This window comes from Antechinus flavipes, chromosome 6 (assembly GCF_016432865.1).
Source record: "Antechinus flavipes isolate AdamAnt ecotype Samford, QLD, Australia chromosome 6, AdamAnt_v2, whole genome shotgun sequence".
Taxonomy (NCBI): Eukaryota; Metazoa; Chordata; class Mammalia; order Dasyuromorphia; family Dasyuridae; genus Antechinus; species Antechinus flavipes.
Window position 1 is genome coordinate 228,298,863 of NC_067403.1, and position 278,071 is coordinate 228,576,933.

Sequence of the window (278,071 nt, forward strand, 5' to 3'; positions counted from 1 at the left end):
GTATTAAGCAAAGGCTGCTAAGTTAATGATATTTGTAGTCCAGAAACTGGATTTTATTTTCAGCCTTCAGCTTAGTAATTTGATAAGTAGATATTCAGTTACTTTAATTTTTGAAACCATTCTTAAAACACTCATTGTTAGAAAACTGGATTTTTGCTGACCTTGTAATCTACTAAAATGATAGGCTATTGAAGGACTCTTGAGAACATTCCACATTCAGAAGTTTTGTAAAGGGGCTGGGGTTGAAAGGGGTGGGGGGTGTCTTCAATGTTTATTTTAAAATAAAATAAGTTCCTGTCTTTTCTCATTTTTGGTTGTGGTACATCTTATTGGAAGGGTCATCTGTTTACTTACATAAGCAACAGGCTTCTTGGCCAGTTTTCTCCCCTAATTAAATCATAGCTGGCAAGGATGTACCACAACCATATATTATGTAAGTGCCGATAAATATTAGTGGATTTTACTAGGCAATAAGTAACATCCTGTGGAAAACAACTCGCTTCCTATGTAGAAGCTACCTTCTCAGTGTTGTTCATGAATAAGATTCAGGTCATATAACGTGATGAAATAGTGGGCTGTAGATCCAAGGATCCAGAATCCAAATTGATCACTTAGAAGAGAGTGAGAAGGTACTCTTGGTGCTTGTCAGATACATGTGCACTCATGTACACATGCAGCATTTTTGTTTAGGGGTGTGTACCTTTTGCACTAATTTTTTTCTGTTATGTACCAGTTCGAATTATTGAGTTGAGATGTTTAATTTTCCTCTCATTCATCAAGAGCTGTACGACAATTCTATTTTTATGAAGCATGAGTATTGTGTAGATGCTTCATTGTGGCATGGTAATGATCCTTATTTTTGAAAAGCTTTATAAAGATGTCTGCCAAATTCCAACAACTAGAAAGCCTATACTTGAGTGGATGATGACTATTTTGGCTAAGAAAATGCTTTATAAGGCCCATTTTGATTTTAAGGTATTGTGTACTCAACAACTTTTAGGAATCCTGAAGTATAATTTGCATATTCATAATTGAAAAGTTAATGGAAATTGGTTTCAATTTTTACAAATTTGGACTTTTTTCTTTTTTACACGCTTAGACAAAGTCAGTATGCACCTGCTAACTGCTGCCAGCTTTAGCTGTGATCCATTCACCAACCAAATGGAAAAGACAACTTAATTTGTAGGGAGAATGTCCATCCCAAGTCATTGGTTTTCTGGTGAATCGGTGTATTATGCAGATGGTGCAGTATCGATTCCTCTGTTTTGTGGAGCATTTGGTTTATTTAGCTTGGTTGCTAGAGGTAGGATAGGCTGTTTTCCTGAGATCCCGATTTTTTTCTTCAAAGAATATAGAGAGCTTCCCAAGTATTGTAACTTGTGGTTAAATGTCCTCAACACGGTTTAGTAGTCATCAGCTTCTTTAGTTTGTTTAGGTCCCCAATGTGCATACTAAAATGTTGCTTAGAGACCTACTCTTAACCAGGCAACAACGGTATTTTGAAGTTGAATCTCTCTGGAGTTCATTAACAGAAATCGTTCCTTGAAAATCTGCTAAGGAAATGCAGACACCAACGAGGGGTGGGAGGGACGGCGCCTGGATGCACTTCGTTTCTAAACCAGACTGGGAAACAACAGGTTTGATGCTGTTCGGGGGACTTTTCAAGTAGGGAAGGAACATAAGGGAAGAGGAAGGAGCAATAAATAGACCCGTGCTCTAAAGATAAATGAAAACCTCATAGCTCCTCCACCCGCCGCCTGGAGATGCAAGTCGGCCCAAGGCTTGTGTAGGCGTTTTAGCGGCGGAGCTCCGGTCCTGAACGCACTCCGGACTGTAGAGAAGAGGCCGAGGCCCGGCGTTGGCGGAATCTGGACTTGGCACAGATATGGCCGTCCAGGCGGGGCTGAGGCGGAGAGGGCGGGGGATTTCGAGGCGAGGGTCCCTCCTGCCTGGTATGCCCGGGAAAGTCCCAGCAGAGCGCTGGGCATTTCGGTTATGCACCGAACCAGCTGCAAGTGCCCATGCTCCACCTCGTCCCAACTAGGGCACATTAGACCCACGCTCCAAGTCCCCGTAGCTCAGGAAAGGCGCCTCTGCCCGCAAGGGTCATCCCTGTCGGAGGACCAGCTTTCCCCCGGATCATGTAAGGGAGAGGGGAGAGACGGAGCTCTGCGGGGGCACGCTGACCGAGGAGACCCTGGCTCTCCCCTGGGCCACCTCTTGGGGAATATCCCGGGAAAGAAGCCACTAGGGCCGTGGGCTAGGACGAAGCGCGTGCGGGGAGGCTTCGGGGGCAGAGCCCGGGAGAGAGAGCTTGGCGGCCGGCCGAGGGCACCACGAGTGCAAAGGCCAGGGAGTGGAGCTGGCACGTCCCTACAGGAGAAAGTCATTCCTCTTTGAAACGAGGTCAAACATACTGGGAAGGAAGGCGGGAAATACGAGCTGAGAGCGCAAGGGAAAGAAGAAAAGAACGCTTCCCGGCTCCGGCTCCGGCTCCGGCTCTGCGCAGCCGCAATGCGCGGGAATTGGCTTTGGGGGCCCTTCTCATTGGCGAAAGAGTAAATGACGTCACTAGAGGGCGCCGCGATCCTGCTAGGTCCCTACAGGCCCGTGAGTTTCGCCTCCGGCCTCCTGCGCACGCCAGATCACTAGGCGCCTCCTCCACCTCCCGTAAATCCCCGGAAGCGAGGGCATAAAGGAGGCGGAGCCTGCGCGCCGCCGTTGGAGGCTACCTCGTTCCCATAGCTGTCCTCATTTCTCGGGTCCTCCCTTCTTGCGGCGCTTCTGCCACGTGCGGCTGCTCCACGTGCTTCCGGCTTGTCCGCCCCCCAGCGGCGCTCGCAGAGCCAGGCAGAGCTCGCCGGAGAGGTAACGGGGTTGGGGGCTGCTGGACGCCCCCCGGGTGGGTGGGGCCGGAGCTTCTGGGTCGAGGCGGGGCTTGTGCCTAGCGTTCGAGGTATGGGACTAGGTGCAGACTAACCCCGCGAGCTGGCCGGGGCCTCCCCGAAAGGACCATGACCCACCCCCTCTCGTGCTTCAGTTTCCTCGCCTGTAAAGCAGGGGAGCCGGCAGTCCTTTTCCAGCTCTGCGAATATGTGAGGAACCTGGAGGAGAGCCGCGGCGGGGCTCTGAGCCGCTACTGCCGAGCACGTGGGCATCCCGGGCGGGCTGGGGGCCCAGATTTCGCTCGGCGAGGTCAGCGCCCCCTGCAGCTGCTTCTTGGTACTGACAGGGCCGCTCACATCCTCCAGGGCAGGGGATCTTCCCTGCAGGCTGAGGAGGGAGAACCTTTCTGGGGCCTGTGGGACCAAAGGGGGCGTGGCCGAGTGCAGAACCCTCCCCTCCCCGGTGTGCGTGCTGACATCCTCCCTCTCTGTGCGGTTGGCCCCCTCCCCTCGTGGGTGCTGACACTCCTCTGTGTGCGTGCAGATGCCCCTCTGTGTGCAGCACCCCCCACCCCCCCCTCTGTGCGTGCACACACCTCCCCCTCCGTATGTGGGCCGACCCCGCTCTGCGGGCCTGCAGACCCTTCACCCCCTACCTATGAGTGACCTTTCTGGTCAAACTCAAGGATCCAATCTGAACCTTCTTAAAGTTTGCGAGGCCCTTTTGTGGCAGCTCCTCCCGCCCCACTCAGTTTCCTCACCTGGCAAGCACTCTGAGGCTGTGGCGGGAGCACCTGCCTTTGCCGAGCCGTTGTCACCTGTCGCTTCTCTGAGCCTCGGGCCGGCAGGCCTTGGCTTTGGGGGCTGGGAGAGCTTTAGCAGACCTTTTAGCAGATAAATGACCCCTGTACCCCTTGCCTCCGGGTTCAAATGCTGAATGCTGGGGTGCTTAGAGAACCTAACCACCAGTGTAGGGACCCAGGCGTGTCCCCTGTGTTAGAGCCCCCTGCCCCGGTGCTCCTGGTTGGTTCGAGGCTGATTCCGTGCTCCCTGCTGTGCTCCTGCCCCTCAGGGACGCTCCTTCACCATGCAGAGGAAGAAGGTGGATAACCGCATCCGCGTCCTCATTGAGAACGGGATGGCCCAGCGCCAGAGGTCCCTCTTTGTTCTCGTGGGAGACCGAGGAAAGGATCAGGTGAGGCCTGCGTGAGAGCTGTCGAGGGGCCCTGGCAGCCGGACCCTATGAAATCTGCCTCCTGCTCTGATGGGAGATTTCTGGAAGGCGAGTGCGCTTTCTGCCTCGCAGAAGTGAGGTCTCTGAGTCTGATTTGGGGGGCTGAGTTTGCAGCCTCTTTTCTGCAGCTCAATAGCCAGGTGGCTTTAGAGAAGTGAGTCTCTAGGGCTCGCTTCCCCTTGGTTCTGGGCTTGCCGGGACCCCAGAGATCATTTATTCCGATGTCCTTGTACAGACGGGGAAGCTGAGGCTGGAAGGGGAAGACACTCAATTCCTGTGCCTCGGCTTCGCATTGGATCCAGCCGAATGCCAGGCTCTCTAAGCGTAGTGGGAGGTAGAACTGCAGAACACGGGCCCGGGGCTGGTTTGCTTGTGGCCTAAGGGGTGCGGGGTCGGAGGCAGCACCAGGCCGTGGAGGCCCCCCCGAGTGAGCCTGGGGCCGACGCATCCCTCAACCGTGTGTCAGGGCCTGCTGTGGGCCAGGCCGGCACAGGGGAACGTAAGGAGGGGGGCAGGTGGAGTCAGACGGGGAGGGCCGACCGTTGGCCGGGGGCCCCAGCCTCCTCCCGCATCTCCCAGACAAACAAAACAACGGGCCTTCGTCTGTTCTGGAGGAAGAGCCTGAGCCCCGGTGGGAGCCCCGGGTAGCGCAGGACCTGGTGCGAAGCAGGGGCTTCCCGAGTGCAGGACCCCCACCCCCACGTCGTAGGCGGGGCACCCGCCTCTGCCGGTCTGACGCTCTGCCCTCTCCCCCTCTTGGCAGGTGGTCATTCTCCACCACATGCTGTCGAAAGCTGCCGTGAGGGCCAGGCCGTCCGTGTTGTGGTGTTACAAGAAGGAACTGGGGTTCAGCAGGTGAGCGGGAGCCCCGGGCCCCGGCGATCGTTTCCAGGCCTGGCGCCCTCTGGGTTTCCGCCTTCCTGGCGTCTGACTGCGGGTTAGAGCAGCAGTGGCTGGGGCCGCTCCTGGGGCTTTAAGGTTCCCCAAAGGCCTCACAGGAGCCTCGTTCCAGCCTCCCCGGGACCGTGGGGAGGGAGGAGCCGCGCCTGGCCGCGTCCGAACCCATGCCCGGCCCCTTGGGGGCCGCCTTCCATCCGCAGCCACCGCAAGAAGAGGATGCGGCAGCTGCAGAAGAAGATCAAGAGCGGGACGCTGAGCGTGCGGCAGGACGACCCCTTCGAGCTCTTCGTGGCGGCCACCAACATCCGCTACTGCTACTACAACGAGACCCACAAGATCCTGGGCAACACCTTCGGCATGTGCGTCCTGCAGGTAACGGCCGCCCGTGGGCCTGGGGGAGGGGGGAGGGGGGCCTGGGGGTGAGCCTGGGGGGCCTGCAGGGGCGGGCGTGCACACAGAGGCCCACACGTGCGCAGGGGCCTGCACACACAGAGGCCCACACCTGCACAGGGGCCTGCACACACGCACACACAGAGGCCCACACGTGCACAGGGGCCTGCACACACGCGCAGAGGCCCACACATGCACAGGGGCCTGCACACACGCACACACAGAGGCCCACACCTGCACAGGGGCCTGCACACGCACACACAGAGGCCCACACATGCGCAGGGGCCTGCACACACACACACAGAGGCCCACACTGCGCAGGGGCCTGCACACACGCGCACACAGAGGCCCACACCTGCACAGGGGCCTGCACACGCACACACAGAGGCCCACACATGCGCAGGGGCCTGCACACACACACAGAGGCCCACACCTGCACAGGGGCCTGCACACGCACACACAGAGGCCCACACATGCACAGGGGCCTGCACACACAGAGGCCCACACCTGCACAGGGGCCTGCACACGCACACACAGAGGCCCACACGTGCGCAGGGGCCTGCACACGCGCACACACAGAGGCCCACACCTGCACAGGGCCCCTCCTCCTTGTCAGAGCTGCCTGGGCCTGGTACTGGGGTGTCTGGGAGCCAGGACGCTTCTCGGGTCTTGTGAGCCAGGAAGCTCTGAATTCAAATCCAGCCTCAGACACTCACCAGCTGGGTGACCCTGGGCAAGCCCCTTAACCCCGTCTGCCTTGGTTTCCCCATCTGTCAAATGATCTGGAGAAGGAAATGGCGGGCTGCTCTGGGGCCCGTCTGGGTGTAGGTGACCCACATGCGCTGCGGGGCCCCCGAGGTTTGCAGAGTGTGGAGATCTCTGTGATGTGGGGCAGAGGCTGTCATCGTCCCCCAGGCCGCATGTGGGAGCCAGCGCTCGGTCGCCGAGTCCTGCAGCTTACTTGCCTGCCTCCCCCCACCCAGGGGGCAGCCTGGTGCATGTCACCCCTGACCTTTGCGTCTCAGACCGCAGCCTAGCATGGACGCGATGCTGTGGGACGGGCACCGTGGGCAGCTCCCCTCCCCGTCAGAGCCCACGGATCGGTGGGGAGTGCCCGTGCAGCGCTGCCTCCCTCGCCGGGTGCTGGGGTGACCCCGGGCTCTTAGAGCCTGAGCCGTGCTGGGGGGGCTTTGTGGGCCCAGGGGCTTCCCTCCGGCTGACCCCGGGCAGCCTCCTGCCCAGCTTCTGGACGAGCGGTGACCGTGTCTGACCCTCCTCCTAGGACTTTGAGGCCTTGACCCCAAACCTACTGGCACGAACGGTGGAGACAGTGGAAGGGGGTGGGGTCATCGTGATCCTCCTGCGGACCATGAACTCCCTCAAACAGCTGTACACGCTGACCATGGTGAGCGGGTGGGGGTGCGTGACTCAGGAGGAGGGTGGCTGGGTCCGGGCTTGGGGCCTGACCGTGGGCAGAGAGGGGGGGCCCCTGGGCTCCGGCCCTGCTCCACCTCTCCATCCCCTTCGCCTGGCGACCCCCCAGACCTTTCCCTGGGGCTGCCTATGGAGGACCCTCCTCCTCCCCCGCTGACGGATGCCCCCTTGTCCTTCCAGGACGTGCATTCCCGCTACCGGACGGAGGCGCATCAGGACGTGGTGGGGCGGTTTAACGAGAGGTGCGGCCTGGGCCCCGTGGCCGGGCAGACTCATGGGGACGATGGGGGCTGGGACCCGCCAGAGGCTTCGCCTTCGTGCCGCGGCGATCCGAGAGAAGGGGGACGGCGTCACGGCCGGTGGGGCAGCGAGGGTCCGGCCCAGTTGGAGGCCCGGCTCCCTTAGGAAATGGCCCGTCGGGACTCCGGCCCGGGCTCTGGGGAGACAAACGCGTCCTTCCCCCCACCGTGGGCCGCCGCTCCTGTTAAATACGAGTTGATGCGGGAGGAGTTTAGGGCAGGAACCGGAGGGGGCCGTGGAGCCGCTGCAGGGAGGCCGGGGCAGTGTCCCTGTGGCCTTGGGGCTGACCTCTGGTTCCTTCCGGCACTCGGGCTCTGGGCGACTCGCTCCCCACCGAGCAGGGCCGGGGTCAGAGCCTCCTCGGGAGCCGACGCAGTCGTGCGGGGGGGAGTGGGCGGCTCGCGCCGGTGACCAGCCTTGGCCAGCTCCCAGCGGGAGAGGCCCCGGGGAGCCTCGAGGGAGCTTGCAAGCTGGGGCGTGGCAGGGGCCCCGCCGGGGGTGGGCAAGGCCTTAGGCCTTAACGGGGTCTCGTGGAAATGACCCCGTGTGTAGGCACCCCACCTCTGGCGGCGGGGGCTACTGGGGGCGGGGCTGCAAGTCAGGGAGCCCCGCCTTCGACTCCCTCACAGCCTCATAGCCCTGACCCTGGGCACCGTGGGGTGGGGATAAGCTAATGGCGATTAAAGAGCTTTTTACGCCCCAGAGCCTTCTGGAAACACTAGCCATCTCCTCACTTTGTGGATGAGGACGCTGGAGCACGAGGAGGCGAGTTTAAGGCCCAGCTCCCGGGTCTCCCCGGAGCCCCGGCCTGTTCTGGCCTCCTTGGTCCTTGGGAGGCCGGGGGCCGTGGGGAGCCGCTTGGGGGTGATGAGGCGGTCCCTTCTCTCCCGGCCAGGTTCATCCTGTCCTTGGCCTCCTGCAAGAACTGCATCGTCATCGACGACCAGCTCAACATCCTGCCCATCTCCAGCCACGTGGCCAACATTCAGGCGCTGCCTCCGAAGACGCAGGTCAGCGGGGGTCCCGGGGGTCCGCGTGGCCGTGTGGCCGGGCTGGCCGGAGTGCTCACCGGCCTCTCTGTCCTCTCCCCGGCAGGACGACGAGCTGTCGCCCTCAGACCTGGAGCTGAAAGAGCTGAAGGAGAGCTTGCAGGACACTCAGCCCGTGGGCGTGTTGGCGGACTGCTGCAAGACGCTGGACCAGGTGCCCGCCGCCCTGCAGGGAGGGAGCCGGCTGCTTTCCCCATGGGGGTCCCCGGCCTGGGCCCGGGAGACCCAGGGCCCGAGTCCTCTCTGCACGGCTCCGGCACACTCTTACGTTGGCGCCCTCACGGGCTTCCGCGGCCCCTCCTCACGGGGACGTTTCCCTGGCATTTGAAGGTTTCCGGGCACCTGAAGAGAGGCTCACACAACCATGGCCCCTTCGGGCTCAGCTGACTCTGTCAGGTCACACGGGGGTGCGAGTCGCCCCCAAGTCTGGGAGATACAAAGGAAGGGGCCCAGGCCGACAGTGGGCCCGGTCGTGGTGGAGCCACGTGGCCGTGTCCTGGGACACTGTGCCTCGGGGACCTGGGGCAGGAGGAGCCAAGTTCCGATCCAGCCTCAGCTACTTGCTGGCTCTGGGTCCTGAGAAAATCCTTCACTTCCCTCAGCCTTGGTGTCTCCCTCTGTAAAATGGGGGCAGTGACAGTGCCCGCCGCTCACTGTGGTCATGAGGATTAAGTGAGAGAACAGCGTGGGGTCGGCCACGTGGCAAATGCTCCTTGGCCAGCAGAGCCTTTGTAGCAGCAGCAGCCTGCCCCGGAGGAGCGGTGGTCTCCAGCCTGGAGAGGGCATTGGGGCCCCCCTGGCCGGTGGGCTGGGCCCTTCTCCCCGGCCTCCTGCAAGCCTGCTTGGGGAGTGGGGGGAAGGGACCTCCCCACGGGCCTCCTCGGGGTGGGGGGGGCATTGGAGCCTCTGGTGCCCCTCCAACGGAGGACTTCTTGTTCCTAGGCCAAGGCTGTCCTGAAGTTCATCGAGGCCATCTCAGAGAAGACCCTCAGAAGCACGGTGGCGCTCACGGCGGCCCGAGGCCGCGGGAAGTCGGCCGCCCTGGGGCTGGCCATCGCGGGGGCAGTGGCCTTTGGGTAAGTGGGGGTCCCCCTCTGCGTCCTGAGGGGAATCGCAGGAGGTGCCGGCGCCGTCCCCAGCCCTGTCCTCCCCTCCCCTAATGCCTGCCCTGCCCCCTCTCAGGCCTGCTTGAGTTTACCGGAGGAGCATCCGGCTCTCTCTTGTCCGCAGGTACTCCAACATCTTCGTCACGTCCCCCAGCCCGGATAACCTGCACACCTTGTTTGAGTTCATCTTTAAAGGCTTCGATGCCCTTCAGTACCAGGTAAGCGAGCAGGGAAGATGTGGGTGCGAGTGCTGGCCCCCTGGCCTTGGTGGTGGGAGGAAAGGTCCGGGGCCGGCTTCTGCCCGGTCCTTGTCCTCGGGGTGACTGACACGTACCTTAGGCTCTGAGACATGCTCGCGTGCTGTGCCATTTGGCCCTCACTAACAACCCTGGCACACCGGCGCTAGGGCGGCCCCATCTCATCCCTCCCAATTAACAATTGTTAGATTGTGTTCCAGGTCAGTTGTTTTTCCTGTGAGATATTTCACATTTTCTATTTTTCATTTTTTTGTTCTGTTTTGGCTTTATCTTGATTTCTCACAAAATCATTAGCTTCCTTTGCTCAATTCTAATTTTTGAGGAATTATTTTCCTCAGTGAGCATTTGCGCCTCCTTTCCCGTGGCCAGTTTTGCTTTTTAAGGCATTCTTCTCATTAGCTTTACGTGCATATGTAATTTTTTGGCACCACTCTCAATTCTTCCCCTGATTTTGCCTCTCTTACTTGACTTTTAAAATTCTTTTTGAGTCTGGGCCTGTGTAATGGGCTGAGGCTTGAGTTGATGCACTGAGGTCCCAAGCACATGAGGCTAAATAGTAATTGGACCATACTCTATTAATATGTAAGCTTGGAGAAAGAATGGCCCCCGCCCACTCTTTGTGCAAGTCCTGATGTGTTGTATAGGAAATGACGATTTTGGTGGGTGGAGGCAGGGGAGTGGAAAAGGAAGGGAAAGGAGAGACTTTTTTGGGACTGCCATTGCCACGGTTGGCTCGGCTCGCGTCGCTCTCCGCTCTCTCTTAGCTGGCTTCCTGTCGCAACTGCCTATATTTGCTATCGCAATCTTTATTCACCTCTTCTCTTCAATAAATATTGAAGATTTTTCCCTTAACCTGAATTCCTGACTCCGGCTGACTTTAAATATGCGGTCATTACAGGCCTGAGCCCAAGTCTTATTCTTCTTGGGGGCTTTGGACGTAGGAGCTTTGACTTTGTTATCTTCTGGTGTGTTTTGATCTTCCTTTCACCATAATAGCTTTCTGTGGTCTGAATCTTTTTCTGTCGCCTGCTCGTTTTTCTAGCCTATTACTCAGCTTTTAACTCTTTGCTAAAGTCGGAGCTGCTGGGAGTGCCCGCCCCGCTGTATCGGTAGCAGACCTGCAAGCTCTGGGGCGCTGCCTGGGCCCTGCTGTGGGGTAGCTGCACTGGGGCTGCGGGCTGGGCTCCCCCCATTCTCTCCCCGCCCCCGGTTCCCACAGACCCTTTTAGCCCTCTCTGGTCTGAGAGGAATGGAAGCCGCAGCACTGCCGCTGAGTCAGGCCTGCACCTGGGCCTGTGGGACGCCCACCCTGATGGCCCAGACCTTCCTAGTTGCCTTTGGCCGGAAAATGTTCCAGCCAGCCTTGTGGGGTGTTTCAGTGCCCTAAAATTTGCTTAAGAGTCATTATTTAAAGGAATTTGGAGCGGTTTGGGGAAGGGGTTGGGCGAGTTTCTGCCTTTGCTCTGACTGGTGATTCCTCATCTTACAAATGGGGAAACTCAGGTAGAACGCCTGCAGCTCAGGAGTCCTGGAGGGGAGACTTGAAGCCAGCCTGTAGCCTTTGGGAACACGTTGGAGGGTGGGGCTGGTCCTGGGGCCCCGGCCTCCCCTCCCCCCCAGTCCTGTTGCCTTCATTCTCCCTCCGGCTTTGTGTTTCAGGAGCATTTAGACTATGAGATCATCCAGTCGCTGAATCCCGAGTTTAACAAGGCGGTGATCCGGGTGAACGTGTTCCGTGAGCACCGGCAGACCATCCAGGTGACGCGCTCCGGCCCTTGCTCCCCTCCCCTCCTGGCCTCTCCCCTTAGCGTCCGGGCTTCCCCGAGTCAGTGTTGTATTTAGACAAACCTCTTCCAGATTTCTGGCCGCCTCCACGGGAAAATGTTCACTTTTACCAAGTGTGCCTTAGTCAGCTTGAAAAACCTCGGTCTTGTCCCCGTTTTCAGTCGGCTCAGCGAGATTCTGCTTAAAGCCCATAGGCCGCTGTTTCTCTGTTGAAGTGACGTCACAGTTTGAGAAGCCGTGTCTCGAGGACTTTCCCGGAAAGCCTTTGAAAAACGTGCATTTCTAACAAGCAGCCCCTTCTTTTCCATTTTAAACAACCTCTCCCAAGAGCCCTGCAAGTCCCGGGGAGCTCCCGGCTCTGACTGTTTGCCCTCGGGGAGGTTAGGGGAGGGGCCCCCCGCGGGGGGGGGGGGGGGGTAGTCCTGCAGATCAGAGGAGGCGCCCCCGGGGCTGCCCTTCAGGTGTGAGAACATCCTTCTCGCTTCCCTGGAGTTTAGATGGTGAGGAGAGGTTTCTCTCTGAGGCCCCCTTTCTTGCCCTCCCGGCTCTTTCCTGTCTTGTCCACGGCTGTGGAAAAGGAGAAAACGCAGACCCGCGCTGTCCGGAATGTGGGGTTGGGGCGCGCTCCTTCCTTGGCGAGGTCTCGTCAGGGACGCGGAGCGGTGCGTCCCCGGCCATTCGGCCCGAGTGCGTCAGGGCGCTCTTCCTTCTCCACAGCCGGGGCCCCTCGAGACGGATTCGTTCCCCTTTTTCTGACTCTAAGAAGGAGTCACAGGGGTGACCTCCGGGCAAGCGGGGGCTCTGCCCTTCACGCATCCTTCTCTTCCCGTTTCCTCAAGGCTGGGGGCCTCCCCTGAGTGCCCACACTTGTCCCAGGAGGAGTCGGTTACTTAAGTCAGAAAGTGCTTTCTGTCAGAACTTTTCTAGAGCTAGGAAGGACCCCACGGACTCTGAGGGTGTCATGGCTGTGTAAGCGTGGAAACATTGATGCCTAGAGAGCCTCGGGAGCTCCCTCCCAGTCCCCCTCACATGGATTTTCCTCCAATTAACAAGATTTAATTGCTCCCCTTCCCCCCCATTGTAAAAAACCAGCTCTTTCCCACGTTACTGTGGTCGAGCTAACCAGAAGCTGCGACTCTGCGGCCCGAGTCCTTCCCCTCTGTTGGGCGAGGGTACCCTTCGTCCCGGGCATCCCGCTCGGTCACTGGCCGGGCCCCCGAGTACTTGGCACGCACTGAGTCCTGGGAGGTAGTGGAGAAACTACCGGAACTGGCCCCGAGTAAATGACAAATCCAGGGATCGTCCATCAGTCAGCCGGGTCACGTGGTTTCGGGGAAGGGGGCCGGGGGCTGCCTGGGCGCTGCTCGGGACGGGCGCTCCAGGCTCCCCGGTCACGTCTCCTCTGCCACGTCCCCCTCACAGTACATACACCCGGGAGACGCGGTGAAGCTGGGGCAGGCTGAGCTCGTGGTGATTGATGAGGCTGCCGCCATCCCGCTGCCCTTGGTGAAAAGCCTGCTGGGCCCCTACCTCGTCTTCATGGCTTCCACCATCAACGGGTGGGTAGAAGGGGGACCCCCCGATGCCCCTGGGTCCGAGTGCGGGTGCCCGGGGCCGGAGGGTGTGTGGCTGGGCGCGCCCCCGCTGGCCCCTCGACACCGGGTCTTCCAGGGGAATGGGGAAGCCAAAGGTTCTTCTCGGTGCTGAGGGGCCGGGGCCGTCGTGACCCGAGCTGTCTCTGGTCCGTAGGTACGAGGGAACGGGCCGCTCGCTGTCTCTCAAGCTGATCCAGCAGCTGCGGCAGCAGAGCGCGCAGAGCCAGCTGAGCACCACGGCCGAGAACAAGGTCACCACCACGGCCCGGCTGGCCTCAGGTACCGCCAGAGAGGGCCCTCTCCGGGCTTGGGGAAGCCGGCCGTCCGAGGGGCTCTGTGCGCGTGGCCTCCAGGACGGCTTGGAACGCCTTGCTTTTTCTCCCCGGGGGCAGCTCGAACCCTGCATGAAGTTTCCCTCCAGGAGTCAATCCGGTACGCGCCTGGAGACGCGGTCGAGAAGTGGCTCAACGGGCTGCTGTGTCTCGACTGCCTCAACATCACCAGGATCGTGTCGGGCTGCCCTCTCCCCGAGGCCTGCGAACTGTATCCTTCCGGGGGGGCGGGGCCCAGGATCTCCTCTGGGGGCAGGGACTCCCCCCGAGCCGTCCTCGAGCTTCCCCGTTATTCACCCACCAGGGTTTGGGGCGTCTCGGGACTTTCCTCAACCCTGGCGCAGCTACTACGTGAACCGAGACACTCTCTTCTGTTACCACAAGGCCTCCGAGGCCTTCCTGCAGAGACTGATGGCGCTCTACGTGGCTTCCCACTACAAGGTGGTGCCGTGCTGGGGCAGCTTCTGGGCTGGCCGGGGCGGCCGCGGGGGCCTTTCTGACCTTTCCCTCCCCCCCACAGAACTCCCCCAACGACCTTCAGATGCTCTCGGACGCCCCGGCTCACCATCTCTTCTGTCTCCTGCCGCCGGTCCCCCCGACCCAGAACTCCTTGCCGGAAGTGCTCGCTGTCGTCCAGGTTTGTGGACTTCTTGCATGTGGGGGGATCGGGCACCTTGGGGGGCCGGGGAAACTCCCGAGGGTTGGGTCGATGGGGAAGGCCGACCTGGGGCTCCGAGCATGGCTGGGGGATCTCTGTCTGGGGGAGGAGCCCTTTGGTTTTGAGCTTCGCGTTTTCCCAGAAGTGACTGTGGGCACGGGTGCCAGGGGACGTAGTCGAGCCAGAGCAGTTCGGGTCCCAGCAGGGGGCCCGTCGGCGTCCCTGCCTCTGTGACAGCCTCCCCCCCGTAGGTCTGCCTCGAGGGCGAGATCTCTCGGCAATCCATCCTCAACAGCCTGTCTCGCGGGAAGAAGGCGTATGGAGATCTCATTCCCTGGACCGTCTCCGAGCAGGTGACCCGGCTTTGCTATCTCTGGGTGCAGTTAAACAGCAGAGAAGAGGTTTTGATGGTCTTTAAAAAGAACCCACAAAGTTTGGTTGGGATTTTCTAATGTCATTGTCACCAATGGCTCGTTCTCCCCCCTCAGGAGAACCCCCTCTCGTAACAGATAAGCCCAGTTAAAAGAAATAGATCTTGGCCACCTTTAGCCCCCTGCCCTCGTCGTCCCCACCTCTGCCAGAGAGAGGCCTCAGGCCTCTGAAGTGGTTGCTCGTGGGCGTTTTTCGGGAAATCTGAAATACTGGGATGCGTTGGGTGGCCGTGGCCATTGTGTGCATTTCCCCCTGGTTCGGCCTCTTTCTGAGCCGCAGACTTGTCCCCCCACAGTTCCAAGACCCTGACTTTGGCAGCCTCTCTGGCGGAAGGATCGTGCGCATTGCCGTGCACCCAGATTACCAAGGGGTAAGGTCTCCCTCGGGCAGGGGGATTTTTCTTTGGTTGTAGCTCTGCAGCTGTGAATTGGGTCTGGTTGTAGTAATGTAGGGGACAGCCTGGCTCTTCCCTCCCCGGGGCCAGAGGGGCCCGGGGGCCCTTCCCTCTGATGTCCCCCTCCCACGAGCTCTCACCTGGTGAAAACGAGCACTTTGGGCCGGGATCACCTCCAGTGCCCTCCCAGGGCCCCCGGGAGGTTCCCACACCTGTCGCAGTGACCTCGAGCCCGGGCGTCTCCGAACGGAGACAAGTGGTGTGGCCTGCCTGGGGAGGGAGGCCCCTGGGCCTGTGGGAGGACGAGGGGCCGCGTCTCACGTGTCTGTGCTTCTCTGCCCTGAAGATGGGCTACGGCAGCCGGGCCCTGCAGCTGCTCCAGATGTACTACGAGGGCCAGTTCCCCTGCTTGGAGGAGAAAATCATCCAGAAATCACAAGAAATCCACACCGTGAGCAGCGAGGTGAGTGGCCCGGCCGTGGCTGCCCCAGGAGCCGGGAGTTCCCACTCGGTGATGTCACCCCCCCCTCCCTTTGGAGTGGGGGATTTGGGGGGCTCCCTGAGCGGGGCATCTGTGCTCACTGAAGCCTTGGGCTTGGCCATCTCTGCCCACCCTTGAGGTTGTTTTTCTTAATTTTGCTGACGCTCTTTGTTTTCCCACCAAACTTAGTTCCCCAAATGTCCCACCCCCACTTCCCTCCCCCCAATTTCTTGTAGCTAAGGAATTTTTGGAGATTTCTTTAAATTCAGAAATCTACCGCAAACATTGACCGTGCTCCCAGTACATGCAGCAGTCCTCCCTCTAAGTTCTGCTGGGCTGAGCAAGGCCAGGGCTCCGACGTCCTGCGTACGGCCGCAGTTATCCCAGATACTGATGTAGAAGTCCGAACATGGCTCGGCACGTAGACTACACACCCTCACGGGTGGACTTGGGTCGTTTGGCTGGGTCCTCTCTACGTTCTTTCGACCCAGTCTCCCCAAGCTTCTCCGAGGCCTCCACGTTCTGTGGCTCTTCCGGGGCACTCGCGTCCCGTCTCCTTGGGGTGCCACGTCCCGCGGCCGGTCCCGCCCTGTGGCACCTCCTTGGTTCCCAGTCTCCCTCCCCCTGCCCCCCGACAGGCCCTGGAGAGGCCCTTAGGGCTGGGGGCGCCTTCGGGGCGGCTGCCTTGTTCGCCCTCAGTACAGAAAGGCGGGCACTAACCGCAGGGTCTCTGCGTGAGGGACTCTGGTCCTGCCGAGGCCGGGTGGCTCGGGGTTTTAGATAGCGTGGCTCGCAGTCCGAGTCTGCAAGGAGGAGCGAGCGACTCACCTTCCCTCTGACTTCCGCCCTAGGCCGTCAGCTTGTTGGAAGAAGCCGTTTCGCCCCGGAAGGACCTGCCCCCCCTGCTCCTCAAGCTGAGTGAGAGGCCTGCGGAAAGCCTGGACTACCTGGGCGTCTCCTACGGCTTGACCCCAAAGTTGCTGAAGTAGGTCGCCCGCCACCTGTGGCTCCGGGGGCCCTCTCAGGGCCCTCCCGGCCGGCGCCCTCGGCCATTCCTGTTCCCCACCCCAGGCTCCCAGACCAGACCCAGCCTTTCTCCTGTCCCCGCAGGTTCTGGAAGCGGGCCGGATTTGTTCCTGTCTATCTGAGGCAGACGCCGGTGAGTGTGCAGGCCATCGAGTGTCCCGACACCCTGCGGACACCTCTCGGTCTCTCCCTCCTCGAGGGCAGGGACGGTGTGGCCAGAGGGAGCCTCTGCAGCGGGCAGACCGCTGGCCCCAGGGCTCGGCCCCCTGCCCCAGGAGGGAATCCAGGCGTCCTTACCCCTGGATCCTTCTGCTTGGGCCTCCCGTGCGCCTGATTCCCAAGAGGCTGTTGGGCTTGGCCACTGCCCAAAGCCCTCGGGCAGGCTCGAGGGGCAGCGTGGGACAGAGGCAGCGTGGGCCATCTCCCTCTGCTTGGGCACCTAGTAAGCACTTCATGGTGCTTTCCTGTTCAGAAGAACTCTTGTTCTGTGGGACTCACTGCATCATGGGAGGGGAAGCGGGGAGGGAGCGGCTAAGGACAGGGCCCCAGAAATCCGTGGGGCTAGCTCGTGGGCTTTCTGTTCCTCAGAATGACCTGACAGGCGAGCACTCGTGTATCATGCTGAAGACTCTAAGTGCAGAGGAAGATCCTGAGCAGGACCCCTGGCTCCCGGCCTTCTGGAAAGGTACAAACCAGGGGGGCGTGTTGGGGAGCCGTGCTGTTGGGGGGGGACGACATGAGCCTCCAGTGCACCAACTCGCCCTCCCCTGTGCCCCAGATTTCCGGAGGCGCTTCCTGTCCTTGCTGGCGTATCAGTTCAGCTCTTTCTCACCCGCCCTGGCTCTGAACATCCTTCAGAACAAAAACATTGGGGACAAATCCCAGGCAGGTGAGTGAGTGCTCAGGTTTGAGGGGGGTTGGGCTAGAACTAAGGAACCCCAAGGAGAGAGAGCCAAGTCTGGTGGATGAGGGGTTAGAGACCCACGGTCTGTCCCTTTCCCATCCCCCTCGCGAACTGGGTGTTCTTTGCCACAGCTAGGTGGGATATTTGTTGCTTTACAGTTTGCCGAACTCTTTGCCCATAATCTCTCTTCTTCACGAGCCTCATGGCACCCTTAGAAGTCAGTGCTGTTCCCCTTTTACAGAAGAGGAACTGAGTCTGAGGGAATGGCCTGGCCAGGGCCCCACTGAGTGCCGAGGCAAGATCTGACTCCTGTCCTCTGTCCGGGGACATCTTTAACGAGTCCGTTTTTCCTTTGTCACATGGGATGACAAAACTGGTCCCTTTGATCTCGTTGGGTTATTGCAAAAAATCAGATGGGCTCGTGTGCACGGGTGCGGCCTGAAAAGATTTGTTGGTGTGGGAAGGATTCTCTGGGCTCCCCTCTGCTGCGGACTGCTGCGGTCCGTCCATGGGAGCCTGGGAAAGTAACCTCCTTTAGGGAGTAAGGGCACGGGGAGAAGGGGTGACGGGGACGGGCCTGCCCTCCGCTGGGGGAGAGAGCGAAGCCCACCGTGTGTCCCCAGAGCTGAGCCGCGGAGAGCTGGAGGCCACCTTCCTCTCCTACGACCTGAAGAGGCTGGAGATGTACTCGCGCAACATGGTGGATTATCACCTGATCATGGACCTGATCCCGGCCATCGCCCGGCTGCACTTCCTGGGCCAGCTGGGCCAGCTCTCCCTGTCGGCCGCCCAGTCGGTACGTCCGTCGTCCCCGGCACCTCTCGGGCCCGGGAGGTTCAGCCTGGGCGGCTCTTCCTGAGCTCCCTGAGGCGATGGGGCTGAAAGGCTACTAAGCCATCGGTCACCAGGGCTTGTTGGGCACCCACCGTGTGCCAGGCTCTGCTCTCGGGGAGCTCGCCTCCAGTGCCCACGTGCCCACAACCACGTACGAGTGGGAGGTGCTGTCTGAGCCCCCACAAGCCAAGGACGTGGGGAAAGGCGGTCAGCGCAGGAGCGGGGTCTCCCCTCACTCAGCACCTCCCAGGCAGGCTGCACAGCCTCTTGTTGCAGGAAGCGCGGGCTTGGGATGGGCTGATGGTCTCTTCTTGGGCCTTCGCGGCCAGGGCAGCCTTTAGCTTTTTGCCCTGATCGGAAGTGTTGGTTGTACAGCATCGCCTGTGTCCGTTGGCACCAACCAGGGGCACTGGGGCAGCTGGAAAGAAGGCTGAGGGCTGGGGTCGTGTCGGGGCTGAGCGGGCTGGGGCCGGCTCCGACGCCTTGTCCTTCCCAGGCTCTCCTGCTGGGGGTCGGCCTCCAGCACAAGACCATGGACCAGCTGGAGAAGGAGATCGAGCTGCCCTGCAGCCAGCTGATGGGCCTCTTCAACAGGGTCATCCGCAAGGTGGTGCAGGTGAGAGGCCTTCCCCGAAGGGTCGGGCTGCCCCCCCCCCCCGGGCCCCCCTGAGGGAGCCCCACGTCCCGGCCCCCCCGAGGGAGCCCCACGTTCCGGCCCCTGGGGTGACCCTGCCACCATCCTGTGTTTCCTTCCTCAGTTTTTCAGTGTGATCCAGGAGAAGGCCATCGAGGAGCAGATGGTGGCAGCGAAGGACGTGGTCATGGAGCCCACCATTAAATCTCTGAGTGAAGACCTGGTACGGCGGCCCCTTCCCTCGCACCCCCAGAAAGTCTTTCCTCTATTTGGGAGGCAGTCGGGGGAGGTGGGGGAGGGACGAGGCGGTCCCAGGTGTTTGTGTGTGCACGGCCTTGGGCCACGGGCTGGGATGGCAGACCCAGGAGCTCGCCGAGTCTCCCTCCCCTGCTCTCGATCCTCTGGACCCCCGACACTTCAGACGCAGCCACACGGGCAGCAGGAGCTGCCCTAGCCAGGCCCTCGGCCTTGCAGGAGTTCGAGATCCCAGGCTTGGGTCCCTGAGGGCTTATGGGTTTTGCTGCCAGTGGTTAAATCTGACCCGTTCCTGCCTGGTTCTTTCTCTTTGTGCCTTGGGTGGGAAACTGAGCTCTCCGGGATTCGTGGGAAGAGAAGGGGGGCTTATTGCTATTGGCAGTTTCTTTACTTCCCGCCCCTGAGCACAGATTTAGACTTGGCCCTACCGTGTGTGCGTGTGCGTGTCGTGTGCCTGTGTGTGTGCGTGTGTGTGTGTGTGTGTGTGTAAAAGATGCCCGCCCATTAGGAAAGGTGGGACGGCCGCTTGTATGGCAGAAGGAAAGGAAACCTCTCTCTCTCTCTTTCTCTCTCTCTCTCTCTCACACACACACACACACACACACACACACACACTCTTTGTCACTGTTAAGTGTGAGGTCTGACTTGCTCCTGCTGTCTTACAAACTCAGGATGAAGCCGCAAAAGAATTCCAGGAAAAACATCGCAAAGAAGTGGGGAAGCTGAAGAACATGGATCTCTCCCAGTAAGAAGCTGCTGCCTTGCAGTTCTGTGGGTCCCTCTTGGCTACCAGTTAGCGGGCCGGTGCCACCTGGGATTCTGCAGGGACCTGAGCTTCCTCCTGTTCTCTGGGACGGCCACTACTATTTTAGGGCCTGACGCCCGGTGTAAGAGCAGCTCTTAGATCAGAACTGCCCCCCCCCAGGCTCAGCCCCTACTTTCTGGGGGTGCTTCACTCACCTGTTTCATCCCTGTCAGCGATGATTAAGCACCTCTCCTGGGCCAAGCACCGTGCCGGGGTCTGGGAGTTCGTGTGTCACTGAGGTGGGAGAGTCTATTCAGCTCCCAAAGCAGAGGGTGTAGATGGGCTCAAGCTGATGAGGGTCCCCAGAAAGGTCACGGCCCCAGCGTCGGGAACCCTGGTGGGAAGGGACCACGGGTCGCCTCAGGCAGAGCGGGTCAGCATCTGGGCAGCCTCTGCCCTCCCACCCCCGGGGTGTTCATTAGCTTCCTGGGTAGCTGGAGGGCTCTGGGTAGCGAGGCCGGCAGCGGGCCGGGGGGTTCTGCAGGGATTTCAGCCTCACCCTCGAGCCAGAACACGATCTCCCCCGTCCTTTGGGCACGTCGCCAGGACAAGAGCAGGATCCACAATCTTTCCCCTCAGGCGCGGCCCCTCCCGCAGCCTCTCTCACCCGGTCCTGTCCCCTCTTTAGATACATAATCCGAGGGGATGACGAAGAATGGAACGAGGTTCTGAACAAAGCCGGACAGAACGCGTCCGTCGTCAGCTTGAAGAGGTGAGACCTGGAGCCTGTGGGCCTGCTCGCGAGAGTGCCGGATTAAGAAGCAAATCCGGCCCCTCCCTGCCCCGTTTTCTGGATGAGAAAACCAAGTCAAGCCGGGGAAGCGGCAGCAACACTTGTGCCCCCTTCTCAAGGAGTGGGATCTGTCATGGATCCTTGGGCTGGATGGGGGGAGGGGGGGAGGAAGGAGCAGGACCCCCGGCCCAAGAAGTCTGTTCAGAGCAGTTCTGGTAGATTGCTCAGGTCCAGCCGCCATCATGGGGGGGGGGGGGCGGGGAGCGCTGTTGGACTTCGGGGCCTCCCTCAGTTTCCTCCTGGAGGAATTTTAGGCGGAGGAGCCAACATGGTAGTGGGCTCACTCGTGTGTGCTCTTAGGGGTGGGGGCGGCCTCCACCCTTATCTCTTCCTCCTCTGCCTGTTTTCTCAGTGATAAGAAGAGAAAATCTGAAGCGGAAAAGGATCAGAAACAGAACAAGAAATTGAAGAAGGGCCGAGATAGGAAGAGCAAGAACGACAGCAAGCAGAAGAGAAAGAAATAGTGGCGGCTGCCGACCCGGGCATCGGGAGACCTGGAGAGTTCCGGGGGCGGGCGCTGCCCACCGCCTCACAAGGACCTGTCCGGGGCCATGCGGGCAGAGATGTCCCTCCGAGCTGGGGCGCTCACGGCCCGGCGCTTGGCCTTTCACCCTGGACTCCTCCTCCCACCTGCGCCCCTTTCGGGCTTCCCGACCCAGTTTTCCAGATTTGTTCCTCTGCACCCCGGAGAGGCCGAGGGGCTGAAGTGCCATACGAACACAGGACACCTCACGGGCGTCTTGGGAAAGCTGCCCCATGATGGGCAGGAGCAGTAAGGGGTCAGGGAAGAGGAGGCCGGGCGAGGGGCTGAAACCGGACGCTTGGGTTCTGGGACTGTCTCCGCCCTTTGGCAGCCCTGATTCCCACAATGTTTTGTGAGGAAGAACCTGGAGCTCTTCAGAGTGACCCCACTTCTGACCAGTCACTGTCTGGCGATGGACGCAGGAAGCTGCCACCTTAGGCGGCCCAGGAGTGAGGGGGACACAAGCTTTATTTTCACACTTTCTGTCTCAGAAGGACTATTTGCTGGTTGGGTATTAAATCCCTTTGTGCCCATCAACTTTTCTGTGCCAATTATTGTCTGAGCTTTGAGTTGAAGAACAGAAAGAATGTGGCAGTAGTGAATAAAGGCCAGGAAGCAAGGCCTGGATTTGAATCCCACATCCGCTGCCTGCTGGCTGTGATACTGAGGGCAGATCATTTCAGTTCCCCGGAAGAACTGAACTGAACAAGTTACTGATGAGCCTTGGAGAGAATTTCACCACTGGGAGTTCTATGCTGATGAACTCACAGTCCAGACCAAAAAATGCTGCGAAAAAAACACGAAAATTCTGGTTAATCCTTGGTTCCTAGATGTCTGAAGGGCTTAGAAATGGCCAGATGTACATGCCAGCAGTGCATCATGGGCATAGGGTGAGGGAGTTGATTTCAATATCAGAAGCAGACAGGAGAATTAGGAGGCAAAATCTTGTTGAATGTGATAGGGTCCAAAAGCACAGAGCAGGGAGGCCATCCTGGAAGGGAGCCTGGATCCTGCATCGAAATGAGTGCTGGAGCTGGTGCCCAGGAGGTCCCTCCTGGCTCTAAACTGGCAGCCAGCCGGCCCCTTCTGGCACGAACGTTGCCCTCTGTCTCCCGTTCCTGCCATGCTGGTTTGGGGGTTCCCTTTTTTGTTGGTGACTTAAGTGCCTGTGGACTCGGCTTGGGTAGAGCTATCTTTCGCTGGCAGCTGCCATTTTTGGAGGCTTCATTGTGTCTGCACGGAATGGTTTTTGCCCTAAAGGTCTCAGGGAGGGAGGTTATTTTCAGATCATTGGATCTTCACAGGGAAGGTATGATTTCTAAATGCCGCTTATTGGACGAGTCTCATTGCCCAGCTTCTCATCGGCCAAGTAGACGTGCCGGCCTTCAGCCCCGAGTTTCAGATCCCAGCTCTGCTGTGAGCTATCCACACATCCTGGTCGTGGATGCGAACTAACTCTGTAAAATGACCACCATTGGCCCTTTCCTCCTCCCCAATCTATCCTCCCGTGCGCTTGAGCCATTTTTACAACAGATTCTTAATTTTGGGTTCGTGAGCTTGTTTTTAAAATATTTTGAGAACTCAAGATATAATTGATGGTCTTTGTAATCCTATGCATTTTAATTTATCCATTTAAAAACGGGATTCTGAAAAGGGGTCCGTCACCAGACTGCGGGCCCAAGGGGTTCACCTCACAAAAAGAGGTTAAAGACTCTTTAGAAATTGTATCCATAGAGATGCCAGTTCCACAATATCCTCATTTATTTTTCTTTGTATTCTGATGGGCAGAATGAATGTGCTCATGTCAGATACTGTGCCTTATTTCCATAGCCTGCTTTCAGCCTCCAGGATTATAGTAAACACAAGCCCCTTTTCCGTGGCTTCTGTTGTACAACTCGAGAAAGGTCTCATGCTTTTTGCAAAAGGGTGTTGGTATGGGGCTGGCTTGGGGCGGGAAGGGGAGGCTCCTGCTTCTGGCTGAAAGACATTTTAAAATGCAATTCCCTGGTTGGATCCCCAAAGGGAAGAGATGAGTCTTGACCATCAGGGGAATTGCCGGGCCACCTGCTTCGTCTCGGCCTCAAAGAATAGCTCTCAGCGGAGGAGAAAATGGCTTATAGGGAGATGGGAAGGCCTTTTGTTCCCTGGGCCCGCCGGGATGTCAGCGAGATAGACACCTCTCTCTCCCGGCCTTCTGTTCAGGGAGAGGGCCGGGCTGTGAAGCTGGTGCAGGGGGGAAGAGGGCTGGAGTCGGGTCTGACCGCCCTCCCCACCTCAAGTCTGGCTGCTCGGGCGGAAGGGCCGGGGCCCCCGCGCTGTTCTGGGAGCTCAGCCTGAGCTGGACGGGAAGGGAGGGGCAGACAGTCTGAATCTCCATCTCCAAGGCTGCCCCCAAACGGGGCCGCGAGTCCTAGGCGAGTCAGAGTGTGTTCGGAACAGAGGGCGAACTTCCTCAGGCCAGATGTTACAGAACCGGCCTTTGGGCGGAAGGAGCTCTGCCCTCGTTTCCAAAATTAGCCCATTAATGCCTTGTTCCTCTCCCCTCCCCCAATAAAAACACTTCAACAGTGATTGCCTCTGACCCTAACACACTGTCTCTGTCTCTGCCTCCGTCTCGTTTCTTGTCCGTCTGTCTCGTCTCTGTTTCTCTGTCTCTCATTCAGACGAATGTCGCTCCGAATCCCGCACAAGCGGCCCGTCGGCAGCCACGGGCGAGCGGGCGCCCAAACGCGGGCTGGCAGAACACGCCAGGCCTTTGTGGCGAGCACGCTGTGCTGCCGCAGCGAATGCAAAGGACAGGCCCTGCCCTCGAGGAGTCCTGCAGGGGGCGCCCCGGGGGCCGTAGTGCGTCCGGGGTTCTGGGAGAGGACCGCAGTGACGTCATTGGCTGTCCCGGCCGCCGGCACCTCCGAGCGCTGCCACAGGCCGGACAGAGGCGGTCCCCCCGAACCTTGGGGCGTCCCTAGTTGTACGTGTTTGCTTCAGTTTCCTTTGGGCTGCTTCCGTCCCGCTTTGCCCCCAGAGCCCGGCCCCTTCTCTGATGGGGGCCCGCCGTGCTGGCGGGTCCTGGGCCGGGGGCTCCCGTGTCACGCCATCAGGTCTAAAGCAGAGAGGCCCGGAGAGCGCCCCCTTGTGGCTGCCTCTGCCACCTTGTGATTGCTCCCCGCGGGCAAGTTCTCCATAAAGCTGGCGAGCGAGCCCTGCGGCGGCTGGACCGCCTTCTTGCTTCCTCTGTCGGACCTTCATCTTCTGTCCTGGTCAGTGCCTTGCCCCCTCACCCCGGCAGCGCCCAAGGATTGAGTTGCCCACACGGGTGGTTCTCGGGTCTGCCCATCCAGGCCGGGGTCTCTCCAACCACCCCCTCCCTCCTTCAAGTCTAGCCGCGCCTTCCTCCCGCCATGCTTGCCGAGGTCCAGGGCCGCCCGCCTCCTGACGGCTGCCTCCATCCTGGCCATTTTTGCTGTCTCCCCGAGCCTCGTCTGCCTCGTGGTTTCCTGGACTAAAAGGATCAGCTCGAATCCCCCTCCCCCACGCCCCTCCCCCGTCTGCAGGAAGCTTTTCCCAGCCCTCCTGAATCTGGGCGCCTTCTGGGCAGCTGGTCGCCCGGTCGGGATCAGGACTCAGGAAGAACCGAGTTCAAATTTGGCCTCAGACACTCACCAGCCGGGGGACCCCCGGAAAGTCGCTTTCAGTTTCTTCATTTGTAAAATGGAGATAATAAAAGAATTTATCTGCTGGGGTTATTATGAGGAATGAGAATAATATTTGTAAAGCGCTTAGCACTGCCTGGCACCTAGTAGGTGCTGTATAAATTTACATATATATACGCTCGATCCCTCCCGTTCTTTGCATCCCCATCGCTTGTCACAGTGCCTGGCACCTAGTAGGTGCTGTATAAATGCTTGTTCCCTCCAATTCTTTGCATCCCCTTACCCGCAGCTCATTACACCATGGCTACTTATGAATAAATGTTTCGTTACTGGACTTAACTAGAAGCTGGGAGGGCTAGAAGAATCCTGCGGCAGACGGAGGTCTTGGATCTGCCTCCGGGAAGAAGCGGGGGAAGGTGGGAGTTGGATGTGAGGATGGAGAAAACCCAGGGGACATTCTGGGCATAGGGCACAGCCAGGAAATGGAGAGAGAAGGAAGGGAGGGAGATGTCAGCCATAAAAACAGGCTGCAAGAGCAAGGGGAGGAGAGCCTGGGCCAGGAGAGCAGGGGCAGGCGGGAGGGGGCCATGGAGGACGCTTAGGCCGGGAGTTTGGGTGCCTGGGAGGATGCCGTTGCCCTTGACGAGATCGGAAGCTGGGGAGGGGGGAAGGTTTGGAGATGATGATGACATTAGTGTAGGGGGCACCCACAGAGCTGTCATCTGCAGGCCCCACGGAGCCGTCATGGCGGGCTCCGGGCCAGCTCCGGGCCGTGGACGAGACTCGGCTCAGCTGTAGGGACCTGCAGGGGCTGAAACATGGATTTGGGGGGACGGGCGTTAAGCGAGCCCTTACCCGATGGACGCCTAGGCCCGAGGCGCTGCATCGGGCTCCAGATCTGGGGGGCCTCCTGTCCCCCGGACCCGGCCATCTGGGCCCCAGACAGTGAGTGACAGCTGTAAGGCCGCCGCGTCTCAGCGGATCTCCCTGGCGGAATGAGGGCAGATGGGCCGGGCCAGGAGCTGTCACCGGGTTGGCTGGTGGGCCTGGAACAAAAGCTCAACCTCCCTCAGCCGGGGGGAGGATGGGGGGAGGGGCAGAGGCCGGGCCTCCATCGCTCATCTGGCCCTGGGGGTCCCAGCTGATGCCTCAGTGACCCGAGAGGGGGCGCAGAGTCAGCTGGGCAGACGGGAGGGGGCGGGGAGAGGAGGAGGGGAGGTGACAGCTAGCGGGGCTGGAGAAATGCAGGCTCGTTACGGCTGTCTGCTCACATGCCGAGGGGGTGGGGGTGGGGATGGGGTGGGAGGGTGTTCCTCCTCCGCTAACTGGCTTCTTACAGGTGGAGGATGGGAAGATTGATCACCCCACCCCCTACCCCTGCCCCCGTCTGTGTTAGGGGAACTTGTTTCAAATTGGAAGAAATTCTGGGTGGAGGGAGAGGCTGGGAAAGCAGAAAAGTCAGTGAAGTCGAGCCGGCCGGCGCTATTTTCTTGTTATTCTCCCCCCTCCGCCCGCTGGGGAGGAGGGGGCCGGATGGGGGCTAAGAGTCGGGGCCGCAGAGGGGAGGAGGGGACAGCTGACATTCGCGTGGCGCCGAACTCAGCAAAGCATTTTACTCATTATCTCATTTTGTCCTGGGGATAGCCCGAGCTGGGGCTAAGCCCATTCCCCAGGTGAGAAACGCTGATCAACCCAGGCGTTTACTATCCAGGTAGTCTACACCTGAGTCCAGATTCAAACTCGGGTCTTTATGGACGCGCGGTAAGAGCTCGGTCCGCGCCACCTTTGTGGCCCGAGGTAGGGGCCCGGTCCGCGCCACCTTTGTGGCCCGAGGTAGGGCCCCGGTCCGCGCCACCTTTGTGGCCCGAGTAGGGGCCCGGTCCGCGCCATCTTTGTGGCCCGAGGTAGGGCCCGGTCCGCGCCACCTTTGTGGCCCGAGGTAGGGCCCCGGTCTGCGCCACCTTTGTGGCCCGAGTAGGGGCCCGGTCCGCGCCACCTTTGTGGCCCGAGGTAGGGGCCCGGTCCGCGCCATCTTTGTGGCCCGAGTAGGGCCCGGTCCCCGCCACCTTTGTGGCCCGAGTAGGGCCCGGTCCCCGCCACCTTTGTGGCCCGAGTAGGGCCCGGTCCCCGCCACCTTTGTGGCCCGAGTAGGGCCCGGTCCCCGCCACCTTTGTGGCCCAAGTAGGGCCCCGGGGTGCGCCACCTTTGTGGCCCGAGTAGGGGCCCGGTCCGCGCCACCTTTGTGGCCCGAGTAGGGGCCCGGTCCCCGCCACCTTTGTGGCCCAAGTAGGGCCCCGGGGTGCGCCACCTTTGTGGCCCGAGTAGGGGCCCGGTCCCCGCCATCTTTGAGGATTCTGAGGTCGGCAGAGCGGAGTCCCCCAGATCCCTTCTCCACCTGTGTCTGACATACCCAGCCCCGGGGACCCCTGGGCCCAGGCGATGGCAAAGGGGATCCGGAGTGACTCTGGACATCCTCTAATTTCCAAGCCTCTGATTTGTATTACTGAGTCAATAGGACGTCTTCCCCTGCCCTTCTCAGGTGCTCATGGGGGAAAGGCTGCATTATGGTGCAGGTGGAGAGGGACCCGAATATTCCCAATAGATTTCATCCCAAGCTTCAACATCAGCAGCCGGAGCCAAACTGTGGGAAAGTGGGGGATCCAGAATGGGGGGGGGGGAGGGAAAGGCTGACCGCAGGGCTTTAAATTGCAGCTCTTCTCCCTTACCCTCCCTGGGACTTTGAACTAGACACCTAGAACCTTAATATCCTTCCAATTCTGAAAACCATCATTATTATTTTATTATTATTATTATTATCTGGGTCTTAGAATGGGAGAGAACCACAAAACCATACAAGCATCCTGCCCATGTATCAGGACCAGCATTTCCCCAGTCACACAAGTGATGGCGGACAGACAAGGATTTGAACCCCAAACACAGCGTTCTTTTTCCTAACAGCCGACACTCCTTAATCCCCTGTAAAGTCTTTTTTTTTTTTTTTTTTAATAAACATTACTTTATGAATCATGTTGGGAGAGAAAAATCAGAGCAAAAGGGAAAAATCCTGGGAGAGGAAAAAAACAAACAAAAAAAAGACGTGAACATGGAACGAGCTGACTTACATTCAGTCTCCTTAGCTCTTTTTCTGGATGCAGAGGGCGATTTCTGTCCAAAGTCCATTGGGATTGCCTTGGATCACTGACCCATTGGGAAGAAGCAAGGTTTTCCTGGTTGATGGTCGCACATTCTTTTTTTTTTTTTTTTAATTTTTATTTAATAATAATTATATTGACAGACCCCATGCCAGGGTAATTTTTTTTACAACATTATCCCTTGCACTCATTTCTGTTCCAATTTTCCCCCTCCCTCCCTCCACCCCCTCCCCTAGATGGCAAGCAGTCCTATATATGTTGGATATGTTGCAGTATATCCTAGATACAATATATGTTTGCAGAACTGAACAGTTCTCTTGTTGCTTAGGGAGAACTGGATTCAGAAGGTATAAATAACCCGGGAAGAAAAACAAAAATGCAGATAGTTCACATTCGTTTCCCAGTGTTCCTTCTTTGGGTGTAGCTGCTTCTGTCCATCATTTATCAGTTGAAACTCAGGTCTCTTTGTCAAAGAAATCCACTTCCCTCAAAATATGTCCTCATACAATATCGTTGTCGAAGTGTATAATGATCTCCTGGTTCTGCTCATTTCACTTAGCATCAGTTCATGTAAGTCTCGCCAGTCCTCTCTGTATTCATCCTGCTGGTCATTTCTTACAGAACAATAATAATCCATAACATTCATATACCACAATTTACCCAGCCATTCTCCAATTGATGGGCATCCATTCAGTTTCCAGTTTCTAGCCACTACAAACAGGGCTGCTACAAACATTTTGGCACATACAGGTCTCTTTCCTTTCTTTAGTATCTCTTTGGGATATAAGCCCAGTAGTAGCACTGCTGGATCAAAGGGGATGCACAATTTGATAATTTTTGGGGCATAATTCCAGATTGCTCTCCAGAATGGTTGGATTCGTTCACAACTCCACCAACAATGCATCAGTGTCCCAGGTTTCCCGCATCCCCTCCAACATTCATCATTATTTTTTCCTGTCATCTTAGCCAATCTGACAGGTGTGTAGTGGTATCTCAGAGTTGTCTTAATTTGCATTTCTCTGATCAATAATGATTTGGAACACTTTCATATGAGTGATAATAGTTTCAATTTCATCCTCTGAAAATTGTCTGTTCATATCCTTTGACCATTTATCAATTGGAGAATGGCTTGATTTCTTATAAATTTGAGTCAGTTCTCTATATATTTTGGAAATGAGGCCTTTATCAGAACCTTTAACTGTGAAGATGTTTTCCCAGTTTGTTGCTTCCCTTCTTTTTTTTTTTTTAATTTAAATTTTATTTTATTTAATAATAACTTTGTATTGACAGAATCCATGCCAGGGTAATTTTTTACAACATTATCCCTTGCACTCGCTTATGTTTTGTTTTTCCCCTCCCTCCCTCCACCCCCCCCCCCAAGATGGCAAGCAGTCCTATATATGTTAAATATGTTGCAGTATATCCTGGATACAATACATATTTGCAGAACCGAATGTTGCTTCCCTTCTAATCTTGTTTGCATTAGTTTTATTTGTACAAAGGCTTTTTAATTTGATGTAATCAAAATTTTCTATTTTGTGATCAGTAATGGTCTCTAGTTCATCTTAAGTCACAAATCTCTTTCTCCTCCACAAGTCTGAGAGATAAACTATTCTATGTTCCTCTCATTTATTTATAGTCTCGTTCTTTATGCCTAGGTCATAGACCCATTTTGATCTTATCTTGGTATATGGTGTTAAGTGTGGGTCCATGCCTAATTTCTGCCATACTAATTTCCAATTATCCCAGCAGTTTTTATCAAATAATGAATTCTTTTCCCAGAAGTTAGGGGCTTTGGGTTTGTCAAACACTAGATTGCTATAATTGACTATTCTGTCTTGTGAGCCTAGCCTTTTCCACTGATCCACTAATCTATTTCTTAGCCAATGATGGTTGCACATTCTTGCTGTTATTGCAGGCACCTGGAAGGTCACAGCCTTCCCTGGGCCTAAGGGCTCCCTCCACGGGGGTCCAGCTGACATTGAAGAGAGAGAATAAAGTGAAGCAGAAAGAGGCTAGATTTCGAAGAGCTTTAAAGCCCGGAGAATTTTGTTTGATGCTGGCAGTGACAGGGAGCTATTGAGGTTTATTGGAAAGCAGGAATGAATGACATTGTCCTGTGCTTTGAACACAGGACCCGGGACATTTTGACACCTGAGTGAAGGCTGAAGTGGAGTTGGTTCCTTCTCACCCCCAACAAACACTCCTCATTCCCATATATAGGAATGAAGATTTAATTCAACAAATAAATTCAATTAACATTGGTTAATAAGCCTCCCTTATATGCGAGGAGATGGGAGTGGGGGGTGTCTGAAATAAATTCAGATAAGTAGATGACGGGGGCTATGATCGGCTCAGATGAGCTTCTAGAGGGAACTCAGAGGGGGGAACTGACTTTCTTGCGGGGGGTCTCAGTGTGCCTTCCGTGGCCTGCAGGTTCATGCAGGTATCAGTGACTTCCTTCTCCAAGACTGAAGTCTCCTGCCTTTGCCTCTGTCCCTGGTATCTAGGACAGGCTAGTTATTAACCACTGGCTTACAGCTTTTGCTGGTAATTGTGAGTTGAGTGTTCCAGCCCCACAGCTTGTATGGGCCAAAGGCTGGTTTGAACCAGGACCGCACACCCAGCAGGGTTTAATTCCATCCGGGCTCAGGCCGGGATCTCTGAGTCTGCCCAGCATCTCTCTGGCCCCCAGAGGGCGACTTGACCTCACGTTGGAGGGTTTCCTTCCCTTCCCTTTCTCTCCCCCCCCAACCCAGTTCTGGCCCCAAGACCTGGTCCAGCTTGGGCAGGAAGAGGCCGGTGGCAGGGGTGAAGGGGAGGAAGGCAGTCACCCCCCGAGGCAAGTCCAGGCCCTCCCAGGAGCCTCATGGCCAACTCCTGGGCCCATAGCCCACCATGTCTCCGCTGGGCCACTGACCGACTTTGGCCCCGAGTGACCAGTCTGGTGGGAGGGGGCCCGGATTTACAGCCTGGACCAGGGTGCAAATATTCCCTCTGCTCTTTGCTACCTGGGGAGATCTCGTGTGTAAAACACAAACAGGTAGCGGGGAGAGAACGGACTCTACAGGCTAGTGATAACAGCCAACATTTGTTCTGTGCTTTAAGGTTCACAAACCGAGCCGGTAGCTAAGCGCCATTACTATCCCCATTCATAAGAAGGTACAGTAGCTGATTAGAGGAGTTTTAACATCCTAGTTTGGAAGTGTTGGGAGCGGGATTTGAATCCGCAGCTCCAGCCCATCATTCCCTCACTCTGTCCCAGAGACAAAATCCCCTGCGGGTCTGAACCCGTGGGCGCCGGCTCCCAGATATCCCACGCCAAGATGGCGGGAGGGATCGGGGAGGTGGAGTGTCACTGACATAAACATTAGTAAAGGCTGGTCCAAGAATAAATAAAGCATCCCAGGCATGGGGTGTACCACTGTCCCCCTGCCTTCCCCATCTCCTGCTGGGAAAGAAGGTTGGATCCAAAATCTCACTCTGTGACCTCAGCAACCCCCACCTCAGTTTCCCTATCTGTCAAATGGGCTAGATAACTTCTGAAGTTCCTTCCAGGTCTAGATGTCACAATACTAAAACTTGGGGTTTGGAGCCTTTACAGAAAATAATATTAAAGTTAGAGGAACCTTAGAGATCACAGTAATAGCTAACTTCCGTGTGTGTGTGTGTGTGTGTGTGTGTGTGTGTGTGTGTATACAAATTTAATTAATATATAAAGTTCTAGGTTTAAAAAATAAAAATTATAATTTACATTTTAAAAGAACACACACACACACACACACACACATATAATAATATACATTTAACAAGCACTAAGTAGGAACTGTCAGGTTCCGAGCTAGGAGCTAAGAAAAACCCTCAGCAGTCCCTGCTCTCCCAAGAGTCCCTGTGAGCAGCTCACATTCTCTTTTGGGGCGGACAAACACCTCCTTAAGGTCTACAGAGCACTTTTCTCAGAGCAACCAGTAAGCAGTAAGAATATTCCGATGCTCATTTTACAGATAAGGAAAACTGAGGTCCCCGGATGAAATGTTTCTCCCGAGCTCAAACCGAGATCTCGTTTCCGGTTGTCTTCTTGCCACTACGTGTCCCTTGCTTCCTTTTTGACCTTACCTGGAAGTCTGCTCAGGGATAGACGTGCCCCGATCCCAGGAAATCATAGCCGACATTTATATGAGATCGTTGCAAGAGGCTTTTTTCTTCCTTCTTTTTCAGAGGGAGGAGAGCAGAGAGTAAGCTGGACGATAGGCTAGCCCGTTCTCTTTTCTGTTCAAAGGTAACCATCCTACCTGTGGAGGGCGGGTCTAAATCAGGGGCTCAGATTCTGCTCCTGCTCCATCCTAACTGACTCGGGTTCTGTGGGGGGTGGGTGGGGTTTCTGTAAGAGTTTAAGTTAGCAAAGCAGGCGCTGATCTCCTGGAGCTCCCAACACCGTTGAACTGTAGGTCCAAGGAGGAAACAAAAAGCAAACCCATAACTCCTCCCTCCCTGCTTCCCCGACCTGTTCCGAGATTGATAAAATCCTCCCCTCGGCCTTAGAAAGGGCTTTGCCCGCCCAGGCCCAAACCTAATAGAAACGTATTTATATTTATTTTTATAATTGCTTGTGATCAGGGCACGGCTGCCCCTGAGACGACTCCAGGGTTGCTGTTTTACCGATAGGGAAACAGCGCTTTGACTTAGGGGGGTTTAGTACAGACAGGTGATCATTCAGTCCCCTCGCTTTATTGGGGAACGTGGGCAAGGTCATTCCAAACTCGAGTCCTTTCCAGTGGCTCCCGGCGGCCTCTGCCCAGGGGCCGTCCTGCGTCCTCCCGGCCCGGACACCAAGGCCTACTTTGTCCCCGTCCCAGCTAAAGGCTTCAGGGAGGGCCCGCCCGGCCCTCTGGCCCCATGGTCCCCGGCTCCTCCCGCAGACCAGCACACAGACTGCTTGTTAACAAGTGTTTATTGTTAATAAAACCCCGATACATTTACAATAAATGACAACAGGAATTAATGTACAGTTAACATATACAATATTACAGCAATAAAATAGAGCCTATACCTTTGTACATCTTGCCGAAGCAGCAATTTGAAAATATTTTCCAGTATTCCAAGCCATTCTGGGCTTTTCCCCAGGCTGCCCAGGGGCAGGGCCACTCCCTCCCCAAAAGCCCACGCGTGGCTGTGGGTGAATAAATAAATTGTTAGAGCCCCAAGGAAGCCCGGGCGGCCCCCCCCCTCGCTCCGGCCCATCCGCGCCCAGTTCAGCCGGCCTGGCTCTCTCAGAGCGTGCCGAGTCTGGGGGCCCGGGGAGCGCGGCCGTGGGATGAAATATTGCAGCCTCCCCTCCTTTCTCATTCGCTCTTACTCCTTCCTGCCAACTATTGGATGTGAACCACCCCAGAACGTGGGGTCCTCGCCCTTCCTTTCCCCTTTCCTGAGACAAAAGACAAGCTCCTTCCGGCCCGAGCCGGGGCCATGGCCTTGGTCTGGGACCCGCCAGGTGACGCTCTGCTCCAGCCCCGGCCCGTACCCGGACTCTCCCCCCGCCCCTGGCCTCTGAAGGAGCTGTGAGCTCCCTCTTGCTGCCCTCTCACCTCCCACCTTCCTCCACTTACGATCCTTTCCCTTCCAACTAAAAACCGGCCGTCCCCACCCCGTCCCGAGGGCCCGTCTCTGTCCCCGACCTCTCCCCCCACCGTCCCCAGCCAGAGGGCAACCGCAGACTCGCGCCGGAGCACGGGCAGCCCCCTCGGGGGCAGGGGCGGGGGAAGGCGGGGGACGGGGGAGCCCTGCCATTGCACTCAGGAAAGCCGGCTCCCCATCCCCCTGCCCACCCTCGTCCTGCCGCGGGTGAATCCACAGAACTGAGGGGGAGAGGCGGCCCAAAGGAAGATGGCCGCTACCTGCAAAGGGGGCACAGGGCAGAGCGGCAGGAGGGACCTTTGGGGCGGAAGAGCATCAGCCCTTTCAGCTTGAGCGAGTGCCCACCTGGGGGGCACACTGAGCCCGGCGCAGGCGGAGATGGGCAGGGACAGAGAGATGTACACGAGCGGCGAGACGGGGAGCCGGCCAAGCTCTGCCAGAGAGAGACACGACTCCTCTGGGGCCACGGATGCCCACGGAGCCCACGAGGCCGGCGCCATCCTGGCCAGCCCTTGCCACAGCCCTTTCCTTCCCCATGGAGAGTTCTCGGTGCCGAGGGACGGGTCTCCCCCACGACAGGATGGCCGGCGGCTGCCCTCGGTGCCCCCAGCTGCGCAGAAGCCAAGCCGTTTCCCCTCCCGCTGTGGGAGGGCTGGCCGGCAGCGGGCGGCCCCGGGCCGGGGCCCGCTCACACCCGGGAGGTGATGTACACCGAGTGCACGCGCTCGGCCAGCGTGTTCTGGAGGTCCTGTAAGGGGTCCAGTCCCTGCACTTTGCTGCTGCGGCCGTAGATGAGCTGCCGGAACGAGTCCTGCTCCAGCAGGGCCTTCATGTGCTTCAGGAAGAAGCCCTCGCAGAACAGAGCCAGCTCGGGCGCGTTGTGGATCTGGGGGGGAGAACGGCCACGGGTGAGACCGGGGGGCCCGGGGAGAGCGCGGTGCAGCCCTGGGCGCGGCCCCGGACAGCGGTGGCCCTAGGCTGGCACAAGTCCTGCGCTGGCACTGGCCCTAGGCTGGCACCGGCCCTCTCGGGGGTTCCCGGCTTCTACAACCTGCGCTTTTCTAGCAGAAATAGCTCCTCGGGGGCGGGGCGGCTCACTCAGTCAGGGGTGCCGCCTCCAAGTTGGGTTTTTGGCCTCCATCACCCCCCCGAACAAAGCACTACATTTCCGGGTGTTGTTTTAAGGCTTCTGATTCTGCCTCAGCCGGACTGCGCGCTCAGGGCCGGACCGAGCCAGGCCACTATCCTACAGAGCCAGAGAACCAAAGTTCATCCCGAAGGTTTGCAAAGCACTGGGTTCCCCGGCTCTCTGAGGGGAGGAGGATTATTGCCCCATTTCCCAGATGTGGACGGCTCTCCCAGAATCCCACAGCACACTCTCTGGGGAGGGGCTACAACGCAAGTCTTTTTGACTCCCCTGTAACACTCCCCCTCCCATCCTCCCCTGTCAGCCCCGGGAGGAGGAGGAGGGCGGATCCACGAGTCACTGCGTCCAGGTCCCAACTGAGTCTGCCCCATGGGAAAAGCGCCGGGGGGTGGAGGGGCTGCCTTGGGATCCCCGGCCCCGCCATGGAAGGAGGGCCCGGGGGGAGAAGGCGGAGCGGGGTGTTTGGGCACGCCAGGGGCCGCCACTTGTGACTGAGGCTCCCGGGGACAACGAGGAGGGGGGGCCCCGCTCTGCAGCCCCCTCTCCCCCTCCCCATCTTACAGCTGGGCACAGCTGCTGCTGCCGCCAGATCTTCACGAACGGGGTGATGGCGGAAAGGCCGGAGCCTCTCCCGTACCTTGGCGTACTTGTAGATGTTCACGGAGCTCTCCATGCTGATGGTCTGCGAGCACATGATCTCACAGTGTCTCTGCAGGGCGTCGAGCTGGAACAAGCTGGCGGCCGACAGCAGCTGTGGGGGCAGAGGGGGGCAGAGGTCAGGCCCGTTCCCTGGAGCAGCCCGATTCGCCCCAGAAATGGCGGCCGGCCTTCCTCATTGGCCCCGTCTCCCCAAGAGTCCGTGGGGTCCTGGAGCTACGGCGAGGGTCGGGGCTTCCTGTCCTGGACCCTGCTCGGGGGTCAGGAGGGTCTCAGGCTTGAGATCGGATCCCTGGGGAGGGGAGCTGCTGACGCTGTTGTATGAGCGGCTCGACGGGACCGTGGTGGAGTTCCCCAGAATCCCCTTCTCTTTGGCTGATGCTTCTAAGGCGAGAAGGGGGTTCCTTTCCTGTCTAGCCCTCCCCCTCCACTCCCAAGAGCTGAGCTGGGGGGATCTCCCGAGGGCCTGAGGCACTCCTGCTCCTCCCATCCCACAAGGTGCTTTTCTGGGATTTTTTTTTAAAACAGGCTGTGGGAATTCCCAAAGAACTGCAGGAAACCCGGCTCTAATGGTGAGCTCATTCCCTGGAAGGGACCAGGAGGCGGGAACAAGCTGCCTCTCCCCCCACCACTGGGGGGACAACGGGAGGACGCTCACCTCGAGGATGTCAGCGGTGGGGATTTCCATGGACTCGGTTCCTCCGTAGTAGAGATACTGCATCATCAGCTGAAACAGAGGGAGGTGCACCGTGAAGGCCGGTCCCACCTGAGCTTTGGGGGTGACCGGGAAGGAGCTAGATTTGGTGTTCACATAGGGATTATCCTGGGGTCACAGGCAAGAACTTCAATATCAAGCTTTCTTTTTATAAATGAGGACACCGAGACTTGGAGAATTGTGATTTTTAGGTCACCTAGGTGGAGGAGATGGGACAGACTCTGGGATTCCAAATTCAGCACTCTGTCTCTTCTTAAAAAAACAAAAAACAAACAAAAAGAGACCCACATGGACTGAACCGCCCTTCTGAACTTCTTCCTGCCTTTTTTAGGGGGTATTAATGCTCTTTTCTACCAGCAGACTCTCCAGATGTCCGGATTCAAATTGCAGACTTGGCTGCTTGCTACCTGGTTGAGCAAATCACTTAATCTCTCCAGGGTTCGGTTCCCTCATCTATAAAATAGGGAGGTTGGTGAAGGCCATCCTCCCAGACCCCTGAAGCATGAAGCCTTGTGATCCTCGCACCATAGCCCGACACATGAGCTGCAGGAAGCACAAAGAGCGGCTTTTGCTCTCCGGCTGCCCTTGACCGGATCCCTCCCTCCAGCTCCTCCGCTTTGTCGGGGCTTCCTCCCCAGGTCTCGCAGATTAAGAATAGTCAGGAGAAAAGCAGGCGAAAACCCAGAGGCTTTCGAGGCAGATGGAAAATGGGCAGGACGTGCAGTTGGGGGCCCTTCCTACTGATGTGTGACTTTGGGCACCTTTCCTTTTGGCCCTCGCCTATAGGATGAGGGGGTCGGGCAAGAAAGCTTTCCCTTCTCCCTTGAGCTCTGATTTATAAAGGTTTGTCCAAATAGCCTGATCAGGGTAGAGAGAGAGGCCTTTGATGCAAGTTCAGGAAATGGGAGCCTCTCTCCTATTGCCCCCCAAGTCTCAGGTTGCGGTTCCAGAGGCCCAGCCGGCTGATGAGCCGGGGGCCCCCAGTCACACCCCATTCCTCCCAGCCTCCAGAGACAAGCTTGTGCTGGTTTTAGCTCCCTGGGAGCAGAAGCCAAGGAGGAGGGGCTCCAGACCAAATTTGGCCTCGCGGCCTGAGATAAACCTGGCAGGGAGGGAGAACCCTTTCCAAGTGGCAGAGGTTCAAAGGATGGGGAGGAGAAGTTCAGGAGGGGGTCCGGCCCCCGTGGGTGGCTCTCTGGGGTTCCTTGACAGAGCGGCAGCGGGGAAGGGGAGGCCACGGGGGGTTTGTTCTGCCAAAGATTCAATTTGCTCCATTGCGGAGGCTGGGGCCCAGCTTACACAGAACTGCTCAGTTAGAGAGAAGGGGGGAAAAAATCCCTCACGCTCCACTAAGGAAACAGACCCAGCAACCGGCTGGCAACTAGCAGGAGCGGGTAAACAGAAAGCTTTGGCCAAGCTTCTCTCCATTAAGGTGGTGCCTCTGGGGCTCTTAGAGGCACCAGAGGGTCTAGGAGGGAAAGAAACGCAGTCCCTGGGGGAAGGGAGGCCGGGGGGCCGCCACGGGGCTTGTCTAGGTCTCCCCTAGTGGGCCGGCTCCCTCAAAATCGAGGGCGAAAAGGCTGCTCCCTCCTCAAATCCAAACACAGGATCCTATTTCTACCAACCTCCAGCTTCCTGTCCAGATGAGCCTTTCTCCCACCCCCTCCCTTCCCCAAACAGGAGGAGAGGGATGGACGAAGAAGGTTAGAATAACACAACAAAGAGAGGATGGAAGCACAAAGAAAGAGGGGGGAGGGAGGGGAAGACCAGATGAGCTGGGCTTTGATGGGCAGGGGCCCTTCTGGCAAGGGCTGGGACAGGTTCACGTGGTCTGTTGTTGGAGCTGGGACTCCACAGGCTGGGGACCTCCCAGGAGAGCCTGGGCCACAGGTTAGCCTCAGGGCAGCCCTTTGGCAAAGGGGGCCCAATGGGGTGGCGGTGGGGGAGGAGCAAAGCCTTGAGAGCCTCAGCCCTCCGGGGCCGAGGGAGAGCTAGTCTGGCACCCTCTCTCGCTGTCACTTTCCTTCCTGATTTATAAGTCAGGACAGAAACCTGGATGGGGCCACTTTGACATGTTCCTCTGTCCCCTCCTTCTAAAGAAAAAAAACTTCCCTGAATTCACTTAAGAATGGGAAAGTTGACAGAAAGCCAGTCTGAATCTTCCAGAGAGACACTAGGCTGGCTTTCGGTCATTCCAAATGAATAAATGCCAGGTCTCCGGCTCTGACGCTTGGGATCTGTGCTGGGAAGAGCTGGCTAGAGAGGGAGAAAGGGCCCTGGGAGAGGTGCCCACACTGCAATCGGGGGTACCATCTGGAAGGGGAGTATTCTGATTTGGGCCCATATTCGCCCCCTGCTTGCTTGTGGAATAGGATCTTGAACGAGGCCGTTTCCTCCTCTGTGGCACTGGCCCTGTCCCACCCTGGAGTCACCGTAGCCCTACCACTCCTCCCGGCCCCATCACTTCCAGGAACCCCAATAAAAATGTCATCAGGTTACACCGGGAACATCCTGTTTAGCAGAGAGCCTGCCTTAGTGTGGCAAGCACAGGCTAGAAACTTGGGTTCCAATCGTGAGTCTAATCTCAACTAGTCATGTGACCTTGACCAAGACTCTGCTAGTGTTCTATTCTGTTTTCCTCCTCTGTAAAATGGGAGCATCAATCATGAGGATACTGGAAGGAAAAGCACTTTGTACACAAAGTATTATAGAGATGTGTGATCTTGGGCATTGATTCACAGAATCTTTCTGTGCTTCAGGATCTTTGTCTCTGAATGAGGGGAAGGGACTGTCCTTGATTTAAAACTGTGATTCCAAGTCACCTCTCTGTAAATGAAGGGGTTGGACTAGCTGACTCTGAGGTCTCTCTCAGCTCCAGATCCACACACTATGAACTAAATTAACTTAAGGCCACAAGGGTCATTAAGAAGCAAAGGTGGTCTACACTTGCACTGGTACTAGGTGGCCTAGGAAAAAACTGCCTTCCTGGCTCCTGGGTCAGCAGTATCATTTCCCTCCAAAGCCAGCCCGGGTCTTGAGCTCACCTTGAAAATGTTATACTTCATGTCGCTGATTTCGATGGTCTTACTGCTGTCGCCATCTTGCTCGGACTTATTGGTCATCAGGGTCTTGAACCTGAGGCAGGCGAGACAAAATCCGGTTTCTGAGAGGCTCCCCTATCGTGTCCCGCTCGTTACACATCAAGGTCCCCTGATGACTTCTCCGCTTACTTTCCTGCTCACTCTGGCAAGATCTCTTTTAATCATTTCAGAAAAACCTTCCAAATTAATCCCCATGATGGCGGTGTTGATGTTCTGCCCTACACTGAGCCAGTGGTTCCAGGAGGCTAGAGCCATCCCTTTGTGGGAGTACCCTGGCCTCCCTCGGGCAGAAAGTCAGCGCCTCCATTCCCAAAGATTGCCGTTTTCTAATAAGAAAAGCGCCAACATGCAAGATCACCTTCCCTCTGGGGCTCTCACTAAGAGGTCTACGTATTGAAAGGATTTCTGTTCCTTTCTAGATCTACTAAATCATTAAACATTAAACATTTTCCTGCAGAATTTGGGGTGAGTGGGGAACCTAGGCTAGAAACTTTTTTTTTTTAATTCAATTTTCAGTTCCAAAGGGCCGGAGCGATTTCAATCTTACCAGCCCTCTGCCCAGGTTCTGGGGCTTTTTCTATTGGGTATTAACACAGTATGAACACGGAGTAATATTTCTCATTCTTTCGCTTTTCTAACTCATCTAATTCGTTAGGGGAATCACACGAGGCAGGAGTCACTCACCTGTTGGAAGCAGTCACCAGCAGGACTTTGTGTGCGTAAAACAGCTTCCCTTCCACCAGAAAGGTCACGTCTGACATCTCCTTGTTGTTCAGAAAATGAGGATCTGAGGGAGAAAAGGCAAAGGAAGAAGAGAGGCTCAGGATCGGCAGCCCCAGAAGGAGTGGGAGGCAGTGTGGTGCTGTGGGCAGAGCCCCGATCTGGGATCAGACCCGGTGCCAATCTTGGCTCTGCTCCTCCCTGTCTGGGTGCCTCTGCGAAAATCCCTTCCTTAGTTCAGTCCCCAGAGGGCAAGGCTATTTGACCTCTATGGTCCTCCAAACTATCCTCAGTAATGGGACCGTGACCATGGCCATCCCATGAAGCCACTTCTGAAGACACATGTTCATTAATGAAGACTCGGCCCTTTGGTAGCACCATCAAACTGTACCTCAGTTTCCTTAACTGTAAAATAGTGGGGGCTGGATGTGGCCCCTACAGTTCCTTCCAGCTCGACATCTGTGAGTCACAAAATCCTACTGTGTGCTGGGAATACGAAGGCAAGAAGGGAATCATCCCTTCCCTCCATGACTGTATACTCTGTTGTAAAGTAGCATATGCTGGGGAAGGGCTATGGGGGGAAACCAAACAACCCGAGCAGGAAGAACCAGCCACTGGGCAGAATTTAAAAGGAGTCGCTCCAGCCCTCAGCTTCTTCCCGCTGGAACACCCGGCTCTTGCCGTTGTCCCAATGCCCTTAGGACGAGCCCAAAGTAATAAGCTAGGAAAGGTCTGTAACGAGATTGGAACTTGGGCTCATGTCCACTGCCTTTCGGCAATATAAGTATCATTCAAACAAGTGTGAGTTACTTGCTTGAATCTGAGGAGAAGCAGCCAGGGTATACTGGACACGAGGCAAGCTACTTAAACCTCTCCGGGCCAGTTTCCCCATCTGTAAAATGATATTAGAGTACATGGTTCCTAAGGTCCCGTTTAGCCTCTTGCACCTCAGTTTCTCCCTCTGTAAAATATTACACTAAATGGGCTCTGAGGTCTCTTTAGCCTCTTAAATCTCAATTTCTCCATCTGTAAAATAAGATTAAACTAGGTATCCCCGTAGGTCCCTTTTATTCTCTTGCACCTCAGTTTCCCCATCTGTATAATGATGGGACTGGACTAGGTGGCCCCTAAATCTTGCTGCTCGAATCCTTGTGACCATCCCGTGAGGCAGGTCACCCTCCCCTCCATCCTATAGCCTTCCCAGGACACTTGCCGCCCTATACTTCTTGAGGGCTGACTCTGGGAACCTGGGAGAGATTAGAGGTGGAAATTTGTGGATCATGGGGTGACTTCTCAGAGCCCCTTGGACAGCAAGGAGATGAACCCAGTCAGTGCTTAAAGAAGTGAGCTTGGGCTGTTTCCTGGAAGGCCAAACACTGAAGCCACATCATGAGAGGCCGGGACTCGCTGGAAAAGCCGCGATCTGGGAAAGACTGAAGGCCAAAGGGGAAAGGGATGGCGGAGGGCCAGACGGACAGACAGAGCCACCTAGAGAGCCGAGGTGAGCTTGGACAGGCTTCAGAGCCAGTCTGAGAAAAGGAAAAGGAGGAAACGGAGAGAGGAGGGAGGGGTCGGGGGGAGGAGGGCGGTGTGCAAGGCCGGGGGGCTGGGTTACCTAGGCGGGCCGGCAGGGTCTTCCTGATCTCCGGGATGCTGGGGATGGGGCTGCTGCCGTAGCAGTGGGTGAAGACGCTGGCCAGCTGCTGGATGATGGAGTCGTTCTGTATTGGGTGGAGGCACAGACAGGCCCGGGTTAGGCTCCCCACCGCGGGGCGGCTGCAGGGGGCGGGGGTGGCCCTTGGTCTCCGGGAAGCCGGCCCCTCCACGAGCTGCGCTTTTGGCCCCGGCTCAGAGCAAACACTCCCACGCCTCCGAGGGTGTTGGGGGATGGGTCGGGGAACCTGGGTGGTCTCTGGGGGGAGGGGAGCGGGGCCACTCACTTTGCTGGTCTTGAGGATGTCAAACATGAGCTGGAGGCCTTCGGTCACCAGCTCCTCGTTGTAGTCTTCCTCTTTGATGGTGCTAAACTCCCTCAACAGACTCTGGACCACAGAGTATCGAGACTGAGAGAAGGACGTCCTCAGACACTCGATCCAGACGTGGAGCTTCCAGGGGACACCTGTGGGGAATTAGCAGCCGCCTCAGTTTCCTCCTCTGTGAAACGAGGGCAATCGTGGCCCTTGTCACAAGCTGCAGAGTGCTGGGCAGCCCCTGAGGGCTTATGGGGGCTCGCTCCCTGCCGATCACTGCCCTGGGCCCCGCACTCCTCCCCAGGCTCCGAGTGGGAGACGAGCTGCCCGTCTGCCTCAGGTTTCTACACTTCCACAGAAAGGAAATCGCAGGCCTGGGCCATACTATCCTGCTCCCAAGCCCTCCCAAGCCCTTGATTGTTTGAGAAGACCTCAGAAGTCATGCAGATCACCCCCCCTCACCTCATAGATGGGGAATCTGAGCCAGAGAGATCCTAGGATCATAGCTCTGGAACTGGGAGGGACACGAGAGGTCTCGTAGCTCATTCCCCTCATTTTACAGTTGGGGAAACGGAGGCCCCAAGCCACAGGTGGCTTAGCTGGTGGCAGTCGGGCAGGCCCCGGGCCCTTCCCAGCCCGTGCTCCCCCGTGCAGCTTGCACCAACAGTGGCTTCCCCTGCCCGAGCTGCGTGAGCTCTGTCCCATCACAGCTCGGCCCTAGCCCGTAATGAAAGCTTTAATTCACTCTTATGGCCCTCCGCTGACAAGGCAGGAGGTCGAGCTCGGGTTCCAAGTGGGAAGAATGGCTACGGTGGGAGCCTGGGAAGCCAGCCCTGCGCCTCGACGGCCGGTCACGGGGGCCCCGTCGCGTCCCCACAGATCCATCGGCCGGGCGAGCTCATGCTCTCCAGGCTGGGGGCCGCCCCCCCGCCCCCCCCCACCAGCCCGCTCGGCCCGTCCCCGAATGCTCTCCTCCCGGGCAGACTGCTGGGATGTTTGGGAGCTGCAGATAGAGCATAATTACTGTTTACGGGCTCCTGGGAGCGTGGCGGAGCCAGCTCGGGGTAATTGAAGGCTGCTCGGCAAAGTTCACGACTGAAAACTAATGATATTCTCGGCGATTAGAGGGAGATTACATCTCGTTTCCCCAGCCACGGCGAGGCCGGGATGGGGGCCTTAGGGGTGCCAGTCAGCCCCACCATGCTCCTGTGGGGTCAGTTTTATGACCATTTAATAGACAAACTGAGGTCAATCCGGTCAAACTGCTGACAACAGAAGGAGGCAGGGTTCTCTCTGCTCACTTTGCCTTCTTATCGACATCATTCTGTTTGTGGCTGGCCAGCAGAGGAGCTGGGGCCCTTCATCAGTAAACCAACAAACGTTCATTAGGCCCCTGCTCTGTAACTGGGGGCTGGACCTAGAGACCAGGTGAGATGTGCCCTGATAGGAAGAGAGCAAGACTTGTGCAGGGAGCGCTGGACCTGGGCTACCTGTGCCTTCCCGCCGCATACAGCAGGGGAGCACGAGGCCTTCCCGGCTCTGCGCCTGCCGTGTCACTTCCTGCTGTCCACCACTCTTCTGCTCACACAGGGGTCACCTTTCCAGCCCACCACAGGCTCTGTGCACAAGCACTGTCTCTGAGCCGACCGAGTCGCCTCCCCGGCGCACGGGATGAGGAAACGCAGAAATGCAACTTCCTTCTGCCTTTTCTGAGGAAGGAGCGGGGAAGGAGCGGCCTTTGGGAGCTTACCGAGGGTCCTCAGCTCCATGGTGATGTCCACGTAGCCGTGCTCTGCACTGTAGTACATGGCCTCCTGCAGAGCCTTCATCCTGGTCCTGCAGAGCCGGATCTGGCCCTCGCTGCTACTGCCCTGGCTGGAAGTGTCGCTCTCCTCCACGCCCTCGGCCAAAATCTCCTCCAGGGAGAGGACGTCGGCCTTTGACTGCTGTGGCTGGGTCAGGAGCTTTCTCAGGACATTTCTGTTGGACAGGAATGGAGAAAGCAAGGAGAGAAATAAGAAAACCCAGAATGCACTTGCTTATTCACCCATTTGTCTAACTAGCCATCTATTCATCTTTTTACCCATCTGTCCATCCAGCCAACCATCTGTCCATCCATCTATTCATTTATCTACCCACTCAATCATCTATTCATCATATTCACCCATCCATCTCTCCATCCATCCACTTATAGTCTATCCACTCATCCATCTATCTAAACACTCGCCTATCCATCAATCCATTCGTCCATCCAAACGAGCATTAAACACCGAGGAAATGACAGTGGCGGCCCCCGTGCTCACAAAGCTTATACTCTCTCGGGGAAATGTAACTCATATACCAGCGAGTAAAGACGTGCAAACTATATTGGTAAATACAAGCTGTGTGCAAATCCTGAGGGAGCGCATGGTTTGGTGTGTGGAAAGCTGGCTTTGGAACCAGGAAGGTTTGAGTTCAGGTTTTACTTCTCTAACACCTTGTGGCTGTGTGAGCCTGGACATAATCTCCCAGCAAGTTTCTAAGACTGTAAGTTACTGGCCTGCAGTGGTTCAGAGTTTCCTCATGAAATTGAAAAGATCCACTTTCAACGCCCTATATAAAATAAATCATAAATAGAGAGTGTGTGTGTGTGTGTGTGTGTGTGTGTGTATGTGTGTACACACACCAATAACTTTCTAGGGCCGAGATAAATGTCATCTCCTCCAGATAATCCTCAATCACAAAGGATCGCTTACTCTCCGCTTCTCCAAATATCACATTCCATCATGGATTTTCAGTCTTTGTGGTCATGTCTTACCTTAGCTCCATTGTAAAGCTCCCCAAGGGAGCTTTAAGCTCTAGTTTATCCTCCTCACTGACTGTATGCAGTACAAAAGGTAGTGTGGTGTAGTAGATAGTACAGTGGACTTGGAATCAGGAGAACCTGAGTTCAAATCCCATCATTGCGTGATACTCAGTATCCCTGTGCCTCAGTTTCCTCAAATGTCAGCCCATTCTGTATATGTTGCCTTAGTTATCACTGTTTATCAGATATTAATAAAACTTTAATAAATGCTTCTTCATTCACTGTTACATAAAACAGGGGAGCGAGAGTTGGACTCATTGATCTCCATGATTCTTTCTGGCTTGAAACCCACGATCCTTTTAGTATTTAAATAATTCTTTGTTGAATGAATGGTTAAAAGAGTCAGCATTTGAACTATTAATCTGTGGATGTTTATTAGGGACGATCAAAGTCTGCACACAAGCCTTACTGGACTCTGCCCAGCCTTGGGCCCGGTCTAAAGTCCAGAGGGCCTTGAAACTCCACATGGGCTTGGGAAGGGCCAGCTTCTAGACTTTCCCCTACACCGTTCCCACCCAAAAAAAGCAACGATTACGGTTTTCTTTTTATCGTCTCTGAAACTCTTATTCTGCTTTAGAGATACTTCTGATTATTCCTTATCTTCTAGTCACTCACAGAGACTGAGAGCTGGGAGGGACCTCAGAGATCAAACGGTGGAACCCCCCATTGTACAGATGAAGAAACTGAACCCGGCAAGAGAGAAATAAATAGTTCCAGAGAAAGTCCAGGCAGAGCAGGGCCATTCCTCCAAGTGGCCACCAGTGGGAGCTATTCCTACACATATGGGACCAGGAAGGACCGAATGTGTGTGTTCTTGGACAGGTAATGAGGATAACCTGTTCCTTCCTTCCTTCCTTCCATCCCCTTCCCCAACTGATCCTGTGCTCTCGAGAGGGATCATCCCGCCCCTTCCCCTCTCTGCTGCCAGATTCCGGCCCCGGATCCCCATCCCTATCACTTCTGATTCTCAGCACAATCTGGGGGGCGGTCATTTCTGGTTTTGACCTTTGTTTCCTTTTCTGTAACCTGATGGGGTTGCCTCAGATTACCTCCACACTTCCTCCAACCATCTCTCATGATTCTCCTCATCCCTTCCGGTTCTAAATTCAGAACTTTTTGGTATATTTGTTTTTCATACACATTGTCCCATGAATTATGTTGGGAAAGAAAAATCAGAGCAAAAGGAAAAAACCATGGGAGACTTAGAAAGAAAAGAAATGAACATAGCATGTGCTAATTTACATTCAGTCTCCTTAGTTCTTTCTCTGGTTGCAGATGGTGGATTGATTTTTTCTTTTAGTTTATTTTTTAATCGCACATTGTTTTATGAATTATGTTAGGACAGAAAAATAAAGAGCAAATGGGAAAAAGAGAATTATTTAAAGACTAAAAGGATCATAGGTTTCAAGTTAGAAAGAATCATGGAGACCAATGAGTCTAACTCTCCCTCCCCTGTTTTATGTAACAGTAAATGAAGAAGCATTTATTAATGGGAAAAAGAATACATTTTAAACTTTTAATGGAGCTTTTCTGTAGAGAGGAGCCCTGTTCTTGGGCCGGGCAAGGAGTCAGGTTGGCAGGATGGATGGCAAAAGGAACCGCCATGTGTGACACGTGACAGCCTGCTGTTTTTAGCTCTACCTGGTCCCGACTCGGAGTAGATTATTACACTGGCTGACTGGGTTTAGGATAGCAGTGTGGCTCCACTCTGATCACCCAGACCGAGTATCTCTGAAAGCAGCAGACCCCCTTCTAACAACTGATCCGGCTTCTCTCTCTCTCCAGCCTCCCCCGGTCTGCAGCAGAGGCTCCTTCTCTGGCCCGTGGCCTGAGACCCTGGTGGGGAGGGGGCCCCGGACGTACCTGTGCCCGTGGGCTGCGGAATGGCTGAAGCAATTCATGTCCTCGTGGAGGGAGGAGGCCATCCCGTTGGCTTCTAGCGTGCTCAGGAGAGGGTCAGCTCCCCGGCTCAGCAACAAACTGACCAGCTCGTAGTTCCCTGCAACAGAAGGTTATAGGTCTATGTCTCAAGGGCTTTGGAGATCAAAAGATCTCAAACCAGTGGCAGGAGAGGGAAGGGACGGATCAGGGAATGGCTGACCCACGATGGCACGGGATGCTGGGGAGAATGAGCGCACCAAAACAGGAATGATTCAGGGAAACCGAGGCTGACTCGTGTGGATTGAGCAGGGCAAAGAGGGAGCAATCTATACCGTGACCACCTTCACATGAAAGAAAGGCACAGGGTGGTGCAGCAGACAGGAGGAGCCGAGTTCAAATCTTGTCTCGAACTCTGTGTGTGTCCCTAACTGCCTCAAGAAGATAAGAATGGAAGAGAAAGAAGGCAAAATCGAGCCTTCCCTCCTCTTGGCAGAAAAGTGGCGTCCTTCAAGGCTGAAACGAAGCACTTTTGTCAGACACAGCCGAGACGCGCATTTGTATTTTTATCTGTTATTTCTTTGTGATGAGGGAGGGTTCTGTTTAGGGAAGTGATAGAGGAATCATCCTAATGAAATAAAACTGCTTCAAAGGGACATCTGGTCAAATCTGAAGGTCATAGGGACTGGTATCCAACTACTCCCTTTACCAAAAAAAGAAAGAAAATAGACAATTTTGCACGGCTCCCAGTGACACTTCCCAAGGCGTGAAGTGAAGAAGCGCCCTGGGAAGACGAATGGAGAGGAAGAGAGCCAGGGATCTTTTTCTCTCTCCTTGGGAGAAAGGATTCCCTCACGGTGTCTCTGTTTAGTCTTGTCTGGGTGCCAAGCTTTGAACAAACCCACTGATGGATGGGGAGAGAGGGACGCCAGGGAGCAGACTCCAAACCCGCTGGAAGGCTTTCAAGTCCGGGCCAGGGGGGGCCGCCGGGGGCCTCGGTGGGGCTGGCAGGGCTTCTGGGGGGTCGGGATCCCCAGAACGGGCAGAGGGGGCAGTACCTGCTGCCGAGGCCAGCTGCAAGGGGGTTTCTGCGTAGCTTTCCTCCTCGCTGTTTACCGCGGAGCCCTCCACGTGGGCACCGGCGTCGAGCAGCAGCTGCCGGACAAAGGAGAGGAGAACTGAGCCTGGTGGGGAGAGACTGCGGGCCCAGAAAAAAGCACCCAGAGCTCCCTTGGCCATCACGTCCCTCCCCCTGTGGCTGCGCCTTCCTGACACAACCGTGGGGCCCCGGACTTAATTTGGAGGCTGGAAGGAGGCCTGGGGCTTCTGGGACTGCTCGAGGGGCCTTCGGCAGCCTCTCTGCCAGCACAGACAAAGAGCGAACACACGGTGCTGTGCAGTTGGTCAAGCACCATTTTTGCCCGGCCTGCTGCAAACCCAGAGAAGAAGCTAAAAACCCTTGCGGTCCCAGAGCCGACGGCCTAGTGAGGCTGTGCCCGGATACGAGCCAGGGGACCTCAGATACGTCGCTCAGATCCAAGCCGGTTCTGCCGGGGGGTGAGGGAGGGGCGGGGTGCAGAGGAAGGGCAGGGACGGCTTCATGTGTGCTACTAATGCCCAGCGTGGTGACTCGGCATACAGTAGGCGCTCAATGCTTGTAGAATGGAAGCATTTCTAGAGTCTGTCACAATTCCAAACCATACGATTCCCTCAGCGCACTGGACGGGCTGTGTGGAAGGGCTGGTAGTGCGCCCGTTCCCAAGGGACTTATTCTAGAGGCGTGGGACCGAAAAAGATGCCGTGGGTGGGCAGCCCTTCTCGCAGGTCGGCTCTTTGCCGGGGCCGTGGCGGGAGGAGCCTGATGGCGCGGAGCGCGCGGGGCTGAGGAGGCTCACCTGAACGACCGAGATGTGTCCGTGGAGCACGGCGAACGTCAGGGAGGTCCAGTGTCGGCTGTCGGGGTGGACCGACGGGTACCGGGGAGAACTGCTCGGGACCTGCGGGGTGGGGAGAACAGGCGGCTCTGTGAACACCGGGAAGGGGGGATGGCGGCGGGCAGGAGCAGAGGGCAGCTGCGCCGGGCTTGCTGGCCGGGATGTGGGGCCGGATCTCGGCTGGGACTCCGCTTGGGCCGGCGTCGGCACCCCGACATTTCTGTCCCCCCCGGCCTTCTCTCGGAGCCGTGGGCTCACCTGTCCCTGCTGGGAGGCCACTTACCGGGATGTCCAAGTTCGCTCCCGCGTCTATCAGCATCTGGACCATCGCCTCGTCCCCGGCAGCACAGGCGTACATCAGCGGGGTCATCCCCTGAATAGACAGAGTCAGCCGTGGGCAGGGGTGCGGGGGGTTGTGCGACCCGGGCGGCCCCCCAGGAAGAGTCGCTGTATGGACAAGGAGCGGGGGGGGGGGGGAAGTGGGGGAGATCCTGCTCCAGCCACTTACAGGCTGTCTGACACTAGCTCCCCCATCCAGGCCTCAGTTTGTTTTCCCATCTGTATAATGTGGAGATCGGACCACCGGCCTCTGAGGTTCCTATGGAATGGAGTGCACTTGGAGCACAGAATGATGATTTAAAATAATCATGTTTTAAAGTTTTCAAGGCAGTTTCTCCACAACAACGTTCCTCTGAAAGCACGTAACTCCCCGAGGGCCACCTCCTATCCGCGTTCCTCAGCGCGCCTCCACTTTTTCAGCCTTTAAATGACTGATTTGGGGCAGGGGGAGCCACTGAGGGTCCTCCTTACAACAGCCCGAGTCTGTAGGTCTGAACTAAAATAAATGGCGGATGAAAAGCCCACGGATGAGCGATCTGTGGTGGGGGAGAGAGCTCATTAACCGCCGCCGCCCCAGAAATAGAGCACGCTTCCAGCTTCCCCCCAAAGAGCCCAGCAGGGGAGGAGTTAACGCCCAGTGACTTCCCCAGAAAGCGTTTTCCTGGAGCCTTAAAATGTTATTTATTAAGTGATGTGTGTGCGGACAAGAGCTCAGCCTCGTAAACCCCTCGCTCTGGATGCCGGAGACAGATGAATAGTCTGAAATTAATCATGGCGGAGATGGGCTGTTTACCCACAGATCACTCTAGGATTACCAAAGGCCGCCAGGTAAACAGAACAGGCACAGAGAGAGCGTCCACACCTGGGGAAATCTGCCGGTCCCCCCAATCCCTTTCCTTCTCAGAACCACAGCTGCGCTGCCAGCCGAAACTGCCGTCCGCCACGTTTTGTATTGCACGGCACACAGTAGGTGCCTGATAAATGTTAACTAACTCCCGAAGCTGCAATTCGACCGCCAGCTCCTACAGGGCAGGTATTGCTTTTCTGCTTCTTTTTGTGACCTCAGCGCTTAGTACAGAACCTGACACATAGTAGATGCTCGATAAATGTTTACTGACTGATTTTCAGAGGTGCAGCTTGATGGCTGGCTCCTTGAGGACTGAAATCAAGTTCTATTTAGAGCACACTAAATAAATAGCACAGTGGGCAGGACGTGCGGCCTGAAGTTCGGGAATCTGGACACTTCTGAGCCCAACTAGGGACGGGTCAGAGAGTCCATCAGTAGGACAGTCACCGTGTCCGACTCCGGAGATGATCCCAGAGATGGCAGTCAGAACCTCATGGACTCTGGGTCTCCCTCAGCAGACCCAGGGCTGGGGAGGGAGGTTCTGATGACTCCATCTCGACCTTCTGACCCGATCTCTGTTTCTCCAACGGGCCTAGCACAGCGGCCCCAACCCTTTCTGGTCCCTGAACCCTTGACTGGACTTAATTAAACCTTCCCAGCCCACCCCCAACCTCCATAATAAATAAATTCTAGAGTTTCCCAAGCACATACATTTAAGAGATAAAACTGCTGGAATAACTCATTTTGCATAAAGAAAAACATGTTCTCTAAACAAGCTTCTTAAATCCCACTGGAGGTATGCATTCCATCGGCTGGGAATCCTCGACTTTAGTCCTGGAGGACTATGGGAGACCCAGCTGGAGAGATGATCTGGCAGGGCTAATTAAGAGCAGAAACGGGATTCGAACCCAGGCCTTTCTGGCTCACTGCCTCCTTTCTCTCAGGAGGCCATTGCTCCCACTCCCATTCTCTGGCTAAATACAGTCTACCTATATGGCAATTTAGAAATACACATGTGGCAAAACTTTTTTTCTCATTTTATACTTAGTTTTAAAAAAATTAACAAGAAATACATTATTTTTTCAGCCCCTCCTCCATACCTGTATTAGCTACAATCCCTTTTTATCCATCAAGGTTCAGCTCAAATCCTTTTTCTTCCCAGATCACCCTCTTTTGAACTCTCATGAAGTGATTGCTTAGACTCCTTCCCTCTTTCCTTCCCTCCCTCCCTTTCCTTTCTTCTTTCCTCCCTTCCTTTCCTTTCTCCAGTAAACATTCTGGAACACTCTGCCGGATTTCCCTCATCTCTACCTGGTCATCCATGGTGTTCACCCCGTCGGGCCCCAAGGCCTCGATGGCTTGGTTGATGAGATCCGTCCTGCCACAGTTGAGCATCCGGAAACCTAGATCTTGGTTGAACTTCTCGGTGGCTGCTTTGGCGTCGAGTCTCCGAAAGGAACTGAAGCAACATTCAGGCCTGTCCAGGAGAAAAACAGAGCTGCACTAATGGGGACTCTTTGTGGGACTGGAATGTCCAGAGCATATTCTCTCCCCTGGGACTCAGCAGACGAGTCGAGGGCCGGAAACGCTAGGCTGGGTGTGAGGATGTGAGACTCCTGCCCGTTGCCAAGAGAAGCACCATCTTCTCTCCTCAAATCCTGAACAAGTCTAGAAACCGTTGTGGTTTTTCCATTTTCCACAGTAACTCTCCCTCTCTCCTGTCCCTAAGAATTCCTAGTTTCTTACAGCTCAGATCAGCCCTACTCGTCCCCCCACGTTGGGTACTTGCTGCTTTCTATCGACAGAAGGTGAGCTTCTTGAGGGCAGGAACTACTTCCTTTTTTTCCCCTTTGCATCCACGCACAAGGGGGACCAGTTACAGAGATGGAGAATTGTCTGCCTTAGGACTTAGAGCAGATAGCGTGGTTCTATTCAAGGAAAGGAGAAGGCTATGGGGGCTCGCCACAGAGGAAAGAGTTGGAATTCCTCTGCCATGTCCACGATGTTGGATCTCCCACTGAGCTGTCCCATTCCGACTCACCTGTTCCACGTGCCAACCATGGAACCTTGGGAGTCGGGGATGGCCATGGAACTAGTCTTGAGTGAGATTTATGAGTGACTCTAATAATACTCCTGGGTATTTATGGGGGACTTTCTCAGAGAAGTTCAAAACAATTTATAGCCTTTACCACCTACCCTCCCAACATTTTTGTGAGATGGAAAGTGGATGGTTTGGGACAGCAAAGGGGGAAAAAAACCCAAACAAAAATAATTGGCTTCTCTTGTCCCACAAAAAGCTTCCTGTCGGGTTGGGCCACCATCCCTGCCCTTACAGGATATAGGATTTTGGCTCTCCCATCCCACCCCGACAGAGCACATCTCACGTACTTTAACTGCCGGGGCTCGCAGTCCAGGCCGGGGAGGAGTAATCGGGCCGTCTGCCGGATGTCATCGCTGTCCACGGTCAGGCTACGACGGTGTTCCGCGTAGGTGATGGCCACGCGCATCCATTCCATCAGTGGAGGGAGGAGCATGAAGGGTCTACAAAGTGGCAAAGAGACAAGGTCAGCACGAGTGGACGTGAGTCAGTGACCAGCGAGAAGAGGACCTTCTCCCGTATTTTTTGGAAAATGGCTGGTGATCAATTTGTCTTACGGCTTCTTTAAAATAACGTTCCCTTTTTCTATTCTGTTCAGGAAGCCAAAAGGGAGACAAAGAGGCAAGAATCCAGTGAGAGGGGGAGGGTATCACTGGGAGAACCGCCCTGAATCACCACGGCCCCAAGAATGCAGAGTCTGGGTCAGAACCACGCACCCTGAGAACATCAAACAGCCAAAGGAACGTGACCAGTGCTCAAGGACATCAGGCAGCAGTCAGTTGACAAGTTGACTGAGTGCCCAGTTTCACAGCCTCGGCAGAATCACAATTGGGCCTCATGGGAATAGTGGAAAGAGCCTTGAATTAGTCAGAAATCAAGAGACCCGACCTCCCCCAGGACAACTCGTCACTTCAACAGGAATAAAGCAATTTCAAGCCTCAGTCTCCTCATCTGTAAGATAATGGGGTCCAAAGGATGAAACTGAAAACTGTTTCCAGCTGGAAGGTTACGCATAAGCATTTTTAAGGCACTTACATTTATAAATCCCTTTATATATTATTCCCTTTGACACAGCCATACAGCGAGTATGTACGTAAATAGAAAATGTAATTAGAAATAGAATACTGTAAATAGAAACTGAGGCAGAGAGAGATTAAGGAATTTGAACAGTGGATGAAATATCTGAAAGATAACTTGACCCTAAGTCTGGGGTCCTATCCCTTGACTACGGACACAGGTCTAGGGCTGGAACTCAAAATTCGTCCAGGGATCCAGCTGGAGTTCCCCGGCTGTTTGTCACCAGCGGGTGACACCTCCAGGACCAGCAGCACCGGGGCGATAGGAGTCCCTTTCTGTGGACGGCAGACCATCCATCTTCAAGCTCGGCTCAGGTGCTCCCTGCACGATTTGAATGTCTGTTTCCAAACAGGATTCCCAAATGGGCAAGACGACTTCACCCCCTGATCCTGCTAGCTCAATCAATGCAAAGAAATTAAAGAAATTGTGTGTGTGTGGGGGGGGGTGTAGCATCATAAGAGACCTCTGAGGACCCAGTCTGTCACTACAAGTAAGTCTTGGGAAAAGAAATGGCCCCAAAGGGGGTACCACATCTTGCCAAAAAAATAAAAGTCCCCGTGAGAAGCAAGCATAAGGAGACGGGGCATTGGCAAGCAACTCCAAACACAAGAGGGATTTTTTTGGGGGAAACCCCGTTAGGAGAAAGGTTCCCTAACAGGATTTGGGAGCAGGATTTCCCACACAAGGCCGTGGTGGGAGGGGGAAGGAACCTCCCACTTCTTCAGAAGAAGCCATCCAGCGTCTCTACAAGGCCTTTTCTGTTTTTTCTCTGCCACAAGCAAGGTAGAGCGATGGCTCACACAGGATGCATTTCTGACAAAGCTCCTGCACCCCACAAGGGCCTCTGCTTCCTCCCCCTCTGCCGGTCCCCCTCCTTTGTTCCTGCCCAAGATCACCCACCATCTCACAGAGTCACAGAGGCGGTTCACGGCTGGTCAGGGCCGCTCGCGTTAATGAAGGAGGGTTGCCCAGGGTCCTTTCCAAGGCCTTTGTCTGGCTTCCCGAGGCAATGAGGACCCCCTCAGGAGACCATTTCACAGTCTAATAGATTTGGCCATTAGGGAAATCTCCCTGACAACCAGCCTCCTTGCTTCATGACTCACTGGACATACAGACTACCCCAGATGGATGGAGCCCGTCTCCCGGCTCGCCATCACCATAAGAAAGGCTGTCACCGGCAAGCTGCTGCTCTCGTAAGCAGGTCTCTCTAATGACAGCCAGGAGAGCTACTTCCCTCTTCTCTCCTCATCCTGTCAATCCCATCTCCTCCCTCCAGCAGGCTCTACGGAGGGGCTGCCCAGTGGGACCCGGTCTTTCCTCCAGCGTTAGAGCCGGAGCCCATGAGTCTCCATGAGAGACAACATGGCCCCAAGGAGAGAACACTGGATTAGAAAAACTTTAGCTCGAGCTGTGGGTTTTCCACTTACTTTTCACATGATCTTTGACAAAGTTCTTGACTTTTATTTTAATTTAATTTTATTATTTTGCTGAGGCAATTGGGGTCAAGTGCCTTGCCCAGGTCACACAACAAGGAAGTGTTAAGTGTCTGAGACCAGATTTGAACTCGAGTCCTCCTGACTTCAGGGTTGGTGCTCTATCCACTGCATCACCTAGCTGTCCCAGTTCCTGACTTTTAAAAACCAAAAAATCCCCATCTGCAAAAAAGTTATTACCTATCTGTTGGTAGGTAAATCTTTCATTTGGGTTCAAATTTGTACTTCCCAAGTACACAATGGGGATGACCTGACTACCTACTGAATAAGATCTGGGAGCCTGAATGGACCACAAGCTCCCTGTGAGTCAGTGGTGCAATATGGCAGCCCAGAAAGCTAATGGGATTTAGACAGGAATGGCTCCCAGAAATGAGGAGATGAGAACATTTCTGCACTGGCCAAGCCAGATATGAGTAATTATTCTGTACGCTAGTTGGCAGAAAGGCAGCACTTTTCCCCAAACATGGGAGATCAAATCCTGCCTTAGACCTTTCTAACTGTGTCACCCTGGGAAGGTGATCTGTAAAATGGGTTTTAAGGACCCAGTGTGAAATTGGTAAAGGGCTTGCTCACCTTAAAATGTTATATACAGCGTGCTAGTTATTAATATTTTAGTGATAGCAGGAAGTATAATATTAACATCATTATTAACAGCAACAAGTAAATAACAGGAGGGTTGGTAGTTGCGAACTGGTTTACAGATAAGAGAAAAGGCCTTGTTAGTGATGCAGAAAGAACGAATGAACAAAGCCAAGAATTCTCTTCCTGCCAACAGCTCAGGAGGTTCAGCCTTGATCACAGACCTGCAGTGTCTATTTGTGAATCGGATGATATTTAGATTTCAAAAGTCCGTTCGAACGTCAGAAGCCTTCAGGTCAAAACAGGAAGCCAAGCTCAGAAACACATCACCAAACTGCCGTCCGGCTCAGTCCTTTTTAGCCACAACAAAGGGTCACCTAACCTCTCTTAAACCTCCAGCGACAGGGGAGTCACTACCTCCGGAAGCAGCCCCTTCCATGCTAGAGCTCCTCTAGATGCTGGGTCTGATGTCCAAATCTGCCTCTGTCACACCATTCTCCGGCTGCGTGTGCAAAGGAGCCCTTTTGGCAAATGATTTCTTTTTTTTTTTTTTTTATGTATACATATTTATACAATCATCTTGCTGTGCAAGAAAAATCAGATCAAAAAGGAAAAAAAAAAGAAAGAAAATAAAATGCAAGCAAACAACAACCAAAAGGGTGAAAATACTATGTTGTGATCCACACTCAGCTCCCACAGTCCTCCCTCCATCAGGTCTGAATCATCTCATTGTGGAAGAGGGCCACGTCCATCAGAATTGATCCTCGTACAGTATTATTGTTGCTGTGTACCATGACCTCCTGGCTCTGCTCATTTCACTCAGCATCAGTTCTTGCAGTCTCTCTGAAATCCTTCATACACCACGACTTGTTCTCGGCTGATGGGCAGCCACTCCGTTTCCAGTTCCTTGCCACTACAAAACGAATTCCCTCCAAATACTTGCTGAGTGACTTGCCCTGAGAAAATCCCTTAACCAAGTGTTCTCAGCTGTAAAGTGAGGAGAGGATGCGATGGCCGCTTCCAGATCTAAACCCGCCATCCTTTGACCTAACTGCCCACTTAAACCTCTCCAGCCGCACCTCCGTGTCTCCCCCGATTATCCGAGCCCAAAGGTGTAATAATTCTCCGTGTATCCCTATTTGTGGTTTACCCATTAGCTCTACCAGATAAGCTAAAACGTTACTAAAACATCATGAGGATATTTGGGAATAGAAGACTAAATAAAATAGAAAAATAGAAAAAAAAAGTTAAAAAAAAAATTCAAAAGCACGTCGTGTCCTCTGGATGATACGGAGCCGGATGTCTAAGTCTCTCTCCGCTGGGATGTCTGCCTTCGTCGGCCCAGACCCGGCCCAGTGAGGCAGGGCTAATGGCAGCGATGTTCTCGGGAGCCGCGGACGCCACGAGGGAGCTGGGTGCTTGAGAGCGACACGCTGCTGGGAGCACGCTTTCTGTTCTTCTGAAGACGGTACACGGCCACATGCATTATTAATAACCACAAAGAGAGCCATCTCAAAGATGTTTTCTGAAGGTCATCTTGTTTTCCTTCTGCCCTTGGGGTACGTCTGTCATTCATCTGAATGCAATTATGACAATTCCACCCGCTTAACCAAGCCCCTCCAACCCTCCTCTCTCCGCAACAGATGGGGACGAGTGGAGGGTGGAACAGTCAGGGGGATACCCAGGCCCGGCCTGAGCTCCATTCCTCCCTGAAACACTTCCTTTGCTTCCCCTGGAGAGCTGACTGGTACACTGGAGGCACGAGTCCTGAGTTCGAAAGCCATTTCTGCTGCCTACAACTCGTAACCTGTCGCTGGCTGGTGGCGTTCCTGGGCGTGCGGGACCAGTCGGACCCCACTGGCTGCTTCTACAAGGCAGAAGGGCCCCCAAGCAGAATGCTGAAATGTATCTGCTAATTAAAAGGGGAAATGGTCTCCCCTCTTGGCTGCCTCAGGATCCCAGGGCAACACCGACCACACGGACACGGGCGCCGACAGCACCAGCGTCGGGTAGAGGGAGCGCAGGGGAAGGTCTTTAAGCCAACGAAATCTACGTTCTCAGTCCTTTTATGCTTCCTTCAGACGGACTCGATCCTGGAGTTCAGATGCTGGCAAGTCAGCAGGGAAGGGGCCAGGGTTCCGTTTCTGGAGGAAAGGGAACAGTCAGACCACCGAGGAGGTAGCACACTAACAATGGAAGGCGAGAACCTCAGGGGTCCGAGATCCTGGGCTCGAACCCTGCTCCTGAGACTTGCGCTCTTATCACCCTAACTGGACGGGCGTTCCTCCTCGCCTCTGCCTCCTGAACTTCAGCTTGAAGAAAGCTAGGGATTGCAAGCGGCTGGATCCCGACTCTGCTCCCCCAGCTTCTCCAACCTCACCTCCATCTCCTGGATGTCTTCCAGACTCCAATCTCCCCTTCTGCAAAAAGGCCTTTCCCCCCCAATCCTGGTGCCCACGGGGCCGATGCCTTTTCTCAGAGATCGCCGGCCATTTGCACTGTGCACACTTTGCGTTCGCAGATTGTCTCAGCAGAATGCGAGCTCTTTGGGGCAGATTTTACCTGTATATCTCTAGGTAGTGTATTGCCTGGAGCACCAGGCTGGGAGTCAGGAAGACCCAGGTTCAAAATCAGCCTCAGATACTTCCTAGCTGTATGACGCTGAGCAAATCACTTCACCTCATGTGCCTTAGTTTCCTCATCTGTAAAATGAGCTAGAAAAGGAAATAGTAGGGACAGCTAGGTGGTGCAGTGGTTAGAGCAGCAGCCCTGAAGTCAGGAGGACCTGAGTTCAAATCTAGTCTTAGACACTTAACACTTCTTGGCTGTGTGACTCTGGGCAAGTCACTTAACCCCAATTGCCTCAGGAAAAAAAAAAAAGAAAAGAAAGAAAAAAGAAAAAGGAAAGGAAATAGCAAACTACTCCATTATCTTTGCCAAGAAAACCCCCAAAGGGGTCACAAAGAGTCACTGGTGACTAAACAATAGCATTTTGTATTTATATATCCGGGTACAAGCAGCTCTTTAAGGACAGGGGAAATTTCCTTCTTTTCTTTGTGTTCCCAGTACCCAGCACAGTTCCCAAAATATAACATGCTTTTAATAAAGGGAACGAAAGCTAAGAGGGGGCTGCTAGCGGCTCTCTCCCTAAACCCTGACCACAGACTGACTGCTCCACTACATGTGGTCCTGCGTGACGTCCAGCCAGGATTCTGTGGGTGGAGTGACCCTCTGGCCACCAGCCACTTTTTAGGATTTCTGCAGGCCGTTTTCCGCTTTGATGAAAAACGACGACGATCCTCAGGAGATCTCTGCTTGGGCTTCTTTCCCTCGCTTCACGGCCAGATTTCGGAGCCGAGGGCCAGTTTGTGGGCTAGTGTGGGCTAAGTTGGGGCAAATGATGAGTGCTATGGTGGGCAGCCTCGAATGGAATCGCCTCCCCCAGCTGCCACTTAGTATCCTCAACCGCCAAAGCAAGAAATGACCGAGAGGTTGGCTAGAGTGACCTCTAGTTTTTCTTTCTTTCTTTTCTTTTGCTGAAGCAATTGGGGTTAAGTGACTTGTCCAGAGTCACACAGCTAGGAAGTGTTAAGTGTCTGAGACCAGATTTGAACTCAGATCCTCCTGACTACAGGGCTAGTCCCTCTCGTTTTTCATAGAAGGAATGAAGGTACAGAGTGAGGAAGCAGAGTAAGAATCTCTAAGACTCTCCGTGGTTCAGAACCAGAGTGAGACGATGACTACAAAATGACTATAAAAGTTGACTCCAAATTGGAAAAGAATCCTCCCCTTGTAACATACCCAGTGAGTGGTTTTCCAGACTCGATTTGACAACTTCCAAAGAAGAAGAACCCATTGTCTCCAAAGACAGCCCGTTCCATGTTTGGATAACTCTCAATTGTTGTTTTTTAATTAACCCAAAACTTGAATCTGTCATGTTGCAACTTTGAGCTACTGATCCCGGTTTTGTCTTTGGAAGCCAAACAAAACAAGACCGATCCATCTTTCAGGTCTCAGCTCTTGGAACACTTGGAGACGACTACCTTGACCCTCCCAGCTTCCCTTCTTAGGTTAAACACCCTCGGTTCTTTACAGCAGATTTGATGCCCTTCATCACCCTGACCGCTGTCTGGCTCATTAAGGTCCTTGGTACAATATGGCGGCTGGGACTTGGTCTGTCCTAGGGAGAGGATGGCAGCGTTTCTTCCTCTGTCCTGCTCGAGCACCTTCTCAGAAGCGATCCCACAGAATTAGTGAGGGAGCAGCCACATCTTGTGGTACCTGGCAGGGTTCACATCCTCCCTGCCGTGTCGTCTGCAGAGCAAGAGCTCCTTTCTGTATTTTTCCCCCCCACTTGAAGGGCCATTTGCAACACAGACGCAACCCCTTCTATGGGGAGTCTCGGAAAGGTCTTCCACAGGACCTGGTTTGTAAAAAGCCTTTTCTTTCCACCTTAAAGACCAGTGCAGTGGGGGAGGAAGAATGAAAACAAGCAAACTGGAGGCCCTAAATTTAAGAGCGCCTCGAAGCTTGGAAAAAATAAATAAACCCTGTATCACTCAGCACACTTATGATTTATTGTGATTCCAGTCTTAGAAGCAGTGTCTTAACAACGGGGAACAGGAAATGACTCCAATTTCCAGGCTCAAAGCAGGCCCTGTTCCTACACGGGGAATGGGCAGGGGGCCTCAACCAAACCGGTCCAAGTTGGCGGCCTGGATGCCCGCCTACAACCAGCAGTGGTGAGAGAGGGCCAGCGAAAGTCAAGGGGTCTGGCCAACACTTTGGGCTGGAAAGTCAGCTTTGGCACGGAGTGGCTCTGCCAACCGTGGACCCGTGTCTGTCTAAGCACATGGAGGATTACTATCAGCGTGGACACGGATGGTTCCGCCAGGGTACCCCGTCCTAGCCAGTCTGTACCAGGGCTTCGGAAAGGCCACATCGGAGCCACTTAATTGAACATTTGGCTAGAAGCCCCAAAGGGTTTCACCTTTAGGGCCTTGATCTTACAGCTGGGAAAACTTAGAGAAGGTACCAATGACGGGTAATGGGCTTGTTTCCTAATGATCGATTTCATCACCATCTCAGAACCCCAAGAAGGGAAACTCGAGGGGATGGGCCGAAGGAAAACAATACTTTATTTAGAAAGGTGTGGCCACAAAGATGTTCCCCTTCAACCCCCAATTATCTTTGCTTCTGACACACCCTCAGATAAAATCAACTTAATCATTTGCCTTTTGAGAAGGTATTCAACTGGTCCATTCAAAATGGTCCAAAGAACTACCCCCGCACCCCATCTTTTTTGCCAAACAATACCCACCCACCACTCTTTGCTCATGTGGATGTGACTTGGATCTTTTCCCGATGGTTTGGGACGGGGGACTCACAGATCTAGATCAGAGGCTCAGTCTCCCAAGAGAGGGGAATTACACAAATGATAAACCCCTTCACTGATCAGGGATGGCTCCAGTGCATAAAACTGTCCAGCACGATCCAGGTGGATTCCCTGGGGCCCCACCAGAAACTCCCCCGCCCCCACCCCAGTGGCTAAAAATGGGCCTAAAGTTTAGAACTCTGGTTTAGAACACAAGAAAAGCAGTGTTCTCCTGAAGTCAGATTTTCTTCCAACTCAACTGAAGCAATTATAGTCCAATTCACATCTTGGGTTAATTATTGGGAAAAATGTTGGGTAAACCAGAATGATTCCTCCGACTCAGACCTCTTCAGACATCTTCAGCCTCCTTTTATTTCCCACCCTGCAACTCCTGGTGCACATCCATCCCTTCAGTCAAAAATGCTGGGCAAACGTAGCCGCTGCTCCCGAGGTGACTGGATAGGGGTGATTTCTGGGTAAAGTATGTTTCAGGTCTCAGGAATGGCTCCAGGATCTCTGGAGAGGGAGCGTGCTTCCCTAAGTGTATTCTTGTTCACCCCTTGCTCCCCCCTCCCCATTTGGTATCCATTAGCACGAACTCTAAATAAAGATCTGGTCTCTAATGCCTCCAGATGGAGAGCTTATTTGCACTGGGATAGGTCTGGAATGACAACAAATTCTCAATAATCCATAAGTGGATTATCTGTGACAGCCCCCAGCTTTCTCCCACTACCATCCCTCCCGCTCCCCCCTAGGTCAGAGCGAGATAGTAGTTGACAGTAGAAGAGGGGCCCCGATTTTGTAAGCGGGCAGGATTCTGGAATGTAATTAGAAAGCCACTTAGAAATTATTTTTGGATGAGCTCAAGGAGCAGAGTGGGCTGTTTTGCCTATGGGAAATTGCAGAATTCCTCAAATGGCGTCAAACTTCCCCCTGAAATGAAGGCTCAAGCTTTTTAATAACAATTTTCCACCAGTGGTGGGTCACAGAATATGACTGAATGGTCTCTGCAGGGAAACTGCAAATTACTGAGAGGGCAATGGAGATGTGGGAGAGTGGTGGGTTTCAGGATAAATCGAGGAAGGCCAGTGGTGAACTCATGGGAGAATAAGACTGTCAAGTTGTACAGCATGGGCAATGTGGGCTGGGGTCGGAGATGTTGGAGGGAACGTGCCCATCAATGAGACCACCGATCCATTTTGCTATTTGGATTAGCCATAACTCACCCGATCTCTCTCCCCCAAGTCCAATAAAGTGGGAGGGGACTTTTCGATGGGGCCATATTTATTCTTCCTCGGGTTACAATGGGATCATGGGATTTTTTTTTTTGGGGGGGGAGGTTACAATGGGATCATGGGATTTTTTTTTGGGGGGGAGGTCTAGATCTATGATTTCATAGGTATCTCTTAGCATAAAAACTAGTTTTATAGTTATAGGATTAGATAGGATTATCTTAGAAAATTTCTTCATGGGCAAAACGAAGAGGTTGGATTAGAAGTCCCATGCTCCTATCCAAATCACGTCCCCTCTTGTGATCTCTAAAATCAGATCCTGGCCAATTCTAGATTCTAGAATCCCAGATACCACTAATATTTTCATGAACCACACTAAGCACTAAGTTAGTACAAGCAATTGAGCTTAGGGTTGCAGATGGACCAAAAACTGGGTGAAGAATTGAATATTAATTAGGAAATTAATTAGGAAAAGGTGTACTGCTTCCGTGACTGCAAGCCTCTCTCTGCCACCAAAAATTATCTTTTTAATACTGACATGCTTCCAGTGATCGTCTCTGGTTACAAAGCAAGGACATGAGGCTCAAAAAGGTCACCATGTAGATGACCAACGGATAAATATGCATCGGATGAACGCGTGCTTTGAAGCATCTTGACCATAGTGACGCGCAAATATAAGAAGATACTGCCGATAATTCTGTGTCACGGATACATCAAAAATCAGCCATCCAGGGAGAGTGAGGAATGGCATCTGGGCAGCCCAGGACAATTTTCACAAAGGATCAATGTAGTGACCAAGCATGAATGGATGAGAAAGCATATATTAAGCGCTTACTATGTGCTGGGGACGTAAACATAGAGGGAAGATAATTCTGCCCTCAGAGAACTTCCACTCTTTTACCGTTTTCTTGTGTTTTGGGAAGGTTTTTATCGAGTCCTAGAATCTAAAGCTGAAAGGATGGCCACAGACACCATTTAATCCAATTTCTTCATTTACAGATGAGGAACTTGTGGTCCAGGAAGGATGGGTTTCTCAATCAGGGTCAGAGGGTGAGGAAGCATCAGAGATGAAATGTGAAGTAAGAGTAAAGCCGGAGCAAGGGAGAAGCCACAGGGATGGGAAGAAGCTCCATGAGGAAGTGGGTTTACCGTAGATTACAGGAGTATTGGCAATACCAATTGGATTATGGCTCTAGGATTTAAAAGGCGGGGAGAGAGAGGGAGAGAGAAGAAGAGGTCTGGATGGCACGGAGTGCAAAAAGAGGGTAGCCAGGCAACTTGAATTTAAATCATGACCTCAGAGGACTAATCTTGACATAGAGGCGGTGAACTCCAGGTGTGGAATGAGGCGTACGATATCAGACACAGCCGCTGCATTGATTTATTTTGTTTCTGAATTTCTCTGTTCCAGAGGCAGGGTTATGGGGAGAGAGATTGCTACCCGGAAGTGAGTTACTTTAGAAAATAAAAGACAACTGATAAAACACCAAAAGACAAAGGAAAGTCCCCGTGAGAAGTGCCCGGGATGGGGTATGGTTTGTGTCTGTGTCGGGGAAGGCAGTACCCACCAGGATGAGAGTGGGAATCTGCCAAGTCTAATCCTTGAGTCAGGAAGATTTAAGAAGGGCTCCAAAGCCCAAAAAACCATTTACAAGAACCAGTCTTGGAGGGACTCGAGTCTTTGGTTACCAGAGTCTGCACTCGTGTCTCGGCAGACAGTTCCCGTAAGAAAACCATTTCCAGCCTAGTCATCTTCCAGTCAAAAAGATAACTGTTTCATGGAGCACTTTTCCAACTGGAAAAACTTCCCTGGGAAAGCCCGACAGTCTGTGATTCCTCAGGGGCTCGTTGGTTTCGGTAAACCGGGACGAGAGCGCCCTGTCTAGACGCTGCCTAAAAGCTGGGAAAGGCTGATGTGGTCCAACCGCCTCCGTGGGATGGGGAGGGGGCCCTGGGGACCCCCAAGCACCAGCACCCACAGTCAAGCTGGGCCTTTCCCAGTGGTGCTTGGGAAAGACTCCGAGGCATCTTGTGGGTGAGATAACACGATTTCCAGTCAAGCCCATTGGGCAAGGTGCCATCTGTTCTCCTCCTTTCTCACACTGCTAGGAACGCTCCCAGACAGCAGCGAGCCGGACCTCTGGCTTGGCTGGTAGGAAGGTGTCAGCTCCGAGAGTGGAGGGCCCAGGGGGGACACCCTTGGGCGCGGGGTCTCTCCCCACAGCCGCTCCCTGTCTTGCTGGGGCTGGCAGCAAACCTCATTGTGGCCAGGAACAAACCTCAGGCCCCATCTTGATGCCAGAGCCCCAGACGGGCGGAGGTCTTCCCTCCTTACTCAGAGTGGTCCCTCCCAGCTGTGGCTACCACCACCCAGACCTGCCTCCAACAGGTGGGCTTAGGAAGCTCAGTGCCCGGATGAGGTCATTAAAAACATCAACAATCAAGTGCTGATGGGGACTCCAATTGCGCATTCTGCTGGTCAGGGTCCTGAGGATGAGTACCGTTGGTACCGAGAAGCCCAGCCGAATCACCTCCCCACCTGGGGCCCTCCGAGGATGGACAAGGTTACTAGGCGGAGAGTTCCTAATCCCACTGGCCAGGACTTCTTAGAGAAACTGAGGAGCTGGCAGACATAGGTACCCAAGGAGGGGCAGCATCCCTGAGGTGGCGGAGATCAGAGCCAGTTATGGAACTGGAGTCTCGGTCGGGCCACTTGGGCGTAACGAATGAGTCAAGAGAGCCCAAGGATACATTCTGCTTTTGGAGACTTCTTAGCCTTGTGATGCTGAGCGAGTCATTTAATTTTTTTCCTCTGTGTGTTTTCTGTATGTTCTTTAGAACTAGAAGGTCTTCTAAGGGTCTAATGATGACTCTTCCAGATCTAATTCTAGGATTCTGACACTAAAGGTCCAATATTCCCTGTTACAAAAACCTTTCCAATGTTGTTTAAAAAATCATCACGAGACAGTTAGGGAAAGATGGATCCTTCCACTCAGAGGACTATCATCACTAGGACATGGAGGTCAGTTTTGTCATCATCATCATCATCATCATCATCATCATCATCATCATCATGGTGCTGACGGCTCGCAGGCTCAGAGCTGGGAGGAGCCTTGGGGGTCACTGAGTCCAGAAGGAAGAATGGTCACTGTCACGATTTACTTGGTTGACTTAATCCTTTGTGGTCTGCAGGACACTCCATGTCTCAGATCGGTGCTCTGATTATGTCCATTTTATAGATGAGAATGTGGGTCAAGGAGATCCTAAAATTGCCTCCCAGGGCCAGTGTCTGAGGCAGGGTCTCACGCTCTGTCTGCTCGAGGTGGGCTCATCTCTACCTCAAGAGCTCCCCCGGCACCAAGCAAAGCATGAAAAACCTTTTATTGACTCTGGGCAACAAAGCTACCTTTTCCCAACTGCCTAGTCCTATGAACTCAGATCCAGGGCTGATACCTAGCGGAGAAGGGCTCACACAGACCGTTCCATTCATGCCCCATCACCTGCACTCACAGCCACGTCTACACCACGGACACCCAAGAGCATAAAAGAAAGAGCCATTCATGGCTAGGGACTGCCCTCAGCTTGAGGGGAGGGGGAAGAGTTGACTTCCCTTCCTTCCAATCTCATCTCCAGCCTCAGAGGTGAATCCCAGGTTCCACCAAGTGTTTGCCTCCTAAAAACCCCTTCAAGGAGATGGAATGGAGCAAGCTCTATGTGGATGGTCGTTCAGAAGACATTTATCCTGACTCTTGGCCACCATTTTCACAAGGCACAGGAGAGCAAGCGAGAAACCAGCCCACTCTGGTCCCAAACGGCTCAGGGATGTCCCATTGCTACCCTCAGGCCTGGGCTTTGAAGGAGCCTCCAGAGCCTCCTTCTTAGGAAAAAAAAACCAAACTCTTGACGATGATGACAATTGTAATATAATAATTGTCCGTTTCCCTACAGTTGGGATTTCCTGCTGCCGGAGGGTCCCTGAGAACCGCGGCAGAGCTGGAGACAAAGAGCATTGTCGTGGCCACGTAACGAGCCCCCCGGGGCCCCTGCCGCTGCCAGCCCCGCTCTCTTTCTCCCTGCCCATCTTCAACAATGAGACAGGAAACTGGACAACCAGCGGCCTCCAGCCCAGCGCTCAGCAGCCGGACAGAATCCTGTCCTTCCTCTGGGACTGTCAGCATTTGGCACCAACTGCTTCCTCTGTCTAGCCCAAATCCCTTAATTCTTTCTTCCCAAGGAACCTGGCACCGAATGCCCTCCGACCGGCCCTCATGGAGCTGCGGGCGACTGACAGGTGGCGAGACGGGCCCAGCAGATGACTGACTGACCGAGGAATCACACAAGCATTTATTAACCACCTTCTAGGCGCCTGCCAGAGAACACCAGTTCTGACCGCATCATCTCAGGTGGGGACCAAACAGGATAATTGCTCCTTGTTGGTTTGTTCAGAACCAAATGGGTGACTTCACTGGTGGTTGGGAATTTCTTGTGAGGGAATGCCCATTACCAGTGCAGACTGGCACCTGGTCTGTAACACATAACCTCTGAGAGTCTGTCTGGTTCACTGAATTCAATCAGCATTTATTTATTTATCTGTTTATCTATTTATTTATTTGTTTGTTTTTTGCTGAGGCAATTGGGATTAAGCGACTTGCCCAGGATCACACAGCCAGGATGTGTTAAGTGTCTGAGCCAGACTAGAATGCAGGTCCTCCTGACTTCACAGCTGGCACTCTATTCACCTAGCTGCCCCCAATTAACATTTATTAAGTGCCTACTATGTACCAGACATTGTGCTAAGTGCTCAAGGCAAAAGTCCCTGCCCTCAAGGAGCAACCGGTTAATGGGGATGACAACAGGCTAACGAGATGCACTTAGGATAAGATACAGACAATAAGGGAAGAGGCTTCCAGTAGAATTTGAGCTGGCACCTGAAAGAAATCAGGAGCAGAGATGGGGAGGAAGTCTGGGCTCATCCAAGGTCACACAGCAACACGTTTGAGAGGCATAATTTGAATCTGGGTCTCCCTGACCCATTCGGAGGGGACCGACTCTTATCTGCTTACGTTACATCACACATCTGACATGGCAGATAAAGCTCAGGACTTGGAGACAGCAAGAATTGAGACCAAACCCTTCCTTGAGGCTACCTTTGTAACTTTAGGCAAGTCAATTAACCTCTGACAGCCTCAGTTTCCTCATCTGTCAAATGGGCAGAAGAACAGCAACTCCCAGGGCTGAAGAGAGGATCAGATGACATAAAACACACAAGGCACTTTGCAAACCTTAATTCACTACATGAATGCTAATGTCACCTTGTTTAATATGTATATGGCAAAGAATCCCCAAATAATTGGAGATGTATACCCACGAAAACGAGTTCACGTACATGTGCACAGCTACACACACACGTTTATCCAACCTGAAAAGCATCCTGGGACCCTGGCGGAGAACAGGAGGAATTAATAAGTGTTAGGGGTCATACAATTTTCCATCCAGGAATCACAGGTCTTTTCACCTGTCACTGTCCTAGAACAGGGAGGCGACCTGTGACCCCTCTGCCAGCCTCTATGTAGGTAGCATGCTATAATGGCAAGATCGCAGTCAGAAGACCCGAGTTCAGCTCCTCCTCCTGCTACTTCCTAGCTAAGGGGCCCCGGACACTTAACAACAAGGAGGAAAGCCTGCAATTGTCCAGTGCGAGTTCTGAGTGTCCCCATGAGATAGATGACACTGGGAGAATTAGTTCCTCTTGCTGGGTCTGCTTTGTTAATCGAAGGGCGGGGGGAAACAACTAGATGATAATTAATATTCTGTCTGGTTTAGAATCCAGCTTTTTGATCAAGATGAGAGGCTTTCACAAATCCCACCGATTCCTCCAAGGGCGAACAAGATTCAGTCAAACGGGGCTCGTGTCCGGCCCCTTCCTCGGCCCTTGCTCCTCCTACCTGTGGGCCACGGCGGCTGCCAGTTTTAAAAAAGAGATCAGCGCCCCCCTCCCCCCGCGCCAGGCTAGCGTTCCCCGTTGTCAGGACTAGAAACAGATCGTTTCTGAGGTTTATGGTTTTGCCAGCTCGGGGAATACTCCGGAACATCACAGTTAATTCACTCAAATGCCGTCCTCGTCTCGTGCTTGAGTTTTTGAGTAAGCAGATGGAGATTTAATGCACAGAATGGGAGGAAAAAAAACCAAGAGGAAAAAAGCTTAACGTGGCAAATCTTCTTGAAATGGTAGTTAAGGAAGACGGGAAAGCAGAACAAAGCCCCGGCTGCTATCATCTTCACTATTTGATAAGGAACCACTTTTGCAAGCTGAGCAAAAAAAAAAAAAAAGATAGAAAAAGGATGAGAGGGGGAGAGAATGAATGATCCGGAGCCTTCCATATTAATATACTGCATTTTGGGGGTCTTTCTTCCTTATGTCAAGTGCTTATCTGACAGGGAGGTGCCTTCTTAATCCTTGCCTATGTATGGCGGCTCAATCAACTGGCTAGTTCTTTTCTGAGAAGATGGGGAGGAAAGCCCCTCTCCCCTAGGCTTGGGCCGGCGGTCTTTTTTATCCTTGTTCAAAATGCATTTATTTTGTATTTACTTGCATACAAGCAGTCCTTCCCCGAGAGAATAGTAGAATTGTAAGCTCTTTGAACACAGACTGTAGCCCAGAGCCCAGCTGGCATATAGAAGGTGCTTAATAAATGCTTGTGGGATTGAAGTGAACGTCCAGGAATCTGCCCCTCCAAAGCAAGCTTCAGCTCCTTGCCAGATACCAGGCCAGGATAGCCCCATCTCCCCCCCACAGAAGTAGGCTCATTCCCTGAGCTGGCACTAATAGTGGCCCTCAGTTGGTTTGGGATCAGTAAGAATAGTTCTCCAGGGAGCCCTGAGCACACCCAGCCTGAACTTGTCTGGTGGAAATGGGCCAGCCTTCCATGTTCCCAGCAGGCAGAGGCTTGGGGAGCGGGGCATGAAGGGGTGGGCGCAGCCGGAACCGTGGGCCTGGGCCCTTGCTACAGCCCTGAGCAGGTAACTCAGGAAATTCCCCAGCAGCACCTCACTGCCCCCTCCTTCTCTGATAAAGGGCCTGCAGGAAAGGGAACTGGAAGTGCACGGATTAGGGGCGAAAATACACAAACCGCAGAAGCCACAATGCTGCTCTGGTCCCAAACTGAGCCAAAAGCAGCTCAGCAAAAAGAAGCTTCAGCCCGGGGGTATACCATTCACAGGGCCGGAGCCCAGACGCCCACCTCCACCATTTGGGGGCCTGCGGGGAGGAGGTTCACCAGATCAGAGCTGCAAGGAGGAACAAGAGACCATGCAGGTCAACCTCTTCAGGTCTCACCTCCTCTGTGGACTCAGTTTCCTCATCTGTAAAATGAGGGGTTGGACAAGATGCTCTCCGAGGTCCCTTCCGATTTCATATCTAAAACCCTATTAGACCTACAGGAATTTCCTACTACAGGAGCATGAGCCCAGCATCCTCTAGAGAACAAGAGAAATCACTCCATGAGTACTAAATGACTGTCAAGCTCTCGTGTTTTTCCCTTTTCTTCTCCTTAATCCAGTGTCAGGACTTGACTTAAGCTGGGTCCCCTATCTCCCCTCTCTGAAAAATCCGCAGATCTACCTCCCCCTCATGCCTGACTCCACACTGCAGGAGCTCCCTGGCGGCTCTGATGCAGGGAGTGGTGCGGGGATGGGGCAGAGGAACGACCCCTCTGAGGGATTCTTGGACATGGCAACCCTCCCCAATCCCGGGGGAGCTCCCGGGGTGCAGCTGCTGCAAAGGCTGAGGTTTCTCTGTCTGAGACTATGACAGAGGCTCTCTGGAATGACACCTGGTGAGGTGTGAGCCCTCAGGCCCAGGAGCATGGAGAGGGTGAGAATCTGTTTACTCACTGCCTCAGAGCTCCCTGAGGAGAGAGAAGATGGGGGAGTGGAAAACAGCAAGAGATTTCAGGTCACTGATCCTGGCTCTGCCCCGATCTACTCTATTCTCCTCAGGGCAGCTCATGGGCTGGCTGGCATCTTCCTATTCCAATCTCAAGAAATCTTCCTCCTTCCCTTAGGAGGATGTAAATGAGGGCAGAAACTTTTGTCTTTGAGTCTCTATGGCAGAACATAATAGGCACTTAATGGATGCTTGTAGAATTATACACACAGTTAAACTTGGATCAGATGTTCATTAACTTTGCGAACTGCTTCCTCCTTCCCCTTTCTCTTTTCTTAAATTCACTGATATAAAGAATGGCTCCCTTCCTGGCTGTGTGACCCTGGGCATGTCACAACCCCAATTGCCTCAAAAAAAGAAAAGAAAGGAAAAGAAAAGAAAAGAAAAGAAAAGAAAAGAAAAGAAAAGAAAAGAAAAGAAAAGAAAAGAAAAGAAAAGAAAAGAAAAGAAAAGAAAAGAAAAGAAAAGAAAAGAAAAGAAAAGAAAAGAAAAGAAAAGAAAAGAAAAGAAAAGAAAAGAAAAGAAAAGAAAAAATTCCCTGAGTAGGAAGAGGGAAGGTTTTTTGGAATCCATGATGATACATTCATTGTGGAGTAAAGGAAATCAGTGTTTGTGGAAATGGAAGGGGCACTGTGACTAGTGATTAAGAAACAATCAGGCTCTTCTATTTTTAAATCCAATGATATAAAGAATGGTTCCTGAGCAGGGAAGAGAGAAGGCTCTTTGGAACCCGAGATGATACATTCTCTGTGCAGTAAAGGAAATCACTGTGGAATTGGAAGGAGCACTGTGACTAGTGATTAAGAAATCATCAAGCTCTTCTATTTTTCCTTTTTTATCTCATTGATCCAAAGTCAAAAGGTTTTGGTTTAAACAAGGCTGGCCTCATGACTCTCTCTGAAAAATTCCCAGATCCACTTCCTCTCTCATCTACCTCCACATTGTGTGAGCTCCCCACAGGCCTGACGTTTACAAGAGATCAATATAATTTTTCTAAAACAAAATCACTGCTGAACAATACAGTGATCCGGCAATTCCAATAGACTTGGGACAGAAAACGCCATCTGTATTTAGAGAGAGAACTACAGAGACTAAACGCGGATCAAAGTGTACTATTTTCAATTTTCTTGTTTTTCCCTTTAGTTGTGATTTTTCTTTCACACAAGACAAATATGTAAATATGTTTAAAATGATTGTATGTGGATAACCTGTCTTGCTTCCTGTCTTGGACAGGAATGAGCCTGTGAGTGAGGTAGGGAAAGAAGGGGGGAAAATTTGGAACTCAAAATCTTACAAAAATGAATGTTGAAAACTATGTGTAAGTGGAAAAATAAAAAACTATTGAGGAAACTCTCACCTGAGCCGCCCCCAAACTTTTGTCTGAGGTTCCTTAGGCTACCCTATTGCTGCAGTCCCTTAGTAGTCTATTCTGGCCAGACTGAGTGTTGTAGTGAAATTAGGGCCGAGCTAGAACCTTGCAGGGTCAACGTGCTCCAAGCCTCTGGACAGACCCACGGGCAAGGTTCTAGGTAGGCCCTGGAGGGTGGGGGCCGGGACCACACCTAGATTTGGACTGGCCGGTGCTTACTGAGGGCTCCACAAGACAAGCCAACAGCCAGAAAGCATCCTGTGTGGGGCACTCTCCACTTTCCCACAAGGGGGGGAGGAACGCCGAAGGGAGGGGGCCCACCGAGGGACCCGGGACCCACTCAGCTTCTTCTGGATCACACTGCAGTCACTAATGGTCATTCCTTTGGAACGGGTCCAAGTCCTGGGCAAGCTCAGGCCCAAGAAGTCTGTGTTCACCACTGGCTTTATTCTTCTCCACAGGCCCCCAAACTGGTCTCCAAACCGAGCCGCCCAGAAGGCCCCTTGTGCTGCTGCTGTTACCTGGAAAGGGTTCCCTCCTGGGGCGAGCCAGAGCCTGAGAGCCGCCCCAGTTTCTGCAGAGGCTGAAGGGAAAGCGCTTCCCTGAGCAGCTGTCGCCCCTGGGAGGGTCTGGATGGACAGTGGAGCAGGACAGTGGGAGAATGGTTTGAGAGAGCTGGCTAGGGCAAGAACCCGAGAGCTCTGAGATGGGCAGCTCTTAGCCATGACACAGAACATGCTCACGCTTCCCTAACTCTGAGTCACACATCTCTGTGTTTGTATACAGTGTGCTTGGGGAACACCGTGGTGTCTGTGCTGGGGGGAGTGCTCCTCAAAACAGGAAATGAGTGATCCCAGGGCTTGTTGACAGCTATTCAGACTGTGGAAAGGGGTGATAGTGATGATGACGAGGGCGGAGGACAAAACAGATCTCTTCCCTTAAGTGGGCGAGATTAGTGGGCCAGACGTCTGCTCCACATGCGGAGATATTTGGAACCACAGCTTCAAATCCCCTGGGGATTGGGGGGGGAGGGTATTGATGCAACCCCTCTGAGGCGAGAGGGACTTTTATGAGAGACCCTGGCTCTGTACTTTCTCCCCTAAGCCAAAGAATCATCCCACTTTCTTTCTATAGCCAAGAGGGTTGGGGTTTCCCCACTTGCCTTTTGGCCATGACTGAAGGCTGAGCTCTCTCACTGGGGACTGGGAAATTAGTCACCCTGTGAAAAAGCAACCTTCTTTACCATACTGAGAGACTGTCCCCCAGTCCCCAGCAGTGCTGGGTAATAAGCAGGGGAGGGAGGAACAGCTCACTCACCTGGAGATTTCTAGGTCGGGGTCGTTTTAGGCCAAAATAGATGGGAATGGTTCATTCTGTCTAAATGTTGGTTTTAATTTCCCATGTGCCTGCCTGGCAGAGAGCTGATGACTCACACAAAATACCTCGCTTGCAAATGTGTCTGTGCAACACACAGGGAGGCGTGTGTATATACACATATACAAAGGTATCTTTTCAAAAAACCACTCAAACATTAACCCCGCTCTGTAAGACACAGACTCTTAATTAGGGGTCCCGAGGGGTCCAGCTGTGGATCAGATGTCAGGGAGGGAGCAGTCTGTAAAGTAGATGGGAAAAAAAAGCTGTCGTCTTGATTTTCACTAACCTCTCACTGAAATTTGGCATTTCGTCTGATCAGAAGCTTCTTTCTAGCTAAAAATCCTCTGGATTTGTGATGCCGTCTACATCAAGGGAGCAGCCTCGCTTTCAGTGTCAGAGATACACCCGGCCGTGCCAGATGCTGGTCACGTTAATGGGGTCGGGGTAGGATGGACACCAGGAAAAGACTTTGCTGACAAGTTTCTTTCTCTTTGTCTCTCTCTGTCTCTGTCTGTCTCTGTCTCTGTCTATCTCTCTGTCTCTCCCTTTGTCTCTCTCTCTCTCTGTCTCTCTCTCTCTTTGTCTCTCTCTCTCTCTGAGTCTTTGTCTGTTTGTCTCTTTTTCTGCCTCTCTCCATCTTTTCCCATGATGCATCCTTGCATGGCTATTATATGAAGGAAAGAGGTAAGGACTGTAAGAGAGAACGAGGGCCTAGTCCTGCTTTTGCCACCTGACCCTAAGAGCGGCGCTGGATCGCTGTAAATTTTTTCGTAGTGAATAAGGAGATAATGTCCAAGCTCTTCTTGCTCAAGAATTCTATGGTTCTGGGGCCTAAATTAAGCCCGTTCTGGAAATTTCGCCCCAAGCTCTGACTGGGCCCCGCGCCATCTTGGACCGCCAACTTTAGGCCCTGCCCGGGCTCACCTACGCTGAGCCCCCGACCCCCGCGCCCAGTCCCCTCCAAGCTTTCCTACCGTTCGTTGTTCAGGGTCATTCTCGGCGGGTCCAGGTTGGGGTTCTCCATGGACTCCATCTGTGGGCAGCGCAGGAAATAGTAGAGCGTGTGCAGGGCGTCGGGAGACCAGCTGATGGGCTGCTGAGGCTGGCGGGCCTGGCGGGCCGGGCTGGTGCCGGGGCACAGGGGATGATGGCACTGCATGTGGTGCATGGCCCGGGAAACCAAATCACCTGCAGGGAAAGGGGGACAAAGGGGGCGAGGTGAGCTCTCCTGCCCCGGGCTCCGCTCCCGCTGCCGCCGTGGGAAAGGGCTGCCTTCCAGCCCTAATTATTATTTACCCCCAGAGCTAAGGGGCGCGGGTGAAACTGCCACCCAGACCCACAGGCCAATTAGCTTCGCCTTTCACTTATGGTCCTGACTTAGCAGCGGGAGGGAGACACTTGGCAGGGCCAGCGGCTCCTGGAGCTTATGCTAATGCGGTTTCTTTTTCATCATCCTGGCTCCCGCCCTCCTGCCAGTTCCCTCCACCTCCTTGGGCCAAGGAAACCCACTGCTGCCCCTTCATCCTCATGCTCTCTGTCCCTTTGTCTATCTCTGTGTCTCTCTGTCCCTGTCTCTGAGTCTCTTTCTTTGTCTCTCCATCTCTGTCTCTGTTTCTGAGTCTTTGTGTCTCTGCCTCTTTCTCTCTCTGTGTCTGCTTGTCTCTTTTTAACTTTGTCCCTGTCTCTGTGTCTGCCCATCAGACTCGCACCCTGGGGCACCGGCGGGTGTGGGGCAGAAGCCGCAGCCCCTGCACCCTGACATGAGGACTTGCGCCATTTCGGCCCTGGGGGAGGCAGGCCACCCTCACAGAGGGGGCTTCCCCTCCTGGCTCTGCAGCTTGCCAGGCCTAGATCTTGGGTGAGCGGTTTAATTACTTTCCCTGGGCCTCAGTTTCTTTACCCATAAAACGAGGGGCTGAGACTAGACTGGCCCCCCGGTCCTTCCAGGGCTGCACCCCGAGCCTGGCTCTGTTCTTATTGCTGGAGGGACCTAAGGCAAAGGGTCTCTGTTTCTTTCTCTGGAAATTAAGGGGCTTGGGCGGCAATCTCTAAGGCTTTTTCCAGCTCAAATGGGCCCCACGATAGGCTCTCAAACCCTCCAGTTCCCAGAACCCACAGAGGTTTTCAGAACTCCTTAACTTTCCCCAAACTGAGCACAGGAAATCTCCCTCCATTGTCCGCCCGCTGACAATGCTGAGAAAGGATGGGACCAAAATAGCTCTGGGCACCTGCAGGCCCCTCGGCAGGGCAGGCCGGGAGGGGGCGGGGGCAGCCCTTTCTCGGACCCCTCCGGCTCTGTGCCCAGAAATGCAGGCATGAGGGGGCCTGAGAGGAGCGGGGAGGCGCCATTAAGCTCCCTGACCCCCTTTGGAACTTCTGAACCCAGAAAACATCAGAGATTCCTATCAATGCTGGGGAGGAGGGGTCAGTCCTGGATTCTGTCCCTGAAATGCCATACAACCCCAGCGTGAAGGCCTTAGAATCCACCTAGTCCAGGTGAGGAAACCGAGGCAGTTGACTTGTGTCCTCCACCCCCAGGAGGAATAAATCAGTGGCTGATGCAGGACTAAGATCCAGATAAATCTTAACTGAGCTCCTTCCCTGGAGTCTGGCGCTCAGCCCCTGACAGAGTTCTCTCTCCCAAGCCCGGCCTGGCTGAGGAGGGCCTAGTCATTGTTCCTGTGCTCTGAAGATCCTATTTGGATTAGGCAGAGTTCCCGCTAATGAGTTTCAGGGATGCAGGGGATGATCAGCAAACAAGGCTGAAGTGTCAGCACATCTCCATCCCCTCCACAAGCGGCTCACCCCCAGCTGAGGCCCCGGCCCAGCTCCCGCCTCATTTCCTGCGGTCCCAGCTGAGAGGGTCTGGAGATCTCTCCTCACAGAGCCCACGGTGCCCGAGTTGACCCAGGCTAACAAGGGCCGAGGGGAGGAAGCCCGGGATACAAACATCTGTCTGTGCTCTAGGAGAATTTAAGGGGCACTAAAAAGACCACTTAAGGGGTGGGGAGGGGGGCTCAGATGAAAGCAGGTTGCAAGATTAATTGCAAAACCAGCCAGCTCTGGGCTGGGGGCACACACCCGATGGAGGGGAGAAGGCACTGCCAGCGGCCGGCCCCATCCCACCCCCTTTTCCTCTTCAGAAATGATCATGATAACCGGGCCAGGGAAAATGCTCCCCGCCCCTGCGGGCCCAGCCCGCCAGCATTCAAACCACCCTTTCCCTTCTCTCTCTCATTCCCTGAGACTCCCTTTGGAACCGGGCACACGAGCACCTCAGAAAGAACCTGGGCTGTGGCACCGCGTGGCCGGGCCCTGCCCTCCGGCCTCCCAAAGCCAGGAGGACTTGCTTCATCAGCCTCCTGGCCGGGCTCCCTCGCCAGGCGGCCTCCCCCTCGGCACGGCTCTCTCAGCTGCAATAAGCTGAAACCTGGCTCCCGTCTCTCCCGGCCCGAATGTCATAATTCTTGGCAAGGCCGCAGGAAGGAAAAAGCCAATAGCATCAAATGAAAATCGTGCTGAAATGCTATTTCAAAGGCACAATGAAAGAGAATTAAAAAAAATGCTATTGGAGAAGTCTCGGGTAGCCTCCGGCCCAAATCCAGGACAGGATGGAAACTGGAGGCGACCTCCCAAGGCTTCCTGACATTTTCTTTTCTTTGGGCCTCAGTTTCCTTATTTGTAAAAGTGAGCTGGTTACTCTGGAGGAACTTTCCACCTTTGTTTTCTTTAATTTTTCAAAATAGTGTTTTGTTTTTCTAGCTACACGCAAAAATAGCTTTCAGTATTCGTCTTTGTAAAACTTTGTGGAAATTTCCATCTTTCAATCTACGATCCTCTGAAAGAGAGGCAAGGAGTCAGAGAGGACGTGAGGTGCTTCTGAAGACCTTCACGAGCCCTGCTGACACCTCCAAATGAATGAGGACCCAGAGCCGGGCGGTCTCCACCATTTCAAACAAGGTGGCGCTGCTCTTCTGCCAGCGCTGACTGGCTCCCCCCACCCTGGCACCTTCCTGGCAGACTGCCCGTCTGCCCGGCCCCAGAACGGCCTTCTCAGGGTTCTCTCACTACATGTTTTCACTTAGTTATTAGAGCTTTTTTCCTCTACTTCATTAGGCTGAGGACCCAAGCCCCAGCACACTGGGTCCCCCTGGTTTCTTTTTGGACTGACCCAGAGGTATGATGGGACTAGATTTGGAATAATAATAGCTAACAGCAAATAAAATATGCATATTATACATGTATGAGTATGTATAATATATATGTATATACAATATACACGTATAAATATATAATAGATGTATATATAATATACATGTATAAGTATATGTATGTAGACAATACATGTATAAGTATGTATATGTGTAAATATATAACATACATGTATGCGTATATGTATACTATATATGTATAGTATATATAATATACATTATTTGTATATATAATATGCATGAATATATACTGTCTATATATAAAATACATATATTGTATACATATAATATATATGTATATAACATACATAAGTATGTATATAATATATATTGTGTATATATAATATACATATATAAGTATATGTATAATATACATGTATAAGTATGTATATAATATATATATGTGTGTGTGTGTGTATATACACACACATATTAGTGCTTGTGATGTGCCAGGCACTGGGCTAAGTACTTTGTAGTTATTCTCTCATTTATTTGATCCTCACAACAATTCTAGAAGGTCTATGTCATTACTGTTCCCATTTTGCTAAGAAGGAAATTGAGGTGGATCGAGACTAGGGAACTTGCCCAGGGTCACACAGCTAGGAAGTATCTGAAGCCACATTTGAACTCAGGTCTTCCCGACTCCAAGCCCAGGGCTCTCGCCACTGGCCACGTAGCTGCTCTAAAGCAATGGTTCTCAGAGTGTGATCCAGAGAATTCTGGGGTCAGGAGTTGGTCTGAAACCCTTTCAAAGGGGCTACAAATTCAAAATTCGTTTTTATTTCTCATGTGGTAAATATCTAACTATAACCCACATGATAAAAGTCACTTTGGACAGATCTTCAATTTGATTTTTTTCTCTGAGGCAATTGGGGTTAAGTGACTTGCCCAGGGTCACACATCCAGGTAACACAGAAGTGTTATGAGGCCAGATTTGAAATCTGGTCCTCCTGACTGCAGGGCTAGAGCTCTGTCCACTGCACCACCCAGCTGCCCCTCCAATTTAACTCTTAATAATTTTAAATTTATAAAGGTCTACTAGGAGCAAAAGTTTAAGAACCGCTGCCCTAATGGATTAGAGCTTAGAGGTCACCCAATCTCACCCTTTCCATTTGCTGAGCAGGAAATGAGCCCAGAATTGGAGACAGCTCACCTAAAGAGGCACAGTTAGTTGGAAATGGCAATAATTGTGATAAAAAACAATGCTGGTCATGGTTAATGATAACAAAAGTGGCTTTTATGTAGAGCCTTAAAGTTTGCAAGGCAAACCCTGACCCCTGGAACCCAATTTCGAATTTGAGAGTCCTTTCCACAAATCCCCCTTTCTCAAGGTGAGGATCTCCCCTTTCCACCAATTAACCATCCAAAGCTTGATGATCGGGGGGCTTCGTGGCCGTCCCTCTTCATAAAGCAACAAATAAAAGAGCCAGAATGGAAGTGAAATTGAGAGCAGCCTCATTTATCCTGATTGTCAGGGAGAAGTGGATTTATTTTTTTCCTTTTTCTTCTCCCTTCCCCCTCTCCTCTCTCATCAGGTTTTCCCAGTGGGGAGGGGTGAAGAACAAAGAGCAGCCTTCTGAGCTTCCTCTGCAGTTGGGCCCATAAGAGACCGATACTTCTCAACCTGTCAGGCAGGCTCAGTAAGGTGCAGACGTTCAGGAGCTAATGAATATCAAAACTTTCATGGGCTTTTTAGGGACCAGCTGTTAGCCAAGTATCGCCAGCCTCCTCCCGCACTCCTCACATCCTTCCTCCCCCTTGCGGGAAGGGGGTGGGGGGGTAGGCAGAGGATCCTGGCTTTGGGGGGGGGGGGCAGAGGCGCCCAACTACATCAAAGAGCCTTCTCTATTGCCCGGGATGAGTCAGGATGCTGCAGCCGAGTGGGAAAGCACTTCCCAGGTGCTCCGGAGGCGCCAAACCCCGGGCCAGAGACAGAAATGGGAAACTAGGGGCGTTCCTGGTCTCGAGAAGCTTACACTCTAAGGGGGGGGGGCGGGGCGGTGTTCCACATATAATGCAGGGCAGTGCAGGTGGTGAGAGCCCGCGGACCTTAGAGAACAGTGAAGGGGGTAGATGGCCCCGTACCAGGAGGACACGGAGGCTGGCATCCTGCCAACAGTGGGCATGGCGTGCCTGTAGGAGACTGGGCAAGAGGCTAATGAGGGTTGATGATGAAAGGTCCTGACTCCCCTCACCTGTCTTCTGGCTGACCACTGGGCTTCTCTCAGCTTAAAAACACTGGGAGGAGTCATGGCACAGCAGGTGGGCAGAAGCCTGGGGTTCCACCACAGACAAGTGGCAAGGAGGGCATCAAAGCCATTGGGAAAGTCAGTGGGAAGCGAGGTTCTCTCTCCCTTCCCACAGATCCTTCCCTCTCCCTTCCATCTTCCCCACGAATGCCGTGGGTGTGGCAGCCGCCCTGAATGAGAAGGAAGCAGGTTTGATTCCAGCCCAGATCAAAGTGCCCCCACCAAAGGACCCGTACTTAGCCCACAGAAGCCTTCACGAGGCCAGACTGGCAGGGTAACGTAGTAGAAAAAGAAAAGGTGCTCTAGACTCTTACACCCACGCTGGTGGTTTGGGGAAAGTCTACCTACTCAATCTCATCTCTTTCCCCATCTGCAAACTGTAATAATTGTAATTATAATCATAATAAAAGCAAATACATGTGTTGTCTTGATCATATTTAATACAATTAATTAATATAATTATCAATAAATATTTAGATAGCTCCCTAAGGTTTTGGATCTTATTTGACTTTCACAACTTTATGAGGTAAGCCCTTCTTTATTTTTATTTTTGACAGGCTCTATAATTTAATCGGGAGAGGAGAACTCCCTTTCCCAAGGTAGACCATCACCTTTTCTGAAACTTGTAGTTTTATAGCATTGATGGGAGGGCACTGAGAGGTTAAATCACTTGCACAGGGTCACACAGCTGGTACAGTCTGACGTGAAATCGGAATCCAGGTCTTCCTGACTCTGATTCTTTATTTGCTAAGTCATACTGCCTTTAGGAGACAATTAAGTCCAGATGAGAAAAATAAGGGCTGAGACGGGTTAATGATTGGCCCGGGGTCACACAGTTAGCAGGAGTCAGAAGCCAGATTCGATCTATGCCATTTAGTCAATAAATGTTTATTAAGTGCCTACTGTGTGCCAGATACTATGCTAAATTCTGGGAATACAAAAAGAAGCAAAAGCAAAATTTCCTGCTTCAAGGACCTCACAATTCCCTCCCCAGTCTAATGCAGGGGAAAACAACAAGCAAACAACTGTATCCAAACACACATCCCCAGATGTCCTCTGAGACTGTTTGCCTCTGAAGCACTATCTAAAAAGAGAGGTGGGCAACATCATCAGTCCTTTTCGATGTAAATGTGAGTGATCATTATCACTTCTACCGCTGAGCTCTTTTAGACAGTAAGTGCCAAGTGCCACAGCCCTTCGCCAAGATGGCCCCGATAGGCTGAAGCCTGGGACTTGTGGCGCCGTGGATGGTAAATATTTGTTGTTGACAAAAGTCAAGAGGGAAAGACATTCCCGGCTGAATCCCAACCTCAGAGACTCCGTAACCTGCTGGGCCCTATTGCTCCCATTCTTCACTGCAGCTGGGAATATCTGAGCTGACGAGCTGAATTTTGCTCCAGACTCACCATTAGTTTGTAGCAAATAATCTTGAAGGAATAATTTTCTTTTTCTTTTTAGAGAAAGAAGGAAGGGAAGAAGGGAGCAAGGGAGCAAGGGAGGAAGGAAGAAAGGAAGAAAGGAAGGAAGGAAGGAAGGAAGGGAGGAAGGGAGGAAAGGAGGAAGAAGGAAGGGAAGGAGGTAAGGAAGGGAAGGAAGGAAGGGAAGCAGTAAAATACCAAAATTTCCAGCAAAAGGACCAAGAATCCATTACAAGCTTATAGACCAATAGCCCAACTGGATGGAGAGGGAAGTTCCTGCCTCAACACTGCTTGGTCAATTACTTCTTTGTGCCCTAAGCATATAGGGTCCACTACTTCCCCAATCCTCAACTGCCCTAATGAGATCAGTGGGGTGAATTCATACAGGGATGGGAATTTATACATGGACATTTCTCAGTTATGTTGGACAAGATGAGCGAGAGAAAAGCGACCATTTTCCAGTTCCCGTCCCTGTCCCCCCCCACAATCGTGCCCACCAGGAAAGGCCCGACTCACTCAGTTCCGAGATGCTCCCGACGCAGGTAGCCAGCAAGGACTGCTCCAGCGTCCGCAGCTCCAGCTGGGCATAGGCGTCGGCTCGCTCATCGTTGCCCAGGGAGCCATCATTATAAGGGCTGAAGTAGGCAGGCAGGGAGAGGACACCTAGGGAGGAAATGAGGCAGGATGGTTACGAACTGGGGGGAAAAAGGGACGAGGAGCCAAGAACCCAAGTCACAGCCTCTCTGTGCCCAAGGAGACTTCCAAGGGCACAAGATGAGCACACGCTTCGAGAAATCTCCTCTGAGATGTACTGTGTCAGCCAGCCACCATTTACTCCCCAAGGCCGTCTGTTCCATGCTGGGATGGTGCTAATTGTTGGGACTCCCTCGCTTTAAAAATACTTCTTTTCAATTCCCAACCACTGTTCCAAATTTTGGCCGATGGCGATGAACAGAGCGGGTCCAATGCCTCTTCCATGCGACAGCCTGATATCTGAGGACGGCTATTGTGTGTGCCCCATTCATTCTTTCATTCAGTCACCACTTATCAGGCACCGTGCTAAGCACTGGTGATACACAGGCAAAGACATGGGCCCTCTGTTCAAGGAGTTGGGGATCTAATGGTGGTGGTAGGGGTTTCAGGACTGGACACAACCCTTCAGAGTACAGAGGGGCGATGGCCTCCCTACATCCCCTTCTCCATACCTGCCATTCTATTTTCCATCTGTGCCTTTCCCTAAAATACTCTCCCTCTTCCTTCTATCTCTTCTTTTTGTTGTTATTTTTTGAGGTGATTAGGGTGCTCAGAGTCACCCAGCTGGTACGCTGTCAAGTATCTGAGGCCAGATTTGAATTCAGGTTCTCCTGATTCCAGGACCGGTGCTCTATCCACGGCAACACCTCGCTGTCCCACCAATTATTTTGGAATATTTTTATATGTATCTTTTATCTCCCCATAAGGTTACATCATAAGCTCTCTGCAAACAGAGATGGTTACATGCTTTGTACTGAACTTGTATCCTCAGCAGCTGGCAAAGAGTTGGGGCTCAATAAATACTTGTTGACTGACTGATTGATACTTATAAAGCAATGAGTCAAAGGAAACAAAGCCCTCTCTTTGGGACCCATACAAAGAATTGAAACTCTTCTACTTTGGTGATACAAGCAGAAGCCAATATTAGTTTCCATCCCTCAAACCCGAAAGAGTCATTTGCCTTCATGCCTGCAGATTTTCCTAAGCTTTCTCCTCTCCTCTTCATGTCAAGAAAGGAGAATATCAACACTACAAAAGACCTTTGGAAAAGGCCACTGGGCATTTCTGATTTTTGCCTGGATGACCCAGAGGTGGACAGATTGCTGCCCAAGAGTCACCCTCCCCCAAGCACCCAGCGTGATACCTTGGGAAATGAGGAAAATGTTATCTAAGCTTGGATGTTTAAAAGCTTTGAGCACAGAGATACTTAGAATAATCTTCTGAACTTTTAGTGTTCCCCCTTCAGTGTAATCTCTCAACCCTTCTGCCCAAAGGTACTAGAAGATACATCCTTATTTTAAAGATTACGTTTTTTTTTTTTAATCCACACCATTTTTGGAGAAAAGAATATTGCTAAAATGGGTTTGGAAATCCCAGGGCTGGGACAAAATCCTGAGGATCACTGAGTATTACCATGATATCTTCCGAACCACTAGAAAATCCATGTATCTGAGTAATGTATTCTAAACATTTTAATGGACCGCTGCTATAATAAATCCCCAAGTCTCCTTGTCTAGTCTTACATCCTGACTTGATGGGAACCTTGAGGTACTTCCTTAGCTCCTCTGAAATAACCGCATCTTCATCCTTCTGCTACACAGTCCCCAATAGAACTTTTGTTTCCTTAGTTTTGGGGAGTTTTCCCCGCTTTGGTCCATGTCAGCTCTGCCGCTGCTCATTGGCCCGATCCTGTCTTGGTTGGGCCAGAGACTGGGTATGATGCGATCCCTCCTCAGCCCCTTTGCTCGAAACACATCCGTTCACATCCGGCTCTGACTTGGCCAAGAATTACATCAGGCACTTCCTAGAAGTCTCTTTCACTCAGAGAAGGGCTAGAGTTGGTCCCCAGGGGTTTTGAATTCTATAGTCCAGTTCCCTAAAAGGGAAGCTCTTGCAGCCAGCTGTGTAACCAGAATAATTAGGAAGTGTAAAATTAAAACAAACCAAAAGAAATAAAGCCAGCAACAAACAACAAAAAACCCAAATCCCAACATCGGTTAGCCCGGGAACCTGAAAACTCAAACCTCACAGTCCTCCAACCAAACTGGAAGCCATTCCTACACATCTCTAAGCTGTTCCATGAAGCCATGTCGCCATCTCTTTTTTTGCGTAATCCTAAACAACAACACCGGTGACATGTGGATAAAATTTACAACCTTTAGGACAGTGGAATTGGGAGTTCAGCTGACTTACAAAAGGATTCAAACACAGCCACAGAATTCTAGCAGAACCTAAAAACAGTCACCAGGCGTCTATGTTTATAATTCTTCCTTTTTTCTCAAAGGGCTTCCACTTCATACTGCCAGAAAAACAATGGTTAGGGCATAAATCAACCTTTGATCTGAGTTACAATTTATTCTTCTGTAAATTGAAGACAATATTTGTAGTACCTCCATTCCGGGGTTCCTTATCAATTAAACTTAGATTTGTAAAACACTAACAATACCAATTATTAATTGACCCAAACCTCCTCCGGCTCCTGATGTCAGGTGATTATGAAAGGGGAGCAGAAAACAAGTCTTCCTAACCATACGTCTGGTGTTCTATCCACTGCACCACCTAGCTGCCCCTAATTTAGGAAGCTACTTTTTGCCAAAATTCTCCCCAATCGGTCAAGAACATCTAAGGTAGCTCATCTTACCCACGTCTCCAAAGTTATACCTGGGCACACAAGGAATTACTCTTTATTTCCCTTTAGAGGAAATTTGCCTGGGAATCCCTTCCCCCACATGTTTTCTTAGGAGCCTGATTCTGAGGTAGGGTAGGGCCATAAGCTTCTGAAAATAAAAATTATACTGCCCCACTAAATGGTTTCCAAATAGTTTATGTAATCCAATCCCTTTTATTTTTTCTTTTAAAAACAGGCTGCAAATGTTTCCATTCTCAGAAGTGGGACTATATAGTAAGTGCTTTTTTCTTTCTTTCTTTCTTTTTATAAGCAAACTCATGTATGCTCCTTTTACAGTGGCCGTAAACTAAAGGGCGACTTCTTCCTATGAAACCCAGGTCAGAGTTTAAGGATATATATCAAAGACTTAGAAGAAACTCCATAGGTTTAACTCTCTCCTGCCAATCTTAGCCCAAAGGAGATTTTTTTTTTTTGAACAGGGAAGAAAAAAGAAAAAAGGGAGGAATTTGGCAAAAATATACCTGGTTATGTACAATGGAAAGGGCATTGGATTTTGGGTCAAAGGAGTTGGATTCAAATTCAGCTTTGACCCATACTAGCTGTGTGACCTCGGACAAGTCACTTATCGTATCTGAACCCCAGGCCTTTCCCACTAAGTCATAAACTATCACCATATGTGATGATGGAATGATTTCCCATACTTTCCAGTTTCTTTGTGATTCTTATAAGATATTCATAGGACCACAGATCCAAATGAAAAGGCTATCCAGTTTGACAACCTCTTTTTTTACAGATGAGGAAACTGAGGCTGAACAAAGATCAAGCAGGTAATGAGCATCGGAGGTGGGACTGAAAGCAAAAACCAGTTGATACTTTCTATTAGAGCAACAGGCTTCAGCTGAGATCTCTGTCAGGATGCCTACAGTGGGGTTCCCAGAGTAATTCAATCACAGAGTGCCGGAACTGATCACCATTACACAGTAAAACAATAATTAGCCTTTATCACTACAAGAATCTGCCACAGAAAGAAGAGGGAGATCAAAGGCAGAGGGGGGCGATGGGCACATTGTTTGGAGACCAGCATCTCAGATTTCTTGTTGGAAAGAAAGGAAATAGCATTAATATCGTATCCAAGTCCTATTTCCCTTCCCAAGCCTGTAAAGTCCCTTCTTCCTGCTGCATTGGGGAAAGGCCCAAGCTGGGCCCCCTTTTACTACAAAGCTGCCATTGTCCCTCTCATCTTGTGCTAAAAGCTATAGCGTCCTATTCTTCCATGGGGATTCCCAAACAAGAAAATAAATCCCCAGATAAAGGAGAGGCTCTCTGTAAATGATAAACAACTGAGAGCCTGTGGGAGGGTGTCTGGATTTGGACTTGGAAGTTCAAGGTCTACATCTTTGTGACTTGGGGCAAATCGCCTTATTTATTTATTCACGTGTGTGTGTGTGTGTGTGTGTGTGTGTGTGTGTGTGTTGTGCCCCAGTTTCTTTATATGTAAGATGAAGGGACCTGATCATATGATTTCCAAACTCTTTTCCGTGATCCATTCCATGATCTACCATTTACAACTGAAGGATGCTGGTCTTGCGATTCTTTCTGGAGAACTGTGCCTCCCAGCTAACACAAGTCCCCCTTTTCAAGGAAGGGAGAAGCTGCATTTTTGCAAGATGTTTAATTTAGAGCAAATATCCCTTTTACTGCTAAGCCCAGCAGACAGCTGCTGGGAATCGGGGTGAGCCAAGGTGGCAGCAGTCATATGTTGTTGGTTAAAACCTGCCTCCCCCCTTTTTTAAGCTGAAAACTAATAAAATGGAGTCTGTTCCCAGTCATTTCCCCTCTGGGCAATACTCAAATAAAGCCAGGGGAACCAAACCAGATCAATTTCAGGAAATTAAACCCAAAGGTGAACTTTGGAAAGCAGGAGGAGCAGTCTCAACACTGGGCTGGTGGTCCGGTGGGCGAAGGCTCGGACCCCTTCACCCTTTCCCTTTGAAAAAGATCCCTTGTTATTGAGAATTTATTAAGAGGTCCTGGGTGGCCTCGATTACAAGATACAACATCAGAGAAAGGCCTGGAGAAAGTCGACTTAGAAAAAGTGTTATAGCAGAAAAGGGTCCTGGCTTTGGAGAGAGGGGGCCAGCATTTATTATTCATGAGACCTTCCTGGGTCTCCTGGCCTGGACAACAGCGCTCGCTTTTCCCATCTGTCAAATGAAGAGATTGGTCTAGATTAAAGCTTCTTAAGACTAGGGGTCATGACCCCTTGTGGGGTCATATAATTGAATATAGGGGTCGTGAGATGATTATTTATTATCAGTAAATGTACTTATTTTATATCTAGGGCCACATAAAAATTTCTCAGGTGAAAAGGGGAGTGGAAAAAGTTTAGGGGGCCTTGGTCTTTATCGAGGGGCACGTTTGTAGACAGATTTTGAGGGGGAGGTCTGTGAATGTCAATTGGAAAGAAAATTGCACCTATTGATACCATTGTTTACTTTGTAATTCAATAAATATGTATATATATGTATACACACACATATAATATGTACTTATGTATATGAAATCGTTACTGCGATAAGGCTTCATTAGATTGTCAAAGGGCTCCATGACTTACAAATTTCAAGAAATCCTGGATTCGATGGCCCCAAAGTAAAGCATACCTCCTTCCTCTTGGTAGAGGGATGGTGGTCTACAGGCAGAAGGAGGTACATGTAGCCATATGTGGGCAATTTGTGTTACTTAGATGTTTCATTGGTTCGATGTTAAGGGAAAGGAGGAAGGAAAGGAAAGGAGTTATTGGGAAGTGACAGCGATGAGACAGAGAGACAGAGAGACCAGAGAGAGAGAGAGAGAAAATTGGAGAGAGAGGGAGAACAAGCTAAAGTATTTCAGAGAAAAAGAAAGGTGGAAAGAAGAAATGAAAGAAAAGAGAGAAAAGAAAAGACAAAGAAAGGGAAGAAGAAAAGAGAAGAGAAGGAGGGAAAAAGGAAGAACAAAAGGGAGAAAAAAAAGGAAAAAAGGAAGGAAGGAGGAAGGAAGAGAAGGAAAGATGTGAGGCAAACTCAATCTTTGTGGCTTTCTTTTTGACATGGAGGATGCTATTGCAGTAAGTATGTGAAGAAGAGAAAACAATGGGACCACCGAAGAAGCCTTAAAAGTTTGGGGCACGAAACTAGGATTCCCATGCCCTCCTGGGCAGCTGGTGTTGGCCAGACAAGAACTGGATGCCGAAGCTCAGGCTGGGAATGGGCACGGAGGATGGTGCCAACTCTCTGGGCCAGGAGAGGACAGGAGTAGTGCAGGGTCAGAGCTAAGGTTTAAACCAAAGTGACCCATGGTCAGGGAGGAAGATGGCAAAATGGCTGTGGGCCAGGTCAAAGGCATCAGGAGTCTTGGCTTGCAGCCAACAAGCTGAACAAGAACAAGGTTGGCCATGGCCAGCCCGATGCGGTCAGGAACGCCAGCAAAGGAGGGTTTAGCCAGAAGCCCAGAGGAGGCTTTGTCCAGCAGGCTTGGGGTGGCCAGGGCAGACTCCAGGGTCTTTTCTGCCAGACGCCGGGACCCGTGTACGTCCCACAACACACACACGTCCCCACAATCTCCCCTTCCATCTAACCTCGATTATCCCACGGGGACTAACCAAGGTCACGATAGAGGTAGTGGCAGGCAAAGGGGTGGGGCGGGAGAGGGGGAGCCTATCCATTATTCTGGACATGACTGACAGATGCCCGCTTTCTTCTGGGAGCCCAGGGAGAAGAAATCTGACATTTTGCCCCAGCATTTCCTACTCGCAGAATGACTTTGCCATTCGCTCCTCAGAGAGGTCATTTCTCCTCAGCAACAACAAAAAAATTAGTCAGAAAGATATGGGGAGGTTCAAATCCCACCTGCCACAGCTACTGGCTGAGTGATCTGGGGATGTGTCTGAACTTGAGGGGGTCAGGTGGCTCAGGAGGTAGAATGCTGAAACTGGAATCCGGAAAACCTGAGTTCAAATTCTGCCTCATACTAACTGTGTGATTTTGGGGCAAGTCATTTAACCTTTGTGTTCTGCCTCAGTTTCTAGCCTCTACCTCCCAAGGCTGTTGTGAGGATTAAGTAAGACAGTTAAACTGTAAAGCTCGTTACAAAGTGCTCTCTAAATCATCACCATCACATCATCATCACTTAACTTTTCAAGTAACCTGTAAGGGTTTGGTTTTTTCTTACCCTTTAGGGACATTATGGTCTCTTCCAGAAGTCTTGTATAGCCTAGGGACTTCTTAGCAGAATTATGTATTAAAATGCATTAAACACATATGATTACTAAAAAAAAACAAAAAAAACAAAAAAAACCAATTATATTGAAATACATTTGTTAAAAATATAGTTCATGTTCTCTGAAGGACTTATGATAAAAAAAAAAATCCTATCCATAGCTAGACAAGGAAGTGATTGTGTATGAATACAGATTGAAGCATCTGTGTGTGTGTGTGTGTGTGTGTGTGTGTGTGTAAAAATATATATAATTCAGGGATTCCATGTTAAAACCTATATTCTTGCATGATTAACCCATATCCTATTGCTAGCTGTCTTGGGAGGGGGGAATCTGGAACACAAGTTTTGCAAAGGTGAACTGTGGGAACTGGGGTGTGGATCTTAACATTTTTTCCCTTTATGATCGGATTTTTCTTGTGCAGCAAGATAATTGTGCAAATATGTTTACACATATTGGATTTAAGACATACTTTAACATATTTAACATATATGGGACTACCTGCCATCTAGGGAAGGGGGTGGGGGGAAGAAAGGGAAAATTTGGAACACAAGGCAAGGGTCAATGTTGAAAAATTATCCGTGCATATGTTTTGAAAATAAAAAGCTTTAATTAAAAAAAAAAAAAGAATTGTGTCCTTGACACCAAGATGGTAGGTTTAATCCTTGTTGGGAAATCTCAGCGCCAACCCATTCCCACTAATGGAAAAACAATGCGGAGCTTCTTATAGAAGGTGCTTCATTTATGAAAGATGGCATCACATTAGGAAGAACAGTGTTAACTTTAAGTCAACAAATGAAGAATGACTAAAACTACAAGAGAACAACAGGGCCCAAAATAAGGCAAAGCCCTGTGTACGACGCCTCCTCCCACAGCCAACAGCTCCCTATCGACTCTGAAAAGACTTAAAAAAAAATTGCAGTGATGACACTGAAACAAGGGAGCCTCTGGCCTCTTTCCAGATCAATAATGCAACGGGGATGTTCCCTTAAAAGCCAAAGGGAGGGTCAACATGCTGATTTTATTTGACTTTTTGCTGATGCAGAAATACAGCCTTGGCTGGGTGCCGTGTGCAGGAGCCAGCCCCTTGGAATCTGGGGTCCTCTCAATAGCATCCCAACGTGATGATGACTCAAGGCTGATTCAGGGGAACACTCCTGGGTAGGACTTCCGGCGTCACTGAGTTGTTGTCCAATACAAGCAGTGACATCACCCCCAGCCTCACTGAGGCTGTGGGAGAGAGAGTGGTGTCCGCCGTACGCTTCACTTCATGCTGGGAGGATGGAGCTGAAGCTTCCTTCCTGGTCTGGGTTCTGAGAAAGGGGGGGCTGACATGATTTCTTTTCCCTAAAATGCTCTTTTCTGCCCAGCCCCAGGACCAGGAACTGGGAGTTCTGCTCCTGATAGGAAAGTGGCTCTTGGGGGGGTGGGGAGAGGGGAGGGATGCAAAGAAGAGGTGGGATGATGTCCTTCAAAGCAGCTCCAAAAACCCCCATATTATCCCATCTCAGTCAGTCTTTTGCCCTTCTCTCCTTTGCTCCAGTCTCTGATGAAGAGGGGAGCCTTCTGGCCAAAAGAATTGTGCTCTTGACCCAGTAAGAGGCAGAAGGTGGACATGGTGCTGACCTTGGAGTTAGAAAGACTTGGCTTAGAACTTGCCACCATTCACTGTGTAACCAGGGACAAATCACACAATTTCTGGGAGCTTCAGTTTTCTCATCTGTATAATGGACAGAGGCAGCATACTCTAGGGGAGAGGTGGCCATAGAATCAGCACCTTGGAAAATTGTGTAGCCCTAGCAACTCTCTGACTATAAACTGCAAACTAATCAGTCTGCAAACACAAGTACCTACTATGCGTTGGGCAGTAAACAATATAAAATACAATATTGGGATGATCTCTACTCGTGTGGAGATTATAATAATGGCCACCAAGGAGTAGAACCAATGAGTTCATCAAGAGTTAAGATTAGTGGGGACACGGGACAGACGTTGAGGAATACCCACAGTTGGGGGGCATGACCTGGATGATGAACCAGCAAAGGAGATCGAGGAGTCATCAGATAAGTGAATATGAACAAAAGGCAATAGGTTGAGGAGTGAGGGGTTTGGGTTTTTTTTTTTTTTTTTAATTTTTTTGTGAGGCAATTGGAGTTAAGTGACTTTCCTAGGGTCACACAACTAGGAAGTGTTAAGTATATGAGAACAGATTCAAACTCAGGGCACCAGCTCTAGAGTCGGTTGGACCTATCCACCGTACCATCTAACAGCCTTGGAGAGTTTTTTAAGGATAGGAAAGACCTGGGAATATTTTAAGGAAGCAGGGAAGAAATGAGTAGTTAGGGAAGGTTGAAGATTTAAGACTGAGAGAAGAAAATAGTTGAACTTGTGGACTTTTTGAGAAAATGGAAGGGCACGGGATCATGGGCAGAGGTAGAAGGGTCGGTCTCGGCAAAGAAAAGTGCCACCATCGTCACACCACAAATCAGCAGGAGTTTCCTTATTTTTGACTTGCCTTTGTACTCTCAACATCTATCACAGTGCCATGGTACCTGGTACACAGTAAGGACTAAATAAATGCTTGCTGAATTGAAACTATAGGTGCATGATGTTTCAGGAATGGATTAATTTTGTGGATAATAATCTAATAGTGCCACCGGTTTCTTTTACCAAGAGGCAAACAAAATCAAAACAACACGGTTAATAATAGATTCTATCATGGGACAAATGAGAAGAGTAAAAAAATTAAGACAATGTCTGAGAGAGCAAGAATAACTGAGGCTTCAGTTCCAGATTGAGAGAAATGGGCAAAGGGAGCCAGAAGCAAAATCCATAAACATAACAGGGATCAGAAGCTGGCAAAAGAAACTGCAAACATGGCGAGCCAAAGCTGTTGGCCAAGACACTTATTAATAGGATGTTAGTAAGCAATGTCCTCCATCGAGCCTCACACTCCGGACCTGCATTATATGGAATTCAGTCTTGGGCTACTTTCCAAGGGCCATTGGTTACAGGACCTAATCAGGAGGGTTAATCGGTCCAACAGTCACCTACTATGTGCTTAGTAGCGCCAGGGATACGACATAAAATGGAACAATTTCTACCCACAAGGAGATTACTTCATTTCTCCCATTCTGTTGGCCAAAGGTTTGGACCTGGCTATGTCTAGAATGTTAGAGCTGTGGAAAAAAATAGGCTATTTGTTTAAGGTTACACTAAGCCTTGAACTTGAACTCAGATCTTCTAAAGAATAACATAGATTTTCTCTCTCTGTTTCTCTCGTTGCCTGTTATTGTCTCTATTTGTCTGTCTGTGTCTCTCCCTTTCCCCTTCTATTCTCTCCTTCCCTTTCTCTTCCTCTTCTTTTTTCCCTGTCTCAAATTTTATAGAGTGTTTTCATAAGCACCAGACTAGGAGCCAAAAGATGTGGATAAGAGTTGGGACTTGGAGCCTCAATTTTCCTATCTGTCAGATGGTGGTGGGGATGCTAATCCTGCAAACAGCAAGTGAGAAATGCTTCTTGTGGGGTGTTGGGAGGGAGCAGCCCTCCCATCATACATTAAGAGAGGTCTGTGATCTAATCAATATGGAGGACACCTTCTGTGGAAATGCCTTTTACATAGAGAGAGAAGAGATAAAATAGTGCAGGGATTTAGAGTCTAGGGTTCTGTTTCTGAATCTTGATCTTGGGAAAATTCTCTACCTTCTCTATACCTCAGGTTCCTCAACTCCAAAATGGGGTGCTTGGATTAAATGACCTCTGAGGTCCTTCCTATTTTCAATCTATGATCTTATAAGTCATTGCACAGCTGGGTAGTGCTATGGGTGCAGTGCCGGGCTTGGAGTCAGAAAAGCCAGAGTTCAAATTCAATTTCAGATACTTACTTACTGTGTGAACCTGTGTAAATCAATTTAACCCTGTTTGCCTCAGTTTCCTCATCTGTAAAATGAGCTGGAGAAAGGAATGGCAAACCACTCAAGTATCTTTGCCAAGAAAACACCAAAAGGAGATACAAAGAGTCAGACACGATTAAAATAATAACTAAAACTGCAATTATCACTACAGCACTCTTCTTTACACAAACATAGAAGACTCCATCCTATTGGTTAACCCATGGGTTGAATTTGGGGGAGGGGGTGTCTATATTTTAGGAAGCGCCATGAGGTTTCCTAGTTAACTTTTCATTTACTTTGGGCCTTATGGAGAGGGTGTTACAGAATGTTTTATAAGAAGGGACCGCGGGAGAGAATTTTTTTTTTTTTAACCAATTCTTTGTGACTTAAGGGGAAGCTTTTGTTGAGTGTTACCATTTACAAATGGGAAAAAAAAAAAAAAAAAACCCTAACTCTTAAGCATTTCAAGAAAGGCCCCTTTCACTCACAGAATTTCTATTACAAGTTTCCAAAGGGATCCCATGGACTCCATGGAAAGGGAACACTCTGACCTCACCAACTCCGCCAGGCTGGGGCGAATGTTGCTCCTCAGGAAAGTTATTCCAGAACCAGGAGGGAAGAGAGTTCAGTGGTCATTTCAGCAGTTGGATGCTCATTCTAGAGAACCCAGATCTCTATGAAAGAGGCTGTTTCTCCCTCATGGGAGGAAATGCTCCCCAAAAGCCTTCCCAGAAACCGATCTCACCGTTTCCTCACCCAGATGTTAAGGACCGACAACATCTGTAAAATGGAGATAACGATTTCCTTGCATCTCTTTTGGGATGATTGTAAGAAAGGCGACTTTGTAACCCTTGAAATGCCCTGGAAACCTCTGCAAGCCAGCCAAATTTCAGCTGTCTTGTCTTAGAGGACTGACTCCAAGTCAAAAGGAGAAGGAGAGTCTACTCTTGCGTGACCCGGCAGATCAGAACCCTTGGGACCTCACCTCTACAGGGAGGAGGATGAACTAAAAAGCATCCGATGTCTCTCTAAAGGAGAACCTCACAATTGGAAGCTGCCCTGACCCAGACCAATTCCCAATAGTTTGGCGGTAGGTCGGGACTGGCATCTAGCGTGATCCTCACTTTTGGGCCCCATGGAAAAGCTCTGGAAGATGAGCACCTCCTGGACTTTTCAGAGGGAGATGACTGCCCCTTACAGGGGCCTCCCAACAGACACCTCTATTTTCCACAGTGACTTTAATGGGAAAACCAGGTCCAGGACAGTTTGCCCAAGTTACTCGCTGGGGTTATATTGCCTTTAGAAAAGAGTTCACGACTTTGGATGATTCTCGAGCCTTCCCCTCCCTCTCTCTCCAGATTCTGGATGGCTCCCATTGGTGCTTTTATAACTCCAGTTCTCAGACTCAGTTGCTGACAGCCGAGGGCTGGCTGCCCAGAAGGCCAGCTCCAACCCAACAGCCAGCCCTCTGCTCACGTGGCCGAGGGCTGACTAGAGGCATTCAAACTGTTTTTCAGAGAGGGTGAAAGAGGACAAAGGAGCAGAACTGAATGCACACCCTTCTTTTTTCAGCTTCAAGGAACTGGGGGGGAGAGGGGGGCCAGGAAGGTCTCTTTCTAGCTAGGGAAGCGAGGCTCTTTCCACAAAAAAATTTTTTAGGGATACTCTGGCTTGGAAACCAAATAAACTGGAGAGGGCTTGTAGTTTGGCCTTCCCATAGATCAAAGCTCACTGACCCTTCCAGGAACTCCAGGCTCGAGGGTTGACACCTTGTGTTTTACTCTCCCCCCCTTTACTCCCTTGGGTGCATGGAAACCCCTCCCTCCAAGGTCCCTAGAGCTAGATATGACCCTGTGTACTTAGCAGCAGCGCTAGGCTATGGCCCCAAATCCCTCAAGGTTTGTTTTATAAACTTCTACTTGAGTCTCAAATTAGACTCATTAAAAAGCAAATTCCCTACAGGGCTATAAACGTCCTATGGACAAACGGAGAGCAGTTTTATGAGGATTGGCGTGTGATTTGCCCACCAGCACTGAGAAAGACAAGGAAACAAGAGATTCAATTGTTTATTGTGCAATGGGGGAAAACACAGGCCCCAGAGCCATGGGACTTACCACCTGGCAGAGCCTCAGTTTCCACATTCATAAAATGAGAAAGTTGGCTAGATGGACTGAGATCTCTTCTAGCTCTAAATCTACAAGCTCATGTTCCCTCTTCCTTTCCCTCTATTCATGTGGTTACTCAACACATATCCCTTAAGAGGTAGCTGGTGGTCGTGGACAGAATGCTGAGCTCCGAGTACAAAATCCAGACTTTTACTAGCTGTGTGATCCTGGGGAAGTCACTGAATCCTGTCTACCTCAGTTTCCTCATCTGTAAAATGGAGATAATGGCACTCAGCGCCTAAGGTTATTATGAGGATTAAGTGAGATAATAATTGTAAAGCACTTAGCATACACAGAGCCTGGTGCATCAGGATTTATTTTTGCTTCTAATAATAATGATAATAACTTAACATTTATATAAAACTATGTACCAGGCCCTACCTCGAACCACCAACTCCCAAAACAGGGAGTAAGAAAGTTCAGTCACAGAAATCTTAGAACTGGAAGAAAGACTCTCAGGGGTCATGTAGAACAACCCCTTCATTTCATGGAGGAAGGACAGGGGCAAGAAAGACAAGATGGTTTGTCCAGGCAAACAATCAGCAAATAGGAGCCAGGGTTCTTCTCACCCACTGTTCTTTTCACCACATCACAACCGAGAGCATTGTTTCAAAGAGATCACCACCCTGAGTTAATCGCCAGTGAGAAGGTCCTTAGTGTGCATCGACAAACATTTGTAAACTTGTTGTTCACTTGTTTCAGTCATGTATGACTGTTTCTGATCTCCCCATCCCTCTTTCTTTTTGGGGGGACAGAGACACTGGAATGGTTTCCCATTTTCTTCTCTAGCTCATTTTTACAGATGAGGAAACTGAGGTAAACAAGGTAAAGTGACTCTGTGACACCATTTTGAAGTTTTTTTGGCAAACACATTAGAGGGTTTGTCATTTCCTTCTCTAGCTCATTTTTTACAGATGAGGAAATTGAGGTAAACAGGGTGAAGTGACTTGCCCAGGTCACATAGTGACACTAAGTGTCTGGGGCCAGATTTGAACTGGGGAAGATGAGTCTTGCTGATTTAGGCCTGGTACTCTATGCACTATGGTACCATTGAGCTTCCCATCCATTGATGAAACCCTTCTACCCATATAGATCAATCTGTATTTTCTCTCTTAAGAGTCCCACTGATTTATCCAGTCTATATCTCATTTGCATGTTGTCTTCCCTATGGGACTGGGCCCTTCTTGACAACAAGGTTCCCTTTTGCATTTCTTTGAATCCCTAGAGTAGACAGTTCCTGCCACACAGTAGGTGCTCAATAAATTCTATGTTGCTGATTTAATTTATCTTTATTTTAATTTGTATTAGGAGAGTGCTGGTATATAGTAGGTATTCAATAAATGTCTAGTGATTGACATATATAATCTTAAAAAGCAGAGGGGGCAGTAAAAAGTTAAATGACTTGCCAAGAGTCATATACAGCCAGTATTTGTCAGAAGCGGGATTTGCTAGCGCTCTCAGTTTTTCTTTTCACAGAATTCTCTTGGCAGCATCATGGTCAAAATAATAGCACTAACACTAACAGTTCACATTTAATCACAATATTGTAAATTTAGAGCTAAGAAGACTTCAAGCCTAACGATTCATTTTACAGATGATCAGCCTGAAGTGAAGGGATTTGTGTCTGAGGAGGCAATTTGAACCAGGTTTTCCTAACAAAGTCCAGCAGCACTCTATCCCTGAAGCCAAACTGGTTGACTTGTCAGTGACTATTTCTACTTTAGTTCTTCAATCACCAATGTTAACCACAAATTCATTCTTTTTGGGCTCCCCTATTTCTATACTCACTGCACAGGGCAGGAAAGGAGAGCTTGGAGAGAGAATCGAGAATTCTGTTTTCAACACAATAACCTTTCGGTCATAATATCACGGCTATAGAACTGTGGAGCCTTCAGAGATCCCAGAGTTCTTATATTTTATAGAAAACTGAGACACAGAGTCCACATTTATAGAAAATGCAATTGAGACACAGAGAGTCCACATTTGCTCAGGGTCACCAGGTAATAATTAGCAGAGCTGTGATTCCTCCTCCTCCTCCTGGTTCCAAATTGAGTGTTTTTTCCTTTGTCTTCAGGTCACTAACAGGCAGGGGTATGCTAGGTAAATGTTTAACAATGGCTCCCCCAAAAGGCATGACACCCTTTTAAGTCAAATCTTCATTATTAAGATTCTCTCCATTACTGTTTTAAGTCTAGGCAATCGACAAAACAATAAATCAAGCCCTGATTGATGGCATTTGCCGACATCCCAGGTGTAAATGCTCCCACTGAAAATTTAACAGTTGGTGATTCAAACACCCTGCAGAGTAGTTTGCAGTTTCATTTACCAAGTCAGTCAACAGCATTTACTCATTTTATCGGGCACTGTGCTAAGCTCTGGAATCAAAGAAAGGTCCAAACAGTCCCTGGCTTTCAAGGAGCTCACATTATTATTAAAAAAAAGATAATCCATGCAGACCAGTAGAAGGTTAAGGCACTCAGTAAAATCCCAGAATTCAATCCTTCCTCTTTCAGGCAAAGGGAGCCAGGAGAAAGCCAGCTGGGCCTCAGGGGCCAGACACCAAAAGGCTCCAAGTTCAAGAGACACTGCCCCTTATCATTCACAAGGTACAAGGAAGCCCCCACCCCTTCTCCCCTCCAGCTGTGCTTTGACAACCACAGAACAATCCCTAAATCTTCTCTATTATCGTTATTATCTCCTCTGTGAAGTCTTTCCTGGGCGCTGGAAACCAGATGTGCCCTGGCCTTCCCCTGCTCCCCCCGGCACTTGGCTTCCCTTCCCTCTCCTTGTATTGATCACAGCCAGTCTTGTAGATGCTGATTTATGTTCTTGTCTCCTCTCTCCCCCAAACTGTTAGTGCCTGGAGGCCAGGGGTGCTTGTACGCCTCTGCTTCCCCCACCGGGCCTGGTACGTGCCAGGTGCCAACCCACTGATCAGGTTGACAGCATGTCCCCATTGGAGGAGCCCCAGCAAAAGGCCGAGAGGCAGCCTCAGTTCCAGCTCACATCCCCCCCTATATACAATGGCTCCGATGCCAGATGAGGATTTTTAGACCCCGGCCCCTGCCACCTTGTGCTTCCCCCTCCCCGTCCCTTCCTCCCTTCTCCTTTCTCCTGAGGCAAGAAGAAGAAATAAGTATCTGTCTGGGAAAATAAACACATGTGCTCTACTGGAGAGAGCTTCAGATGAGGCTTGGAGAGTTCTGAAGCCCCCGTTAACCATGGGGCTTAGAAGAAACCACTGACCATTTGATTCTGATTTTCTCAAATAAACACTTGCAATGACTTGGCAGGATGAGTTACCCCCTGATCCAGGAAACCAGCTTCTATTGTAGGGGGGCTGCTCTTCCAGGGTGGGGGTAGGGGAGGAGCAGTGCCCTCTCCTCCAGCCAAATGAGCAGCCCCCTGGGACCAGTTCACAACTGGAGGCTGGAGAAGAGGAGGAGGTGGAAAAAGAGGGAGGAGGGATCCGAAAAGAATGGCTGAGGAGAGGGGGAAGAAGTTCCTTTTAGACGCAACTCCAGTAGCTGAGCTGAAGTCCCAGAAACATAGGATTTCAAAGTCAGGAAGAACCTACTTCTCCAAAGTCTGCCCAGACATTTTCCCTTACTCCAAATTAACCCTTCGCGTACTCAGTTCATGAAAAAGGGCAAGAACTCCGGAGGATCTGACCTTTGCAAAAGGCAATTATCCAGAGTAAACTCTGCCTCCCTCCCTCTTATGCTATCGGCCAGGTGACCAGGGGAGTAGCACATAAACACCCAAAACCCAAAAAAAAGAAAAATTTTAACAAGCACTCAGTCCTAGAGATTGCAACAAGTAGAGATTTATCTGCCGTTCTCAGGCTGGCCAGTTCCCTTTGCCTTCTTGTGGGGTGTTCTCCTTCCTCCCTCTCTCCCCAAGCTGTTGCTCCTTTCCCTTTTCATTCCCTCTTCCCAAGAGCCCGTTCTTTATGTCACTCTGTCCCTTTTGTCACCTCCTGGGCCCACTGGAATCACTCACCCGTGACGGCAAGTCAAGAGTTATAGGAAGGATTTGTAATGGAAATTCACGATAGCGGCCCAGTTTAGATTCATATATTTAGAGCTGAGAGGAACTCAGAAGTAAACTAATCCAACTCCCTTCTCTTTTTACAAACGAGGGGAACCTGGCTCACAGAGGCCACTTGTTCAAGGTTATATATAGTGACTAAATGGCAGGGGTAAGATTCAAACTCAGGTCCTGTCTCTAAATCTCAGACTCTTTTTCTGGCAAAGTCCTTCTCCACCCTAAATCTGACTTATTTTCTTTGCCCTATTTGCTCATGGACAAATTGATGGTTTGCCGTCGAAAAATCGGAAGGCGCAATGGTGGCTTTAGGGATGGCCCAGACACCAAAAGCTCCAATTTTGAGGCGGTCCAGGAGAGCCGGCGCTGTTGTTTTCGGTCTTGTTTGACTCTTTGTAACCCTATCTGGGTTTTTTTTGGGGGGGCAAAGATACTGGAGTAGTCTTCCATTTCCTTTTCTAGTTCATTTTTACTGAGGAGGAAACTGAGGTACACAGGGTCAAACAGCTAATAAATGGCTGTAGCTGAATCCTGACTCCAGCCCAGCACCCTATTCACTGCACTATCTAGTTTTCTGTAATAACTGTATTTGAGGTTTATTTATTTTTTTTCACAAACAGGTCCTCCTGACTCCAGGGACTGGTGCTCTAACCACTGCAATTACTTTCCCCTAGGAGGGACACTGCTTTCCAGAGACCACCTCCATCCTTGTTTTGAAAATTTGCTTTTCAATCCACGAATATAAGTTATTATGACCATTCCACTTAATTGTGTCCCATCCTCACAACCATATTCTCAGTTAAAGAATTCTCCTATTCTTATGTACAAAATATACTGGTTTATATACAACTAGTATCCTGTGGTTACAGGGCATTTCAGTTACATTGTTATTTGACACTCTCAACAGCCTTGCAACAATAGCAGTTTGAGAGAAACTGAGGCTGAGAAAGATAAAATAGCTTGTCCAAGGTCCTACAGACCTAAGCAATGGAGTTGAAACCAGAGCCAACCTTGGGTCCTCTTGTCAAGTTCCGGCTACCCGGCCCCATCTCCTAGACGTCACAGCTCACCGTATGGGGCCAACTGGGGAGCCAGAGAAGAGTGTGGGGGAGCCTCTGAGCTGTCCTTTGAATCTAAATATAGGCTCCTGTGGCGGTTTCCTTCAATCCTCTCCAACAGAGACTCCTTTGAAGAAGAATGTCAATGGCCCTCCCCCAAAGTATTTATAGCCATTTCCACGGCTGTTTATGGGCTCCCCCGATGCAGATGCAGGGCTGAAGGCTCCTGGAGCCTATGCTTTTTTACCTGTGTAAAAGTCTGTACAAATTCTATTTTTATTACTATGTTTTAGCTTTTTCTCTGGATTTATGATCTTTGGAGGAGACAGATCCCTGCCTCCTTAGATGCTACCAATCCAGTGTTAATAATAAAAGATAAGCACTTTTCTCCTGACAACCCCAGGAGGGAGGCAGGTCAAATATTATTTCTTCCATTTAACATGGAGGGAAACTGAGGCTCGCATAGAATGATCACAGAGTCCTAGCTCTAGCATCAGAAGGGACCTTTAAGGTCATTTAAATCCAACCCTCTCGTTTTACAGGTGAGAAAACTGAGGCCCAGGGACATTAAATACTTTTCCCTTTCATTACATGAAGTAAGCAAGTCCAGAATTATTCCATTGCTCCTTGAGAGCATTTAGATGGTAAGGGGAAGAGAGTGGGACCTGAACCAATCAATCAATAAGCATTTACCAGTCACCAATTATGTGGCTGGCTGAGGTAGCAGTTCCTGCTCTCAAGAAGCTTAGTCTCTCTTTCTCTAGCTGTAAATCTGGTCTCTTCACTGCAGGCTGGCCCCATGGGCTGGCCATCACAACAGCGAACCAGAGATTCGGTTCCCTTTGGGGAGATTTTGGGTCATGGGATTTAAATATCTTTTCCAGGACCTTTTCTTTGAAGGGTCCTGGAAACCTGAGACAAGATGGTCCAGTGTGGAAAGAGAGTCTTACACCTGGACTCTGAGGGTCTGGGGTCCAATCTTGGCCCGGCCAGTTACTGCTTGTGTGATCTCACTTCTCAGACGGAACCTTGATTTCCTCGTCTATAAATCCACGATTCGGTGACGTGTTTCAGAGTTCCCCAAGCCATCCCTAGCCAAAGATAACTGTGTTATATTCTTTCCTAGGTGGTAAGGCCCCCAAACTGTACTTCCTGGCCTGAGGGTTCCTTCCTACAGAGCCGGAGAAGGGGCTTTCCCCATCCCATCACCGGCCCTATGTTGTTATGGGATACTGTGCAACAGAGATGAGTCTTTACCTAGGAAAGGCCCTGGAGCCTGCTGAATCATCCCCATGAGCTGCCTGGCAAGGTGAGGGAGGGGGATGGGAATAATGTATGCAGGTGTGAGACAGAAAGAGAGAAACAGAGGAGCAGAGAAGAGAGACACAGAGACAGACAAGGGGGAGAGAGAGTGATGGAGAAATGGGGAGGAGGGGGAGAAAGAAGGGGGGAAGGGATATATTTGATAGGATCTGATGTTGGAAGGAGCCTTAGAGGGATTGCTCCGTCCAGGGGTTCCTAACCTGCGGGGCCCCAGAATCTGCAAGGATGGGGTAGGGAGACTTTATAGTTATTCTAAGAGGCCTCGGAGGCCATACCCACATCAAACATTACTATTTTCATCTCCATTTAGTTCTAAAATGGGAAGCATGACTCAATGTCATAAATGAGCAAACACATAGCAATGCCTTCCTCATTGGTCTCCTTGCCTCCAGCCTCTCCCCTTTCTAATCCGTTCTCCACTCAGCTGCCAAAGTGATCCTCCTAAAGCACATATCTAACCATGTGACTCCTCTACTAAACTCCTGAGGCTTCCTAGTGTCTCCAGAGTCAAATATAAACTTCTTTGCTTGGCTTTGGAATCCCCCCTCACAGCTTGGTCCCCAACCTGTTTTCCAGCCTCATTATATATTTATTCCCATTTGGTCCCTCTGAGATCTGGCCTTCTCTCTGTTTTTTTTTTTTTTTTTTAATAGCACTCCAATAACAATAATGATTTTATATCACACTTTAAGGTTTGCAAATATTTACAAATATTATCCTTACAACTGTAGGAGACTAGTGCTACTCTATCCCCATTTTATAGATGAGGAAATCAAGGCAGAAAAGTAAAGTGACTTGTCCAGAACCACACAGGTGGGACGGAGTTCCCCTTCTCACCACCCCACAGAATCTCTTTTTCTTTAAGCCTCAGCTCAAGCATCACTTTCCACAAGAAGCCCTTTCTGATACTCTTGCCACTGGTGCCTTTTATCCCTTACCATCTTTAACTGCCTTGTATTTATTTTGCACGTTTTTTTTTTTTCTTCACATGTCTATACACACTACCTCTCATGCTAGAACATGAGCTCTGCGGAAGCAAGGATTAGTTCCTTTTTATTTTTGTATTTCTAGCGCCCAAGAAAAGCGCACAGTTCAAGGTGGGCATTTAATCCGTGTTTGACGATCGAATGAGTAACTGGATGAATCTCACATGTAAATATACCTTTATTTTTTCTTGTAGTTTCAGCTGCGTAGGGAGCTTGTAGTGTGGAAACTTCCCACCAGCGGAGAACAACTGCTAAATTAATTGAGATTTAATGACAAGATCAAGCAGCTAATACTGTATTAAAGACAGGACTGAAGCCGGGTCTTCTTAACTCCAGGCTGTGTCTCCTACCATTTCACCAATGTTGTGTTTAAAGAAGAAACAAATCTGCTTAAAAGAATTTCTAAATTCACCGTAGTAGCGTTTTGCCATTTTCCATTTTCTCAATCAAGACAATGCTGCTGCTGCTGCTGCTGGTGATATGTGGGGAGGGTATATGTATATTAAAATCTCAGAGTCCTTGAAGATGGTGGGGAACACTGATCTAGTCCTCTCTTCTCCCTCCCTATTCCGCCCCCATTTTACAGATGAGAAATGATGAGTCAGAGGTGCTGTAATAACACGGAGCTATCTGGAAAACCTGCCTCTTTCTCTGACATGCAGATTTGTTGCCTTACTCTCACTTGATAACAACCCAAACTGATCACACCCTTAAAAGTCCAGAGACCTGGGAAAGTGACACCCAAACACTTAGAATGGGTTCCACCCTGAAAAGTAATGCAGACTTCCCCTCCTCTTTAGCTAATCACCTTCCCTGCTCCTCATTCCCAGAAGCCTCCCTTGATGCACACCCCCATCCTGTAGCTGGAAATGAGCTTTTTCTCTCTGCATCTCCCAGCAGTCTGTATTCTTTTGCACTAATATTATCATTATCATCATCATCAAAGTACATTTTATCCCCTATTGCATAATCCTTATCCTGAAATTCTTGCACTTCCCCCCTTTTCCCCCAGCACATAGTAAGCACTTGATTAATATATGGATTAAGTTGGTAATCACTGACTGAGCAGAAGTAGGGAAGACAGTAACAAAAGCACATGGATCCTTTCCTTAAGGGCCTTATAAACTCCCTGTTGCTTCTGCCTTCATAAAAGTCATTCTTCCGTTCAACTCTCCCTTCCTTCCTCTCTTCCTTCCTCCCTCCCCCCTTCCATCCATTCAACAAAATCAAAACAACTTGTATATATGTACAAAGCACAATGCTAGACACCAGGAAGATTCAAAACTGATGTAAAACCAGAGGCTTAAGCTCCTTCCCTCCTTCCTTCCATCCATTCAACAAAATTAAACAACTCATATACAAAGCACAATGCTAGACACCACGAAGATTCAAAATTGATGTAAAACTAGAGGCCTAACCTCTTTCCCTCACTCCTTCTCTCCTTTCTTCCTCCCTCCTTCCATCCATCCAACAAAATTAAACAACTCTATATACAAAGCACAATGCTAGACACCAGGAAGATTCAAAACTGATGTAAAACCAGAGTCCTAAGCCTCTTGGCTCTTCAAACTCCTTTATTTCACCTGCCTGGATGATTGATTCATACCCAGGCCCTCAGACTCAAAGTCTGGCCCATTTCCACCATACCAAGATGCCTTCTCTCCTGTTGAGAGAACTGAGTTCTGCTTTAGAGGAGACTTGGAAGAATCCATCTGGGGCAGCTGATCTCCAAGGACAAGGTGGGGGAGTTGGGGGTGTCCAGGCCGGAAGCCTATCCAGGGAGTGGGAGCAGGGGAGAACGCAGAGGTCCAGTTGGAAAGTCTCTTGAGATGTCAGTGTTCAGAGGAAGATAAAAATGGAAAGGGTTGGGGGGTGGGGTGGGGGAATAAAAATGGAAAAAGGGAGTGAGTCTGTAGCTAGGAAGAGAGGAAACAGAAGTGACCAAAATAGAGTGAATGTCTTTTCTTAAAAGACAAGGTCATTTGGAATGGCTTAAAGGTTTTCCCTGTGCGGGGTTTTGAAACAGTTTAGAAAACATGGAAACTCTTCTTTTCCTCTGCTTTTGAGCAGCAACAGAAGGAAAAATAAACAGAATTAGCCCTTCCTTCTCTCTTTCTAGTCTTGTCCTAGCTGGGCACCCATTTCAGTGCTTGCAAAACGAGGGGCTGCTCTGAAAGAATTACTGCCCATTTTGACAACTATTCTCTGGTGGGTTTCAGAGAGTTTCTTTCCAAGAGAAAGGGTTTGAGGGTGAGTGAAGGACAGGGAAGGAAGCTAGTAACCTGTAAATTCCCTTGGTTGGAACATCCCACAAAGGCTTCCTTTCTTGAAGGTATGACAAGCAGCAGACAGGAGGGAGCTGAAACTGAAAGAAGACAACCCTCCCCCCCCCCCCAACAATTCTCTTCTAATCCTTTCCATCTCTCCCTCCCCCAGCTTTCTGTAACTCATTGATTTACCTCTTCAAGCCCTCAGGGTGCAAGGCTGCCCCTTCATCTCAGAAGTAGATGATGATTGAGTTGCCAATATATCAGACCTGTCCAGTGGGGGGAAGGGTATAAGAGAGAAGAGGAAAAGAATAAAGAAACAAAAGCATTTGAGCAGTGGGAAGAGAAATGAATTTAAATCAATTGGAAAGCTGGTTTCCATGATGGATTAATGACACCTTCCCTTTGACCTAATCATTTCAGACAACAATACGTTCTTTAACTGGGCTAGATCCATAAGGATTTCAACTTCTTAGTGGCAGTCATTTTATTGGGGCAGCGGGCTATAGGAGACATCCTCTCCCCTTTCCTCCCCTCCCTGTTTCCATAAAATACACACCTATTTTTCAGTCTCCAGAAGCCCCCATTTCATGAAACAGATGTATGTGTAAATTCTTTTTTCTTTCTTTTCAGCTTAATTTTTAATTTTTTAATTTTATTTTTAAAGAAATCCAGTCCCTTTGGATGGCACGGGGTGGTTAGCTTGCTGGAACAACTAAAGACTAAAGTTCCATGAACTTGATATCCTTGCCTCTACTTAGGACCTAGTCCCTCTTAAATCTTAGCCAGGGCTGGATAAATGTTTGTGGAATTGAACAGAATTAAAGGAATCTGATGATGAGGGAATCACCAGGGAGTGAATAAGCATTTTCTGATTTAGTCAATCAGTCGATGAGCCTTTTTATATCAATGAGACATTTCCAAGATCAGATCTGCTGTTTTGGGGGGTTTCCTTGAAAGGCCAGATTTTGGACGAATTATAAAAGTTTGCTTTGAGTTTCCCCACCTCTCGTCCTGAAAAACTACTTTTCCTTTGGCTCAGGACCCTCATATTCTCCTCCCTACCCATCTACACCATCCAAATCTGCCTTAGGGAAAAGAGCCTTTTAGTCAAGTAGATAGATTGTTTATCTCAAAATTTGCTTATGATTAGAAAATCACTCTGTATGAATAAAAACAGAATGTCTCAGAACCACTTCCATGGATAAGGATGAAGTGCTAACATCTGTATGGAGTTTTGCCACCTAAAACACTCTATCCTTTTCTCACTGACTCCTTGCAATAACCTCCTCAAATCCACTTCACAAATGAGAAAACTGAGGCTCAAAATTGCCAAAGAACTTGCATGCAGCTAATTAGGTACCTGAGACTGGATGCAAATCCAAGTCTAACACACTATGCACGAGCAGTTGGGACTATCTTTTTGGCTAATATTGATAATCCTTGTGGTTAGCACGCAGCATGTATTTAATAAATGCTTGGTTTTTTTTTTTTTTGTTGTTGTTGTTGTTGTTGTTTTTAACCAAGGAGAGTCTACAACAATTCTAGTCTCTCTTGGGCTGTGTTAAGAACCTTTTGAGATCACTCAATGTCTTAAATCAATGACCTACTACAACTGTTACCACTGTTACCACCCTCCACTATCCCCACACCTATACAGTCTCACTATTTCTGCCCAGGTCTCATGGGCTGAGAGGAAACCAGAGGAGGCTGGTTCACCTTCATCCTCTTTGTTAAGGGCTGGGCAATATCCACGATATGACTTCAACACTCTCCCTGTGGATCCTTTATATCCACTTTGAGTAGTATCTGACCTGCTTCTTTAATGTGATTGAATCAAAGGACCAACGCAGTATGGAAGCCTGTAAGCAATGTCAATTTTCTCCCTCTAGCTATTCTTTTCTTTAAGATTTTCTCACTGCTCGGCATTTTCAGAAAGCTACAGTGGTTTAACTTAGAACCTCCCCGGCCAATTAATGTTTTGCTGATCCTCCCATCTCTCTCTCCTTCTTCTAGGGAAAAATGGTCCTTGATGGAAAGAAACAACTACTTGGATAAACTTAGAATTAGTCTTAGCCTGTCACTCAGCTCCGACCAGCCATTGTTAAATCCTCCAGAGTGTCTGCTGCCTGAAATGACATTTGGGCTTCTATTTTTAGCAATAATCTATGCACCTCTGCTGGTCCCCTTCCTCTTAGGAAAGCCATTTTTAGCTCCAACAACTTCAACTTGAAAATTTCTCTAAAGTATCTGCTGTGGACACGGCACTGGGGATGGGGGAAGAAAAACCCCGAAGCCTACCTTTTATTGGGGGGATGCAGCGTGTACACAGATAAGAGAATACAGAGTAGCCACAGAGTACCTACAGTACTGTGAATACTAACAATTGAGGAGACGGGAGTTAGCAAAAAGAATGAATGTTGGAGGAAGAGGCTAAAATGGGCCTTTAATAGCAAGGGGAGAAAGGGGTGGGTTTCAAACATGGGAGAGACAAAGTCTCAGAGGTGGGCGATGTTATGTCATGCTCAGGAAATAGAACATAAAAAGTAGCAAAGCCTAAACTGGATTTGGTCTGGAAGCAGAGAGTGAAGGGCCCGGGAAGACGGATGGAAGGCAAGGAGAGTGAGTTAAGAGGCCATTGCAATGGCCCTGGCCAGAGGTGATGGAGAACCCAAACTCTGCGCAGAGTTTTTCTTAGCACAGATGCCTTTGTTCACTCTTTGGGGGCCCAGGAAGGTCCAGGGAGGAGGATAAAATCCAGAGGCCGAGAACCTGAATTATCACTTAAAGTCAGTTGGAGTCTCTTATTTCTGTTACACGTCCAACTTCCTCATCACGTAAGACAGTTAATAGACTTACAAGATTTGACAAATCATATGAAAATAATCAAAAGTCCTACTGCTGTTCATTATGGTCTATTTGACTAGGCTTCTGAGGCCCAGTGGGGGAAGGGGTGTGAAGGTTTGGGTGGGGGCGGGGAGTTGGCTACATTTTCTCTTTTTTTCCTTTTTCTTTAAAAAAAAAAGTTCAGAGCCAAAAGAACGTCCAAAGAATACCGTCTTTCCCACAGTTTCCGAAAGTTTTCCATTTAATGAGCCGACTCCTGCCTGCCAACACTGAGGCCTGGTCTCCGAGAGGAAAAGCTCCCCCGAGGAACCATTCCAAGGAATTTCTGATCCTCTACCTGGCTGGGGTGAGAAACATTACCTCATGGCCGGGCCGAGGTGCCCCGAGAACTCCCCCCGCAGCCGGTGTGGGCTGTGACCCCGCTGAGGGGAGGCGATCCGGACCCCAGGAAAGGCGCCCACCCACTGTATGTGCCAGTTAAACCGGATAACGATCGCCAGCATGAAAAATGGAACTCCAGGCTCTTCAGAGGTCTCCGCTTCTCCTTGCCGGTCCGCTTCAGGAAGCTTCATCGGGAGAAGGCAACTCTGGGGCGCTGCCAGAGAACCCTGCTCGGGGAGCCGGGCCAGCCTCGCTGTTTATTAGCCGATGGGGAAGGAATGCAGAGGCTGCTTCTCCCTGTTACCCAACTTCCTTCGGCCCCAGGCCCGCCCGCCGGGGGGGGTGGGTGGGAGAAGAGCTCAGGAGAGCAGACCCCACTGCAATGGCACGGTGGGCGCGGAGGTCTGGGCCCCGCGAAGCTTACCCAGATTCGGCACAGAACCCAAAGGTCCATCCAGGGCTACGCTGTCCTCCCAGGGGTCACATATGTACACATGTATATATGCACACACACATGTGATAACAACAAAGGAGGAGGAAGAGAAGGATAACCAGTAGGCTGTGAAGTCCTATCTCATTCTGTTATCTGGATCTCAGAGCTTAGTCCATCGCCTGCTGGACTTACTGCAAGGTGCTGAATCAATCACAGTTCCCATTTTTGGTGGGCTGCTCTCAAGTCTACAAATCATTTTAATAAATGATTGCATCAGTTCCCCTCAGAAGTGCTTCCAGGTAATTGTCACTGCCAGGGCCATTCATTACTCCAATTTACAGATGTGGAAACGGAGGCTCATAGGGGGTAAGGGACATACCTAGGTAAACATTAGGATTTGAAACCAGGTTCTCTGATTTCGGGGCCATGGAACTCTCTCCATTCTGTTAAGTAAGCTGGGGAAATCACCTAGCTCTTATTGACTTCAGTTTTTTCATCTGTAAAATGGAAGGGTTGTTGGGGCAGCTAGATGGCCCAGTGGATAGAGCACCCGCCGTGAAGTCAGGAGGACCCGAGTTCAAATCTGACCTCAGACACTTAACACTTCCTGTGTGACCCTGGGCAAGTCACTTAACCCCAATTATCTCAGGAAGAAAAAAGGACTGGATTGGATGGTCTCTAAAACGGCTTTCAGCTCTCAATCTGACACCTCCTGAAGAGGTGAGATGGGAGGCAGGCTCCTCCTGGCTCCTCCTGGCTCTAAGCCTGAGCATCGTCATCCAAGGCAGCCTCCCAGAGGCACCACTGTCGGCGGTGGGGAGGTCAGGCCAGCTACCAGTCTTCCCTTCCGCACTTCCTAGCAGCAGCTTTCTCAGGATTCTTCCCCTGGGGCCCGACGTGGGGCAGGGTTCGCTCTTTTGGACTTTTCAAAGTACAGCATCAGCTGGGGCAGGGCCAGGCTTCCTGGAACTCAGAGTGAGCTGTGGCCCAGGGGGGATGATTCAGAGGAATCAAGCCCCACGGTCCTGAAACAACTCCTGAACAGAACTTCCACCATCCATTACTCACTCCTTTGTGTGAAACATTTCCCTTTCCTGGGTGTCCCGTTTCACTATTTTACTACTGCCAGGAAGGTCTGAATTCTCAGTCTCTGCTACCTTGTTGTGAATGAGATGACCGGAGGAGTAGTGTGTGTGTGTGTGTGTGTGTGTGTGTGTGTGTGTGTGTGTAAGAGACAGACAGAGAGACAGAGAAAGAGACGGAGAGACAGAGACAGAGAGAGACAGAGAGAGACAGAGAGAGAGAGAGAGAGAGAAACAGAGAGACACACACACACAGAGACAGAGAAACAGAGAGAAACACAGAGACAGAGAGGGAGAAAGAAAGAGAAACACAGAGACACAAAAATACTAACACAGAGAAAGAGATAGACTTAGACATGTAAACACACACAGAGTCAGAGAATATGTTAGTTGAAGGGAAAGAAGGGATTCCAAAGATAAACTTCACATGTTTCCAATCCCAAATCACAATGGCAGAAAGAGCTCAGTGAAATCAGAACTGCCCCTGCAAAGTATGTTTGGATAAATGAGGGTGAACCAGAAAATAGCCGACTCTCTGAGCAGGGATGTGCCCTTCGGGGAGGATGGGCATACACTAGAGTGTGTCGGCTCGAGTGGATGCCTCTCAGAGCAAGCCAGGGGCTTAGCAGTCAATCTGACACTCAGTGGACACATAGGACACATCTACTTGGGAAATTTCTATACAAAATAAATAAACACTGAAGGCTCATTCCAGAGAAACTTGGAAGAAAAAGGGGAAAAACACTTTAGCCAAGATTTTGGCTTTTATTTATTTATTTTTCCCACAAGTGACTAAGGAACCCTCTAGATAATAAGAGCCCACATCTGGATAAACCCTTCAAGGTAAAGAATCAATCTATTTAAGGGCCTGCTATGTACCAGGGACTGTGCCTGGTCCTATAATAAGTAGTGAATATGTTAGTATGCTCATTTTACAGATGGAGAAACTGAGACTCAGAGAGATTGAGATGACATTTCCAGATTAGAAAGTTAAGCCTCCCTACCTTCCACCCTAAGCTTCCTTCAACCAGGTCTCACTAAACTTCCTGATGTGTTGTTGATCAGTCATTTCAGTCCTATCCAACTCTTCTTGACCCCGTTTAAGGTATTCTTGGTGAGGATACTGGGGCAGCTTACTGTTTCTTTCTCCAGCTCATTTTACAGATGAGGAAACTGAGGCAAACAGGATAAAGTGACTTGCCCAAAGTCACTTAGATGGATTTGAACTCTGGTTTTCCTGACTCCAGGTCCGAGTGGTCCATTGGGCCACTTAGCTAGAGGATAAATGTGTGTTTGTGGGAATACACGCAGAGGTATGTACGTGTCTATGTGTACATGTAAACACACACACACACACACACACACACACACACCCGTTTGTTGTCTCCTCCTAGAAGAAAGGAATTGTTTTTGCCTTTCTCTGTATCCTTATCATTTAGCATAGCAAGATTGAGATCTCTCTCTCTATGTATGTGTGTCTCTGTCTCAATCTGTCCCTGTCTGTTTCTCTGTCCCTTTCTCTCTGTGTCTCTGTCTCTCTATCACAGCCAAATCTCAAGAGAACCCTCTCCTGCCCTGAGCCTACCCTAAGGCTCAGAAAGCTGCTCAGACACGACTGGATCATCTTACAAAGGTTTCGGAGCCCTGGGGAGCTGAGGATCCGATTCCCATTTCCCCTCTCTCACTGACCTCCCCATCCCCCACATCTCTGCTTTCTTCATGCTCTCAGGAGCAGGAAGTAGAAGCAGGTAAGGAGTCCCTTAATCAACAAGCATTTAGTAAGCACCTCCATGCATAGTGCAAATATAATTATTCCTCTTTCACAGGTTAGGAAGTGTAAGTTCTCCCCACGGGGGACCCAATAAAGTCTGAAGGCTGCTGGGAATAAAAACTGAGTGCCCAACAGGGACAGGACTAAGTCAACAATGAAGAACCTGGAGAAAATAGCCTATTTGCATAAACCATTATCCAGTTCTTCTCCCCCACAGAGCCTGCCCTTCCTCTTCCAAAGTCTTGACTTCTTATTTAGAGTATTCCTAAGGCCAGGGGGGAAAACGAGGTCAAAAGGTGACTTGCCAAGGTCATCTTTAAGTCAAAGATGGCGCCATAGGGGTGTCTAAGAGGGCTTAGGTCTGCCTAAGCCTTTAGTATGACACTAAAAGATCAGGCCTTGACCCCCCAACACAGCACCAACATTCAAAGTCCTGCCATATAATAGTGTCCCAACTCAAACGTGTGGGGCCGTGGGATTCCTGCTAGTCTGTGCTTTGAAAAGCCCTCGAGAAGCTCCCATCCCTTAAAAGCGGAGAGACAGTAAGAGCAGGGCACAAGGAAACAGGCTGATAAACTCCCGGAAAGAGCTGGCGATCTCACAAGTGGTCAGTTGCTCTCCAGACCGTAGGAATCCCAAGTTTAGGGGCTCCCAATTAGCAGAATGTTAAATGGCCCATTTGGCTTAAGCACCTTTCGCCTCCCTCCCAAAGGCTGCTGACCCCTTTCCATAGTAAGGTTTTTTTTTAAATCTCACCCAGTTGTTAAATGAATAAACAGCTCTAGGACTCTGAGGAGATAAGGGAGCAATCCAGCTGTGCTCCTCTGACCTTTGAAAGCTCTTGCTGGGAAAATGGAAGACAGGCCCGGGCTGGCTGGCTGGAGAGGCAGGAGATGGAGCACCCTGCACATTCTTAGCGCGTGACCAGAACTTGCTGTTGCCAGCAGGGAATGGGGTCCTCAGCCTCAAGCTAAAATGTGCAAAGAAGGTGGAGAAGGGGAAAGAAGAGGGAGAAATAGTCCCTGACATTTGTGTAACTCCACCAGGAGGCCCGTGTACTGTAACTCCCGAATTGAAGAGAAGGAAACAGGCCGAGGGATGGAAACATAATTAACGTGTAATCATCAGAAGGAAGTCTATTCCATTAACTCAGGTCCAGATTCTTCCCATTGTCCCATCCTGTCTAATCTCAAGAAAAACCTACTTAATTTATACCCACATTAAGCTGCCCCATACTTCACTCTGACTGGGCCAAGGACCACGGGGGATCTTGAGACAGAACTAGAAAGGGATCTCGGAGGTGATGTAATGCAACCCCCTCAAGTCACAGATAAGGAAGCAGAGGTCCAGGGAGGTGAGGTCATACTTGCCCGAGCTTACACAAGAATCACTATCTGAGGAACGATTTGAACTCGGGTTATCTGATACTTAAAACATCACTATTCTTGACCATTAGCCTGGGAATGATATCTTCTGAGAAGTTTCTGCTAAAGGTACCTAAGATACCAAGCAACTACAGGAAATTCTATTCTCTTGACTTTGAATCAAACTTTTACAAGGACCTCTGAGAAGTTGTCTCTCAATTGGACATTTGTCCCCAGGTTTCATGACATCTATACCATGTTCAGAAATAGGAAGCATGAAGGGGCATGAGGAAGGGGGAGCTCAGGGGGTACAGAATAGATAAAACCGGCCATTTGACTCCAATAAAGAATTATTTTTAGTGTGTTTTTTATAAATTAATTTTCAGTGAAATCAAAGTCTTTGCAAGTTGTATATCTATTTCTATTTCTATTGCTACTGGTAAAAAAAAAATCAGTTTTTAGTGCAAATTAAAATGGATCAACACCTCCCAATGAGGGAGGGGAAAAAATGGAAAGGGAAAGAAGAAAAGGGTTGTTAGATAATCGGGAACAGGACAAGGAAAATAGCCAAGAACCACAGCAGGAATGAAATCCACTTTAAACAGCACCAGAGCCCATGCAGACGGCACTTTCTCTCCATTCCAGAGCCCACTGAGGCAGCCTGGGGAAGTGGGGAGAACACCAGACTGGGAGTCAGCAAGACTTGGTCTACTGAAGACATTTAGTTAGCTGTGTGACCCTTGGCAAGACACCATCTGTACAATGAGAAGAACTGTATCCGTTGGACCTCAAGGTCCAAATTTGGAATTGAGCTTTAAACAATTTGAGACACCGGGAAGAATGTCATGTGTTTCTAGCTATGGACATGGGTTGGGGTGGAGGAGGAGAAGGGAACTGTGTCCCACAGAATCAAGGCTTTCCTCAGAGCTTGGGTTAAAGGAATCATTTCCCCCCACCCCTCTCTTTCCGTTTCTAAAATTAAGTTTTGATTGTTTATGTGAAGAAGATGGCAAAACAGGGGGCATCTGTGGTCACAAGGTCCTGGGGGGTACACGTGACATATGGCTCTCTTCCAAAGGGGCTCCTGCCACAGCTGGTTGGCTTGATGCTCTGGGTTTCACTGAAGTCCTTGAGGGAGAGGGGAGAAGGAAAGGGGGAGGGAGAAGGGCAGAGGCAGAGGAGGAAGGAAGAGGGGAGAGAGAGAGAGACACATACACACAAATAGAAAGACAGATACAAAGACAGAGACAGAGAAAGGGCAGAGTGTGTGTGTGTGTGTGTGTGTGTGTGTGTGTAGGGGGAAGAATGGTCCCTTGTTTACAGCCACAGGAGCATGTGACCTCAGGAGGAGAGACAGGACTTTCTGGGAGCCCCGATCCGCTGGGATTTAGGAACCATCCTGGGCCACCTCCACCTCTAGAGCCTGCTCACTAGAGAAGTCAGTTCCCTCTCTATAGGCAGCTCCTTGAGAGGGGAGACAATGGGCCCGTTGGGAGGGAAGGGGGCAGCTAGAGAAGGACAACGATCGAGATCCATCATTGGGGGATGGCCCCTTTCCACTGAGTAGACAGGGCCCTTCCCGCATCAGGAGCTTCCTCACTCAAACATCGCAGCAAGAAACTAGTCGGGTCTGGCAGCCCGCTACCACAAATTCAGTGCCTGTTGTTAAGACCAAGTGAGTCGACTCAGATGAAATATGGGTTTTCACTTCAAAGCAGAAAGTCAGAAAAAGCTTTCTCTTGCCATTTCTCTCCTCCCAAAGGGGACAAACCCACTAATCCCACTCAGCCACAGCTGCTTCCCCACAGTCTATCACAGAAAACACCATGGTGGAGGCAGTGTTGTTGAGTGGTCAGAGCATCAAGTCCAAATCTCTCTTCTTCCTGAGAGCTCCATCACCCTGAACAAATCGCCCAATTTCTCTGGACCTCCGTTTCCTCCACTGAAAACTGGACCCTTTTCTACTCTCAATCCTATGGTAGCAGACCCTGTTGTCCAACTTTAGTGACTGAGCAAATCACTTTCCCTGTGTCTGGACCAAAGTTCGTCTGTAAATGAAAACATTTGCTCTGCTGATGAAGCAATGAGTGACAAGGAACAGTTGCCAGATTTGGGGTCAAATTCCAGCGCTGCCTCTTACTACCTTTGTGACCTTAAGGAACTCACTTCATGAGAACTCTATCATAAAACAGCATCTATAAGCTCCTACTATGTGCCGGGTGCCTTGCTAGGCACTTCACAAATATCTCGTTTGATCCCCACGACAATCCCAGGAGAGAGGTGCTATTACTATCTCTATCTTATAGAGGAGGAAACTGAGGGAAACGGAGATTAAGTAAGCGGCTAGTAAGTGTCTGAGGCCAGATTTAGTTGCCCCTCTATCCACTTTTAATCTCTAGAATGAGGGAGATGGCCGGAGAGCCCCCTTCCAGTTCCAGATCTCTGATTGTCCCTAAATGCTCTGTCTTATGCTTCATCCTTCGTTAGCTTCCTGGGTGTTTTCAGCCAACACCAAACCCACACTGGCCCCACATGTTGTCTCCCTCCCCACCCTCACTGTAGGACATCCAACAAAGCAAATGACACACAGCTGATACACAATGAGACTGACGGCAAGTCTTTCTTAGAGACTTTGAGCAATACAAGTGGACCAGAGTGGCCCTCTGTCCCTCAAACTACAACTTCAGAGGATAGCATGTTAACTTCAAGAAGGGGGCAGTAGCCTAGCACAGCAAGCCCTGGATTTGGAATCGAGACACCTGGGTTCAAATCAGCTTCCACCTCCTGTAGGAAAATCTTCCTTGATTTCTTATTAATTTCTCCTTCTCTCTTGAAATCACTCTGTATTACTTTGTAGGTACTTACATGTATACCTTTTTATCCCACCCATAGAACAAGTACCCCCCGAAGACAGGGCCAGTCTCAATTTTGGGCTCTGCTTGCAAGGTTCCTTGCACTTAGTAGGTACTTAAAGTTGAAAGGAATTAATTGCATGACTGAGTTGCTTGATTTCTCTGGAACTGCTTCCTCAACTGTATAATGAGGGAATCACAATGAAATTGTTACCCCCACCCCCACCCCTCCCATGTTGTACACAGTTCTCAGCGGGCTTACGAGAAGGAGGGAAGGTTACACTCTGTGGGGTCAAAGACCCTGGAGGGAGGAAGGAGACATTCTTATTCCTGGTCTTGTCAAAAACAGCTGAGTGACCAAGAAATGAAGTGACACTCTTCAAGATAACGGCTCCTACAGTACTAATCCAATTCACCTACACAGTGCAGGGTGGTTCACAAAGGCCTTTTATGTCCATTATCTCATCTGAACCACTCAGTCTCGCCAAGATGGGGAATCTGGTGCAGGTGGAAGGAATGGAGGATGGAAAACTTGCCCATTGGTGCTGGCTCCTCCTCCACTCTCCAGCTAATCCCTATCCCCATCCTAAGGAGGCCAAGCCCTTGGTTATCTTCTCAGCATTCCTCCCAGATGACAGCCAGGCTCTCTGGGCCTGAAGTTTCACCAAAAAGCCAAATACCCCGGCTCCTAAGGACACGTCCCGGTTTATTCAGAGCCTGAACCCTGGCAGGCCCTTTAGTGAACACCAGGTCACCTGCCTTTTCATCAGATTTGGCATTTCCCCCCAGCTTTGTCTTCACCATCATCTCCCACCCAAAGGGTCCAAATCCCTCCCCTCAGTCTTTTGGTCCAACCGGTTAACCTCTCCTCCCTGAGCCCTGGCCACAGCCGGGAGTCATGTGCAAGCCCGGAGCTCCTTCCTGAGCCAGGCTGCTGCTACCCTCCGAGCTCCCAGAACATTGCTCAATTCGCTACGTGGCCTCTCTCTGCCCAGCTGGAGTGCTGGAACATCAGGCCTTGTCTGGGAAGGAGGACTCTCATCCAGGCCCAAGGCAGTCCCTTCAAGGAGAGAGAAACTGGAAAGAGCGCGCCCTGGAAAACCGTCTTCCTGGCCTGTGGACAGTGCGCCGATCCCCAGTCTCCCTCCCCAAACCCAACAAATTAAATGCTTTAACTCAGACTTTCCAAAGTTCATGCTTCTGAACTTTTTAATTCAGTGTGATGACAACAGGTTCTTTTTGGAATTGCTGAAGTTAGAAATAGTTTTTTTCTTTCTACAATATTAAAAATGAAATTACATATAGGACAAAATGCTTATTTTGTGGGCCACCTGACAGAATGAAGAGAGGCTTGATTTCCTTGGTTCCCTCCCAAATTTCTTCCATTTTCCTTTACCCTCTGGCCTTCCCTGCCATCTCTCTCCCTATTCCCTTACTCAGCACTTAAGAGTTTTGGCAACATCTTTCACATCTCCAAGAGTTGGGCAACCAACGTCACTCTTCTTGTAGTCGAGGAGTTAAAAGCAAACAAGCTTTGGTTTTCCCCACCGCTCAAGGCTTGGAAACCAGGGCTTCCCTTTGTCAAAAGCCATCTTCCTCCTCCCTCTGTCTCTGGAAAACTCTTCCTTTACTTCTGGACGTCTGAGTGCAGGCTGGATGACTGCTTCCCATTGAGAGGTTCCTTCCTAATCTCTCCCCAGAAGGCTTCCCGTACACAATCACAGAATGTTCGAGTTGGAAGATTTCTCAGTGGCCATCTATTGCCAGCCCCAAAGAATCCTTACCATAAGTCACAAGCAAATGATCACTTAGTCTCTGCTGGAAGAGCTCTGAGGAGAGGAGGTAACCACATCTGGAGACCCTCTGTTCCAGCTGTGGACAGCTCTAACTGCTGGGAACTTTTCTGCAACTTCTCTGAGCAATTCCACCCAGCTCTAGTCACACTGTTCATTTTTACTAGGTAGTATAATAGTTAGAGTCCTGGCATGGAAGTCAGGGAGACGAGTTCAAATTCTACTCCAAATATTAACTAAGTGTGTTATCCTGTATATACTTATTTTCTCTCTCTCTCAGAATATAAATTCCAATTCTTGGAAGGGAGGGACAGTTTTCTTTTTGTGTCTGAACTCCCTGCTCCTAGAGGTAGCTCAGTGGCCAGAGTGTCAGACTTGGAGCCAGGGAGACCCAAGTTAAAATTTGATCTCAGACATTTATCAGCTGTATGGACCTAAGCAAGTCACTTAACTTCTGTTTTAATTTATCAGAGAAGGAAATGGCAAACCCCTCTAGCATCTCTGCCAAGAAAAGCCCCAAGAAAAGCCCCATGGATACCTGTTGGAATCTTTACAAACTGTTAAGTCATTAGAGTTGATAGAGACAATAATTATCTAATGTAGCATGGTTCATTATGATTGATCTGATCTTACAAGGAGATGTTTTGGGCCAGAACCTGAAACAAGGTACTAAGAGAACTAATTAATACAATGCTTGTGTTCACACCTTTACTCATTGGAGTTCACAAGTATGGGAGATTCACAAAGTAAACTATGTAACTTTGTGAATTCACACCTCCCTTGAAGCTCTTAGGGCCAGAGAGCACTCTGGGAGAAAACCCATAATCCCATTCTCTCAGAAGAGATCATATATAAGTCCAGTCAAGGGAATTCAGCTTAATTAGATTGGAGAGGAGCACTCTGGGACAGACACAGAGCACTCTGGGAGATTGACAGCCACAAGCCTTCTCTCGGAGGCAAGACAGATTCAATTTGGCGCCGGCTGGAGGCTAAAGAAAGCAGAGGCAGAAGCAAAGGACAATCTGCAAGAGCTCTTGGAACCAAGCAGAGAGATTAGCCTCAACTAACCAGGCTATTTTGGAAGGAGAAAATAAACATTTGCATTTTTACCAGCTGGCTGCATTTTGGGTGATTATTACTCTTAAGTGAAACTAAGGCTGCCTCCAGAAAACCTGCCCGAGAAACTCGCTCCCAGAGAGAACCATTATTATTTTAAAAAAGAAAAACACCACAGATACCACTGACGTGCCAAGGTACATGAAGAGTCATGGTCAATAACAATTATCTGGTCCCAGCATAATGTCCTGCACACAGAAGGAACTTAATAATTAGCAGAAATGCCAAGTTGTGGGTAGAGGGAGGAACAGCTCAATGACTCTTGAGAGTCACTTTCCCGGGGAAAAGGAAAAAATGGCATTCCCCTTAAGCCACTCACAAGGTAGAGAAAGACACCCACTGGACAACAGCCTCGGGGATGGAGCAAGGAGTATCTTCCATAAAAGTCAAACTCTGCAGAACAGATTTTTCTTCATTTTGCCCTACGTTCAATCTGTTGGGCATCTATTGTTTGGAAAAGAATGGTATCACATCTGATAAATGGAGAATAAATCTTTCATAAACATCCATACCCCTCCCCCCCCAAGGTGCTTTGGAACTATCAATAACAAATAACCAATTACATTCTCAGTATGAGCGCCTTTCCTTGGGAAATGCTACAAAGCAGGATTTGATTTTGTTGATTGTCTAGTCTTAACAAAAAGATGGAAAAATTGTTGATGGTGAAAATTAAACTTCCAAGTGTGTCCTGTGAACATTCCCTTCCCTCCCCCGCACCTAGAATTGGTTGTTAAAAATTTGCCAGGAAACTCCTTCCCCAAGCCAACACACCCATCAGAGATCCTATTATTTTGTGAAAACTAAGCGGAGCTTCTCCCTTAATGGTGATGACCTTTCCTAGTTTATAATCTACTAAGAAATGATGCAGACACAAATTAAACATGAAATGGCCAAACGGGAAAAGGTAAGGTTAATTAAACACTGTGAAAATAAACTGATGGTTACAGTTGAATGTAGAAAGTTCAATCAATAACCCGAGGGAGAGAAAAAAAATAAATCCAACAACTTAAAACTTGTCTGATCCCCGGTGAAATTCATCTATTCTGGGACTTCTAAGAAAGTACCTTTTCCCCCTCCTGAGGCATAAAGGAAGATTGCCATATTTTGGCCTGGGTTTCTAATACAGAAACAAAAATGGATTTGTCATAGAATTTTCTGCACTTATGCTGTAATAAATGGATTTATACTGAGGCAAATGTGTGTGTGTGTGTGTGAGAGAGAGAGAGAGAAGAGAGAGAGAGAGAGAGAAAGAGAAGATGGCTAGAAATCCTGACCCCTGAGTGATAGGGGGTCTGTTTGGGGGAAGGAAGGAGGAGAATCAGCAAGGGGGCATTGTGTGGGTAACCTGCACACTGTGACACTTGGAAAACGAGAGGGAGAAAAACAGGGCTGGTGTTAGGTTTAAAAACAAAAAAGCTCAAGGCTTTTGCCCCCTCTCCCAAAAATAAACAAACCTCAGACGGCTTATTTTTTTTCAGGATCAAAACTTTGTGAAGGCAGAAGGAAAGAATGGGGTCCTTGCCTCCCCAAGGGCTAGAACTGGCTTTTCTCATGTGTTTTTCCATCTTGGCAGTTCAGAGAGAGGGCCGAGCCTCCGGCATTAACAGGACTGTATTCTGTATAGATGTTTATATTGACTGGCTGCTTTTCTCAGTGCTCTCCCAGACCAAGAGGGATCCACTGAGCTCCAAAATTTCTTCTTAAATGAATCTGTTCTTCATCAACATGCAGAATTTGTCCACAGGAAATATTCTCCCTTCATTGAAGAGGGGCCAGACAAACTATGGCACAGAACTGTACAAGAGGAGGTTTGTGCCATAGGACACGACAAATGAGAAATTCAGAGACACGTGGGAGGGAACCGAGAGCAGAGTGAAAAGGCAGAACCAGAAAAACAATATGTACAATGACAACATCAGTGAAAACATTACCGGAGGGAAGCCAAACTCTTAAGTAAAATTGGTTTTTTTTTTTTTTAATAAAATCAATATTGGGTCCAGAGAGCTTATGTACTTTCAGAGAGAAAACACACATTTCTCCAGAGGCCAATGTACTGTCCTCTTCTTGGCAATGAGGTGGAGGTCTACAGGTGTAGAACGCTATATACCGTGTCAGTGAAGTCGCTATATTTGTTGATTTTTGTTTAATTGTTTTGCTTGCATAATAAGGAAGGTTCAATTCTTAGGCAGCGTGGGGGGGTGAATCAAGAAATGACTAATATAAAAAGTGAGCCATCAATAAAATATATTTCAAAAAGCTTAGAAATGTGCTCAGCCCAGTCTTGTTCCAGACTATGTAGGGTAATATGTACAATAGTGTTAAACATTGTAAGTAGAGTAATGTATCCTCACTCTACATTTATTTAAAATTGCGTAAGATTTAGCATTTCTATCTCCAATGATCATTCTATAGATTGTTTGAAGAGCTTATGCTGGTGCTCTATGACTCAGGCATATAGAAGCAATGAGGTGATACAATGGATAGAGTGCTGCTATCTGGGGCCAGGAAGCCCCGAGTACAAATCTGGACTCTTGACTCAATAGCTGTATAATCTCAAGTCACTTAACCAAAGAAAGAACTAGACCAGATGATATGACTATAATAGAATATTACTGCATTAACAGAAATGACAAAGAGAATGATTTCAGAAGAACCTGAGAAGACTTAAATGAAATGATGCTGAGTGAAGGAAGCAGAATCAGGAGAACATTCTGGGATAGCAATACTGTACAGTGAAGAACTGGGGATGACTGCTCTTCTCAGCAAATTCAATGTCCCAAAGGGCTCATGATGAAAAATGCTATCCACTGCCAGAGAAAGGACTAATGTCTGAATATAGACTGAAATGTGCTTTGTTCCTCTTCCCTTCCCTCCCTTCCTCTGTCTTTCCTTCCTGCCTTTCTCTCTCTCTCTCTCTCTCTCTTTTTCCTGCCTTTCTCCCTCTCTCTCTCTTTTTCCTGCCTTTCTCCCTCTCTCTCTCTTTTTCCTGCCTTTCTCCCTCTCTCTCTCTCTTTTTCCTGCCTTTCTCCCTCTCTCTCTCTTTTTCCTGCCTTTCTCCCTCTCTCTCTCTTTTTCCTGCCTTTCTCCCTCTCTCTCTCTTTTTCCTGCCTTTCTCCCTCTCTCTCTCTTTTTCCTGCCTTTCTCCCTCTCTCTCTCTTTTTCCTGCCTTTCTCCCTCTCTCTCTCTTTTTCCTGCCTTTCTCCCTCTCTCTCTCTTTTTCCTGCCTTTCTCCCTCTCTCTCTTTTTCCTGCCTTTCTCCCTCTCTCTCTCTCTTTTTCCTGCCTTTCTCCCTCTCTCTCTCTTTTTCCTGCCTTTCTCCCTCTCTCTCTCTTTTTCCTGCCTTTCTCCCTCTCTCTCTCTCTTTTTCCTGCCTTTCTCCCTCTCTCTCTCTTTTTCCTGCCTTTCTCCCTCTCTCTCTCTTTTTCCTGCCTTTCTCCCTCTCTCTCTCTTTTTCCTGCCTTTCTCCCTCTCTCTCTTTTTCCTGCCTTTCTCCCTCTCTCTCTCTTTTTCCTGCCTTTCTCCCTCTCTCTCTCTTTTTCCTGCCTTTCTCCCTCTCTCTCTCTTTTTCCTGCCTTTCTCTCTCTCTCTCTCTTTTTCCTGCCTTTCTCTCTCTCTCTCTCTTTTTCCTGCCTTTCTCTCTCTCTCTCTCTCTCTTTTTCCTGCCTTTCTCTCTCTCTCTCTCTTTTTCCTGCCTTTCTCTCTCTCTCTTCTTCTTCCTGCCTTTCTCCCTCTCTCTCTCTTCTTCCTGCCTTTCTCTCTCTCTCTTCTTCTTCCTGCCTTTCTCTCTCTCTCTTCTTCTTCCTGCCTTTCTCCCTCTCTCTCTTTTTCCTGCCTTTCTCTCTCTCTCTTCCTGCCTTTCTCTCTCTCTCTTCTTCTTCCTGCCTTTCTCCCTCTCTCTCTTTTTCCTGCCTTTCTCTCTCTCTTCTTCCTGCCTTTCTCTCTCTCTCTCTTCTTCCTGCCTTTCTCTCTCTCTCTTCTTTTTCCTGCCTTTCTCTCTCTCTCTTCTTCTTCCTGCCTTTCTCCCTCTCTCTCTTTTTCCTGCCTTTCTCTCTCTCTTCTTCCTGCCTTTCTCTCTCTCTCTCTCTTCTTCCTGCCTTTCTCTCTCTCTCTCTCTTCTTCCTGCCTTTCTCTCTCTCTCTTCTTCTTCCTGCCTTTCTCCCTCTCTCTCTTTTTCCTGCCTTTCTCTCTCTCTTCTTCCTGCCTTTCTCTCTCTCTTCTTCCTGCCTTTCTCTCTCTCTCTTCTTCTTCCTGCCTTTCTCCCTCTCTCTCTTCTTCCTGCCTTTCTCTCTCTCTCTTCTTCTTCCTGCCTTTCTCTCTCTCTCTTCTTCTTCCTGCCTTTCTCCCTCTCTCTCTTTTTTCCTGCCTTTCTCCCTCTCTCTCTCTTTTTTCCTGCCTTTCTCCCTCTCTCTCTCTTTTTCCTGCCTTTCTCCCTCTCTCTCTCTTTTTCCTGCCTTTCCCCTCTCTCTCTCTTTTTCCTGCCTTTCTCCCTCTCTCTCTTTTTCCTGCCTTTCTCCCTCTCTCTCTCTTTTTCCTGCCTTTCTCTCCTCTCTCTCTCTCTTTTTCCTGCCTTTCTCTCTCTCTCTCTCTTTTTCCTGCCTTTCTCCCTCTCTCTCTCTTTTTCCTGCCTTTCTCCCTCTCTCTCTCTTTTTCCTGCCTTTCTCTCTCTCTCTCTCTTTTTCCTGCCTTTCTCTCTCTCTCTCTCTTTTTCCTGCCTTTCTCTCTCTCTCTCTTCTTCCTGCCTTTCTCTCTCTCTCTCTTTTTCCTGCCTTTCTCTCTCTCTCTTCTTCTTCCTGCCTTTCTCTCTCTCTCTTCTTCTTCCTGCCTTTCTCCCTCTCTCTCTCTCTTCTTCCTGCCTTTCTCTCTCTCTCTTCTTCTTCCTGCCTTTCTCTCTCTCTCTTCTTCTTCCTGCCTTTCCCCTCTCTCTCTTTTTCCTGCCTTTCTCTCTCTCTTCTCCTGCCTTTCTCTCTCTCTCTCTCTTCTTCCTGCCTTTCTCTCTCTCTCTTCTTCTTCCTGCCTTTCTCCCTCTCTCTCTTTTTCCTGCCTTTCTCTCTCTCTTCTTCCTGCCTTTCTCTCTCTCTCTCTTCTTCCTGCCTTTCTCTCTCTCTCTTCTTCTTCCTGCCTTTCTCTCTCTCTTCTTCTTCCTGCCTTTCTCCCTCTCTCTCTTTTTCCTGCCTTTCTCTCTCTCTTCTCCTGCCTTTCTCTCTCTCTCTTCTTCTTCCTGCCTTTCTCCCTCTCTTTTTCCTGCCTTTCTCCCTCTCTTTTTCCTGCCTTTCTCTCTCTCTCTCTCTCTTCTTCCTGCCTTTCTCTCTCTCTCTCTCTCTTCTTCTCCTGCCTTTCTCTCTCTCTCTCTTTCTCCTTCCTTCCCTTTTCTCTGCCTCTTTCACCCTGTCTCTGTGCGTGTGTGTGCCAGGCACTGTGCTAGGCATTTTAATCCCACAAAGGAGGATTTTAATCCCAGGGAAGATAAGAGCTCTCCAAGCTGAAACTTACAACCAAGCCCACTCTGAATGCCTTTATCATTATGCTCCATAAACCAAACAGGGCTGGTGTCAGGTTTAAAAACAAAAAAGCTCAAGGCTTTTGCCCCCTCTCCCAAAAATAAACAAACCTCAGACGGCTTATTTTTTTTCAGGATCAAAACTTTGTGAAGGCAGAAGGAAAGAATGGGGTCCTTGCCTCCCCAAGGGCTAGAACTGGCTTTTCTCATGTGTTTTTCCATCTTGGCAGTTCAGAGAGAGGGCCGAGCCTCCGGCATTAACAGGACTGTATTCTGTATAGATGTTTATATTGACTGGCTGCTTTTCTCAGTGCTCTCCCAGACCAAGAGGGATCCACTGAGCTCCAAAATTTCTTCTTAAATGAATCTGTTCTTCATCAACATGCAGAATTTGTCCACAGGAAATATTCTCCCTTCATTGAAGAGGGGCCAGACAAACTATGGCACAGAACTGTACAAGAGGAGGTTTGTGCCATAGGACACAACAAATGAGAAATTCAGAGACACGTGGGAGGGAACCGAGAGCAGAGTGAAAAGGCAGAACCAGAAAAACAATATGTACAATGACAACATCAGTGAAAACATTACCGGAGGGAAGCCAAACTCTTAAGTAAAATTGTTTTGTTTTTTTTTTGAGCAAATTGAGGCTCAAGATATCAAAGGGTCGGACATATATAGCTAGGAAATACTGAAGGAAATGACTCCAGACTAAACTTCCTTCAACTTCGTTGCTTTATCTCTGGAGAAATAGGGTTGGGGGGCAGCTAGGTGGTTCAGTAGGTAAAATATTGGTCCTGGGGTCAGGAAGAGCCCCAGACACTTAATAACTGTGTAACCTTGGGCAAATCACTTAACTTTAATTGAGGAAGGAAGATAGAAAGAAAGGGAGGGAGGGAAGAGGAGGAAGGGACAGAGGGAAAAGAAGGAAGAAAAAGGGAAAAAAGAAAAAAGTAGTTAGAAATCTCAGAATCACAGAGTAGAATAAGATCAGTAGAGTATAATCAACTTGAGGGAAGTAACTGATTTTTCTTTTGTCTATGTCTGGCAAACAGTAAGTGCTTAATAAATAGTTCTTGAACTGAGCTGATCTTAGAGGTAACATAATCCAACCTTCTCATCTGTACAGATAAGAAAACTGAGGTCCAAAGGGAAAATGGGTGACCAAAGACCACCTTGACAACGACAGAAGTGTAACCGGGACGTGGGTTTTTGACTTTGCCCAACATGGTTTCCATTCCGCCATACTCCCGCTCCCCCCAGATATGAACTCCTCTGTTCAGGGCCAGCAGAGATCTGGGTTTCTTCAGCCTCGGCAGTGAGAATTCGGTGCAGGGGCCATATCCCAGATAGGCACAAAATGTAACCAATCAAACTATGTTCTGAACTAGCCCAGTTACAAGATCATTTTTTACAGCTATAAACAAAAGCAAGTTTCACCTTGGGAACTGTAGACTACCTGATGTATTTTTCCCCACGTGGATATTTCCTTTTAAAGTTCCCCGTGTCATCCCAATGTCCTGGATGCTGGAGTTTCCCTGTGACCCCAATCTTCCCCCATCCCTACCTCCCCAGGAAAAGACAGCACAATAGTAATCTGCTTGCTGCTTTGAGGCTTCCAGTAGCCAAATCTCCCAGGAATAAGGGAAACTAAAGAAGGGGGGGATGGGGTGATCAAGTGGAACAAGGAGAAGGCAGCATGATAAATAATGAGCATTTTCTGAGTCCAATAATCCATCTGAACCTAGCCTGCCAGTACCTGCATTCTGTCTGGCATTATGGCCTCGTGAATAAAACATGGGCTCCAATCGGACGCCAGGCTGTAATTCAATCAGGGGTCTCGGAGGAGGACATCTCTAGCTCCCGCTGCATTTTCCTGGCTTGAAGGGATGGCGGCAAAATCTCCAGGTAAAGTTACTTCCCAGCATCCCTGCCTGGAAACTCCCCCACACCCACACTTGAGAGATTTGTCTTCTTCAGGTTGAAATCTGATTTCCAAACTGCTAAGGGATTAATAAAGTTTCCTGCCATTGGGTCTCTGGAGCTCCTGGGAGGGGATTCTCCCACTAACAGTTTCTTTTTCAAGATGCAAACCCAGATACTCTGACTCCAAATACATCATTGCTCTCTCCATGGTACCATGCTGCTTCCCCATTTTAATTAACCCTAAAATTATAAGAATCATCTAATCACACTCCCTCCCTCTCATTTTTGAGCAGATAAAGAAGTGGCTCAGAGGAAAGGAAAATCATCAAAAAAACCCTTATTTCTTTTTTTTTTTTTGAGCAAATTGAGGCTCAAGATATCAAAGGGTCGGACATATATAGCTAGGAAATACTGAAGGAAATGACTCCAGACTAAACTTCCTTCAACTTCGTTGCTTTATCTCTGGAGAAATAGGGTTGGGGGGCAGCTAGGTGGTTCAGTAGGTAAAATATTGGTTCTGGGGTCAGGAAGAGCCCCAGACACTTAATAACTGTGTAACCTTGGGCAAATCACTTAACTTTAATTGAGGAAGGAAGATAGAAAGAAAGGGAGGGAGGGAAGAGGAGGAAGGGACAGAGGGAAAAGAAGGAAGAAAAAGGGAAAAAAGAAAAAAGAAAAAAGTAGTTAGAAATCTCAGAATCACAGAGTAGAATAAGACCAGTAGAGTATAATCAACTTGAGGGAAGTAACTGATTTTTCTTTTGTCTATGTCTGGCAAACAGTAAGTGCTTAATAAATGGTTCTTGAACTGAGCTGATCTTAGAGGTAACATAATCCAACCTTCTCATCTGTACAGACAAGAAAACTGAGGTCCAAAGGGAAAATGGGTGGCCAAAGACCACCTTGACAACGACAGAAGTGTAACCGGGACGTGGGTTTTTGACTTTGCCCAACATGGTTTCCATTCCGCCATACTCCCGCTCCCCCCAGATATGAACTCCTCTATTCAGGGCCAGCAGAGATCTGGGTTTCAGCCTCGGCAGTGAGAATTCGGTGCAGGGGCCATATCCCAGATAGGCACAAAATGTAACCAATCAAACTATGTTCTGAAGAACCTGAGAAGACTTAAATGAAATGATGCTGAGTGAAGGAAGCAGAATCAGGAGAACATTCTGGGATAGCAATACTGTACAGTGAAGAACTGGGGATGACTGCTCTTCTCAGCAAATTCAATGTCCAAGATAGTCCCAAAGGGCTCATGATGAAAAATGCTATCCACTGCCAGAGAAAGGACTAATGTCTGAATATAGACTGAAATGTGCTTTTTTCCTCTTCCCTTCCCTCCCTTCCTCTGTCTCTCCTTCCTGCCTTTCTCTCTCTCTCTCTCTCTCTCTTCTTCCTGCCTTTCTCTCTCTCTCTCTTCTTCCTGCCTTTCTCTCTCTCTCTTTCTCCTTCCTTCCCTTTTCTCTGCCTCTTTCACCCTGTCTCTGTGCGTGTGTGTGCCAGGCACTGTGCTAGGCATTTTAATCCCACAAAGGAGGATTTTAATCCCAGGGAAGATAAGAGCTCTCCAAGCTGAAACTTACAACCAAGCCCACTCTGAATGCCTTTATCATTATGCTCCATAAACCAAACAGGGCTGGTGCTGCCCTCCCTAAGGCAGAGACAAGGATGCATCTTCCCATATCCGTAATGCCCTTCAAAGATAAGAAGTCCTAATAGGGCTTAATATAGCCAGAACTTGCTTATTGGTGGGACAAGCTTTTACTGTTCAAGTGATCTCATGTCCAGAGCAATTAAAAAGGCTTTTTAGATCCCAGAGCTCCCCGAAGGGGCCATCATCAAGTGCTTATATAACTGAGGGCTTTCCAGATCTCTCCCATCAGTGTAGACGTGTCTGGTTAACATATCGGCGCTCACTGGCTCCCCACTTATTATCTGGGTGACCTTGGATAGATCAAGGGGCTGTCCTGGAACCTCAGGATTCTCTCTATAGAAGAAGAGACTTGAAGTTCCCTTGCAGCCTCAGATCTGTGACCATCCCTTTTCCTTCCAACACTCAAATCATCAGGCTGCTTTTATGACCCCCAAATGCTGGCTGCCCATGGAAATGACCATGAGTCACAAGTTCAGCAGAACAAGGATGGGAGAGTCAGTGTCTCCAGCTCCAACCGAGTGAGGTGTGGCAACTTCACAGCCCAGAAGGGGAGGGGAAGGGAGGAGACAGAAAAAGCCCAAACATTTGCTCACTAGCGGCACTTTCTTTTTTTTTTTTTTTTTTTTTTTTGAGCAAATTGAGGCTCAAGATATCAAAGGGTCGGACATATATAGCTAGGAAATACTGAAGGAAATGACTCCAGACTAAACTTCCTTCAACTTCGTTGCTTTATCTCTGGAGAAATAGGGTTGGGGGGCAGCTAGGTGGTTCAGTAGGTAAAATATTGGTCCTGGGGTCAGGAAGAGCCCCAGACACTTAATAACTGTGTAACCTTGGGCAAATCACTTAACTTTAATTGAGGAAGGAAGATAGAAAGAAAGGGAGGGAGGGAAGAGGAGGAAGGGACAGAGGGAAAAGAAGGAAGAAAAAGGGAAAAAAGAAAAAAGTAGTTAGAAATCTCAGAATCACAGAGTAGAATAAGATCAGTAGAGTATAATCAACTTGAGGGAAGTAACTGATTTTTCTTTTGTCTATGTCTGGCAAACAGTAAGTGCTTAATAAATAGTTCTTGAACTGAGCTGATCTTAGAGGTAACATAATCCAACCTTCTCATCTGTACAGATAAGAAAACTGAGGTCCAAAGGGAAAATGGGTGACCAAAGACCACCTTGACAACGACAGAAGTGTAACCGGGACGTGGGTTTTTGACTTTGCCCAACATGGTTTCCATTCCGCCATACTCCCGCTCCCCCCAGATATGAACTCCTCTGTTCAGGGCCAGCAGAGATCTGGGTTTCTTCAGCCTCGGCAGTGAGAATTCGGTGCAGGGGCCATATCCCAGATAGGCACAAAATGTAACCAATCAAACTATGTTCTGAACTAGCCCAGTTACAAGATCATTTTTTACAGCTATAAACAAAAGCAAGTTTCACCTTGGGAACTGTAGACTACCTGATGTATTTTTCCCCACGTGGATATTTCCTTTTAAAGTTCCCCGTGTCATCCCAATGTCCTGGATGCTGGAGTTTCCCTGTGACCCCAATCTTCCCCCATCCCTACCTCCCCAGGAAAAGACAGCACAATAGTAATCTGCTTGCTGCTTTGAGGCTTCCAGTAGCCAAATCTCCCAGGAATAAGGGAAACTAAAGAAGGGGGGGATGGGGTGATCAAGTGGAACAAGGAGAAGGCAGCATGATAAATAATGAGCATTTTCTGAGTCCAATAATCCATCTGAACCTAGCCTGCCAGTACCTGCATTCTGTCTGGCATTATGGCCTCGTGAATAAAACATGGGCTCCAATCGGACGCCAGGCTGTAATTCAATCAGGGGTCTCGGAGGAGGACATCTCTAGCTCCCGCTGCATTTTCCTGGCTTGAAGGGATGGCGGCAAAATCTCCAGGTAAAGTTACTTCCCAGCATCCCTGCCTGGAAACTCCCCCACACCCACACTTGAGAGATTTGTCTTCTTCAGGTTGAAATCTGATTTCCAAACTGCTAAGGGATTAATAAAGTTTCCTGCCATTGGGTCTCTGGAGCTCCTGGGAGGGGATTCTCCCACTAACAGTTTCTTTTTCAAGATGCAAACCCAGATACTCTGACTCCAAATACATCATTGCTCTCTCCATGGTACCATGCTGCTTCCCCATTTTAATTAACCCTAAAATTATAAGAATCATCTAATCACACTCCCTCCCTCTCATTTTTGAGCAGATAAAGAAGTGGCTCAGAGGAAAGGAAAATCATCAAAAAAACCCTTATTTCTTTTTTTTTTCCAGCCAGAAATGTATAATTGAAAGTTCAGTTATGGCCGAGAGGGTTTGAGATCTCAATCAGCAGATCAAGGTCCCTGCAATGAGTCAGATTTTAAAAAGGTCACCTCGTTCTTTCTAACCCCTCACTTGTCAGAGGAGGCACCTAAAGTCCAGAAGTGTTAAATGATTTACCTAAAGTCACACAGCTAGGAAGTTACTGACAATTTTTCTAAACATTTGTAACTGTTTTGTCAGAGGTTTGTCCCTCACGGGCTTTATATGTGTGTACCTATATCTCTGTCTGTCTGTGTTTCTATATATTATATATATGTATACATATGCACATATATATTTTACATACATATATATACATACAGAGAGAGAAGGGAGAGAGAGAACGAGAGATGGAGAAGAGAGAGACACACACACAAAGAGAAAGGGACAGAGAAAGATACACAGAGACAGAGAGACAGACTGAAAGTTAATTGTGTGACATTTGCAATGTTTAGAAGCAAACCAGAGCGTGGTGTGGAAACAAAACTCATTGTGGGGAGGTGGTTGATTTTACATCAGAGACAAGACAGGGGAAAGTTGTGCTCCTTTATACAAGCAGTCACTTGTGGACAGAGAATTTGGGTTGACTATGTATGTGATCGGGACAAGATTCTCAATTCTCTCAGGATTTACAAAATAAAGGGGTAGGATCAGAGAAGAATAAGTTTTCTGTGTCATGGATGCCTTTGGCAATCTGGTGAAAGCATGAATCCCTTCATAAAATAACAGTATTTTAAAAAACCACAATTAAAGGAAATGCTAAATTTTAGAAATTAGTGAAAATCAAGACTCTTTCCTCTGTCATCAAGTTCAATCCCAAATTAAGAACCGTTGGACTAGATTAAACTTTTTCCCATTCACTATCCCTTTTATATGAGAATTTATAGTATATAAAATAGGTGTACAAATCAAACACTTATTGATAATAAATCTGAATTTTGGGACCTCCTTCCACATTCAGTTATGAAAACTCATTTGGAGTTTCAACCACAGTTTAAGAAGCTTTGTTCTAAAGGATCCAAAAAGTTCTTTCCAATTTGAGCCCTCCCTTCACTAAATGGCAATACCTCCCCTACATTTAAAAGGGGATCTGATTTGTACCAATTCCAATCTCCAGATATATAACCTGTGGCACACAAGCCAATGGTGTAAAACAAGGCCCGTTCGCACAACCATCTTGCCCGATTCCTCTATCTAGAATGGTCCCATCGATGACAGAAGATACAGGATCCTGCCCTGTGTTAATGGCTGCGAACAATGGTCGTATTCCCATCTTATAAATTAATAGAGAGGTTGGAATGGAATTAGAATCCCCAGAAGGGAATACCCCCTCTTGCTGGAAACCCGATACTTAGCTATAATTAGTTAATTCATTTAGACCTCCTGCATAATGAACACAATAATAAATATATAATTTTTTTTTAAAATTGAGGATTCTTCTTCGGTTTGAATTCCCCATAAAGCAACAGCCGCCACCTCCTCTACCTATCAAGACCATGCACAAAGCTGGTAGATGATCTGCATTTCCTCCTTTGAGGAAGCCACAGAGGACTTTTTGTTCCCCTGCAATTAAGCGAGAGCTGTGGAAGCCCAGCTGCAAGGAGCGATTGCAGGAGGTACACGGCCGCTGCTGTGCTTCCAGAGAAGGGAACATTCATGATTCAGCCACGGGAAGCTCGCTTGGGGTTTTCAATCACCTTTCCAGTTCTGAAAAGGAACCTCCGTTCCTTGGTACTGAGGGCACTGTCCCAAGGGAAGAAAAAGACCCGGTGGGACCATCTCCGGTCCCGAGTTGTAACTAGCAACTTTTGTGCCCGGGATGGAGATGGAGGAAGAACATTCGTCCAGAACGACTCCGGCAGGGAAAGAAGCAGCCGGACACACGAGTTTTCTTGGCAAAGCAGAGCAGGGGCCAAGCACAGCCATAACTGGGGGAGGCAGGGAAAGGGCATCCCAGAACAGAGGGACTTTTTGTTCCTGGAAAAAATGTAGGCTGGAAGTGTGATTTCAGGGTGGAGGATTTCAGAAAGAGAAGAAAGTATGGCCCTATAAGGGGTGAAGGTAGAAGGAAAACTAAAGGCAGTGCCATCTGAACCCTTTAGATTTCCAGGCTGTTCTGGCTTCTGGGCAAGGGCAATGCCCCTGGAAGGTGCCTTTGGTGCCCTCCAAATTTCCTAACTACTTTAGGCCCCCTTGCCCATTCAATCCTTTGCCACCTATGTCCTAGTGATGTCCACGGCACCTGCGGAAATGTAACTTCTCCAAAATAGGAATAGACCAATTCTGGAAATGTGGAAGAAACTCCAAATGAATAGCTGGTACAATATAGGAGAAAACACTGGCCTGGATCGGAATCACGAGTTCAAGTCCCAGGTCTGCCATTTAGTAGCTGAGTGATCTTAGAGAAATTCCTCGCCTTTCTGGCACTGTCTGGAGAATCCTATGGACCTCTGTTCAGAATAATGTTTTTAAATGTATAAAGTAGAATTACAAAGAAAATCAATGATATGGAAATAGTTTTTTTTTTTTTTTTTTTAAGTTCACCGATGCCCAGGTCAAGAATCTCTGTATTAGATGATTTTAAAAGGATTTCATAATTCTACTAAGAGAATCCCCTTGAATTACACTCCCTCTCCCAGGTTTTGTAACTTTGAACTGGCCATCCTCCATGCCTGGAAGGTTCTGCCTCCTTGCCTCTAGATCTTTAGAATCCCTTGTTTCCTTAAAAACTAAACTCTTATCTTGGCCAAATCAGTTCTCCTCTGGGGACCTCAGTTTCCTAAGATGAGGATGTGGGACTTGGTGATCTCTAAGGTCCCTTTCAGTTCTAGGTTTATGAGCTCCTAAGGGCTGAACCTGGCTCCTCAAAGACCATGGCCACAGAAATACGACCGCTGGCAGGTCCTGCTAAGCTGAGAGGGCTTCCTGCCCAGACTAGTGAGGGCCTGGCTAGCTGACATTTTAGTAGTGGATTAGCTAAATTAGGGGATGATCTTCCCCAAGCTTTGGAGCTATGGCAACTTTGCAAAAGTATCAGCCAAGGCTTCAAAAGTCAGATCTGCCTTGGCGGAGGGGATGCCCCTGATGACACAATCACAGAGTCCTAATCAGATGCTAAAGGCAAGCTGGGACATATTCAACGTGAGCTGATTTTCTGTTTCCAGGGTCCCCCGGACCATCTTCGCCCTTCCTCATCAAAATGCTTCCGTGAGCCGATTTGGTGAGAAATTGGAAAAAGGATCCGCCATCTTGAAAAATGTAAACCAAAGAATTTGGGGCATCTTCCAAAATGCCTCCAGCCAAGGTGAGGTTGGCCCATCATCCTTTGCAGCTGGTTTTCTGCCTGGTTTGTCTTGCTGAACGATATGCCCCATGGGCAGGGCCTATTGCTTCCTTTGGTTTATCGTCCCAGCCGGGCTCACACAAGACAGTAATTTAAAAGGACAATAAGGGTGACACTGTTTCCTCTGGGGGTGCTTTTAACGGTTTGCCAGAGCAACTTAATGCCAGTTCCTCTGACATCTCTGCTTGCTTCCACCCAGGCACCCCGGCTTACGGAGACTTGGGGAACTCGCCAATGAAATCCGTTCATTGTGGCCATTCCCCATTATTTGGTTCAGTCATTTTTAAAGTTGTGAGCCCATTTGGAGTTTTCTGGGCAAAGATACCAGAGTGATCTGTCTTCTCCAGCTCATTTTACAGATGAGAAAACTGAGGCAAAAAGAATTAAATGACTTGCCTAGCTAGGAAGTGTCTAAGGCTATATCTGAACTGGGGTCTTCCTGACGGTCTATGCATGGCTCCATTTGACTGCTCATTTTTTACTAGAGAATTTCAGAGCTGCCATCTAGTTTAGAGGTTTTTAACTACGGATTCCCTAAAGGTCTATAAACTTGGATGGAAAATAAATTGCATCTTTATTTTCATTAGCCTTGAACTGAAAATTAGCATTTTCCTTCATTATTTAAAAAAAAAAAAGGGTTATTCTAAGAAGGGGCCCACTGGGGTCCATTGTCCCATGATACCAACAAAAGGGTTCTGAACCTTTTTGGTTCAGATTGGCTGCCAGAAGGATCCTTTACACACAATCTTTCAGGTGTCTAAGATCTGGTCTCTGCTCAAAGACCATCTTGTCCAACCCCTCCATTTTACAGATGGCAAAGGAGAGATTGAGCTGGATTAAGCGACGTGTTCAGTGTTTCATGGCTGGGAAGCAGCATGTGAGCCTGGCTCCCAGACCCCCAGTTGTTACGTTTCCTCCACCCCATGCTAGAATCCTCAGTACCTCTCAGGGCAACCTGAGCCACATGTCTCCATCTTTTTCTTGTTGGGTGTGTGCATGTCCAGGTGGGCACATGGACTCCCACTCAAAGCTGGCCCCCTCCCTCTGCCCTTGAACTCCCAACCGCATCAGATGAGCCTTCCACGAGTCCCACTCTGCTTGGAGCAGCGTTCCCACGATCAGTCCGGAACTCCCGCGGACCTGCCAGAGCCGGGGGCAGCGCCCGGGTGTGTTGGAGCAGCCGATGACAGAACTGAGGGTTTGCTGCAGCGAGATGAAAGCCCAGCAGATAATGGGCCCCAGGTTCACCCCCAAACCTGAGCCTCTGTGCCCGGGGAATGGTGGGGGGAGGGGACGGCTGCAGGGGAATCAGCCCGTTCCCATCGGTGCCCTCTGGTTTTCATTACGGCCCCGGCCGGTGTCTGCTTTGGAGGGTTTAGGTTTTGTAGATGGGGAAGGGGGGGTATGTGTAGGTGGGTACACTCATAAATGCTGGTTTTACCCCACAGATGCCAGAATCCAGGATTTATGTTCTATAGTCACTAAGCTTCAAATAGGGGAGAATGAAAGAGGCTTTCACTGCAACAACCAAAAAAAAAAAAAAAAAGCACCAAAAACCCAACAAACGAGAGAGTGTGTGAGTGTGTGTGTGTAGAACGCCAGCCCCTTGGCTCCGGCTTCTAATTAGCAGCCCTGCTCTGGGAGAGGAGCTCATTCCATAACCCTGACTCAGCCGCCAGAGCTCCTGCTCTGCGTCTCCCCTCACCTGGCTCAGCTCTCACCTGGCTCAGGAGGGGTCTGACCTCTGTCCCGCCCCCTTTTCCCTGAATCAGTCATGAAATGGTTCCCTTTGCCAACAAGGAACAATGGGAGCGGGCCGGCCGTGCCCAAAGGGGCCCCTTCCTAGCCTTCGGAACCCGTCTCCCTTCAGCCATCAGCGCCCTCAGCTTCTTCTCCAAAGCTCTCGGAGCTCTCTTCCACCTTATGCTTCCTCCAAAAGGCTTGGGAGGAACAGACACACGTGCACATAGGCCCACAGTTGTCTCTTCCCCTCATTTTATTATTTACTTTTATTTTGTATTATTTTAAAATTTATCTTTAATGACTTCAGTAATTTATTATGATTATACCCACGTATTTTATATATAAGGGCAGCTGGGTGGCCCAGTGGAAAGAGTGCTGAAGTCGGGAAGTCTCACCCCGGGTGAGTCACTTCCCTCTGCCTCAGTTTCTGCCTCTGTTAAATGAGCTGGAGAAGGAATGGCCGGCCGAGAGAACCCCAAATGGGATCACAGAATCAGACATCACTAAAGTTGGACGTACATACATGTTTGTGTGTATATATGTATATATGTATGTGTGCTGCAAATATATACATAGACACACATTCTCACCCCCAAACCCCCACTGGAGGGATCATGGGATATCAAAGCTGGAAGGAGGTGTCAATCCCAAACAGAAAGGAGGGTCACCATCCCCCATATTGATCCCTGCAGGTCACTCATGTACTTAGTTTTAAAATGTGCCGTGTTTTTATTTTGTTAAAGATTTCCCAGTCCCATCTGAATTTGGTTTGGACTGTGTTTGGGAATACCGTGGCCCACATGTGGCCCAAGCTAGAAAGCCTCTAGTTACAATACAAACATGTATATGTATGTGGGAAGGGCGTAACACAAATATACAAATATACGTCCATTTACTTATCTGTGTGCTAGGAGATGTTAAGTACGTATACATGAATATATAGTTCCCCAATGACATAGCCCGGCGCACGAATCTTGCTGGCGACTGCCTTAAGCCATACGGTAAATAGAAGGGCCGAGAGACAGAAAACACTCCGTCCCTTGTCCAGCAAGGCCTCCCTGTAGGTGCGATGGAGTCTGTGAGTGACTTTTACCCCGCCAACTGTCTGAACTTGGACCTTAGGTGGGTCCTGTTCCCCTGGGAGAGAGAAGAAAAGAACCAGCAGGAAAGTGGTCCTGAGGGACGGCGCAGACCCCAGCAGGGACGGGCCTCTCGGAGGCAGCCCCCCTGAGCCAGGCTGGAAGTCCCACTTTTCCATTGAAAGTCCAGACAGGAAAAGGAACAAGGCAGACCCAGTGACTGCATCCGGACGATGGCCTGAGGAGCCAATGACGCTCTGGGGCTCCAGTTTTTGATCTGTCCAATGAACAATTGGTTCGGATGGCCATCAAAGGCCGTTCCAGTGCTGATATTTTCTTCCTCTACAGGGAAGCCTGGGAAAGATTCTGGCAACGAGAGCTGGAGGGCCCAGATTTAAATCTCACCCACTCTGCCTGACTCACTGTGTGACAATCACAGGTAAGTCCCTGAACTTCCTGGGGCCTCCATTCTCTCCTCTCTAAAATGGGGGAGCATTCGGCCTCGGAGGTTCTTTCCAGCTCCCACATTCTGTGATTCTTTCCCTGAGGGGAGTTTTCCCAGCAGCTCTATGGATTTTCTATTGTCCAGCTCTGACTCAGGCTGAATGTTTGACTTTTTCCTCCCCTCCGCCATTTTGCTGAGTTGACTGAGAACCTTGCCAGCTCTCTCCTTTAGAATGGGTACTTGTCTGAGTGCCAGGGAGACCCCAAAAGGGGGCATTTAAGAGCAACACAATGTTTGTTGGTCTCCTCTTCAGGTAATGGCGTATATTTCCCCGGGTCCTTTCTGTGACTCTGAACTGTCTTATTGATCTACTGGGTTCCAATATCAGCTCTAGCACCAATTAATCAGGCCTAGCTGCTTTCCCTGTGTCTCAGCTTCCCTTTGCTCATCGGTAAAATGGGGGAGGAGGCAGCTAGGGAAAAATTCTCTCTTTTTATATCTACCAAAGTCACAAGGATCAATGACATAATCTATAGGAGAAGAAGCTGGTGTTCTTTGAAGAAATGGACTTGTTTCAAGTTGAGTTAACACTCCAGTCAGGATCACCATGGTTCCTCTGTGATCATGGAAAGGTTACTCTCCTCCTCTGGGTCTCAGTTTGTTCATTTAGAAAATAAGACATTCACTACGATCCCTTTCAGCTCTAAATCTGGGTTCCAAACCTCTACGGGAGCTTCCAAAAATGGGAGCCAGAAGCAAATGCCCCCAGAGGGATGGGATCTTTGGCAAGCCCGGGGGTACCAGAGCAAAGCCTGGCTCTTTGTCAAACCCCAAGGGGATGGGGCCTTGTAAGATAGTCCCTGCAGGCCGGAGGGCATCCGAAGGGGACACCCACCAACGAGCTTAAGGAAAACTGCCAGGATGAAGCCCTTTACAAGCCCTGTCTCCTGCCAAGAGCAGGAGGGGGGTGGGGGTGGGGACTGTGCCAGAGGTTTTGATTGTTCCTCAGGGCCCAGCTGGCTAAGAACCCAGCCTCTCCTCCCTCTCCCCTCCCCCTTCTCTGCTAACCCTCACCTCTGAGGCTCACATGGTCCTTCACAGAGCCGGCCTTCATTCCCCTCCACACACCCAAGAGTTTCTTCTGCAAAGGCTGATGACTAAAGCCATTGAATTCGAAAATGCTTCTGCACCCACCCCTCCAGGACTCCCTCACTTCCCACCTCCCTAGAATCTGACCCTCAGATCCTTTCTCTTCCAACATGTGGTAGTACTTAGGAGGCAGAAGCTGAGATTTTCACAGTGTAGGAGTAGCAGGGAAAGGAAAGAAAGCATGATAAATGCCAACAGGAACAGACCAGAGAAGCAGGCAGAAAGGGACCCAGACCTCCTTCCTTTTCACTAAAGGCACGACAAATAAATTCCCTAAAAGCATCTTGCCCTTGCAGATTTTCCCAGCCAGCACGGGGAGAGAGACCAGGGGCCCTCCAGTCCAGCTGCCCACACTTCACGTGGATGGGCAAGTGGCTAGGGGGCCCACCTGGGCCTTGCCAGTAAGGTGACGGGGCAGCATCTCTCAGAGACCACCACAGAGATTCAAAGCAAGCACAGATGCAACAGTGTGAAAAATGGGTTCATCAGGAGATCCTTGCAGCAAGATTATACAAAGATCAATTCTGACGGACGAGGCTCTTCAACAATGAGATGAGCCAGGCCGGTTCAATGGTCTTATGATGGAGAGCGCATCTACAGAGAGAGAACTGTGGGAGCTGAGTGTGGATCACCACACAGCATTCTCACTTTCTGTTTGTTTGCATTTTGTTTTCTTTCTCATTTTTTCCTTTTTGATCTGATTTTTCTTGTGCAAGATAATTGTATAAGTATATATGCATATATTGGATTGAATGTATTTTTAAAAACATGTTTAACACCTATAATCTGCCATGTAGGAGATGGGGTGGAGGGAAGAAAGGGAAAATTTGGAACACGAGGTTTTGTGCAAGGGTCAGTGTTGAAAAATTATCCATGCAGATGAAAATAAAAAGCTTAAAAAAAAGAAAAAAGGGTTCATGAGCATGATCAAATGCCAACTACTGTAAGCTCTCAAGGAGCTGCAGGTCCTTTTTCTTAAAGCCAGTCTTGATCTTAATGGACTTGTAGCTTCTGAAAGGCTGGGACTGAGCTCATTTTACCAATGCCAAATGAAGGCCATAGGAGTTAATCGATAGTGAACTGGGTTCCTGTGGTAGCCTATACTCAAAAAATGCCAGGAAGGAATGGAGTCGTCAGTTCACAGAATGGAGCTCTCGGGATTCAAAAGGCCACCTGTGAGGCCAAAACTCAATAAGTCAAGGCAGCAATTGGGCAAAAGATGAAAAATAATGAGCGTGAGATCACTAATCCTAGGATCCAGGGGCTGTTCTGTGGTTCCATTGTGAGGATCGAGGACACAGATTCAAATTATCGTTCAGTTTCTGGTCATACCTGATCTAATTTGGGTTTGATAGAGACACTGGTGTGGTTTGCCATTTCCTTCTCCAGCTCATTTTACAGATGAGGAAACTGAGGCAGATGGAATTAAGTGACTTGTCCAAGGTCACCCAGCTAGTAAGTGTCCGAAGCTGGATTTGAACTCAAGAATATGAGTCTTCCTGACTCCAAACTACACTCCTACTCCACACCACCTCCTTGCTCACAAATTCAAATACAAATCTCTATTTACCCCCGAAAAACTGATCTCTTCAGGTTAGCTTCTCAGTCAACCTCTTTCTGTTCCATTCATTCTAGCCCTTTGCTCCATCTCCTACCAGATTATTAAATAAATACTACACCACTGTTTGAAATCTCAGACTATAATGATGGGAGGGATTTATTTCCAAATTGAACATTTTATCTCCGAGCTGAAGGACACCGGCTAGAAGCTTAGCCAGATTCTTTTAATCAAAACCTACGACCCAAGCACAGAAGGACGTTTTCCATCATTGTATGCCTGGGTAGTTAATCCTGGTCACTTCTCCCAACAATCTCTCTGGTTCTGATCCCCAAGATAGCGTATAGCTCACAGTAAGACAAAAGACAATGTCATTTCCTCTCGCTCTCCCGTTTCCAGCTTCAGTAACACCTTCAGTAACACGCGGAAGTATCTATGTTCTCTATGTGTTCCTTTTCTTTAAAAGGAAATGCTAAGCCAGCCTTTTTTTTCCCTCCCTCCTGAAATCTGAAAGTTCTGGTAAATGAGGACTGACTGTGCTTCCTTCAACAGCTGAAGGTTCTGTGATTGTGCTGCTCCTTCCATGCTGAAGCTCATGACTCAGAGGGCGAATTCAAATCCAAGTCTTCCTGGCTCCAACTCAGTGCTTTTATCCCCGGTGTCAGCACGCTGAGGCTCAGAATCATCATCCGTGGTACAGCTGGGCATGAGAGGGCCACGCAAGGCAAATACACTTAGGACGCCCCTTCAGATGCTATCGCTTGCAAGGGGCTTTGGGAAATCATTTGCCCAACATTTATTTTTTAAGAAACTGAGGTTCTGACTTGCCATGATGTCACTGTCCCTGGTAGTTAGGAGGCAGAATAGGTGACTCCGGCCCTTTTGAAGATCCTAGCCTACCTGAGGGTCCCTGACTGCAGGAGAAGAGTGACTCCCTTTCACCAGGACTTCTAAGAGACCAAGAGCAGTGCACTGTCCACATGTAATCTGGGGGCGGGGATGAAGTCTTATAAGTAAAAACTAAACAGAGGTAAAGGGAGCTAGGTCCACTGTGTGGATCGAGTGCTGGGTCTGAAATCAGGAAAACTCCTCTTACAAAGTTCAAACCTAGCTTCAGATATTTACTAGCTGTGTGACTCCAGGCAAGTCAGTTCATTCTGTTTCCTTAGTTTCCTCATCTGTAAAAATGAGCTGGAGAAGGAAATGGCAAACCTCTCCAGTGTCTTTGCCAAGAAAACCCAAATGGGGTCACAAAGAATAGCATGTGACTTAATAATTGAACAAAAATAACAGTTTAAAATTCTGCTGGGCAATGGTGTGAACTTAAATCTCCCCTCCTCAAACACTTGGAGCAAATCAAACACACCCACCCATCCCCCCTTTTAAAGTCTAGCTAGGTTGTAAATGAAAAGGTCAGCAGACTGGAAGCTGGGAGGCCGGAGGTCTAGCTCCATCTCTTCTATTGACTCAATGTTGTGACCTTGGATAAGTCATATAACTTAATGCTGAAGTTTCCTCCTCTATAAAATGGTGGTGACGATCCTTGCAGGGTTGATCTGGGGAATCAGAGGAGGTCATGAAGATTCATGGACTTGAGAGACTATGCAATCCAGTCACTACATGGACTCAGCTGAGTCCAGGAAGGTCAAAGCTGACCCAAGGCCACTCAGAGAAATATGAGGGCAAGATTTGAGCTCGGGATCTTTGATTCCAAGTCAGTCTTGCACCATAATGCAATCGGGGTCACAAACCTGCCCTGCAGGGACTGCCGGGGCTGTAGCCACACCTGTGCTCAGAAGGGCTGTGAGTGGAAGGAGGTAGAGGTGGAGAGGGTAAGATTATTGCTGGTAAAACCCTGGTGAACTGTGGGAGAGCTGCCCACTGAAGACAGGAACAGCCTTTTTTTTTTTTTTTTTAATATCATCACTATGTATGTTTTTTAAAAAGGGAATAAATAACCTGCATGTCCCAACCCAAACCAGAAAACCCCAAGCGAGTGAAAACCTCTGCTGTGGCTTTCCATCAGAAAGTCCCCTCGGCCCGAGCCCCGTGGTTGGGGGAAACTCCTCTCCCGACTGAAGAGAACATCTGCCCTGGTCTGGCTGCCATTTGCCAGTTACCTAAGAGATGACCGCAGGCTTCCAGGAGCTGCAAAATGCCCTCTGTCCCATCCTCTGCAACATGAGCCGAGGCCGGAGGAGGGCTGCTGGGAGGGGAAGAAGCCTGTTTTCCCAGCACTGTCTAGATCCTTGGTCAGCCACACCTTCTCTGTAGTCGGCTTGGGCAGCTTAGCTCATCCAGTTCGGGTAAAACGCTCCCCAGGGTGCTACTGCTCACCCAGAACACTTCTCCCCCCGCGCCCCACCCCAGTAATTCTACTGCAAGCAGAATGTTAGGGCAGCCTGGTGGAATCCTAGGTCATTCTGAGAATTCTGCCCACTCACAGTCATGTGCTAAGCCCAAAATGACGTCTCATGGGATGGACGGGCAGACTTAAGGATCAGAGACTTAGAGCAAAGAGACCTCAGAAGTCAGAGAATCCGACGCCCTCATTCTACAGACTGGGAAACTGAGGCACAGAAAAGTTAAGGGACTTGTTTGGGGGTCATATGTCTACTAAGGATCTGTGGCAGGATTTGAATCCAGATCTTCCCAATTACAAGCTCAATAACTTATCTATCACTCCATGTAAGATCAAGCTAACTGGGGGCAGCTAGATGGCACAATGGATAAAGCACCAGCCCTGAAATTAAGGGGGATCAGCAGTGTCTCTACTGGGCTTATATCCCAAAGAAATACTAAAGAAGGGAAAGGGATCTGTATGTGCCAAAATGTTTGTGGCAGCCCTGTTTGTAGTGGCCAGAAGCGGGAAAATGAATGGATGTCCATCAATTGGAGAATGGCTGGGTAGATTGTGGTATATGAATGTTATGGAATATTATTGTTCTGTAAGGAATGACCAGCAGAATGATTACAGAGGGGACTGGCGAGACTTACATGAACTGATGCTGAGTGAAATGAGCAGAACCAGGAGATCATTATATACCTCAACAACGATACTGTTTGAGGATGTATTCTGATGGAAGTGGATTTCTTTGACAAAGAGACCTAACTCAGTTTCAGTTGATCAAGGATGGACAGAAGCAGCTACACCCAAAGAAAGAACACTGAGAAATGAATATAAACTGCTTGCATTTTTGTTTTTCTTCCCAGGTTATTTTTACCTTCTGAATCCAATTCTCCCTGTGCAACAAGAGAACTGTTAGGTTCTGCAACATATAATGTATCTAGGATATACTGTAACCTATTTAACATGTAAAGGACTGCTTGCCATCTGGGGGAGGGAGTGGAGGGAGGGAGGGGAAAAATCAGAGCAGAAATGAGTGCAAGGGATAATGCTGTAAAAAATTACCCTGGCATGCGTTCTATCAATAAAAAGTTATTTAAAAAGAAAGAAAGAAAGAAAGAAATTAAGGAGGATCTGCATCAAATCCAACATCACACATTTAACACTTCCTAGCTGTGGGACCCTGGGCAAGCCATGTGATTCCAGTTGCCTTGCCAAATAATGATAAGAGTGACAGTAATAATAATACAATTGAGGTAGCTGGTATTTGCATCTTCTAGGTCACCCTCCCAGTGAAAGGGTAGGGGCTAAGGAGCTTCAGTGGGGCTCTAAAAGTAAACAAAACTTTCTAAGTGTCTACTTCGGCCAAGGCACTGTCCTACGTGTGGGATATCCTGGACAAACACTGTCCTTGGGGCCTGATCCACGTATGAAGACCTATTCCCTCTTTTTCTTGCTCAACCTGAGCCTTAAGACAACATTTGCTCAAGGCTGATATCCCTCTAAACCAGGGCTTTTAACCTGGGACCTCTGACTTAAAAAAAAAATCTACTTTGATAATGATATTTCAATACAATTGGATTCTATTGTTATTCTGCACATTTCATTTTATTTATCCAAAAAGATGATTTCAAGAAAGGGTCACAGCTTCCCTCAACTGTCAGGAATCTCAGGGCACAGACATGGGAAAGGGCTTCACTAACATTACCTAACCTCAGCGTGAGAAGGTGGCAAGAAAGAAGGGAGAGGATGTACTTCCTTCAAGTTCCATCATAAAAGGCTTTTCTGACTCCTCCAGTTTTCCAAGTTTTCTCTCCAAAATATTTCTGTCTCTGTCTGTCTCTTTTTAAACACACACACACACACACACACACACACACACACGCACACACACGTATTGTTCCCCTGATAGAACATAAGCTCATTGAAGGCAAGGATTGTCTTACCTTTACCTTTGTATTTCTATCCTGGCACATAGTAGGCACTTAATAAATGCTTGTTGGTTAACAGAACTAGAGCCAGAAGATGAGGATTCTAATTCCAAATTACCTTGGATAAGTTTCCTCATATGTAAGATGATAAAGGTATTGGGCACAATATCAGCACAATAGGACACTTGAATTCAAATCCAGTCTTAGATGCTTAGTAGCCGTATGACACGGGGCAGACATTTAACCTGGTTTGCCTTAGTTTCCTCATCTGTAAAAATGAGCTGAGAAAGAAATGGCAAACCACTCTAGTGTCTCCAAATAGGGCCATGAAGAGTCAGACATGATTGAAAGATGACGAAGTAGGGATACTGATCACTAATTCAGTCCTGGATACCATGAGCCTTTAAATTTATTCCAGAAAATGCCATTTACTAATATCCTAGAATGGGACAGGACAGAAAAAAAAAAAAAAACTCTCATATTTTGTAGTGTTTTTTTAAACCATAGGAAAGGTTGTTTTTCATTTTATTTTTAAGCCTAAAAGGAGATTTAGGGCAAATTATTCAGAGCAGGTTCATCTCAGGGCAAGGATGTAAAAAGAAGTTCAAGCTGAATCTTGTCACAAGACACCTTTGATGGAAATGAGGCTGCAGTGGCCGCTTATCCCGTGGTTTTAGCCTGCCTTCCAACTGTCCCCTGCTCGAATCCCACAAGCACTCTTGTGCACGGGGCCAGGCAGGTGCCCTACCTTCACCCACCTGGGCGACACAGAGGAGTTTGTGGAAATAGTTCCCTGTTCCCATGTCACCTTGAACAAAGTTTCTTAAAACGTAAGTTATGACGCCAATATGGGGCCTTGTAACTGAAATGTGGGAGTCATGAAATTATGATTTATTAGCAGTAAATGTTTGATATGTATACCTATTTTATGTATTTATATATCCAGGGTCATATAAAAGTTTCTTGGGCGAAAAGGAGTCGTGAGTAGGAAAAGTTGAAGCAGTCATGCCCCAGAAAACTCCTGAGCCAACTGAGGAATGGGAGCTAGAAGGGGGTCAGGGAGGAAAGCAGCGTGGCCCTAGGACTAGGTGTTAGAAAGCTGGGATTGAGCCCTGGCTTGTCTCCCCTGGGCCAGGGGCCTCTCCTAGAGTCTCAACGGCCTCGTCTACCAAATAAGGAAGTTTAGACTAGACAATGTCTATGGTTCCTTTCTAGCTCTGGGAATCCATCATCTGAAGGAAAAAAATAGATTTAGAAGTTCTGGTTCCAATCTTTCCTCTGCTCATTACTGCCTGTGAGGATAATTTAATTTCTTTGGATCTCACTTTCTTCCACTTTAAAATGAAGGAAGCAGGACTAGATGACTTTAAAAGTTCCTTTCCAGCTCAATCAAAGCCATCAGTGAACAAGCACACATTGAGCACTCTGTATGAGCTGGGTCCTGGGATACAAATTCAGAATCATCCATGTAGACTTTGAAGATCATCCCTACTTCTCAGTGTACACATTTGATAGAAATAGAGGGACGTGGAAAAGTAGAAAAGCCAAAACACATAAAATCCATTCAATCTGACAACCATTTATTGATTGCCAAGCTGGACAGCGAGGAGGCTCAGTAGATAGAGCACCAGACTTGGGGAAGCCTGAGGTCCAAAATGATCTGAGACTTACTAGCTGTGTGACCCTGGGCAAGTCACTTCAGCTTGTGTGCCTCAATTTCCTCATCTGTAAAATGAGCCGGAGAAGGAAATGGCAAAGTTCTCCAGGGTTTTTGCCAAAAAAACCTCAAAATGGGGTCACAAAAAGCCATTTAGCCTTGTTTGCCTCAGTTTCCTCGTCTGTAAAATGAATCAGAGAAGGAAATGGCAAGCCACTCCGGTAATGTTTTCTGTGTGTCTGGCTCTTATATATTAGGCTCTTAATAACTTCTGTTGTCGATTAGTAACAGTGAAACAGGGACAGTTAAGTGGCACAACAGTGCATAGAGTATCAGACCCGGAGTCAGGGAGAATGATCTTCCCAAGTTCAAATCTGACCTCAGACACTTATTAGCTGTGTGACTGAGCAAATCACTTCACCCTGTTTGCCTCAGTTTCCTCATCTGTTAAATGAGCTGGAGAAAGAAATGGCAAACGCCTCCAGTATCTCTTCCAAGAAAACCCTAAAATGAGGTCACAAAAAGTCACTTAGCTTTGTTTGTCTCAGTTTCCTCATCTGTAAAATGAGCCGGAGAAGGAAATGGCAAACGCCTCCAGTATCTGCCAATAAGTCCCCAACACAATTAAAACAGCAGGACAACAACAAAAGAGAGGCTGAGAATTACCAAGTAATTTGGGGCAAGGGAAGGGTCTGGCTTGGGGAGGGGGATGCGGATAGGTACCTTCTGAGCTGCATCTTGAAAGAAGCCAGAGATTCTACTGAGAAGAGGAGTAAGGAGACAGCCTGTGCTGGCACAGAATGTCCTGGTCAGAAAACAATAAGTGAGTGTAGTGAGACCTCAGTCCAAGCATACAAATTAAGAATGAAATAATGTCTTCCGTTTTCTTTTACTTCCTGGAGGAAGCTGAATAGGTTTAGGATCACGGGCTCACGGATCTCCCTTTGAGGATCCCAGCAAGAGACACATTGTCTGGGAGAACGAAGGTCTACGGTGGGTGTCCCTGGAATTTCTATCTTGGGAGGCCAGAGCTCAGCCCCAGCTGAGCAGTGCTAGCACACGGCAACAAAAGGAAGCCCCGGGACTATGTGTGCTTCCCTTTACAATGGCTCTCCCATTAATCTGCAGAGCAGCCCACTCTTTGGACCTCAGGTCCAATGCCCAAAGCAAATTCTGATGGAAATAGCTGGGATGCATCCAACCAGAAACCTCTGTCCACAAACCAATTAGAGAAATAAAGGGAACTAGCGGGCCTGATGTGAAGGTCAAAGTGACTAAGTAAGAGTTCCTTTTCCCCTCGACCGGAGAGGAATGGCTGGACACAAATAAATAGCCAAGATGCAGGACCTCAGAAAGCCACCGGGAAGTTTCTAGGCTTTCCTGGCTGGGTTGTGACAGGTGCACAAGGATGATGAATACCATCTCAGCTGCTTCCTGGAGTGAAGCTTTTCACAGTCAAGATCTGCCATTAAAGGAGGGAGTATTTAATCACACAGTTGCTTTGCCCCTAGGGTTTTATGCCCAAGATCTCAAACCGTGTTACCAACATAAAATTAATTAGTAATAATAAGATCAGATTCTTGATCTAGAGCTGAAAGGTCCTTGAGAGGTTATCTAACACAACCCTTGATTTGACAGATGAGGAAACTGAGAGGCCCAGGGAAGTTCAATGAACTGCCTTAAAGTCATACACACAGCATCAGATTTGAACCCAGCTCCTATGAACCCATAATCAGTGTTCTTTCTCCATACTACACTAACCCAGGGGAATATTAAGACAATTGAAGTTATAAGCAAAGTGGAAAAGGCACCAATTAAAAGAAAATTCTTTCTCCAAGAGGGAATAGAGCCAAACCAGTATTTGCCCTGGGATTAATGCTGAGACCTGCTTGGTTGGTTCTGGTCTAATTTGGTACTTCCTCCGCATGAGACACTGGAAGGGATCCTGTTGGGATCCAGCCACATCTTTGACGATTCTTATCGTGGATGGGACAAATCTGTCCTTCCCGGAGACATGCCAGCATTTTTGCTCAAGAACCGGATTCCTAGAGCTGCAAGAGGCACCCAGCTAGCACGGGACTGATGTGCAACATCCTCACTCCTTGGAATAACACCTTTAAATCATCTGGGGAAAGGCTAAATCATGCATCCCTCTTCATTTCCAGAGAAGAGTTCAACGGTGGATCTACACACATGGAAACTTTGGACTCTCATCCAAAGAGAAGGCATGTGGGTGACAAAAGCTCTTGGGTAAATCATGCTGTGCACTTCCTCCAAACACTGAGCGTAGCTGTACGCTAAGATGGATGAGAGAGGAGAGAAACAGAGAGACTGACAGACACAGAGAGAGACAGAGACTGAATGACAACAGAGACACATAGAGAGACAAAAAGAGGGAGTTGGGGATGGAGACAGACTTTCAACCCTCCCCACCCCCAGAAATAGAGTCAGAGACAGAGACAGAGACACAGAGATAGAGATTGAACGACAGAGAGACAGAGACAAAAAGAGAGTTAGAGATGGAGACAGACTTTCAACCCTCCCATCCCCAAAGAAGAGAAACAGAGAGAAACACAGAAAGAGACGGAGATAGACAGAGACATAGAGAAAGAGAGAGCTAGAGAGACAAAGAGACACAGTAAGAGCCAGAGAGAGAGGGAAGGAGAGAGGGAGAGGGAAAAGAAGAGGGAGAAAGAGAGGGAGAGGCTAAAGAGCAACTTGATCTTCCGGGACTGAATATAACTAGTTGCAGGCGACACTGAGAGCAACCCCAGCTGGGGCCTGAATGTCCACCTGAGCCTCTCATAAATCTTTGCCCCTTCCATGGGGAGCTGGTCTTCTTGCCTTCCCCTTCTGGGGAATCTTTCGGCTGCTTTCACTGTCCAGTGGGACCAGTTTTTCACTGGGCTAGTCCTGGATCTCCTACACTAATTGATTTTAATTATGCACACCGTGCTGAGGAATAATGATCCCCTGAGCTGACCTTTCATCTCAAGACTGCCCAGTGCCCAGGCTGGGCCAACGTGGCCACTGAGGCTTCACCCTGCAGTCACTCCGCTGACCCTCTCTTTACGGGTCAGTACCTGGCAGAGTGGAGAAGAGACCTGCTGGGGATCAAGGGGTAAAGTCAAGGTGGAGGAAAGAGAAAGCTCTGGAGGCAGAGGGCAGGTGACTCCCCGCTTTGCAACTTCAACCCTGGTCTCGGTAAAGGCCGAGTACAGATTTGCTTCCGGAGCTATCTTCCCCACTGCCTGGATGAACCAGTCTGCAGATGCATAGAGCATTAGATCATTAGCAGCTGGGAAAGAAGCCTGAAGAGCTGGAGCTCAAAGATTCCATTTCCTGGGTGGGACCGTGCCCTTGCTCCCCTAAATTGGAAACTTAAGAGATCACGGATTTAGAGTCTGGCTCATAGGGTAGTGATTTAGAGCTGAAAACTCAATCAACAAGGAGTGAGTGAACCATGGACCATGCAATGGGCTAAGGACTGGGAATAGAGATGATGATAAAATAATAATAATAATAATAATAATATTTATATTCTCAAAGCACTTTGCATTATCTCATTTAATCCTCACAACAATCTGGGAGGTAGATATTATTATTTTCATTTTACAATTAAGGAAACTGAGACAGTGAACTGTCCAGAGTCACAACTAGAAAATGTCTTCAGTTGCATTTGAATTCAGGGTTTCCCACCTCCAAGTCCCCCCCTCAAAGAGCTTCCATTTTAACAGGGGAAACAACACTTATGAATAATATACAAAGTCAATCTTAGAATCCTGGACTAGAGGATTCTAGAACTCCAGAAGCTAAGCATCCCATTTGAGAGAAAAGGAAACTGAGGTCCAAACAAGTTAAAACAGCTCTCCCAGAGTTCTGCAGGCAGTAAGAGAGTTCAGACTTTTACTCCATTCTTCTTAGCCTGTATCACTTTCCTTCCCGTGTGTTTTACACCCCTTCATTTTACAGATGAAGAAACTGAGACCAGGGAAATGACACAAATTTCAATGTTCCATTAAGAAAATTTTACAGGAAATTAGCTCCTGTGCAATATAAGCTTTTTTAGTTCATTTTAATAATTCCCAAGAATACATTGGTGGTGAGGGTCCTGAACAGTTTTACACTTTAAGGTCCCATTTAAATTGCTTCCCAAAATGGTTTAATCAGTTATTTTTGGCCACCAGTGTAACCGAATCTGGGCTCACTTGAAGCTTCCATGCCATAATACGGTTCCTCTGATTAAGGGGAAAGCAATAATACATAAAATCCTGTTGCATTTTGCATGTCATGTGGAAGAAATAGAAGGCAGAGGGACTCTGTTCCCCAACCCCCAAAGGCCGCCATTTCAAATCTTTGCTTTATTGGCACACACACATCTGGATTAGATAAATTTCAAGTACGGCTTTCAATATTAGCACTGCTTAAGGTTACGATACTTGACAAATCTCAAATGCCAGGCTGTCAAATCAAATTAATTTGACCAGCCACGGGAGAGAAAGGGGAGGAGAGGAAGTGGGGGAGGGCCAGGGTGGACTTGGAATAAAGATATTACAACTGATGGAACCCCCCTCCATCCATCTCTTCTATTTTGGTGATGGCACACGGAAATAATGCGACTAGGGCAAAATTGGTGTCCACCATTAAAGTCCACTTTAAGGATGAGGGAGCAATGATGGGTGTTTGTGAGAGGCACAGGATGATTGGGAAATAGTGTGGTCCGTGGGGAAAAACATGGAGTCTTGGGATCAGAAAACTGTACTATTTACTAGGGGTCTGACCATGGACTAGACCACTAGTCTTTTTACCTTTAGTCTGTTTACCTTTTTTCAGCCTCAGTTTCCTTATGTGTAAAAGGGGAATAATATCACAATAATACTTGCACAGGGTAGTTGTGACTCAAGTACCCACAAAACTGAGCTATGATCACTATGATCATCCTTTTATAGAGATGTCAAGATGCTAAAGGGATTATAGTAAAAAACCAAAACAAAACAAAAACAAAAACAACCCCCCCCAACTTTAAAAATCAGTTTACAAGAGAGCAATTTCCCATGATGAGCGCCATCATGGGATTGAAGACAATAAAAAAGATCAATATGAGAAAATATTTTCTAATGCGAATACGTCAATCTTGGTTCCCTACCCCCTTTCCCCCCCACTGCTATCCAACCCTTAGCTAGCCAACATGTCAATGATTGAGTTGCCAGATGAATAGGTCAGCTTGATAGTACTCACTTGGCTGACAGTCATATTTTTTAATTATAAAACTAGGCAAGGTGTTTCACAGACTTACAGGATATCAGAGCTAAAAAAGACCAGCTGGACTAAGTCTTTTCATCGTTACAGATGAAGAAACTGATGTTCAGAGAAATAAAACAATTCACTCAGAATGTATGTATGTATGCAAGTATGTAAGTGTGCATTTGTGCAAGTATGTGTATGTGCATACACACACACACCCCCCAACACATTCATAGCAGCATTTTTTGCATTAGTAAAATACTAGAACCAAAAAGGAAAGCGGGCTGAGGAAATTGTGGCATATGAATGTAATAAGCTATTTCTGTGCAATAAAAAATGAGGAATTTGGAAAATCCTGGTACACAACAATTACCCCAATGTTGAGGGAGAAGATCGGTAAAAGAAAGCCCAATTCTGAGTAACTGAAAATAGCAATAATAGTTTCTGAGCACAGATAACAAAGGTCTTAGTGGAGAGCAGGGAGACTCTGGGCAAAACATGGCCTGGTCATAAATATGGTCAAAAATGGATGATGATCTCAGAAGGTCACCTATTGGTTGTTTGGGTTCTGTTACAAGGTACAGTTAGAATCTGGAGAAAACAGGATGAATTGCACATGGAAATGGCATTCGTATTTAAAAAAAAAAGAGAGATAAATAAAATTGCTAAAAATAAAAACGTTGGTGTGTAAACGAGGATCTGAAATATATGGGTTAGTGTGAAGGGGAACAAGCAGAGAGGGCTCCAGCTGCCTGGAGGATGAAAGCATCTCAAGAGTTCCCCAAGCTGTCCCTTCCCTGAAGTATTTCATCACCATCGCCAACAAATGACTCTCAGACCATGCTTTCAGGCTGAGTATACATTGAGCCGAGTCATCCTGGTCCAACAAGGATCAAAATGCCAAATGGGAAAGACTTTGAATGTTGGAAGTGTAGGAAGACTCAAGACTTCTGGAGTACCTGGGGCTGCAAGCAAGGAATATATACTGAGATGGAGCCTTACTGCTGGCTCTTCTATGTTGCCCTAAGATAATCACTCTCTAGGTTTTGATTTCCTTCTTTAGGACACAAAGTGCTGACCTAGACCACTTTAAATGCTACTTCCTCCATAGCACTTCTGGATTTTCCCAGCTATCAGAGTTGACTCATTCCTGAAATGAATATGAATTACTAAAATTGACCAAGAGATCCTACTGTTCCCCGGTCCCCGGAGGTTAGTGACAAAGAAACAGCATCCTTCTACACCAAAGTACTGGTAGCAGCATGTTTTGTGGTTGCTAAGAAACATAGGAGATGCCCATCACTTGGAGAACGGCTGAACAAATGGCTTATGATTTTAGAGAAGCATGAAAAGACTTATACGAACTGATGCAAAGTCAAGTAAGCAGAACCAAGGAAATGATGCACAAGGGTTATAGTGGCATAAATCAGAATATCAACAACAAAGCCATGCAAACAATGCTGTGAAATCATAATGATGATACCTGGCTCCAAGGAAGAGATATGGAAACCTTCACCATCCCAACTCTTCGGCAGACGTGGGAAGCCATGATCATGGGAGTGGGCTAACTGTGGAGAACCTCACACCTTTTTTTTTGATATGTTTTATTTAGTATAATTTTTTTTCTTGCTTCCTTTTTCTCCTATTTTGGATGGCTCTCTGGGAGACGGTGGAGAGCAAAATACAATAAGAAATGTAATATAATAAAACAATATTTATTTTAGATAAATTACTTTGAATAGTTTTGCATACACATTATTCATGTGTACCATGTATCCCTTGAGTAAAATATAAACCCCTTAAAGGAAGGGAATGCTTCTTCCTCTCTTGTGTCCAGGTCATAGCTGACTGCTGGGCTTAACAAATATTTGGCGACCTGAATTTTCAAACCTTCACAAGAAAAAAAGCAACAACACATAAATAAAATTTCTATTAGTCCCCGCCTTTGGTGTGAGAGGCGGAAGAGGAGGAAGACGTCTAGAATTCTCCCATTCTTTTCTGAACCTGAAGACAGCTGGCGGAATACCCCCCCCTTGCCACCGAGATTCCTCAATGCAAGAGTGGGGCTCAATTTGAGAATGGGTGCCAAGCCCCTGACAAGCACACATGCTACCAACCCCTGCCAATCAGAAAGATGGAAATGGATGACTTTGGGGAAATCCATTCATTTTCTCAGGCCATTAGTACCCAATTAGCAAATGACCCAACTGGTTTCCTAATGAGTTAATGGATATGCCCAAACGGATCGTTATCCATCAGAAAATTAAGCACATTGGTCACTGCCCAGGAAGCACATGGTCTATGGAAATACTGTTGAGTGGAAAGAACTGTGACCTCAACATTAAAAGTTCTAGTCCTGGCCCTGCCAGTGACATCGTATGACTCTAGCTAAGTCATTTTTCAGAATCTTAGGCTCAAAAGGGACCTCTCAAAGACTGCCTTCGCTCTTTCCATATCTGAACAAGAATATTCCCTATAATACATCTGGTAAGTGGATCTGCAATCTTTGCCTGAAAATTTCCAACAAAGGGGCACTTATTACCCGCCGAGACAGCCCGTTTTTCACTTGGAGAACCCTAACTTACCACAAACCAAAATTTCCTTCTTCTCAACGTTTAGGTACTGATTCTACCTCCACTTTCTAGACCGACATAAAAGCAATTGAATTCCTTTTTCATAGAAGAGACCCTCAAAAGACTGGAAGACAATTATCATGATCTTCTCTGCCAATTCATATTTTCTTTAGTTCCTTTGGCCTGTGATGTCCTTCTCATCTCTACATCAATGAACCACTGATTCAAGATTTTCTTCAGATCAATGGGTTACCGATCCCAAGACTCTCTCCAGATCAAAGAGTCCCTGATTCCTAGACTCTCTCCAGGACTGAGGCATTATACTAACTCAGGGCTTCTTAACCTGAGGTCTGGGAACTTTAAAAAAATACTTTCATATATTTGATATATATAATTGATAGAATTTGATAGAATTAATTTCCTCTAGAATCCTATGTTCCCTATTCTATATTTAAAAACATGAGAAAGGATCTATAGGTTTCACCAGACTGCCAGAGAGGTTCAAAATGAACAAAAAAGATTAAGGATCCTCCTTCTCCAGTTCTAACACTGCCATGAGTCAAAATTCAACAGATATTCATTCAGCCCCAACTAGGTACAAGTCCCTGAGATGGGTACTTGGAAGACCCCAAAACAAATAATCCAGTAGTTAATCTAAGGTGCTGTAGTCCCTTGCTAATTGGAAAATTTAAAAATCTATGTAAGTACCCATAATACAAAACAGGGGTGAGGGAGGGTGGGGGAGAGGAGAGTCACTTTTATGGAGTGTGAGGGTGAAATCTTTTTTTTTTTTTAATTTTAATTTCATTTTATTTAATAAGAGGGTGAAATCTTGGTAGGCTTGTTGGATGAGATGGTATTCTATCTGGGCCCCGAAGAATGAGTAGAAGTACAATTCATAAAAGTAGGCAGGGAAAGATTATTTTCTAGGCACAGGGAACAGCCAGAACAAAGGTACAGAGGTAGGAAGACCCTGGGAGTATTCAAGGGATGACAAATAATCCAATTTTGCTGGAGTGTTGATTGTGTGAGGGTAATGCTAGCTTAAGGCGCTAAATAAACATTTGTCAAGTTTAATACAGCACGTTACAGTTGATGAAACATTCTCTTCTGGGCAAGATAAAGCTGGAAAGATTATTTGGAGCCATACTGTGGAGGCCTGGAGTGCCAGGAAAGAGAGGAACATTTTATTTGGCTGGCAGAGAAGTCGAGGAATATTTTTAAGCCTTGAAGTGAAGTGACAGAGAAGCATCTTAGGAAGATTAATCTGGAAGTGGTTTATGCAGAATGGATGAGACTGTGAGCAGGGAGACTAGTAGGAAAACATTATAGTAGTCCAGGTGAGAGCTATCAGCTCCATAGTAACAACAATGGTGACAAAGACTACAATGATATTGGTAACAATGATAACAGGGGAACAGGATGAGTCCTTGACATTTCCATCCTCCTGCGATGCTTTCCCTGAAGCTAGAGAAGATATTCTTACATCCCAATACCTTTATTTCAGCTAAAAAAAAAAAACCCACCCTGTCATTTTATACATGTGTACAATAATCTGTCATAGATTTTCCTCTATGTATTCTCAGAGGTTGGCATATATTAAGTACTTAAGAAACACTTTTTTTTTCATTCATTCAGACTTGTCCCTTGTCTGTTTTTATCTGTACTCGACTGAAAAAAAGATAAAAAGAAGGAAATAATGCAAAGTACTTCCTAAACATCTCATTTTGATTCTCTCAATGAGAAAGAGAGAAAGAGAGAAAGAGAGAGAGAGAGAGAGAGAGAGAGAGAGAGAGAGAGAGAGAGAGAGAGAGAGAAGGCTAAATGGACATAGAGAAAAAAGAGGGGGTTTTGTTTTGTTTTGTTTTGTTTTTGATCTGGGCATGGGAAGAACCACAGGGTTGTCCACAGAAACACATCTAGATAAGATATAGCTTTGGGAAGGAAAGGCAATAATACCAGAGTTTAGTTTTACACTTAACTTTTATGATTTTTAAAATTTAATTTTTTTTAAATTTTGTGACTTTAAGACTAAAACAAGTGGGACAATAGAATCCCAATCATAAATAATGTAAAACTGCCACAAAAATAATCACTGAAAGAATTGTTAGCTATCACAGTAAGGTGACATTTAAAGTGCTACAGGGCAAATAAGAAAAAATGACTAATTAGTGGCTAAAATATGAAAACAGAAGGAAACCTGAGGGAGAAAGAGAGGGTGAAGGGGATACTTCCTATGAATTGCAGATGAGGATGGGGCAGGAAGGGTTTCCGGGATCCAAGAATACATTAATATACTGGGGAAAAGATAGGCAAGGCGAAGGACTGGAAAGGCAAGACATATCACAGATGCCGGGAACGGGGGCCTAATTAACACTGCTGCCTGCTAAAATCTGGGCCTGGAGTGCCGGGCAGGTTTCTGTCCTTGCCACCCATGAACAATGGCAGCATGTGGGGGCCGTTAGCCACGCTCGCCTATCCCGCAGACCAGCTTCTAGCAGAATCCAGACGACGGGTGTTAATGAAGCTGGACCAGGCAGACGCACAAGGCCCCATTTTTCAGATCTGACACTCAGCTGGGCAGCCCTCAGCTCGGGGCCTCAGAGAGCCAATCAGGGCGCTTGAGCGGACCTTTCCGACAGCTCCCATCCATCCCCTTCAGTGGAACAATCAGCTGGGGAGGCAGGTGCTTTAAAATAGGTCACAGACACTTGGGCAATCTGATGTGGCTTTCCAGGAGCCCTGTGGCCTGGGGAATAGGAATATTTTAATTACACCGGGGGCAAAAGATGAAGAGGAAATTGTGTGGCGACTAGGCTCAAATAGAGATCCGACAGAGGTGGGGGGACTCGTGGTGGTCCCTCTCCCACCCTCCTACAGAGGAGATTACCTCCCCACCCCGGCTCTGCCGACCTTGCATCGTTGATTATCTGAGAACAAAACCTAAGCTGAGACTATTGATTACTATCTAGGGTCTCTGGGGATTCATAATTATGCACCAGCATCCATGCGTTCTCCACTGCTCAGAATATTGCCCGTCCAACGCATGTTTCTGCCATCAAGATAACAGGTTGGAATTTTTCTTTCTTTCTTATTTCCCTGCAGCCATAGGAATCGGAAAGGACCTTCTGGTTGGAGGACCAGGTGGCTGAATGATGGCGTTATCAGGTAAATGCATAGAGATCAGTGACTCCGAATTCTGTTTGGTCTACTATCATTCCACAAAGTTTGGAATTGAAAAGAGAAAATACTTTTCTCTCAACTCAGAAATCTTTTCTACAGCCCAACCTGAAATACTCGATTTTAATTGGTTAGATTTTACTTCAACAGATCCAGAAAGAATAGTTCATTCCCTACCCCATGATACAGCTAGCGCCTTTCCTCAGAGTACTCTCACACTATTTTGGACACGTCTTGTCTTTATGGAATTGTATGCATATGGTCTCTCCCAGCAGAATGTGCCTTCCCTGAGCATAGAGAGAAGATGGCTTTCCCCTTTCCAACTTTTTTTTTTGTATCTCCAGAATTTAACACAGCGATGGACACTGTTGTTCATCTGCGTCTACTTTTTGTGACCCCATTCGGGGTTTTCTTGTCAGATACTGGAGCGGTTTGTCATTTCCTTCTCCAACTCATTTTACAGATAAGGAGACTGAGACAAACAGGTTAAGTGACTTAGCTAAGGTTAAGTCACAGGGCTAAGTGTAAAAGGACTCTTCCTGATTCCAGATCCAGAGTTTTATCCACTAAGCCAACAAGCAGCACTAGTAAGCACTTAACAAATGCTTGTCGACTGACGTGAGGCATTCTGGTCTATTGCTAGACAATTCTAATAATCAAAAAATTCCTTTCATTTATAATCCGGTTTCTCTGTAGCTTTTACCAATTGTTCCCAGTTAAGCCCTTGGGAGCAATAGAGAGTGGAATGTCCCCTTCTCTTTCTACATTAAAGCCATTTAAATATTTAATGGCAGCTATATGTCCCCTTAAATACATGCCCGAAGTCTTCTCTTCCCTGTTAAATGTCCTCTGGTTCCCTCAATTTGTGTTGGCTGCCTTAAGATCTCTCACCCTCTCCCTGATCCCTATTGGCTGGATATTCTCCCATTTGTTATGTCTTTCCAGTGGGCCACCTGGGTCCTTTCTCCATGAACTGCTCTCAAGCCCCATCTTTCTGTCCTTTATTTACACAAATGATTATTTTCTAAAAATGAAACTTTATTCTGCAGAAATGCCATCTTATTGATTTGGGCCCATCATTCCGGATCTTGAGTATGATTATGAATCTAATTTCATCTTCAAGCTTATTATTGATCCCTCCCAGCTGGGAATCATCCACAAATTTCATGCTTATGTTTTTTTCTTTTTTTAAAATTCCTCCATGTCCTGGATCAAAATGTTGGACCAAATAATTTAATTCTTTCCAGTCCTGGAAGATTGCCATCAATCCACTAATCAATACTTTTTGGGTATGGATGTTTAACTTTGCGATGAACCTCCCTAACCCAGTCCTGTTTCTCCCCCTCCCCTACAAAGATATCACAAATAATACGCCAAAACCACTGTTGAAATGAAAGACACAACATGTCAGAAATGTCTCTTTCAGTCTGATAATAGTCTAATAACAATTATGATATTCCTATAGCACTGGAAGTTTTTGTTTGTTTTTGCTGAAGCAATTGGGGTTAAGTGACTTGCCCAGGGTCACATAGCTAGGACATACCAAGTGTCTGAGGCCAGATTTAAATTCAGGTCATCCTGACTTCAGGGCTGGTGCTCTATCCACTGCACTACCGCTGCCCCTAGCCCTAGTTTTGCAAAGTGCTCTCTATATACATTATTTCATTTGATTTTTATAAGAATCTGGTGGGTACAGATATTGCAAACATTATTTTCCCCATTTTATAAGTGAGAAAACTAGTGACTTTTCAATGGTTATATAGTGTGAGATGGGAAATAGGTGCTATTCATATAATCATTTTATAGATTAGGAAACTGAGGCAGAGCGAAGTGACTTGCCACGGCGTCTCACACACACAGCTAGCAAATATCTGAGGCAAGATTTGAATTCAAGTCTCCTTGATTCCGAGTCCATATCAAATAGGCTAAGAAGACATGGAGTGTTTGTGAAGTGTATCAGTGCAAGAAATCATGTGCCCTCATGGGAATCCCAGACCCAAAGTATCTGGTTAATTGTTCCCTCTTCCTACCTTTTATAAAACCTAAGACATTCTTCATCTCCAGAAACACCTCCTTCTCGATGGCTTTCCCAAAGGTGGCTCCCAACAAAGCTCTTTTTTTAGCATTTTGGCACAATTCATTAGGCACAGGGATCCAAAATTATTTAGCGTGTCTAGGTAGATGACAATGAGCCCCCCTCCTTTCTTTATAGAAATGAGGGATTATAGGTGTAGAAGACTGTATACAATATCATTCTTGGTTGATGTGTTAGCTGATCCTAATGAATAACTTGGGTTTTTTTCCTAGTTCTCTCTTTTTTCTTTGTGGAAAGGGTAGCTCTCTGGGTGGGGGAGTGGCAAAGATGTATTAAAATAGTGATTTTCTAAGTCTATACATTCAGGCCAAGTAACAGTTGACACTGGGACAGGAAGTAAGGAAGGATAGGAACTCCTTATACCAATTAAACCACAAGTCAAATAGAAATAAAAGGAGAATGCTTGGCACATAGTATTTAATACATGCTTGTTGACTGACTAATAAACCACAATTTATTCATGGTATTTTTGAGTTTAAAAAGTGCTTTTCTCACAAATAATCCTGGGGAGTAGCTAAATATAAAGTACAAACATGGTCATCATTTTATTGATGAGGAGATGGGATGAGAAGGATTAAATGATTTATCTGAATCACAAAGCTACTAGATACTGGAGCTAGGATTCGAACTTGGAGCTCCAAACTCCTAGCTCAGTATTGTTTCTAGGAACCCAGACTCTGCACATAGAAGGTACCACTCTGCCTGGTATGACAGGTTTGAGTCACTCTTCCTCCCCTCAGATGGGAAAACACAAAGAGGAAAGATCAAACAGCAGAAAGGAGACCAGTATGGCCAAAAGGCAGAATTCATGAGGAGTAACTTGAAATAAGTCTGGAAGGGCTCATGGCAATCTGGGTAAGAGCCCCTGCCACCTTCAAGGGGGACAATCAAGACCAATCCAACCTAACAGGATTTGAAGCTGGAACAGGGAACATAATCTAGTCCATTCCCTTTGTTTTACAAATGAGGGAATTGAGGCCCATTGAGGGAAAATTACTTGTCCAATGTCACACCAGCACTAAGTTGATAGCCCCAGGATTTGAACACATTACCACCCTACGCCAAGCCTGGGCTCCCAGGCCCCCAAATCGAGTCCTTCCTGTCCGTCATTCTTGTTCCCTCTTCTCTGGTATTGGGGGTGGAGTGGGGCCGACAGAAGGCAGGATGTCTGTGCGGGCTGCGAAGGCCAAACCTCCTACAGGAGCAGGGATTCTGGGTGGCTGAAATCGCTCCCCGGATGGATGACTAAGAGATGGCTTTGTCATGCCGTGTACACAGTAAGGCTCTGTTTTATCGCCCTCACATGAAATGCAGCCTTCCTCCGGACGGCTCTGGCCAGCACATCAGCAGCAGCCTTTACTGCTCCCTCTGGGGCTGTGACTAAGTGGTCTCCCCCCCACTCCCCACGCCAACAAAGAGAGACCAACACGCATGGCCCAATTTTTATCGAGTCCACAGTTTCTATTCAGGCTTCTCTGCTGACCAAGAAACCGGTTCGGTCAATGGGAAAATGGAAGGGAACACATCAACAAAGATTCTGAACGACGGACCCATCCCATCGTAAAGACAAACGACAGCGAAAGCCTTAGGAACCCTGATAAATGCAGTGACCAACCATGATTCCAGAAGACTGATGATGAAACCTGCTGCCCTTCCCCCACACCATGGTAATGGACTCAAGGTTTAGAGATATGCATTTTTGGACGTGGCCGACGAGGAAATTGTTGTATGAGGAAAATATGTATTTTCTATAAGGGTTTTCTCTCCCTCCTTTTTCCAATGGGGATGGGGGCAGGGAAATGGGAGGAAGAGAAAAATCAATGTGGGTTAATTGGAAAAAAAGGCAAGGGAGGGTAAAAGGGCTGTTACACAGGCTTGTTTACATAAAGAGAGGGTCTTAGGACAGGCTAATCAGTACCGGGTCGTTGTCACTAGAAACTATACAAGGGTTATTAGCCTTAAAGAACCAGGACTTACTGGTCCACACATATTATACAAGGAAACGGTAGAATCTGTGCAACATATATATCAAACCAGGCTGTAAAAATTGAGCACTGATTGAACTGAAATCCAGACATGACCTGGTAGCTAGAATGATACATTAAAAAGTCACTATCTTTCTTAAACTAACTGATGGCCCATCCCCATGCTACATATAAATAGAGGCTTCCATACTGAGATCATTTTGTTGTTGTTTAGTCATTTCAGTCATATCTGACTCTTCCTGATCCCATTTGGGAATTTATTAATAAAGATACTGGAGTGATTTGCCATTTCTTTCTGTAGCTAATTTTACAGATGAGGAAACTGAGGCAAACAGTGTGAAGTGATTTGTCCAGGGTCACACAACTAGTCTTAAGCTGGATTTGAATTCAGGAACTGGCACTGTCTACTGTACCATTTAGTAGCAACTTGAGATTGTTTTACAGATGAGGAAAATTAAGAATTGGAAAAAAAATCTGTAATAGATTTGGAACATTGTCACAGGCCAAAAAAAAAAAAAAAAAAAGCATTATGACCCCCATTTTTTTTTTAAATTTTTTATTTAATAATTACATTATATTGACACTCGTTTCTGTTCCGATTTTTTTCCCCCTCCCTCCCTCCACCCCCTCCCCTAGATGGCAAGCAGTCCTTTATATGTTGGATATGTTGCAGTATATCCTGGATACAATATATGTTTGCAGAACCGAACAGTTCTCTTGTTGCATAGGGAGAATTGGATTCAGAAGGTATAAATAATCCGGGAAGAAAAACAAAAATGCAGATAGTTCACATTCGTTTCCCAGTGTTCTTTCTTTGGGTGTAGCTGCTTTTGTCCGTATGACCCCCATTTTATAAACAAACTGCAGATCAGAGAAATTCAGAGAGTTGGCCATGTTCACAGCTGAGAAGGGTTAGAAGCAGATAGGGGAAGGATTTTTGAACCTCAGGTTGTTTTGACTCCAAACTTGGCCCTCTTTTTGAAGATTCCTTCTGCCTTTTACAAGTTCTCTTATAATGTACGACCAACAGTGGCGAGCCTTCCCTACCTTAAAAACTGCCATACCCCAATTCCAATAGCTTTATGATGGAAAGAGCCATCTCTATCCAGAAAGAAAACTATAGGGACTAAATATGGATCGCAGCAGAGTATTTTCACTTTTTTATTTGCTGTTGTTTACTCATTTTGTCCCTTTTGGAGCCGATTTTTCTTGTGCAATATCATAACGTGGAAATATGTTTGAAAGAAGTACACATGTTTAACCTATATTGGATTATTTGCTGTCTGGGGAAGGGAGATAGGGGGAAAGGAGGGAGAAAATTTTGGATCACAAGGTTTTGCAGGGATGAGTGTTGAAAGCTTTCTTTGAATGTACTTTTAAAATAAAAAAATTATTATTAAAAATTTTTGAAGAATAACTGCTACACCTTATTTTCTGAGAAACTAGCATGTGTGTTGCAAAGATAGTGTTCTAAAGGGGGATTCAGGTTGTATATCCAGAAATGGCCAATATTTATAAAAAGCCCCAGACAATAAATAAAAACAAATCATTAAAGCTCAATAATAATTTGTTATTTAATAAAAATGCTCCTCCCATGGTCTCATGTAGAAGGCAAGTTGAGAATATTTTTGCATCTAGTTCTCCTCCCTTACTTGTTGCCTGATTTGTACAATCTGGGCCCTGGACCGAACCCCTTAACATTGCCCTGCATCCTCTGGTCCATCCCCGACTTTGGCCATGCTTCCACTTCAGGAATGGCCCCTCGCCTCTGACCCCAGGGCTCCACATTGTTTCTGCCCCATGGCTTCCCTGCACCGTGCTCCAGATGTGAAGGGCGGGTCTGGCACCTTGGGTCCATCAATCAGCTGAGCTGCTGACAGCTGTACCCTTAGCCTTCAAGAGAGACGGTATAAAGCAAGAGCAGTTGTGTGCTGGTAGCTTGATTGGTTTATTAATAAAGTAGCTTTTGACGACAGTAACCAAAGAGCGAAACCTCATCGACAACGATGACAATGTTTTTCTCTGCTCCGTTCTCCCTATTTGGAGCTCACTACAATTGGGCAGCTGGGAAAGAGGCAGTGGCTACATTGTGATGGGTCTAACTTTGGATGGAGGAATACATTTCTCATCTTCTGTGACTGAAATTTCTAAAAGGTCAAATTCTATTATATCTCTTTTGTCAGTGACATCTTAGGGACAGTTCCTTGTTGTAGAGAGATCGTTCCTTGTCTCTTGTATATATATATATAGAGAGAGAGATCCCACTGGTCGAAAGCTTTGATTTGTCTTTTTAATAGTGATGGTGGCTCTGTACTAAACAAATTTCTCTCTCCCACTGAGGACCGATGATGTACATTTGCAAAATGGGCTTGGTGAGACTGGACATTGCCATTAGTGGTCATGGGCGGAGAAGGGACATCTAACATGACCTCGCTGGATCTTCCCGGCACCGGAGCTAACTGGCCACTGGTAATAGTCAATAAATGCTTTATGAAATTAAGCCCAAGATGGATGGCAAGGAGGGAGAAGAAGAAAGAGAGGTGTTATGATCATGTCCACTGAACCACACTATGCGTGCCCCCAGCGGTTGGGAGAGCATATGGAATCTCTTTCTTTACTATTAAAGGGATATTCCTGGAAAATCAAACAAGAAACGGGCATGGAAACAATGTAGACATTAAGGAAAAGCTGTGTCCTGGAAAGAAAGCTCCTGCTGCGCCAAGGTGACTGAAAGGAGAAGGCGGGAGTTGTGTGCTAGAAAGGAGAGACTAATTGAAAACTGAACAAAGACCTTGAGAGCAGACAGATGAATGTCTCAAGACATTTTGCATTTCGTTTCAGACCAGTCACTGAAATCGCCACCCCAGAATTTCCCGTGTTCCATCTCTGAAGTGCTTTTAATAGAAACTGTTATAAACTTTTCCCAACAAAGTTTTATTTTAAAAAATTCTCATATGGCATGAGGGAAATAAAATTCCTTTTAAGATCCACAGTGGAAAAGCAGCATTTTATAGCTGTGACCTCCCCGATACTGGGTCTGCTGCTGCTGCTGAAAATGGATCCCTTTCCAGATTTCTGACATTACCGACCATCATCAGGATTTCTCATCACCGCCGTCTACTAATGAGCTTCAAATCCAAGTCAACTCTTCCCTGGTCCCCAAGGAAACTGCTTTTGTGTTTATAACATCTTCATAGCCATGTGTATTAAGGGAAAGATAGTACTTTTTCAGACTGGTTCAGAATCAGCTCTTTATCCCAACTCTGGCCTGTCTGGCCAACTTCACACACCCTGTACTGATTGGACCAAAAATGTACAACGCGTCGCATATCAAGGTGCAAGATGGGTTTGGGTTTTTTATTTTGGAGACGTAGGAGGAAGAGCAAGTGTACACACTCCTCCTTATTACCTTAGAATGACAAGTGCATTGGGTGGTCTTATCAGGTGCATGAACATAGAGTAAACCCAGCAACTGATTCTATTTAAACTCACCAATACCAACCAGCAACAGGAAGGCATGGTGATGTTCTAAGGTTGGGGATCAAGACCCCATTGTCTAAAGGAATAGTAAACTATCAGAAGTATAATGGGACAGTAATCCATTTAAAGAACAAACATGTATATGAGTCAATGTCTCTTTGGCAAATGGGTTCTAAGCAAGTGTCCCAGTTGTCAAAAGCAGCCAAAATTCACCATGTGAATGAGGGATTTGAAATAAACTAACTGAACCAGGAGTCAAAGAACGGCAACTAACTGAACCAGGAGTCAAAGAACGGCAACAAACGGTAATAATTCTCCGTAGCGAGAATGAACAAAACTGAAAATTAAAACATTCTCCAAACCAAACAGATATTCCATTCATTTCAAGCCCCTGGTCTGGACTAAACTCCAATAGATCAGGGAGAGCAAAGCAGAGTATCCTGAATGACGCTTTCCTTCCATCTGGAGCCTCCCTTGCTTTCCTTCCCCCTCCCCCCCTCAAATATGCAGTCAATGAAAAACCACAGTATTCTGCACAAGGGCTGGGAATGATTTAGGAAGGTCTAATTTGGAAACTTCCTAATTCAGTTGGAGAGCGATGTGGTTTTCAGCACAAAGATGAGCTTATATACCTTGGACACTGGAGGACATCAGTCAGAACGTGAAGCCCTTTGCTGAACAAAGACCGACTTTAAACTGCTGGATTGCTAAAGTGCCTCCCCAACAGTCCTGGGCAAGTGGCATCGGTTAAGTCCCAGCCCTACCTATTCCTGGACAGAAAAAAAAACACCCCAAAACAAAACAGCACTCAGGAATGGCTGGGCTATTGATTCACTCAGAAAGAAGCACCAGCCAGTCCTGAGATCCTAGACTGACCTGCTTGAAGACTCACTCTAGAAGTGATTTTTCCCATGGTTTGGGAAAATCTATTTTAGCTATTTCAATATTTCAACAGTAAAATATAAATTAGACCTCATTTTAGTCACCTCTAACATTGATTGAAACGTCTTTTTTTTTTAACAATTTGAGATGTGCTAAAAGTCTTAATGCCATTTTAAACATTAATAGCTATTTAAAATAGCAAGTAAGACTTTTAAAGCACCCTGAACTTCATCAAGACAAATAAGTTTTAGCCCTAACATCTTGAGAACAGTGACTTTTCTCTACTAAGATAGACTAAATCTGAGAACACATGTCAATCCTCTGCATCCATAGCCCCCCACCTGTCAAAAAAATAGGAAGAAGGAAATAAGCATTTATTATAAATAATTATAAATAAGTCTTTCTTCATTTCTTCTTTTGACTTTGGATTTGTTTAAGTTACATGTTTTTGAGTAGGAGAATTAAGAGCCCAGTTTAAACATATGGTTGGATTTTTCTCTAAATGTAGTTTGATTTAAAAAAAAAAAAAAAGGTTAACCTAATACGAAAATACATTTATGCATTTCATTCTAATATTCAAAACAGACTTTTTAATCACTCTGATGGAATACCATCAGCATAAAAATTCACATCAAAACCCTATTACCTAGAGCATAGATGATTAAAGAGGGGAACTTGGAAATCTCATTTCCGTTTTCTTTCTTCAGTGCCTTACCAGTCTCATTTTCTCATCTTCTCAAACAGAATTAGAACAATCTTATTGGTCTGGGTTCAACAAAGCTCAGCAATCCCAACAGTAGGCATGTTTGTGTCAATGAAAAAAACAACTACAACAAAAACAGTAATAAAGGTTTCTGTTCTAATTCGGTTCTCTGTCCTTCCTGACCTTCTTTCAAATCCTGTCCACTGCATAGTTGAGCGATTGAACATGCAGCTTAAGGTTTCATGGGCGCTTTTTGGAGACTTTCACATTAATCCTCTACTCTGTGCAATGTAGAAAACATTAAGTGAATCTGTCTGAAGTTAAAATATGTACTTAATTCCCACTACAAGGGAAGGATCTCTTTAGCAGATGTCTTTCTGGAATGGCTGGTGACAATAAAATAGGAAAAACTGAAGAATTCAGAATTAAAAGGGGGGGGGGGTAGGTAGGCAAGGAAGGAGGGTGTGGTATGGGAATGGTACACCGCTAAAATTTCTAGATAGATGGTCTCTGAACAATACAGTCATCTCCGGATTCTTTCTGGGACATTGTTATAAAAGTTGGTGGGAGTGAAGGGTTTCCTGAATGGGGAAAACATACCATAATGATGTAAAAAAAAGTTTTTTAAAGCTCCACTAATTTAAGCAAGAAGTGCCTCTGATGTTTAAGCCAAGATCTCGAAGGGTATCGGGTTCCCTAATTCGGAGGGCCTGTGTGTTTAGAAACCTATGGCAATACTCCTCTTGGAAAACAGTGAAGGCATTTGTTTGAAAAGCCAAGTCAGGCTTGGAGCCTCCAGAGGTGGCAGGCCGAGGACCTGGAGCTGGGCCACAGCTCTCCATCAGTGGTCGGGCCAGCTTACCACTCCACATGGAATACTGCGGGTGAGCCACTGAGATCTGCCCTGCAGCTTCTAGGAGAGGCTCCTTTTCATCCATAAATGGGTTTCTATTTCCCAAGCCCACCTGACTGCAGCTTTGCCCTGGCCTTGGATACAGGGCGGTCCCACACAGGGCTTTGCATCAAGCTTGTCCAAGTCATCAACCACACACTCACACAGAGAGAACAAGTAGGCTCCAACTCGAGAAAGAGCAGTCATCTTGCCCTCTCACCCAACTGACTAGGATGAAACCATTCTCTTTCTCCTTGCTCCGCCCCCAAATCCCACTAAGAGTTGCTTTCAAAGCAGATATTTCCCACCCTAATGAATCCAACTCAATGCTAGCTCAGTAAACCTACTCTTCAACCACCATGATGAATTCCAAGGCATTAAGAACCAAGTCACACTCTTGTTTCACAAGTTACCGAGACAAAAATCAGATTGCATTCAGCTCTGGGTAGCAGGAGACACACACTGCAGGCGTTTCAACTTCCAAAGTCATGATCAGAATGAAATGTGTGTATGCACCCGAGAACATAATTAACGTTGTTATATTTCAATTACAAAACCTGGCAGTTTCACCATTAAGCTGCTTGCCCCAATCTAGGTGGAGGGAAAGAGCAAAAAGTGACAAAAATCCTGTCTTTGGGCTTAATACACTATTTCCAGTACCATTAATCATTAGTTATTGGTTGGAGCAGAACTCATTAATATAAACGAGGAGATGGAGACTCACATTAGCCTGCTATTAATTTGTTTGACAATCTACCAAATCACAAGAGCTAAAATAGTTAAGATGTACAATATTATATCAATCACAGAAGAATAATTTGGCCCCATTAATTTGACTCTCCAGCTTGCCAAATGTAATTGGGCGTAATCATCAGGTCATCCCTTTATAACTTTTTTCTCTTATCACTTAAAAAAAATGGAGGAGAATGAACACACACACACACACACACACACACCTTCCAGTCTTGGGGTTTGGTGAATGAAGACCATACAAAGAACTGCCAGAATACTTTAATAATCTGATGTACTTTGTTAACATATGTAAAATGCTTCTATGCTGTTCTCTCTCTTGCTTCATTCATCTTTTTCTTTTCTTTTTTTTTTTTTTTTTTTAATTAAAGTGAGCCGACTTGCTCGTGAGCTGAATGAGAATGTTAAAGCTTTTGCTGATGGCTGCTTTGCCTACCAACTACCAAGACACTAAGAGGTAGGCAGGGGAAGAACAGATTACAATCTGGGTCTCCTAAAACCACAATGGACTGATTTCTTTTGTGATCTTGCTGCCAATGAATTTTCACGTGGTAAAATGACAATACTAATTATTCCTCAAACTTTCTTTTCATTTTAATCCAGTGGGAAAGATTTGATTGTTCCCAATCTTTCTGATAAAGAATGGATTTAGGATTATGTAGCAGGAAGGATGGGTTGGAGAGAAGAAGAATTAATAATCAGCTCTTTGCTGATTGTCCTGTATAGGAAGGAATTCACCATCGGAATGCTTGTCAGAGGTCCTCGATTTCCCAAACTCTGGTTCGGATATAGCAAGATGGGAAGGAAATAGGAGCTGTGTCGGGGCACTGGGCTTGTTCTCTAGACTGCTGCTACATATGCCATGTTGCTTGTTACTCATGCCTTCCTTCAGCTGATTGTTTCCTATTTATTCTGTCTATAGCTTCTTTGTATATATTTGTTTGGATGCCGTCATCCCTGTTAGATTATGAGCTTCTTGAGGGCAGTCCGGTAACTGTCTTTTGCCTTTCTTTGTATCACTGGTACTTTATATTGACTGATACACCAGAAGCACCAAAAGAGTATAGAAAGAATACCCTAATTTCCCCCTTCAAGAAGGGAGGCTTCCCCTGCAGAGTATAAGAACCTACTCACTGGAGAAAATATTCTGAGTGACCTTGGATTATCACAGTTATGCTATGTTCTTTCCACAAAGGCCCTCTTGTAACCTCCTCTCACTCTTCATTACTCTGCGTCCACAGCTTCCCGGCCTGTACAGATACCACTTACCATACCTAATCTTCTCCCTGCCTTCTCTGTGGTGCTAACAGCACCTACAGGGACAAAGGCTACTTTGTTTGGCTCCCAGTATACTACGTATATTCTCGGTATCCTGAGGTTACTCACCATTTGTGTGTCAGAGACCCTCTGAAATATTAGTGAAAATGAAAGACACATCCCTCACGAAATAATTTTGGTAAATGTATAAAAGAAAATATAAAAGAAGTAAATTATACTTATGGCATATTATGTATACTAGTATATATAAATAGTATAAATATATAAATAGTAAAATAATAATATAAATAGTTATTAAAATATTTTTTAGTTGAGTTCAGGTTAAGAACTCTTGAAATAACCATGTTCTACACTCCCTTTTTTATCAGTAAGAAGAAAAAAACATTTCAATGCCAGCTTGACTTCAAACCTCTCATACTAGATATCTACCCCAAAGTTCTCACACTCTCTTGACTGCATTAGTTGGATCATTTGCTGTTAAGAAGACTGACAAATGAGTAAGAGTAGCCTGTCCATATTCCTTAGATGTGTCATATTCTTTCTTCCCTTTTGATACCATCATTCTAAGAACACTACTGGCATTTCAATCTCTTTTTACAAATAGAGAACTGTATGGTTTGTGACTCAAGATATTCAGGAAGTCAAGATCAGTACACTGTTGGTGATTTCTTTAAAGAAGGGTTCACTGGAGTCAAACCATAATACTATGATCATCACCTTCTGGGTAGAATCAACTTAGGCTTTCCTGGCTTAAAAAAAGGGGGGGAGGAACAAAATTCACTACTCATGATAGTTGAAGAATAGGGACACGATCACAGAATTGTAGACTGAGATTTGGAGGGAAACTCTGAGGTCATCTAGATAGAGATAAATTCTCTTTATTCTAGAGAAGAGAAACTAAGGTCCACAGAATGTAAAATTATTTCCCAAAGGTCATACACAGATAGTTAAGTACCAGAGTCATATATGACACCAGAGCTTCTGACCTCCAAATGCAGAGTTCTTTACTATAACAGCCTCCATATTTCAGTAAATTGAGTATTTCAATTCACTAGGAAACACCTATCCAATTGAACGTCTGCTATTTGAGTCCAGCCCCAATACCAACTGGACCACCATCATTGCCCAGTTTATTTTTTATTCATATCCCATAAAATGCTGTCTTTGGGCAGGAAGTCAAGATCAATCTTCCATATGATCAGCTTTTAATGATGCAACATTTCCTAAACCCCAAACTCCTTCAACTACGCAAAAGATCCACACAGGCTGATTGGCTTTGCTTTAATAAGTGAAAAGCTCGAATTTATGGGTGATTTCGCTGAAATCCCAGTTATTAACCAGAATGGGAACCAGGCTATTGAAACAATAGAACTCTTGGGTTTTTTGGCCCACTTTACTCACTGGATGTCACAGCTGCTTATCTCAAGCTCACTCCTGGGGAAGGTGGTTCTGATACATGGGCTTATCCCAAGAGGTCTAGGCCCAAACTAATCAGGGAACAGACTTCAGGGTGGCTAGAATTTTGGAGCAAAGTTGGAGTAAAGATGAGAAGTACGTAAGATACCCCATGGTATTCCCATGACTTCCCTTGGCAGATACGTTCTTGATGCTTATGACACTCAACATTCCCCCATTTCTGAGTCCTCTGATTTATTGGAGGCCACAGGACATTTTCCTAATCAGGTACCAAGCAAAGGACTCCATAAATGGTATCAGAGGCTTTGGACTGTGTTTGCCAACTTTATAGATCAGATGGAAGGCAGCATGGCCTAGTGGAACTGACAGTGGATCTGGCAATCAGAAGATCTTTGTTCTAAATTCATCTCTGCTCATTACTGATTATGACTTGGGGTAAGCCATTATTATCCCTATATCTGGGGACAAATAAGGGGCTATATAAGTTCCTTCCAGATCAAAATCATATGTTACCCTGATAAGATCATTTATTATCTACCACTGAATTTAAAAGTCTAACAAAAAAACAGAAAACAAAAACAAAACAAAACAAACAAGAAAAAACAAAACAAAAACAAAAATCCACCCCTGACTAAGGGGACCAGCATTTCTGCCGCTATATCCTCCCTCTCACCCAAAATCCTTTCTCCTGGCTATCACTCTCCTATATTTGTTTTCTTTCCCCTATTTGAATATGTTTCTTAACAGAAGACACTGTCTCTATTTTGTATTTGTATCTCTACAATGCAATGCTTGGCACATTAGTAAGTGCTTAACAAATTTTTTTAAATTAATTTAAAAAATTAAACAAGTATCTTTTTTCTCTCCCCCCCCCCCCGAAAACAAACAAAACATCCTTTCAACAAATATGCATATTCAAGCAAAGCAAATTCCTGCATTGGCCATGTCCAAAAATGTGTCTCATTCTGCACATTTAGTCATTCTTCATTCATTTGCTGGTAAAACAGACAACTGAGGAGCAAGGAAGAGGTAAGAAGGAAAAGAGGAGGTCAGGAAAAAACCAGTTGCAACACAGGAAATATTGCCTTTTTTAGGCTTGTATATGTAGAGTGACATAACACACTGAAGCTCACACTCCTAATGTAAGCTCCTCTGATGAGAGACTTAGTCACACCAGTCAGCTAACAACCAGCCCGGCTCTTACCTAATGTAGCCACAGTCTTATGTTATATTCTTTTTTTTTTTTTCCCACAGAAATTTTTTAATAGTTTGCCAAATATATAGTTATTAGGATTATCTAAATATCACTTAAATTATAAAACTGGTATAAACAATCCTACAAAATAATGAACACAAGTTACATATCATCGATGCCTGTAGTCCAATAATGGCCCCCAAAGCCCAACAGCATCACATTATATTCTTAAAAAGAAATTTTGAGGGAAAGAAGGGCCTGTGAGGAATCACTTCAGAAAAACATGGATTGAAAGTGAAAGTAGGCCTTAAGTTCTCAAGGTCAAAAATCAGGCAGAATTTTGTCTTGGGTGAAAAATACATGAATTCACTAAACTTGAGGGAGGTAAGACAGTAGAGAGGAAAGAATGGTAAATTTGAAGTCTGGGAGCCAGGGTCTTCCTGAGTTCAAATCCTGCCTCAGACATTTACTAGCAGTGTGAATCTAGGCAAGTCACTTAATCCTGTTTGCCTCTGTTTTCTCATCTGTAAAATGAGCTGGAAAAGAAATGGCCAATCACTCTAGTATCTCTGACAAGAAAATTTCAAATGAGGTCACAGAGAGTTGTACAGACACAGACACAGATACACACACACACACACACACACACACACACACACACGAGAATTGGACAACTGAAAATGACTCAATAACAATAACCAAAAAAAGAGGTTCAATTCATGGATATCACATTAGAAGGAGATGATTTAAAACATAAATCACCTTCCTTCTTCTAAGGTGATATCAATGAATATTTATTTATGTAAAATATATTTATATTCGTATGTATATACTATATAAATATATATTATGTGAAATATATTTATGTAAAACAAAGTGTTAAAGAAATGTGAGTTACTCATATACTATGAGGATTATATTTAAAAGGTCTGTCTCTGCTTCCACATACTTGATCTATAACGACTGCTTGGATCTCATTTGAAAATTGAATGTCAGCTCAGTGTTGATGCTAAACTGGGCTATAAACACTGGGGAGATTTAGTGTCAGGCCCTGAGCTTTTTATTCTTGGCAATGTTTTCATGAAGCGTGTGAACAGCTAAGCTTTTATGAGATCTATTTGCTCCCATATGTACACACATACATACACTCACACACACAACCTGCCCTACTTCCTCCTTCTCTCTCTCTCTCTCTCTCTCTCTCTTTCTCTCTCTGTCCAGTCCCAACATCATCCTCTCCTTTCCTCTCTCTCCCTTCCCCCACTCTTTCTCTCAGAAAAAAAAAAAAAAATCCCAGCAGTCGGAAACTTGACACATCTGATGCTTGCAAAAGCATTTGTCAGGGGGGCAGTAAAACGTGCATGGACTTCTTTCCCAGAAAATGAAAAATCTATTAAAGGGAACAGTTGCTGAGTTTTTGCTGTCCTCTGAATAAAAAGAAACCCCGTGCTGCAAGAATCATTAGGCCTGCTCCTTTGGGGCTGAAAAATAATCTGGGGTTGGGGGGCTGGAAGGGTTCCATCCCTGTCGACACATCATTGGTTAAGACTTTGTCGAGTGTGAGATTTAGGTCACCAGAGAGGCACGGTTCAGATCAAGACCTTGCCTTGCCCTCAAGGAACTTACAATCTAGTAGGAGGAGATGACCCACAAGTGAATAACACTAATACAAAAATAATAAGTACATTAGAGAGGTACAAAGGGCTCTGTGAAGTCTGAGCAGAGAAGGGTAATTATAGATCTAGGAAAGCTCCGTGGAAGAGACAGCCTTAATGATTTACAGGATGGGTAGGAATGCTAGGTAGTATTGCAGCATCTATAGATCTATAGATCAGAATGCTTTCAGTCTTAAATAGGCAGATTAAATGGGAGGGATGAAAAGACAATGGAAGATATTAGAAAGGCAGGAAAGTGCAATGCAAGGAGCCCTGGATGTAGAGTCAGAGCAACCAGGGTTAAGTCCCTGCTCATCTACTTAACTAAATGTGAGAAAGTCACTTCACTTGTCCAGAACTTCCTTTTCTGTAAAAAGAAGGGATCGGACTAGAAGGTCCCTTCTGAATTTAATCTGGGATCCAGTAGCCTAGAAGAAAAATTCAAACAAATGCTGAGGGTACAGGAGGACTGTGGACGCAGATGATGGAGGGAGATCTGACTCTGGATTTCAGTGGCTCTCAGTTCTATCACTTGTGATGACAGCTGCCCCACCTACCTTACAGGGCTGTTTGGAGGAAATAGCCTTGTAAACAGTAAGTACTGGATAAGGATATGCAATTATTTCCTTCCAATGACACAGAAACAAAGGTGGAGATCTTTACTGATTGACAGGGTCATGTAATGGCCAGGTTCTGGTCAACTGAGTTTCTGGCTGGCCAAAGGTCAAACAGGTTTTGTTTAAACCTATGTTGTGCAAAATCTTTCAAAAATGGACCACTCTAGAAATTTGTTTTGCTAAACTATATATTATAAAGGTTAAAACAATTTTTAAAAGTTGCTTTTTGGTGGGAAACAGGAGAGAAAAGTCATAAACATACCAGAAATAAATTTTAAAAATGAGTTATAAATGAGTTAAAAATACTTTTAGAAATAAAGAAAAAAAGGGGGGTGGGGGGGACAATAGACGCCTCTGCTTTCTTACCTGGGTTAACTACCTGTTGTATGGGAACATCAAAATCATCAGATGTGAGCAAAGGTATAAATTCTTAGGATTATTAGCCAAACACTAAGTCTCCCTATACATAAATAGTTATAGAACATGTAAGAGATGGAATTCCATTTTTATTGACCTCAGGACACATACTCTGGGAGATTTGGGATAAAATACTTCTCTGCAGCAAACATTTCTTGCTCTATGCTTTTCTCTTCTAAAAAAAGAAGAAAAAATCCTTACTAATTTAAAGATTTTATTAATTGATAATTTTACCAATTGATCATTTACATATGTGTGTGTATACACACACAAACACACACACACAGACACAAACATATGTTTGTGTTCCAAGAAGTTTAACTATTCTCCCAGTACTCAAATCAAGAACTTAGGACACACAATTGTTCTACTGTGATCCTCAGAGGTAACTGCGTCTGGAAAGCTTCTTAGGCTAAGCCCACAGAGTACAAGCTTGGGCAGGTCCTTTTGCAAACTGGAAAACCTTTGGTGATGGATGGCATGCCTTTCTGCTGAGGAGCAGCCTAGCTAAGTCAGGAGAGACTCATCCTTAGCTTGGCTGGAGGAGGACAGATTTTTCCATTGCAGAAACTCAGAGAGATAAAATATGAAGCTGTAGGAGGGTCGCAATCTGCGTTGGCAGTATGAGTATTCTCACAAAGACATTCACAGGCACTAGGGAACACTAAGACATGTCATGCATTAATAAGGGGAATTCACATACAAAACCAACCCCTTTGGACCCTTGCTGGGATTGGGGTATAGGTGGTAGGACTTTCAGGTTACTGCCGACTACTGGATCAGCCTAAATTACCTTCGGTCGGAGCCTGATGTTGAAAATCTGATCAGTTGTTTTATTCCAAGACTCCTGTGTATGTTCATGCTAATAAGAATAATATCTTATTTGCAACTCCAATAGCCAGCAACATTGACTAGTCAGGCCAGATGAGAACAAGGGGAAAAAATGAAGGAAAAGGGAGAAAAAAGCATATTCTGCTCCTCAATAATCCTTGAGCTCAGAACTGGATTACAAAACACAATTCATGATTGCATGCATTCAAAGAGATTACAAATTCAAAATTTCCATGTATATATCATAGTTTTAAAAAATGTTTTGAGCATAGAAATGTATTATAAGATATAGTTCATTCATACTTTTAAGTTATGAATAAGAAGAGATGATAATTTTTAGAAAAATTTTCATGCATAAGTCATAAAAACGTTTCGGGCAGAGAACTATACTACAAGACATTTCATTCATCTTTGCATTTAAATTCAAAACTTAAAAAAGATATATATATATATATATGTGATGATTTTAAGAAAAATTTGCATGTATAATAGTCGTAATTTAAAAAGTTTTAGTGTTTAAAAGGGACAAGTAATAAGTTATTTGAAAATCTGAGAATGTATTCATTCCCCAGGGGTACTAGATCACCAAGATTATTCTCCTCTTCACTATCCAGCCAGTGGGTGCTCAATGGGTGCCCAATGTCTCTGGAAGACAAAGACTTGAGAATCTCCATCTTGGCCTTCAAAACTGGACCTGAAAGTAGCACCAAGCCTTTCTACTTTATGAGGTTTTTCCCTGTGAAGGGAAGAAGACAGTTTTCCTGTTCTCAATATATCCAATGTATTTAGCTATAGTATTATGGCTTGAATTTCTTTTCCTATTTGCCTTCTTTGGGGGGAAACTCCCCCACACTTTGTTTTTTAACTCTGGGCTTGAAATTTATATCTCAATCAGACTTTTTCAACACACTGGCTAATTTTGAACTTGGAAAAGTTCTTTATTATAAGCAATAGCTTATAATATATATATTATAATATATAATATAATATATATATAGCAATAGGAGGGGATGGAGAAAGGGATATAGAATGAAATACAGATGACATAAAACCAAAAGAAAGCAATAAAAATCCATTAAAAAATATAGAAGTGATATTTACAGATTGAGAGAAATAAAATCTGATTTGTGACTGGCCAGATCTCTTCTCTGTGGCAGAGGGAAAACATCAGGCAGCAAAATGAGATGGCCATTTTTAATGGGAAGTAATTATTTCAAATATAACCTCAGTTACTAGCATTCTGCCTAGGGGAAACGATGCCATTTTTTTTTGCTTCTGACACGGTGCCCATTGTACCCAGGTGAGGAAGTACTGTGAGTCAGGAATTTGCTGCTAATTTTGACTAGAACAGGACTTCTAATTACAGGTATATTAACAGACGAAGAATACCTAAAGACTCCAAATAATCCCCATCAGGCAGCAGCAGGTGATTCTGCCTGGGGAAAGTATTTCAAAACAGGATGGAGAACTTTTTGGGCACCCATCTCCATCCTTCCCTCCCTATTACCTTGCTTTTTTTGGTCTCAGAAAACACCATCAGCCGATTTTTCCCAACTTAAGCCCTCCACCAATTTATGGTAACAAGATACCACTTGGGGATTGTTGGTGTCACGGAGGAACAAACGAGGAATACCATTATTATTATTATAAGGCAGCGTGGTGCAGGAGGAACATTCCAGCCTGGCCATGTGATTATAGGCTAATCACCCACAGCCCCAATGTCCAGTTCTCTCAGGCTCTACCACAGACAGATCTGCATGAACAGAACAAATTGCATCACCAGAAATGTTGCTATCCTGATAAAAACATCACAAGCCTGGTCCCCAAATTCCTGATCCTAGCTGATAGCACTCATGTGGCATTGTGACGTTGGTGGAGTACTTTACAAAGACCTCTGAGCCAGTTGGGAAATCATGCTATTATAGTTAATGATTATCTCTATTGGACCATCAGGGAAAGTGAGGCTGAGAAAGGCAATTTTCTCAGGGACTAGTCAGAGGTACATTTGAACCTTCTATTTACAGCCTCTCTAATGATAAGATGCCCTTACCAGATTGATTGAGGACCCTCAGTCTCTCCTCCGACCCCCTAAACTGTCAAAAATTAACAAAAAAGCAAATTATCATCAAGTAAATAAGACGTTCCCATCTCTGAAACTCTTTTAAAACAAGACATGAGCTGCCTGTATATCCGGTCTAATCCATTCCCCTTATTTAAAAAGTTACAGAATGATGAAAGGGTTAAGAGACTGGGCTGACTCCTGCAGAAGGCACCAAAGGGCACAGGCTGGGCGGCTGCTTAAGCCTTCGTGGAAATTAGGTCACATCCCCAGCCAAAAGAGCGTCTGATAGGAAGGACATCATGAGCAAGACCAACTGGGCAGAAGCCTGGTGGGTGGATCCTCGAGATGGCCCCGGGGCAGAAGATGGAGGATTAAATCCAACAATCCAGGCTGGGCACTGGCCATGACCAGCCACCGGTGACCATCCAATAGGATGTGGTCTGCCCACATTCCCCCAGGTGTTCAGTAGATGAATCCAGGTCACCTGGCTGAGGGAGGGCGGGCCGGCAGCCTATGGACGCCACAGCTGTGTCCACTGGAAAACTCCACTTCTCCATCCATTCCTCTCACAGCTCCCAATTTAGGAAAAGACCTGCCTTTGCTTTTTCTTAGTTTAAATTTAAATTTTTATCGATCTCTTTTGGTTTGATATCATCTTTACCACCCAATATCCCTTTTCTCCTTTTTCATTCCTTATCACAAAGAATTCTAAAAGGGGAAAAACACATTTCTGCAAAAGTAACAAACAGGTCAACCAAGTTCAATGCTCTATGCAGCATTGCACACTGGTAGCCCCCCACCTCTACAAAGAAAGGGAGGGGGGAGAGGTCATTGAAGTATTTTTTAAAGTGACTAGAAGAGAACAGAATGGAGCAAGAACTTCATTTACTGCTTATTGAAGTTTCACTGATGGGTCCCTTCTTTCTCACAAGTCAGGTGAATTCTCATTCTTTTTGGTTATTCTAATGTGACAGCATTCAGTTTCAGGGTGGGTTTTTTTATTTTTTTGTTCTTTACATTTTGATCATTGTTGTAGTCCTTGGGAATTCTGCCTTCTCTCTTTCTTTGGTGGATCCCCCCCCAAAAAAAATCTCTTAAATGTTTTTATTTTTTCCTTCCAAAGAACCTTATTAGATAAGAAGCCTTCAACCTCTCCCTCCCCCATTTCCTTTTCCTAACTGCTCTAAAGGACAGAAAAACAAGGTGAGTGCCCCATCCCCCACTCACCCTGTTGTGTAACTGTGAGACATACCAGGGCCACAGCTTTCCTGGCCTTTGATATGTGACTCAGATAAATCACAACGAGGAAGCCTCCAAACTCCCTGTGCCCCCAGAAGAGGGGCTTTCCCCATCCTCCCTGATAACTCGAAAGACCCTTTTTAAAAACTGAAGCTGGGTCAGTCAGATTAAGCTGTGGCTGGGCTGCCCTGGGTCAAGAAGAGGGATTGCTCTCGGCTGGATGAGTTATATGTCGGGAGATGAATGGACATGTTTTTAGCTGATGAGTGTGCTTCGGTCCCGTGGTTCGCAATGACAACAGAGCAAAATGAGAAGAGAGGAATAGTGGGTGAGAAGTGACGAGAAACATGACCCCAGATATTTCCAGTGACAGAGGCCCGTTTCCTTTCAATCACAGCCCCAAGAAGGAAGGAAGAGTTTCAGATCTGAAAATAGCCCAGAGTCTCGACTTTCTGATCTGGGCTGGAAAGGTAGAATACGACCAAGGGACTCTCCAGGCAGCCACACTTAAACCTTAGCTTCTGCACCTGCTGGTGCGAATACAGCGCAACGTCGAGGATGGTATGGAAAAGTGGTCAAAGAAGGGCCTTTGGCAAGAAATCGGTGCCGGAACAAGCTCCCTCACTGCTCTGCGGTGTATATTTGAGACGGAAGGGAGAGAGGATGGAAATGGAAGAGAAGGAAGGAAAGGATTGCCAAGAGGCAGCTATCGATGTAATTTAGAGCAAACCACTTGGGGAGGAAAACCACCAAGCAGCCTCAGGAGGCAGGAATGCATTTCAGCATCCTTCACAAATGGCGGAGTGGGTGTGAATATATAGTCTACCTGGATTTCCCCTTTATTGAAGAAACCAGATGTTCAGCCACCAGATAAAAGCTACCTATGTGTGTAGGGAAAAGCAAGGTTTCTACCAGCAAACTTTGCCACATCATAAATCAAAGTCTCTCGTACTCCATCTGTACACTTGCCTTGTCTGAGAAGGCACACACGCGTGCGCACACAGAGCCCTAATTCGGGCTATTCCAGGTACTGAACACAGACCCGAGGCTCGCTTTTAAAAACCATTTTTAATACCAGCTTTTTACTCTAATTCGCTTCCTTTGTGGTCCTGTGTGTTTTATTTTATGCATTCAAAACAGTCATTTCAAGATGTGGGCTATGAACTTAGCTAGAAGTCAGACGATGCTCTTGAGGGATTTCTTGGATACACATGTGCAAAGTACTATCACAATTTAAGGCCACAGATCTAGACAGCTGGGGTACCTATAAATCATCGGCTCTGGAGCCAAGAAGACATAACAGATTTAATTTGATTTCAAACATTGATTAGCTATGTAACTTGGGGCAAATCACTTAACTTTTCATTCATAAAATGGGGTATAATAATAATATCTACGCCATAGGGTTATTCATGCCCAATGAATGAGCCTATGTGTAAAGCACTTATAAACCTAAGTGCCATGGAAATGCTAGCTAATATTATCGTGATTCTCTTCTTGTCTGGAAGGTACCTCAGAGGCTAATCAGGTCCGGTCAGTAGGGGGTTAGGAAAAGTCCCCATCACAAAGGAAACGGTTTCCTCCATGAGGAAGGACTTCTTTAGTCTGGCCTCCTCACAAGTGTCTCTTTCCCTTGCTTCAAAAACCAGAACTGGAAAATCCCCAAACAGGCAGCTTCAGAATTCCACATAAAACAAGGCCTGCCTTTGTAGGGAGGTCGGTTCTGGCTAATCTGCCTATAGAGGAAGCCCGGAGAGCAGCAGATACTGTATCTGTGGCAACCAACTGGCTACAGAGCCTGATGTCTAAATAGAACCAGACCAATCCATACCAGAGAAGCCTTAATTACTACAGAATAAGAGTTCTGATTGAAACCATGAGAACGTGTGTGTGTGTGTGTGTGTGTGTGTGTGTGTGTGTGTGTGTGTGTATTGGGAGGAGGTTCCAATATTCTACTGAATAAATTTGCTGAGTGCAGCCTGAATGTTTGTTTTTTTAGTTAATGGAGGGGAAACGAAGTCTCGGGAGCTGTCTGCATTCACAGCCACCTTGGTAAGGAATCTGAAGCTTGACTTTCCTAGTTAAGAAATCCTCCTCCTCCTCCTGAAGCCCTGAGATGCTGAGACTTGGGGCTGCTTTGTAGACTTCAGGCCCTGAGCATTTAATGGTTTAGTGGAATCAATTAGATTGGTTTTCCTGTCCTTTGGGTTGCCACTTTCTTTTTGTCTCTTCAGTTTCTGCTACCCAAAGGAAATACTCCCCAAAATGGGGCATCATGGAGAGAAGTTCGAAGTCTTCTCTGAAGTCGCCTACGCCAAGTGATGTTTCAGGTGTGAACAGGCTGTGAACAGGATATGTCAATCCCTGCCCTAGAACAGAACCAGAAGCCAAGGCCCACTATCACCTGGGTGGAGCATTTACCATCTCTTCGTGTCCAGAGCTCCCTGCGGATACACAAAACCTCTACAAGATTGGGCACACCAGGTGGCAGATGCCTCAAATCCATTCCCAGTGGAGCAAACTGAGGCACAGATCAATTACAATGATTTGTTCAAATCCATCAGACACATGAGCCTATAATTTTTCTGTCCAGTTGTTTTTTCTTTCTTGTGGTTTTTCCTTTTGTTCTTTCACATGATGAATGTGGGAATATGTTTACTATGAGTTAGTATGATCTATATCAGATTGCCATCTTGGGGAGAGTAAAGGGAGAGAGAAAAATTAAAACAAAAATACAACATATAAATATTATAAACGTAAAACCAATACATTCATTTTAAAAAATGAAAAAAAAAAACCTAGAAATTTCTGTCCAATCTGCACACAACCAAACACTACTAAGGCAATCTAGAATTAGTGTAAGCTCCTTGAGAGCAGACACTGCCTGGCTTTAGCTTTGCAGTCCCAGAACTAATCATGATACCCAGAATGATGATATTTGAATTCTAGATGGAAAAAGACTAGAGAGGTCCTATCTTCAAATCTGAACTCATGTTTATGATGTGTTACTTTGGGAAGTCACTTATATTCCCTATGTCTGTTTCTTCTCTTATAAAATGCAGAGGGTAAGAGGGACTTCTTAAACTTTTTCTACTCATGACCACTTTTCACCCAAGTTACTTTTACACAACCACAGAATATAGGTATACAAATCAAACATTTACTAATAATAAACCCTAATTTCACAACTGGCACATTCAGTTGAGACCCCCAATGGGACTGCAAACCACAGTTTAAGAAACTAGGGGCTAGATGATTTTTCTGAGGTGACTTCCAGCCCTAAACCAATGATCCTAAAATGTCATAATCTTCAAGTCATTTAACTACTCTAGGCATGTTTTCTCATTGAGAAGAAGGAGTTGGACTTGTGAGGTCCCTTCCAGCTCTGGATCTCTGTTCCTAATACATATTTGGAAGACTGTAAATTTGACTTCCGCTTGATGCTCCAGGCAGAAGGAACTCAGAGGAGCCACTTGCTTAAAAAAGAAAATTCACTCCTAGTTTGCTGTCCAGAGTGGCCGATGATGATCTGGGGCTCATGCCCCACTGGAAGGCAAATGATGCAACCTAGATCACAGTCTTCTCTATAGCCATTTACTCTACCATAGAGTCATAGTCTAAGAGGCAGTGCCCATGTACCAACACATGTTTGCCATGAATATTTCATCAGTACCTACAAATGGAACCAGGAGTACAGCAAAAAAAAAAAAAAAAAACCTCCCAAAATAAAACAACAGTAGCTCTTCATTTGTATTTCCTCTAGTTCTTTAAACTGCTTATAAAGCTTGGATAATTTTGAAAAGACTATTGAATAATGAGGGAGAGAACCAGAGGAGGAAAAAGAGTTGTTTAGTAGATAAGAGTGAAGGTTTCAGTTAGGAAGACCCGTGTTCCAACATCACCTGGGAGGTGCTGCTTCAGCACCCCAATCCCAGAAGCCCTCCCTTTCTCAAGACAATTCTCTAGTCTGCAAAATGACAACTTGCAGGGTCATTTACACTAGCAGAGGGCATACTACTACTACTATACTACACCACCATCTAACATTTATAAAGTATTTACACTATGTCAAGTCTTATGCCAAATGCTTTACAATTATTTGACTTTATTTTCACAACACTGAGAGGGCAGGTGCTATTATCCCCATTTTACAGATGAGGAAACTGAGATAGTAAGGGCGAAGCGACTTGCCCCGAGTCACACAGCTAGTAAACATCTGAGACTCAGGTTCAGGACCACATCTGGCCACACATCTAGAAAGTGGTACAATCAGGCTCTGGATCTTCCCAGAAACAGTCTGACAGCTTTCGAGTTCATTTGGTGATTCTCCCTAAGCAGAGAGCCTTAGAGCCCGGTCCAATTTATCGCTGTGAGTGTTGGCAAGTTTATGACACAGTCCTCCAGTGCTAAAACAGATAAAACAGCAAGGTGATGCATGCCCAGAACAGAGTTAAGTCAACTAGAAATACCAAGATATGACGACTTTGGCTAACCGCATCCATTTTTCAGACAATTCGTGAAGGGAGTTCATGCCCTTCGGAATATTAAACATGCCCCCCTGTGGTCTTGTTCACACCACTGACTTGCTTGACAAGCTCTTTCTTCAGAGGAAACACAACAGGACAGTGCAAGATGAATTAGTCCCAATTCTGCTTTAGTCGGTTGAGATGGTTTTATTTTATTTCAGCACTGCCAAATAAATTTAAGAAGGGAAGGAGGGAAAGAGGGGATTTACTTTATCTCTTGCTGGCATGGGAACCAGATGTGCATTCTCTGCTGGGAGAGGGCCCATAAGGTGACTGGGTTCCAAAACCAGAGCAAAATCTTGTGGTTATCACTTCCTGAACAGAGCCATCTTCTCAAGCTAAACTACAGCAGAAAAGTCCATAAAATTCACTAGTTGGAGAGGTATGATTCTGTTGTTTTTTAACAGTAACTTTCTTTTAGGAAGCTGGACTTCTAGAAGATGCCCAAGAAATATCAGCACCGAGCTAGGAAGCTTTCTTCCTGATCATTCCAGATTGGCTTTATCTCCAAAAGTACCTTCTTCTCCCACTGCGAAGGTTAGACAAAATTAAGGCCCTTCACCCCTTTCCCCCTGGCTGCTTCCACACCTGTGGAAATGTACCTCCTTCAATTAAAGTGACAAGAAAAGCAGGGATGGGGCCAGAGACCCCTGAGAACATCAGGACCTAAAAAATAAGGGCAAAAAATGCTGAGAGCTAAGGCAAGAGACAGACAGGAAACCATAGCTCAAAGTGTTTCTCACCACATCAAATACCGAGCTCAGGTGTTAACTGTGTGAGCCTAGAATCTTCAGCAAAGCTCATTCTTTCTTGGGGGTGACCATCACAGAAAAATATATTCAGTTAGGGCTGGTGGGTCCCTGAGCTATTATGAGTTATACAAGAAGTTGTTCAAAGAATCAGAGACAGAGCAGGAAAGGAAAATGTTATTTTTAGTCCAAATCCATTTTCTATATTCGGAAACTGAGGGCAAGATGCGAGAAGTGACACAGACCAGATCACAGGCTTCAAAGTCATCTGAATTCAATTCTATCATTTTTCCAGATGAAGAAATTGGAGCCAAGTGAAAGTATATATGACTTTCTGAGTTCGGATCCCAAGTCCAATACTCTTAACCATTATACCATTCAGGACCAGTCCCATCCTTGAAGCAAGAACAATCTTGGAGGGTATATGGAGAGAACTTTGGTTTTGAAAAGACAAAAGTCAGTTGGGCACTTATCTGGATCCAGATCACAAGCTTTCAGACTTTTAGGTATTAATTTAATATACATCCCTGAATAGGGCGGGGCAATGCAAGGATGCGCCAGGATCTGGGTCTCTGAGTCACCTGGCTCCATCCTCAGGGGGCCATTCTGCTCTGCACTCACCCATGACACTCTGTCCTTGCTCTCTAGAAACTTAAGATTCTGTTTCTCTTCTTCCTAGGGCAATCTCAGAAATAGAGAGATCATCTTTCCAGTCCTCATGCCTTTTCCAAAGGAGAAAATGTTTAGAAAGTTTAAGGAGCTTGCCCAGGATCTGACCTCAGGGCCTGGCTGCAGATCTAGTGCCCTTTCTTGCCTAGGAAGGTAAGTCTGGTCCTGGATCCAAGGATCCTTCAGAATCCTGTTTTTGGGGTCCAAGGTTCCAGCTCTATAGAAAATGCTAAATCTAATGCGAAGCTTTGGTGACACTGCCAGGCCACTGGGGGAGGATCCAGAATATTAGTAAATCGCTTGGCCCTGTTGCTGAGCTCTGAGGTTTGGCTTCCCAGGGCTCCTGTGGGGCGGACTGCTGACTGTCCCAGTGGAGTTCCCTATCAGTTTCCAGCCAGGCTGCTGCTTCAAAAATCATCCACCTCTGCCAGGCCCAGCCAGGGCTGTGGGAAAATCTGCTGGAACCCAGGAGATCTGGCTTCTAATTCCATCTCTGCTATTTAAATACTGGCTGGGGGAGCATGGGACAGTAATATCGGATGACCTCTCAAGGTTCTTCCCATCCTAAGCTTCTCTCCAAAATCTAGAATCTTAATGTAAAATGCCTGGTAGTCAATCAGTTAATCAATAAGCATTTATTAAGTACCATTTCAATGCTAGACCTCATGCTAGGGGCTGGCAGACACAAAGGCAAAGACAGCCCCTCCCTTCTTTCAAGGAACCTACATCCCTTTGGCGAAGACCACCCATATACACAGACAAGTACAAGGTGGGCAATAATAATTAAGAGGGATGGAGAAGCAGGAAAAGCCGTGTACAGGACGTAGCACTGGAGTTGAGTTTTGAAGGGAACTCATGATTCTAAACATGAGGGTGAGGAGGGGTACATTCCCGGCATGGAGAACAAGGGGTACAAAAGCTGGAATATATACTGGACACAGAGAATGGCCAATCAGAACACGGAATCCCAGAATGGGGATATTGGGCAGTAAGCCTGGAAAGGCTTTAAATGGAAATGGAAGAAGCTGATTTATATCCTAGAGGCAAGAGGGAGCTACAGAAGCATTCTGAGCAGGATAGGGTTGTGGTCTTGTTGAGTTGGCTTTAGGGACACAGGGGCTAAAAGAAGTCAGTGATCCAATCAATTCTGTTGTTCAATCCTTTGATCCTTTATGACCTCTTTGTTTTTGTTTTTGTTTTTGTTTTTGCAAAGATACTGGAGAGATTTGATATTTCCTTCTCTAGTTCATTTTACAGGTGAGGAAACTGAGGCAAACAGTGGTCAAGTGACATTCTCAGGGTCACACGACTAATATGTATCTGAGGCCAGACTGGCACTCACTCAGGTCTTCCCAATTCCAGATCCCACACTCTAACCACTGCTCCACCAATTTGTTTAAACTGTACCTTTAATATCTAAGCGTCATGCTCAAATTTTAAAATGTCACTTGGATATAGAGCAGCAAGCTCTTCTGCCCAATCCATAAATAATGTATAAGTAATGAATAGGGATTAAATAGAACCATAATGGAGAAGGTCCTATTGATGGCTAAATCTATTGAATGATGAGTCAGCTGAAACTGGAAGAAAAAAGCATTAGTAAGAGGAAACTTACCCACTAGGCTTTCCCACATCCAAAACTAAACTCATCACTCTTATTTCTCTCTAATTTTTCTATTTCTGGGGAAGGCACATTTTTTTTTTTAATCACTCAGATTCACACCTAAGAATCTTCCTTTTGATTCATTCATTTACTGGCATTACCTCAGTCAATTGAGGACCTGGGGAAAGCCCTTAGCTTAAAAAGGTCAAAGTCACCCATTGTATCCAGGGCCAGAATCTCCATTCACTGTGATCTGTATCTGGCCACTAGACTTGGACAGCCCTGGAAGGGAAAGTGAGATAGCAGGTCCTCCCTCACTTATATCCAATTCACTTGCATCCCCCTCCCTAATATCATGGTCCCCCTCAAGAACAAAGGACAAACAATTACACTTCCCCAGATCCAACCAGTTACCGAGTTTCATCAAATGCTTTCTCACCATTTCACAGCCATCTCCCACCATTCCCTTCTCTCCATCCACATGAGCTGCTAGGCTCAGGTCTCTACTGCCTTCCACTTAGAATACTGCAATAATTTCCTCAAGTGATCTTATATCAAATAATCTATCTAATTCATCTTTCAGCAGACTACTGGGGACAGGAATTGATTTTAATTATTTTGGTCTTTGCATCCCCAGGGTGCAGCAAACTTGTAGACATAGATGGGTGGGTGGGTACTAAAGGAATAACTGTGGTTTTGACTTGGATGTCCCCAGCTGTATCCAGCCCCCCCAATCAGTCTACACTGCAAGGATTTCTGGCTGTTGCTTACTTCCCCATCAGTTCCTCTAGGGCAGCTGGGTGGTATGATAGATAAAGAGTCTGGGGTCTGAAATCAGGAAGATTCATCTCCCCCCATCTGAATCTCTCCAGCATAACAGCAGGCCCAGAGCAGATGCCCAATCACTGCTCGTGCGTTCCATGATGCAGTGACCAGCAGTTGTAACCGTCCGTACGGAACGGTCTTCCTTCATCCCAGACCCTCAGTGAGCAATTACAGATGTGATCAGTCAGCTGGAACCCAGCCAGAGCGAACAGAGCTATAATTGACTGCCCAGGAAGGAAGAAGGGGCTTGGGTATCCACAGCTGGCCCCGACTCCTGCCAATTTCTACCCACTCCTACAAGGCGCTGGCGTGCGGCTTACACTTGTTGACCACACCCGGCCTCAAGGGATGCAGCCCAAGAGGGCCCTTATCTACATTAACTGAGATATGGGGGAAACCATCTGTTTTTGGTGGAACCCTGAGTTTCACTGAAACAAGATCAGAGTTTTTCAACAAGACTAAGTGAAATGAAAACAAATGAAGTCCCAAAATCCCCCACCTACTCAGCAGAGCACTCAGAGAGAGAAACTATAGAGATTACAGGTTTCTAACCTGGGCATAAAAATATCTACCTGGTTCCTCAGTCCTTTGCTTCAAACAGCCCTCTATTCTCTCTGGCCCCTTCCATTTGTATTCAGGAAGGCAACATGCATTTATTAAGTGCTTATTGTGTACTACAAGTAAAAGCCTCAGAGAAATTACAGTCTTATATAAAATAAAAGGGGAGCAGGAAGGAAAAGGCACCTGTCCAGGGACTTAGTGGCAAAGTCCAGGGACACAAGCACAGCTGGGAGAAGGAGGTGCATCAGGTTTGACCAAAGTGGACCCTTTCCCAAAATGGTTTTCTCCTCAATGGGAGGAGACCAACTTAGTGGAGAGATGGATCAAGGAGAAAAGGCCCCAGTGATATCAAATTATTAGGGATCCCCTCACCTTTTGGCTAAGTTAGGTTTCTTCATCTATTGTTTCAGATTAGCACCTAGGCTTAATCTGTGTAAGGGTCACGGGACGTCTTGGTAAAGTGCCCGCTTTATTTTAGTTTAATTCAACAGACATCAGTCCAATCTAATTCTAGTTAAGCTACAGGTGGAGTACTCTGTTTGGTTCTGAGCTCTATAGTTTAAGGAGGATATTGATACAATGGGGAACCTTAAAAGGAAGGCAAGCAGTAGGGTGAATGAAGGGCCTTGAGTCCATGACACGTGAAGAAGATTCCCAGATTTAAATTGGAAGAAGAAAAGACTCAAGGGGAGACAAGATTGTTGTGTTCAAGTAATCTGATGTGCTCTCAAGTGTAAGAGAAGCAAATCTGAACCAGGAGCAAGGGGTGGAAGTTAGGGATGTGTTTGGGCTCAACATGAAGGCCTCCTACCAAAGCGAAAGGGTCCTCTGCTCCTTGGAGGCCTGCAAACAGAGCTGGACATCATTCCTCTTCTCCAATTTGGTGATTATGCCCAAGTCAATGTAACTATGCCTTCCAGGGGAATGCGAATCCAGCATTTCAGCAGGACTCCTGCAAGCTTAAGGACTCAACCAGATAATTCTCTCCTCACTGACCTATTTCAAGCCCTTCCTCCCAGGCTGGCGCCTCACTCCTTGAGCTCCTGCCTTCTATCTTAGGAATATCCTCGTCAGCTCATGGAACTCGAGCTCAATCAGTAAACTGAGATGATGAACACACTTACTATCCTGAGCTTGGGGAATGGCCAATTCCCACTCCCTTCTCTCTCCTGAGGTTACCAGCAGTCTACCCATTGCAACTGCCCTCAGAGAATGGTTTTCCAGAATCTTTTCATGACCATTTTGCTGCACCAAAATCTTTTAAATGTATATTGTGTCATATATGATTCCTCCTCAGAGGCAAGGACCATTGAAGAAAAAAAATAAGCTTAGTCTATCACACAATGTAAAAGTAGAGAGAAAATAAATATATTTGAAAGACACATATTTACAAATAATCATAAAGGAGGAAAAGATGGAACTGGATGCTTCAAAATACATCACTGACTAAAGTTGCAAGTTGTACCCTACTCTTTTTTTTTTTTTTTAATAGCAAACATTTATCTTTGATAGGGACTTGGGATTTCATTAGAGTAGGAAACTTTCAGTGAGAAAACTGTCTTCCAAGACAGATATTTTGTGATTTATAGTTTTAGAGAATTGCCCAGAACTTGGGAGTTAAAATGACCTGTCCAGGTCATAAGGCCAGTGTGCATTAGCGGCTGACCTTGAACCCAAATCTTGTCGACTCAGAGGACAGCCACTCAGCTTTGGGTGGTGTGGTTCAGCTTGACTAGAATGCATCGTGTCTTCTTAAACTGTAAGTCTCAACATCATATTGTAATGCCAGAGAAACTGAGCAACATAGATTAGAGAACAATTTAATAGTTTATTAAATGGAGAGATTTACTGGGATCAAATGGATCCATGGTTTGGTCCCAGGGCTGAATGAGATTATTGTCTCAAAGAATGCTGCCCTGAATGTTGGATAACAAGATTCTTTTATAGGGTAACAAGAACAATGACATAATGGGGGAGGTACTTGCATGAGGAGGACCTAATAGGGGGAGGCACTTAGGATGACATAATGGGAGGTACTGGAGAGGCTCCTGATATTCTAATAATGTCTAAAATGGATAAAAACCTTTATCCCATTAAACACTAAGAGGGAATAAGTATAACTTATGGTCTAAGATATAAGACCTTTATCCTTTCAAACATTAAGGGGGAATGGTTATAAGCCGAGGCAGAGTAACTAAATAGGACAATTAGGGAAACTGGGTCAGGACATTAAAAGAACTGTGGCACAACAATATGGACCTCAAAACTGAATGTGGAGACCTAGAAATTATGATTTATCATCAGTCAATATTTGATTTGTACACCTATTTACCTATATATACCTGGGGTCATGTGAAAATTTCTCGGACAAAAAAGGATCATGAGTGAAAAAAGTCTAAAAAATCCTGGTCTAGATGGATCCAAACTAGCCCATGTTTCATCCTAGTCTCCTTCTTGTTATTTGTCTTCTAGCCACAGTTTGGCTAGGAGATCCAGTTTTCTAGACTGGGCCAGTGAAGCAACAGACCATAGCCTGTCCCCTGCCACCTTTTGTCAAAGGCTCAATTGCTCTGATTACCCTAAATGTGTTGGTTCTGACTCCCATTTTCATTTGTATATCCAGCATAGTGCCTTACATATGGTAAGTGCTTAAGACATGTTTTTTTTTTTTTTCCCCTTCCTTTCTTTCATTCATTCATTTCAACTCTCCCAGCTGCTTTTCTTCAACAATCTAGTTAGAAAATAGACAATGAGTGGCTATTCTCAGCAGCCCAAAGCTGCTCTTTCCTTTTTCTAAGTCTTCAGTAAAATGTTCTTTTAAGCAGAATTGGATAGACATAAATGGCCTGGGACTCCTCAGAAATATATTTTGTACAAGATCTATGGTAAATGCAGGGAAAACCAGAATCTAATCAGAGAAATCACATGACCAACTATGCTAGGCAAGGTAGTTCAGTGGAAAAGGAAAAGGAAAGACTCTAGTAAAGTGGGCTAGGAGATCCATCTTTGAAGGCTGGGCTAGGGAATCAACTGATCCATGGACAGTACACTACCCATTCTGCTCTGTTCTAACTCATCCTTTCTTCTCCTGCTCTCCCCTCACTGGGTCATAGAAAGATGGTCCTCTGCTCCTAGCTTCTTCCAACTGAAAATGGGATTTTCCCTAAGAACACTCAAAATGAGATTAAGCCTAGAAATTTTCCATTGATTAATTTAACACTGAATTTCAGAAAGACCCATATTCACAGGAGGGGCAAAGAGGAACAAATCTAATTTTTTGGTTGACAAGGGAGATAAAAGCAATGAGTCTTCCTACCCTAGTTACTCCATTGTCATGTAATTAATTAGGCAGGGAAAAAAGATAATCAAATCATGCCTCCCTTCCAAAGTCAATTTTGTTCACTTGAGACTTAGGAAGGAGGAGGATTGAAGGCTTTTTTTTCATCATTTCTCCAGGAATCTGCCTGATCTCCCTCAAGAAGAGGAGGAGGAGTGGCCCAGGCCTCCCACAAGTTCCTCCCACAGGGCCCTGCCTATCTGGACCTGCCATGCAGATTCTAGCAGGTAAAAGCCCAGAGAGATAAAATCACAGAATGACCTATTTGGAAGCTGTGAGTTACCTTCTCCCTCAAATCAATTTAACTAGCATAGAGGAGCTGGGGACAGGGAGAAGGAGCAGATTGGTGACTTTACTCTATCCCTGTTGGTCAACATCTTCTCACCAACTTAAGAGCCTTAAAGAATTATCTAAAGCCCTAGAGAATGACCGGTCCCATCTTATACAGTTACTCTATGTCAGAGACAGGATTTGAATCCAGCTTTAGACAGACTCTCTATCCATTAAATCAACTGCCTTTGGAATAAAGCCAAATAACAGCAGCCCTTGCCTTCAAGGTTCTTGCGTTCTCCTAGAGAGTACACACACCCATTGGCTGAAACCTTGGAATCATATGGCGTCCGCACTGGCTCACAGAATCAGATTTAGAGCTGGAACAGACTTTGGAGGTCAACTGTGGCTTGTCTAGGCAACCAGCCTGGAGCACATCTGGCTGGGGTGGGGGAAGGAGAGGCTCCCAGACTTTCCATTCATAACTCGACTGGCAGTGAATAATAGCTCAGAAAAAGTGATGAATCACCAGGTACCAATTTGGAAAACTGATATGTGAGGGGAACGGGAACCTTCAGAGAGGTGGTGAGCTCTCCAAAGTCACACAGCTAGTGACAAAGCTAGAATCTGAATCCACACCTCCTTCACTGTCTACAACTGATCATCAGGATGAAATTAAGCAGCAGATCTAGGAAGACAACGATGGACAGTTTGGGAATATATGCCCTGGGTCATCAAGGGTTAGGAAAGCACCTACCCCCAAGGGAGTTTCTTTTGTATAGGGAGAGGAAAGGGAAGAGAGAGTCACTGGTTTCATTTCTGATTCAGTCAGGCTGGGTCCCTGCATTTATGTGTATGTCATTATTCAAAGTTTTCGTATAAATGTTTTCTCACTTTTGTCCCTCAGGTTAATTTTTTTCTTCTTCCTATTGAAGGAGAAAAGTCTGAAAACTATACTGCCCTTTCTGAGGAGAAAAAAAAAAAAAAAAAGAATATGCTACTGATTTCCTGGTGCTGGAATCAAGAAGACCTGAGTTCTTACTAGGCAAGTCACTTTTGCCTCGATTTCCTCATCTGGAAAATGACAAGCCACAAATCCCAAATTGGATTACACAGAGTTGGATATGATTTGGACATGTCAAAAAGCCTTTGCTTTAAGCAGACCTCTGTAGTTTGTATCTGTTGTAGATAGTGGCCAGTTGGTCTCTTGGGTCGGCCTCCTCATGATTTTTTTGTATCCCTGGCTCCTTGAGCATTCTAAAATGTCTCACTGTTTCTGTCTAGCACCACATACCATGTGAAACATTCAGAAACATGGGCTAAATCCCCAGGATCGAGCAACCCAACAGCATTAAGAGTCCACTGGTTCGACCTCTTGTAGAAAGAGACCCGAGACCAGCCAGAATCCAGGATAACCATTTTCCATGAGATCCTGGTACTGTCCAGGTCACAAACAAGCATGTTATGCTGTGAGCGAATCAGATCAAGAAGCAGATAACAAATGTCCACTTCCCGAGTTCAAATCTGGCCTCAGAGATTTAGTAGCTGTGTGACTCTGAGCAAATCACTTACTTAACCCTGCTCTTTGCCTCAATTTCCTCATCTGTAAAATGAGGTGCAAACCACGCCAGTATCCTCACCAAGAAAACTACAGATGGAATGATGACAGAATAACAGCATGGATTCAATCAGGGAGTTGTTTTGGTATCTTTCTCAGTGCTTCACATAATTCTGGCCATAGAACAGCTCAATAAATGTTTTATGATTTGTCTATTCAGATCTAATCAAATCTAGATATTTCCAGGAATCATGGTACAGAGAAAAGAGTAATGAATTTAGAATTTTTTAAAAAGTTTTAGAAAAAAATTTAAAAAGTCTGAGTTCAAATCTCATCTCTGCCACTTACTATCTATGGGAGTTTGGACAAGTTACTTGACTTTGCAGGATCTCAGTTTCCTTATCTGTCAAGAGGGTGGGTGGGAGGGAAAGGTTTCTGAGGTTTTTTTTAGAAAGCTCTCAATCTATGCCCCTGAACCTGGTCTGTTCCATTTCTGAAAGAGAAAGCAGATTGGCCACCGAGACTGCAAAAAAGACACTCCCTGGCCTGAAAATGTGTAGCATGTCATGGCACTGTCAACACTTTCTATTTTCAGCTGCAGTGGGTTAAAAAACAATAAGTAAAACACTTTGGGATGTTCAGATGGTGGGTCACCCAACTTCAAGCTAGTGCTTTATTTATATGTCAGAATGGCACTAAGTCCAAGAGAGATTCGCAAAAGGGAGACATGTCAGTGTTATTTTAAATGCCATTAAGACAGAAGAAATGCGCCCATTTCTAGAATCCATTTGGAGTCATTTTTTTCTAGAGAGGAAAAGGCAAAAAGAAAATCCCTGTTAAAGGACAATAAATACGACAAATAATAATTATGCTAATAGTTATGATGGAGAGACTCTCCTGGGCTTTCTGCATCCATTAGAGAGCTTTTAGAAACTTCAAATCACTCCCCAAAGGTTCAAGTTATATCTGCTCAAAGACATGACTAGCTTCTGCAGAAGTGGTACTAAAAGTGTGTTTTATTTTGCATCCATCTCCTCCCGTTTCCCTTGGGGATCCCACAGAGGTTGCCATCATTCAAAGCACCGTGTTCGTTCCGCTGCCCCTTTGTGAATGCAAAGCTTGGGAGACAAGCCCATGCCCCAGGTTCTCACAGTTGTTTCCAATCGACAAGAGATACACAAACAGAAGGTTGACCCATCCCAAAAGATGGTTGGATGCAAATGTGGCCAGGTGGAAGCCAGCTCCTGAATGGGTTCTTTTAAGAGAGCTCATCCCGGCATCTAAAACTCGCTTATCTTTCATTCATATTCCACAGAATTGTCGGTCGTTGCCAATTCTCTTCCCTCTTGGCTCTGTGGCAGCGGTTCCCCTCCCACTAATGAATTCATGTCACACATTCTATAACGGACAAGAGCAAGGGGAGGTATTGAGACAGACTCAGCCTTCACAATGGGCACCCCAACCCAGCCAAGAATGGAGACGGAGTGGGGGTGGGGAGGTCAATAGGTCCGAGCGGTCCAACCCCCTCGCTCAAGCTATCATTCCTTTTAACGCATTAGCGCACTCCTGGAGAAATCCATCAAGGCAATCGTGGAAAATTAAGTGAATAGAGATCTGTTTGGGGAGGGGGGTTGGTACACTGAAATATTTTCCAAGGTATGAAAAGTCCCTTTCTGAACGTTTTTTGGAGACATCTGCAAAAGCACAAGTAAGGGTCCCTTTGTGATTTTTCAATTTGATTTAACAACTTCTTAGATGGGATGAAAATGTGCTTCCTTATAAATGAGGATTTTTAGTTACTGGGCTTGGCTGTGGAGATTTCCAAGAAAGCAGGAGATGAGGATCACCGGCCATAGCAGCAGCCCCCTCCTGTTTTTTCCATCGGCACATCCTACGTCAGCATCGAGGGCTGGGTTTTCCAAAGAGCCTGTTTCCATTGGGAAGCGGCCGAGAAAAGCAGGGAAGAGAGATTCTGTCCAGTTCCTTCAGCAAGGTATTGCCTATTGTGTGTCTTCTCCCCAACCCTTCCATCTCCCCTCAACTTCAGGATTATTTTTGAACAACTTTGGAGGAGGAGGAAGAGTACCCTCTCTGTTAAGATGAATAAAAGGATCGCTTGCAGTTATTCAAACAGCGTTTAATGTGGAAAAACTTTAAAACTAGCCCTATAAAATATAAGGAGTCTTAAAAAAAAAAGCCCAACCAAGTTTCACTTTGCAGCTTGTGTTCATGAGAATAGATAGACTGTTCTCTCTCACTCTCCTTTTAACTGCAACTCTCCTACTAGCTGTGTGTATTTTGGACCCTTTCCCATCCTACCATGATTTCCTGTCTGAGTCTGGGTCCCATGGCAACTGTAGAAATTTGGAAAGCAGGCCTAGCGAGGGGTGGTAGGCCAAGAGACTGGTGCCAACTGGGATCATCTTCCATAACAAACATATTATCTATCGTCCTTGGCTCTATCCAAGGAGTTCAACACCCCCCCTCCCTACCCCCAGCTAAGCAAAAATCAATGTTCTCTTATAAATGGTTTTCTCAATATCCTTTCTCCCTTTCTACCAACAAACTCATTCAGATCATTCAAAGGAGTAAAAAACCCTATGTTTAAATTTGCATTATTAGGGGATGGCGCTGCTGAGCAGTAATCAAGAAATTAAACAGATTTAACTGATGGATGGTCTGCTGGAATTAACTTGTGAACCATAGTAAATCTTCATTCATTGATGAGTTGGGTAGATGTCATCCTTAAACCATGGTGCGGTTATTATTAGTAGTATTAACAGATGGTATTTATATAGTGCCTACTATACACCAGCCACTGTCCTAAGTGCTTTATAAATATTTCATGTTACACTCACCACCAATCCAGATATTATTATCTCCATTTTGCAGTTAAGGAAAACAAAGGAGGAGGAAGCTGAGGGTCACATAGTTCCTAAGGGTCTGAGGCTGGATTTGAATTCCCGACTCCAGATCTGGTGCTCTATCCATTGCACCACCTACCTGCCTCTTAATCAACAAGCATTTATTAAGAGTCTTGAATTCTGGGAATTGTGCTAGGAGATGGGGAGCCAAAGACAAAAAAGGAACTGTTGCTGCCTTCGAGATTATATTCTATTGGGGGACACAGCACATACACATGTAAGTTAATGCAAGGATTTACATGGTGACTCCAACAACTTGAGATTAGGGAAAACTTATTAGAACTACCAAAAAGCAAAACGAGCCTCCTTGAAAGGCCATGACATTGGACAATCCTTTGTTGGTTTGATTGTACCGGGCAATCCTTTTGCATATTTGGATTTGACTAGACTGCTGCTAAGATCATTTCCAACTCTCCAATCCTGTGCTGCTGTCATTTCTTTGGGGACACTAATAATTGGGGGAGATCAGGGAAAGCTTCGTGTAGGAAGTTGTGCTTGGTTTGAGCTTTGAAGGTGCCAGAGTTAGAGCCATCAAGTCCAACCCCGTCATTTTACAGATGAAGAAACGTTAGTCCAATTTTAGTAAATGACCTGCCACAGTCACACAAATATTAGGTGTCAGGGGTAGGATTTGAACCTCAAATCCTTGACTCCAGAATCAGCATCCTTGCCATTGCTCTCCAAGGTCCTCTGGCATAGCTATCATAATGGTGTCAACAGGCCCCAGTCACCTCAGGGAACATGAACAATTTATCTAGAAAATTTCTGAAGTGAGTTGTTTTAGTATCTGGAATCTCCTTTCACTACCTCAAGGCTGGGGATCAAGGTTGGGTATCCCCAGTCCCAGGTGCCTAGTACTCTCATTACATTATATGAGGGTATATTAATCTCCTGCTCTCTGGGATGGAACTGACAAATTCATTCATATCAACTCATTGAGGATGGATAATACTTCCTGTTTCATTCTTGTCTTTTTTTTAGGGATGAAGAACAAAGTTTTAAATGAAACGAACAGATCTCTAATTGTAGAGTTCCGGGCAACAATCTGCTAAAGGTTCATTTTGGACAAGAACCCTTTCGGTACTTCTGGCATCCCACCATTTAAGCATCAGCCCCCTATATCAAAAATCCTGCTTCTCATGGGATTAAGACAGTTCTTTGATTTCATCAGTGTGGGAGACTCTTTCCACAGGAGAAATTCCTTCTGGCCCTGATAGCTTAGGAGACTTGTCCACGGTCCCAGAGCCAGGATGTGTCAAAGACAAATTCAGGACTTTCTGACACTAAGACACTCTATCATGTTGTCTCTTGACACTCCTGATGAGGGACAAATGGAGAGAGATGAAAGCATGAGAGGCCATGTCCCTTTGTAAGGTAGGGGACCAAGTATTTCATTTTCTCAGAAAAATGGGGACCCAAAGCTAGAGACCAGCAATAAAGGCCACAGTTTCTGGCCATGGCTGTTTCAGCTCTGCAACTTATCTAGCTACATCATTAGGAGAATCAATTCATTCCCCTGGACCTTGATTTCTTCATCTGTAAAAAACCGAAGGAGGTTGGATTTCATCATTCCAAGATCTCTTCTATTTCAGGATCATGGGATCTAAGATGATATTAACAGCTACAATCAAAATCTTTCTCTTACCTAGAGCAAATCCAGTATTTAAAGTGAGCCATTTGAGGTAGCTAGCATCAGACTTTGCACTTGACTTGAGAAGGAAAAATAAAAGGACAATGCTTTTGGGCCATGATCTACCGGAAACCCACATAGTAGCAGAGAAACAAGATGACCTGAGATAACGAGCGATCCATGTTCTCTGCACACTCGGCTCACCATAAATAGAATCTCAGGGAGTCTGGTGCTTCCCAAAAAGGAGGATTTTCTTGTTTCTATCTTTTAATGATCATACGATTTGTCAAAACTCGGCAAGAGAACTCTTAAGACACTTTGAGATAGCAAAGCTTCAAAGAATTGGCTTTGTCTAATTAGCTCAGCCCTCCACACAGGGTGCTCAGAGAGAAGGAACAGGCAGGAGTTGCAGGTTTGGGGCTCACTCTGACTGCCTGTGCTCAAGAGATGGGATTACTTGGAGTCACCTCCCACTGGTCTCATTATGGCTAGGGCAGCTCTCGGTGGCTCTCCATCCCACCCAGTTTGACTCCAGCCAAGTCCCGCCGTGGTACGTGACCCTGCCCTCTAGATCCAGTTCTAGAATAGACCCCTGGGATGCATGGAATGCTCAAGAAAGACTAGTGCCCTTGGTGTGAGGGTTTGCCCAGCCCTTTTCAGGGCTGCCCATCCACCTTTGGTGGCTCCCTTCTCTCTCCGTTGGTTGTAGCACATGTAGTGACCACACTGCGGTAGACTGTCACGGCAGGTTGAGGGTAACCAGTGGACCTCAGACTGATTAGTGAGTTAGCACCAGGTAAGTAAAGACTGGGTTAGGTGGGTGAGAATGTTCCAATGGCCACAAAGGCAGCTGGAGCTGAGGGCTTGGTTCAACACTGATGATGCCCCAGGGCATCCAGTGAATTCTGGGCCATTGCCAGTCACCTTGACTTTTGTCCTGCCACTGGACCTTGATGACTCAGAAAGACAGACCGAGGTTGATAACTCCATACAATTAATTCTACCTCACTTAAATTCAACTCATGCAAAATATCACCCCATGATGTCATTTGTTCTCTTTGAAAATGGAGGACAAACAACAACAAAAACAGACCTTTGAGCATCCACCACAGTCCTCAAGAATCTGCCACAGTTTCTCTTTTATGTACATCTGCCAGATCCCTGGGGGGAGCGGTTGAGGGAGGTGGGGGAGTTGGGCTGCAGCCAGAGCATTTGTAAGCTCCTAAAGGGTGGTCTTCTAAGAACAGTCGGCAGACATCTGGGGGTACGGAACAGTCCATCAAATGAAGCCCACAGGTAGCCTATCTTGTGGCCTGGATGTAGGGGGTAGGGGGTGCCAAAGCTTAGGGTACAAGTCCAAGTGGTCACAGGCTCACTCCTGGCTACTTGGCACCAAATCCTCCACAAGACCTTCTGATCTAACCCTCCTCCCCTTCTCTTCATTTCTTACATGCTCAGGCTAAATGACACAGTGAAAAGGATGCTGGGACTGGAATAAGACCTCAGATCCAGCCTTAGACACTTACTGGCTGTGTGATTCTGGGCAAATCACTTTACCTCTGTCTGCCTCAATTTCTTCAACTGTAAAATAGAATAATAACAGTGCGTTCCTCCTAGGATTGTAGTGAGGATGATAATTACAGAGAACCTGGCACTTAATAAATGCTCATTCCCTCCCATACCCTTACAACTCCAATTGTAGCTTGAAATTAGGAGAGCTGGGTAATCAAGGATGGAATGGGTCAAAGGGCATTGAGTAATCTTAGATTAGGATGAAGAATTCAAATTCTTCCTCAGACACTTATTAGCTGTGTGAAATTGAGTAAGTCGCTTAGCCTCAATTTCACCTGTAAAATGGGAATAATAACAGCATCTATTTTATCTAAGGATTCCAGGGTTTGCAAGCCTTAGTGAAGGCTGAAAGCAAACTTAAGGAAGATAAGAAGAAAGGGGAACTCAAACAAAAATTCTGGTCAAAGAAGATCACAGCTGACACAGGTTAGACTCCTCCTCCAGTGGAAGCTTCTCTCTATCCCCCATCTATGGTCAGAATTAATGAGATCTGAATAATCAAGAAAGATATGGATTAAAAGATACAGTCCTCAGGGGCAGGGACAAGAGGGTTTATCCACCCCCAAAGCCCCAAGAACCAGAGGCCTTTGGATTTTTCCAGCTTTTTTCCTCTCCCTCTATCCTTACCCAGCTGCTCCCTCCATCCTTCCTTGATTCCCTCGTCCCAGTCAGTAAAAGACGAGAGCGTCTACTTTCAGGCACGGGCAAAGTATACTGTGATTTCAACTCTAGCTGAATCCAGGCAGCTTCCCAAGCTGTCTTTCCCATGCCTTCAGATGGGCAGGTCTTGTGCATTCAAAATAACCACAATCCATACACACCCCAAGCCACTAGCCCACTCCTCCTTGACAGATGGAAAAACAGAGACTTTGCTTTCAGTAAATGAAAAAAAAAAAAAATGACTTGTTTAGACAAGGGATCAGTCCAACAGCCTTTCCTCCCTTTCTCCATAATATGCTTATTGGGAAGGGATTCCCAGACTCCACTGGCTTTCACCAGCCTTTATCTCTACAACTGACCCTCAGAGGAGAGCGCTGATTTAGAGAGTTCATGGATAAAGCCACTGAAAGACTTAGTTACTGAACTGAGGTCATCTTTTTACAGAAGAGGCAATTCAGGGCCAGTAAGGCAGAGAAACCATATAAATAACTGGAAAAAGCAGTGAGTGTAGAGATTGAAGACCTGAATTCAAATTCTGCCTCTACTACCACCTGTCTAATCTTAACCATATCACTCAGCCTCAAAGTCCCCTAATTTCCCACTTTGGCAAATAAATAAGGGGCTAGAAGACTTCAGGTATCCCTTCTAGTTCAAGATACCTGATCCTAAATAGGATCAAAAACTTCTCTCAAGAGCATATGGTTAATAAATGGTAGATCTAGGAAGGATTTGTGTCCTAAGCCTCAGTCTTCCTCCTGCCCTGCCTAACCTGCCTAATCCCACCATCCTAAATGTGGCTTTCCCATAGATCTCCCTGTTCCATATGAAGGGAGAACTAAGACTCCCCAGATCATTCCCTCACGCCTCTCTCTGTAGGTACAAGTGGACCTCTCCACAAAGGCTCCCAATGTACCCAAAAAGCACCATGACCACACTTCCTTCCCTTTTCTTTGCTTTACGGTAAGATAAGATCCCTCCCTGCAAAGACTGGGTGGCTCCCAACCACTCCCACGCTTCTTCCTTAAACCATCTACAGGAGGAAATGGAGGGAGGGAGGGCTTTGCAGGGTCACCAGCCTCATTTTCTCCCCCAGAACCATCTGGGTCCAGTGGCCAGCTGGAGATCATGCTGGGATCTTTAAAAGGCAGAGCCATGTTCATTCAGAAATGTCCCCAGGAGTGACTCCATCCCATCTAGACACAAGCAAGTGGATAAAACATAGGGTCTGGAGATCGAGTTCAAATGTAGGTTCAGATAATTACATGCTGGGTAATCTTGGACAAATCATTTGACACCTCTCTGTATGTCTCAGTTTTCTCAACTATAAAATGGAGATCATAATAGTATCTACTTCCCAGGGTGGTTGACAGGATCAAATGAGGTTAATATTTGCAAAGTGGTTAAAATAGTATGGCACATAGCAGGCATTTAATGATAAATGTTTGTACCTTTCTTCCCCCTTCCTGACAATTATGTGAACAATTAATGGATTTCACCAGTAGGATTGTGGAAGATTGAGACTTCTTTATACATAAATCCAACATCATGTGTATCTGGATGAGGGCAATTGGATGGTAGTGTTATAAGATTATCAATATCTATAAATATTAATATTTAGATGTATAATCTATATTAATATCTCTATATAATAATATCTATATTGATAATCCTCATATTAGAGGATAAATTCCCCCAAACTGGCCCCTTGCATCCACTGTTTCCCTGGATGGTATCACAATGTAAACTTGGCAAAAAAAGAAAGCTGGCTGATGCTTGAGGTTTGGGGTGTTGATACTGGCAATAAGTTTTGGAGTCTTGGGAAAGTATGGGGGAGAATCATTATATCAACAGTAGAAAACTCCTTGTAAGGCCGTACAAAACTTCAAAAAACCCTAAAACAAAACCAACCCAAAACCTAAATCTTTCTCAAGGTTTCCTTCTTCTAACATGGGTCCATATGTAGGTTTCTTCAAAAACTCCTGTAAAGGAAGAGTTAACTCTGTTTATCTGGTTGTTGAACAATGAAATACAAAGGAATTAGTCCTGTGGCTCAGCCTCCGAGTTCCATCCCAAATAGAAGCTGAGGTTTAGCATCCTAATGGCTTTGGAGTTAGAATCACTGTCTCTCTGGATAAGTGATTTCTCTTAAATGGGTCTCAGTTTCCTAATCTGTAAAATGAGGGAAGGTTGGGCAATAATAGCCTCTAAGATCCTCTCATGCCTCCAATCTATGATCCTGATTTTGCTAGGTTTTAAAGTTGGTCCCAAGGAGCCAGGTTGGGGTGCAATACTGTTTAACCCCCTCAAGCAAGACCAGAACAAAATGAGACGGTCCACCTAAAAGCTAAAAGTAATGGATTACTCGGTCAACTGGCATTTAGTAAGCACCTATTCTGTGCCAGGCACTGTCCTAACCATTTAGGGAGCCATAAGAGAACTCCAGGGGGGTCATCCACAGGAAAATGAAAAGTAAGCTCTGGGAAAATGTCAGAATGGACCCGAGAGGCTCTTTGCACCTTCAATAATACAAAAGTCCTAGAATCCATCAGGAAAATGAAATGCAGTAGCAATGACTGGGAAGCCTCTCTTGTCTCCTTCAGGGACCAGGCTGACAGAGGAAGGGAAAGATCTCCGGGGCTGATGGCTAATTCTGAAGTTTTGGTTAGTTCTTCCAAGTGGTTAGTCACAATGCAGTCAAGCCACCTGCTTCCATTAAACATAGCTACCGAATCAAGACAATTTAGAAGAGAAGCATGATGTCCTGGGATGAGACCCCTGGTTAAAGTTGGAGAAAATCAGACCCATAGAAAGGGATGTCCTCAACTGTCACTTAATATCATGAAGCTGAACTGGAAGGAACTTACCAAATTATCTTGGTCTAAACCTTTCATTTTTTACAGATAAGGAATCTGAGGACCACCAGAAGGAAGTGATTTGCCAAGGTGGCAACAGGATTCAAAATGTAGGACTTTCTACTCTCCATTCCTCATCCTTTCCACTGTGATACACTATTTTACAAAGTGTGATTCACGTGCAGAATGAATTGGGAACCTTAGATAGACTGATGGTCTTGGAATCATCTGAGTTCAAAGCCAGCCTAAAACACTTGCTAGTGTCAGTGATTCTGGGTAAATCACTTAAGTTCCCTCAACTATAAAAGGGAGATTAATAATAGCACCTACCTCTCACATAGTATTTGTGAGGAACAAGTGAAATAATATTTGTAAAGTGGTTCACACAGTGCCTGACACATAGTAGGTACTATATAATTGTTAGTTATTATTGGGCAGCTGGTGGCAAAGTGGATAGAGTACCAAGCTAGAGTCAGGAACACCCAAGTGCAAATCTTTCCTAAGGTACTTCCTCACTCGGTGATTCTGGGCAAGTCATTTCACCCTGTTTCCCTCAATTTCCTCATCTGTAAAATGAGCTGGAGAAGGAAATGGCAGATTCACTTCAGTATATTTGCCAAGAAAATCCCAAATGGACTCATGAGGAGTTCAACACAATTGAAAACAACTAAAAATTATTTTTATTTTTATTATTATTATTTATTAGTAATAGTAGCAGCAGCTGCTGCTTCTATGAACTTGAAGATTTTGAGATACCCTGAGAATGGTGGAGTCTCCATAAATTTGGTCCTTCCATAAATGACCTTTTTCCCGCTGCGGTTCTGCTACCACTGGGATATAATCACTGACATCTTGCTGAGAAACGAAACAGCAAAAAGACCTGAATTGTCCAAATTCCACAGAGTTGGAATCTGAGCATGATGATGAGCAAACTCTACTGGAAGAGGGAAGGAGCCAAATCCCCAACGAAGACTCTTCTTTTCCCCAAAATCTTCACCCATAAATGGTGTGTGCCTCTCTTCCCCCCCAAAAAAAAGTATAGAAAAGTTGGAATCAGTGCAAAATGGGTGCTAGGGCTCTCTCTGGGCTCACTTCTGTGCACACAGTAGGCGGGAAAGGGTAAACAAGGAAAGGCCTGGAGCCCTCACAGGGACCATAAATCAGGAGGAGGTCTCAAGGAGCTAAACACTTCCAAAATTTCTTCCTCTTGCTCTATTTTAAGCAACTCACACACAGATTTCATTTGAGGTTGCTGGGTTATGTTTTTTTTTTTTTAAATTCACAGTAACAGAACAGAAATAAAAGCATTTAGCAGGTTGGATCTTTTTACACCAGTAGGTACAAATCCCATCACCACGGTCCCCAGGCCTACCTTCACAAGGTACAGTCTTCCCAGTAATTATTCTAGGATAACCTAAATAGTCCCAGTACTTCAGAAATGCAAAAGGGAGTTTTGGGTCTCTGTCAGATTTTCTTTTGGCCACAGAAATCAACCCATTCCTGTGCTCCATAAATAACAAAATATGCTTCTTCCCCACCCAGGTCACTCCTGGGAGAGGACAGGAAAGGAAAGGAAAGGAGGGAGCTGAAGGATCCAAATTCCCAGTTCTGTTTCTGGCCTCTTTTTCTGAGTGTGACCTTTCAGCTCAGGGTTCCAGGCCCAGCTCTGATACAAAAGGGCTGGACTCCCAGGCAGAGTCTTTAAGACTGAATTGCTAAGGGGTGATGATTTGTATGGATAGAGGGAGTTTTCTTACTGGGACTTTCCTATGAAGGAAGGGAAGAGAACAGGAATTTAGGGCTTTTTATGTGATAGGTACTGTGCTTCCCAACTCCTGGGGAGATGCTATTATGGGTTCCATTTTACAGAGGATGAAACTGAGGCACATAGTGACTTGCCCAAAATGATGGGATAAAATGAGATAATAAAGTGTCTGGTAAACCTCAGAGTGCTATATAAACGCTAGGTATTATTATGATTGCTCATTTTCCCTCCCCTTTTAAAAAGCCTACAGTGCCAATTACAACAAACAACATTTAAAAATATCTTGCTGGACCAAACATTTCGGCCTTCTCAATTCCTCTGTCACACAGGTTTTTAAAAAGGGTGTAGCACATTTGATTATTTTTTCTAATCCTTCTCCTACTATAAATACCCATGTCTGGCTAAGCAGGCCATTTTATAAAGCTGGCTTGCAAATTTCAGCCATAGGAGATCACCCCTGGACACGATCACCCCACGATGATGAGTTTTAAAACTTGGAGTCCAGAATCCAGGGCTCAGCTCTTGGACTGGTAGAATTAAGGCACGGTCTTATATATGATAACGATAATCACAGATAATCTGGACCCGATCACCCCACAACGATGAATTTTTAAAACTTGGAGTCAAGAGCTTTAGCCCTTGTACTGGGAGAATCAGAGAGGACACAGATTTATGGATGATAACGATAATCACAGATAATCTCAATACAAAAGAGCCTCATCTCAGCACTATTGCATGATCACCTCTTCAGGGAGGACCCAAATCCCGTCCCAGATGGACTTTTTCCAAGGCTAAGCTCAAATTTTCACTCGGGCACTTACCAGCAGTGTGATTCTGGGCAAATCACTTAACCCTTCACCTGTAAAATGGGAATAACAGCAGCTCCCTTCCAGGGTTGCTGTGAGAATCATTTGTAAAGTGCTTTACAAATCTTAAAATGCCATATAAAAGTTAGCTGTTGTTATTGTTAGTGAAAATAGTAACATTTTTATATCCCAGCATCAAAAGTGGTTTTTCCACACTTTCAGGCATAGTTCTAATTTTAAGGGAAATTCTATACATCATGTGGAGGGGGATCTATTATTTGCCATTTGGGGCTAAATCCCCCATATAGTTCCAAGCTTAGTTTCCCTTTGGTTAATATTCCCAACATGTGGCCTAATTCCTTTCTCTCTATCAACTTCAATTCACTTTTCAAAAGGAAAACAGTAAACTGAACCCCCAGTGGATTTACTAGAAAATAACTTTGTAAAATCTAACAGTAACACTTGACAACACATACTTACAGCAGAACTCTTTCATGGTGCCATGTTACAGAAAAAAGAAACATATCAAGTTTTTATGGCATATTATGCTTCCAGGGACACGGCAACCCATGGTCTACCTAAATCTCTGTGATCACAGGATTGTTGTTGTTTTTTTTTTTTAAATCATATTTGACATTTTAAGTTTAAAAATTTTTTAAATCAAATCTCCGTCAGGAAAGAAAAAAACCATGTATAAAGTGCCTACTATGTGCAAAGCACTCTGCTAAATACTTTACAATTATTATTACATCCTGGGGATGTCCTAACCCCAAATGGAGAATTGAAAGTATCGTTAAGCTTTTATGAAATCTTCCAAACGATTTCTTTTAAAAAAATGATCAAGATTTAAGAAATATATATCACATTTCCCCAGTGACTGTTCTTTCTCACTCCAAGATCCTCCTTTTCAACACAATTAGGTTCGACTTAGCATTCATTACTAAAATTCACACTGCATATTTCCAATGGAAACCATGGTTGGAACCAACTGCCATATTTGACATGATTATAACGTCCAATAGTGTGAAAATGAATGCATGTAATCACTCCAAGAGGCTCATTTATTCTCACTAATAGGGACCTAGTTCCTTCTGTACCTATCCTTTGTCCTGGTCTGGGCCAAGAGACAGGAGGCCAGAATCCCCTTGGGCTTCCAACTCATCATCTGTCCATGGTCAATGCACGCTTTCAGCACAGCTTCCTTTCCTATTAACATTGTCTTTGTGGAAACTGTTGCCCTGATTTGCCTTCTTTTTCCAATCTCTAAAGGGGCTAACTCAATTTTTTGAAATTACACTTAACAACAAACAAAAACATTCATTTCCAAGGAAAGCTTTTATTCCACCCTAAGTGCTTTGCTGCTATCCACTCTCCTACTCTGAGAGTCCCGTTTTGTACAGAGTTGCAAAAGCACACACAACCAGCTGCAGTTTACTTCTGTTTGAACGTCAGAAGATTCTTTTGGCATCCAGAATGCTTTGCTGTAAAAATATTACTTTGGGGGTCCCCAAAGAAACGCGCACTAAAAATGCTGACTTCAATTGGAAAGGTAAGTTCATTAGAGAACCCTCTCTGGCGCCCCTTTCTCTCTCTCATCCCTAACCTCTTTCCCCACATGTTTGGACAGCCAAGATGGTCTTCTGTCATTTGTATTGTCAAGACCAGCAGCTGGTTACAGTTTCAAGGTCAAGACTGCGATGGGTAATAGGAGGTCTGGAGCTGGGGTTCAGGATGGGACGGGGAGAGCATTCTAGTCTGAATTACAAAATGCAATTTGGAAAAATCTCAGCCTACACTCTGGCAAGACCGCAAACATCTGGATAAAAGATGTGGGCAGGGTTTCCACTTTGTGGCTTTATCTCCCACTACTTCCCTAGGCAAGCAGACCTTCTGCTCCCACTCTTTGTAAATCCCCCCTCATCGCTTTGCTTTCTCCCATTCATGGCTCATGCCTTTCCTTATGTTGTTCCTTCCACCCGAATACACTTCCTTGCCCATCTTGACCTGTCTAGATCCTATCTGCTCTTCCTCCTCCAAAAAGCACACTTTGATTTCTCCCACAGTACTTTGTACAATTTTATTTTATTCATCTCTTATACCTCCCTCCATGATGGTGTCTTAATGTTTCTTTTATAAAAGTATGTTTTTGATGGGCTCTATCTCAACATTCCTACTGGATTATAAGAGCCTTGAACATATAGGGAGGGGCTACGTGTCAAGCGAAGGTCTCAAGGAAGCAGCAAAAAGAACATCCTGAAGTTGAAGGTACGATACCGGGTTCAAATTCCCACTCTGACACTAGCCGAGTCTTTGGGCAAACCCCTTAGCTTTTTAGTCTCAGTTTTTCCATTGATAAATTGGAAATAAACCTGGCACTGCCTACCTGATACATAATAAATGTATGCCCTTAATAAATGTTTATCGACTAATTGACAGGTAAAGCAGTTGTGAGGGAAAAATTTGAATGGTTATAATGAACAGTAATCTACAGTACATTGCACATAGTAGGTGCTCAATTTTTTGAATGGGTGATGGAATGAATACCCAACTCGGCCCAGCTCAGGATCCTGAATCCTCTTGGTAACATATTTCTAGATAGATCCCTCAGCCTCCCTTTAGGCAACCTTGAAAGTCACAGCATCAAAATTGTTTAGGCTTATTTAAAAATAATCAAAAACAAAAAACAAAAAACCCAACAACACAAAACATGTTTCTATGACAGGCTGAGCAAACACCAAACACCTGCTACCACTTGGGGCTGCAACAAGATGGATCAGATATCCAGGGCCAACTCCCTCCCCTGGGCCGAAGCCCGAGAGTTCGAATCCATCATGACTGCATCCTAACCGGCAAAAAGAGATACAGCAGAAGTCAGAGCCATTCCGCTCCCACCCGCCTCCTTTTTCCTGGCAATGAGTCTCCTCCAGAAAGCCACAGAGCAGCAGCGGAGCCTGTTTTTTCCATCACCCCCCTCTCTAATTCTGTGATCCCCCGAGCTGCCCCTCTGCACACGGGCTCCTCATTCTCTGGGCACCAGGTTTCCAGCACGAATCATTCTTGTCCATTCCTCCGTGCATTCAGATGACAATTGCTGTCAACTCCCATTGAGTTCCAGTGTAACCCTGTCAGCACCCAAAGGAGAAAAGTCAAAGGCCCGAGAAATGACATCATTTAGCCGAGATCCCATAGGTGGTGAGTTATAGAGCTGGGATGGGACCCCAGGCCTTGCAACTCCAAAGGCACCGAGTGCTCCTTCCCCAAAGGCACCACGGGGACGCTCATTTTAAGTTTCTTCTGACAACTTTCACAGCTGAAAGGGATTTTTAGAAACCAGATGGTCCCAACCCCTCAATTTCTAGATGAAAAGACCGAAGTCTAAGGAGGCTCATCGATTAATCCAAAGCTCTAAAGTATCCAAGGTGGGATTTGAACCCAGCCTTTTTGTGACATCACGCTACCTTCCTGAGGGTAGGGGGAGGTTTGTATAGGGAGGCAGGTGCTCCCCAAAAAGATGATGACTCCATTTGTACCACGGAGTCCCTTTTCCCCATCTAGCCGATTCATCGTTAATTAGGATGTAGACGGCAACACATCTGACCGAATTTCTGCTCCGTTTGTCTTATTGATCACTCTGACAGCTGATGCTTCTGAATGGACAAGCAAATTCCCTCCCCCACTCTTAGGAGTAATGATAGAAGCTTATTAAAATCAATGGCACCCCAATGAGTTTGGCTGAGAATGCTCGAAAACTGGGACTAAATTAGGAATACCCATCGGAAGCTAATTCCTCCATTCTCTCGACAGCAACCATCTGCTTTACCTGGGGAATAATGCCGTTCTTGCCTACACCCAGGAATTTCACTGACACAAGAACCACAATGAAGAGCATTCACAACATTTGGCTGGGTAAAGAACAGAAGGTAAGGTTAGAAGTCAAGAGCCCAGTGATGTAAGGTCAAACATTAGTCTCTCTGGACCTTTGGAAAATGGGAACAATAGAGATGGAGACTGGATTTTGATTTCACTGGTACAGGGGACTGCCAGAGAAGGAAATTGTCTCTGACGATGGGGCGGCCAGATGGTGCAATGGGCCTGAAGTCAAGAGGATCCGAGTTCAAATCCGACCTCAAACACAAGCCTTGCTACCTGTGTGTGAACAAGTCACTTAACCCCAACTGATACACACACCCCCAAAAAACAAAAACAAACCCAATAACATCAAAAAAATAAAAAAAACCTGGACCTACAATTTACAGTCTTAGAGAATGTGCACTGAGAACAGGGATACATAATCACTATATATGTGTCAGAATTGGGACTCGAACTCAGATCTCCTATACCATATTGCCTCTTTAATAAGGAAAAATGCTTGTGAGAGTAAACAAGAGTTGTCCATGTGTCTGGGGGAGATTAAAAGCACCTGCCAAATAAGCATAGAACTTGGTCCACCAGAGTAAGAGTTGGGAGAGCTGGGTTTCCTGCTGGGTCACTAATAACAGCCCACATCTATGTAGGGACTTTAAGGTTTTACAAAATGTGACATTGGTAAAGTCATTTCCCCCGTTTCCTGATCTGGGAAATGAGGGAGATGGATGTGATGAACTTGTAGAGTCCCATCCAGCTCCAATAGTCTATGATTCCATGAAATACGATCTTTGATTATTATTGCAAAAGCCTGGAAACTGAAGTCAAAGATATCACTTAGTGTCCTGGATAAGAACAAACACAACAGGGTCAGGTAGGGACAAACCCTCATGTTCTGCTCTGAAATGGCCCTGGTTTAGGTCAGAATATTAAATCTTGTTGATCTATCCTGGGAAAGCTGGGCAGTGATTGCCTTGCTTCATTTCTTAAACACACAAAATAAAAGGGGGGGGGGGAGAGAAGAGGATATGCATCCTATTTTAAAAAAAACCAAACAGCTGTCCGATAAGAGTTTGGGAACCTGCACCCTCCTTTGGATAAGGAATGCAAAAGAAAAAAGAGAGAAGGCTAGCATTTCTGAGGGCAGTACCACTGCCTTTTTCACCCTCCAAGTGACTCACCTGTTAGGTATATCAGACATCTGCCTTGAAGCCCTTTCTATTATTATTTACCATCTCGCTGAGAATCCTGACAGTACCCTCTTTCAACAGAAGTTCATAGTTCAAATCAACTTAATCATTTATTTGGATAAGATGCTAGATGAAAAGCTGGAAAAAACCTCAGAGATTATCTATTCCAATCTTCTGATTTGACAGAAATTGAGTCAAAACTGTGATCTTTTTTTCCAGATTACAAAATGTGACATGGGCAAAATCATTTCCTCTGTTTCTAGATCTGGGAAATGAGGGAGAAGGATGTGATGAGACCCACGGAGGGAAAATAATTTCACCAAGATCACACTCAACAGAGCCAAGATTCAAACGGAGGAACCCAGTGCCTTCCTACTCTATCGTACTGATGTGCTGCTCGGCCCTGGTGCTAGATACCGGTTACAGCAAGAAAAATAAAACGGTTCCTGCCCTCAAACAGCTTGCAGGATCTCAGATCATTAGAGTCCCTTGTTTTTAGACACACAGAAACAAGTTGCCAAATGTTTGCTTAAAAATAATGATAATAATGATAAACATAGTACAATTAATAAGACTGCTGGAGCCCGCGGATCTGGATTCTAATGATTACTAGGTCTGTGACTTGAGACAAATGATTTGATTTCCCTCTGCCTCAGTGTCCTTATTTGCAAAATCATAAGACTGACCATGATAGTTCCCTCTCTAGGAGCCTGTGAAGGTTTTAAAGCACTACGTAGGCCTCCTCATTGGAGGCTCACAACCACCTTGTGAAGGAAATCTTTATATAGCTTACTCTCCAATACAATGACCTTCCTGTTCTTCACACAGGACACTCCATCTCCCAACTCAAAACATTTTCCCTGGCTGTACCCCACACAGGGAAAGTCCTCCCTTCCTCAGCTCTGCCTTCTGGTTTCCCCTTCAAGCCCCAGCTAAAATTCTATCTTCTGCAAAAAGATTTCTCTAATTCTTCTGAATCTTATTCCCCCCCCCCCCCCAACATCTCCAGTTTATCCTGTATCTATCTTGTCTATTCATAGTTGTTTGGAGGTTGTCCTCCTTGAGGGCAGGGGACTGTTTTTTGCTTTTCTTTGCATCTTCATTGCTTAGCACAATGACTAGCACATAGTAGATAAACTTAATAAATGCTTGTTGACTTAAAAATAGCTCCTGCTGACCTCATTTTACAGCATCTTTGACATCCTCCACCCGGGATAGAGATATCCAAACACTTCAAGACAGACCTTTTTCCAAGGTCTCAGCACTCACTGGGTCTGGCACACAGAAGTTGCTTAATAAAATGCTTGTTAAATGGGCTCTTTGGCCTTCCATATCTATCTCTGACTTGACCTGTACTTTATGCATGCATTGGCAGGAGGTAAAACAAATGAGCCACTTCGGCCAAGTTACTTCCTTAATGGACCTCTCAGCTCAGCCATCAGGAAAATGGGGGGAGGGGACCTGTAAGGTCCCTTTTTCAGCTCCAGCCTTGATTTTAAGGTATTTATTCTATTTTATCATTAAAAAAATACACTCATTTCCTTTATTATTCCTGTAATTTGCTTCCCTGACAGTCATATGTTCAAGTATAAAGAATCAAGGTTTTTGTTTTCCACATCCCTTCTTTCCTAGTCTCCTCGGTTCAGTCAAATAGTCTGAGAAAAGACAAAACCAACTGAATTTCTCCCCTCAACTCATCTAGGTTCTGAGACGGATCCAAACAGCCAAGGGCTGCTCAATTAGCACTTTCTCCGGCAGTCGATTGCCTCAGTGGGAGTCCATGCCCTCTAAAAATCCCTCAAGTTAACCCCACAGTCTGGGGAAGGTTTTCTTCCCTGCCATCACACACAGCAAGTATTTTCTCTTCTGTACTTGAACTAAGATGTTCAGACTTGCCCCAGCCAGCTTCTTTTAAAGAGCAAGCAATTCAGAAAAACCTGGACTGGGAGGACGTGTGAAGAGTTCTTCCTAAAGGTGGTTCTTCAACAGAATGTAAACTTCTGGAGGACCAGACTGTTTCATTTTGTTTCTGTGTTCTCAGGATCTAGTAAAGGGTCGTATGCTCAGAACTGGAAGGGATTTTGGAGACCGTCCCATGTGAAAAGAGCATTTTGGATAGGGGGAAACCGGGATCCCGAGAAGGTAAGATTGGCACAAATGGTGGAATCAGGATTCTCTGTTTATAAAGAAGGATTTCTACACTACCATACTGTCTTGGATACAGTGCTCGACAAATAGTAGCTGTTGAATAAACAACAGAAATATCTATTTCAACGTTAACTATGGACACTGTTACTGTATCTTTAAGAACCCATTGGAAGAACCCATTGGATAAAGCAATTTGTGCTGCCTCAGCCATGGGGCCTGACAAAGTATTCAATAAATGCTTGCTGAATTGAATTTATATACTTTGTAGGGGAGAAAATTTCCACTCCAAACCTATCATTTAGTCCTAAGGTCCAAAAGCTAAAAGGGTTTCCTCGGTCTCTACAGAAGGCCAGGGAAGATCGAGACCAGAAATTCAGAACTAATGTTCAGCATCGAGTTTACCTACGTGGGATAAAATGAGGAAACAAGCTACCATCTTCTTCCAGAGCTGTGTTTCTAAGTGCTTCTCTGTTAAAGTGGTTTCAATGCTTCCACATGAGGAAGCTATGAAGATATTATCATTTAATGGTATTTCTCTGGTAGCCTGGACATCAATACCAAATGAGCAAGCAATCTGTAACTCCTACTCTACAAAGCTAAAATAATGTGTTAGAAACACCCTGGGACTTTTATCTTCCATCTCAGACTGAGCAAAATCATTTTTGTCTGATGATCTGCATAATGGACATGAGTAGTGCTGGCTTTTAAATTCCAGGTTAGAAGAACAGAATTTTAAAAGCCATATACAGCTGAGTCAAATGCATACTTCCATACTGTATAATTAGCTAGCATAACAACAATAAATATATAATTTAAAGGGAAGAGCAGCAAGGGGATATTCACCATCTCTCTTTCCTCTGCCAGTTGACATTTGGGATCCAGCCATGCAAACTCTAACCTGACTGGCCTTGGAGGTATTTTTAATATTAATAAAAAAGGTTTGGACTTCTGGGGTCCTTCCCCAAGCAGTTTGTTTCTCTGACTAGCTTTCAGGCAGAAGTAATTAATTGCTCTTCCTCTAAACATTCATTTTATTTTGTCTAAATAGACTCAATAAATCAGACCAGTTATTGTTTAGAGCTCTTCTCTCTCTCTCCCTCTATTATCATGTATTCAAAATGAGTTTGCAGAGAACCAGGAGGTGATAAATGGTCACGCGGCCTAGCATAATTCTGTAGAGATGGTGAAATATAAAGGGGGAAATATTCTTTCTGATGAGAGAAGTTTGCTACTTCAGAGTGATTGGTTACCTTAACTGCATCATTTTTAGTCAGATTAAAAAAAAAAAAAAAAAAGCATGTATAGGCTTTATAAAGCAGCTTCCAAGCAATATCCTTGATAGCGTCAAATACTCATCCTGAATGGAAAGCCCCCAAAACTTTACACAGGATGACAGTTAACTCGGTTGTATGTGCACCCACAGTTCACAGAAAACACCTGCTTTCTAGAATCAAAGTACGGTGCGGGAGGAAGGGGGGGGAGAACAATGAAAAGAACATTGGATTTGTAGGCGGAGGCCCTGGGTTCAAATTTAGACCCATCTATTTCTTACCCATTTGATCTTGTGTGAGCCACTAAATATCTCTTGGTTGTCTCATCTGGTAAATAAGGGGTTGGGCTAGGCAGCTTCTAAGGTCCCTTTCAGCTCTGACCTAATGACCCAATGACTAGAAGTCCTTCAAGTACTATCTCTATGATAGTTAGTATGAAGATAGCTCATACTCTATTATTTTCCTTTATCTGCATCTAGCAATTCCAGAGGTTAAGTGACTAGCTCAGAGCTGGAGGCGGCAAGCGGCTGGGTATGAATGACAGATTTCAGCACTATCTATTTATTATTCGATGGACAAATACTTACAGATCCTATATTCAAAATATGGTGCTAGGTACCAGAAAGGAAACAAAAAGGAGAAAATCTCCTTGCCTTATTATATATTATAATTATTAGGAAAAATAAAAATATGCCCACCAGTAATTGCAGCACATCTGTTCTTTGCTTATATTGGTAAAATACTGGACTTGGGAATTCAAATTCTGTCTCGGACAGATATTAGGTGTGTAATATAGAATAAATCCTGTCAACCTTTCTCAGCTTCAGTTTCCTTATTTGTAAAGTGAGGATAATGGCACTTACCTCACAGAGATAGTCTAAGGATCAAGTTTATACACACACACACACACAACACATATATGTATATATGTGTAAACATATATATGTATGTGTATGTATACACACGTTTATGTATATGCACAAACATGCATGTGTATATACACACATTTATGTGTGTGTGTTTATATATAAAACCTTCTAAACCTTAAAGTACTATACATATTCTATCCACAATCATCATCATCCTTCTAAATCACTGCCGGCATTACTGAAGGAACTCTCCTTTAACTCCAGTGTCCTCTCCTCTTAAGAAAGTCATCGTTCTTGCTCAGGAATCTGAAAACCGGCTGGAAACCACCCGTGGCCTGCCTGCCTAAGCTTCCTGGTGTTCCTGTTTGTGACATCACCAAGCTGGTGTGGAGGAAACCACAATTACTAGTTGTGGCAACATCCACAAAAGCCCTGGATTGGTTTCAGGTGGGGCTGAAGCAGCAGGCCTACCAGATTGGTAGGAGGAAAAAGGGGGAGGGGGAGAGCGAAGAGCTCTCTGGATTCTTGCAATTTCCTTTATCAGTACAAACAAAAACACACTGGAGCAATCCCATTTGGATCTGTGCAGAAGAAGGCTGGGCCCTTAAAAAATAATTTTGTTGCTTTTCATGGATTTTGTGAAAATAAACAAAGCTGCTTTCTCAATATGTTAACCCTCCCAAGAACTGAGCTCTTTACAATGTCTCTATAATGTGCTTCCTGGCTTCCTTCCATTCCCTTGTTTGCCTTGCTGCCCCCAAACTGCCTTCCAATCAGATTACAGGGATGTCTTACCACAGTACCACTCTAAATATTTTATATTATGCCAACTCCTGAAACTGGAGAGTGGGAGGCAGCTGGCTGTAGAATACATTTTACACACTAAACGTTATCGGAAAGGTGGGTTAAGTATTTGCTTTTTGCCCCCTTGTCATTCTTTCAGGAGCACCAGTTATCTAGTGGTTTCCCCCACTCCTTTGCTCCAACAGAGTGTATAACTGTTCCACAAGCTCTAACTCTTCAATACTGGCCCCGGATGTTCCAGGCAGTTAAGGCTTCTCCAGGAAACACATGAGGTCAAATGTTGGGATTTTTAAAAAAATCAGGCCCTTGAATGGGGCAAAGGGCCATCTTTTGATAAAGGTGGGATTCACAAGAACTAATCTCTGCCTCTAGCTTAATGCAGTTTTTAAGCTATCCCCGCCGCCTCAGATGGGTGCCCAGGCCCGGGGCGAAGTGCAGAAGTACCTCACTGTGTCTCTACCCTTCAAACTCTTCTTTTCATCAACTCTTTAAGCTCTCAACTTTTGTAGTCTAGATGGACAGAAGGAAGTGGAGGGGGGGAGGGTTGGGAGAAACCAAGTCATCTTCTGACTTTCTCCATGTCTGTACTTATGCGAGCGGCGACGGGGCCAGAACCACAGACAGCGACCAGTGAAGGTGTCCACCAAAGTTAGAAATCATCCAGGATCATTAGCGCAATAGGGAGGAAAAACAATCTTGGACCAAGATGTATAGGAACGAAGCGCCGATTCTCAAGTCTGCGTTAAATACGGTGGCAAGAAGCTCAACAAGCGGCCCGGAGAAGCCAGCCCACCATGTATCCCTACGAAGGCCGCAGGACTCGTCCGAACCAAAGAGAAGCAGCAGTTCTGGGCAGCTCCGGGTCCTCCAAAGGCCGGGGGGCTGGAGTATTGGATGATGACCTAACAGGCACTTGACCCCTCTGAAGAAAGCCACAGTGTAGTTATACTAATCCAGTTACCTTCCGGGTCAAATCCTCAGGTCCCCCCCAAGCCCCAGCACACCTAGCAGCTCCAGGCCCGGACACAGCGTCCCAGAGGAGAAATCTAACGGCATCGGCCACCAGCCCGGCCCTCCCAACGCGACGACGGGCCCCGGTTCTTACCGTTCGCGTTCTTGCCGCAGATCAGATGCTCGTAGGGCTGCAGGACCCCCCAGAGTTCGGCGTCGTTATTGATCACCATCTCCAGGGCCTCTGCCGACACCTCCCCGCTCCCGCCGTCGGGGCTCTGGCTGGCCGTCAGCACCCGGGCCCGGATCTCCTGCACCAGGTTCTCCATGCACGCCGTGAGCGTGATGGCTGCGTACTCGTGGATGCGCACCGAGATGCGGGTGTCCACCATCCAGCGGAAGAAGCGCCCCACGGAGAAGGTGAGGCCGCAGCGCGCGGACTTGCCCTGGCGCAGCCCGTCGCCGGCGCTCATGCTGTAGAACGACAGCGCCTTAACGGCCGCCAGCGCGCAGCTCTCGGCCAGGGCCCAACTGTGGACGAGGCGCACGGCGCTCTGCACCTCGAAGCGGGTGCATTTGGCGTGGAGCACGCTCAGGCGCTGCGCCTCGCGGGCCACGCGGATCAGCGCCCGGCGCAGCAGCAGCGCCACGCGCCGCCCGGCCTCCGCCGAGAAGTGGGGCAACCGGCGCGGCCCGGCGCCTTTGCGCAGCACCCGCAGCACGTCCGCCTCCGTCCAGGGGAACTCCTCCAGCTCCGGCAGCCGCGGACAGCGCGAGAAGAGGTCCGCCACCTCGGGGTCCTCGGGCAGCACGGTGTTGACGGTGTCCCAGCTGTTGTGGCGGCTGTTCATGGAGCCCGAATAGCACCACCAGGCCGCCCCCCGGTGCTGCTGCGCCGACGACGTGAGCGCCTGCGAGTTGGACTTGGACGAAGACAGACTAAGAGAGCGGCAAGAGTCCCCGGCCCCATACCCGGAGTCCAAGGTCAAGTCCTCCAGAGTCTTCAGGGTAGAGCTATACGTGCCGGCCATGGAGGAGCCTGGCTGCGGGGCTCTGCGCGGCGAGCGGGGCAAGAACGGACGTTCACAGCTCCATGGCCCCGCGCGCCGCTCCTCGCAGCCCGGCACTAGCGCGTCCGTCTGGCCGGGGCTCTAGGCGCGCCCGGGCGTCCGCCGCCTCCGCTGCCCCGCGGCCCCAGGGGCCTGCATCGCCCGTCTGCCCGCTTCCGAGGAGAAGCGGAGTGAAGACGATCCCGGGGAGCGGGTGCCAAGACGCCCCGGCTCCGAGGAGGAGGAGCGGTCAGCCGGCGGCGGGGCGAGGGGGGAAGCCTCCCCGCTCTTCCCTCTCCGGCAGAACTTCGGCGAGGCGCAGCGCCCGTCCCCTCCGGGGGAAGGATCCCGACCGAACGAGCAGGGCGGCCGGAGGAGAGCTAATGAGGAGGAAGAAGAGACCAGACCGAGCCGCGAGTCCTTCACCGGCCGCGGAGACAGCTCAGGGCAAACTTCGGCGCCGAGGCGCGCGGCACAGCTGGCCACCGGGGCGGGCCGCCCGCTTGCAAATGAACCTCGGCGGGCGAGCCAATCGTGTGCTCCGAAAGGAACCCTGTCGGCCACTGCGCTCCGAGGGGGGCGGTCGCTATGCAAATCAGACTCCACGTCGAGAAACTGGGAGGAGGAACCGGAGGCGGGTCCGGGAGGGAGGACGAAAGGAAAGGCTCGGAGCGGGCGGGAGGAGGTGAGGAGCCAGCCAGAGTTAGGTGTTTGCACAAAGGCGGCTGGGGGACCTTTAAAATATTTACGTTTCCTTTCATTCCTGATGTGATACTCCAGTCAGTCCGCAAGCATTTTAAAGTACCTACTGTGTGCCAGTAACTCACCATGTTAGATGCTTTGGGGGGGTACAAAAAACGGTCCCTGTCCTCTAGGAAGGAAACAAACAATTCTTAAATGCATACTGTGTGCCGGCTGCTTTACGAGATACCAGGTGTTTCGTTAAAGACTCACAACAGTCCGGGAAGGTGGATGCTAGCAGGTTTTATCCCCCGCCCCCCTCCCGTTTTGGTTTGGTTTGGTTTTTTACACCCTGAGGACACTAAATGTGAAGGGGCTTCTTGGAGTCTCACAGCCGGGAAGTGCAAGGTTGGGTTTGAACGCAGGTCGTTCTGAGTCACGGCCCAATATCTCTCTCCACCTCAGCAAGCTGCCTTCTTACATTCTGGAGCAGAAGAGGAAGTGTACACATCGGTAGGGGAACAACTTCAAAAAAGAGACAAAGCAATAGGGGAACCAGTGGGTAGAGAGGGCATTAACCTGGGAATGGCTCGTGCCTTTTGAATATTAAAGAAAGCTGGAGAATCGAGTTTAACTGAAAGCTGAACTGGCCTGTTCTGGGAAAGGAAGGCTGTGTGTGTATTGAACAAAACTAGGATGTTTTGATAGAGAGAGAGAAGAGAGAAGAGAGAAGAGAGAAGAGAGAAGAGAGAAGAGAGAAGAGAGAAGAGAGAGAGAGAGAAGAGAGAGAGAGAGAGAGAGAGAGAGAGAGAGAGAGAGAGAGAGAGAGAGAGAGAGAGAGAGAGAGAGAGAGAGATTGATTAAATGTAATATCCTGGAATGAGACCAGAATTCAGATTTGGAGTGAAGAAACCTGAGTCCCACCCCAGTTTCTGCCACAATCTTATCTTAGTGACCATCTTCCGAGCTTCAATCTATAAAATGAGGACTCTCAGCTGATGTCCAAATGTTTCAAATCCCACACCTGAAAGGCATTCCACCCATGCCCTTTTCTTCACATCCCTAATAGATAACAGCTTTCACATTTTTGATCAGTCGCAAACATGTATTAAATACCTACTCTGGGCTGGGCCTGGATAATAACAGATCACATTTATGTAGCTCTTTACAGTTTGCCACTATATAGATTATCTCATTTGATCTTCACAACAACTCTGTGAGATAGGCACTCAGATACTGAGGTGAGGTATTCATGTCCCTAGTTTACAGAGGAGGAACAGAACTTTAGTGACTTGCCTGTAAACCTCATAGAAGATTCAAACTCGGATCTCTCTTACTCTTAAGATCAACATTCTCTGCAGGAAGTAGGCTGCCACTTCATTGCGATTGGTATATTTCTATGCCTTTATTCCAACAGCATTTTTTAAAAAGTCCTACCTTGTTCCAAAATAAAAACAACCCTCTTATCTACACGCGACTTTGAGTGATTCATATTGAAAATATATGTGTCTCTAGTTACTTGGCCATTGCCTTATATTTCCTTTATAGCTCTCCTTCAGTGACTAGCACAGGGCTGCGTTCAGAGCAAATGCTAGAAAAAAACATTCTCACAATAACACAATTTGCAATATAGACAGAATGTGGAATTGTGCACACAGTCACTCTCTCTTGGAGACTGTCCAAGAGGGATTTATTACTTGAAGTAAAACGCAGTCTGGTAGAATGGGGAAAAATATTGACCCGGGTATCATAGGATACTTAGAACCTAGAACTGGAAAGGACCTTTTGACTCATCAACTCGGTCCAGTTCCTTCACTTTACTTTCCCAAGCTCTCCCAAAGGGGAGAGTAGCATTAGACAGTATTGGAACTCAATTCCCCAAGTACCAAATCCAGCACTCTCTTATCCACATTATGTTCTACCTGGCTGTGTGATTTTAAACGAGCCAATTAAATGTCCCTAAGTCTCAGCTTCTGCTTGCGTCAAGTGAGGGCTGAGTTTTATAAGGTTTCTTGCAGCTCTGTCTAAAGTGATCATTCAGTACAGAGCAGTTGAGCAGTTCTCCCCAATCACAGCTCTCATTTATTTTCAGGCACTAGTAAATTTATTCTTGCTTACATTTCCTATTCTGGTCTGTAAGTATGCACATACACAAGAATATATATATATATACATATATACACACACATACATACACACATGTATATATACTCACATATATATAAATATATATACACATAAAATACACACACATATACACTTATACATATGTATGTATGTATGAGCATATGTATATATTCCTCCAGTGGTATCATAAAATGAATGAAGGGATTGTAAATGCGTTTCCTGATGTCAGCAACCCCCACTCATGAATGGTTTCTTTGTGTTATTTTACACAGTTCTGACCTTGGCCCGTGAGTTGGATATGAACTAAAAATGTCTGGTTTGTTTCTTTCCTCCCTAAATTAATGGTCCTTTTCTTTCTGAAGCTGCTTTTTATTAGGATGGATTGCCTTGGGTTCCACTCTCATAGTTCTTGAAACAACACTGCCCCCTGCTGATATCTACCTCTTACTGAAGCAAAAGTATTAGTGATTAAAAACAGAAAAGGGGGGACAATGTCAGGGAAATCATAGACTAGACTGAAAACAAAGGAGACAGCAAAAAAAGAAAAAAAAGATTTTTTGGGAACCAGGAAAAGGAAGAAGACAAGAACTTATTAATTGTATACTATGTGTCAGGCATTTTATAATATCTCATTTAATCCTAAGGGTTAGGTGCTACTATTACCTCCAATGTACAGATGAACAAATTGAGGCAAGCAGAGATTAAATAATTCATGATCACACAATGCCTTTCCTCTAAAATTATCTCCAATTATTCCTGTCTATATCTTGTTTGTACATAGTTTTCTGCATATGTTTCCCTAGTTAAGAGTATGAACTCCTTGAAGGTAGGAACTTTCTTTCCCCCTTTTAAAAAATTATTCCCAGTGCTTAGGACAACTCTTGCAACACAATAGGTGCTTAATAAATGCTTTTTCCTTTGATTTGAAAAAGAAAGGTGAATGTCTCCCCCTACTGGAAAGTTAGAAATCAGATATTGAATTCACTGACAACTACTACTAAATACTAAGATTCTATGAACTGGGAGGATCCCTAGAAGAAACCTAGCACAACCCCTGACTTCTATTAGCTTTCATGAGCTAATGGCTAACAAATTATCATTTTACAAAGATGGTTCACAAAAAATCCTAGAGAATTCACCCAAGACGCTATATGAGGATCATTATCAAAGATGAAAATAGTTGCTAGTCATTGTTTAGATGTAGCATCATTTCACAAAAATGGAAGATTATTTTAAATAACTCTCATGTTGAACATTCAGACTCTCCAGACAACATAGAAGGAAAGCTTGCAAAATATAGAGGTTGAAAAGAAGAAATTAAAATTGTGTGAGAAAAGGATGAGTTACTATCACTGCTATTTTGAATGCTACTGAAGGTATCCCAAAGCTGTTTTCAGTGTATCCATAGAATGAGCTTCTATCTCCATACTTTTATTCCATTATAAAATGAAGGTATTTTACGTGCTTGTTACAACAGTATACAGAATGTTAAACATAAAAGAATAATATCAGTATAATGACTTGTCTTAGGATGATTTATAATCTTAACTATTAAAAAGATTCTCAAAATAATAGATGTGCATTTATGTAACTTTCATATTGCATTTCCACACAACTCAGTGAAGTAGATAGCTTGAGTAGTAGAATTCACACTGGACAAATGAGTCCATTAGAGTCTCAAATAAAGTCACTTATCCAAGATCATTTAGTAAGAGAGGAAGTTGAGTTTTGACTCCTAGAATTCTTTCCACTATGTCAAATGAACTAGAAACTGGAACTAAAAACTTAAAGGCAAAAATTACTTCAGAAATGAAGTTTCTGGGGAAAATCAGAAGACTTGATGACTTGCAAGATAGAGACAGGATGTCTCTGTTATATAAGGGTAAGAATGTTATATAAGGGTAACCTATTATATTAGTAGCAGTATCACCCACATCCAATGAACAAAGAATTACAAAATACAGGAAAGGGAAAAGTTTATAATCTTTCCATGAGATGGGTTCCTGTGGCATAGGACATATGCTGTAGCAGAGAGGTCAGTGACTGAGATGGGGAGAGCAAGTGGCTTGCCAAGGTTATTGGATGATCCTTTCTTCTGGGAGTAATTTTCAACATTGCTTATGAAGGTACCTAGCAGTCAGTTCCCCTCTTCTCCCTGCTGGGTATGGTAATGAAGGGATAAGAGAAAAAAAGAAAGACTAAAAAAAATTAGTTGAAGAGGAGAAAATTGCTTGACAATGATCAGACTACTCTTCAAGCTTAACTTGTGAGAAAACTCTAATAAACTTCAAGATTTGCAAAGACCCTGCAATAGCATTGACAAAATAGAGAAATTTGGTGATCTTGTTTTCCATCTTCGTCTCCAGTGTGTGTTGTCCACATATATCTCTGGTCATATATCTGGGATTGACCTGATAATTTCAGTTTTCTCAGCTTTTTATGATCATGGTATGGGGAAGCTATACCATTCCCCATGTCATCTGCTAATTGTAATTCTCATCTTACCCCTGAAGACTACTCATGAATATTCTGTATGAGAGAAGGTACAAATTTACTCCCATGACCAAAAAGGAAATAAGAAAATAATTATGCTAATTCTTCTCATGACTTGGCTATTGGTCAGGTTATCATCATTGGAAAAGATATGTTATCTCACCATTTTGCTTACAAAGGCCTCCTAGGTCATTATCTATTGACTCTAGGATCCCACATAAACTGTTTGACATTTAAACCTTCACAATCTGGTTCTATTTTTTTCTTTCCAGACTGATTTTGCTTTACTGCTCCCTTCCCATGTATTCTATGTTCCAGCAAAACCGGCCAATTTGCTATTCCTTATACCTAGAATATACTTGTTCTGATTTCTCAAAATCCTTACGAATTTTCAAGACTCAGTTCAAGTGCCATTTTCTCTGCTGGTCACTAGGTGGCATAATGCATAGCACATTGACCTGGAATCAGGAAGATTTGACCAGTTCAAATATGACGTCGGACACCTACTAGCTCTGTGACCAGGGTAGGCAAAACACTTAATTTTTCTCTGCCTCAGTTTCCTCATCTGTAAAATGGGGATCATAATAGTGCCTAATTATCAGGATTGTTATGAGAATCAATGAGATAATGTTTGCAAATCACTATCAAGTCTAGTGACAATGATGATGGAGATGATGATTCTTTTCCTTTTCTAATTCCTGGCAGATTAGTGCTCCTGCCACACTGTACCTTGAGTCTAACATAGTGATGTCACTTTGGTGCACCTCAGAATGAAGAATACCAACTAACCAACCGAGTGTGCCCACAGTAAAATGAAAGCTCCTTGAAGGCAGGGACTATTCTGTTCTTGTCTTTGTATTCCCAATCTCTAGCACAGTTCCTGATATATACAGTAGATGCTTAATAAATGCTTATTAATTGGTTAAAACTTAGGTGCCAGAAGCTTTCATCCAAGCAACTTTCCTAGCCAGAAAATGACCTTCAACTGTAAGATATAATGTGATGCTAATCTCTAAGTTCTGTGTGCCTGCTGGCAAAATTATATACTTACTCATTGCTAACAGGATGCAGAGGAGATTATAACCTTATGCTCCAGAGAAATGAACATTAGGATTGCTGCTCCACCTCAATGAAAGAACCCGATCGGCACTGGAGGCTTTATCTCAGTTTCCCTGTCCACCTTCCAATACATATGGATAAATAGATAGTAATATCCTGAATCTGGTCCAAATGCTTCCAGATAGGCCATTTTGTCAGAGTGAGACTTGGGCTGCCAAATATACAGGATGACATTGACTTGACTTTATTTATTTTAGAGATGCTTGACTCAGGATTTAAAAAAGAAACCAGAAGGATGAAGTTATCAAATAGTACCAGTCTGTTTGACTGATTGAATTATCAGTATTGGACAAATGGCAAACTGTCATCTCGGCTCAGAGCTGGTACAAACACAATCTTGGCCGGGGCAGGGGAAGCCAAGGTTCTTTTGATGGATACAACTTGAGGTCACGTAGCTTTTATCATCTCTGAGTTGGAAAGGACCTGAAAACTAGCCAAGCTTTTCAATTTACTGCCAGTAGAAGAGGAAATTGAAATAAAAAAAAAATAAGGCTTGGGACTTAACCACCAAAAATCATATGCAGCAGAAGAATTGAAATCGAAAGAGATATGAATTGGCAAAAAATATGAAATATTTATCTAGAAATACTTTAACTAGGAAGTACTCTCTTGTTTGGCTTGAGTTTGAAACTTGGCTTGGATGCTTATTAATTGTGTGACTGGAAAAGCTCTCTGGGTCTGTTTCATTATCTATTGGAATTGCTGACTTCTAAATCTCTTTCAGTTCAAAAATTATGATCCTATGATGTTGTGTAATATATTTTAGGGATATGATTTGCCATAGACTTTTAATCAAAATACAACAAAATTAATCTTGAAAGCAAAGATTTTAGGCAAAGATCAAGAGACACTATTAAGGAAACTAGTTTCTCACTTGAAGAATGAGCCAAGGTTTTTATACGTCAACTTTGGTAACTACAATCACTCAAAAGTCAAATTCCTTCTTTATTATTTTTATAATAATGGCTTTTTATTTTTTAAAATACGTGCAAAGATAGTTTTCAACATTCACCTTTTCAAAACCCCGTGTTCCAAATTTTTCTCCCTCCCTCCCTCCCACCTCCCCTAGATAGCAAGTAATCCAATATAGGTTAAATGTGTAAATTTTTCTAAACATATTTCCACATTTATGATGCTGCACAAGAAAAATCAGATCAAAAGGGGAAAATGAGAAATAAAAAACAAGCAAACAATTTTAAAAAATGAAAATACTAAGTTGTGATCCACATTCAGCCCTCATAATTTTCTCTAGATGCAGATGGCTCTTCCCATCACATGTCTATTGGAATTGCCTTGAATCACTTCATTGTTGAAAAGAGCCACATCCATCACAGTTGATCATCACATAATTTTGTTATTGCTGTGTACAATGTTCTCCTTATTCTGCTCACTTCACTCAACATTAGTTCATGTAAATCTCTCTAGGTCTTTCTGAAATCATCCTGCTGATCATTTCTTATAGAACAACAATATTCATAACATTCATATGCCATAATTTATTCAGTCCTTCTCCAACTGATGAGCATCCACTCAGTTTTCAATTCCTTGCCACCACAAAAAGGGCTGCCACAAACATTTTTGCACATGTGAGTCTTTTCCCCTTCTTTATAATCTCTTTTGGATACAGACAGATTCCCTCTTTAAAAAGTATTGCAATGTTTTGTTTTTACATCACCATCATTCCAAAATACATCCTTCCCATCATGCATCCCTTATATCAAAGATTAACAAAGAAAGTGGGGGGAAAGCATCTGACAACATTAATCCACAGAATCAATGAACTAAGTTTGACAGTCTAGGCAATGTTTCCACACTTATAGTCCTTCATGTTGGCAATGAAGGGAGAGAAATATCTTTTCCTCATTTCTTCTTTGTCATAATTTTAAAAATGTTGAGAGTTTTTATTTGTTTTATTCTTTCCACATATGTGTTTATATATATATATATATACATACATATGTATATATATAATTTTCGTGATTCTTTTGATTCTTCACTTAGTATCAATATATATAAGATTTTCCTTTCTTCTCTCTATTCTCTATATCCATTGTTTCTTAAGGCACAGTAATATTGTTACATTCACGTACCATAATTTCTTTATGGTACAACTTCCTAAACAATGAACTTTGCTACCACAAAATATTCTGCTATAAACCCTTTGATGTCTATGAGACTTTTCTTCATGTCTTTGACCTCCTTGGGATGTGTAATTAGCACTTAGATCATGGAATTAAAGGGTAATCGGGAGGTTTCACCTTGAACCTGATGGGAGAGAAGTAGAGCACAAGTGAGTTCAAAATCCACCCCCCTTTAAGGGCTACTGGATGACACAAGACACGTTCTCTATTCAAGAAATTCTCAGAAGTAGTTACTATGCTTGGTCAGGGTCAGTAACAATCCCATCAGCCTCTAGGTCTAAGGGTCAGGACAGGTGCCCTCCTAAGGGCACCTCCTAAGAAAGAGTTTAAATCTGGGTTTAGGCTGAGTAATTTTGAGCACATTCAACATATATGTGCTAAGTGACTATTGTTTGCCAATCATAAGAATACAAAGGTGATAATGAGTCTGTCACAGAACTTAAATTCATTGAAAAGGGATATAAGAAGAAGACATAAAGGAATGAAGTAAAGAGCATTTGTTAAGTGCTTACTGTTTACAAGCACTGTGTTAAGTGCTGGGGATATAGATAATAAAGTAAGACAACCCCAATTTTCAGGAATACCTTATTCAGGGGAGACAAATTGAGAATTCAATTATAGGGTGGATGTAAAAGTTCTCATATCCTAAAAGTCCAGTAAAAGGGCAGATGACAAAATATCAGGCTGTTTTCTTTGAAGTATGGAGAGTCTTTGACCCACTACCACCAGAAAAGAAGGAGTAGCCCTAAGGATGAAATGAAACAGTCTTTGGCCAGGAGGTAAAAAGGGAAAGGGCAGCATTTAGGGCAGCTAAATTTGCCTCAGTTTCCTTATCTATAAAATGATCCGGAGAAAAAAAAAGGCAAATTATTCCAGTATCTTTGTGAAGTAAACCCCAAACGGAGTCATGAAGAATCAGACATGACTGAAGTGACTAGTAAACAATAAAGTATTAGCAGAAAGGTTTGAGGTGGGTTCTGAATGGCCTGGGGAGGGTTCCTAGGAGCTTCGGGGTAATGTGAGGAGGGAGAAAATACTAAGTTGCAAGGGAAGAAAGGATCAGAGAAGACTTCAAAGATGTTGTGGTACCTGATTCTATCTTCCCCTATCTCTCAGAATCTTTCCCTGTTTGTGTTCATTGGTTCCATCCTCCTCAGTTCCCTTCTTTTTCCTTCAATCTTTCCCAGCATCAGAGTCTTTCCCAATGAGTTCCATCTTCTCCTTATATGATCAAAGTAGTTAATCTTCAGTTTCAGCATTTGGGCGCCAAGTGAAGAACCTGAATTAATTTCTTTAAGTATCATTCCTTGAGTAAGACATTCCATTTCCCAATTTTCCACCTCCACTCCTTTATCCTGATTGTCCCTTGTACCTATAATGTTCTCCCTCCTTAACTTCATTTCTTGGATTCCTTGGCTTTCTTCAAGAATCAGCTAAAATCTTATCTTCTGCAAGAAGCCTTTCCTAGTCCCTGCAGCTGCTAGCTCTTGCCCTTCTAAGATTACCTCCAGATAAATATGCTCCGTGTGTGTGTGTGTGTGTGTGTGTGTGTGTGTGTGTGTGTGTGTGTGTGTTCGTGCTGCTATTTCCATTAGAATGTGAGCTCTTTGAGTTCAGGGAGCATTTTTACCTTTAGTTCTATTTCTAGGGCTTAATTCAATGCCTGACACTCAGAAGTACTTAATAAATGCACTTTTATCAATGGAGAGGGGTATAGAATGTAGAATATGAGAACAGCTGTGAGTAAAGTTTGGCATCGTGGATAGAACATAAAATAAAGCTAAAAATAGTAGGTTGGAGAGAGATTGGGGGGAGAGGCATCTTAAAGATCTGAAGAGTTTTCACTCTATTCTAGAAATAATGGAAGACATTGGAAGCTTTTGAGTAAGTCTCTCTGTCTCTCTGTCTCTCTGTCTCTCTGTCTCTCTCTCTCTCTCTATCTCTCTCTTTTTCTCTGTCTCTCTCTCTGTGTCTGTTTCTCTCTGTCTCTCTTCTTTTTCTTGTATGTGGTTCTTTTGGCTATCACTATGATACCATCTCATCAACTCAGTTTACCTTCTAAAACATTGTATAGTTTGCAGAGTATTTTCTTTCTAGCAAAACTTTGAGGCAACTAGTAAAAGTATTATTGCTGGTATGTGACAGACAAGAATATTGGTGCACATGGGGCAGCTAGATGATTCCTTGGAGTCAGGAGGACCTGAGTTCAAATTTGACCTCAGATACATAACACTTAGTAGCTGTGTGACTGAGCAAGTCTTTACTTGCTTAACCCTGATTGCCTAAAAAAAAGAAAAGAAAAGAAAGGGAGAAAAGGAAGGAAGGGAGGGAGAAAGGGAAGGAGAAAGTACGAAAGAAAGGGAAGGAGAGAGGAAATAAGGGAGAGAGAGAGAGGGAGGAAGGAAGGAAAGAAGGGAAGAAGGAAGTATGAGAGGAAGGGAGGAAAGAAGGGAGAGAGGTAGGAAAGAAGAAAAGAAAGAAGGAAGGGAAGAAGGAAAGAAGGAAGGGAGGAAGGAAAGAAAGAAGGGAGGGAGGAAGGAAAGGAGGGAGGAAAGGAGGAAAGAAGGGAGAGAGGTAGGAAAGAAGGAAAGAAGGAAGGAAGGGAGGGAGGAAGGGAAAAAGGAAAGGAGGGAGAAAAGAAGGGAAGGAGGGAGGGAGGGAGAATATTGATGTATAGAAAAAGGATAGTTATTGTCCAAGATCACCACAGCTGAGAAGTAAACAAGTCAGGATTCAAATCCAGGTCATCTGGCTGCAGTCATGACACGGTCCGCTAGACTACACTGCCTTATTGCTCTAAGATACTTACAATAGCCAATCACTACTACTGAACATGGGATGAACACCCGAGGGTATTAGCTCTTCTTTAGTCTTTGGCTTATGATCCAGAAGAGTGAGCTTCAGGAAGAAACTATAAAACTGTGAGACAAACAATGACTTGCTGAGACTAAGGATGTCTACAAAAGACCTGGAGTACCGGCGGACAGCAAGCTTGCAGTGGATCTAGAGCACTATTCTCCAGTTGGAAACAGCAACATGGGAGAGCTTGATATTTAATTCTAGGCTCAAGAAATTAAAAGTCATGATGTTTAATTCTGGGCTCAAGGCATGGAGATTGATAGTGGCCAAAACAAAACTGGAAAGATCGGAGGAGATTTCCAGAATGCGATCAGTGATGATGGGTCAGAGCCGAGAGTCTGCTCACAACTGTATATCTAGCTAAGGAATGTGGGGCAATAAAACCTCTTATCTGTTGCTCCTTATTTGTCCTCTGCCAAAAAAAAATCCTGTCTGAAAATACCTTGCTGAAAGACATCCTGTCTCCTTACCAGGATGAAAAGACATCCTGGCTCCTTCTTATCTCTTTTTTATAATTTACAGTCTTGTAGGCTGTTAGCCTGCTAGCTAGGCCCCAAATTTTCCATATATAAGGCTCTCTCCAAACTATTCCTAATTTGCTAGACTCCCTTTAGAGACTAGGCCCGTCAGCTATGACATAAATAAACTCTTTGGTGACTTTAAGAGAATCTCTGAATTATTTCAAACTAAGAACCATGACTCTCACACACGTAGTGGGATAGGACAGGATAGATTTGTGTAGAGAATGATAATAAGGTTCTTCTCAAGACCTTCTTGCAGACAACAGCTACGGACATTGGTGCTTTACCAGGAAGCCACGACTTGTCAATGAGAGGCAAGTGTACGAGCTACAGTCACCTCAGGATAATAGACGTTAAAGTATTACTGTAGAGCCCCCAATAATTCAGGTGATGGAACAGCAGCCAGGCAGGGAGAAGAGGCAGTTAGCTCATCCTGAGAGTTAGCTACAACCTCTAGCAACAAGAATAGCCAAGGATGAAGGATCTTGTTTCTACGAGTAAGTACAAAAGGTAACGGAGAATTTCATTATAACTTGCAATGGAGTATTATATAATATTTGTGTTTCTGACAGATTCAAGGAAGCTATATATGTAGAAAACATAAGTTAGAATTATTCCTAGAGAAGAAGGTATTGGAGAAACATTTTTTTTTACTCCTGAGGGTTGGGTTTTTTTTTTTTTTTTTTGGTGGGGAGAGATTGAACTAACTAAACGTGTGATTTCAGAAGTTCCCAAAGTAGAGGAAGGAAAGTAGATCAATACCTGTCCTGCAACTCAACTTCTTAGAGAGCCAGATGGCACGACAAAGCCTAGAGCCCTAGAATTGGGTAGAATACAGTGAGAAACTGTGGGACACAACATCTGCCTACCTCAGTTTCCCTATGTGTAAAGTGGGAATAATAATAATAATAGGCACCCTACAGTTCAGGGCCATTGTGAGGATCAAATGAGATAAGCACAGTGACTGGCACATAGTAGGTGCTAAATAAACGTTATCAGTATCATTATCTTAGAGAATTGCCTTCTATAAAAAATGATGAATAAGCTGATATAAAAAGGCCTGGAAAGATTTATATGAACTGATGCTGAGTGAAATAAGCAGAACCAGGAATACGTTGTAGACAGTAACAGCAAAGAATATGCGATGGTCAACTATGAAAGACTTGGTTCTTCTCAGTGGTTCAGTGATCCAAAAGACTTTGGACAAAAAATGTCATCTGCATCCAGAAAAAGAACTAAGGAGACTGAATGTGAATCACCATATGCTATGTTCACTTTTCCCCATTTTTTAAATCTCTCCCATGGTTTTTCCCTTTTGCTCTGACTTTTGCTCTCATAACATGATTCATAAAGCAATGTATGTTAAAAACTAACAAATAAATAAATGAATTTTTAAAAAAGCAATGAAAGGAATGGTTTCAGAGAAACCTGGAAAAACTTGTATGAAATAGATTTTGGACAGAAAATGCCATCTGCATCCAGAAAAGGAGCTAAGGAGACTGAATGTGAATCAGCACATGCTATGCTCACTTGTTTTTTCTGTTTTTTTTTCTCTCTCCTATGGTTTTTCCTGTTTGCTCTGATTTTCCTCTCCTGATATTATTGATAAAATAATGTGTATTAAAAATAAACAAATTAAAACAAACAAACAAAAAAAACACAAAAAGTTAAAAAAAAAAAAAACACTCGCACACAAGAGATCATAGAAAAAAGACAGAGAATTGCCTGGGAGCAATGAGAAGTTAAGGCAATTGGTATGTGAGGTAGAATTTGAACTAAAGTTTTCTAAATCCTCACCAGTTCTATATACATTGTGCCATATTGCCTCTCACTCTCCAGGGTATCAAGGGAAACAAAGCGTTTCTTTCAAGAGTTGAGAAAGTGCTTCAAAAAGAAAACAAAGTAAAAAATCTGAAGGAGGGGATTCCAACCTTGTTGAGAATTTGGAGGGTGTGGAGAATGTGATGCAGAATATCAAACTGCAGCCATGTTGGAAGTATAATGTGCTTTCTTTTAGGAGGCTGGGAACACATGGAAGAAAATCCATTTCTTGTGTTTAAAAAAGGGATCATTTGGGGCCATTAGTAGAGGGGTTAACCAACAAGGGCCAGAGGAAAAAGTGACGAGTAGTTGTGGGTCCTAGAAGAATTCTGACAGATCCACCAAGACTTCAGAATGAGCTGAGACTGGCCATGAAGGTTATGGACAGCAAAGGGGACCTTTAAATGTGATCTTATCAGTAAGAGAAAGCAGAACAAAGGGAGAGAAGCATTTTGGGGGCAGGTAGAATAACAGTGATAGGACAGAGACAACTCAACAATTTTCTTTTGCCAAGAAGGCTCTTCAGAAGAGGGAGGAAAGAACAAAAATGGTCAACAGGAAGTTGAAGTCTTGTTAAGGATACATGGGAGAGTAGAAGGCACATAGGTACCCTTAATGAGTTCCTTTTCCTGGGCCAGGATGAACTACATTCCTGGGCACTGAGAGAAGTAGAAATGATGTCTGAGTTGTCATCAGGGATCTTTGAAATATCTTAGAGAACGGGTGAATGGAAGAGGTTCTCAGGACTGGAGAAGAGCAAACATTATCCCAATTTTTGTAAAAAGAAGAAGGAGAGAGTATGCAAATTCTAGGCCAGTGAGGTTGATTTGGTTTCTGACAAAATTATAAACTGCTGATGGTTTGTGAACATTTAGAAAGGGTGATGTTGACCATTTAGATAGGGACTCAACCTTATTTGTATTCTGGACTCCTCTTTAGGAGAGTTTAGGCGAGACTATGGACACTTTATCAGAACTATGTTTTGAAATTTATAAAACAAAACAGTGGGGTTACTAAGGAAATTAATTAGATTAAGGCATAGTTATTAAAATATTTTATTATATATTAAAATATTTTTAAAAGCAAGTTCATGGAGCTCAGATTAGAATTCCTCCATTAACGTGACCATCCCCAGCAATGAGATGAACCAAATCAGTTCCAATGGAGCAGTAATGAATTGAACCAGTATACCCAGTGAAAGAACTCTGGGAGATGACTATGAATCACTACATAGAATTCCCAATCTCTCTATTTTTGTCCCCTGCATTTTGGATTTCCTTCAAAGGCTAATTGCACACTATTTCAAAGTCTGATTCTTTTTGCACAGCAAAATAACCATCAGGACATGTATACTTATATTGTATTTAATTTATACTTTAACATATTTAACATGTATTGGTCAACCTGCCATCTGGGGGAAGGGATGGGGGGAAGGAGGGGAAAAATTGGAACAAAAGGTTTGGCAATTGTCAATGCTGTAAGATTACCCATGCATATATCTTGTAAATAAAAAGCTATAATTAAAAAAAAAAGAATTCCTCCATTAAATCCAATAACATACCACACTTAAATTTTTTTTGGACAGGGTTACGAGACTGTCTGGAACTGGAAGAGTGGATGGAAGACCAGGCATAAAGTTATTAAGACTCACTGTCCTGGCTTATTTTACAGATGAAGAAATTGAGGCAACCAGAGTTAAATGACTTGCCCAGGGTCATATAATTAATAATGGAAGACAGATTTAAATTTAAGAAGAGATCTTCCTGCCTCCCATTCCAGCACTCTATCTACCACACCACCTAGCTGCCCTGAAATAAAACTTTAAAAGCATAAATATAAATTCCTACAATTGTGTTTAAAAAAAAAAAAACTTCACGAATATAAAGTAGGGAAAGTGTACCCAGAGAACAGTGAATTTGAAAAAAAGCTCATGGAAAAAAAGACTCTGTGGTGCTCTCATTGTGGATATTTCCCCATTGCAGGTGGCAGTTCATCTGTACCTTCTTGCCCTGGAGTTAACAGAGTAAGACCTCCAGCACTGGGATCAGGTCTCTTTGGTCACTGGACTAAGATCTCACATTTAGAGTACCTGCAGCTAAATAGGTTTGTATGTGGTTTGTATGGGTAGACCCTGAGCACCAAGCAGGGCCCTTTTCAGTTGGGTTTTGAATACAAACAGAAATGGAGATGAGGAGGAAACGATGCTTTCTGTAGAAAGAAGGAAGTGGGCTGTATTTGGAACAACTGTAGATTTGTAATTCAAGGAAATTGGGTTCCAATCTTGGCTCTGTAAAATGTGAGTGAGCAGGGAGATGATCTCTGAATCTGCCACTGGGAGTCAGTCATAAGATTTCAACTGGAATCATAGGATACAGAATGCACCAAGATCACTATAGACCCACTTCCAGCCAGTTTGGTTGTGTCCAGCAGGGGGAAACATTGTTACTCTTTTATTTTAATCCCCAGGGTCCTCTCCTCTCCTTTTTCCTCTTCTGTCCTCTCCTGTCCTCTCCTCTCCTTTCCCCTTCCTTTCCTTTCTCCTTTCTTTCCCCTTTCTTTCTCCCTTCCTTTCTTTTCCCCTTTCTCCTTCCTTCTATTACTCTTCTCCTCCCCGTTCCCCTCTTCCTCTTCTCTCCTCTCCAATCTCTTCTCTGATTCTCCCTTCTTCCCCCTCTTCACATTCCTCTCTCCTCCCCCTCTCCCTCCTCTCTCTTTCCCTTCTCTCATCTCCCCTCTTCCTTTCTTTTACTCATCTCCCCTCTCCCCATTTCCCTCTCTTCTCCTCTCCTTTTCCTCTCATCATTTTCTCCCTCTTCCTCTCCCTCCCTTCTCCTTTCTTCCTCTTCCCTTTAGGAGCTGTTTCCATTCTCACGATTAACTGGATGTTCTCCAAGTTTCCTACAAACTCCAAATTGACCTATGTTCTAAGGACTTGGGGGGAAAGATCATGTCTACTTCTTTGTACACTTTACAACGTCAAGGGCAATGTTGAAGGTGTTGTCTAAATATTTGTTGATTTGAAGATTACATGATTTTTTTTTTTTTGCTTTTTGACTGGATCTTTAGTATTGATATAAAAAGAATTAATATATCCTTCCCCTTAGTATTGATATAAAAAGAATTAATATGTCACAGTTTTAATATCTGGATGCCTACACAATTGTTCAGAAATGGTCCTTTTGACCTCTATTAGTAGCACAAATAAACAAATCTCTAAGAGAGACCACCTCCTTTTAGAGCAGGATTTTGCTGCTGTTCCCATATTTAAGGTGATATCAGGAGATTTAGGGGTAGCCTTGGGGTACAAGGAAGAGAGAACTGGATGGAGAGTCAAAAGGCCTAAAGGTCAAATCTGGGTTCTGCCATATTCTACATGCCTGAGCATGGGCAAGTTATTCAACCCCTTTCAGGTCTTGGTTTTCTTAGATATAGAATGAAGGGATTTGAATTGATCATTTTGAATGTCCCCTCTCCCCATAAACAACTGAAGAAATGATTAATAATAGAGCAAACTGCTAGGGTAGCCAAGGGTCCAAAAGAGCAGGACTTTCCTGGTTCTGGACAAGTACCTTGGGAATAACAAATCTTCTGGCTGCTCTGGCCATGTTGGTGAAGGGCCCTTGTGCTTTTTTTTAGGATGATGAAGCAATACCCCAAACAAGAAAACCTCTCGTTCTTCCCCCTTTCCCTCTCCTTTCCCGCCTCTTCCTCTTGCAACACATGTGAACCCTTAGAACAGATCCTCTCCCTGGAGGAATGGAGGCAAGGCTGGTCGTCCCTTTCCTCCCCCACATACTTCCACATGGCAGATGGGGCACAGGGACTTAACTAGCTGAGCCTGAGCCTGAGCTGAGCTCTTGGGTGCTTTTCTGCATTGGATGTTTCCTTTGCTAAATAGGCAATCGATTTAATCTAAATCTTGAGATGGACATCTCCACGGGGTCCATGGGGGTTAGTGGATTGAAAGCAAGGGAAGCTTTTGCGTGGAAGAAGATGTCCACTGACAAGAGGAGTCCGGCTGGCTGATAGCCGCGGACTTTGAGGGGACAGTGCAAAGCCAAGGTGAAGGGACACTTGCAAGTAACCTGAATTCAGAATCATTTCAGTGTTTTTTTCCTGTCCCACCCCCACAATTTCTGTTGAGAGCAGCACCACCTTTTTAGTTTCCCAGGTGTACAGCCTCTGATATTTCCCCTCACTCTTTCTCACCCCACACAGTAAATCAGTTGCCAAATCTGGCTCTTTCTACCTCCACATTTCTTGCATCATTATCATTCTTATCAGACTTAGGTAGTGCAGTGGATTGAGGATATGACCTTGGGCTTTGAGGAGCAAATGAGAAAATAGTCCCAAAGTACTTAGTACAGTACCTGGTACACAGTAGGCACAATAATCAGTGTTCCTTGCTGTTATTCAGTTGTTTTAAGTCATGTCTGACTCTTCGTGACTTTACTTGGGGCTTTCTTGGCAGATTTACTGGAATGACTCCTCCAGATCATTTTATAGATGAGGAAACTGAGGCAAACAGGATTAAGGACTTGCCCAGGGTCATACAGCCAGTCAGTGTCTGAGGCTAGCTGTGAAATCAGGCCTTTCTGACTCCAGATCCAGAGCTTTATCCACTGCTCCATCCCAATGCCTCTTAGGCAAAAAGTTGATTGATTGGTATCATTGCAGTTACTATTTGTGCACACACATGTGTATATGTGTATGTTTTGTTCTCTTGGCTATACCCTCTTTATTTTGTATCACTCAATACAAGTCTCCCATGTTACACCATTTTTCATATTAATTGTTCATTATGATTCAATAATATTCAGCTATATCCACATGATCATATGATTAGCCATTTCCCAATCAAGAAGCAGCAATATTGTTTACAGTTTTTTGGTGGCCGCAATGGGTGATTCTACCTATGTTTTAGGACTTTTCTTTCTGTCATGCTTTTCGTGGTATAGATCTCCAATAGCTGAATGGTAAACTCAAAGGATATAAAGAGCTTTGTGACTCCTAATTGTCCTGGAGGACAATCTATGCAAAGGCAGGGTGGTGGGAAAAGGAATGTCCATTACAGGAAGCAATAAGTAGTTATTGTTTGGCTATAAGAAAGGGCATAAGGAGGAGAGTAACGTCCAAGGAGCCTGGAAAGACAGGGTAAAGCTAGCTTATGAATGGTTTTAAAGGATGAGCTGAGGAGCTTGGAGATGGATTTGGAGGCAAAGGGGAACACATAGACAGTCAATGTGTGCTTCAAGGAAGATGATTTTGGTAGCTGGGTGGAGGATAAATTGTCTTGAGGAGGGGAGATTGGAAGCTGTGAGTCCCATTAGGTGGCTGCCTCCAGGTGGGCCCATGGAGAGCATCTAAAATAGGTGAACAGAAGGAGAGGGATGTGGGACAAGTTGTGGATGTGGAATCCATTAGATTGGACACGGGCAGCATGGAGGAGGAAGTGACACATTAAGGTTTAAAATTGTCCCAAAGTAGAATGGACTTAATTGTAGAATAGGAGATTTCCTCTCATTGAATGTTTGCGAACAAAGAATGGGTTATCTTTCAGGAAGGAATTAGTTGCCAATGTCCTTTCCGACTCTGAGATTCTATGATTGAGTCGATTCTAGGAAATTTGGTTTTCTGGGCAGCTTTCCCCGTGTCTATTTATGTTCTATTTGCCCCGAATTCGTCCTTGGGGAAAAGCATAAGGCTTGCACTGTAAACATAAATCTTTAGAGGTCTTCATCCCGGAGGGCAGCACAATGGAATTTTGGATCCCAAAGCTGCACATTTAATATTTTCTAAGCTCTTGTCTCTGTTACTTCTGTGTCAGAGGTAACAGGACGGTCACGTGCATTTGTCAGAGACAAGACATAAAGTGGTCATTCTTTCTCACTGACCCACTCTAGGGTGTCACTACTTAAAATGTCATCTGGACAAATGTCTGTCCTCCTGACTGTTCCCACCTTATAATGACAATCGTAAGCTTACTGACCCATTCTGGGGAGCCGCCTGGACCCACGTCCGTTTCCATGACTGTTCTCACCTTGTTTTGACAGCAGTTAAGTGCCAATTAACCTATATTCTCATCCATAATGGATGAGGATGAAATGTGGTTCAGGATGCGTAAAGAAGCAATTGACATACTGAGGGACCATAACATGCTGATTACTTGGCTGACTCAGTGGGTCCCCTCTGGTCCTCCAACATATGGAAGAGAGGAATGAAATTGAGCTAGATAGTCTAGAAATTGAGATCGGTGTCTGGTATCTGGGGTGACCTACTGACAATGTGGGAATACGACAGACACATTGGTTACCCTAATTCAACAGTGTGGCTGCTTTAATTCTGAGGCTGCATAAGATTATAGATCTAGAAGAGAAAGGGATTCTAAAGATCATTTACATCTTCATTTTCTAGGTCAAGAAACAGGACTAAAGAGGTTAATTGACTTGTTCGGTTAGCAAGCAATAATTGCCTGAGTTCATATGTGACCCCAGACATTTACTAGATGTGTGATCCTAGGCAGGTCACGTAACTCTGGTTGCCTCAGTTTCCTCATCTGTAAAACGAGCTGGAGAAGGCAATGGTATACCTCTCTCTCTCTCTCTCTCTCTCTCTCTCTCTCTCTCTCTCTCTCTTTTTCTCTCTCTCTCTCTCTCTCTCTCTCTCTCTCTCTCTCTCTCTCTCTCTCCTGAGGCAATTGGGGTCACACAGCTAGTGAGTGTTAAGTGTCTGAGGCTGGATTTGAACTCAGCTCTATCCACTGTGCCATCTAGCTGTCCCTTCCATATCTCTGCCAAGAAAATCCCAAATGGGATCACGAAGAATTGGACATGATTGAAACAATGAACGATAAAGATAAGGGAGTGACCTTATCAATTATAAAAAGCTTTGAACCAACTCTAGTTTATAGAAGATAGGGAATTTTAGAAATGAAAGAAAACTCCATGAGATCATTGTACCTTTGAACCCCAAACCCTTGAACTTCTGACAGGAGCCAGAGATTTGACCTGCTGCTTGTGTTCCATTGAGCCCTCAGATGATATGGTACCTATGAGCCCCAGCTGGAATCTCCTGAGAAGATAAAGCATGTCACAAGAGAAGCAAGTGATCGCTGAAGAGGCAGGGAAGCCATGGTTATCCAGACGGAAATGGGCACGTGATGAGTTTAGCCAAGCTGCGATACATCTATGGGATTAAGCGAAATCCTGGCTCTAATCTTGCTTTAATGGCAAGAGAATGGGGAGAAGTACATGACACATATAAGGGAAATGCTTTGGGAACTCCTCAAAGTTGGAAGCTGCTGGACAATGAGATAGCAATTTTATCAGATGGGAAGGAATATCATGACCTCTATCTGAACAACTGGGATTTAAAGAATTCTGGTCGGGCTGAATGTTTGTGCAGGTCCTGACGTGACACATCTTGCAGCTCGATCTCATTCTGAATTTTAAAGACTAGCATCCACCCACCCACTCACCCACCGCCCAAGGAGCCCAGCCAGGAATGATCTCATCTGTAGCCATGGACTCCTGGATTGGACTCTGCCTTTATTCTTTTTGCTGCATGAGTGGTTCAGCAAATGACTGGGACTAAAAGCTTTTATGTGGGCAGTTAGATGGCTCAGTGGATAGAGTTGCTGGGCTGGTACTAGGAAGAATTTTCTTTCTGACCTCAATTCCGGTTTCAGGCACTTATTATGTGATCATTTAAGGCATTTAATCCTATTTGTCTCAGTTTCCTCATCTGTAAAATGAGCCAGAGAAGGAAATGACGAACCACCCCAGTATCTTTGCCAAGAAAATCCCAATTGGAGTCACTACTGGACAAGGACAAAAGCTTCTATTCCAACTGCTGTCTGCTGTGAAAGGTAGAGGATACCTCCTAGTCATGATGCTTCCCATTAAACTCCTCTGGGCCTTGATTGCCTCATTTGTAAAATGGATATCATACGCTTTTCTCTTTCATTTGTTGAAAATCAGTACAATAATGACCCTTCTCCATTATTGTGATCTATCTCCTACATTCCAAGAGCTTTCGTATATTATGGGCAGAGGTTCCACAATTATATCAGCCATTATCAAATGAAAGAATATTTGTAAAATGTTGTATCTATTAACACATAATGAATGCTTCTTCCCTTTCCCTTTCTTTCTTTTTTTATCTAACTTTTTATTGACAGAACCCATGCCAGGGTAATTTTTTACAACATTATCCCTTGCACTTATTTCTGTTCCGACTTTTGCCCTCCCTCCCTTCACCTCCTCCCCCAGATGGCAAGCAGTCCTATATAGTGTATCCTAGATACAATACATGTGTGCAGAACTGAACAGTTCTCTTGTTGCACAGGAAGAATTAGATTCAGAAGGTAAAAATAACCTGGGAAGAAGGACAAAAATGCAAGCAGTTTACATTCATTTCCTAGTGTTCCTTCTCTGGGTGTAGCTGCTTTTGTCCATCCTTGATCAATTGAAACTGAGTTAGATCTTCTCTTTGTCGAAGAGATCCACTTCCATCAGAATACATCCTCATACAGTATTGTTGTTGAGGTATATAATGATCTCCTGGTTCTGCTCATTTCACTTAGCATCAGTTCGTGTAAGTCTCGCCAGTCCTCTCTGTATTCATCCTGCTGGTCATTTCTTACAGAACAATAATATTCCATAACATTCATATATCACAATTTACTCAGCCATTCTCCAATTGATGGGCATCCATTCATTTTCCAGCATCTAGCCATTACAAATAGGGCTGCCACAAACATTTTGGCACATACAGGTCCCTTTCCCTTCTTTGGTATCTCTTTGGGATATAAGCCCAGTAGAAACACTGCTGGATCAAAGGGTATGCACAGTTTGATAACTTTTTGAGCATAATTCCAGATTGCTCTCCAGAATGGCTGGATGTGTTCACAATTCCACCAACAATGTATCAGTGTCCCTGTTTTCCCACATCCCCTCCAACATTCATCATTATCTTTCCCTTTCACTCTAGCCAATCTGACAGTGTGTAGTGGTATCTCAGAGTTGTCTTAATTTATATTTCTCTGATTAATAATAACTTGGAGCATATTTTCATATGGCTAGAAATAGTTTCAATTTCTTCGTCTCAGAATTGTCTGTTCATATCCTTTGACCATTTATCAATTGGAGAATGGTTTGATTTCTTATAAATTAGAGTCAATTCTTTATATATTTTGGAAATGAGGCCTTTATCAGAAACTTTGACTGTAAAAATGTTTTCCCAGTTTATTGTTTCCCTTCTAATCTTGTTTGCATTTGTTTTGTTTGTACAAAAACTTTTCAATTTGATATAATCAAAATTTTCTATTTTGTGGTCAATAGTGATCTCTAGTTCTTCTTTGGTCATAGATTCCTTCCCCTTCCACAGGTCTGAGAGGTAAACTATTCTATGCTCTTCCAATTTATTTATAATCTCATTCTTTATGCCTCGGTCATGAGCCCTCCCTTTCCCTTTCTTTCCAAACTTGAGGCTAGTATTTGGAAAAATAAAAGACTATTATATATATTTTTTTAAAGATTGAGGTTACCAGAGAATAGCTCTGGACTAGGTCCCCTAAGCTCTCTTAATCTCTCACTTATCCTATCTATAAATTCCCTTTTTGTCATGTTTGTTCTGTTATTTCATTCTAAGAAAGTCCTTATCCTAGGAAGAGAAAGCAGAAACAAAATTAAGATTTAAGCAACTTGGCCTTCCATCTGTGGCCAGTTATTATCATCCTATCCACCCAAAGCAGATGCCTCATCCCTTCTCTAACTCTCATTTTTCCCTCTAAATGTGGCTGCTCGCCACCATTTTGTTATCTTTAGTTTCCTTCGTCAAATAAACTGAGATAGATGAAGGAAACTAAAGAAAAAAAATGGTGGGGAGCTTTTTAAAAAACATGACTAATGCCATGCTTTTATATTCATTTTCTGCTTCCTGGCCTTGCTTCCAATTTCTGTACATTTTTAAAAAACAAAATTTAAGTTGATTGATGAGTTCCTTTTGCATCCACATCGGTTTCATCAGTCAAATCCAATTGGACCTCCCAGTTGTAACTGTTTCCCTTTGTGTCTTCAGAATTTCATTCTTGAGCATTTCCTGAGCATTTCCCAAAGTCTCCTGGGCTAACATCCTCCTAAAGCTTTTGAGTTCATATAGGATTCTACTTTTTTTTACATGACAAACTAGGTCCAGATTTCTTTTCTGTTCTTACAAACTTACTAACTCTTATAAACTCCTGAATAGAGTGATCACTTCTCTCTAAGCATCCTATCCCAACAACTAAGAATTCAGAATTTCTCCTTGTTACTTTTCTCTACTTTCCCCCCCCTTTCAGACTGTGCTTTTTTTTTTTTTTTTACCACCATGATTTAGCTGCCTTTTATCCCTGTCTCTGGAACTTCCTTCCTTAATTTTGGAGGTGGACCCAAGCTGGCCATGTTTCATGCCCCTTTTTGCTGGGCTTTTGACTCTCTTAATTTCATTATCGTGTCTCCAAGTGCATGGTCCCTTCTCCCCATGGTGTATCATCTCACACCATTAGATTGTAAACTTCTTGAGGTCAGGGGCTTTTCTTTGTGCTTATATTTGTAACACTAGCTCTTAACACTATGACTGTCACATAATAAGCACTTATTAAAACAAACAAACAATTGCCTGTTACTACTTTAAAAAATTATTTCACCCCCAAAACACATAAAAATATTTTTTGACATTCAAATTTTTTTTGAGTTTCAAAATCTATCCCTTTCTCCATCTTCCCTTCCTGAGACTATTACCTGTCTATTGGAGGATGAAATTATCACTAAGGCAAGATATGAAATTATTAGCCATGAAATGATCTGCTTTGGGCCGAAAAAGGGCTCCAATAGACGTCTGGATAATTGAAGTATCCAGTCACTATTATGTCATGCCTCAGGGCTGGGATTGTGAGTTACTTTTCAAACTCATCTGTTTCCTCTTTCTGTCCAAATAGTCTCTAATATATATCTTCCAGTGACACAGTCACTTTCCTTTCTTCCTCCTTTGAACTTCCCTCATATACTCTCTGTCATGCTTTTTTAATCTGGTTCTTATACTTCTTAGTATATAAAGCTACCTAGTCCTCTCTGCTTTTACCCATCTTGTTTCTTCTGAATAAAGTATGCTTATCCAGAGCATAGTCCAGTTTTCATTTCAATAAGTTTCAATGATACCTAGGAGGTGAAGTTTGCCCACTTGCCTTAACCTACCCCTGCAGTGTTCATTCCTTAAAGCTCAATTGAGTACTTATCAATAGACATCTCAGGCTCTGGATTTTCTTACTGGCATTTTCCTTCTTTCTTGTCACTCTCGATGTTATCTAACTTGAGGGAGATAGACAGGCAGCCTTCTCCCACCTCAATTCCTTTTAATTTTAAACCTTTTTGATTGGATCTATAGGACATCTGACAAAACAGTTACTACTATTCTTTGTTCGGCCCTCTCCATCTCTGGCCAGGAACCTGGTAATTCTGGGTTGTAAGTCATGACCCAGAAATGCAAATCCCATTCTCAGACACTATTTTATTAGTTAGAAAAAAAATTTTTTTTCTCTTTTCTTTGTCTCTTGCCTTCAGTAGGTGAAAGTGAGAAAAATACAGCTTATGTCATGATGGTTTTCAATTTTTGGGCTAAGACTTCATAACTTTTAGTAGTAGTTCTAAGCTTTCTTCTGGAAGTGCCATTTGTATGATCGGAAGCAAATAGTTATTATTTATTTGGATGTCTTAGAAGGTTCTCTGTTATGCTTTGTACACATACTGCAGAAAAGCAACAAACCTCTCTGTCTCTCTGTTGTTGATACTACAAAGTTGTCTCAGTATCCCAAAGCACTAATTTCCTCCTCCTTTTTTTCCTTCTCCTCTCCTCTTCTTCCTCCTCCTCTTTTTCTTCCTGCAACTCTTCTTTTTCCTCCTCATCTTCTTCTTCCTCTTCTTTTTCTCTCCTCCTCTTCCTCTTCCTCCTCCTCTCCTTTCTTCTTCTTCTTCTTGTACTACTACTACTACTTCTTCCTTTTCCTCCTTCTCTTCTCCTCTTCCTTTTCTTCCTCTTTTTCATTCTCAGAGTAGTACTCTGAGGTATCACCTCACACTTTTCTGATTGGCTAAGTTACACAGGAAAATTATAAATGATGGAGGATATGTGGGAAAACTGGGACACTAATACATTCTTTGTAGAACTGTGAACGAATCCAACCATTCTGGAGAGCAGTTTGGAACTATGCTCAAAAAGTAATCAAACTGTGGATACCCTTTGACCCAGCAGTGTTTGTAATGGGCTTATATCCCAAAGAGATCTTAAAGGAGGGAAAGGGAACCATATTTGCAAAAATGTTTATAGCAGCCCTCTTTGTAGTGGCCAGAAACTGGAAATTAAATGGATGCCCATCAAGTGGAGAATGGTTGAATAGGTTAAGACATATGAAGGTAATGGAAGATTATTATTCTATAAGAAATGATGAGCAGGCTGATTTTCTGAAATCTTACAAGAACTGGTGTTGAGTGAAGTGAGCAAAACCAAGAGAACATTGTCCACAGTAACAGCGAGATTGTGTGATGATAAGCTGTGATGGACTCAGTTTTCTCAGCAATGTGTGATTCAAGACAATTCCAATGGATTTGTGATGGAGAGAGCCATTTGCATTCAGAGAGAAAACTATGGAGACTGGATGTGTCTCGCAGCATAGCATTTTCACCTTTTGTTTGCTTGCTTTTTTTTCTTTCTCATGTTTTTTTTTTTCCTTTTTGGTCCGATTTTTCTTGCACAACATGACAAATATAGAAATATTTAAAAGGATTGTGCATGTCTAACCTATAACAGATTGTTGCTGTCTTGGGGAGGGGAGAGGTAAGAGAGAAAAATATGGAACATAAAGTTTTACAAAAATGAAGGTTGAAAACTGTCTTTACATACGTTTGAAAAATAAAATAGTATTGAGAAAAAAAAAAAGAAGAGCCCCAAATACATGTGTGTGCCTGTGGGTCTATAGACGCGTACTAGTATAGGTACAAAACGCTTCCCTTTATCTGGACAAAGGTTAAATCCTTCTTCCTCTCCCCTAGAAGACATTTTTCTTCCCACTAAAGCTTGAACAAGAGTCTCAGAGGAGGGCCAGGCGTGATTGCAACACCCTCATAAATGCGGTGAGGGGTCATCTGAGTATGGAGTTTTGGATGTACTAGGAAAAGATTTTCCTTTAGTCTGAGGCAGGTTGACAGCTCTCAAGAGCACTGAGCCCTGGGACTAAGAGTTATAAAGTGCAAGTGTTACACTTGTAGGGGGTGTTCTATTCCATGGAGCCCATGGAGCACTTCCCTAACAACTTCAGCGACAAATGAAGTAATCTATTAACCATGAAGTGGGCTTTTAAAAGGGAGTGACCCCACCCTTTTTCCCTGGATGAGGCAGAACTATTTGAACCTCTCCCTCAAGGTGTGGGGAGACATTTTCTTCTTGCTATCTCCCATACAACTCAGCAGTACTTTTAGTTGTAAAACAACTAAAGCATATTGTCTTGCCTAAGTGAGCCTGAATCTGGATCTGGGAATGCCTTTTCTGATTTTTTTTTCCCCCTTAAATATATGTGAGGGAGCATCAGTCAAGAGATAGATGTTTTCAGGCAACCTGGTGAATCCGAGAGATCCAGAGATCCACTTACTCAGTCAGGGCTGACTGACACAGGAGGAATGTTTTGCATATTTGCATGTTAAAAATAACCAAAGAGGAAGAAAGAGTCCATTAGCCCAGCTTGCCAGAAGACATAGCCCTGGAGAAAATTGTTTAGACAGTGTAGAGCCAAGGTAGAGGTGAAATCTCTATTCAGCAGTCCCACAGATTTTTTTTTTTTCATATTCTTATAACTAAGAATCAGACTTTAGGAAGCTAGAGTCATGTTTATGTTACCACTACTGCTTATCAAAGACTTTTGTTAAACATTTAATTCTTGTGAAAAAAAGAAATAACTGAACTACATCTGTTTTATATTGTTCCTTAAGTACCCTGTTGAGCCCAAAATCTAAATTTTGAGTAATTTTCCTTGAGACTGTGGGGTAAGGGTATAAAAAGCCAAAAATTGAGGAAAGAGGAGTCTAAAAGGATCAATGAGAAAACTTGAGGAAGAGGACAAGAACCCTATCCCCTTAAGACCAAGCAGTAGATCTTTTTTTTTTTTTTTTTAAGCTTTTTATTTTTCAAAACATGGACAATTTTTCAACATTAGCCCTTGCAAAACCCTGTGTTCCAATTCCCTGCCCCTCCTTTCCTCACACCCTCACCAAGTTGGCAAGTGGTCCAATATATGTTAAACATGGTAGAAATATATATTTAATCCTATATATATACATATACATATTTATATAATTTTGTGCTGCACAAAGAAAAAAAGAGAAACAAAATAAAATGCAAGCAAACAACAACAGAAAGAGTGAGAATGCTATGTTGTGAACCATACTCAGTTCCCACAGTCCTCTCTCTGGGTGTAGATAGCTCTCATCATCACTTAACAATTGGAACTGGTTTGAATCATCTCATTGTTGAAGAGAGCCCATGTCCATCAGAATTGATCATCATATAGTATTGTTGTTGCGATGTATAATGATCTCCTGGTTCTATTTACTTCACTAAGCATCAGTTTTTGTAAATCTCTTCAGGCCTCTCTGAAATCATCCTGCTGGTCATTTCTTACAGAACAATAATATTCCATAACATTCATATACCACAACTTATTCAGTCATTCCCCAACTGATGGGCATCCACTCAGTTTCCAGTTTCTAGTCACTACAAAAAGGGCTGCCATGAACACTTTTGCACATGTGGTCCCTTTCCCTCCTTTGTGATCTCTTTGGGATAGTAGAAACACCCAGCAGTAGATCTTGATGCTACATAGTCATTATCAATTAAAGACTTTAAGGGAAGGATGGGAAATTGTGTATAACCAAATTGCATAATTTCCTGTGGAATGCAGATGTTGAAACTGAAGGAAAGGTACATGGAAAATAAGCCAGGTTCAGATTGTTCTATCACCTTAAAAAAACCAGAAAGAAATAAGGTAGTGATTTAATTGAGTGCTGTTTTTGCTTCATTTCAATCTGCTGCTTCAGAGGAAAATGGTGCATTTTTTATTTTTAACCTAACATGGCTTAAAATCTTAAAGCTACTTCCTTAATGATTTAGCAGACTTATCACAATGTACAGCCACAAATGGAAATCTATCACCAAAAGGAATCCTTGAGACAATGTCAAGTCACACACACACACATACACACACACACAAAAAGAAAAGAAAAGAAAAGGAAAAAAGAAAAAATCAAACTATTCAGTCCCCATGACAAAGCACAGAAATAGAAATTATTCTGGCATTTTCAATAGTCTGATAGGGCAGTGGGGGAAAGGTTTTTGGCAGTAGTGCCTTTGAGCAAAGCTTTTTAAACTGTGAGTTTTGACCCCCTGTGTGGTCATATAACTGAATGTGGGGGTCATGAAATTATGATTTGTTATCAGTAAATGTTTGATTTGTATACCTAGTTTATATACCTATATACCCAGGGTCACATGAAAATTTCTAGGGTAAAAGGGGTTGAGAGTGGGAAAAGTTTAAGAAGCCCTGCCTTAGAGAAACCTTAGAATAAGCCATGGAAACTTAGATTTGGTCCTATATGTGGAAGAAGTGCAATAGACACAGAAATTCAATACAATCATCATCACAGACATGAGCAAACATTCTGACAATCAGAATCTTATTCTTATAAGATCTATATAAACATTTTTTTCCAAATAGGGACATTAGGAGAAACAGATGAGCCTCCTTCTAAAACAACATGGCATACTGCCTGATCAGAGAACTTGGATGTGACTCCCCCAACAGTCCTGGAACCTAGCATTTGGGTACAAAGAAAAGCCCCAAGCAGCCTCTGTCCTGGAGGAGATCAAAATGTAATGTTGGAGATGCAGTGGGGAAATAACTGTGTGACTATTTGGAAATAACCCCTCCTAGCTGTTATGTTTGCACATTAAGGCTAAATCCAGGATAAATAGGTGATAATCATCAGAGGGAAAGTAACCAGGAAATGGAGAGGAGAAGAGAGAGTATTACAGGTGAAGGAAGCAACCAGTGACAATGCTTGGAGCCAGGAGTTAGAGTGTCCTTGCTTAAGGAGAAGCAAGGAAGTAAATGTTACTAGATTCAAGTAGCCAAGGGCAAGGTGGGATAAGTTATGAGGAGCTTTGAGTGTGAAACTGAAGCTTTTACATTTGATCCTGGAGTTGACAGGGAGCCACTCGAGTTTTTTGATTAATGGAGGTGACATGGTCAGATCTGGACTTTAGGAAAATCAATTTGGTGGCTAAAGATGGATTGGAATGTGGAGAGAGTATCTAGCATATAGTAGGCACTTAATAAATGCTTAATGGTTGACTGTTATAGCTTGTATCATATATATTTGTTTGCATGTTATCTCCCATGTTAGATTGTAAGCTCCTCGAGGGCAGGGATTGTATTTTCCCTCTTTTTGTAGCTCAGTGCTTATCATAGTACCTGGCACATAGTAGGCACTTAATAAATATTCATTGATTAGATCATCTGCTGGAGAAGATGGAATGGAATGGATCACTTGTACATGGGGATGAAATAAAATCACTTTGTGTTTTAGAAAAGTTGACCTGATAAGGAGAAAAGTCACCTCATTGTGTGAGACAAGGGTGAAGTAGATAATGGCAGAAGCATCTGGTGATGAGAGATAAAGCAGATTCAAGAAAACGGAGCTTTTAGTGAATGGCCTTGATTCTTTTCAGTAAGGTTCTCTTCTGAAAGTCTTGGAGGAGGAGGAACCATAACAAGTTTGAGAAAGGATAAAAAACATTTGGAAGAGGCACTGCGAGAAATGGGACAGTGAGTTGATGGTGGACATATAGAAGTGTTGCCTAGCAGCAGTGAGAGCCCAGTTGAGATTATGTAACATAAATTTGGAATAGATCTATTAAGGGTGATTTTCTCTATCTTCATTCAGCGACACATATATAGGAGTAAAGGTGGTAGATGATAGGAGTGATCCAAGGCAACTGGCAAAATAAGGAGGCAAGAAACTCAAGGGAAGAGATAAAGTGTAGATTTGGAATGATTCATGTAGAAGTCAGGGTGGGGAAAGTAGAAGACAGTGCTAAGAGCAGGGATGATAGCCTGGGACAGACATTACCTTCTCAATTCATCCTCAGTTGCTTCTCCCCTCTGATTGGAGGGATGGAGAGTTAAACTCCTCCCAGAGCTTTCCTTTATAAAAAAAAAATTATAATCTTTCAAGTAACTCCCTTTACCTTAAGCAGCTCTGCTTGACTTCTGCTCCATGGATCTCTCTGGCATCTATGTCCCTTTCCTTCCATTTCAGGTTCTTTTTGTGTGTGGTCTTTCCCAAGCATCTTGAGGGCAGGATCTGTTTCTTCTTCACAGTACCTCACATATATTTTGGCGTTTAATAGATAATCTTAAAATTTAATTGAATTGAAGTGAATTGAGAATTATAAGATGCTGAAGAGAACATGCTTTATAGGTAAGAAGGATAGTCTGTTGCAAGACCTAGGGGTAAGATATGATGTCAAATTCAGACAGTATTGATGACAGTTCACAAATCACTAGCTGTTCTACTTTTGAGCCTCTTAGACAAAATATAATGTTTTCAATGTGATACTTAATACTTTCTGCAATCTTGGTTCCTGTCTCCCTTTCCAACCCCATTTTACATTATCCTCCTCCCATTAAGCACAGACCCACAATATGGTTCAGCTCAAAAGACTATCAACAATCCCTTTAGAATGCACCCTCTCCTTACCTTCAATCCTCAGAATATTTCTTCAAGGTTCAGGTTAAATGTCACCTGCTCCATGAAACCCTCCTTGATTTTCCTAGTTGTTTAAGCTGTCTGCTTCAATTCCACTACAAAATCTTATCTGTAGGAAATGTTAGATGGTCACAGAAAAATATATAATAGAAATACTGGCTTTTGTTTAAATCTCAGTTTACAAAATTAGGTGATTAAATCTTCCTGAAAAATTGACTCACTTAGGCCCATATGAATCAATGGTAAAGCTATGAATTGCTCCAGTCAAACTGAAGACCAGGTTGGAATTCTGCCCCCAAATGACTCAGTTGCAGATATCCTCAGGCCTGGTTATACCACACTGAGACCTACCTCCCAAAAAGATCAAATTAAAAAGAAAAGGACCTACATATGCAAAAATATTTATAGTGGCTCTTTTTGTAGTGACTACAAGTTAGAAAATAAGAGGTTTTCTAAGTGGGGAATGGCTAATGACATGTGAATGCCATCAGAAATAACTCTTTGGAGAAAACTTGGAGGACCTCCGTGAATCTCTATGAGCAGTGATCCTAAGATCGCCTGGCCTTGGGACTGATGTATTGGAAATGATATATCTCTTCCTCTAGGCTATCCTGCCCCAGTTTACTCTATATGATCAGGATGCTAAGGTCACGCATATTCATGGCTGTCAGATAACAGCTTGTAGAAAAGTGATAACAGAGTTTCTGAAACTAATGAGCAACAGTAATGAGAATATATATATATATATATGTTTATATATAATAATGTATAACTATAACTAACTTATAGTTAACACAGGTGCATAACAAAATTGGGTATCCACCAGTGAACCAAGTAAAGGTCACCCCCTCCCCACCCTAGCTCTTCCCAAAGAACTATGGGTACTGCATCTGCACACAAAGTCAGAACTAGACCACTCCTCAACTCCACCTCTAAGCTATAAAATTAGCATCTCAGTGACATGAAGCATTTGGTCTCTCTAACATTTCCTTATAAATTTACCTTCTTGTTCCTGGTTCTTTGCTAACTTCTTTTGGAATTGAGCCTGCTTTAAATGGCATCACAATTATAATAGACTTTGCCCCTTGACTTAGAGATAGGTCTAAGCCTGAAAATTCTTTAGAGATATTTTGTGATACCAATCTGAAACCCCAACATTTTGAACCTCTATAAATGCAGAGCAAAGTGAGAAAAGCTAACAGAACAATTTATACAATGATAGAACTATTATAGAGAAAAGCAACTTTGAATGACTTGAACTCTACTTAATGCAATGGCAAATAATGAATCCAGAAGATTGAAGATAAAAAATACTACCCTCTTGTCAGAGAGGTGATGAATTTAAAATGCAGAGAGAGAGAGAGAGACATACATTTTCAGTCACATATAGACAGTGTAGGAATTTGTTTTGCTGGACATGCAAGTTTATGACATGGGTTTGTTTATTTATTTATGATTTTGTTCTTATTTGATATGATGAGGAAGGACAATTTTAAATATATCCATAAATTGGTGGAAAAACAAATAAATTAATAGAAAAAAAGAAGTATTTAATCCTATTGGATAAAAATCCAATTTACTGGATTGCCTTCTACAAACTATACGCTTCTTGTGACTCATGATAAATAGCATGTTCTAATGGAAGGCATCCCAGGTTTGGGATAAGGGTTCTTACACAAACCTTGATACTTCATAGTTGTGGGATCATAGATCAGTGGATTCATCTCTCCAAACCTCAATTTCTTCACTTGAAAAATAAGAACAAATGCATTGCAATATAGCTACTTCACATAAGTAACTGCCTGGAAAAAAGTGATGGACTCAAGGTGCAGAATAAGACATGCTTTTGGACATGGTTAATGTGAGGATATATTTTGTCTATGTGTATTTCTTATAGTGGTTTTCTTTTTCTTTCTTTTTTTTCAGTGAGGAACAATAAGTTAGAAAAAAGAAAGAAAAAAAGAACGAAGGAAAGAAAGGAAGAAAGAAAGAAAAGAAGGAAGGAAGGAAGGAACAAAGGAATGGAGGAAAATAGTAAAAAGAAAGAAAAGATGGCCATTGAAGCATTTTTCTTTTTAAATGTACAGAAGGAAAACCAGAAAGAAATAGACAAGCAGGACAGCTTTGAAAGTTAGATGTTAGATTTATTATATGCTTAAAGGAAAAGACACCGGCATTTTGTAACAAGGAAAGAATACTTTTCACTTGTTACAAATGAAAGAACTTGTGTCCTAGTTAGAAGGGAGTAATACCTTTTTTATCAGATGGAATTAATCAGACATAGTTTTATTATACTAATCAAAGTTCTCTGAATTTTCTTTCTCGATCATAAAACAATTATTAAAAGACTGAAAGGAGATACTAAAGTCAGCTTGCTTTAAGCTGTCCTTCCAGTTCAGGCTGAGGCACCACACAGCAAAAGCAAACCCCCTCAGCTAATATGGAGCAAAATGAATTTCATTATGTCATCTCTTAATAGACCAGTCAACTCCCAGAATTCCTCTTTTGGCAAAATATAAAGGAACAATACTTCTTGGTTCCAAAGCTTCACTACAACCCATTTCCTTCCTAGTAAATCAGCAGGTATTTATTGAGCACAGACTCTTTTTTTAATTAAAACTTTTTATTTTTCAAAACATATACATGGACAATTCCTCAATATCAACCTAGCAAAACCTTGTATTCCAATTCCCCCCTTCCCCCACGTCCTTCCCTAAATGGCAAGTAGTCCAATATATGTTAAATATGGTAGAAATATATGTCAAATCCAATATAAGCACACAGATTTATACCATTATAAGAGCATGGACTCAAATACAAAGTAGCCGGTTTATGCTGGATGCAACAGATACAAAGACAAAAAAAGAAAAAAGGAAAGAGAAACAGATCTTTCCCTTAAGGAGTTTACATTCGAAATCACTAGTGAGGCTCAAACAAATCAGAGTCAATAATTACATAAAAATGTAATTAATTAATCTACTATTATATATTATAATACTATTATATCATTAATATAAAAGTATAATAGTATAATATTATTAATATAATAGTATAATACTATAATGATAGTCCTACTTACTATTTGTCAGTTTCTCTGCTAGGACCTGAGAATAGAAGTACAGAAAATGAAAGAATAAGAGAAATACAGCAAGCCAATCTCTTGCTTTTTTCCACTTTTAACATCTCTAGAGACTTCCAGTCTTTTTCTTTATATCATGTCACAAATTATATGTGTTCCCTTTTATCTCGAATGAAGAGCTATTTTTAACAAATCCATGTTCTTTCTTTAGCTCCTGTATTTAGTGATAGCCTTTAATAAGTAGTGAGCTCCTCTTTATTTCATTTAATGAATTGTGCATACCTGATTAGCTCATTATACAATTAAAGAAACTGGGACTCAAGAGATTTGTCCTGGATTATAACAGGTGGCAAGTGGCTAAATGGGACTTCAAATCCAGATTTTCTGACTCCAAATCCTGATTTATTCCCACCAATCCAGACTTATCTATTGATGCCTTTTATCCCCCAGTTGACATTTTTGCCTCTAGTTTATCCTCATCCTCCCCCCATTTCTTGAAGACATCCCATCCTCATCCCTATCTCTTGGAATCTCTGGAATGTTCAAGGCTCACTTCACATTGGTAGATCAGAGGCATGAGAAGCCAAGGACCAGACCAGGTCTTACGGAGACCTGTAACCTGAATGTATATGACTCATTAAACAGCTTTTGGTCTCAATATCTTCATCTGTACAATGGGGATGATAGCAATGTGATTTAGGACAACTAGTTGGTGTAGTGGATAGAGCTGAGTTCGAATCTGGCCTCAGACATTTAACACTTACTGGTTGTGTGACCTTGGGCAAGTCACTTAACCCCAATTGCCTCAGCAAAGGGAAAAAAAATATTTGTTTGTCTATTAATTAAAAAAAAAAGATAGCAATGTGATTTAGGAGAACAATTCCTAGTTCTAAATGATGTCTTCGGAGTTTAGCACCAAATGTTGGGTTGGGTCATGTGAAGACGTCACAATGGTCATTCTCTCTGGCAAAAGGTAGGTTTATTTAAGAGAAGAAGTTACAGACAAAATGAAGAGATATAATAGGCACCAGAAGTGGTAAATATGAATTAAAGTTGGGAGGGCATATAGTTACCAATGGTAGGGTTGGGTTTTTTAAATTTAATTTAATTTAAATCAGACTTAATAAATAAATCAATTTAAACAATTGATGATGGAAAAAATAATTTTTCTTAGTGGAACTCACAATTAACCAGGAGAAAGAAAATACTCCATGAGGTTAGAATGTATCCTTAATTGGCAGGCTAAATCCTAAGAAGAATTTAGCACCTTAAAAAAGTTAGCTATACTAGTTGGTATAGTGGATAGAGCACTAGCCCTGAAGTAAGGAAGACCTGAGTTCAAATCTAACCTCAGATATGTAATACTTCCTAGCTATGTGATCCTGGGCAAGTTACTTAATGTCAGTGCCTTAGCAAAAAAAAAAAAAAGTTAGCTATGAGAAGGAGAAAGACACCATGAGACATGGTAAAGGAATGAGAGGACAGATACCATATAGAATGGGGGAGGGAGAAGGGGAAAGATACTACAGGACAGAGAGCCATGGCACCCTATAACCCCAAAAGGGATTCAGCATAGGTGACATAAGTCACGAACAGATTTATGGGGAAATTTAACCTTAGAGGTTTGACAGAACTCAGATTTCTGCCTGAATATACAGCAAGATGGGGCTGCCCATGACTTCCAAGAGAGTGGGACTATGAAGCGAAACTGAGCCCCATCAGGGCCCTCCCCTGCTTGCCTCCACAAGTAATTCCATCAATATTTCAGTCTTTTTCTGCCAACCACATCTAGTTATTCTGCCAACCACACCTTATCAATATTATTCACCTAAAAAAGGAAGGAGTATATTTAGATTTTGCAAGTCTTAAAGCACAATAAAAATGGTATCCAGGATTATGCTAGCTCAAATATTCTGTGATGAATTTGAGGCTGGTCCTTAGTTACACCAGATCTGTTTTCGAAGCCTTCCCAGATTTATGACACCTTCCTTGGCATAACCTGCAAGGGTCCTGACGATCCCCATTCCCTTTTGGGATATAAGAACAGGACCAGTCTTTTGAATTGAATTAGAGATCTATGATGGTTATTATGGGGCTTTGAACTTAAGAGGTGCCATGAATGGATGAGACAATAATGGAATAAATGTTTCAATAGGTTTTACTCACGCATTTACTGGTTACATTGGGTTCTAGTTTATTGATTCAACATCCCAGGACTTAGAATCAAAAGGAATCTTGGAAATTAACTAAAGGCAATTGTACTCTTGAATGGAAAGCTATAATCAATCAAAAAGAAATAAAGGATTGAGCTGTGCTAAGCTCCAAAAGATATTTAAAAAGGCAAAAAACCAACCAAACAACAACAAAAAACAAAACAAAACAAACCACATTCCCTTCCCTTGGGAGGAAGGGATTAAACATTCATATAGTGCCTACTAAGTACCAAGTACCAAGTACCTACTATGTACCATACTATTATGCTATGTACTTTTTACAATTATAATCTCACTTGATAATATTCAAAATGATCAAATTTGTAATGTTTGCAGTAACAAACTCCTCAAGAAACCTACATGCTAATGGGAGAGACAATATATAAATAGTTATCTATGTAGATATGCACATATCTGTGATAACTAGATATATCCAAGATGTTGGCTTATCTTGGATGATATGTGAATATATACACATATATACATATACACATTTTCTATCTACTCTCTTCACACACACACACACACACACACACACACACACACACACACAGACTAGCTGGAAGGTGATCTCAGAGAAAGCACTACTATCCGGAGGACAGGTAAAGGTCTCTTGAAGAAGGTAAGATTTGAACTGAGACTCTTAAATGATGTATTCATGATTCAGTGTTCCTCTGTAGATCCCAAGGATCACAAGTTTCATGCTGGAACGGAAGACAGAGATCCCTTAATCTAATTAAATTCATTTTATAAATTAGGGAATAGAGTCAGAGAAAGGAGTGCACCGCCCAAGGCCACGGTTAATTGTATGCAATACCAGACCTTCCCCGGACCAGTTCTACCTAAGCTTCATGAAATAATCCTAGAAATAATTATTAACCACACCTTGAAATGAATAAATGTTGTTTATGACTAAAAAAATATTTGTCAAAGGCTTGCTTTGTGCAAAGCACTGGGGTACAAATAGAGAAACAAGTCTCTGCTCTCAAGGGCAGGGAACAACACCTAGAGGAAGTTGCAGTTGCCAGGCAGGTGGCTCTCAAGGCAGAGCAGCAGGCAGACAGTATCCCTCTTCCTTAATGTCATTCCCAAGAATAAACATGTCACCATTGGACAGACAGGGATTACTGTCTTTTTGTTTGTATCTATAGCAGTTAGCACAGTGTCGGGCAAAATGGGGGCAGCTACAGGGTGTAGTAGATGGAGTACCACACCTGGAGTTAGCAAGACTCATCTTCCTGAGCCCAAATCCAAATTCAGACACTTACTAGCTGGATGACTGCTTTCCTCAGTTTCTCATCTGTAAAATGATCTGGAAAAGGAAATGACAAAACACTCCAGTGTCTTTGCCAAGAAAATCCAAATGAGGTCATGAAGAGTAGGACATAATTAAACCTGACTGAACAACAATAACTAACTCATAATAAGAACTTAAATATTTGCCACCTTTCTGCCAAGAATTTTGGTGGCAAGAACTCTTTTCTAGGTCTTTGGGAACCACGAGTGCTGAGGAGGTGGGGGCTGTGGCCCCCATAGAATTAGCTGGCCATTGTATTTCCACAAGGGTCTCGTTATTGGATAATTGCTTGGAGCAGAGAGGGGAGGCTGGACTGGAAGCAGGTTTGATGGATCTGGATGGTAGTTAGAGTACGTGCCACCGGCTGTTTCTCCTTCTATATACCCTATTGCTTTGGCTAGGCTGGCTGGCTTGCTCCTGGGGTGGCAGCTGATTGGCATTTGGTGGCAGGGACAACAATGCTCATTCTATCCAGGGGTTGCTGGCAGATGGTATGGGGTGTGCCTTGGAAAAAGAGCTGGGCTTATGAAAGATAAAGTATTAATAGTTCTGAAGTTGATAGTTATCAAGTATACTTGGGCACAGACACCGTAGTATACTCCCTTTACAAAATGAGCATGTCTCTGTCCAAAGACAGAGAACATGGCAGAGAACAACTCATTTCTTCTCTTCAGTTCTGGGGTTTAGAAAGCAGCATATGGGACAAAATTCTCCATTCCTTCATGCTCATTGTAGAGCTCATTTTTTTTTTTTTTTCACCTCAACCATTCCTAGTCCCTTTTTAAAGGCTTAATACTTAGAAACTTAGTTGTGATGTAATCATGATATGGCATTTTGCTGAATTTTGCCCTACAAAGTCAATCAGACGAGTGTTTCTGCCCCGTAGGACAGAAACCTTTGCCCTGATTCTTGGCTTACTTCCCAAGGTCTGTATCAGCCCAGTTCCTCCCCTTTCTCCCTCTGTTCTTTTCCCTACCCCCAATGCCCCAGGATTGTGACACTCTATCTAGGCTGGAGCTAGGAACAAAAGCAAGCTCCAGGTAAACCTCAGACAGATTAAGCACTGAATTGCCTGCACATTATGCTACTCCATAGCAATAGCTAACAAGTCACATCCATGGCCCTATTTCCAAAGATCCAGTTAAACTAGAAAATATGAAATCAGGCAGCTGAGTGGTTTAATTTCATCACATTATGGGTAGAAAGAGTTCTGAGAAATACAATTCGTGATTTTGGTTCAGCCCACCCAACAATGGAATGGATCAATTTTTTCACCTTAAATTAATTTTTGTTTTATTTTCAAATTAAAATTCTCTCTTTCCCATCTCTCCCCCCTCACTTCCCTCATTTCTCCACCTATTGACCTGTTATGAATGTATAGTCAAGCAAATATGACTTTTTTCCTAATTAGGTACTTCACTAATACCTTAGAATGAGAAAAGTTCATAATGATATTCTTTATTGAATAAGGTATATGTTTTTTAAATGTGGCCAATGTGGGAATTTACTTTGCTTTACTATATATACATAGTATATGTGTGTGTATATATATATAACTTTTTATTGACAGAACCCATGCCAGGGTAATTTTTTACAGCATTATCCCTTGCACTCACTTCTGTTCCGATTTTTCCCCTTCCCTCCCTCCACCCCCTCCCCCAGATGGCAAGCAGTCCTATACATGTTATATATGTCACAGTGTATCCTAGATACAATGTATGTGTGCAGAACTGAACTACTATGTATATTTTTTACAGGAGTCTTTTGTTCTGTTCCTTTTTCCAATTTGGGAATAAGTATGAAGGATAAAGAAGCTAGGGAGAAAGTAGTGGCCCTCCTCCTGAAGAGAAAAACAGAAAATAGGTCATATTTCTATATTGAATCTATTTAGAATTTCTTGTTACAGAGTTAAGCGACCTAAATTTGAATTCCAACTCTACTAGGATTTTAGAGTTGAAAATATCTTAGAGCTCATCTAGTCTAATCCCTTTAATTTGCAGCCGAGGAAATTGAGGATCAGAAAAGTTTAATGGCTTCTCCAAGGTCTTATAAGTAGTAAGCAGTAGAGTCTAGTTCTCAATACAAATGTCAATAAAAGACACTGTATCTTTCCATTGGACTAGCCTGCATTCTTAAATAGTCTTAAACAAATAACTTCCCTTTTTCAATCCTGAGTCTCATCTGCAAAAAGTTGGGTTGGTCTTCATGATCTTTTTGGACCTCTGTAGCTTTGGATCCTATGTTCCTATAGAAGGGCTGGGACTATTGAACTACTTTTCCCACACCACCTTTGTTGCCTCATCCTAACCACACCCTACCTCCTAAGGACCTGTTGATCCCATTGGAATGGAGATTTTCAAAAAGCATGGGGGTTTCCATTGAAAGATGTAGAGAGTAGAAAATGTGATAATAATTCTCCTTTGTTAAGGATCCACCCCTTGACTCATGCCTATGAACAGAGATGAGGTTTAGCAGCAAACATCTTTATCTCCTTTAACATTGACTGGATCCCATTGACTTCCTAGATTTTTGCGAGGGGCAGAACATTACTCAATTTCTTGGGTGAATCAAAAATCAATATAATATAATAATCAATGTAATAATAAATATTTATCATAATTACTATAGTAATATAACAAACAATGCAAAATATTGATAAATGTTATATGTTGTCTGTTTCTTATATTGTCTTGGTGATCGCTGCAATTGTTAATTACATATTCCTTTTATGCTATGTTTCCTCTTTTCTTACGTCTTGTTTAAATCAGATCTGTATTATATACCTCAACACGCACGATACTGTTTGAGGATGTATTCTGATGGAAGTAGATCTCTTTGATAAAGAGAGCTAATTCAAGTTTCAATTGATCAAGGATGGACAGAAGCAGCTACACCCAAAGAAAGAGCACTGGGAAATGAATATAAACTGCTTGCATTTTTGTTTTTCTTCCTGGGTTATTTATACCTTTTGAATGTATATTCAAATTCTCCCTGTGCAACAAGAGAACTGTTTGGTTCTGCACACATATATTGTATCTAGGATATACTGTAACCTATTTAACATGTAAAAGATTGCTTGCCATCTGGGGGAGAGGGTGGAGGGAGGGAGGGGAAAGATCAGAACAGAAGTGAGTGCAAGGGATAATGTTGTAAAAAATTGCCCTGGCATGGGTTTTGTCAATAAAAAAGTTACTAATAAAAAAAAAATCAGATCTGAGCAGTAATAAACTTGCACCCACCATCTTTAAGACCATGCCTGTTAAATGTGAATTCAAAACCTAGAATAATTCTACATTAATGAAGTTCTAAATATCAAATTTATCTATAAACATAATATATTTATTATAATGACATATAATAGTTATAATGTTTATGTTATATTTAATTGCTATTCTTTGACCATTTATCCATTGGGCAATAGCTCTTGGTTTTAAATGTAACCCTCAGCTCAAGGTCCATTTGCACAAGACTTTTCTTATTGGTGGAGATTGATTACTCAATGTTCCAAGTCTGAGTGAGGGGTAGAGTTAGCAAATTTGTGTTAATTATCTACATACATTGGTTGTTAGGTTTTTCTCAATGATATTTGATGCAAAGATTTTTTTAAAAAATAGCCTTTTATTTTCAAAATACATGCAAAGATAGTTTTTACCACTCATGCTTGCAAAACATTGTATTCCAAAATTTTCTCCCTCCCTTCTCCCTACTCCCTCTCCTAGACAAGTAATCCAAGATAGGTTAAACATGTGCAGTTCTTCTGTACATATTTCCACATTTATCATGCTGCACAAGAAAAATCAGATCAAAAAGGAAAAAAAAAAAGAAAAAAAGCAAGCAAACAACAACCCCCCAAAAAGGTAAAAATACTATGTTATGATTCGCATTCAGTTCCCATAGTTCTGCCTTTGATGCAGATGGCTCTCTCCACCACAAGTCTATTGTAATTGGCCTGAATTATCTCATGGTTGAAAAGAGCCAAGTCCATCAGAACTGATCATCACATAATCTTCTTGTTGTTGTGTACAATGTTCTCCTGGTTCTACTCACTTCACTGATACAAGTCTTTTGAGGCGTTTCTGAAATCATCCTGCTGATTGTTTCTTATAGAACAATAATATTCCATAAAATTCATATGCCATAACTTATTCAGCCATTCCCCAACTGATGGGCATCCACTCAGTTTCCAGTTCCTGATGCAAAGATTTTTTCCTTCCACTCCACACTTCATCTTTTTTTTTGGTATTTATTATCTTTATATAAAAGCTTTTTAATTTTTTTGTAATCCACACTGTCCATTTTGTCTTTTATGATCATCTCTGGCCCAGGTGAAATGTTATAACTGAAGCAGATAAAACCTTCATCTGGTCCTATCCAGCCTTCCTTTCTTCACCTGCTTCTTGTGAGAGTTGTTCACATGCTAGGATTTTCAAATGACTTCTAGAGAGACTTGGGGAATTTTAAAAAATCATTTTTGGGAGGTTTGTTTCTATTTCTCTGTATCAGTCTCTTACAGAAAACTTGGAAGTTTTCTGTTTGTTTGTTTGTTTTTTAAGAGATTTATAATGCTTTATGGATGTGACCATAGCTGTCCTTTTGTCATTCCTTCTATTCTTTTGGGGATCACCAGCCACCAATGTAAGGCTTTCTTGCACATCATTAATGAGGTATTTTCCTTGTGAAATCCAGAAGGGCGTTTTCTCTGTTCATTTATTAATTTCATGTAGTTTTTCTCTCCGGTGTTTGGTATAATTGGTGATTTGGACGATTGCAGATTTCTCAAATTTTGTTTTGGGAAAAAGATAAAGAGATTCTTTTTCTGTTTCTTTACATTATCTCCCCCCAGAATTCTTTAACAAGAGCCATGTAACAAGACCAGCGAGACATCTCTTTCCTACCCCCATCACACTCATTTCTATGTACAAGTTTTTGCTTATCTTTTTCATCTCTTTCCCATCTCCTAACCCCTGAACAGTAGAAACTGTCCTGCTTGCTTCTACATTTTTAAATCTTACTCATCCTTCTTGGCTTAACTCCAGGTTTTCATCTTTCATTAAATTTTCCTTGACTGTTTCAGCCCACAGTGATTTCTCCATCCTTTGAAGTGTTATAACACTATTTATTTGGAAGAGGGGAGAGAGAATTTTCTTTTATTTGTTATTGTTTGTCAAATATTCATCTCTTTTGGAAGAATTTATTAAGGACCTTCTATATGTCAAACATTATAATAGGTTCTAGGAAAGAGACAGAGTTTAAATAAAATACAATCCTGGTCACCTTTGAATTTATAGTCCGGTAAGGAGATAATACAAAAAACACAAAAAATTATGCCCACAAATAAATCAATCCATAACCATTAATCAAGCACTCACTAAGCGCCAGGTACTTTGTACTTGTCAGCTAAAGTACAAAAACCGTGAGCAAAATAGTCCTACCTTGAGGAAAATAAGTGCATTAGGACTAGTTGCCAGAAACCTAAGCAGTGAAGGCTCATTTCTTCTGCCATGGCAAGCCATGGCAAGATTTTTTTTTAAAAAGTTCATTAAAACATAACGGACATTTTATGGTTGCATGTCCTCCAAGATGAGAATACACATAATTTTTTTGTATCCTCTCCAAGACACAACTCAGACCTGGTTCTGCCCCTTCTGGAATGAGAAACATTTGAGACAGACCTTGAAAAGTAGAAATGATGAACAAATGAATGAAAACTGCATTAACTAAGTTCGTGGTGTGTGCTAAGTGCTGGGGAAAATAAAAGTGTCTGCTCTCAAGGAGCTGACATTCTAATGGGGGCAGCAACACGTATAGGAGATTTCATCTACAAGTCAGATGGAAAGAACTATTGTTGGAGTGCAGTAGGAATGCAAATAGTTATGCAATTCCTTCTTCCTTCCTTCCTTCCTTCCTTCCTTCCTTCCTTCCTTCCTTCCTTCCTTCCTTCCTTCCTTCCTTCCTTCCTTCCTTCCTTCCTTCCTTCCTTCTCTCCTTCCTTCCTTCTCTCCTTCCTTCCTTCCTTCCTTCCTTCCTTCCTTCCTTCCTTCCTTCCTTTCTTCCTCCATCTCTCCCTCCTTCCCGCCCTCCCTTCCTTCCTTCCTTCCTTCTAATGTTCTCTCTAAAATGTAATGTTCTCTGTTGAGGTTTTCTTGGGGTCTCTGGGAGCAGCCTTTGTTCCAGTTCAGCAGTCACCACAAGTGCAGCCCGGGATTAAGGTCCAAATCCTTTATTGTCTCCTTCAAAGTCTTGTCTCCTTCACTTGGGGCCAGGTTAGTTTTCTTAGAGGCCTATCTCTCTCCTTGGTTCCCAGAGCTTGAACTCCTGCCTCCTTCTCTGCCCCCTGAATCTCTCCAAATCCAAAGGTTTGTGCTTCAGCCTTCAGCCTTCAGCCTCCAGCCTTCTGTCCGCTTGTCTCTGAATCTCTGAATCTCTCTGACTGATTTTGCTCTTGGCTTACTTCCCAAGGTCTGTATCTGCCCAGTTCCTCCCCTTTCTCCCTCTGTTCTTCTCCCTAGGAGAAGCTAGAAACCCTAGTTTATGTGTCCCCCACTGAGTACAAACCAATCATTATATCACTAGGAAACCATTATTTGTTGTAGGATTAAATCAATGCTAAACTAGGTTTAACCAATGTCTCCTCAATTCCACTTAGTACCTTGTTTCAAGTTCTGGCCCATAACATCTCCTTGTAGGATTAAATCAATCATACTGAACGATGCTAAATTAGATAACTATTGTCTCTTATCAATTCCACTGACTTAGTACCTTGTAAGAATCCTTTGTTTCAAGTTCAGAGTTTTGGCCCATAACACTTCCTTCCTTCCTTCCCTCCCTCCCTCCTTCCTTCTTCCTTCCTTCCTTCCCTCCCTCCCTCCTTCCCTCCCTCCTTCCCTCCCTCCCTCCCTCCCTCCCTCCCTCCCTCCCTCCCTCCCTCCCTCCCTCCCTCCTTTCTTTCTTTCTTTCTTTCTTTCTTTCTTTCTTTCTTTCTTTCTTTCTTTCTTTCTTTCTTTCTTCTTTCTTTCTTTCTTTCTTTCTTTCTTTCTTTCTTTCATAGAAATCATCATTTCTAGTGATAAAACCATATCCATTCCTCATTTTAAATCATTTGACTGAATCAGGACTTTGGCAGTCAGGTTTTTTAAAATTGGTTTTTCAGTAATAAGGTTGCTGAAGGGGTAGGAGCTATCTGCCCTCAGAAATAGGTGCCAAGTCACATGAATACAAAGTTTTCTTCACCACACAATTAGTTGGTATGTACATAGGGAGAAGTAAGGAAAATGCTCTGGAGAGGACTATGGGGTTTAACAGGTTCCTGGGTTTACCTGTCTATAAATGGCTCTTGGTAAGTGTTTGGTGGAGCTCTGTCTTCCTGAGTGATAGTTTCTGGGATTAGATGTTGATTATTCATTCATCTTAATTAATATTGAATTCAATTGAGAAGAGTCAAAGTGAAATATGTATAGTAAGATAGATTACTTACCTGAAGGAACAATAAACTAAAGTCTTTTGACAAAGTACTAAGCTATGGACTGATACACAGGGGTGTGTACAGAGAGTTGTAATGACTGGGTGACTTCATGAATCATGAGGAACATTTCTTTGATTGTCTCATTAAAAATAAATAGCATCCTGAGATGAATGGCCTAGACTGCTGAGAGATGCTATAGAAGGTAATGGAAATGCAGAAAAGTAAGAAATATATCTGGTCTAGAGCAATGGTTGACCTAGTTTAATGTATGTGAGAGAAGAGTATTAAAGGACATTTTGGGGGAACATTAATAAGCTGATCCATGGTTTCTTAGCATTTAGGTATATTATGGGTGGGTGGATGTGTCTGTATGTATCTATCTATATATATCTATATATCTTTCCTTAACTTTCCCTTAATAACTTGATAGAACTATAATTCATAAATTTATCTAAATTCTATTTGAAACTAGTCATATTTTTCAGCTCACAGAATCTTTATGATTTTATGGATATTAATCATATCTTATCTCAACCTTTACCTTTCCATAGATAGCTACATAGAAGCTCTTATACATAATTAAATTATAAAGTCTCTTTTTCCCCACTTTCTTATGATGTAGTGATAGCCACTCATATACTCTAATCACTTTTTTTAATCTAGACATTTCTGTACTCTTAATTTGATTCCCATAAAAAAAAATCTAGGGGGTTATGAACGTTTATATCACATATTTGATCTATGCCAAGAAAGGGAAACTAGAAGAGACCAGAGTTAGTTGGAATAGCACAAAATTTAGAAAAGAGACAAATTTATTTCCAAATGTTTTTTTCTAACTGAATTTTAGCAATAGTATCCATAACTTTTTGTTCATTATAAATGCTATAATATAGCTGAGAAAGAGACCATGTGGTTTTGATTTCAATTCCCCTAGGCTAAAGAAAGCTGATATTTGTAACTAAGTGTGGCCAATAAAATTTTCAGAGAGCCAAGGCAGGGAGGAGAGGGCTGTGATTAAAGAAAAGATAGAACCCTTAAATCCATTCTCTCAGGCAGAAATTAGTGGAGGCTGTGAAAGATTCAACTTTGTCATTTTTTCAGAAGATAAGGAGAAAGTACTGCCCAATTAATTCTACCATTCATTGAATGCCCACCTAGTGTATATAGAGATGAAACACCGAAGCTACAGATAGATGACTTGCCCCAAATCCAAATGCAGGTCCCCTGACTCCAAATTCACTGTTCTTTCTGCTACACCATACCAACTGCTGCAGTAGAAAATAAAAATAAACTCCAAAGAATGGAAAGCAAAAGTTGTGTTCATGTGAGGGGGGAGAGAATGCTGTAATCAAGTAGAAAGTAAACTGGATAAAGGTTTCCTTGAGGAATAGAGATTACAGTTCTAAAAAGGTAGGTTGAAAAACCAGGTGACAGATGCTGCCAAAGGACCATAAATTGGGTGTTGGGTGGACAAAATTTGCCAGTTCATTTCTTCCTGATCACAGACAAAGAAGGCCCCAAGGAACTGGGGAATCTTGGCTCGCTCTGGTGTGAGGGATGGTGTGAATCTCTAGCTGTCTGTCTGAATGAAAGCTCCCAAGCATCCTTTCTTTGGAATGGCTACAGTCACTGTTTGATACTATTAATTTAACCATCTTGATTATGTGATTTTGCCCCCATTTGCTCCTTAGTCTTAATCTTTCTGATTAATATTCCCAATTCTGGCTCTTGCTCAGTCAGGCTGAATTTGGATTAATCCTATTAGTTTTCTCTTTCTTATCAAATTCTATTTGCTGTATCCACTTTGCTTGTTTTTGCTTTTATGCCCCAGAATTGTATAGACAATGTTCATTATATGTAACAAATATTATTTTTTAAGAGAAGGAAAAATGAATCAGAACAATTAAACATTGAAAAAATGTGGGCCTCCCACCTCTAAAAAAGGATAAGTTGGGAATATCTTCTGCTGATTGATCTTGCAATTTTGTTATAATTACTTTTGATTTTTGGGGTTCACACCACAAATTTTATTAAATATGTTCTTTCTATTTCAATTGTTGTAATGACTGTGTCTGATGTTTCCTTGGTTTTGCTTATTTCACTCAGGAATAGTTCATATGAATCTTTCTATGCTTCTCTATATTCATCACACGCATAATCTCTTTCAGCACAATAATATTCTATTACCACAACTTGTTTAGCCATTCCTCAAATGATGACCCATCTACTTGGTTTCTAATTCTTAGCTATCACAAAAATTGCAGCTGCAAACATATTGGTACCTATGAGAACTTTCTTTTTATCAATGTCTTCTTTGGGGTTTAAGCCCAATAAAGGAGTTTCTGGATCATGTTATTTTATTTGTGTAATTTAAAATTGCTTTTCAAATGGATTGTATCATTTGATAACTCTATTAATGATATATTAATATGCTTACCTTTCTACAACTCCACCTTTGATCATCGCTAATTTTTTCGTCATTTTTGCCAATTTGCATGGTGTGAGATAAAACTTGAGAGTTGTTTTGATTTGTATTTCTTTTTATTAGTGGTTTGAAGCATTCTTTCATGTGGTTATGAATTCTTTGCAATAATTCTGAGACCTGTTTGTTCATAACTTTTAACCACTTATCTATTGGGGAATGTCTATTAGAGATAGATAGATAGACAAATAGATAGATAGTTATCTATACTATCATATCTTGGAATACAACTAAAAAAAGCTTGATACAAAGATCTTTTCCTCGTCTTACTCCCTCACTTCTTATCTTAGGTGCATTAAGTTTAGCATTAAGCTTTTCAATTTCAAATAATCAAACTCATTTGTTTTATCTATTTTAGTTGCCTCTATCACTTCTTGGTTAAAAATATATCTCTTATCCATAGCTATGAGCAGTACGTGATCTGTTTCTATTTTAATTCTTTTGTAGTATGATCTTTAAGCTTGTCTATCCATTTTGAATATAATTGTGGAATATAGTATAAAGTCTTGTTCTAAGCCTAATTTCTATCAGACTGCTTTCCAGTTTCCCTAACAGCTTTTATCAAATAAAGGATTTTTCATTTATGCTTGGCTTATCGAGTTCTATGTTTCTGAATCTTTTTTGTCTAGTTTGTTCTATCAGTCTAGTTTTCTGTTCTTTAACCAATATCAGATGGCTTTGATGACTGCTGCTTTATAATATAGTTTGAGGTCTAGAAGTACTATTTCCCCTTTGTCCTTATTTCTTTTCATCATTTCTTTTAATATTCTATATCCCTTTTTTGGTTATTATTTTATAAAGCTCTGCAAAGGATCCCCTTGGTGACTTTAAAATTATTAAATTTAAATTAAATTAAAAGTATATATTAATTTTGTTATTGTCATTTCTGACAATTGCTGTAGTCCTAGTCATGAATACTATATATTCCTACATCTAAGTTCTTGATTGCTTTAAGGAACATTTTCTAATTGAATCTATATAGTCTTTTGTGTTTTTTGGGAGGTTGATCCCCAGATGTTTTAAACATTTTGGAGTTGTTTGGAATGTGATTTCTCTTTCTATTATTGCTTCTTGGATTTTATCATTATTACACAGAAATGCTGTTGATTTTCCAAGGATTTATTCTGTGCCCTACAACTTTGCTGAAGCTATAGTCTCAATTAGTATATTTGCTGATTCTCTAGGATTTTCTAAGTTAGCCAGTGTATTTTCAGCAAAGGCTAGTTTTGTCTCTTCTTTACCTATCTTTATTCCTTTATTTCCTTTCACTTATCTTATCTCTAGCATTTTCAGAACAATATTAATAATAGTTAGAATTTTGTGATTTTGCTTCAGCTCTTTATTGGAAAAGATTCTACTGTATCCCCAATGCATATGATACTTGCTTGTGATTTTAGAAGGATGTTTTCTATGACATTAAAAAAGGTCCCTCTATGCCTATATTTTGTAGAGTTTTTGACATAAAAGAGTATATTGCCCTTTGTCATAGGCTTTTTTTTTAAAGCATCTATTGAGATGGCCATATGGTTTGAAATGTTTGGTTTTTAATATGATAAATTATGTTGATGATTTTTCTAATGTTTTCTAATGTTTTCTAATTCTGGTATAAATCCCATTTGATCACAAAAAAATGATTTCTTAGATGAATCACTATAATCTCTTCAATAAAATTTTGTTTAACAATTTTTGAGTCAGAGTTTTCTTTCTATATTTTTCTCTCCCTGATTACGTTTCAAAACTACATTTGTCTCATAAAAGGATTCCAATAGGCTTTTTGAGAATAATTTGTGAAGCATGAATACTGTTCTTTTTGTCTTTCTCTTTAATTATTTTTTAGTGTGTGCTTAGTGACAATTTCAACAAATACAAACCAAAAAAGGGAGAAAAACTGACAAATCAGAATACAAATTATATAATCATAAAAATTTACATTTCAAAAGAATAATGCCTCAACAAACTAATAAGTTGACTTTTCCCCCTCCCTTGATCTCCATCAATTGATGTTATTGTCATTTTAGTCAAGTACAATTCTTCCTGATCCCATTTGGCAAAGATACTGGAATAATTTGCCAATTTGTTCTCCAGCTCATTTTATAGATGAGAAAACTGAGACAGAGTGAAGTGACTCACCCAGGGTCACAATGCTAGAAAGTGTCTGAGGCCAGATTTGAAATCATGAAGATGACTCCTTTTTGCCTTTTGATAACTCCAGGTCCAGGATTCTTTCCACTGTACCACCTAGGGTGTTTCTTTTCCATCAGCAGGCACAAAAATTACTTTGTTTCAAATAAGTATAGTTAATATCTATTCTGTTGTTAATCTTTCCATATTTTCTTTATGTCATTCCACTGGTTTTCCATAGTTTGTTTAATCATTCTCTCGCTGCTGGAAAAATGTATAGTTCCCATATTTTTTGCTAGTTTTAAAAAAAATAAAACAACTATGAATGTTTTTATACAGACTTTTTTTTTCTTTCTTAAGTATATTCTGAGGGCGTAGTCAAAATCTTGTTATTATGGGATTAGTTTAGGAGAGGAAACAAATCCTCAGAAGTATTCCCTTATAGGCAGGGGAAGAAGTGAGAATATTCTTTCTTTACTTTTTTAAAATGGAAAAATAGATTTTGAGGGGGTGATGGAAATGTCCCCTCCTCTCCAAAATTTCCCCGCCTTGCTCAGATGTTCTTAGCTGTAGACTAGTAGATACAAAAAAAACCCCAATAAAACATAAAAGGGAATATATTTTCTATGGAATTTTGCTATAGTTTCGATTCTAATATTTTAACTTAAGAAATTTGTCCTTTTTGAATTTTGTTATTTGGTGATATTCCTGAACTTGTTGTATGACATATATGGGAAAATTATACAATTAGCACCAAAAGGACATATGGAGTTATACTTGTTAATAACATGGTGAAGAAAGAAGGCAATAGATTATTGAAAGTGATTGAAATTCCTAGAGTGACTCCATATTTGTAAGATCACAATACTTTTATGTTGGTTCCAGGGTCCAAGCTTTAGCTTTGCTGGGTTAGATGCTTGTTGATCAGGGGTGACCAGATTGCGGGGACTGATTTACATACAGCAAACTCACAAGAGACTGATTTCTACCCCAGAATTCCATTTGTCTACTTTTTAAGAGGCAATCTACTGTACTTGGCAGGATAAACAATGCTAGTCATAACCATGAGACACTCCCTACTAGTAGGCAGGTTTACTCAGGAGACTAAATTATAGGTTGTTTGATGAGCACAGAATTTGTTCAGATGAAACTAGATGTTCCTAAGTATTATTTCCATCCAGCCATAATAGTTGGATGAATTGATTTAGAGATATTTCTGTGCAGATAAGAGGGTTGGTTACCTGAAAGAGTACATGTTTCCCTGTATTGAAAGACAGTGGTTTGTTATATCTTTCTTATTCTTCTCAAACTATTTGGTTTTTTTCAATATTTTTTATTTAGTCACCAAAACTCATAACACTTGTTCATGATGGATATGTTATAGATTTTAAGAATGATTTTGCATCATTCTCACAAAGGTTGCATTTAAATTAATGTCTTCTTAGTAAGATCTTAGGACATATCTTAGACTTCTTGCCCCTTAGATTCAAGAATCACCCATACCATCAATAACAGTTTTTTCAAGGATTGTTGTTAGCCTTCATTTCTGACCCAGTACTTAAATTCTGAGTTATTTTGATCCTTCAGTTTCCTACGTGAGCAATGTCAGATCTCAAACTAGACTACAAAGCATCAGTCATCAAGTTGATTTGGTACTGATTAAGAAACAGGTTGATCAATGGAAAATTTTAGATATATTATACATAGAAGAAAATAAGCACGGTGACCTAGTGTTTGATAAGCCTAAGGAAACCATCCATAGGGGCAAGAATTCATTATTTAATGAAAACTTCTGAGAAAACTGGAAAGCAGTCAGGTGGTAATGAGGAATAAACCACTATCTCATGCTAAATGCCAACATAAATACTAAATAAGCACATAAATTAGCTATGAAGAGTAACATCATAAACAAATTAGAGGAGCATAGGAAAAAATAGCTGTTAGATCTATAGATAGGAAAAGAATTATAACCAAATAAGAGAAGGGATAATAGAAGATAAAATGGGAAATTTTAATTATATAAAATTAAAAAGCTTTTGCCCACAAATGCAAACAATACAGCTAACATTAGAAGAGAAGCAGGCAAATGGGAAAAATAGTTTTGTAGTAAGCTTCTCTGCTAAAGGTCTCAATTCTAAAATACATACATACATATATATGTTATATATATGGAGAGAGAGAGAGAATTGATTTAAATTTATAAATGTAATAGTTGTTCCCAATTAATAAATGGTCAAAAAATATGAACAAATAGTTTTCAGAGGAAGAAATCTAAACTACCAATAACCACATGAAATAATGCTCTAAATAACTAATAATTAGATAAATTTTATTAGATAAAATAATTATATAAAAATTAGATAAGTTTACAGCTCTGAGATTCTATCTCATATCACTCAGATTGGCTAAATTGATGAAGAAAGTAAAATGGCAAATGGCCGAGAAGCTGTGGAAAACAGGCATTCTAATGCACTGTTGGTAGATCTGTGAACCTGTCTAGCCATTCCGGAAAGCAATTTGTAGTTATGCCCAAAGGGTTATTAAACATATCCTTTGGCCCAGAAGTACCGCTACTAGTGCTGTACAACAAAATCAGAGAAAAAGAAAACATGTACACAAATATTTGTAGCAGCTTTTTTGTGGCCATTCTCATCTTTGTCTGATCTTACTAATTATGTAATATGACTAGCAAAATTATACATATATTCTTATCTACTTTTGTGGATCTATCTCACTCTTAAGTGAATAAAACTGCAGTTCTCATCTCTATCTCCCTATGGGTCAATTGATGGTGGCCAGCCAATTAATCCAAAAGGCAGCCAAGTAAAAGGAGTCAGAGTGGCTGAAGGCTCTTTCTAGCTCATCGGACTACTGACTGAGAGCTGGAGGTCATCTAAACAGACCCTTTCATTTTACAGATGAGGATCTGAGAAATCAGATGATGTGCTCAGGACTACACAAGAGTCTGAAGCAAGATTTAAACCCAGATTGTCCTGATTTCCCTATCCACCATTCTAATGGTATCAAAATAAAATAAAAATGGAAGTCACTAATCCATATATAAGGATCCTTGCTGGTACATAGTGACTTAGTTCTAAAATGTAATATAATCTTTGTTTTATTGTACTTTTTAGTTAAATATTATCTATTATCTATTATTTTATTTGTTAAATATTTCCCCAATACATTTTAATCTAGTTTGGGCAGCTCTCAGGAACTTTATTCTTCTAAGTCTGTGATTCTAAAGGTAAATTTGAGGAGGGAGAGAAGATTAACAAATAGGGGAATCAGGGAAGGCTTCCTGGAAGAGATGACACGGAGGCAGAGATGAGTCTCAAACCCTCACCATCCTTTTTGAGTCGTCAAATGTCTCTGTCTCAAGAAAAGATATTAAGAGCTCTTACTTCAACCATTGTTTATTTGTTTGTTTGTTTCTTTTTCTTTTTTTTTTATTCCATAGCTTTTTATTTACAAGTTATATGCATGGGTAATTTTACAGCATTGACAATTGCCAAATCTTTTATTTCAATTTTTCCTCTCCTTCCCCCCACCCCCTCCCCTAGATGGCAGGAGGATCAGCAGATGTTAAATATATTGAAGTATAAATTAAATACACAATAAGTATACATGACCAAACCGTTATTTTGCTGTACAAAAAGAATCGGACTCTGAAATAGTGCACAATTAGCCTGTGAAGGAAATCCAAAATGCAGGCAGGCAAAAATATAGGGACTGGGAATTCAATGTAATGGTTCTTAGTCATCTCCCAGAGTTCTTTTGCTGGGTGTAGCTGTTTCAGTTCATTACTGCTCCATTGGAACTGATTTGGTTCATCTCATTGCTGAGGATGGCCAGGTCCATCAGAATACATCCTCATACAGTATTGTCGTTGAAGTATATAATGATCTCCTGGCCCTGCTCGTTTCACTCAGCATCAGTTCATGTAAGTCTCTCCAGGCCTTTCTGAAATCCTCCTGCTGGTCATTCCTTACAGAACAATAATATTCCATAATATTCATATGCCACAATTTATCCAACCATTCTCCAACTGATGGGCATCTACTCAGTTTCCAGCTTCTGGCCACTACAATGAGGGTTGCCACAAACATTTTGGCACATACAGGTCCCTTTCCCTTCTTTAGTATCTCTTTGGGGTATAAGCCCAGTAGTAACACTGCTGGGTCAAAGGTACGCACAGTTTGATAACTTTTTGAGCATAGTTCCAAATTGCTCTACAGAATGTCAACCATTGTTTCTTTTGGGCAACTATAGCATGGAAAAACACTTCAATGGAGTCCATCTGGCGCCATTTTTGTGTTTTTTCTCTTTGGTTTGTTTATAGTGGGACTGTTCCAAGGATTGACCTCGGTATTCCTAATTTCTCAGTTACCATTAATTTCTTAGGACTTTCATCTCTCTTCTTTATTCTTTTTCCTCAGCTCTCTGATCCGAAGCTTCCGGCCATCCTTCTAATGAGAAGGTAGACAACTTTTTTCCAAAATGTTCTGTAATACAAACTTAAAAAATCAAGGCTCCAGTGAGCTTGTATGAGGCACAATATTTCTATGTATTATGATTGATTTCTCCATATCTAACTTCTCTTTTCAAACCTTGTGTGGGCAGAGACCAGGCCAACAGCCCAACATAAATACTAACAATTGCATAAGTGATGGCTCAGCAAGATAGGGCACGTTTCAAATACCACCAGAGGCTCTCATAAAACTGGGCCTGTTTGAAGATAATAGGGGATATTTACTAAACAAATGGCAACTAATTGGCAGGCAAAGATAAAATTCAAAACCAAATGTTAAAGTTCACCATCTAGGAAACTCCTAATCTCAGAATTATAATCTGTTCTATCCCCACAAAGTGTTTTTCATCAGATGAAAAGAGTTTTTGTAAACATTAGCTCATTAAACTTCATAACCAAAAGAAATGGAACTGTGTGATGGTGTACCTCTCCATTACTCATGATGCCCTGGCCTGTATCCTACCTACCCCAGTGTGAGCTTCTCCTCCTGTTCTTGCAGGGAATGTCCAGACCTCAGGCAAAATATTCAAACAGGTCAAATTCACCTTTGAACTTATCCCTTTTGCACTACTCTCTTCTCCCCTGTTTGCCCTTTTCCCTTAATAAATTTAAGGTACTTTCAATTTAATGTAGGGTTTTTAAAAGGACAAAGCCCAATCCCTACTTTGCTTGAACTTGTGGGCAAGCCACATAAGCTTGCTGAGTCTCAGTTTTCTCCCCTATAAAACGGCCCAATAACATTTTACTATCTATGTCTTCCAAATGACAACCATTCAAATATTTGAAGGTAACTATGACTTCCCTCCTAAATCTTTTCTTCTTTAGTTTCCTCAATTAATATTCATATGGCCCTTCACTCTACTTATTATCCTTATCTTGATGCTCTAATTAAGATTCCTTTTAAAGAGTGGCCCCCTTATCTGAATACAATTTTTAGAGGCAGTCTGACAAAAGTGGAGTCCAGTGGACTGCCAACCTTCCTAACTCCATAGCCCATGTCTCATATTCGTCTGATCAGTCGTAGCCAGATACAATAACTTGACTTTAACACTATGATGTCATTTGAGAACAAAGGACAATAACCACAGTGGTCATTCTGCAAATATTTTCTTTGTTACTCTTGATTTTTTAAATCTGATAACTCTGATATTGTGATGTATTAATACTTTGTCTTTATATATCTATTTATGAGGACATGCCTTCTAATGGTCTGGATGGTGCTCTGTGACCTCTCATCCTTTGTGACTTGTGTTCAAATACTCCTGAGAATCCTTCATGAGGATTCTCCTAAACATTCCAGTGACTCCTTCTGGATACTTCATTTCTGATGTTTTGGATGGTACTATTGAGGCTGGGAAGGATCTCCAAAAAGATTAGGGGTCGCAGACCAGTGTCCTAGGTGTCTCAAAAGAAATTGCAGACTTGATAACCAAGTCAAGGAACAAAGTTTATTGTAATTGTAATGCCAGTTCAATCAGTCTAAATTCCAAGAGAATTTAGCAAAGAAACAAAAGCAAGGAGACACATTTATCCAGTTCTTCATGTCATTGATATGCTAATTTTATGGCCTAGAGGCAGAACCAAGGAGTGGTCTAAAGAATTTGGTTACCACTGAGCAATAGATAGTAAGGTTTTTGGGATTATTCTAAAGCCAGAAGACTTGAAATCATTGACAGACAGATTATTAGAACAATAGTCTCAGGATCACTAATATATCTTCCCTAAAGTCTAAGAGAAGAAATATTATTATATTCCTAGGCTAGAGAACTTTTATAATCATCCATGGAACGATAGCATTCTTAGATCAGAGGGCCTCAGGATCACAAATTTCAAAGCCAGAAGATTTAGAATCACTAACAGATTGTTAGAACAGAAACCCCTTAAGGTCAGGAGACCTTAAAAATTATTATTGTCTCCCCTAGAAGCTATATTACATCAGTACCTTAACATGATCTCTCATCCCTTGGGACTCATTTTCACATCCTCCTGGGAATCCTTCATGGGAGTGCCCCTCAATGTGCTGATGGGGGTTCTCTTGACATTCTGCTTGTCAAGTGAACATGTAGGCCATCCATTGGACATCTCTTACTCTCGTCATGTCTATTTCCACCTTCATTTCTAGTTCTATATCATTCTGATGACATCCTCTCTTCCACTTTCTTGGTCTCTGGTGTTTTGTAGCCCACTCATTTCCACTTCACAAGTCTTTGCCCTGCTGCTTGCATGACCTCAAATTTAATTTTTTGGCAACCATGGAATTCCATGTCTTGCAACCATCCAACATCTTTGGTGATATATAGGGTTTTAAAAGATGGGCTTTTGTTTCAGGGAAGAGTTTAAGGTTATTAAATACACTGTACAGTTTCTAACTAGAAGTCTAACACATTCTAATCCTCTTGTTAAATTGTCAGATTCAACTCATCATTTATTTGTTTTTTTTTTTTTTTTTTTAATAAATTTTATTTTATTTAATAATAACTTCGCATTGACAGAATCCATGCCAGGATAATTTCTACACGACATTATCCCTTGCAATCACTTATGTTTCGTTTTTTCCCCTCCCTCCCTCCTCCCCCCCCCCCCCCCAGGATGGCAAGCAGTCCTATATATGCTAAACATGTTGCAGTATATCCTAGATACAATACATATTTGCAGAACCAAACAGTTCTCTTGTTGCACAGGGAGAATTGGATTCAGAAGGTAAAAATAACTTGGGAAGAAAATCAAAAATGCAAATAGTTCACATTCATTTCCCAGTATTCCTTCTTTGGGTGTAGCTGTTTCTGTCCATCATTTCTCCAATGAAACTCAGTTAAGTCTCTTTGTCAGAGAAATCCACTTCCATCAGAATACATCCTCATACAATATCGTTGTCGAAGTGTATAATGATCTCCTGGTTCTGCTCATCTCACTTAGCATCAGTCCATGTAGGTCTCTCCAAGCCTCTCTGTATTCATCCTGCTGGTCATTCCTTACAGAGCAATAATATTCCATAACATTCATATACCACAATTTACCCAGCCATTCTCCAATTGATGGGCATCCATTCATTTTCCAGTTTCTAGCCACTACAAACAGGGCTGCTACAAACATTTTGGCACATACAGGTCCCCTTCCCTTTTTTAGTATCTCTTTGGGGTATAAGCCCAATAGAAACACTGTTGGATCAAAGGGTATGCACAGTTTGATAACTTTTTGGGCATAATTCCAGATCGCTCTCCAGAATGGCTGGATTCGTTCACAACTCCACCAACAATGCATCAATGTCCCCGTTTTCCCGCATCCCCTCCAACATTCATCATTGTTTTTTCCTGTCATCTTAGCCAATCTGACAGGAGTGTAGTGATATCTCAGAGTTGTCTTAATTTCATCATTTATTTGTATGAGAAATCTGTACTAATGGACCAGTTTTATGCATTTTGAATCCATCTTCATATTATGATCTGATCAATAAGAATTATTCATCCACTTTGTTTTTATTTTGTGGTTAGGCTGAACTCAAATCATGGAACTCTTTTAATATGTTCTGTCAAGTTATTATAACAACCTGACTCACAAACAGTAATATTTGAAGGTTTATCTTATCTACAAAATGAAATCCAGCTCTCCCAGGTAGATTCTGTTCTAGATATTTTTCTTGAAAGAAGTAAATGTCTTTGTCCAGTAGGATACTTCTCTCTGTTTTAGATTTCATTTATATTAATAATCAAAGGGCATAATACAGTTGTCTTTATTGATACATCTTTCAAAAAATCATTCATGATCTTGTCTTGTGCATAGAAGATATTTTGTTGAAAGTGAGCCTAAGGTCCCAATCGTTTTCTTCTACATAATCAAATAATCAACAAGCAATAACTGTATTTTCTAGATATTTCTATTAGTAGTTGTTGTCTATAGAATATAATTTATAAGGCCTGTCTATTCTTATCTCAAAATTTTATTGGTCAATACTCCTCGATTATGTGCAGTGCACAGTAGACATTCTCGTCATCCAAAAGGGACTTCTCTCTAAGGGTCTCCTGCTCAGCAACTGAGTCTGAAGAGCTCAGGTCAGACAGAACTTTTCAAAGAGGAAACTCTTTCCATCTGATTTTTTCTAGGTTTACTCTCTCTAAGATGACAAGATGTTGTTTTAGTGAAGGGTGGGATTTTCACTCCCTGGGCAACCCTGCCCAGATGGTAGCTAGTGCCCCAAAGGATTTAAACAAACTAGTCAGTGTTCAGGACTCCTGAGTGCTCTTTTTTTTCCTTCCCCTTTTAGTAGGGAGCCATGTGAAATTGTCTTGGAGTGATAGCTATCTTATCTCCCTGAGTGGTTGTGGTTGTGGTTGTAAGTACAGTTACAGTGATTGGTACCATAGGAGATTTCTACATCTAAAAGGGAGGCTCCTGAGAAGATTAAGTCAAATAGTTTGATGCAGAGGTAAAATGTGAAATCCCTAATTAAATCCTTGCTCAACTGTGCTATGTTCTGATGAGGTGTCCCCTTTGGCTTTCAGTTTACTATACCAGTACTAATAAGCTTTTACTTAATTCTGTTCTAATCATTCTGTGATGAGTGCTATAATTCTCTTATGTTTATTATTATATTATCCCAATAGGAATAAGTCGCTTGTCTTATACTTGATTTATGTCTGTACACTGAGTTCTCTTTTACACATCTATTTAAGGAAATTACCAAAGCAGAATTGGCCCTCTGAGGGGCTGAAATTTAGGGTGATGGGGAGCATACTTTTAGGGCATAGGCTTTTTCTCAGTTGAACTCAGGCAAACCATAATGGCTAAGGAAAAGCCAGAACTGATGGTGCAAGGTCACCAGTCTAGGGCTTCAGCTCAGTATTTGCTCTATGCTAAATTACAAAATATTCTTTAAAATGTGGTAAAGTTGGGAAAGTGTGTGTGTGTGTGTGTGTGTGTGTGTGTGTGTGTGTGTGTGTGTGTGTATTATGATAATTATAATTATTCTATCACTTTTGGGGTAAAAATAATGTCAAAACTTTTCTGAGTTTTAGGTATTTTAGCTGCTTTCAGAAACTTCGAGTTAATCACTCGGCAACTTCAAAATTGTATCAGCTGAATATACACTTAGTCTAGTTCAAAAAATAAATGATGTAAATATATGGATTTGAATTCCATGGATAGAGTCCTAGAAAACTTGTTCTCTAACATTATAGTCCTTGATGAAGAATTCTGCTTCCTCATGCAGTACATCTAAGACTATAATAGTAGAGGATAAATACTCTTCTACTGTTTATCTATCTATCTATCTATCTATCTATCTATCTATCTATCTATCTATCTATTTATCTATCTATCCATCATGTCTTTATAGGTATTTTCCATCTTCTCTTTTTTGCCCTAGTTTCATCCTACCTTTGGGATAAATGGCTTATTCTGTTCTCCTGCCAAACTTCTCATAAAAGTGTTCTAGCAGTTTCATGAGATGATATTGTTCAACATCTTCTACCATCCTACTCTATAAGATCTTACAAATGAGTATATATTCTAAACCAGTGTGGTAGTTTGCTGAATTCTCTTAGAAAGAAGATTAAGGATCTTCTGCTGAAATAGTTTCAAGCCAACATGGGGAAATCCTTAATCTAGGAGCTAGCATACTGCTTTTGAGCAAACATGGCAAAGGTTGATAATACCTCCTATAAATTTGTGTTTCGTATGATAGGTCTGTTCATGGAAATCTCATTGAGATTTTTAAGAAATGTGGAATATTTAACAAAGACTTGGAATTATCTTCATATACCTTATAGAGCATGACTCCTTTAGGAGATAGAGATAATTGAAAACCAAAACTAAACTAGATATTTCTCTAAAGAAGTAAACTTACAAATATTTATATATAGCTTTAGGCAAAAGGCCAAAGAGAATACTATCATATCTTTAAGAATAAAAACTTTCTATTTAGAAGTCTTTTCCCTTTCCTTTAATTATCTATATCAGATATATTTTAGTGCAGGATAAAAGTAGGAAAAACTCAATTCTTCTTACAATGACCAAGATATTTGCTAATGCTACCTATAGAAGGATTTTTAAGATGCCTTCTATTGTTAAAGTGATCCTTACTTCTGACTTCAATCCATCATTCAATAATTGATTAATTCATGAATGCGGGTAATTCTCATGCATTGATGCAAATCACAATATTCCATGCTCTAATGTTCACTTTCATTCAATTGAATTCAAGAGATATTAATTATTTACTATAGACAAGACAGTGAGAATACAAATGTAAATAATGCTACAGTCTCTGTGCTGAAAGAATTTGCTTCTAAGTGACAAAGAAGAGAAAGAGAACAGTGTTATTTGTACATGGAAAAGTATAATACCAAGTAGAGTGTGATACAGGCAAAAGATGGATCCTGCCAATGTGTCCTAGGAAAATTTGAGGAGAGGAAGACCATTTTCTTTGCTAGGAATCAGTGAAGACTTTATAGAGGAGGTGACATCTGAATTGAATCTTGAAGAGAAGGATTTGGAAGGTGAAACTGAGAAAAGAGCTGGAGAAGGAAATGGCAAACTACTACAGCCTCTTTGCCAAGATAACTCCAAATGGGGTCACAAATTTAACTATTCAATATGATGACCAATAAAAATTCCATAGGACTCAGGAGGAAACATGCTAGCCATCTTATGACATAAAAGCAACAGACTAGATCGAGACATATAGTTTTTTGACAGGCTAATGTGGGAATTTGATTTGTTTGACTAATAATATAAATACTAAAACAATAGTATTAATAACTAGCATCAAAATTTGGTTTTTAAAGTGTTGTATATATCTTATTTCATTTGTCCCTTGCAACAAATCTATGATGTAGATTTTACAGATAGGGAAACTGAGACAGACAGGTTAAGTGACTGACTCAGGGTCAGACATCTGGTAGGTATCAGAGATGGGATTTGAATTCTGGTCTTCCTGACTCTAACAGAAGGCCAATGCTCAGAAGACTGTGTATGCTTATTACAAAAATTTTATTTTTCTTTTTATTCCAAGGTGGGGAGTAGAGTGGGAGGGAAAGTAGATTTTTTTTTCTGAAGAGAGGGACACTAACACAATTGGGAATCTATGTCCTGAGCTCAAGTAATTGTCTGCACTCATATTAATGACCATGGCTAGGTTTGAAACCCAGAAAGCTGTAAAGGGTTAAAGAGGATTGTACCATTAAGGGGCCAGTGGGTTCTCCGAAAGCCCCCCCCCACCGCTGTGAATAACAGCACACAGGAAAGAAATGCAAACCAGCCTTTACTGACACAGATGTTGCTTGTGAATTGGGAATGAAATAAATTGGAGGCAAGAGGGAAGAGGAGGGAAGCCAGAGAATGCAACTGCCTCTCAGTCTCCTTGTATCATTATCATCCTCTCACAGGAAGGGATTTATTCTGTTGGTCAGAATTAGATCCCCAGCAGCCACTAACAGGTGGCTCCCATAACACACTCCCATGTAATACTGTATGTTTTAGTAGAAATAATTGATGTGTTGTTCTAAATACCAAATAAAGTAAAAAAAATGTACAAAAGGTGGTATTAGGAGATTTTTAAAAAGCCAGATTCCTGAGCCAAACAGAGGAACCATGGGGTTATCATTCTTATATCAATGAGGTTCTGAACTTAGTCTGGTCCTTGGAGAATGGACAACAGAGTTCATCACTAGATCCGTACTCCAAACCTCTTCACTTGCTAGATACCTGCTAGAGTTTTGTGTCCAGCCTTTGAAAACTTGGCTCCTTTCTGTTTCATGATGAAACATCAGGTTAGTTACTAATGAAAAGATGAAGAAGAAAACATGAAAAAGTACACCAAAGAGTAAGAAAATATGAGATATGAGTCATGGTGATGATTGAGATTAAACATATTCTGCTTCCCCTCCTCCCTAACTGATGGCAACTTAATCTTTTCTCCTTACCCTCAAGCCTGGGCCCCCTCAATCAAAATTATATAATGAGCGTTGCTTGTTGATCATTGGTCAAAAGTGAAATCTTGACCGTGAAACCTTCCCAGAATGCACCTTTTTATTTTTAATGTGTGTACAATAATTCTAGGCTTTTCTGACTCAACACCTACCTGATCTCTCAAGAACATAGTGAAAATAATTACCCTAAAGTATGCAGGCCATTTTCAAAAGCTCAGAGGAAGGGTGGATGGGAAGGGTGAGCAAATAAATAAATTCACCAGGTTTCTACCATGGCTTCCCATTTTGCTTTGCCTGTCCTTTGCCAAAATAAATGAAACTAGTTTAAATCATTCTTTTCTGCCAAGAACTGATGACTAAAAACTCTTTTACAAAGAGTTTCAGGGAGGCACTCTACTTACACTCCTGGATGTCTTTAACAAACTATATTCCACAGTATGAAGTTTTGGTTTTAATCAAGAGATACTACTGGTTTTCATTTTAGTATATTATATTTTAGTCTACTCTCTACATTTATAATGGTCTCTTATTTAAATCTAACAATTAAGAACTCCTGTTGAGTTCATAAAATCTAGGTCAATCTTCCTCTTTTTCTTCACTAAAAAGGAAAGCAATTCTTAGGGGGAAATGTATATCCCCAAATACTTTCAAGAGGAAAATGAAGCAAATTAATGAACTGGACATGCAATAATAAAAGTAGAAAAACAAAATTTTAAATCCTCAATTAAACT

General features: G+C 45.2%; 2 protein-coding genes across 2 annotated transcripts; one reads left to right on the plus strand and one right to left on the minus strand.

Moving 5' to 3' along the window:
• The first annotated feature begins 2,705 nt into the window (after positions 1–2,705).
• On the plus strand, positions 2,706–23,593 carry NAT10 (N-acetyltransferase 10). Its single transcript, XM_051966068.1, has 29 exons — positions 2,706–2,868; positions 3,958–4,080; positions 4,883–4,974; positions 5,220–5,391; positions 6,692–6,814; positions 7,024–7,085; positions 8,039–8,153; positions 8,239–8,346; positions 9,135–9,268; positions 9,423–9,516; positions 11,215–11,313; positions 12,763–12,899; positions 13,090–13,214; positions 13,328–13,478; positions 13,612–13,708; positions 13,788–13,904; positions 14,177–14,278; positions 14,653–14,727; positions 15,098–15,214; positions 16,084–16,217; positions 16,343–16,391; positions 16,847–16,943; positions 17,037–17,147; positions 17,786–17,958; positions 18,493–18,612; positions 18,755–18,853; positions 19,557–19,630; positions 20,319–20,402; positions 20,836–23,593. The coding sequence occupies exons 2-29, from the start codon at positions 3,973–3,975 to the stop codon at positions 20,945–20,947; spliced, it is 3,081 nt and encodes a 1,026-aa protein (XP_051822028.1). The 5' UTR covers positions 2,706–2,868; positions 3,958–3,972; the 3' UTR covers positions 20,948–23,593.
• Positions 23,594–32,741: 9,148 nt separating this feature from the next.
• Positions 32,742–214,726, minus strand: ABTB2 (ankyrin repeat and BTB domain containing 2). Its single transcript, XM_051966283.1, has 17 exons — positions 213,722–214,726; positions 80,534–80,680; positions 73,114–73,327; positions 51,984–52,136; positions 50,907–51,072; positions 48,693–48,782; positions 48,371–48,472; positions 47,534–47,630; positions 46,461–46,596; positions 43,503–43,732; positions 41,723–41,901; positions 41,398–41,503; positions 39,747–39,849; positions 39,006–39,096; positions 35,905–35,973; positions 35,227–35,340; positions 32,742–34,328 (listed from the first exon to the last, which is right to left on the minus strand). Exons 1-17 carry the CDS (start codon positions 214,596–214,598, stop codon positions 34,131–34,133), a joined length of 3,072 nt encoding a protein of 1,023 aa, XP_051822243.1. The 5' UTR covers positions 214,599–214,726; the 3' UTR covers positions 32,742–34,130.
• Between the last annotated feature and the right edge of the window lie 63,345 nt (positions 214,727–278,071).

Bases quoted from the DNA above. Each gene is read 5' to 3' on its own strand.
- NAT10 (XM_051966068.1), top strand. From the start codon at position 3,973: ATGCAGAGGAAGAAGGTGGATAACCGCATCCGCGTCCTCATTGAGAAC. The intron at 18,613-18,754 runs GTGAGAGGCCTT...TTCCTTCCTCAG, and splicing joins TCATCCGCAAGGTGGTGCAG to TTTTTCAGTGTGATCCAGGA. The intron at 19,631-20,318 runs GTAAGAAGCTGC...TCCCCTCTTTAG, and splicing joins AAGAACATGGATCTCTCCCA to ATACATAATCCGAGGGGATG.
- ABTB2 (XM_051966283.1), bottom strand. From the start codon at position 214,598: ATGGCCGGCACGTATAGCTCTACCCTGAAGACTCTGGAGGACTTGACC. The intron at 80,681-213,721 runs GTAAGAACCGGG...TTTCCTCCCTAG, and splicing joins CTGCGGCAAGAACGCGAACG to GTGTCCTCTCCCTGCCTGCC. The intron at 43,733-46,460 runs GTACGTCCGGGG...CCTGTCCAACAG, and splicing joins TCCGCAGCCCACGGGCACAG to AAATGTCCTGAGAAAGCTCC.